This window comes from Balaenoptera borealis, assembly GCF_965194805.1.
Source record: "Balaenoptera borealis genome assembly, chromosome: 12".
NCBI lineage: Eukaryota > Metazoa > Chordata > Mammalia > Artiodactyla > Balaenopteridae > Balaenoptera > Balaenoptera borealis.
In genome coordinates, this window is record NC_138869.1 from 9,078,017 (window position 1) to 9,320,164 (window position 242,148).

At 40.7% G+C, this 242,148-nt stretch overlaps 1 protein-coding gene and 1 long non-coding RNA gene across 6 annotated transcripts; one reads left to right on the forward strand and one right to left on the reverse strand.

The window, feature by feature from the left end:
- Window positions 1–36,275: 36,275 nt before the first annotated feature.
- On the reverse strand, window positions 36,276–167,805 carry PPARG (peroxisome proliferator activated receptor gamma). Of its 5 annotated transcripts, XM_082347933.1 has the most exons (9): window positions 167,651–167,805; window positions 143,906–143,979; window positions 106,869–106,924; window positions 88,773–89,000; window positions 87,214–87,383; window positions 73,725–73,863; window positions 66,220–66,419; window positions 56,501–56,951; window positions 36,276–40,184 (listed from the first exon to the last, which is right to left on the reverse strand). In XM_082347933.1, the coding sequence occupies exons 4-9, from the start codon at window positions 88,990–88,992 to the stop codon at window positions 39,937–39,939; spliced, it is 1,428 nt and encodes a 475-aa protein (XP_082204059.1). In that variant the 5' UTR covers window positions 88,993–89,000; window positions 106,869–106,924; window positions 143,906–143,979; window positions 167,651–167,805; the 3' UTR covers window positions 36,276–39,936. The 5 variants fall into 5 exon arrangements, with proteins under 5 accessions (XP_082204059.1, XP_082204060.1, XP_082204061.1 ...); XM_082347931.1 differs by lacking the exon at window positions 106,869–106,924 and having other exon boundaries at window positions 36,277–40,184; XM_082347932.1 differs by lacking the exons at window positions 106,869–106,924; window positions 167,651–167,805 and adding an exon at window positions 166,637–167,340 and having other exon boundaries at window positions 36,277–40,184.
- LOC309608296 lies at window positions 108,128–217,254 on the forward strand. The gene is made up of 3 exons (XR_014232785.1): window positions 108,128–127,542; window positions 205,925–211,220; window positions 211,253–217,254. It is a non-coding gene; the product is annotated as an uncharacterized lncRNA (long non-coding RNA).
- The last annotated feature ends 24,894 nt before the right edge of the window (window positions 217,255–242,148 follow it).

The window sequence follows — 242,148 nt, forward strand, 5'->3', positions numbered from 1 at the left end:
CCCAGCCCTGAGGAAGCGGGTCCGCTGAGCTCAGCCCGCAGACCTCAGATTTCTCAATGCTTTTGTATAAGTGCAGCATGCAGGGAAACTGTAAGAAGTGCCCCCTCGCACAGGGCACTGACCAAAAGCCACTGTGGGCACTGGCCGCCCTGTGCAGCGTCAAGGACAAGTCAAGGACAACAGGCGGGAGTCAGACCTGCATTTGCATCCCCACCTCCCCGCTCACTGGCTGTGTGGTCTTGAGTGAGTGACTTAACCTTTCTGAGCCACAGTTTCCTCTATTGAAAAATGGGTCGTCAGGATTATGAGGGAGGAGCAAAACAAAAGTGCCCTGGGAATTGTAAAAGCTTCTCCCACCTGGTTATTTTAAAGGAGGCCTGGTAGGGAGTCCAATAAACACCTTCCTAAATATGAACCCCAGGGTCCCCAGCACCCATACCACACATGCTGCGCAGGTGGGGAAGGCGGGTGACAGGGATGGGTGGCAAATTGTGCCAGAGAGATTTATGGGGCTAGGTGAGACAGGCTTTGAAATCTGGACCTTTCCCAACTTTCTCTTGTCTCCAGGCCTTCCCACTCGCTGTTGTCTCTACCTGGAACATCCTTCTCCCCTGTCTGGAGCAGTGATTCCTGGTCATCCTTTAGGCCTCACCTCAGATATCTCTTCCTCAGGAGACTTCCTCTTGCTTCCCCAGGCTGGCTTGGGTGACTTGCCTCTGTGTTCCCACAATAGTCTGGTGCCCCCTATGCTGTCCCCGATTCCTGGTCCTCTTTGACTGTGAGCTTCTAGTAGAAAGAGCTCAAGATGTGGCATTAAGTGGGTGGTCTGCCTGCAGGGGCCTTAACTGCTCAGCTCAGGAGTTCAGATTTTAGAGAAATCAAAAGCCGAATAGCTTCCTGGTTAGAACGTTGCAAAAAAGGGAGAACTTGAGCAAGATTCACAGAATAGTGGTATCGGGATGGTTTGGGTTGGGAAGAGAGAGGTGGAGGGAGGCTGTAATATTGCACCAGAACATGCCAATGGAGGAAATACTGGATTTAGAATGAGAGGCTTTTAAAAATGAAAGGGAACTCCGAGGGTGTCCAGTTCAACTCCCTTACTTAACTGATAAGAAAAAAGGCTCAGAGGCACCGTGAGTTGCCAGAGGTAACAGAGCAAGTCTGAGGTGGCGCTGAGACTAGAGCCAGGTCTCCACAACCTCAGCAGGTGCTCGGCACTCGGCTTGGGATGCGCCCATAATGGGATCTCAGGGGCCATCATCTGGAGCCCTGTCCCCACAGAGGGTCCAGAGCTAAAGCTAATGAACAAGATATTCTTCCCCCAAGATTTTCTCCTTGGTGTTCCCCCACTCCCCACTGTGTGGTGCAGCTTTCGGCAAATCAGTTCCTCGACCAGGAATTGAACCCGGGCCACAGCAGTGACAGCGCAGAATCCTAACCACTAGGCCACCAGGGATCTCCCAACAGTGTGTATTTTAAACCTTTTGTTATGGTCCTTTTCAAACATACACAAAAGTAGATCGCAAAAAAAAAAAAAAAAAAAAAAAAAGTACATCACTTCCAGCATCTTCAACCTTTGGTATCTTGTTTCTTTTACACTCTCCATAAATACACCTTTTCCCCACTGCTGGTGTATTTTAAAGCAATTCCAGACATCATATAATTTCACTCATAATATTTAAGTATGTGACTCTAACAGGTAAGAATTTAAATTTTATTACATATATATCTATATAGTTGATTCTCGTTATTCACAGAAGTTCTATAGAGTCACCATGAACACTGAATTGGTGAACACTGAACCATTGCTTCTAAGGGAATGCAGGTCGGTTCCTGGCAGCCTCTGGTCACAACATTTTCATCAACCAATCGATACACAACCTTGTTTTATGTGTGCTTTCGTTTAAAAACACTTTAATGTCTGTTGTAGATTCATGAACATTGAACTCATGGCCCACATCAGTATAACTCACACCTGAACAAATCTCATCTAACAAGTGTATTTTCTCCGTAAGGCACGTCACAGCATTCTTGGTTTACGGACACTAGACAGCACTTAAGCACTCTGCTTGGGGTTCATTTTATTTATTTAAAATTTTTAAATTTTTTATAAATTTATTTTATTTTATTAATTTTTAAATTTGTGGCTGCATTGGGTCTTCGTTGCTGCGTGTGGGCTTTTCTCTAGTTGTGGCGAGTGGAGGCTACTCTTCGTTGCGGTGTGTGGGCTTCTCATTGCGGTGGCTTCTCTTGTTGTGGAGCACGGGCTCTAGGTGCGTGGGCTTCAGTACTTGTGGCTTGCGGGCTCAGCAGCTGTGGCTCGCAGGTTCTAGAGCACAGGCTCAGTAGTTGTGGTGCACGGGCTTAGTTGCTCTGCAGCATGTGGGATCTTCCTGGAGCAGGGCTCGAACCCGTGTCCCCTGCATTGGCAGGCGGATTCTTAACCGCTGTGCCACCAGGGAAGCCCCTTGGGGTTCATTTTAAAATTACCAACACAAATCACAGAAACATGAAAAACGTGGCACTAACGAGATGGCAAAAAGCACACTTGTTTATGATAGGAGAGCTGAAACAAGACAGAGTATCACCGGTTGACTTCAGCTGAGAACATGCATATTGGGAGACTCAAATTTTTCTCCTGTCTATGCATGTGCGTGTCTGTAAGTGATCCAGTACTGTGAATATTGGTTTTGGCATTACAAATACATTTTAGCCAGGAGGTGAATTTGCAAATGCAGAATCTGCCAATCATGAGGATTGACTGTATATGTATATTCCCAATATCAGCAGCACATCTAACAAAATGAACGATAATCCTTAACATCATGTGTCTGTGAAGGGGAACACAGAACCTGCATGTACTATTTGGGATATACTTATACTAAAAAAAAATCGTTTATCTGAAATTCAAATTCAGTTGGTATCGTGTATTTTATGTGACCACCTAACAAGTTATTGGGCCTTCATATGTGCCAGCCGCTTTGCATCCAATCTTGACTCTCACCACAGTCCTGTGAGATAGGTGTTCTCACCGATATTTCACAGTTGAGGTTCCCTCCCTGCCCAAGTTCTCAGAGCTAGAAAGTAGTGGAGGCCAGGTGAGGATCCAAATCCACGGGACCAGGGGGCTTGCATTCATTTTCTTCTATCATGTTGGATACGGGAGGGCAGTGCATTGATAAAGCACAGCTTTAAATATGGAAATACAAAAATGACGCACAGCAAGTTTTGGTGGGAGGTCAGGGAAGACCCAGATGGGTTGAAGGACCCGGGAGGCTTCCGGGAAGAGGAGGCCTTTGCGCTGAGCCTGGGATAAGGGTGAGCCTGGGGAGAGCGTGGAGGAGGAGGGAGACGGCAGTCGGGGGCACAGGGCAGGCCCACGTGCCAGGAGGTGTGGGCCTGGAGGTTCTGAAGAGGGAGGAGCCGGGCTTGGCGGGTTAGGAGGTCGAAGACGCCGATAAGGTCCGATAGGCAGGGCGCGGTCCAATCGTGCAGGCGCTTTAATTCCAGGCTTGGCATTTGGACTTTACCCTGTAGACAATGGGGAGCCACTGGCGTTTCTGAGCTGGGCAGGGCGGCCTCCGCTGTCGCCTCATTGTTTTTCCCAGACGGGGGCCCGAATGAGCCCTGCAGTATTTCATTGAGGCCACTAGATGGGGATATTTTAGCAAATTTAAACCACCCAGCCTCCAATTTCCAGCGAGGAAAACAAACACAGGGACCAAGCGAAAGGCTCCACGCGTTTACCCGCAGCACGCAACGGAAAACGCAAGGGCTGGAAACGAAAATCAAACGAGGGGCACAGTTCAGCTTCTCCCTGCCGTCGAGACGAAACCTCAGATAATTTCTCTGCTGTGAAGGAGAAAGGGTCCAGGGTGTGCAGGAAAGGGCATTTACATTTTAACAACTGCCCTGCAGACATTCTCTAGCATTTAAGCCTCACAACAGTCATTCAAAGCAGGTGTTATCATCCCATTTTACAGGCGAGGAAACTGAGACGCTGAAGGTTACATTTGCTCAATTATTTACGGAGGCGACACCAGGCTAGGCAGGCAGATAGAGTTGGCAGCAAGTGTAAGGGGTGGGCTGGGCAAGACTCCAAGGCAGTGCTTTGCTGGGCCCAGAGGCCCTAGTGCAAAGGGTGGGGCACTGCCTTTAGATCCTACTTTGGCTGCTAGAAAAACCTGTAGCGTGGATGGTGGGAGCCGCTGTACAACTACCATGTGCTCAATTCCCGCTGCTTTTTAGAGATAGTCTCACTTAATTCTCTGACAACCACCCAGTGAGTTAGGGGTTATCACACACCCGTTTTACAAGTAAGAAAACCGATTCAGAGAGGTGACGTGACTTGCCCAAGGTCACACACTGGGGTTAAGCACTGGAGGGGGAAGTGGATCCCAGGTATGCCTACTCCTCCCTGTGATTAATCAAACACATTCGACTTCTGGGTAAATTTCCTAGAGAAACTTGGGTAGAGATGCCCAGAGAGACACATACAAAGATTTTCCTTTTTTTCTTAAATCGAAGCATGATGGTTTATAATAAAAAAGGGAAACAACATAAATGTCCATCCCTAGAAGAATGGACATATGAAATGTGGTACGAAGGATTCATAAAGTGCAAAAGTATTCAGCAATGAAAAGCTAGCTCTTCTATGATTATCAACATGGATAGATTTCACAAACATGTTTGCTCATAAAGGCCAGAAGCAGAACAATATGAATCCTATGATACCTTTTGTATAAATTAAAACACACCCCAAACAGTACCAAGTCCTGAGTGTATGTATAGGTATGCTAAACTATTTTAAAATAACAGGAAGGTTATGCACCAAAGTCATTAGTTATCTGTGGGACTTGGGTAGTAGATAAGGGGTTTTAGCTTTACATTTTATTTCTTAAAAAAAAAAAACTAGAAGCAAATATATGGTTGGGACTATAGGTGACTGTTAAATTATTTGTTGTATTCATTTCTCTATTTTAATTTTTGCACAAAAAGATGCTTCAGTCAAACCAATAAATACAAAGATAGAAAACTACAAAACCAAAATAATTTTCCTATTTAGGATCAACGGTTTGAAGATGGGGGGCGCGGGTGCCAGTACCCTGGGAGGGTCGGAGAGGAACCTGGGAGAAGGTGATCAGAGGAAGTGGCACACAGGTTAGGCCGGAAGTGCACAGGCCTGGCTCTGCTGTTATGGGAATGTGGCTGGTGGGGTCCAGTTCGCCAGTGTTTCCAGAGGAAGAGCCCATCCTGGCATCACACAAGTGGTCCCACCTCCCTGTGACTGTCGTGCCTGCCGGGGAGCAGCAGGCAGCAGGTGAGGCCATGGGAACCCTGTGAGGGGGCCGGAGAGGACCAGGACGGGGTGCAGGGGTCCCGGGAAGATGTGGCTCCTGTGTGCGAGAGAGGTGGCTGGAAGCGGTTACACCCTCTGGCTTCTCTCCCTCCCTCCCTTTCCTTTGGTCATTTTCTCTGAACTCATGGTCACATGGACCATTTAATGTGTGGCCTGGAGGGGTCACGCCCACTTTCCAGAAGCAGGTGCTGCAACCAGAAACTAAGGGCGGTTCTCACTCTGTCCACCTCCCGGGGCTGCAGTGACCAGCATGGGAGGTCATGAGTGCTAACGATCAATCACTACAAAGTAATAAAGTCTTCTCACTTTTCCTCTTTCTCCTCATCCTTTACATTTGTCATAATACACAAAATAATAAGACATGCAGGTAGAGCCTAGCATTTTCCTTGTATTGGCTCATTTTCCCACTCACTTATTCCTCCTTACAGCTCTATTAGTGAATACTTTTATACTCCCCATTTTGAAGATGAGGAAATTGAGTCAGAGAAGTTATGTAATTAACCCAAGGTAACCCAGCGAAGAAGTGGCGGAGGTAGGATTTAAACCCAGGTCCGCCTGACTGCAGGGCCACTGTGCTGTACTGATACAGTAAGTGTGATGGTCTTGTATCTCATCCTAAAAAGGAGGTAAAGAGAACATTTTGTGTTTTGTTCTGTTTTTCCTCTTTCTCATGGAAATTTTCTTTGTTCCAAGTTGCTTTTGTCTTGTGTGTGACCCCCTGCAGGTCATCCCCATCTGAGCCCAGGACTGTAATTTCCTGGGTGGTTGAAGAACTCTTTGGTCTGTTCACAGGAGAGACAGGAGAAGAGGCCCAACGTGGCCCAAACCTGGCTTTCCTGCTCTCCTGGGTATGTCCGCCTCAGATGTCAAAAGGCCTGAATTCCAGGCAAACCAGGAATAATGCCCCAGTCATCAAATTTGAAACCAAAATTCAGCAAAGACATGTATTTGCTGCCAGAAAGCAAATAGCTTTTTCTTTTCTTTCTCATTTTTTTTTTCGCCCAAACAAAACATCCTCTTATGAAATATGTCCAATTTGCAATATTTACTTTCCCTTTATTTAATAACAGGAAAGGGTTTGCTGGACTTTTGTTGATTTTCGCATTTCTTATTAAAATTCTTAAGGGGGTTTTGGGGGAACTTAATCAGCAAAAAAAGGAGAAGGAAAAAAAATCTCATCTGCATTCCACAGGCCTTATTAATGGAGGAAACTTGCTGTTTGTTTAAGAGCATTTTCTGATGGGAGAAGGCAAATCATCATGTGTTCCAGAGCCTCTGACTCTTATTCTTGACTGTGCTTCCTTCTCAGCTGTCTCCAGGGCTCTGAATCCCTTGTTCTAAGCTTTCTGCCCAAGAAGATGGGGCTGGGCTTCATGCCCCCCTGCCAGGCTGGGAGGGAAGCTAACATTCCTTCAACATCTCAGCACAGTTCTCTGCACCCACAATCTCAGTTCACCTCAAGTCAGCCCTTGTGGCAGCCCTCACTCGGCTGATGCGGAAAAGGAGGCTTAGAAGGATGAAGTCCCATGTCCAAGCTCCCTTTCCGTGCAGCTTACATTCCTTGGGATGAAAAGGAAAGGAGTCCTAGTATTCACGGAGTCCTACATCCAACTGAGTCCTCACTGAGCAACTCTCTGAGATAACTAGACAACCTCCACTCTTCAAGGCTCAGAGAGGTAAAGTGACTGGCTTGAGGTCACACAGCTGGAGGGTTGTGGCGCTGGGATTTGAGCTGTGCTCTGCCTGACTCTCACATCCACGTTTATTTTGCTTCTCTACACCTCCTCTTTGGGGCCACGAGCAGCATAATTTTCTTGTAATGAAATACATTGCTCCCCAAAAGTTAAAACTCTCTCCCCCTGAGAGGTCTTGGTCCTGCCTTCCTTGGTTCTATAATTAGACTGCAAGTAACTTCAAGGACTTTGTTTCTGCATTTTCATTCTACCAGAAATATTCATGTACATTATTATTACATACATTATATAATTATTATAATATGTTTATTTCTAGATTAGTGCCTGATGCAGAGTAAGTCTTAATAAATGGCATTGCAGGTAGTTGGGTCCCCATGCTCTCCTTCTACAGAGAAGCAGACTGAGGTCTCGAGAGAAGAAGGAATTTGCCCAAGGCCCCAGAGGTCCAGAGCCAGGTCCAGAGCTCCCTGTTCTCTGGGCTTGGTGCTTCCCCATGAGCACGTCTGCAGCAGCCATATTCTTGTTCATCCAGCCCCTGCTCCGTGTGGCACCGAGCTGGAGGTTAGGACCCTCAGATAAACCAAATGTGGTATCTGATGTCAGAGTTCCCAGGGTCCAGCAGGAGAGGATGCTTGGAAAAGCTACTCTCGTAAATGTGGTAAATGCTATTACCACGTAGGGTTTCAAGCAGGGGAGGGGGCTCAGCAAAGACTTCAGGGAGGACTGGACGTTTGAGCTGAGACTTAAAGAATGAGGATGAATTGGCCAAGTCAGGAAGGGCGTCCCAGGCAGAAGGCCCTGCCTGAGCAAAGGCCTGGAGGTGTGAACACACATGGAACATTCAGGAACCATCCAGCAGTCTAATGGGGAAGAGGAGCAGGCCTGGAAAGGAAAGTGGAGGCCAGGCTGTGAAAGGCCTTGACTGCTATCCATGGGGACGCAGGAAGGGTTGAAGGAGGGGAGTGGCTCGGTCAGATTTGGTTTCGGAAGGTCACTCTGAGGGCTGGGGGTAGAGGAGGATCAAGAGGGCTGAGAGCCCCCTGGAAGGAGGCTGCTGCATATTCCAGGCCAGAGATCCCCAGGCCTTGCCCACCTAAAACCCTCCATCTCCTCTCACCCTCGAAGGAAATCTTCCTGTCCTTCCTGCTCTAGGCACCCTCCCAGACCACACGCTTGCCTGGAGCCCCTCTCACTGGTTTCTGGAGTTCTTATTCTTTGGGTAGCTGCTTTGCACTCTCAGGGTCCTCTCTAGCCACGGACCTTAACCTTGCGGCTGTCAGAGAGCTCTAGGAGAGCCGAAGGAAAGGCTTGGAAAATTGCTCAAGGATAGAAGTGTTCCAAACGTGGAATGTGTGTGGAGTCTCACAGACCCCCTGAAGCTGCTTTCACTTACGGGAAGGGGCAATTCCAAGACAACGGAGAGGCAGACACCCTAAAGTCTACCAGCTACACTCTGTAAATCCCCGGGGAATGCGGAGGCGGTCCAGGGAGGCAAAGGAATTAGGAGGGAAGACCGCCTTGAGAGTTCAAGCATTGACCCAGGAGGGCTCCGAGGCCAGAGGGAGCCCAAGATGAATGTAGTAATTTCTAAATAGTAATGTTTCTAAAGAGAGAACGTGTCCATCTGAAGAAGGGCCGGGCAGCCAGGGAGGCGGAGGACAGAGAAAGAGGGATGCCATCCCGGCCAAGGATCCGGTGGACCCCGGCAGCAGGTCTAGCTCGCTCTGATGCCCTGAAACCCTGGAACGGCATAACCAACCCCTCTCTTCTCTCATTCTGTGCTCACCGAGCATCGTTCTGATTAGAATTTGGCCTCCCGTGCAGTGTGCCTACAGGGAGCAGGGTGTTGGCTGGAGGACACGTGTATCCGGTCCCTTTGGCAGTTATATTTCTTGTTGTAAATTAGTAAATTGGGAACAGACAATTCACAGAACAAGCAATACAAATGACTAAGAAGCACATGAAAAAAATGTTCATCCTCACCAGTATTCAAAGAAATGTAAATTCAAACCAAAACCGAGATTGTTTTCTACCTACTAAATTAGAAAGGATTTCTTTTTTTAAGTGAATACATATTGCTGGGAAAGGGGTGATGCAAGAGGCACCCCCATGTGCTGCTGAAGGGAGCCTAATGCTACCTGCTGGGGTCTTTAAACCCCTGCAACAGACAACCATGCAAGCCCATCGTGGAAGGAGTGGCTGGAGGGGCTCTGCATCAATCTGTTCACCAAATGTTTACTGAGCACCTATTATGCACCAGGCTGAGGAGACGTTGGGGTGGGGGGGGGGGCACACAGAAATCTTAGCCCAAATGCCGAACGGTCCCAGACCAGGAGGGAGGCTGGAGGCCAGTTCCTGGTGGGCCGGAGGAGGAGGAGATGGAAGGGAAGGTGAGGGGGCAAAGAATCAGCTCCACCCCCCCGGACCCCGCCCTCAGCCCTACAGTTCAATTCTCTCCTCTTTCCAGGTCAGCCTCAGGCTCTTGGTGGACCACTGGGCATTTCCTAGAACTCCCACCCCTGAAGATTGATTTAACTGGTCTGGGATGGGCCCAGGCAGTATTCCAGGCCTTTCAGATGTGCGGCCTGGGCTGAGAACCACCGAGAAAATGGAAAATAAGAAACGCATACAAGTCGTGGTTAAGAGCTCCGGCTTGAGGGCCCCCAGACGTGGGTCAAGGGCCGGCCACTCACCGCCTGGGTCACCTGTGGCAGGATGCGCCCCCCTTTGGGCCGCGGTTCTCTTCTCTGTCAGACAGAGATCAAATATGCCGTCGTGGGGAGGACTACACGAAGCAATGCGTGTAGGGCGCTCGCCAGGCTGGGTGATATTCACGGTCACGGTGCCTGATGAGCCAGATCCCATCCCACGCTGCCATCTGGCAGGAACGAGGGACATGGGCTCCCAAGGCCTCTGAAAACTGCGCGGGAGAAAGACTCGAGACTGAAACAGCTCTGACCGACCACTTGATATTTTTTCTGTGAACTGGGAGACAATCCCCATGGTTTTTACTTGAGCTCCAGGAATTCTTGTTCCAGCTGACTGTGCAGCTCGGGAAGGAACAACATGATCCTAGCCCAAGAGTCCTGATGCAGGAAGGGATGGAGCCGAGCAGCGCCGGGACTGAGCTGGTTTTCCAGCGCCGAGATCTGCTGTCCCCACTTCTGTGAAGACGGCCACCAAGCGCACCGGCCCTCAGACCCCGCTCTGCCAATTCCGCCTCTCACTAGCTGTGTGACCTCGGGGAGGGGGCGACTTCACCCCTCTGAGCCTCAGAGTTTCCTCTCTAACGTGGGAGTAACACTGGTCCCTGCCCCAGCTGGCTCTGGGGGAGGATGAACGGGGCTGACGCCAGCACAGCTCCGAGCCGGGGATCTGGTGCAGGCGAGGGCCTCTGCGGATGGCGGCCACGTGGGCCTCTCCCCAGCCACGACCGGCCCTCCCCACAGCAGTGGGATTCCCTGGTGGTGCTCTCCCCACACGTGGTGCTTAGGGTGTAATTGTTCCTGTGGGTGTCTTACCAGGGCCGGGGCTGATTTACACGTTTCTCTCAGTTCCGTGGTTCACCATCGTATTTAGCTGCTGCTCAGGGAACCTGTGGGGAAGTGAACTGACCCCTCCTCCTTCGCAGAGGAGATGAGGGTTTACCGAAGGGCGATAGTGGGGCAGCTAATCACCTGCTGGACGCTCGGCTTGCTGGCTGGGAAAGGCCTGGGCAGTGAACTTTAATGGGGGGCGGGTGGACGGAAAGGGGCACACTCCCAGGGACACCAGCCGGCAGTGGTGAGGCTTGGCATGTGGCCCCACGACCAGGGTGAGCAAGGGGAGGGGAGGGGCCGAGCAGGTAAAATTCATGCCGTTGCCGGTAGAGTGACTCATCTGTGCCAACAGGCTGGTGAGACATAGAGAAACTCGGGTACAGGAAGATCAATGGGATAAACACATTAGAAAGTTCTTTGAAAATGGTAAATTGACCTAAGAGCAAGGGCTCTGGCTTCAAACAGAGTGGGATTCACAGCCTGCTTCTGCATCTCTCCTGTGACCTTGGGCAGGGGCTTAACCTCCTGGGGCCTTAGTTTGCTCATCTGAAAGGAGGGGGCAGGAGCGGGATTGCCTCCGAGGGTTGCTCTGAGGATTAAACGACGTGTGGATAACGTGCAGGGCACGGTGTCTGCCAGAGGGCCACCCACGGCAGCTGCGGTGCCGGTGAGGAAGCAGTGGGGCCCTCGGCCGGGATGGCCTTCCTCACTGAGTCTCCCCAGCCAGATCGTCTCCATCCTTCAGCCCTGCCCGATTCCCCTGGACGGAAGGCCCTCTCCCTTCTCCACACTCTCACGACATTTATCTAAGCCTCTCCCACAGCCCTTATCAGCCTAGGCCTGGCATGCGCTGCTGTTCAGCAAGCATGCCTTAGCCTTGTGAAGACCTGGTGGCCTGGGTCTTACTCATCTCTGTGCCCACTGGACCCAGCACTCAGCCTCCAGCCTCTCCAGAGAGCCTTCAGTCTCTTCAGAGAGGCAGAGACGGCAGCTGGGGGATAACCGTCCGTGTCCTGATACCAGAAAAGAGTAAGTCCTTTGCAGTAATGAAGAGAGGAAAAAAGGAATTTGTAAAAGCGTTTTCAAAAATTCTACAGACTTCTTTTGATTGGTACACTTGAATTCATTTTCAAAGTGAATACAGTTTCCTGTTTCTTTGGTTTTTAGGCTGTGATATAAATTCAGTGAATGAGAACTTCCCACCACCCACAAGATGATAAGTCCACCTGGAATGTTTGTTAAAGAGCCGGGCAGAGAAAGCTGGCTCAATGTAGAAAGCCTTATCCGCCCGCCATCAGCAAAGGCCAAAACAGATGAAAAGCAAAAGCATCCGCTCTCGAAGTCTGGAGAATTCTTGGGCTCCCACCTGTGTGCCGCTGGGGTTTTCTTCAATAAGAAGGTTCTGGGGGCTTCCCTGGTGGTCCAGTGGCTAAGACTCTGGGCTCCCAATGCAGGGGGCCGGGTTCGATCCCTGGTCAGGGAACTAGATTCCGCATGCCACAGCTAAGACCCAATGCAGCCAAATAAATAAATAAATATTTAAAGAAAAAAAAGAAGGTTCTGGAACTACTTTGAACAGAACTGAACCTCTGCTTGGACCATTATGGATGTCTCCAGAAACAACCAACAAACCAGGAAATAAAACCACTCATCTACCACATATTCATTGAGCTGAGGAGACTTTCTTCCTTCCTTCCCTACCATGCTCCTCTCCCCTCCCCTCCCCTCCCTCCCATCTTCTCTCTCAGGGTGTTAACTTTCTGCCTGGTAATCTTCTAAACCTAACTCTTCAGGTCAGAAACACCCATGGCGTTTCTGTCTCCTTCTTCTTGCCTGTCATGGGGTAAAAATCCCGCTCCTCTGAGCTCCTGGTCTGCAGCCAGTATAACTGGCCTGAGGGTCACGGGGTGAACAGCCCAGCTCTGGCTGTCCGGCCCTCGGGCAAGCCCTGTGTCCTCCCCGCCCTCTGCTTTCTCCTGGCGCAGGTGCGGTATGAGCAGGTGACACGCCGGCCCTTCCGGCTCTGCCATTGTGACCCCAGCTAGGCCACCTGTGGGTCTGGAGCCCAACCAACTGGGGTCCCTTCCCTATTCTACACTTATGGCTGGGTGGCCTTGAGCAAAGTACCCAACCACCAGTGGGTACCCAGGGGGCCCCTTTGGGGTCCTGGTGGGGATTAAGTGAGATGCTACAGACTAAGGTTTATTCTGGCGCTGGCACAATAAGTGCCCCATAAGTGGTCTGTACTATTTCTGTCATGCAAAAGAGGGCACACCGGCACGTCAGACCCGTCTGACGGTGGGGTCCAGCCCTTGGTCTGCTCTCTTGCCGATTCATCGATGTGGCAGCCCTATTTGCCAGCCTTGGGGCATCTTATGATCGGACACCCATGAAAGGATGAGGTGCAGCGGCTTCCAGAGGCGCTCAGTCCAGGTCAGAGTGATGTCCCCACAACCCTGGGCGCGCAGGGGTCCCCCAGGCTTGGTGCAGGGGTGGACATGTCAAGCCGAGCAGGTTGAGTCAACAAGTCAGTCCTGAGTGCCTAACAGGGGACTGGAGAGCACATGCCCAGCCTACAGGCAAAGAGATCAAATAAGGTTCTCAAATGCTGCCAGCCGAACAAGATTCCACAGCCCAATCTGATCTGCAGGCCTAATTACGGGGCTCCTTACCTGGGTGCATGCTTCTGTCGGGCTGCAGTCACAGCCCTCCTCACCACTGTGTAATTCACACACCACACAACTCACCCTTCCAAAGTGTATGATTGTTTTTTAAATACATTCACAGAGTTGTGCAACCATCACCACAATCAATTGTAAAACATTTTCACACCCTCCAAAGAAACTTCTTACCCAGTAGTAAAATCATTCCTCATTCTCTCCTCCCTCCCACTCCTGGCAACCACTAATTTACTTTCTGTCTTTATAGATTTGCCTATTCCGGACATTTCATAAAAATGGAATCCCACAAAATACGTGGTCTTTTGTCACTCCCTTCTTTCACTTGGCATCATGTTTTCAGGGTTCATCCATGTAATAGAACATCTATTAGGACTTCATTCATTTTTTATGGCCAAATAATATTCCACTGTATGGACAGGCCACATTTTATTGATCTGTTCATCTTCTGATGGACCTTTCGGTTGTTCCCACCTTTTGGCTACTGTGAATACTACTACTCTGAACATTCACATACATGCCTTTGTGTAGATATATGTTTTCATTTCACTTTTGAAAGTACCCAGGAGTGGACGGCTGGGTCATATGGTAAAGTGTATATTTAACTTCACAATAAACTGCCAAAGTGGTTCCCCGTGTACCATTTTGCATTCCCATCAGAAGTATATGAACGATCTAGCTGCTCCACATCCTAACACTTGCTACGGTCAGTCTTTTTAGTTTTAGTCATTCTGATGGAGGAAGAGAGGCAGCTGTAGTTTTACCTTGCATTCCCCCATCCTCACTCTGAATCACATGGTCAGCTGCCTGGCCCCGAGTGGGACACGGGATGGGGAAGAGGCCGCGCCAGCCCCCAAGGGGTCCACAGTTGGTGTCAGGGCCTGAGAGACTGCATTAGCCTTAGCTTCAAAGCCTGTCTCCACTGATCCCTTGGGGTAAACAGAGGCGAGTGGGTGTTGGCGGTGGAAAAATCAGGCAGAGAAAAGAGTGTCTGGGTGGGTGGGGGAGCCGGACGGAACGAAGTGAAGAGCTGACTCAACTCTCAGTTTCCAGGTTGGCCGCCTTTGTTTTTTCAGCACATTGGAATCTCCTGGCTACTAGTCTTTTATTTCCTTTAATTAGCCTTCCCCACTGACAGCGACGGGTCAAGATTTCTAGGAAGTGCTCTAGACAACTCTGCCTGACAGACATCCATCCCAAGGAGTTCTTTCCTTAGAGCTGAAATGCATCCTCTCTCTCATCCTCAGAGCTGACTTTAGGGGCTGGCAAAACAGTTGTACTTTGGTGCTCTGACTTTTCATTGAAACGTTACCTCCAACACAAAAGAAGCGTATTATTTACAAAATATCTCTATCGCCTACAAAATATCTTCCTGGGAAGAACGAAACAGTTACACATTAAAACCGCTTAAAAATGCAGGCACGCATCAGCTGCCTTTAGTGCAGACTCGCTGGGCATCTATTTGGTAGAAAAACAAGCTTCTAAAGCTTGAAGGCAAAGTTGGCTTCCTTGAAGGACACTTTGTTGTAAATCTGGGCATCCTCAGAGATTCCTTAAAGAGCAACAATCCACACAGTTACCACTGAAGGGAAGGAAATTTCCTAAAAGTGGTGAGGAAATTTTAAGAGTTTAGAGCAAAATACTCAGAAATCAATTCCGAACTGACTAAGCTTCTATTCCCAGGCAGGAGACAGATCTATAAAGAAGTAAATGATAAGACAGCATTGGTAGCTGTTATGACAGAGAGGACAGGGCACTGTGGAAGCACAGAGGAGAAAGCAACTGTTTGGAGGAGGTTTAGGGCTGTCAGACAGAAAAGGGGATATTGAAGTTGAGCTCTGAGAAATGAATAGAAGTTTGCTGGAAGATAAGAGAAGGAACAACCTACCCATTAGAAGAACATACATAAGGCACCAAGATGTGAAACTGTGTCCAGGACTCAGCCGAGATTGCAACCACCCAAACGCTCCAGGCACCAACTCCTTGGTACTCCAACCTTTCACGACCCAGTGTCCTAAGCCTGGTTGACAATCCAGCTCCCCTAACAGCTATGTCACACCCTGGGAGGCAGGCAGGTCAGGGCTGGTTAGACCCTTGCTTTTCCAGAGGAGGAAAATGAGATATAGAGAGGGGCCGGGGCTTGCCCACGCTCCCAGGATTAAGAAAGGGTAGAGTCAGGACTCGGATGAAGGTCTCCAGGTTCCCAAGTCGCTTTTCTAAGGTGCTTCTCACAAAGGCTCAGGAAAACAAACGCTGGGCCGTGTGTTAAACCTACATTTTCTTACTTGAAGTCTCAAAACTGCTCCCATTTTGCAGATGAGGAAACTGAGTCTGACTACATGTAGCAAGAGCTTGGTCCACCTGAGGCCTCGCACAAGCACCAGGCTGCCTTCCCATATCTGAAAACAGGCTGGATCAAAACTTCTTTCCACACTGGCAATGGTCAAGGCTGCTTTGCTGAGCAAGGAATGATGAAGACACAGGTCTCTGGAGACGGTCATATTTTCTGCATCGACGTGGCAAATCACTTGCAAAATACCACGGTATTGAGTGGGCTTTTTGCAACAGAGCTCTTGTGACAAGGCAAAGAGGCCATAACGCTCTGGGACTTGTGCGTCTTTTGAAAAATCATCATTTTTTTCTCTTTTTGACAAATAACTCAGATCCCGGGCCAGCGTCAGAGCAGCCAGGGGAAGTTGCCCTTCCCCCTGGCGGCACCCACTTCCTCCCAGGCCCAGGAGAGCGCGGCCCGGTTGCTATCTCCCAGGCCGCTGCTCTGTGAGCTGGTCCCAGGTACCCGGAGTTTGTTTTATGGATGGGTCTGTCGTGAGTCAATATGATAATGTTTCCTGTGAGAACTTTATTTCCCTGCATTGTTTGCAAGGTCTGTGTGTGTGTCTCAGCACGTACTCCCCATCACCACACAGGCTGTGCGCCTGCGTCCTGGCGACGGGACACCTCTGGGGGGGGGGGGCGGGTAGGGGCCCAGGGAGACCAGATGCGGCTTGTCCCCGTCGCCTCTGGGGCCGTCTGGGATGCCTCTGAATAGTCTCACTAGGGCTGGAGACGACCCTCTCTTTCAGCTTTTAGCTCCTTGATCTGCAGGTGGGGAAACCCAGAGAAGCGGCAGGAGAAGCAACCAGTGGGGAGGCACGTGGTACAAGCAGGAAGCTCGCTGGTCCTGGGTTCAAATTCTGATGTTGCTACTTGTCACTGGGCAAGTCATTCTCAGCAGCTCAGACTGCCAAATGGGGTTAATACTCGCCCCCCCCAGACCAGCGGTGAGCGTTAAATCAGAAAACAGATAGACAGGAGGGGCCACAGGAGGAGTCTGGAAAGTATTCTTGCTTTCCCCCATTTTCGATGAAGTACACGTTGGGGCTGGAGCTGCAGCAAGTGCTACCCAGCAAACGCCTCAGGTGGGCGCCTGAGGAGCCCAGAGGCAACAGCGCACCTGGCCCAGAATGGTCCTCCTCGGACCATTTCATCAAAGCCAGTGGACTCCTTAGGCTTCCAGAACAGAGAGGAAATGGCCCAAGTGCTGAGAGATGGCCATCAGGATTAGTCAGTAGCTTGGCCAAGAGTTTTAAAGAAGAAGAAACTATAAGTTGCCCTGGTTCTTAACTTCCTAGCCCACCGCCTACTTCCTTCTCTGCCCTCTGCCCCCTCTCCCCACCGCCCCGTACCTGGCGCTCAGTGATGGCCCCACGTTCGCGGTGCTGAGCTTCCCTGCCTTGCCTTGGTGGCCTCTCTGTTAATTCTTCCAACTCTCATTTCCTTCTTTTGCAATTAGGGAAATTTTCCAGTGGATTTCGGTTGTTTTGATCTGCCCAGCATGTATCTCCCCTTCTTCTAGAAGCAGAACCCAGTTTGGGTTTCGAGCCCCTCCCTGCTTCACTAAATGCAGTCTGTTAATGGAAGTGCCCCAGCCAAGCCAATCAGATGCCCTTCTCCTGGTGTCTGCATCTCGAGGGGGAGAAACACAAGGAACGAAAATGGTTACAGCGGCCTCGTCCCGTGGAGGCTTCCTAAAGAGATGAGCGGGGTCTGCTGCGTAGACCTGGGAGCTGCTTTTGACCCATCTTTCCTGTGGCATGAGCTGCGAGTCTCCCCCGTGCCTTCCCAGTAAATTTCGTTTGCCCTAAAGTTACATCCTAAGTAATACACACTGTGCGTATACACTGTGCATCCGATGCCATTTAGGTCTGAAAACAAGTTGATGTCTTGCCTCCTCAACTTGTCCCCTGAGCAGGGACTGAGCCATTTATTCATTCACTTTTTAAACTAATTCAACAAACCCTTACCAGGTACCTACCCTGTGCATCTGTGCTGGGAGTTAGGGTTTAGAAATGAAAACATGGGACTTCCCTGGCGGTCCAGTGGTTAAGACTCAGTGCTTTCACTGCAGGGGGCATGGGTTCCATCCGTGGTTGGGGAACTAAGATCCAGCAAGCCACGCCACATGGTAAAAAAAAAAAAAAGAAAGAAAGAAATGAAAACATAATGCCCTCCTCCAAGCAGCCCCAAGTCGGGTGAACACTGAGAGAATGTACAAGGCGACCCTCCCGCCACGCACCGACTCATCTCACGACTCCCAGGGGCACCTGCTATGGGCCACGTGCTGGGCTGGGGTGGCAGCAGAGAAGGTGGCATCCCTGTCCCCACAGAACCCACAGCTGGCTGCGCAAAGTGAACGAAAATGACCTCAGAATTCCACAAGGTCAGAGTCTGAAGGCCATCCGGAGTCCACATGGCCCGACGGTTTTCAAACAATCCTGTGGGGTCCTGGGGGTTGAATGTCGCTGTTTCATGAAACATTCTAGTTCTTTATGGCTTGATTGAGGGATAATTTACATACCATAAAATTCACCCGCTGTAAGTATACAATTCAAGGCCTTTTAGAAAAGACATCACCACAATCCACTTTTAGAATGTTTCCCTCACCCTACAAAGTTCCCTCCTGCCTGTTTGCAGTCCACACCTGCTTGAAGCATTCTATTTTTTTAAAGAAAGCTAAAGGAACATTTGAGAACCAGTGATCTGTTCTAAGCCACTGATTCTCCAGGTGGGGAAGCGGAGGCCCAGAGAGGAGGCAGGGCCTACTGAGGACACAGAGCGAGGCAGGAGCATTGCTGAGATTCAACCCCAGAACAACCTGATCTCAAAGCCCAAGTTCTCAGCCCTCGTGGGGGGCAGCGCGGAGCAGTGGGGAAGAGTCCCGGAATCCCGCAGGGTGAGCTCACATCTTGGCTCCACCATTTACAAGCCCTGTGACCCTCAGGCAAGATGCTTAACCCTCTGGACCTCAGTGTCTTCCTCGGCAAGTGAGGGGAAGAACGGTACCTAGCGTACCAAGGGTTGGGGTGTGGATTCCCCGAGATCTCGCATGTAAGGCCTCGGCACAGCGCAGGGCGCGGGGGTGAGCCCTCAGAGAGAGTTGGCTAATGATGATCGTTTCACCATCTCGCTGTCTCCCAACTTGCCCTCAGAAATTTGGAAGTGAAAAAGACAGTGACTAAACAAACCAGCCCAGGCCCCAGATGGAAATGCCTGTACATGGGCAGCTTTCTAAGAACGTGGTGCAACACCCGCCCTGGGGCATCATCGCCCTGTTTGCAGATGGAGCAACTGCCAGGGTTAGGGGGTTGCTCAAGCAGCCTGGACCCGGCAGGGAGACGCAACGCCTGCGGTGCCTTCCTCTCGGCTCTCAGCGTTTCCCAACAGGCACACAACAGACACATTTCGTCAGTGACCAGGGAACCTGGCTCCCCGCCCATCCCCCGCCCAGAGGGGCCAGAGGTGGGATGCTGGGGGGCCTCAGGAAGGACGGGGCCCTGCCTCCTGCCCTGCCCCAGCCAGCACTGCTCAGACATCGCAGGGGCCCCCGCACCACATGGAGACGGGGCAGGGCACCCAGGAAGGAAGAGGACTTATCACCAGGGCGCACGCTTTGTGTGCGTTATCTCTGTCAGCCCAAGAAGGAAGCTATTAATAGCATGCCCCGTAACAGCTGAGGAAATTGAAGTTCAGAGAAGGGGGCTGTTTGCCCAGGTAGGGAGCTTCCATGAGAGGTGGGATTAGGTCCAGGTAACACTGCTTCTGCGAAGCAGAGTGATTTATTTTTTTGTATCTTGGACACATTGGAAAGAGTTCTGCCTTTGAAGCTAAGTGGATGCGACTTTCGGGCGAGTTGCTTAACCTGAAACTTCATTTTGGTGAAAGCACTGCCCGGGTTTCGAGGTTGCCATAGTGATGAGCTCCTGTTTGTAAAAAGCATCTGGCGCAGTGACTGGGTATTTACTGAGCTCCTCTGAGTGCAGGGCATGGAGGATTCTCAGCTAGGACAACACCTCCAACCCAGAAAGTTCCAGTCTCTGTGACGGACGGCCAAAACCCTATGGGAATCTAAGTTCCATTTTGATGAGGATTGGAATAAAAGTGCTATGGAAGAACTAAGGAGGGACCCAGGGAGGGTTTGGGCCTTGAATGCCAAATGGACCGGGGACAGCTGGAGAAGGCTTCGTGGCCCTGTGTGGCTGGATTGGGAGGTGAGGCTGGAAAGGCCAGCTGAAGTCAGGCGGCGAGGGTCTTCAACGATGGTTAAGATTTGTAATCTTATCCTGTAGGTCACAGGGAGCCATTGAAGGTGTCTGAGCAAGAGAGTGACCTGACCAGAGGGGCCTTGATCTGCTGGCAGCTACACCGGAGTCGACAGGGAAAATGGGTTTCCTTTAGGCCCCTTCCCTGAGCTCTCCGACTGAATGAAAGCGCAAACGCCAAGTGAGAACCCGCGATGTGCTGGGTACCTGCTGGATTTAGAAATGCCTTAAATATACGTAGAGTTTTTACAGGGTGACTCAGTTTTCAGAGAGCAGATGATAATTCAGGGAGCGGGGAGCACTGCTGAAACCCGACACCCATGAGAGGTGCAGCCACCAGCAAAGAAAGAAGCGGAAGTACCACAGGCCAGTCAGGGGAAGGGAGAAGTTCACTTGTCAGGGCCACTTGGTTTAGGGGCAGACAGCTCTGCACTAGCCGCTCTGTTGGGGTTCATCCTGATGACACTGGCAATGAGAAAAAGTCACCGATGGTCTGGACACCATGTTTGCCAAGGCAGGGATCGCTCATTTTATTGCTACCACGAATCTAGATGCAAAGAGCACATAAAAAGAAAGGTGATAGAAGCAGTTCCTTCCTCTGGGTCCTTCCTCTTGACTACCTGCTGTGGCCTGAATTATGCTCCAGCTAAACCAGATTGACTGGGTGAAGCCACAGGAGGGGCTGGGGCACTGAGAAGGCCACTCTTTTGCCACTGGGGTCACTGGGTTAGCCATCGTCCACCTTTACTTCCTTCAGACACTCCAAGACCTCCCACGTCTGTACCGCCTGGTCTTGGGCCGCCTTGCACAGGTGGTGTTGCCACTAACCAGGGTGCCGGCTTCCGGCTGCCGGCCTCGGGCTTGCCCACACTCCAGATGGTGCTGAAGCTTCTCCGGGTTTTCCCCACCACTCCACGGCAGCCACAGACAGCAGGTTTGCCCTCAAGCTCGGGCTGACGCTTGCTGCTCTGGGCCCACAGACGCACCCTAGAAGAAGCCTCTATGTTGCACCAGTGGAGATGAGGTTTGGGGACAGATGTCTTCCATCTAACTTCCCATCTCTAGGTCAAGAGTGGCTCCTGCTAAGTCCCCGGCCGCTTCCTCCCGGGATCCACCAAGGGCAGACGCAGCCCCTGAGCCCACGGCGCTTGAAGACCAGCCAAGCCCAGCGCACACAGCAGTGACCCGAGTCACCCCGTCTGGAGGCCCTGCAGTCCGGGATCCTTCAGCCTTAGGAGTTCAAAAGAGGGCAAGGCCAGCGAGGGCTGGAGTGGCCAGGAAAGTAAAGGAGAAGGAGAAGAGCTTGAACAGGAGAGAAAACATTAAGAAGAGAGGGAATGGAAAGAGGTTACAAAAGAGTGCCATTGTGTATTTGTGTGGTATGGGTATTTGCTGTGGGCGGGACACCGTGTGGGCATATTAACTCCTGACTTGTTCTTGTTCCTGTAAGAGACTCAAGGAGGAAAGAGAGGTTGCATCTCCATCCCTCCACATCAGCTTCTCCCAGAGAAGAATTTACTGGCCTTTTCTCCCCTAAAGCCTGTGCTCCCGGAGGTGACGGTGCTGGATGGCTCTGGATAGAAGGGGTAGAAGTGGGAAGGAAGGGGCTGTGTCCCCAGAGACTGGGGACCTGGGGGGTGGCCTGGAGGTGGCTGAGCTGCTGATGGGCCTACGGCACGGAGGCCGGGGAGGAGGGGTAGATGCTGGAGCGGTGACTGTGACCGGGGGCGGGGGGGAACCTGGGTCAGGGGACCCTTCCACCCTGGCTGGGCCTGCGGGTTCAGAGCCGCCCGCCTCTGAGAGACCAGCGAGTCCTGCACACGTGGCCACGGGAGCGTGAAGACCAGAGGCCCTGCTTCAACTTCCCATGTTCGCCCGCCCTGAAAACATCCTCAACTGATTTAGAGAGAAAACATGTTGACGCTTATCCTCGAGCACCGTGGCACAGCCTTGCCTGCATCACCTACAGCACAGAAACGTCGATGGAGAGGAAATCCCCACCAAATGTCGGCAGTGTGGCCACGTTTGCTTTTGTCCTGTGTCATCCACAGTTTGCGCTTTGTCTATCAAGAACAGGAATTATTTTTGTCATAATATTTTTTTAGATGATGAAGCAGGTTTCCAAACAGCATTTTGGTAAAAAAAAAAAAATTTATGTAAAGGTATGCATGTGTCCACTTAGACTGGGAGTTTGGAAGACGTGAACGGCGCTTGTCTCTCCGTGTCATGTTGTGGTTAATTCTTAACTTCTCTCTCGTTTTGAAATGAATATTTGAAATAAATAGAGAATTTCATTCTCTATTAACTATATTTTTTTTCTAAAATAAAATGAATTGCATAGTAAAGAAAAATAAATGCAAGATTGTTCCCTCCAGCCCCAGAAGAAGGACATGGGGGTGGGGATGCTCTAAGTCCAGGTCCAGAGGTGATGGGAGCCCGGCCAGGGCTGAGGTGGACGGTCCCCATGGGAGCCTGTGTGGAGCAACAAGGTTGGGCCAGCCAGGGAGGGACCGGATTCCAGAGGCTGTGTGTCCAGCAACCCTCATCCATCCCGGCAAGAGGGTTTGCATCAGACCTGGGAGAAAGTGCCCTTTTCTGCCCCTGCAAAGTACACACCCTGAGGCCTAAGCAGACCCCTTCCTAAACGTCATGTGTCACGGCCTGAGCTGGGATGCTGATCGTTCGTCAACAGGCATTTCTGGGGTCCCTGTCGTGCTGGGCCCTGGGATGCAGAGATGAACGAGGTAGGTGTGGTGGAAGGAGCTGGGCTGAGAAGACCCGTTCCACCTCTCCATGGTGTGCAGCCTTCCGCAAGTTACTTCACCTCTCCGGGCTTCAGGGCATTTCTCTGTAAGAATGAGGCGAGTGCCACCGGCCAGCAGAGTCAAACGGGATCACAGCATATGCGAAGCCCCCAGCGTGGATATTGGCACAGAACAGACTGGTCAGCAGAGGTCAGGCTCCTCTGTCCTCCTGGGTTTCCTGCAACTTCAGAGCCCGAGGGGAGAGACGGACAGACAAAAGAATATTTGCATAACAACAGTAATAATGCTGGCAACCATGACAATGATGATACCATTTATTACCCATTTAGTTTGTGTCAATTCCTGTGCTAGGAGCATGAACGGCGGCACGTCATGTCGTTCTCCTAATTACCCTGAGAGGACAGGGTTACCATTCCCATCTTCAGGAAATGATGTTAATGATCAAAGAGGTGGAGTCGCCTGTCCAGGGCCGCTAGAAAGGCAGGGGTGGACTGCACTCCAGATCCGCCTTGCTCTTCGCCGTGAAACTATATTCTCCTCCAACCCGATCAATGCCAACACAGAGGTCTGTCCAGGGTGTTAAAGGAACACAGAACTGAGAACATGGTGAAGGGGGCCGGTGGCATCAAGGGCGGCTTCTCAGAGGTGATGACATTTATGCGGGGCCTTGAGCCATCGATTGGAGTGCACCGTGTTCAGCAGACGCGAAGGTTAACAAGATGGTGACTGTCCCGCTAAGGGGTGCCCAGGCTCTCGTGGAAGCCAAGATCCCGGCTACGGAGTACCTGAGCCACATCCCCCTTTCAGGGCAGCCCGCAGCACAGATTCTTAGGCTGTTCTAGGTGGGAGGAAACTGAGACTCACACAGGCTGAGAGGCTTTGCCCAAAGCCACAAAGTGTGCAAGTGGCAGCGCTTGAGGGCCACTCTCTCAGACACCTAATGCCCCATATTTAACCCCTGGGCGAAACTGCAAACCTGGACGGGTGCCGCATGAAGGACCCTGTTGTCAATGCAAAGAAAGGGCCTCCCCTCTGACCACGCATCCTTGGGGCAGAGATCCCCGTCCTTAGAACAGAGGCGCAGCCTCGAGTTCCAATGCTGGCTCAGGCCCTAAATAACTGTGACTTTGGATGTCATCGCCCCCCTCAGCCTCAGTTTCCTCACCTACAAGAGAGATGACGATACCGCCCCCATCCCAGGAATGCTATGAAAACATGAAATAATGTATATTCGGCACCCTGGCCTGTGCCTGCCACTCAGCGGATACCCAATAAACGCTTGTTGTGTTTGTTTCTAAGGAGCCCAGCACTGTTTATCGGGGCCTCTGACTAGCAAACCCTTGACCCAAACCATTACACAACATCGGTCCTGATCATATGAGCCTTTGCACCAGAGCTCAGGTCCCCTGAGCTCCCGTGGCCTTATCCTAAGATGCCGAGCCCCACGTGTGTGGCAATAACTGTCTCACGTGGCGGCCGCCCTTCTTGCAACGGGGACGGTGGAGACAGCCAAGAGCTCCATGGTGTCACCACCGCGTGCTCCGTCCCAGAGCGGCCGGCTCTACCCGGGGATTGCTAAACACGCCCTGTGTCCCTGGCACCATCCAGGGAGCTCAGCCAGGGCTGGAGGGGGCTGGAGATAAACACGGTCCCCAGAGCCCACCGTTGGTAGGGGCACAGATGTTCGACTCTACCGTCTTCCATTTGTCCACCTTCTACCCTGCATTGCCTTCAGGCTCAGAGAGACCAGGGTTCAAAACTAGGCCCCGCCACTTCTTAGTTCTGACCCTGGACGGCTCAGTTCTCTTCTGTAAAACGGGGTTTATCATTCCTACAGTTCAGGGTTGCTGTAAAGACTGAATGGCACGATGGGGGTAAAGGTTCCAGGTCAAGGCCTGGCTCAAAGTGGGTGCCGAGTGTGTGTCAGTTTCCCAGGGACCTTAGATAACTAACCCCCTTTTCTCTCTGGACTCACTTTCTTCACATCGGATGTGAGACTAGACGGCCTCTCGGGGCCTGTCCAGCTCTCAGCCTCCAGGCTTGTCCCAAACTGGAGCAACCATCTTGGGTGGTGTCAGTCATCAGGCAGGAAACAGAGGGCAGAACCAGCTCAATGTCACCCGGCCGCTCGGCTAGAGGCCCAGGGCCTCCTGCGCCCAACTCGCAAGCAGTAAGGAACTTCCCCTTGAGGTCAGAACAGGGGCTCAGCTGGCTCTCCGCCTGCCACCAAGGCGTCTGGACTACCTCCTGGGCCATGTTGAGCTCCTTGAGCCTATTCATTTATGGTTCTCTTGACCACTAGCTTGTACTGGCCTCTCCTTATTAAATCTCTATCTTAAATTTCCAAGAATAATACGAGCCCTTGGGGGTAGGGGCTGCATCAAGCCTTGCACGATGCTGGGACAGAGTCAACGCTCGCCAAACACTAATTGGGTGGCTGTACATGCCAGGCTCTGGGCAAACACTGGGGTGGTAGCCAGCCTCCAAGGTGACCCCCAGTGATCTGAGCCTCCTGGTATTCATGCCTCGTGCAGTCCTCTCCCACGGTGAATAGGGCCGGCCCGTGTGACCAGTAGGACCTTGTGGAAATGACAGAATGTGACTTCCAAGCCTGGGTGATAAAAGGCATTGTGGATTCTGCCTTGCTCTTTGGGATCCCTCACCCTGGGGGAAGCCAGCTGCCACGTTGTGAGGACACTCAAGCAGGGAGGTCTACATGGTGAGGAGCTGACGCCTCCCGCCAACAGCCATGTGAGTGCACCATCTTGGAAGCAGATCCCATAGCCACAGCCAAGCCTTCCGAGGATGCAGCCCAGCTGACACCTGGATGCAACCTTTGAGACAATCCAAGTCAAAACCTCCCAGCTAAGCTGCCTCGAAATCTGACCCACAGATACTGTGTGAGACAACAAATGATTATCATTGTTTTAGGCCACCAGATTTTGGGGGTAATTTGTTATTCAGCAGTAGATAACTGATACACTCAAGGTACAAAATGATATATCAGTGCAATCAACCACTCATTCCCTCTTCTGAGGGACTCTGACTCACTCACAGCCCCCCAGTACCTAAAACATAGTGTTTTATCCTGCTTGGAAGTTTGCCCAATTGTGGATTACTGACCGTCTCTTTCAGGAGCACCTGGGATGTGCACCTACAGTGCAGGTTTGGGGCTGCACACAAGACCCCTTTGGCAGATGCACATGCACCTGGTGCCCACGTCACAACCCAGGCCCACTTCTAATCAGCCACAGCTGTGGGGATGCTTTTGTGCAGGCTCAGACTCACCTTGAGCTGTCAGAGTCCCATGTCTGGTACGTGCAGCACGTCTTTCCACTTTCTGCCCCAGGATTTTCTCCCAGGCTGTGGGAGCCTTTGAGACCCACATGCAAACACGGTCAGGACACCCCCAGGGTCAATCCTCAACCAGTGGGGGATGGGACTGAGCTTCCGGTGAACAATCTTGGGAGTATTTATCTACTGAGAGGCTAGCAACGTTGCCACCACACACTTACACTGACTTTTTCTCCTTGCCTGTCTGGTTCTCCTCACGCTCTCGCTGCTGCTTCCTGTAATCACCTCCCCCAGATACCACCTGCACCCAAGGCCCAGGTGAACCCATTCTAAGACATACCGAATCAGAGTCTGGACGCGTCCCGGGAAACGGCACTTGTGCAAGTTCCCTGGGTAGTTTTCAAGCACCCTTAACAGTGAGAACGCTGCTTGCAGTGGAGTTCCCCAGCATGAGGACCAAGGGCACTGCTTTCAAGAGTTGCTGAGCCAGCAGTGTGCTGGGCACCTTCTATCTGCTTCCCTAGATCCACATCCCACCTTTCTCCAGGCTGGAGGCTGACCTGCGCAGTTTGCATGAATAGACATCCTCGCCCTGTGGTTTCTGGCCAGCTGTAGTCAACGGGACGCACACCTGAGACAGAGGCAGAAAGAGAGCAGGATCAGGGCTTATTCCCCTGGTTCCTGCCCTGTCGGGGCCCCATGAGCTGGCCACCTCCCTGGACCGAAGTCACTCTCTCGCCAGGCTGTCTTCTCCCAGCTCACTCTCCCTCCAGGTGCTGGTGACTGCTGTCTCCCTGTCACCAGGCCTTGCCCTGGGTCTGCACTGCCCCTTGTGGTCTCTCTACACTCTGCCCACCCCTTTAGAAATGACCCCTTTCTTCAGCCCTCTTCAAACTGCTCAGCCTGAGCGTGCCGCTGTTTTCCAGCGGGACCCTGACACAGTTCTGTATGTGCTCCACGCCTCGTTGTGGATGGAATATATCACGTTTCCCCTCACACGGCTGAAGCCGTCACCAGGTATTTGCTCCTCCAGAATTCACTTCCTTTTCCTTTAGCAACAGCTCCTGGTTTTTGTTTAGAGATGTCCTCACCTTCCCAAAGTGCTGGAGTGGGGGGCTCCGTCCCCTGCTTCAGGGGTGGGCATGAGACACAGGGATAAGCCCATTGGTTTTCTGCATCCTCCTGGATGCAGGGATTGGGTAGGTGGTGTGTCATGCGACTTTGGTGACCAATCAGGTTGAGGTTCTAGAGGTTGGCAGGTGCTACCTGAAAAGACTGGCTGTTCCCGGTCTGGTGGCTGCCTGACTTCACTGGACTTCTTGGGGGTGTCAGAGCTTCATCTGGGGCTGAGGTGCAGTGTGGGAAACTGGCTCACCCCTTTCTCTGTCAACTTAAAAACGTGCAAATTACTTAGCAATTCTGAGCTTCTCTTACCTCTTCTTAAAAAGGGGCATAGGAACTTTACAAGAGCCCCATTGGATTCTTGTAAGACTCAGCCAGAGAACCCACGAAAAGAATTGGGAACAACTGTGAGATTTATTAAAGAAGCTCTTTTAGGCTTAACCCAGAGGTCTCTTCTTTCCTAGGACCCAGATATAAGTCAGTGGAGCTGGGCCAGGGAGAGATTTCAGTGACCGTCCCCTGCTGGGCTCAGAGATGCACCTCCCCCCACCGAAGACTGTTACCCAGTCAGCCTCCTGACCCCAATTCCCAGGCTTCTCTGCTGCTCACGGAACTGCCTTTCTGTGGCTCCAATCCACCGGCTCACCTGACGGGCCCAGGAATGTCTGAATCACCCCTCCCCCATACCCACATAAATTATCATCAAAATCTGATTTTCCCATGTTTCCAATAGACAGGGCTCTCTGAGAAGAGTGGGAGCCAGGCCTGAGAGGGAGGGGCTTTCAGGGCTAGCTCGCGCTGGCCAGAGAGCGGAGCCCGGCGCCGCCCTGCTTGCTTCCTTCTGTTCTACTCTGGCCTCCAAAGCCTGGAGTCCCTCTGCAAACGGCCACCTGGTCACAGCCAGGCCTGGACCAGCAGTGAAGCAGGATAAGAAGCAGTGAAGCACCTTGCTTTCCACAACGGCTCCGCTGGGGCCTGAAATACACGCCCAGTACAGCTTCATTTCCTCCGCTTAAACATTGCCCTCTTCAGATTCTCTTTGAAAAACGCAAACGGAAAACTACGAGGCCTTTTAGGATCTGGATTCGGCTTCACTTCCCAGGGCTCTTTCTTATGAGCCGTGTCCCATCCCCAGTGGACTACTTAGTGTTTCCAGAGCCAGGCCATGCTTGACTCTGCCTTCACCCATACCCTTCCTGACCTGGGACACCCTTGCACACTTTCTCCCGCGGGACTTTTAAGACCCACCTTACTGGATGCCTCTCCCACCCCCAGGCTGAGTTAGGGGCTCCCCTCTGCGTTGTCACAGCAGCCTGGACCACATTCCGTCACTGCCCGCATCACTCTGACCGGTAACCATTGGTTTCCGTGCCTGTCTCCCTCACTAGACAGCGCGTTTCTTGAAGGCAGGGCCCATGACTGGATCCCTCCAGCGCCCCTCGCACCCAGAGTCTGGTATTCAGGAGGCGCTCAGGGGGCTCCCACAGAGCGTCTGGACGGAAGGGTGAACGCCACCGGGCTCACTCTGGCTGCCGTTACTGTTAACGGGGTGTCTTAGTGCGGGCTCCTCCACAAGCAGACCCTGAGCAGCGCTCTGAGTGGACGTCAGTTACTGGGAGGTGAGGAGAACACCAGGCGGGGAGCTGGGGGAAGAGAAGTCGGCCCAAAAAAGCTGTGCTTTCAAGCCGTTTACCACGGTGGGAGACGTCATCTTAATCCCACTAGGAAACCCTGGGAGTCAGCACCGGAGGGGTGAGGGACTGCGGGCTGCTCCCGGGGAGCAGGAAGACCCCAGCAAACCCCATCAGGCGAAGCCGGCGGCCAGGTGCAGGCAAGGGGTGAGGGCGAGGGATGCGGCGGGACTCCTCCCTCTGTCTCCTGCAACGACCCCCAGACGGTCTCCGCAGCCCCTTCCAGTTCTGACGATGCGCTCCCTGAGGGCAGCGACGGGCTCATTCATCTCTGTCGGCAACCTTCTCCCTCCCTGGTGGGAGAAATGCGGTGTCTGGAGATCCCTGGAGCCCAGGGAGAACGTAGGTGTGTGTGTGGGGCGGGGCAGGAGGGGTGGAGGGGGACAGTCCTTGGGAAGGGGAAAGACTGCCAGGTGGCTTTGAGGCTGGCCGGCCAGGTGGCTGTGAAGAAAGGCTCGGCTCATGTACTTTACCGGCCGGGAGGCTCCCGGCCTGGCCTCGCTGCTTCCGCCCTGGGCCTGTGGGGTTGCGTGACTCCCGAATGCTGGGCCCAGGGCGTGGAAGCGAGCAAACGCCATGAGCCGTATCAGTGATCTCCCGGTGCAGATATGGAAGTTTGAGGAGGCCCAGCCGGCTCTGCCCGACTGTAAAGAGACGTGATTGAGGCGGGTCACGGGGAGGTGGCGGTGATTAAGGGGGGCTGAGTCCCGCAGACTTCCTGCCCAGCAGGTAGTAGGAGACCCAGGGAGTGAGATGGGCTATTAGTCATAGTGTAAACCTTCTCTGAGCTCATAAAACCTGGGCAGAGGCTTGGCTCCCATAGCTCCAGGAACAAAAGCTGATTCCCTGGGGTTGAACCTTAGCCCCTGGGCTTATCTTCCTCACCTCAGACCTCTTGCTTGAGTCTTGAGTGCTCCTGCCTTGGGGCTGGACTCAGGGAGGCAGGTGGGGACACGGCTCTAAAAAGAGTGACAGTAGCTCAGTGGCCCCATGATTTCTAGCTTATAGTGTTTGCAAAGCACTTTCTCCTCCCAGTATCTCATTTGATCCTCCAAACAGCCTTGCTCCATCTGTAAACTGGCAATCATGTCCATTTTACTGATGAAAAAACTGAGGCCCCAAGGTTTCAGGCCTGGAAAAAATGGGGTGGATAGAATACCCAGGGAATCAGATCAGGGGCTGAATTTCAACCACGGCAAGTCTAGTCTGGGGCTCCAGCTGTGGTCCAGGGACACAGGCTGGGGTGAGGCTGGATGGGAGGGGGGGTCTCCCAGGCTGGGAACTAGAGGAAGAGGAATCTAAGAGTGAAAGGACTCTGGCCCTGGGCCCCGCCGTCTGTCTGGGCCACGGCTTCCTGATAATAAAACTCTCTCTAAAAGGAGAGCTAGGAGCTCAGGGGAGGTTTCTGTTGAGTTATGGGAGAGTATTGAGCCCTACAAAGGAGCCAGAGCAAAGCATCTATTAAGTGGCGTTTCTGTGTGCAGAGGCTCCAAGGAACGCCCGCGGGGACCCATGCGTGCAGCCTCTAACCCCATTCCTGGAGGTGAGCGTGAACTGGAAAGAATACTGTTCATCCCTGACGGTCACTCTTAGGGGAAATGGCATGGCGTGTGACTTTGCCCACGGGAGGCTCTGAAGAACTGGTCGTTGAATAGAATCCTATTTCTCCAACGGCCCGCAGCACGTAGAAGCCACTCAATAAATATTATGGAGCCAAGGGATAAAAAGAAAACAGAAAAAGTCAAATCTCCTGTTGACCTTGGTGGGAAAACAGGGCTTAGGGAGTCAAATGGATTTTTGGAATATTAGTTGGTCTCCTTTCCTGTGGCTGTCCTCACCCTCCTCCATCTCGCCCACGTGCCCCCCCAAGCCCACCTCCCCGCTGAGCTGCAGACACCCATCTATCTGACAGCTAATGAGCCCTCCCCGCCCTGATGACTAACAAGTCCCCCCCATCACCACCGCAGTATTTCTAGAACAGAACTCGTGCTCCTTCCCGCAAACAAGCCCCCATCTCGATAAAAAGCATGTCTTTCCGTGTCACCCACATCAAACCCTGAGAATCACCCTCTGTCACCCCTACATGAAGCCGAGCCTGGACTGGTTCCCAGATCTCTCCTCTCCTCCTGTCCTCATGGCTAATGCGCCCCCCTCACTTGGGCCACCATCTCTTCTTGTCTCATAACTGTCATAGCCTCTAGAGGTCTCCCCACCTTCCCATCATGTCCCATCTCCTCGCTTGCTGACAGAGGGGTCGCTAGAGTGAGTACCTCAACTGCCACCTCCCTGCTTAAAATCTCCATGGCTCTGCACTCCCCCTGGGATGAAGTCCAAACCCCTCCATCTGTTGGTTCCAGCCATTTCTCCTTCCCTGCTTCCGTTTCACCCACACCAAAACCCTCACCCTTCCCAACATGCCACTCGCCTTTGCCTAGACAACCCTCCCGTCTCCCTGGACCCTCATAAATCCTCTCAGTCCATCTCAGAGGGCACCTCCTCCGTGAAGCCTTCCCTAGCCACCCCCGCCCTGGGCAGATGAGACCTCTCCCACAGCTCCGTGGCAACAGAAACCACAGAGCTCAGGTCACCCAGGAGATCTGAGAGAGCCTCTTTTGACGTTGGACCGAAAAATGCAACGTTTGGTTGGGAGAGTGCGGCTGTCCCGTCCAGCCGTGGCCGCACAGCCCTCCAGGCCAGTGTTTATCGTCGTAAAGAGATGACAACCAACTCACGTGTGCTGTCAGTGCAAGTGCTGCCATGCGGCACCGCAGGCTTCCTCCCACTAGCTTTATGAGGTAGGCAGGAGCTTGCCCAGTTATGAAAGAGGAATCAGAAACCTAGGAAGGCTATACGACTTGCCCAAGGTCGTACAGCCAAGAAGGGGCAAGGCTGGGGCTCTGAACCCACCTGCCTGCCTCCCAGCCCTTCTACTTCCTGCCACTTGCCTCGTGGGACTGGCATTGCCAGCTTCTGTGCCCGTCTCCTCGGGGCGTGAGCTCCTTGAGGACACGAGCCTCACCAGGCTTCTCTGAGCATCCCCAGAGCTGGGGACGGAGAACCCAGTGGACATATGCTGACACCGAGCTCAAATCTCTTCCCCCTCTGCCCTCTCAGGCCGACCACTGGTGACCACCTCCCCTTTTGAGACTCTCTCCTGGGCTCCATTTGGCCCGACTTCCTTTCTCTCAGCCATGCAGGGAGCAGGGTCATGGGATTCCAAGTATGATTATTAGCTGTGTGATGTTGGGCAAGGAACTTCTTTCCCTAAAGGACTTCTCTGTGCTTCTTACAGTGGGGTACACAGCCTTATTTTAGGGGCACCTGAAGCCAGAGAAAAACTGTGGCACCCCTCCCTGGAGGGTCTCTTTCTCCTTGAACTTTTGGGGTAGGTAGCAATAAAGTAACTTTTAAGTTACTTTTATTTTAAACAATTTAAAATAAAATATATATATATATATTTGGTGGAGTAAATTATAAAGTTTACGTTAACTTTAGAGATAAAACATGCATGGGCTGCTTTAAGCTACACTCCTCAGGTCTCCAGGGAATATCATGGAAATGGGTTAGGAAGCACTCAGTGAGATGGGGTGGGTTCCCGGATACCAGGACACCCTGGCTAGGAGATGCTGAATGAATCAACCCTCCTGTCTTCTTGCCCTGGTCCCCTCGGTCTGCTCCTACAGCTGGTCTAATACAGTGGAAAGAACCAGGGCTTTGGAGCTGGACACACCAGAGTTTGAATCCCAGGATGGGCAGTTACAGTCTCTGCTTCCTTTTCAAGCCTCGTGGGCTTAATGACACCTCCCACCTGCGCTGGATTCTACCTGCCCTGCAGGTTCACCCCCGACCCACCCCCTCTCTACCCTGCCTGAGCCCCAGGGGCTGAGTTGTAGGGATCACGGGTCCTATCTGCGGGCTCTTTTGTTCTCTGGCTTCCGGTAGGATGTGGCCAATGGGAGGCTGAGATGGGAGGATAAGAGGAGAGAGGGGACGGGGTCCTTATCCCCCAGCTGCTCTCTGCCATCTGGGGGACTCAGTGATGGGGTCCCTGAGTTCCCTGGGCCCAGGCTCCTGCAGGGAGCCCTCTCTTACAGCTGCATTTCTCGGGTTCTAGTAACCTTCCCCCTTCCCCTCGGCCCTGGCTAGCCTTGGGGTGTCTCACCAGCTTTACTGGTTTCCCATAACACCGCCCACCCCCCTCAACTTTGCAAATAGTGCCGCACTAAACTCTCCCCAATGGTCCCTTCTGAGTGAGCTGTTTATTTGCTGTGCGGCCGTGACTCATAAACTACCTCACTGGGTTTCTGGAAGGATTAAATGGCTGCAAAGCAGTTTATAAGTAAAGCTTGCATGGGTGTTTGAGAGGAATAATGACCATCATTAGGGGATCTAGCGGGGAGGCGGGGAGGGCAGAGGTGGCGCTGGCCAGGATCCTGCCCGAAGGAGGCCGCTCCTGCACCGACGGCTGGTCCCCCCGGAGCCCTGGGAGGCCTGGCTGGGAAGACGCTTTTTCGGGGCCGGTTCCCGCTGCCGCTGCCGTGGCAGCAGCGGCAGCGTCATCGATCGCAGCGGGGCTCCCGGGGGCTCCTGGCCGGGGCTCAGCTGGCACGCCCCGAGGCCAGGGAGCCCCAGCGCAGGGCGGCCAGCCGCTGACTCAGCACGACGCCCCCCTCCCCTCAGCCCTGGGTGGGAACCGGCGCCTCCGCGGCCCCCCGGCCCTCGCCCCTCGCCGGCGCCCCCTCCGCCGCAGCAGCCCAGCCCCCGAGGAGCACTGGCTGCCGACCGGTCCAGGGGCCCGCGGAGGGGAGAGCGCGCCCGGGCCGCAGGCAACACAGACAGGCTCCGAGGGTCAGCCAGGCCCCCTCCCCTCCAGCTTCCCCTCCCTCCACCCCAAGGTCCTGGGGCAGCAGAGCCCCAAAGTGGACAGAATGGAGCCTCTGATTGTGTAGATGGGGAAACTGAGGCTCAGGAAAAGCACCCCCCCCCCCCCCGAGGGCCTGGGCAAATTGCTGTCAGAACCCGGGCCAACGCTGCACATGCCTCACAGGCTGGAATCAGGATTTCTCCTCTGGTTGAGAAGAAACCATCTGGTCACCAGTGTGCCCCGGTGGGGACCAACACCCAGCAAGCTTGTGTGAGGTTGGAGGTGCTTGTATTTAGAAGATTCTAATTGCTTAGGAACTCTAGGCGTGTCCCCTATACATGATCTCTATTCCTTACAAAAACCTATAGGAACCAGGATCTTCACAAGTTAGATGTTGAAGCTGAGGTCCAGAGGCAGGAAGCAACCTGCCTGAGATTGCACAGCTCGTAAATGGCAGAGCCAACACTCAGACTTTAAGTCTTCGATGCTGTAGGGTTATGCTCTGACAACCAGGCAGCACTGCCGTTGGTTCTCGAAGAGACAGCCGGCTGTTCTATAAAGAAGCCTAGACAGGCTGGGCCTCAGGAAGCTGGAGGGCTAGCCTACTCTGCCCCTCCCTTTCTTTTCTGTAACCTTGGGCTAGTTCCTTCACCTCACTGGGTCTCACTTTCTTATCTGTGAATAATGGTGATCAGGCCTGCCCTGCTTCCTTCCTGTGATATTCTGTAAGACATGCAGCCTAGGTATTATTATTCCCATTTTACAGATGGGGCAACTGAGACCTGTTCCTTTATTCATGATGAATGAATTAGATGTAATTTGCTGAGGGGCTTCTATAGGCCAGGTACTACGTCCCCAGAGAGGAAAGTGACTTGCCCAAGGTTACACACCTAGAACCTGGCAGAGCTGAGCCTCAAACTGACAGTGGATACTCTAGACACACTTCCGGGCCTCCAGGATTGTGGACAAGTAGCCAGAGGATCACAGTTTTCTGACTCTAGCAGAAAGCCACTTGGATCCTCCTTGAGCCCAGCCCGTGGCACAAAATAGATCCCAGGAATGACCCTTTCCTGGGAACTTTTGGCCTGGAACATATTTACAAAACTCCAGAGGGGATGGAAATATCCCAGCCCACTCCCTACAGACCCAAATTAGCAATTTTCTTATTCTTTATAACCCCTCTGGAAATGCAAACTATGTAATATTAGTCTAAAATTAGGAGCATAAGTCACAAGAGAAAAGTCCCACTACTTTTGGAGAAAATGTTTTCCTAGCCTCATCCCAGCATTTGTTCTAAATCAGAACACAGCAGCTGTGTTTCAAATAATTATTTTCTCCTAGTACTTATGGATTGAGGGCAGAATGCTTTTGAGAGAATGTATTTTTAGTGTACTGCCAAATGTAGAAATCCAATCTCTTTACCTGGCTTTGAATCTATAGGATATTCAGGTAAGGCCCAGATACTTGAACAGGAAGAGACTGTCACGTGGGCTCAGGAAGCCTTCTTAAATTAAGGGCACTTTAATAACAAGGGCAATAATGTTGTCTGTAGCCAACACAGATTCACTGGTTAAGATGTGCCAAGGAACTATGTGAAGTGTTTTACAACCACTATTACATTTAATCATCATGATAACCCTGTGAGATGGGTATTACTATCCCATTTTACATATGTGGGTAATTAAGACCTAAAGAGGTTAAGAGATTGGCCAAAAGCCATGTGGTTATAGAGCCAGTAAGCAGTGGAGTTAGAGTTTTAACCCAAATCAGCCTAACAGTAAAGTCCACACGAGGGGGAGTTCCCTGGTGGCCTAGTGGTTAGGATTCAGCGCTTTTACTACAGAGGCCTGGGTTCGATCCCTGGTTGGGGAACCATCCTGCATGCTGCGTGGCACGGCCAAAATACAAAAAAATTAAAAAAAAAATAAGTCACACGAGGATACTGTCTCCCCTAAGAGCTGTGTTTTCCATATGCCAGACACAGTCCTAAGTGACTTATACGATAGTTATACAATATTGATACAATAATCTCTTGATTGTCACAATTATCCCTCTTAGGACTTGATTCCATCCTTTTCCTTTGCTCCCCAGTGCAGATACTCATACTAGCTTCACGTTTGTCCCTTTGAGCTTCTCTTGTTAAACTGTGTAATTCAACACCTTTGAGCAAATTAATCCTAGACTCCTAGGACCTTGGGCATGTTGCTTAACTTCTTTGACCCTCAGGGTTTCCTCTGTCCTTTGAGTTGGTTGTTTCCTTTAGCTCTAATTTTCTGGAATTCCAGGACAAATGCAGAGCCTGTCTGGAAATGGGTGTAGGATGTGCACATGGGGTAGAAATGACCTTGCCATCAAGGTGCAGGAGCTTTGTGGTGAGGGGACTGTGAGGCCCTGACTCCTGGGACCAGTGACAGGGAGGGTGGCAGGGTCCTTCAGCCGAAAGGCTGTAACCTGACCCCAGGTAATGCGGTGAGTCAGAACCTCTAGGGCGCAGGAAGAAGCGTGTGGTATGCATGACCCCAGGGGCAGAGCTGGGCCTACAAGACTGTGAGATGGAAATCACCACGGGGTCTGGAATGGAGAGAGCTTCCCATGCCTTCAGGCAGCTGTTCAGCCACTGCAAGCAGTGTAGAGGGGATGTGACCTTGAGAGAGATTTTCCAAAATGTAAATTTGATCACGTCCCTCTTCTGCCTGACAACATCCCCTGGATGGCTACGGCCTACAAATACAGTCCAAGGAGGCTCCTCAGCACGGAGCGTGAGGCTGTCCCAGCCCGACGCTGACTTGGCCACACGCGCATCTCACCCCCTGCGCTAGGGCAGCCATCCCTAACTTCTTGCTGTTTTCTGAGCTTGTTCCATACTGTCACACTTCTGTGCCCCCCCCCCCGCCACACCCCCGCTGTGAACCCTTTTTCCCATCTCTAGGCAGCTCAGCACTAGCACATCTGACCTCATCAGCATTATGTGGCCCCCCCGAGGGCAGGGCCTCGACACAGCCCCCTTCACATGTGGCAGACTCCAGAGGCCACCGAACGGCGCATACATTTGATGAATTTGATGGCATCTGACCATCTTCTAAACTCCTAAGATGCCACTATTTTCCTTCATTCCAATAAGCATTAAATGGAGGGCCCACCGTGCACAGGCACAGAGCGAAGGCTGGGGATATACAGAGAGTAATAGTGACAATTATGTAAATGGAGGCAACCAGGGGCCAGGGGCCAAGGACCGGGCTGGGGTGAGGGAAGAGGAAAATAGGGGGGTGGGCACTTAGTGAAGACAGGCGTCTTGGTCCCTTTGTTTTCTAACCCCAAACCGTTCCAGCTAGTATGTAGGAGGAGAGGAGGAAAGAGAACGCAACAGCATGGTCCACCTGGAGATGAACTCTGGTTCCTTCTCTCAGGATTCAGAACGGAAATTAGCTTTCTTGAGGAGGGCTCATCCCCACCCCAGGTCCCAGGTCGGTTGATGTGATTGTGTCTGTGGTTCTACAGGTTTGAGCTCAGAAGATGTCTCTCCTAAAGGCTCAGGGATCCTACATTTTTAGGGACTCACTTCTGTACCCTGACTCTTTCCAAGGGAATAGGTATCCGGGGGCCAATTTCCAACCTTGTCAGACCTGCCCTGCTTTACCAGCACCACACGGCAGGAGATACAAAGCAAGTTAGGGCCTGCCCACAAAAAAGATTCGCCTGGTAGCCTCGAGGGGCCAAGCAAAAGGCGCTGGAATCCAGGAGCAACTAAGTAAACCTACACAGCAGTCTGGTCCCTCACCCCTGCTGCCCTCAGCGGAGCTGATGCAGCCGACCCTCCGGTTTCTGCCCCCGAGCTGACGATGGAGCATTTGTAGGGTGGCACCAGCCTGGCTTCCCAGCTCAAGTTCTTACTGAAGAGCCCCAGTCCTCTTGCTCCTCACCTACAATTTAAAAAAAAAGCCCTTGGGTCACCCCCGTTTCTGATGGTGTCTAGAGAAGCAGGGTGTGCAGATACGGCTTCTGGTCCGGGTGCCCTGCCGCTCCAGTGTTCCACGGACAGCGGGGAGATGGGGGAGGAGACAGACCGTATCCAAGGCGGGTGCTGGGGAAGGGCCCTTGTGGGAGCCTCGAAACCCTTTTTCTTTCTTCCTTCCTTTTTTTTTTTTTGGCTCTTGACCACGGTTACTTTTCTTCCTATTTTTGTTAACACAAATCCCTAAGTGTGTTTGTGTCCGGGGAAAGTGCTGTGAATAACCGATGATACATTTGTTGATGAACTTGTGAATCATCCTAGGGGAAAGGGAGTCCAGAGAGCGGAGCAGGAGCTCTGGAGGCTGCATAGGATGTGTCGTAAAATATTTAGCAAATGATCGTCCAAACCACAGGGAAAAAGTCAGAGAGATGGGAATTTGAAAGCTGCCAGGATTTAAAAGCTATTTAATGCTAACCATCAGTGCCAAAGAGCTGAGAGCGGCTCCCTTCCTCCCTGCGTTGGCAGCGACAGCCCCGAGAACGTGGAGAGGCTTTGGACTGGCCATGGCTGCACTGAAAGGCTCTTTGTCCGCGCCCTCCTGTAAACAAGGGATCTCCTCTGAGGTGCTATCCTCACCTTGCCTACTGCCCGCACCCTCTCTCTTTCTCAGGATCCCCCAGTGATAACTCTCCAGGAGGCACAGCAGGGAAGCCGCTAGCTGCTTGGCATCAAGGAAAGAAAAAACAGCCCCATGATGGACTGAATTTGTCACTTTCCCTTCCAACGTTCTGATGTCACTTAGACAACGACCTCAGTCCTTTGGTTCTAAAGGTCTGAGCTCAGGAGCTGTCTCTCCTAAAGGGTTAGGGATCTTGCATGTTTAGGGCTGGGGTCAGGACTCACTGCTCTAACCTGACTCTTTGGAGATCTGTTTATTTTGGGGTAAAGGATGAAAAGGTCTTTCCTGATATTTTGGCTTGAAAGCCTCTAAAGTTATGTATGTCCTCCTCAGTATCAATACCACGAGGAAAGATAAACTAAGGGAGAAGCGGCAGGGCGATAATTTAGGTCAGTGGAAACAATCATCCTGGAGAAGAGAGACCTCAGCATAGTTTGCTGAGAGGCGTTCTTCAAAGTCATCATATGTGTTCATGGCTAAGCATTGCTAATGAACTTGGTGGCCTCAATCAACAAATCTGTGCATTATGCCAAGAAGGTCCCTGCTTTTAGGGAACATATCATCTATTTTGCTGGGGAGGCATGCATTACCTAAACAGATAATTAGCCTTTGAGGTCACAAAAGTCAGAGCTCCCTGGGCAAGGTGGTGCCAAGGAGGCCAGCAGGAATACCTGTAGCAAAATTGCTCTGTGTACATCGGGACCAGAATGCGGCCCTTCTCCCTCATTCGTGTTTTGTTTTGGTTTTGTTTCCTTTTGTTGTTGTTATTCCTGCAATTTTCCTTCCCTAGAATGTCTTCCCTTCCACTCTCTACCTATCCCAAGTCCAACACATCCTTTGAAGCCCACATGAATGAATTTACAGTCACTCATGACTTTTCCAATCTTCATTACTTTGAACTCTTAGAGTACTTGGAGTCTGAACCATTCATTTGGCACATGGTTGTACTGTGTATTTTAATCTGTTTTTAAGAAGGATTCATCTTTTCTCCTCAATTCAATGGTAAGTTCTTTTTGGCAGGTGCCACATCTTATAACACTTCTGTGTTACCCACAGCATCTAGCCGTTAATACCTGCCACTGGGTATTTGCACATGCCTTGGTATCCTGTTAGAGGGCTGCTGTTGGTGAGTGAAAATCTTGGTTGGGATTGGGGAAGAAGATTGAATTCTTGGTAGGCCTAGGGATACGTCCCAAACGAGTACTTCTGGGTTAAGAAACACATGCTCTGAGCAGTTTTTGGTCCTGAAGTTCCATTCTTAATTGTGATTTTTAAAGCAGATAGAAGGTTCAGAAAAGTTGTAAATTGAGTATAAAAAATTATTTGACTGAGAATGAAAATTGATCAGCAATTCCATTCATAGTGTTTCACATGTGTACGAAAGAAAGGAAAAAGAAAAGGAAGGAAGGAAGGAAGGGGGAGGAGATAAAAGGAAAAAAAGCCTGGAGGGTGGAGTGGGGAACACAGCAGACTCAGTCTTCAAATACAACAGCAATTTCATGATGTAATAATTTTTAATATTAAAAGTAAATTGTAAATGTATCTTTATAAACAATATGCATAAAATAGATCTATTATTCTAAAACCTTTTCTTTTTCAAATGCTTTTTCACAGTAATTTTTTAGGTGTCAGATTTTTCCCTCAAAATAATAGTGCAATTGGAAGAAGGAAAATGTTGTCAGTGAACTCGGACTTCTCTGCTAATACAAGTCCTTGTATATTTCCTGTAGAAGCGGGTGAAGACTCATGTCCGTCTCTGTTTTCTTTATTACTTGCAACAGCTGCACATGTTCTGTCACAATCTGTCTGAGGTCTGTCATTTTCTGGAGCAACTTGGCAAAGAGCTGAGAGGACTCGGGGTGGTTCAGCTTGAGCTGCAGCTCCAAGGCTTGCAGCAAGTTGTCTTGTATGTCCTCAATGGGCTTCACATTCAGCAAACCGGGGCGGTCTGGGGGAGCAGAAATGGAAGACAGAACAGCAGGTTCAGTTACAAAATTCTCTGGCTCCACATCTGAGGCATATTCAGCCAAACAACTCACTTTTTGTTGGTTTTGCTTTGGTTCTAAAATAGGGTATGGAGGGAGGGAAAGCAGATAGTGGGCAAGAACTGCATAGAAAGAGAATGGAATGAAAACCAAGACTATCAAAGCTCTTTCCAGGGCCGTTCTCTTCCTGGCCAAGACTAAATCTGTGTGACCAGTTGACAGAAGAGGGTGGCAAGGCAACTGTCTCACCAGACGGGGGACTCTTCTGCTGGCATGTTTCTACTCACTCAGAAATCTCATTTTCAACTTCTGTTCCGTCCTGATGAGTCTATGTTTTATAACCTCTACTTATTTTCTCACCACTACTTTAAATACACTTTTAACACAAACTTTGTCTTCTTTTTGCTTAATATAGCTCATGCATTTTCGAAGAGACAAGACATAGTTTTCAAATACTGTTACACTTGGGAAGGACAGACCAAATTTTAACATAGGCTTCTTCTGATTAGTGAGGTTGCAGGTAATTTTCACTTTCTTCTTTATACTTTTCCTTATTTGAACTTTTAAATGGCGAGCTTAAATTACTTTTAAGTTTTTAATGTTTTTGCTTCATGTAGCTCTTTTTAGATTCAACCTTAAATACTTTCTAGTATTCTTCTTTACTTTTACTTCTTTACTTTCTTGTATTCTATACTTCTTTTTCATCACATTTTCTAATGTATCCCTGCTGATGTTTAGAAAAAAATGATTGGCTTTGTTATATTGAATCTATTCCAGTTTCACTCTTGTCAATTCAAATAGTTTTTTATCACGGATTTAAAAAATTTTTTGGACAGACAATTGCATCTGCAAATAATCATAGTTTTATTTATTTCTTCTTTTCCAGTGTTTATAGTTCTCATTTCTTTTTCTTGCCATACTGCATTGGCTAATGTCGCTAGTATGGTATTAAATAATAGTAGTGTTGGGAGGCATTCTTGTTTTATTCCTAACCTTGAAGGAAATGCTTCTACTGGTTTACCACAAGTATGATGTTTACTGGATTATGGTGGATAGGTTTTTCTCCTGGCTCTCCAATAGTTTTAAAGTGTTTAATTTGTTTTAGTCAGGAATGTTGTTGCATTTCATCAAATGTTTTAAAGTTTTTCTACCTAGAGTGATGACCATATGGTTTTATCTTAATCTAGTGTAGTGAATTACATTAATAGATTTTCTTATACTCTTGCATTTGTTTGCTAATATTTTATTTAGGGTTTTTAAATTTGTGAGATTGGTCCAGAGTCTTTTTTTGTGTGTGTGCTACCTTTTGCCTATTTTGGTAATAAATGTTAACTAGTCTTATAGACTGAGTTGAGAAGTTTTACTTCTGTTTCTATGTAGTGATGATCTATTCCTTGATGGTTTCTTGGAATTTATTTGCAGAACCATCTGAGCCTGGTGGTAAATCTTTAACTATCTTTAATTTTCCTCCTATAGCTTTTAATTTATTCAGGTTTTCTACTACTTATAAAGGAAAATTTTAGTAATTTATATTGGAATAAAGTTGTATATAATATTCTCTTAGAATCTGAATCTCTTTTATTATTTTTATATATACCTCCTTTAACTTAATGCTCTTTATTTGTGTACTGTCTCACTTAAAACTTTGACTTGCCAAAGGCTTATCTATTTTTTGCTTTTTAAAAAAGCACAACTTCTGGTTTTACTGATCAACTCTGTTTTTGAAAACTGCCTTTTGTTTTCAGTTTAGCTAATTCATTCTTTTAACTTTCTTTAGGTTTTTTTTTTTCTTTCCTCTTTTTCTCATTTCTTGGGTTGAATGCTTAATTCACTTAGTTTCAGTATTTCTTATTTTCTGATAGATGAGGTTAAGGCTCTAAAATTTCCTCTGAGGGTCACTTTTGTTTCACCCCATAGGCTTTGGTAAATCATACTCTCACAGTTCTTTTCTAAATAGTCTGTTTTACTATTTTGATTTCACTTTTAATCTAAGAGTTATATAGAGACATGTTTTTAGATTTCCAAGTGGAAAGTCTGAGTGTTTTTGTTTTTTCTAATTTCTAAGTTTGGTTAGAATATAAGGTTTTCTCATTAAGGCTCAGCAGAGGGGCGCAGAGATTACGTATGACATTCAGGTCACTCACTTGATACCTTGTACTGATTCCAAATTTTAGCTCTTGAAGGCCAATCACCCTCTTTTTCTCATTTTAACTCTTCTCCCCTTCACTGTAAACTAAAGCACTGTATAAAAGTTTTTACTTCCCTTTTTAATGTTCCTCATTGTCTTGCCTCCGTTTATCATTGTGCCTTTGCTTAAGCCCTTTCTACACAAAGTCCCTCAAACATCCTACATTCTGTCATAACTGTGCTTAGGCACGTTCTGTTCCTCCTGCCGGGAGCAGTCTCACCTTCCCTCCAACCATCCTACTGACTTCAACCTACTCTTCAAAATCTAGCCCGTGTCCTTATGTCCTGGAGCCTTCCTGGAGATCATCCCTTCCTTGCCCCTGTTCTTCCAATCCCGTTTCTCTGGTCCTCATAGCATCCTACAAACACCTCAATTGCTACTGTCCTAGTAGATTACATTTATTGAGTGGTTATCATTTCCCAAAAATTGTACTGAGGGCTTTATATACAATGTATCATTTAATCTCCACAATAACTCCATGAGGTCAGTGCTTTAAGGAGGGGAAAATGAAGATTTAGAGAAAGGAGTTAAATCCTGCCCAAGATCTGCCACTTGCTAGTAAACAGCACTGCTGAAATTTCAATCTGATTCCGAATGCTATACTCTTAACTCTTATTACCTTGTATTATAGGTACTGATTTTCTTGTTTATCTCCCCTACTTGGCCACGAGAGATCAGAGGGCAGAGACTATGTCTTGATCATCTCTGAGGCTCCAGTGGAAACACAGGAAGCACTCAGTTGGCTGAGTTTATGAGTGAGAAGGCTTTTCTAGCCAAGAGTCCTGAATTGAAAAGTACAGTTCTTCTGGTTGGTGAACAAGCCTGAAGGCAGGATCAATGCACAAAGAAGAAGCCTCCGGAAATAGCGTTTTCCTGTATTTAGTAAACTCGAGCAACCTTTAGCCGCTGAGGTGAGACACAGGAGAGCAATGTGAGAATGATCTCAGGTGGGATTGTCGGAACTCTAAACATGCTCTTACATTTTTTTTTCTTTTTTCTTTTTTTAAATTACAGACGGAAAGTTACCTGTAGTTTGATTTTCTCCCCTCAACTTCTCTAACATCTCCCATTGACTGGAGTAATTTTTTTTTTTTTTTTTAAATTTCAGCACTTAATTTTGGAAACATTAGCAAGAATCTCAGCTTCTGAGAATGAAACAGATGATTTAGTCCTGGCCCAGAGAATCACACCCCTGGAGGAGTTGTCCTTTCTCACAGTTGCTATGCAATAATGAAACCCCCTGACACTTCAAGGAAAACCAGATCCTGGATTGGTGCCTTGGGTTTAATGGTTGCCGATCCTCCCCCTGAACAGACGTGCCAGATTTCAAAGGCCTGGACTGGACAGCAAACGCATGTGCGTTGGCAGTGGCAGCATTTTGTGTCGAGGCGTCGGTGTGGCTCCTCTGTGGCCTGGGACCCCACACCCTTGTGCAGACCCGCTGCTCGCTGGGGCCCGGGCTCCTCAGAGCCTTTTCTCCTTCCTCCTTCCTCTAGAGCAGCATCCGTGGGGTCAGAACTTCTGCAGAGGAGATTATGTTAATCTACTAGGTTTCATTTATCGTGACAGTGCAAACAAGCAAACCCTCAAATGCAGCGGATCGGGCTTGCTGGAAACACTTGGCTGCTGTGCGGTACAATGGAACTGTTCCCTCTAGGAGTGGAGAAGGATCTGGTTTGGATTTTCAAACCTCTCTTTGGCAAGTTATTTTTTATGATGTGACAGATGAAGTTTGGCTGAAATTTTGTGGCCACTGATTTATATTTTCTCTAGTGACAAGTTAGATCATTTACAGATCTGTCCCACTGTCGCCCTTACTGAGCCTCAGTCAAGGCAAGAATGGAGTGCAGGAGAGTGGGAAAGTGGTCTGTTCTACTTTTAGGTCTCTCACTAACCAGCTCTGTGACCTTGGGCAAACTGATCAAGTTCACTGCGCCTCAATTTTCTCCTCTGTAAACGAAAAGGACTGGATTAGAGAGATACCTCTAAGACCCTAGTTCAAAAGTTGTAAGCTTTATTCTTATTTGTAATTCCCTTTACAAAAGTCACATAATTAAACTGGGGAAATTAACTCAAAATCTAATTAGAAAAGTATATCAACAGGCTTACACATTACACTTAAAACATTTGGCTTATTTAAAAAGCAAAAAAGCTTCCTTTGGTCTTAAGCACTCCCTAGGGTCAGGGGCAAAAGGGATTTGTCAGGCTTGTCCCCACCCTTTACCCTCCAGTCAGCGCCAAGGCCTTCCCTGCTTCCCCTGCCTGTCTTTCTCTTTCCACTTTCCTTCTGCTCACACTTGAACACTTATTGAGCTAAGCTGGGCACCACAAACGTGCCATAGAAATCTGTCTAAAGACCCAGCCGTCCTGGGTCCCTTCTCTTCCCTCTCCCTTTCCCATCGGCCCAGGGCCTGCTAAGGTATTGTTCTTAGAAGGCTGGTCTGAGGTCCTCTCCCTACACCTTGCTGAGGGTTAGAGTTGGGGTCTGGAATAGGATCAGGGTCAAGGGACCCTCTTCATTGGCCCTAGGTTGCCTAGAAAGCCCTTTTGGGAAAGTGCGTGCTGACTCAGGCTCCAGGACCCAACACTCGAGGAAGCTGGAGTCAATTACCGGTTCCTTACTCCCCAGGCTGCAAAGAATTGGGAAAGAAACCTTTCCGGTCCCCATCGTGCAGCGCTGGAATTGATTAGAGAGCACTGTTGATTGTGGGCAAATCTACAAAGCTCCCATCTTATCCAGATCTGGTTCTGTTAAGTGAAGAGCTTATCTGAAGCAGATTCAAATTCTCTGGACCCTCCTGGGATCTGCCCACCTGGGCCAGGCATTTCCCTAGACCAGATTTTCTCAGGAGGGGTCTCAGTTAGGGAACCAGATGGCCACAGAGGCATCTCCTGAAGGAGATGCAGAAAAACCAAAGCGCGTGGTTTTGTTTCTTTTCTAGTTGCTGCTGTCATGCTGTTCCCAGTCTTTTCCTATTGGATTTCTTTCTGATGGAGACAAATCTGAAAAGGATTGTACTCAGGGCATTTAGGAAAAAGAAGTCTGATAGCTGGGCAGCTGTAAATTGATCCGAAGGCAATGGAAGAACTTAGCTCAGGTGTGGGCTGAAACTGAAGGGAGGTGGAGCTCCCGGGAGCTCACACTTTGCATTTCACTTCCTTTTACTCTTGCTCCCCAATTTCCTTTTATTCCATTGCTTCCTAAGTTCACAGATGTGTTAAAAAGAGGAGTGGATTTGGGAACTGAAGACTTGATCTCGTCTCTCCTCCACTTAGCTTCCATGTGACTTTGGACAAGTCATCTTATCTTTCTGGGTTTTGGCTGAATTTTCAAGGCAACAGTGGTGTTTCTTTCCTAAGGTCATGGTTAGAAGGAGTTAGGTAAAGGAGCTTTATAACATATTACTATTCTCTGTGTTTGTTCAGATAGAGGCAGTTTCCACAGGAATGGGGTCCGGAGCGTAAGCAGGGGTGGGGTGGCATGTATGCAGTTGGGAAATGGGAGGTTTCTGAGCTGTTATTGGTAGAGCATAAATACAGGAGCATGAGAAAATGATTCCTGATGCAGATACACGTTTGGGGTTTTGGGCAAGTTCTCATTCCTGTAGTTGAACACATGTAAGCAAGACTGAGAACAATGATGAAACAGAGAAGCCCCCGAGCCTAAATTCACTTCTTCCTTAGAGATGGTGTTAGGGATTCTGCGGTCCTTTTCTGATCTAACCATCAGGATCATGGGGCGCATTAGGCAAAACTCTGAATTCATCCAAGTCTGTCTTTGGTAAACTGGTATGGCCTGTAGCAATTCCCTCCCACCATCCTACCTCTAAGAGAAAATAACCTAAGAAAGTTTCACATGTTCTTTTCATATTTAAATTTGAACCGGGGCTTGACTGAGTGCGGGCTTGATTCTCAACGCTGCCTCCACACTGAAATCATATGGGGAAATTAACAACACGCAAACTAATACCTGGGTCCCATCCTGAGAGACTCCGATTGCCTTGGCCTGAGGTAGCTTACTTGCTGGGTAGTCTCGGGCGAGTTCCTTAACCTCTCTGTACCTTGGTTTCCTCATTTAAAAGATGGAGACATGACAGTAATCTAGCTCGCAGTGTTGTCAAGAGGATGAAATGAGTTACTAGATGGAAAGTGCTCAGAGCAGCGTCTGACACATGGGAAGTTAGCTATTTCTATTCGCACTAGTGAACAGTACAATCCAACGTGCCTCTTTTCTTTCTCCTCCTCTCATTGCTGCGATGCTCTTGGGTCTTCTCTGTATCTTTCCTATTCTTTCTCCCTTAATTGCTCCCTTCTTCTCCACCCCGCCTTCTAGATGCTTCTCCCTTTCCACTCCTGGGACTGCACCTTGCTGGGGATGTGGTGTCTAGAATCCTAGCAAGGCCAGCCGAAATTAATCAGAAGTGTGAACAATGGATGATCTGGGGAGAAATGTGGTTGATGGCTGCTATCAGGGAAAGGGAACAACAGAACAGAGATCTTGTACCGAACAAATAAAGATCATCGGTGACAATCATGTCTGCCGCGAATGCACGTGTGGCTAGTGGAGTCCTTCCCTCTGAAGTGGTCCCGTTCTAACATATCCCTGTTAAACAACAGTTAAATAAATGCTTTCTCTGTCTGTGTCCAAATGACAACCGCAAAATGACACAGCAATGACACGTACTATTTGGCTAGGATGGAGGGCGCGGATGACCACCACAATGAAACCAAGCCCAGGCCATATTTTCTTTTATCTGCCCATTAAGTAGCAATTGCACACCAAGTCCCCTCACCTCAAACACTCAACTACCACCTCCAAAAGCCACCTCCCCACCTACAGCACAGAACACAAAAGTATCTGGTAACAAGGTGGACAGCGCTTCCTCTCTGCAGCGTTCAAAGCTCGTTGCATCTCTCAACGGCACCTGCTGTGAACGGAGCGTGGGGCCCGTTTTATTTCCAGCTCTTTCAGAATGGAAACGGGACCGGAGACTTCCGTCCTGCCCTTGGGAAGTCCCATCTTTCCTACCTCCTTTCACCAGGGGTTTGGGTCCCCTCATTCTGGTCATTTGTGGTCACTCAAGTGAAGCTCAGCCCCATGGTTTGCTCCCCTTCCCCGTGTCCCCCCCAGGGGAGCAGCGGGCCCCCCTCAAGCCGAGGGATGCAGATAAATTTCTGCCCCTTCTGTGTCCCACACCAGCTCTGATCAAGACTGGGAGGTAGAGGAACCAGGCTTGAGTGGAAAGATGGAGAGTGGTTTCTTCTCCCCCATCACGCCTGACACACTCATGCTCCGAATCCAATGACTCTCCCTTGCTTCCTCCACCTCTAGAAATGCCAACGGCAAACCAAAGGGAGTCAACAAAATAAAAAGTGGCCAAGGATTTGTTCTCTGCACCTCTCCCCTCCCCCCACGTCTTCCTTTGCAACCTCTTGGAGAAGAACCTGTGATCTCAAAACATAGGCGTGATCTCCAACCTCTAAGTATGACCTCTTAACACATAATGTGCCCCAAACTTTACAGAATTCCCCACCACACTCCTGCTCCTCGGCGCCTCCTTCACGGGCAGCAGGGCCCAGAGTTCTCCCCTCCCTCCCCTCCCTCCAGTATCTCTGTCCCTCGGGGTTTTGTTCTCAATCCACAGCTAATCCCCTTAAAGTGAGAGCTGATACAGGGATTAGCTGCTATCTCCTTAGGAGTATTTATATGGTGCTAAGGGATTTTAAGAATGCTATTGGTGAAATTTCAAGCAATCTGACTGGCAGGGTTGTGTGGCGCTCCTTCACATTATACAGTACAGGGAAGAGGGAAAACGCGCATCTCTTGTGTGCTTACCACGCCCCAGGCATTGTGCCAGAGGCTTCACATAATGTTCTTTCATTTACTTACGGAACTGATAAGGAATTCAGGCTCAGGCAGGTAAATAACGGCCTGAAGTCACACATCTAGGAAGTGGTGGGGTGCGGGGTTTGGGGAGCCCACAGTCCCCCACCGCCCCATCCTGCCTCTCCTGGTCCACCGATGGGTGACGCGGCGGGACCCGGGGGGCACGCGCTCTCCCCGGGAGCGCGGGGCTCCTCACCACCTGCGCCGGCCTCTGGAACCAGGGCCGGTTTCACTCTTCCTCACTTGCGGAGGATCTGTCTGAGTGCCGTGCCAGTCTGGAAGTCGGCCTGGGGTCACCCAGAGTTTAAACACACATTGTGAGAACCCAAAATGATAAAGTGCTCCCCAAAGCGGCCCACTGACTGGCTGACTGAGCCTCTTCCAAGATGCTGGTGTGGGGACAGGAATGACTCAGCAGTTTGGCTTTCAAGCCCAAGTCTGTCTCTGAGGTCAAGTACAGCGAATGATCCCAGCCTACCAGGCCTGGGGTGAGGAGGGGATTTTCTCTCTGAAGCAGTCACAGATAAAGATGCTTCAACGTTCCACAAATGACAAAAGCCTCTGTGTGCGTGCACGCGACTGTGTGTAGTTTAAGTTTCTCAGATGATTCTAGTGTGTTTCTCTTCTCCCTACCCACCCCCACCCCCAATTCTCTGGTTTTGAGAATTTGGGTGCCAGCTGAGAACTTATAAATATACCTCCCTCTGTCTAAACCAAGTCTGTGAGGTTATGAGAAGAGTGAACTAATGGGACATTTCTAGATAACCCACACTGAGTCATTACTCAAAGCCATCCCGGCCACCTGACAGGATCTGCCCGCGGGTCACGGCAGCACAGTGGGGGGACCAGAACAGCAGGCGAAGAGAGCAGTGCCATACACCATGCAGACACGGAGCAGGTGCCCATTCAATAGTTTTCAATTAATAAATGAAGGCAAGTACTCTCTGACACAATCATGGGCCAGATGGGAGACATGAACCATGTAATCAACACTCTTCAACTGCCCTGCTCAAGGCTCAGTCACATGAGAAATCAGATGTCTGTGTTTATTCTCAATATCACGAGACCAGTCAGAAAAACAACTTTTACCACTCAGACCCCAGCCTAAGTCTTGTCCAAAAACACTGTACGGATAAAGTAGCTGAATATTTAACTGCCACAGGAGAATGGAAGAAAGTTGGCCTCTTGTTCTTCACAGGATTTTTAATACCTCAGTTTTCAAATATTTTTGGTTTTGTCTCCCCCCAGTTAACTAGTAAGGATGATGCCAACAGACAACGAAGACATGGGGGCCACTGGGCTGTGGAGAATCAGAGGCCCCCTGAGCTGGGGTTTCCTCAAGAACAGCACAGGCCCACTCAGGCACGTGCCCTCTATCTTTTGCTCCAGAGGAGAGCTCGGCTGTCCATTCTAACTGGTAGAAACAGCTTTGCAGTAAAATGGAAGGATCACACACGAGCTGTCACTATCCTCAAGATTTTGGAGGGCAGTTAGGGATGGGGAGGAGAGACGGACACGCACAAGCCCAGAGCCCCCCCCGCTCTGTCCTGCGGATCCTTAGTGCTCTCTGAGCTGGAGGGAGGGGTTCCCTGCACACGAATGCGAGGAGTGACGTTTGGATTGTCTCCGAAGGGCAGGAAGAAATTAAGGTACTGGAAGGTATTGTAACAATTTTAAATTTCTCGCACAAATTTTCCTGCAACCACTTCTCTCCATCGGAACCTGCTATAAGATGGTATCTGATTAAGCTCGGACATATTTACTTAGGTACTTAAAGCTTATGGTCAGCTTTTGCAGGGAGCTCTGCGAACGGGGGCTGTGCTACCAGAACAAATGGGAGAACCAGCACCAGTCTCGGCATTAACACTGGGCTCTGTTCCGTCCCAGAACAGTTCTCAAACCTGGGGTGTAATTTTGTTAGGCAGTCGGGTACAAGTGGTGTCTTGAGAAGGGCTTTGGAAAGCAGGAAGTAATATCTGGACTATAATAGGAAATTCTTGATGAAAATACTTGGCGGCAATATGGAAATGGGTAGTTTCTGATAACTGCCAAAGAACCCCAAGTCCAAGGTAAGGAACTGGGATGCTTCCACATCTCAATACACAAAAGGGCATCCGTTTTAAGGTCAGATTGGATCAGACCTTGGCCTCACCGATTAGTAGCTCTGTGACCTTGGGAAAATTGCTTAATCTCTCTAAACTTCTGTTTTCTCCATCTATAAAATGGGGATAATGAGAGACTTTCTAGAATTGCAGGAAAAATTAAACAAAGATTCAGAATGTAGGTAAAGTGCTTAGCATCTATTCTGGTTCACAATGAAGTATTCAATCAATGGCAGCTATTATTATTATTATTATTAATATTTGATTACTATTCATTCAACAAGGATGTATTCGTACTTATTCTGGGCCAGGTGCTGTACTTTGATTCTATTCTAATTCCAACAAATTAAAAAGTATATATTGATACACATATAAGTCAGGACCAAGGGTAAGAAACAGAGCTCCATGGTATTGACCTGAGAGGTCTAGGAGTTTTCCAACTGTCACAGAATATCCACTCTTCCTTGATCTGTAGATGTACATCTGTGAACAATTCCCCCTTCCTGTACCCTATGCTCCCTGCCCACTCAACAGCAGAAACGCACAGGATCGCTCCAAGAGCAGCTGTCCAAAATCGCTTCACAGAGAAAGAACACGGCTGGGACGGCTGGAAACAGGAGGAACTGCTATATAGGAGGTTTGTATAACCCAGCCAGACCCAAGAGGGTAAATGAGGGGCTGCATGACTTGCCATCTGTGACTGCTGCACCAATATTTACAGCTTCTCTGTCATTAGGATGGCGATGACAATCGGCCTCGAGAAATATATTGTAAAATCCAGTGAATTTCCTCCCCATATCTTGGAAGTTTGGGAAGAACTGTAATGGATTCCAAACTGTTTTGAATTAACAGAAAGAGCTTTTTCCTGTTTTTCCTGTTGCCGAGTTCCAGCTGGAACCCTCCTAAGCTTTTCTCCAGCAAACAGCCAACGCCCAAGGGGGCAAAGTGTCCAGTGGAGTGTCCTGGGGCTTGTCAGCTTTACTGAGCTTTCTACTTGGCCTTGGTTGCTGGTGGGTTTGAGGAGTTTGCTGGTGTGGCTGGCGTGAGGCTGTGGCGCCAGCTGCAAGCATGCCCTTGCTGGAGGCAGTGTGATTACTCTTGACGCCACCCATCCAGGCAGCGAGACCAGAGCGAGCGGGCAAGGGAAGTTCTTCCCTTATCACCACGCCCAAGGAAGCTGTGCTTCTGGACTCTGGGCCAGACCTTCAGGCGAGCAGTGACGGGACCACAGGTTGGGGCCACCGACACAACGAGAGAGTTGACCACATCCGCCAGCCAGGTGGCAGAAGAGACACTGGGAGGTGACAGTGAGGACACCTGGGTTTCCCTCCTAGTACCGCTGCTCACTAGTTGTCAGCTCACCTAAGTCTATGACTCTCTCTTCTCTTTCTATGGAATAAGAATGAAAATACAGGAGAATTGTCAGGATCTACTGAGAGAATGAAAGGGACAAAGTGCTGTCCTTTGGTTCTGGAATGTTGTTCTTTTTAGTCTCATTCTTCTTGCCTGAAGCTCGGAGGAGAAAGAGGGAGAGAGGAGAAAACCTTGAGAAGAACTAGGTCATCTTCCTCAGCAAGTGGTTTGCGACCTGAATAAATAGTAGAAATGCTGAACACCAGGCCAATCTAAGGACCAAATCTAACAGCATCAGCAGTTTCTAGGACTGAAGCTGAGTGACAGTGATCTTTACTACTGCAACTCCAGTTTTCTCAGCAAATATTTAGTTGGGTCAAATCAGGTACTTTCATCCAAAAATCCCCTTTGGGTCCTCTGGGGATCCCCCGCCCTTAATCTCCCCAATCCCTCACCACCCCACTCTTACATAATGCCCATCTCCCCATTTTCCCTTCAGTCTAGCTTCATAGGCTTCACCAGAATGAAACTCTTCTGTGATTCTAAGGCCAGCTTAGAAGGAGGTCACCGGGATCCCTGCCCAAAGTGCTTCTCTGTCAAGTCACTAAAGCTATCTGTAGGCTTCAGAATAAACTGCAGAGGAGAAAATAATCCCTCTTGTTAAGAATAAGCAGGATCAGAAATTTGTTTACTGGACCAAACCTTCTTGCTTGCACGAATGTTTTCCCTTTCTGGAAAACCCAGGACGGGAATTGAGAAATTACATGTTGTACAACAAATTATATGTTGTACTCCAATAAACCACAATCTGGGATGTTGGTTTCACCATCTATAGATGACTGGGACACTGATCCCCCTTGGAACTCAGTCTTTGGATTGGGAATGACTGGAGTAGTTCTTTCTCTGGCCTCTACCCAACCAGCTTCTCTGGGTAAAGAAGGGAATCAAACTCCTTGGTGTTGAACAAACACGGGGTCCAGTTTATTCATTCTTATCTAGTGCCCATAGGTTGGCTTCATCTACAAAAGCAAACTTTGATCAGGGAAGGATGTGCCTTTTGTGATATGGGAACTAGTCAATGGTAAATTCTGTTTTTTTTTTAAAGGAAGTCTCAAATGATTCACAGGGTTTTCTTCTCATTATAACCACAGATATAAGAGTTTAAGAATGTATGACTGGCAGCTATCTTCAGATTTCTTTCACTGTTGTGAGGATCTAATGAAATCTGGATATTGGCTACTGTGAAGACAGTCTGGGAAACGCTAAAAGAAACTTGTTTATACAGCATCGACATTTAAATGATACTGTTTTTAATTTTCATAATTGAGAGCCAAAGTCTGCAGTATCTATTAAATTGAATAAGTTACTCTCAGAGCTATTTTTGACCAATTTAGAAAAGTTTTAAAGGCCTAACTGAATCACTGATTTTCAAATAATCTAGCTTGTGTGTTATGGGCAGTATATGGCATTTTTCTAGATGAAATCATACTGTTGTCTTATGTGCCCATAAGACACCATTGCTCAGGTTCAAAAAGCCCTGATTTATCATGATTATTTCTTGTCTAGACCTTTCCTGGATAGAAACTAAGTATCTTTGAATGGCTTATTTCAAATGCCTCCCTTAATATCTGTGGTAGGAATATAAACTGGTACAAACTATACGGAAAAACCATCTGGCAATAATGAAACAAAAGACTTAAAAATGTTCATAGGCATCTACCCAGCAATTCTACCTCTGGTAATTTAGAATGAGAAAATAATCTGAAATGTTAACAGAAATTTACACATAAGAAGAATCACTCCAGTGGAATTTAGAACACATTTTCCATAATTTTTTATATTCTTCTCTATAGGTTCTTATAACAAATTATAAGCAACCCAAACATAAATAGGAAGATAATTTAGTATGTAATGGTCTTTTATAAAATGAAATACGTTATAGTCATTAAAAATGGCAGCATATATTAGAGAAATGCAAATCAAAACTACAATGAGATACCACCTCACACCAGTCAGAATGGCCATCATTAAAAAGTCTACAAATAACAAATGCTGGAGAGGGTGTGGAGAAAAGGGAACCCTCCTACACTGTTGGTGGGAATGTAAGTTGGTGCAGCAACTATGGAGAACAGTATGGAGGTTCCTCAAAAAATTAAAAATAGAGTTGCCATATGATCCAGCAATCCCACTACTGGGCGTATATCCAGACAAAACTATAATTCAAAAAGATACATGTACCCTTATGTTCATAACAGCACTATTCACAATAGCCAAGACATGGGAACAATCTAAATGTCCATCAACAGATGAATGGATAAAGAAGATGAGGGGTGTGTGTGTGTGTGTACACACACACACACACACACACACACACAACAGAATACTACCCAGCCATAAAAAAGAATGAAATAATGCCATCTGCAGCAACATGGATCCAACTAGAGATTACCATGTTAAGTGAACTAAGTCAAAAAGAGAAAGACAAATACCATATAATATCACTTCTATGTGGAATCTAAAATATGACACAAATGAACCTATCTATGAAATAGAAACAGACTCACAGACATACAGAACAGACCTGTGGTTGCCAAGAGGGAGCAGAGGTGGGGGAGGTTGGGGTTAGCAGATGTAAGCTATTATATATAGGATGGATAAACAACAAGTTCCTACTGTATAGCACAGGGAATCATGTTCAATATCCTGTGATAAACCATGATGGAAAAGAACACAAAGAAGGAATGTACATCTGTATAACTGGATCACTTTGACAGCAGAAATTAACACAACACTGTAAATCAACTATACTTCAATTAAAAAAAATTTTTAAATGGTAGCATATATATATATATATATATATTGTATATATGCTAGCACATACATAGAAACTTTTTGGTAAGGGGAAATAGGACTCTGTTGATCCTATTTTATTGTGAGGATAGAGAGCTTTACTTTTCACTTACACCTTTCTGTACTCTTTGAATTATAAAATGACCATATATTACTTTTATTTTTAAAATTAATAAAAATATTAATAAAGAGTATTAGTGGCATGAGAAAATGATTAAGTGAAAAAAGGAATATAAACATGGTATGTATAGTATGATTAGGAAAAATCTTAGAAATATATCACATGTTAATAATTATATTTCCAACTTTCAATAAAAATAAAATGTGCCTTAAAAATATTAGCTAGTAAAACAATACCAACTTGTTTTCTAATCTGGTTTTCCAAAATTGAATCTTTTTCTCCCAGTGGACCTCAAATAAACTGGAATCTCATTCTTCTTTGCTGAATTAATCACAGATCCCAGATGATCAAGGGTCAATTTGTTTAAGAAGTAGATTCCGTCAAGATATCAAAACATGTTGGATAGTGTATTTTTGTTACATAGAACGTAACACAAAAAAGGGGTGCTGCTTCAGACTTAACTTGTGCTGTGCTGTTATCTATGTGCACCCTAGTCATGTAAAGGGCAGTATCAGTGTAGACTCTGGAGCTACACTGCCTCGGTTCATCATCCTGGCTCCATCTTTGCTGCCTGGGTAATCCTGGGCAAGTGACTGAACCTTTCAGTGCTTTAGTCTCCTTGTTTGCAAAACGGTACTTACCTTACTGGGGTTGTGAGAATTAAATGAATGTGTGTGAAGTGGCTAGAACACTTCCTGCACACAGTAAGTACTTAATAAGTGTTTGCTACTATTATCATCACTGATACACCATGCACCTGATTTCAGAAGCATTCTGCGCTGGAGTAATTGGACAACAAAGGACTGCTCTTTGTAACATGCTGTCTAGTTACACACAGCTTACATCTATAGGACCACTGTCCCCTACACATCAGTTTTCACGCACAGAGGATATCCTGTAGAGTACACACAAAAAGCTCGCCCGAAGTCCATTTCAGTCATGACAACTGGTCACTTGAAAACAATCTTTATATTAGAGAGATGACACTAAAACTTTCTTCTACTCAAGTTGGAAACGTGGAAGGCCAATGAAAGTAGGATTTAGTGTAAAACCTGGCTGTCGGAGTTGGTTAGTTAGATCATGTCCTTGCAAGGCCAAAAGTACAATGACTGGCTAAACAACTCAGTTTATTTCTCTGTTGGGTGTTCTTTGGTTCAGACTGCAACCTTAATCACAGCCAACCACCTCACAAAGGTTCTTCAAGGGGAGCCAACAGAGGACTCTACACGGGAGAGGAGACACGGCTCAGTAAATGTGTGTTCCTTGATTCCTGATCCTGGGAAAGCAATCCAAAGTAACACCTCACTGATGCTGGGGCCAGACCATAATTTGATCACAAACACAGTGGTGCTTTCTCTATGCCAAGTGAGCACTGTCTTACAAAGTTATATATGTCATTACTTACATGAAGACTAGATTGGCCTTCTGGAAAGGAAAGGAAAAAGACAATAAAGAGAAAAAAAAAAAGGAGAAGAGGGCATTTGTCTTCCATGTTTGGATTTGACTAGAAAAAATATTTTGAAGAATAAACGAAAAGTACCTGATTTACCTGAGTTACCCACAGCCTTCAAACAGAAAGTCAACAATATTCTTTCTCGGTACGTCACATAGGTAGTTACACTCCCATGGCATTAAGCCATTGGCATTTTCCATATGAAAAGTGTGGTAAGTGCAGAGAGAAAAGGCACATAGCCTAACACTAAGGAAAGTCCAAATTCTTTCAGCCATCCCACCACCACGCCACCCTCTTTCACGGAAGATCCAAAGAAGCAGCTTACCTCCACTGAGAATAATGACAGCTATAAATATTGCCAAGTCGCTGTCATCTAATTCCAGTGCATTGAACTTCACAGCAAACTCGAACTTGGGCTCCATAAAGTCACCAAAGGGCTTTCGCAGGCTCTTTAAAAACTCCCTCGTCATGAATCCTTGGCCCTCGGATATGAGAACCCCATCTTTATTCATCAAGGAGGCCAGCATCGTGTAGATGATCTCATGGACGCCGTATTTTAGGAGAGTTACTTGGTCATTCAAGTCAAGATTTACAAACCCAGGAATACTCTTGGCATACTCTGTGATCTCCTGCACAGCTTCCACGGAACGGAACTGACACCCCTGAAAGATGCGGATGGCCACTTCTTTGCTCGGCTCCTGCAGGGGGGTGATGTGCTTGAACTTGATTTTATCTTCTCCCATCATTAAGGAATTCATGTCATAGATAACAAATGGCTGCAAAGAAAAAAGGGAGAAAATGGCTGAGTTGGCGATTTCTAATTCAGTCAACACCACCCCAGGTTCTTTATGTACACTTGCTTTGCTAACTAAAATCTTTAAAGTCTAAAACAATTAATAATGAGAAAATACTCATGTCTTGATTAATCCTCCAAATTGTCTTCTGGGACCAAACATATTTCACTAATATTGGCCTCCCTTTCCTTCCACTTATACTGCAACACCTTACCTGTGACTGGCTAATAGCTCCAATTTCCGTTGTTTGGAGGGTCTTTGTTGTTGATTTTTCAAATGATACGAAATCTACTGTTTATTTTGGCTTTCAATGGTATATGTTTTTAACCTTCTTTCAATAAAAAAATTATTTCAGCAACTCAGGGTTGAACAGACCTACTTGGACATAAAGTAATCTTGCAATTATAGAATAAATCTACTCAGATCTTGAAAGAAACACAGTGTGCATGTAAACTACACTTAACTATAAAAAAAATCAGTCTGAAAGCAGATTAAAAATACTGAGCCAAGAAAATGTCTATTTCATTTTTTTTTAATGCTCTGGAAGCAATCTGTTTCAGAAAGAGCAGCTGTGTAAGGCCTGTGGGTAAAAGCTGCAAAAGTGTCAAATTAAAAAACTTATTTTTCAAAGTATGTATCCTTAAGAGTCAAGAATCAATAAAACATTTATCAGTTACTCAGGTTTACAGCAGGCTGCTTTCAAAAGCACTGTTGTGTTAGTCACAGATGATCTTTCTCTTTCATTTCCTCATATAGAATTAACCAAAGGTTTGTGGTCCCTGTGAAATTCTCAAGGCTACTCTGAATGAGAAGCGGCTACACTTTATATATATAGTGGATCTACTGAGCTCCATAAGGAGTTACCCTTAATAAGAGTTGAGGGTATCTGGGTTCCAGCTTTGGTTCTGCGGTAAACTACATGACTTTAGAAAAGTCATTTATCTTTCCTAGGCCTCAAATTTCTCAACTGAGGGGAGTGGATTGCATTGCAAGTTTCCAACTCTTCTCTTGAGGATATGCTAGTTGCACTTCTCAGATGTAGTGTCTGTGATGTATGTGTGTGTGTGTGTATCTGTGTGAGTGTGCATGCATACTACATGTCCACTAAACATGAAGTCTTTGATATACTAAAAATAAAATTTCTTTTGAGCAGAGACGCTGAGAATTCTCTCCTCATTGGCAAGAGGAAGCAGATGCAATGAGTGCCAGCAGTAGCCAGCTTCAAGACCCACTGGTTCAGAGAATCTGACTATTAATCTCTATAGGAGTCTATGATCATCACCAAACTTTTTTTTTGGCTGCACCACATGGCTTGCGGGATCTTAGCTCCCTGACCAGGGATTGAACCTGGGCCCTGGCAGTGAAAGCGCGGAGTCCTGACCACTGGACCGCCAGGGAATTCCCTTCACCGAACTAATAAGTCTATTCTACACTGAAGGAAATAACAGTAATACTAAGGGGTTTTCGATGTTGAGTAGATTTCCAAACTTGCCTATTATTTCCACACCATTCACTGGAGTTATTCCAGAAACTGTTACTTTTTTAAACCCCAAAATTCACTTCAATTGTATTGTTTAGCAAATACAAAACCACAAAGTAGGACAGATGTGAGTAACCCAAGAGTAAGCTCGCCTGGTGGCTCTAAGTCTTCAAGGAAACCAGGAGTGAAGAGTGCTTACTATGTTTTGGGCATTTCGCTCCCCCCCTCTCCCACTTCAGATTGATATTATTAACGGGAGAGGAAAAAAAGGATGGAGTGGATAAACAGTCACTTCAGTTAACACGTGCTAAGTTTCTCCAGAATGCCAGATTCTAATCATGAGAAAAACGTTAACAGAACCTAGGGAGAGGTGGTTTCTGTCCTCCAGGAGTTTTGTAGCGTATTATAATTTATGTTAACAAGAGCCTGGCTTTCTTTACTGCCATGAGAATCTGACGGTACCTGAAGAGTCCCCCTGCACCTGTACGAGTACCAATAACAACGGATATAACATTATCTCCTCTTCAGATATGAAAAGACGGTACCTCGATCTGCCCACTTCAACTTTTGGATGAGCTCAACCACTCAGCTTCTTGGCACAGAATGGATGCATCAAATTCTTCCACCTCCATGTAAGCAATTTATCTGGAACTATGCCCTGATAAATCATCCTGTGACTCTTCCCCTTGACTTCCCCTGTCCCCTCATATAAAGCCCCGGGTTCCTGTTTTCGAAATTCTGTGAGAGTTGCACATAGGGCACAATCCTGCTAATTTTCTCTCTCAATTTAACAACAATGTGACTTGGTAACCCCTTGGCAATCGGCATTGGTCAGGATTTCCTGGCAGTAAACACTCAAGGACACAGAAAAGAATCAGCAGCCCCCACCATCATGCCAAACCATTCCAGTTTTTTCTTTTTTTTAAAAAAAGATCCCTTCAGCGTTTTCAAAACGTGAACTGGCAGAGAATTATGGGTATTGACATGCAAATGAATCCCAGGTGGATTTCTTTGTTTTTCCTTGTCATAGCTGATTGTGCTGTTTTCGTTGCATTTCTTAAGTCTGCATAGATTCTTTCAACCCCCATGCGGATCTGTCAAACTGCAAGAGCGATCCGGACACGATGTGCCCAGAGATCTGCCTTTTTTGCCACCAATTCACCAATTCTTAGACTGCAGACAGTTCACTTGCACATTTCACACTGGGACCTCCTTACCCTGAAACAGCGAAGAGATAGTGGCCCACCTGGTTTGCAGAGGGCTGACCTCTTAAAACCACAGGTGGAATTCAGCCAGTGGAGTATATCTTGGATCATGAATTTAACATTACACTTCTGGTAAAATATTCCCCATAAAATGTACTTCACTTCCATGTTTCTGTATTTTCTACAAAGCAAAGGGAAGCCTTACATTCTCTATTAGCTTGCACCGTATCACTGGATGATCTGCCATTTTAAGAGGAACCATATCCTCTTCAAATGTGGTCTTAATGATTTTACACTTTTAGTTGGGGGCTAACAATGTATTTATCTTCAGACGCTATATCAAATGGCTAGAAAAGCATCTCTCCTTAACAGGAAAGAATGCTTAATTATGTCTAGGATGTTATCAGGGATAGATCCAGGCTTTGTGGGGCCTGAAATGCACACAATTGTTGAGGACATTTACAACAACTGTTGGGTTCAGTAATACAAATTATAAGAATAAATAGCTCAGGCCCTTTCTTGAGCATTGGAAGGGCTCAGCACAAGGGAGAGGCCCTGAAGCTTCATTAGCTTCATGGTGAATGGGTCTTTGGCTGTTATCAGTGCTTGTACTTCTCCTATTTTGGACACACCAGAACAAGGTCAGAATGGAATGAAGAAAATTGCACTTGAACACAATGTTTCTCCAGGGAACCAAAACGGTTTCTGTAAGAGGAAGTTAGTTTTCTTTGGAGAGATACATCCAGTGTAATTTATTTTGATATGTTTTGATTTTCAAAAACGGCTCCACATATCAAAACCGGGATGGGAATTAAGGGTACTGTTCTTAGAGATAACTAAAATTAGTTCTAGATCTATAGCACACCTGCTATGTATAACACAAAGATCATGGGGGAAGCTGGCTTACTAATGAAAACAAAGTAGAGTAATAAAACTTTACTGTTTTGAATGGACAGATAGAACAATATTGTTTCTTAGTAGTCCAACAACATCAGCATTTTAATATACAAGTTGTTTTAGTGATTATACATGAATGCTCTAAGTTTACAGCTCCTTTTGAATAATCAAACGGCAAGCTAGAGGAGATAAATGAGAAAATCAACTAAGAAAGCACAGATTATTCTGGTGATTTCTCCAATTTGGGAGATTGAAATTAGTGCAGAATTCAATCACCTGGTAACCACGTCAGAGTTAAAACTGGCCTGGAAAAAGGTGTGCCCCATCCCATGGGGCTCTCCTGCTAGTCTTAGTTTTCCTGACAGATTAGAGCAAAGGCTCAAGGAAGAAAATTGAATTCTTAGGGCCTATCTTCTTCATCTTCTTTTCTTCTTTCTTTTTATACTTCTGACTTTTCATCTTGTGAGACACACATGGTTCTCCTTGATTAGCTCCAGTGGGTGAATGTTAATCCAAAAGGCATTGGTTAGGTTTCCTCAACTTCTTTCTGGTTTCTCCCCTGTCGTTCCTATTTCCCTCTTGTTGAGAACCATGGAGTTTAGAGAACTAAAGGGTCTTCAGAAATAACCTACATCATCATTCTCTGACTATGTATGAATAAACTGAACTCGAGACTTTCCAAAGTCAAACAGCTATTTATAGCAAACCCTAAACCAGATCTCCTCACTCATGACTAATTCTTTTCTCTTTCTGTTGCTTTCTACATGACTTCCTCACTTTTGCTTTTTTAAAAACAATGACTATTCTGGGAGGAAGTGGAGCTTTTAAACTCTTATATGCCGGGATCTTGGAGGCAGTGTCCTTTGAACTATTATTTCCTAGAGATGCCAATTAAGTGCTGTATGTGATCGAAGTTAAGTTTGAAAGTTTCTCAAACATAATCTTGTTTTCCTACATGGTTTAGAGATTTAAGACAAATAAAAACTTAAAATGAAGAATTATTCACACTCTAATGAACCAGCACATAGCCACAGCTCTTAAAGAAAAGTCTATTGCTGGCCAAAATGTTACTCAGCTGGCAAACAAGGGTACTGGCCAACTGAGTCTAACCATTAAAAATGAAAAAAAAATTAAAATGTTTTTCTTCTTAACTATATAGAATATTATCTTTTTAATTTATTGTCTGAAAGAACACCATTGGTTCAGATCTGTTATATCTTTATATTCCCGACAGTATTGGAAATAAAGAAATTTATTGTTTTAATATGAACATATGGATTAGTGATTCCAGGAGCCCAACTTCTTTAGTCACCATTGAAACAAATCAGCACTACTACCCTGCTCTTTATACTGCGGTTCCCAAGGCCCTTTTCTCTGAGGGTCTGTTTGGTATCTTTCTTCCCAGGGAAGCAAATTCCAGCTCACTCAGGCTTTTCCACAGTGAAAGGGGGAAAGAGACCACACTTTGTTTAGTTGTTAAGTGTAGGATTTAAAAGGACAGATATCTTTCCAACAGTTTGAGTTACCAGATTCGACGGCCCTTGTAAATTTTAGGATGCGAAAATTTAAATGGGTACAGAACTGTTTTCACAAAAGTTTACATTTCAATACTGGTTTTACTATTTGAAAGGTTCATATTTCACACACTATTTAGAAGAACCGTTTTTATGATGGCACCAGTTTGCTCCTGTAATTATAAAAACAGTGACTCCACATAGATCCATCATAAGCAATGGGATGCTTTGGGACCCAAAGTCCAACATAGTACAAATAACAAGCTTTATTCCTTATTTGCAGACAGAGTGCAGCCAGGAAGGGCCTCACCATGTCTCAGATATGGAGTGAAAAGTTGGCAGACACACCAAGGGTTTTTCTATTTATTGTTTTATGACAAACCATGGCACTGAAGATGGTTTTTGAAAACCACTCTCTGTTTATTTTCATCAACAAACATGGGATCACGTGACACTGACACACCCAGTGCGATCATCGCATCAGGGGAGTAGTCAAACACTGGGAACTTCCAAAGTCCATTCAGTTCTCAGGTTGCCTTCAGGAGATAAGCAGCCTCGCTCTAGCATATCTGTGGTTTGTAGAGTTCAGTAGGTTCTCTCAAAGAAGGGGCTGGGCTGGAACAAGCCATTGAAAAGGAAGTAGCCTGTGCCGAGAGTCGGTTCCATTCCTATCTGAGGGTGGCTAAAAGGCCTAGTGCTCCTAAATTTTCTTCTCCGGTGATCACATCCACTGAGTCCATTTCCCATCTTTCCCTAAGCCTAAAGTTCCCAAGCATTATTCTTTGTGGCAAGACAATGAAAGTAGGGCCAATCATATCCCAAAGATATGCTATCTAAGTTAAAAAGATAGGAGGGGAGAAGGGGCATTTAATTTATCTGTTCATTTATCTGTTCTGTTCTGCAAGGTGGCACCAGCGAATAAGAGATAGAAGAGAATTTAGTGGGGAAGGGAGAAGCCCTGGTTGGCCTGGAGGCAAATGCTGGAGCTGGGCCTAGGCAATGGCTAAAATGAGCAGGAAGATAAATTTAAAGAATGGCCTCTTCAATAAAGTCATTTCCTTTTCCAAAGGTTCTGGGTAACTGGTCATCCATCCACTATGCTGAGTAGCCTCCCCCAGGCTTGACTGAACCAACCCTAACGACATCAGTTCAAGCAGGGTGTGTACAGTGAGAAGCAAACTGCTCTATCGCACCAGCCACGGCCCCTCTTCCACATCCCCCACCTTCTCAAGAGTCCACACTTCTGCAAAAGTTCTCCTATCAATGCAAATCTTAACTTTCAAAAGTCCTGGCCAAGCGATAACATAACAGCCCTGAGACAGATGCTATCAAATGAATAACATGACCACGTAAGATACAGAACAAATCTCTAGTCTCACTGGAAGTCACATTTTGATTTTTTTTCCCTTTCGCATATTCCTCTCTGAACTATTTCTTTCCACTAGTGCTTAATTTGATTTTGCAAGATAAGGAGAAAAGAGAGAGCCAAACAATTCTATTGCAGTTTTGTGTCATCAGGGGATGGACTATTCTAATTTGGCCCAGTCTCTTTTTCCTTCCCAGACCCTAACAAGAGGCAATTTTGCCTCTATCCAGATCTTTAATGGTGCCCGGGTTGGAGAGAAAATCTTGGGTTAGAGGCCCTCTGATGAAAAGTCCAGAATTTCAAAGGGCATAGGCAGCAGCTTTTAATTCAATTAAGCAAATACATTCTGAGTAACCATTACGGGCAAAGCACAGTCCTAGTTACTACAGAGGGAAAAAGGACAAACTTGCGAAGCCTATAATCAAGCATTTTGCAGCCCCTTCCCTTAAAAGAGCTTAATACCTATTTATCCCATAAAAAGCCTACAATTACCTTAGTTTCAACTCAAAGATTTAGAGCCAAGGAGTCAATTGGAGTGAGCTTTTAAAGTGATTTACAGTGGATCGGGCTGTGGGCCCCTGAGTAACACGCAGAACAGTATGCTGGCCACTGGGAGTGTAAATTTAAAATCTTGACTACTGAGGAAATTTGTTTTTTAAATGCTTTCCTCTTATCTTTCAGGTACTATTAAATTAATAGGATTTCCAGTGTGGACCGCAGGTCTGGACTGGGAGATTAAAAGAAGGTGAGAAAGCAGTTCCTGGAAACTAAATGGCTCAAGGCAAACTGTGGAGTAAACACTGTGCTGTGGGCTGTCCCCCTGTCATCAAACCTCTCCCAGCTCAGGGTCTCCGGTTCGGCTCCCTGTCCCACATGGGCTCTCAGCGAGCTGTCGCAAGCTGCCTTCAATTGTTAACCCTATTTAGCTGTGTCACCCTGATCTGCCTTTTGTTTCTCTACCTTTAAATGAACACAGTTTACTTTCCGTAGTCAAATAAACTATGGAGAGGTCATTTGCTTTTGTTTTGCTGTGCCCTGATGTTTTCATTTAAAGAATACGTAGTCTCAGCTTTACCATGACCTATACTCCGTCGCCCTGCCCTATGGAAGACAGTAGCCCTCCTCACTAGAATTCAAGAACAAAACAGCACAAGGAAAATTTCCTGACTGTGAATGTACTGGGACAGCAGAACAAGGTGGAAAATTCCTGCCATTCTAAGTATTCATAAAAATAAACCATAACTCAGAATGCTTTCCCAAGGTGAAGCTTCCACAGTGTCTATGTCAACCTGGCCACTGCTGGCCGATGGGCAGGACTGGCTTCAGGAAGGAGAACGCACTCGAGTGGGAGGCACAGGGCCTGCGTTCTGGTGTCGCTTCTTCCACATGCTAACTCTGTGACCTCAGGGCAAAGCGTTCAACCTCTCTGGACTTCAGTTTCCTCATCTTTAAAAAGAGGATAATAATAGCAGCTGTAAGGTGGTCATGGGTCTTGAACATAATAAATATGCAAGAATTAAAAAAAATTATAAACAACTGGATACAGGTATAATACTGTCAGAAAACCTACTGCCCTTCTTGATATTTGGCTTTTTATGCAGCAATATCCCACAGAAGTTTTCTTTTTCTATTAGCTGATTCTACTCTTATGGTTTAGCTAAAAGGGGAAAAAAAAAAACCCATCTTGAGATAGTCATTAAAATACATTAACGGGTGATAAAACTTTTCCCAAAATATAACCGAGTGCGGAAAGAGTTACACATTTCTGTCCAGTAATCGCACACCTTTCCTGCAGGGGTTCATTTGAAAATAAACGACAGCATAAGAAGGCTTTCAAGGGCTGGGACAGTGTCTTCTGAATGTTCTGTGGCTCTTACTACCCTAGGAACCTGCTGCAGATATTATACTCAGAGTCAGACCCTACCTGTGAAAACTGCGGTACAGAGATGTGACCCAGGTCACAGTGCAAGTTGATGGCAGAATTGGGACCAGAATTCAGGCACAGTTATATTTTGTTTTAATATAATTCCAAGTTGCTTTCTCAGTTTCCTATCAGGGAAGAATTTTGCTTCTTGGAAAACTTGACTCAATCACCATTATAACCCACTCTGGGTTTCCTAAACAGTGGTCATCAATGTGCCTGCAGATGTCTGAGAATGCATTGGGGTAGCCCCGGCTGCTCAGAGCCTCCAAGAAGATAAAATTCATACACACAATAAAAGGACAGAGCTTCCAGTTCCCAGGAATAATCAAGACAGTGCTGCAAGGAAAGAAAGTTAATATCTGAAATGTATTTTTATACCCCACGGAGAACTTCTAAGAGGTAATTTGAGTAGTTCTGAATGATATAATAATGGGATTAACTACCTTTTCCAAACCTAGGTCAGGCCCTTCCCAGAGAAAAGCAGAGCTGTTTGAAGGCATATAGATGTGGCCAGTTATTTCGATGCCAAGAAAAGACACGGATCCTGAAAGAGCGTGGTGGGATGAGGGAGGTCAGAGTTCATTTGTTCAAGTTAAGATGACCTGTACCTTTTTACACTATTCTCAAAAATTTTATTAGGAGAACTTGGAGTTTTTCCCTTTTCAAAATGTTTACTTACCCTATCTGAAAACACTTCCTTTCCTCTGTTTGAGACTCAGCCTGTGGTCGGTACCAGCCAACAGCTGAGTGGTATTCCGCATGTGTGTGTGTGTCTGTGTGTAACATGGTAAGTCATTTACTCAAAGGGAAAACAACAACAACAAACCCAGCCACCCCAAATGAAGACAGTAGAAGAGAACTAACTGATTTGTCTGTTGTCTTTCCTGTCAAGATCGCCCTCGCCTTTGCTTTGGTCAGCGGGAAGGACTTTATGTACGAGTCATACAAATGTTTTGCCAGGGCCCGGAGATCAGCAGACTCTGGGTTCAGCTGGTCGATATCACTGGAGATCTCCGCCAACAGCTTCTCCTTCTCGGCCTGTGGCATCCGCCCAAACCTGATGGCTACGGAGGAAGAGAAACGGCAGGATGAATGACTGCATTATTGTATATATATACATCACAACCTCTTTTATCCTTTTATTCATCAATGGACACTTAGGTTGTTTCCATTTCTTGGCTATTGTAAATAATGCTGTAATGAACGTGGTGGGGGCAAATGAATTAAGTTGAGTCTTACTAAAAATGTTTTTGTCCTTTAACATCTAAGGGGTGAACTTGCAGTCATATCAGGCTTTTGACAATGAGTAAGGCTTCGTCTCATGGTCAGTTTTCCACTTTTAACATGTTGATTTTACAACAGCTGTAGCCTGTAAACGAGACTTATATAACACTATTGCTTTTCATATGACTTTTGCCAATAAGTTATGTTTTTCCACCTCTCTTTCTTGAGGAAAAAAAAAATGTGCGCATTTAGAGGTTTTGCAGGATTTGGCAACCTAATAACTATCACTTTATTTTCCAGCTCCTCTAAAGTAAAACGAGGAGCAGCCTTATCACCACTATTAAGTAATTTTTCAGTTGGGGTAACATTTTTCAAACTATGTGTAAAGAATATTTAAACATTTGCCTAGGTTTCTTTCCAAGGTCGAGATGAGCAAGACACGTCAGCCTCACCTTCTGACCCTGAAGTCTTACTTGACAACATTTAATTCATTCACTGAACACACCTGTTTGATGGAAGACACTGGCTTGACAGACGGGGCTGGGAGACACAAGGATGAAAGGGACGCGTCTAGTAGATCCCAGATATAAAAGAGCCTAAATATACACGGATTATCCTCTCTCTCATGGACCGCTCTTTACCAGCACCTTCCTTTCCACCTAAGCCGAGTTTAAGCTTCTGACCCTGGCATGATCTCCCCCTCATGCTCTTTCCTCCACCACTGGACTTAGTGAAAGAGTCGTCTTCCCTTTCTGTCTTACTATTTATTTCCCAACCCACTGCAATCTAGGTTTTCCTCATTTAAATTCACCAGAACTTCGCTCTTAAAAGGATCCAAAGCTTTCCTCACAGTCAGATCTAGGGGCCTCTTCTAAGTGCTCATTCTGCTTGAGCTCCCTCCCAGCTCCCTCCCAGCCGTTAATACTGTTGACCTTCTCCACCCTCTTATTTCAAAATTTTCTCGCACTGGTTTGTGCTTTTCTGGCTCTCCTAGCTTTCTGGCTGCTATTTTCCAGACGTCTTTGACGGTGCCTCTTCCTTCACTTATATTCTGCTATTCCTAGTTTGACCTTCTCTCTAACTCAGAAAACGTGCTAATGACTCCTGCCCTCTCTTCCCTGAGATTTGGACCCTTATTTTTCACTTCTTCCTGTGTTCCTTTGCACATGGATGCTGGATATTCCATAAATACCTCAAATGCAACATAAAATCAAACTTTTCATTTTCCCCTCCAAACTGTCTCCTCTTCCTGTGTTCCTTTCTTGATTAATTCGCTCTATCACCCAAACTAGACACCTCGAATAATCTTTGACAACCCCTCTCTCCTTGGACACTTGTATTCATTGGTCACTGCTGAGATATTTCTCTCAATGCCATTTCTTCTCACCGTTCCCAATGTTTTAGATCACAATATTGCATTGGTCTTCCGATGGATCTCCCCGATTTTTCCCTCTCTAACTTCTCCTTTTTAGCTGTCAGTAGTTTGGTTTTTGGTAATACAGGTCTGATCACTCCCTCGCTTTATAAGAATGTGGTGCTACAGGAAAGGTAAGAAACACACAGAAGAGGAAGAATGGGGAATTAGAAGTCGGATGGAAAAGAAGGCTTTTGAACTGGGCCTTCAGCACCACATAGGATTTTGACAGGGAACGGAAGGACACAATACGCAGAGCCCCAGAGGTATTCTATCACAGGGCACTTTGCAGGAACAGCAAAGTACGCAGTTTGTCTGAAATGTAAGTGGAAAGGGCAGCAGAAGGAAAAGGAGGTGAAGGCTAGATTATGGGCGGTAATGAATGCCCTGCAGGTATAAGTACCACAGCTCCTTTAGGACTTTTTACTTTGTTATATTTTCTGAAAGTTAACATTTGGGTAATTTTTCCTCACACCACAAAGAAGATGAAAGAAACAAAAAGTAACATGTTGCAGTTTAAATTTGTTTGCCATTCAGGCTTTTCTTTTTTTGCTATATACATAGTGCTTCTGTTTACAAGGAAGGAGAGAACTACCTTAAAAATGCTGAATGACACAAAATTCTGTGAAACCATTTTTCTAGCATTTTATGAAGGCTGCTAAAAAATTATTTTGAAAGTTGTCGCTTTTTTTTCAATATAAGAAAAAAATCCATCATTTATATAATAGGATATCCTAATCAGTAAAGCTAAGGTTTCACTAACTTTTTACATTTATAAAAATTATTATTTTTGTCCAAATTGAATGGTATGGGGAAACCTAGCTGAATGACTCATAAGTAATATAAGTCAACTCTTCTTTACTTCAGATTTTTTTAAAAATGCACAGCCTAAACTTATTATTTTATTATTTAGTTCATACAAAAAGCAGCTCTTGAATATTAAATATTCACTAGTCAAAATTCTTAATGACTAAATTATCCTATTAAAAATAAAGAGGACACATTTTAAAAATATGATTAATGTCAGGGATCTTGACAGCAGGACTTTAAAACAGAAATTGTACTTTGAAAAACTATAAAAATGTGTATGAGTATCCATTTGACTGAAGAAGCAACATTAATATACAAGAGTATTTTTATTAAGATTCTACAGATACCAGCATCACTATTTCAAAGTGTAAAACAAGTAGTAGCTGATACAATGATCACTTAGGAATTTGGTTCTTTATTTCTGCTTTACTTTCACTTAGAGCTTTCCTCTATAGGCAGTGTCTAGACAGGGCATTGAGCCGATTGTGTTTGGGACAACTCAGGAAGACTTCGAGCCGTCAGCAGGATTGAACCATGGTCTAGAAATGATGGATTGTTAAATACCAAAATAAGTGGAACTTTGTTTATCTTGATCATTATAGAAAAACAAACACTTTCTTCCCAAAGCGTATCAATCCAACACCTGGGTGCTTCTTTTACCTAATGCTGGATATTTGAGAAACAACTATGTATCCAAATGGAAGAATTCTGAAATCATGTCCTTCTACGATGTTTAGACTACATGTCACAGTCAAAATGAAAGTTCCATTTGAAGATGGAACCATATACCATGAACCATTAATCAAATATACCATTTATACTTTCCCTAGCCCAGACTGCCCTGGATTTGTACTCTGGGGTTACATTGTTATGTGATCATCAAACAGACTGACTTAAATTGCTGAGGAATTGATCAGAACATATGGGAGACCTGATTCAGGCACATGAAAAACATATAGGTGGAAACTTTTAAATTCAGGCAAATGACAGATGTCTAGATATTTGGAAGACCGTGGCACTGTCTGTAAGACATGGACCAGCTGGTTGAAAAGTGAGCTAGGTTGTTTGATTTACGTAGAATCATAGAATTTTCAACGTTGAAAGGACTTAGCAATCACTGATTTTTTAAAAATTAATTAATTAATTTATTATTTTTTATTTTTGGTTGCACTGGGTCTTTGCTGCTGTGCCTGGGCTTTCTCTAGTTGTGGCGAGCGGGGGCTACTCTTCGCTGTGATGCACAGGCTTCTCATTGCGGTGGCTTCTCTTGTTGTGGAGCAAGGGCTCTAGGTGCGCGGGCTTCAGTAGTTGTGGCACACAGGCTCAGTAGTTGTGGCTCGTAGGCTCTAGAGCGCAGGCTCACTAGTTGTGGCGCACGGGCTTCGCTGCTCTGTGGCATATGGGATCTTCCCGGACCAGGGCTCGAACCCGTGTCCCCTGCATCACTGGCAGGCGGGTTCTTAACCACTGTGCCACCAGGGAAGCCCGCCATCATTGATTTTAGTGATTTTCCAACAATACTTCCCAGAGTCCCCAGGGATCCTTGAAGGTGACTTCAAAGTCTCCTTCAAAGGTGGGAGCGGATGGCTAACGGGGAAGCTAAATGCCCTGAAGGGACTGAACAGAGACCAAAGAGCAGAAGGAAAAGTAACACAGAATGGAGAGAATTCACTTTGGGGGATGTTTATTTCTTCTCGTGTGTACTGTGAATAGCAAGGAGCTGATCCTGGGGGCTTCCCTGGTGGCACAGTGGTTAAGACCCCGCCTGCCAGTGCAGGGGACATGGGTTCGAGTCCTGGACTGGGAAGATTCCACATGCTGTGGAGCAACTAAGCCCGTGCGCAACAACTACTGAGCCTGCGCTCTAGAGCCGCGAGCCACAACTACGGAGCCTGCGTGCCACAACTACTGAAGCCCGCGTTCCTAGAGCCCGTGCTCCACAACACGAGAAGCCACCGCAATGAGAAGTCCGCGCACTGCAATGAAGAGTAGCCCCCGCTCGCTGCAACTAGAGAAAGCCCGCACACAGCAATGGAACACCCAATACAGCCAAAAATAAAATAAATATTAATATAAAATATTAATATAAAATAAAATAAAAATAAATTAAAAAAAAGAAAATACCAAAAATAGTATTAAAAAAAAAAAGGAGCTGATCTGGGTATAACCCTAGAAACCTCTTTTGATAAGTTGGTCGGTTATTACATTGAGGTCCATTCACATAAACCATTAAGAAAAAGACTTTCTATAAGAACGGAAACCTCATTACTGTTGGCCTCACACTGGCCAGAGCAAGGAATTTTAAGTAGTTACTACAATATCCTAGAAAACTCTGTATTTGGAAATGTTTCCTTCATCAGGATAATAGACAGAACTAATCAAAACCTACTTGTTGAGTTCCCCTTCATGTGTATAGATCAAATGGATGTTTTCTTTTCTGTGCAACCCATTCCCATCAAAACCCATGAAAAAGGATTTTCTTAATCATGTTTGCAATCCTGTAAATGCTGAACTGCATGTGTTTGATGCCATGACATTTAATTTCTTTCTTTCTTTCTCTCTCTCTCTCTCCCCCCACCTTTCTTTCTTTCTTTTTGCCTGTGCATGAACTAACCAAACACTCTACCAAGACTGCTCCTCTCTCTGAATAGAGTAAGCTAATTGTCATAAGAAGTCAAAAGATGACCTTATTATCAAGTTCATGATAGCTTTCTTTGACTTTTCTGGAAAGATAAAATTATACCATCAATACTATATAGGTTGGACTTTAAATATTATTTGCTTATAAATAATAAGAAATAGGAGATGTATTTTATGTGAATGTGTGCAAGCACTAGGAAATATATTTTTCTTCAACATGAAAAGTGACAATTTTTAAAGGACAAAAAAATAAATAGCATTAAAAGCAAAACTGGCCTCCTTTCCTAGGCAGTCTTAGTAATAATGACCTTAAAGTCAAAGATTTCTTCATAAAGATAAAATAAGTTTATTGCAGGCTTCCCTGGTGGCACAGTGGTTAAGAATCTGCCTGCCAATGCAGGGGACACGGGTTCGAGCCCTGGTCCGGGAAGATCCCACATGCCGCAGAGCAACTAAGCCTGTGCGCCACAACTACTGAGCCTGTGCTCTAGAGACCGTGAGCCACAACTACTGAGCCCGCGTGCCACAACTACTGAAACCCACGTGCCTAGAGCCCGTGCTCTGCAACGGGAGAAGCCACCGCAATGAGAAGCCCGTGCACCACAACAAACAGTAGCCCCTGCTCGCCACAACTAGAGAAAGCCTGCATGCAGCAACGAAGCCCCAACGCAGCCAAAAAAAAAGTTTATTGCAACTTGATTGCATCACCTAAAATATAACCCTTGAATTGAAAATGTACCCTTATGTTTTATGAAGTCTGAAATAAAAAGGAAACTGATGGAATTAAACCAGCAAATTATCTTGCAATTAATGACTGCAGTTGTATACACAGCAGATGTAATCAACTGTTGAGGAAAGTTGGACCAAATTTCCATCCTGTCTAGTATAGCTGATGGATCTATTCAAAATACATTCTTGCCTTTAGAGGAAATGACCCCATATTATGATACAAATATAATTTTGTAAACTACTTGTAAAGGGTAGAAGATCAGTTCAATTAGTGATTCCCAAATATCTTGATTTCTGCTATAAAAACCAAACATCTGCATGATGGAACAAAAATTTAATTTTCACAGATGCTTTGGAGTCCTTATAGATGAAGACTGACTTCAAATATTATATCTTCTTAACCAAATTAGTTTGGAGAGAGGAAAAGGTAAAAGAAAAAAAAAACAGGGTATATGATGACATGAGACTTTGGATTTAATTTGATTACTTTGGCATTTTATATCTCTTGAACCCATAATTATTTTGGAAAGAACTGACTAATTCTTGACAAATATAATACTACCAAATTACATCAAAATTATTTTTTGTGAGCCAGTCAACCAATAAGAGCCAGATTAAGAACTATTTCTTCAAACAGGGCTGTCTTCCATGATGTTACTGAGTTAGTGCTACAGTTCATGAAAACATGGGTCTTCTACAGTCCTTCCCTCAAGTCGACATTCCAAATCATAAGCCTGACTTTAGATACAGGTTTAAAAAGTAGAAAGTTTTACTCTCTTATGTTACTATGGATACATGAAGTTTTGTGAAACTTTAAAATATTTGCTTAATCCACATATTGTATGCTGCATAAAGTCAAGGAGAGTGTTCTACTCATTTTTGCATAGTAAAGAGAAAAAAGGACATATATGTAAATTCTGATATACCACTTAAGTTCCATATCCAGAAATCAGAATTTTCTTACATTAAAAGTAGAAACTACTATATATAAAATAGATAACTAATGAGAACCTGCTGTATAGCACAGGCAACTCTACTCAATACTCTGTAATGGCCTATATGGGAAAAGAATCTAAAAAAAAAAAAAGAGTGGATATATGTACATGTATAACTGATTCACTTTGCTGTCTACCTGAAACTAACACAAATTTGTAAATCAACTATACCCCCCAAAACTTAAAAAAAATAAAGTAGAAACTACTGATATATATAAGTAAAGTATAATCTGTTTTTAATACTATTAAAGCAACACAAAAAATTAACCACAACTATCATTACATTTGTTTCAGAATACTACAGTTATTCCCATTACCTCCCAGATTTCCCAGTCTTTTCTCCCATCATGGCAGATGCTCAACTATAAGAGAGAAGGATTCACATTTAAAGCTGAAAAATTCTGACCTAATTGAGAAACGTTTTATCAGCATTTAGTATTCTGAAATCTGGCAATCTGTGGAAAAACTGTACACGTTTTCAGCAACGGCCCTCATGTCTACTGATCTGGCAGCCATAATGAGAATAATAAAGTATGTGGCACTAAGGGTTCACTTACCATTATGAGACATCCCCACAGCAAGGCATTTCTGAAACCGACAGTACTGACATTTATTTCTACTTTTTTTGTGGATCCGACAGTTAAGATCACACCTATCATAAATAAGCTTCAATCTGATTGTCCTCCGGAAGAAACCCTGCAAAGGGATATGGAAAAAAAGGAAGCAAATTTTGAATGTTTGGGACAATGGCTAAAGGTACACTAGCCTGGGTATCAGAGGCTAAGGTAGGTTCTTGACACATTCTGTCACTGGTGACTTTAGATAAATCACTTAATCTCTTTCAGTTTTCTCTGCTATAATATAAAGAACCAGAGGATCTCCAGTATCCTTTTTTTAGCTCTTAGACAGTGACCACAACCCACTGATGTCATTGAATGCATCTTGGCTCTACATCTGGATTTCAGCAAGCTCTAAGAAGTGCTCTGGATTTAATGTAATGCAAATAAAACACCATGTAATCAGTTCAGTCTCTCTGTAAATCATTCCAACAGCATGCCCCAGCCTTATAATTGTGCTAAGCAGTTTGGCAAAGTTATAGTCATTTCATTCTAAAACATGAGCAGGGCCAATAAAAATCCACATGTGGATAATTTTTTGGAATTCTCTATGTTGCATAATTTCCTACAGAATTGGTTTCATTTATTTATGCATTTGAAAGAGTGCTCCATAAACGCTGTAGCCTACAAACAAGAAGAGATAACAGAAAATAACATGAGAAGTAATACATAAATCCTCAGAAAATTGACAGCTATCTCAAAATAGCAAATATGTCCATTTGAGGCTAATTGAACTCTGCTACATTTACATATTTTTGAAAGACCTGAAAAAAAATTCTAATGAGAAACATTTTCTTACTCCATTTTTTTTTGTTGTTGTTCAGAATATTCCTACTCATTTCTATTGTGCTCATCTTCATGAAACTCATTTCTTAATTCTTTCAAATTTATCTGGCCCTGTTTGATACAAAAAGCACTGAATTAGGACTGACTCTACCACTGACATGCATTTTGACTTTCTCCAGATTTCTACCTTGAACTCTAGACAAGTATGTTCAGCTGCTTACTTGACATCTTTACTTGGAAATCTAACACCATCTCTAACCCAGCAGGTCCAACTGTGAAGTCCTAATCATACCCTGCAAGCTTATTTCACTGCAGCTCTCTCCACCTCAGCTGATACAACCCCATCCTTGAAGTCACTCTCAACTTCTTTCTCTCATGCGGAAAGCTCTTGCTCTAAATACACAATTGCCTGTTTCCCTCACTGCCTTCAAGTTGTGCTAACACCTCGACTTCTCAGTGAGGCTTATCTACCTTATTTCATACTGTGGCCTGTCCCTGTCCCCACCTCTCCTTGGCAGTTCTTGTTCTCCTTTACTCTGTTCTTCTTTTTTCCCAATAGCCTTTATGACTTCCTAACATACCATATAATTTACTTATTATATTTATGTTTATATTCTGCTCCTCCCCTACTGTCCAACTAAAATTGTGAGCTCCCTGAGAGTAAGGGATGGTCTCTTATGCCCCTAGATGTAACCCAAACTCCAACAACAGTGCTACATTAAAATCTGTTGAGTAAATGTGTGTGTCGTTTAACTTCCTTTCTAGGCCATCTCTGATATTTTGTGATTCTAAACCATGACTGAGATATTACAAGGCCACTGGCACACTCTTTTCCTTTCAGTTTTTGTTGCTATCTTATTAAAGGTAATAATTACAAACATGTAGGAAATACATGTAACTACAAAACATAATAAGGTAATTATCACACATGAGCCCATTGTTCAACCCAAGATTTAAAATCATAACCAGCCACTTGCATGCACATATGAGTTCTTCCCTTATCCAACTCCTGCCTCTGTGGCCTCTTGAAAATATAATCATTATCCCCAATTTTGAGTTTATCATTTCCTTGACCTTTAAGAAAATATAGTTTTATCACACAATCTATAAAACTAAATAATACATTGCTTAGGTATGCTAGTTTGGGGGCTTTATTAAGTAGTATCATACTATATACAGGTATTACAAATATATTCCCCTCTCTATGACTTACTATCCTTGAAGTTTACTATTTCAGTCTTTTTTTTTTTTTTTTTTAACTTGTAAACCTTTTCATTTTGCTCTCATTCTTGAAAGATCACAGGGCACTCAGTTTTTCCTCTTAACACTCTGAATTCCATCGTCCCTGTGCTTTCATTGTTTCTGTTGAGATGTTGGTTGTCAATTGACTTTGGTTGCATTTATATATTCTCTTTGTTTTTCATATTCTGCAGTTTTACTGCAGTGTGTCTAGCCATGGATTTCTTTCATTTATCTTCTTGCACATGGTTTCTGCATCATGGTTTCACTTGTTCATCAGCTCTGGTACTCCAATTAGTTAAGTGTTAGAATTTCTTTTCAATCCTTCAATATTGCCCAACTTCTCTTTTATATTTTTCATCTTCTTACCATTAATTACTCATTAATGTTGATCACGAAGGTAAACATCAGAAGAGCCAAATAAGATGACAAAAAATATATAATTACAATGGCAAAAGTAAGTAAAAGCAAACTCTTCTCACCAAAGTTCATCAGTAAGAAGAGTTCTGTACATTACTCTACTATTCATCACTAAAGAAGACATACTTTTAATATTCAAAGATCCTATGAATACTTAAAGAACTAAAAGAGGTTTCAAATTCTAGCAGATTCTGGGTAGGACATATTCTTTAAGACATTGTTGGTCTCATTTTAGTAATTTCTTTGCATATATCTTTCAGTTAAGTAATCCTTTCTTCTCCTGTTTCTAGTATGCTAATTAACCCTTGCATTGAATTTTTATTTCAATGATTGTATTTTTCACTTTTAGAAGTTTCACCTGTTTTCAAAGCTGTTGGTCAGATAGTCTATTATTGCTCATTCATTGCTATGATTCTGCCCTCTATCTTTGAACAATTCATACACAGCTGTTGTACATTCTGTATCAGGCAATTCCAATATCTGCTTTCCTTGGGTAGGGGTGGAGAGGTCTAAGTCTGTTTTTTTGTTTATTTGTTTACTTCTGGTGAATGTCATCAAGTTGATTGCCTACTTATGTGCTTGCTGACATTTTATTTTGAACTCATTTCTTGACCTTAAACTGTGAGAATCCTACAGGGTCTAAATTGGGAATTCTTTCCTCCAAAGAGAATTTAAAGATTCTTCTGTTGAAAGCCAGGAGTGCCACTGGCTTATGACTATTTCAGACTCTCTTGAGAATTGTGGCTCAACTCAGAAGCCCCAGACTCAGCTTCTCCTCACTGACAGCTCAGAATACTGACATAGGCATCTACCTGTGGGGCAATGTTGCACCTCAGTATTCCTGTGGGCATCTATCATGAGGAAACTCTGCCCTGCCCCTCCAAGTATGCCTGCAGCTACATCTCAAGACTTAGGATTTGCTTTTTTGTTTGTTTTGCTATTAATGTTTTGGAGAGTTTTCCCTACCTCTTGCGAGATCACTAATATCTCAAACAGTATGTCCTGTGTACGGTATGCTGGGAAGTTAAGCCTCTTTAATTCTCAAAGGGTTCTAAGAAGTTTTAAATATTTAAAAGCCATTTTTCCCCCAATGATTCACACAAGGCTAAAGTACAGAACTGTTGTCACTGATAAATATTGGTGAGAAATTTTGTTTTGATTTTTGCTATTGTGACCATATATATTTTATGATATCCTTGACTGCTTCTCTGATGTTCACTGTTAAAACCTAATATTAGTGGTTGAAAATGCTGCTTGGCTAGCTGCCAGGTCCCAGAGTACTCACTTATTTGGCATGGTTGGAGAGGAAGGCTTTTTAATAAGAGAATTATGTTTTTTAAGCTTAACCCTTATAATGTGATTTTTTGTTTTGAATCCTATGATGTCTTTCAAAGTGTATCACATTCTTTTTGTAATGATTCCAATGTTGAAGGATAATCATTCTGTATATCATTTACGTACTGACTATGCACCGAAAATCTTGAACTAAATATATACAGACTCCAGCACAAGCTTGGAACTTACTTTTACTTTTCTTTTAAGACTAAGTTCATGATAACCAACCGTTTTCTTACAATTTGACTCTTTCAAGAAATCTAGAGAGGAAGATACAAGGCTCTCAGTGTTTCTTCTGTAAAATTATTTCTTGACTTGAAGAATGAAGCGGGCTTCTCAAAAGTCTCTTCATATTGCCAATAAAGAAACACTCTCTAACAACACTCTTTTTTATTGTGTCAGCGTCCATAAAATGGTGTGCAATTTCAACAGCTCACAGTTCTGATTATCATGAAGTCTGTGAACTGGTGTGATGGAGATGCATCAGTCAGCATTTCAGAAAATTGTTTTGTGTATATTTTTATTATAAAGTCCTTATATTTGCTTGTGAGAACGTAATGCCCATTTTGGAGGGGGGGGGTTTTCTGCTTTAAAAAAAAATTTCTCCAACCTCTCCTTCATTGCTTTACAAGTAACAAAACATCAGGTGCAATGAGACCTAAGAGTGGTATTGTTAAGTTTACAATGAGATTAAACGCCCTGCATTCAGCTTTATCATAAAATGGTATGGCCCATAGAGGCTGAATCAACGAGCTGCCACTGGCATATGGGAATATACTAAAAACTCTTTCTGAGGTAGGAATACAAAAAATACATAGAAATACAAAAACAGATTACACTGTATTGTATGGTAGATTGTGCTTCCTTATGCCTTTAGCTAAGTCTATGGTTCTAAAATGATCTTTCACTAAAGACACAAAAATATGATGAAAACCTACTAGAGAAAAAAATAAGTGTCCAATTTGTAAGCAATAAATGCCAGCTTAGCAAGCTGTAGAGTTTATTAGTCTTTCAGTAGCTACAGGTTATACATTACCTAAATCTGTAACGTTAATAACCAAATACTCCATCACTGTTTCCCTGTAATCCAAACCCAATCTTTTTATTCCTATCTGAATTTTGGCAAGGATCACCAACATAAACCTGTTCCACTGGCACTGTAAAGTTGTTTAAGAAGACCTACTGACAGTTATCTTAAGGATTATAACTATTTTTTGCAATCTATAAATTAGTTTGCAGGTTTGTGGTCAACTGTATTTTAATTATGGGTATATCCCACATTCTACTGAAATGACAAATGTTAAATTGCCAAAGCACCTTTCAGAAAACACATACAGGTGAGTCTTACACATGTGTTAATTTCATTTTCACTGAGTATTGTTGATGACCTAAGGTGATATCTTTGATTACTGACAGCCACTGGTCTAATTTAGCTGCATTCAGAGTGTGGCAGCAATTCTGTTTAACTCCATAGTAGCAAAGAATGAGTCAGTATGTCTTCAGCCTCATTCCTTGTAACAGTGGTTCTCAAACTTTTTGGTCTCCATACTCCTTTACTCTTGAAAATTGCTGAGGTTTCCAAAGAGCTTTTGTTTATGTGGGCTATACCTATTAGCATTGATCAGAATAGAAATAAAACCTGAGAAATTACTATGTACAAGAACACACAGGCCACATTCCATCAGGCATCAGAACTATGCTAACATTCCATGTCATGCAGTTTCTGGAACACTCCACTTACACTCCTGAGAGAATGAGAATGAAAAAGGCAAATAACAACTTATTATTATTATGAAAATAGCGTCAACCTCATGGGTGTCTTGAAAGGGTCTTAGGGACCCCATTCCCAGACCACAATTTGAGAACTGATGATTTATACTTGGAGAAGCCAAATTACATTATTCCTCTAACATTTTTCTTGTTCTTAACTTTAAAATGACCAGATGTCTATTTTCCCTTCCAAGGATAGCATAACCTTCCCTGCATTTTAGTCTAGGAAGTCTGTAATCTATATTTTGAATGGTTTCCAAGTTACTGCAGGTTACTATACAATACTGTTAATTTTTTTCTACTGCTTTTCTTTATTTGTTTATCTCTGGTAGGTGAAGGACTCCCCTAGATTCATCAGATTTTAAGTGTTTATTCTCCATTTTTGCCTTAGAACATTTCTGTTTGTAACTCGAGGGCACTTGGGTTTTCTTCTCCCTGTTTTCTTTTTGCTACTTTTCTTCTTTGCTTTCTTTTATCTTCTAAGTTTTTATGCCCTCAGAACTTAGCTACTTACAATATTTGTCTTTCAACTTTTAGCTGTTCTCAGAAATGTTAAAACTCTCTACAGGCAGAAGCAAGAAGAACTACAATCCTGCAGCTTGTGGAACAAAAACCACATTCACAGAAAGATAGACAAGATGAAAAGGCAGAGGGCTATGTACCAGATGAAGGTACAAGATAAAACCCCAGAAAAACAACTAAATGAAGTGGAGATAGGCAACCTTCCAGAAAAAGAATTCAGAATAACGATAGTGAAGATGATCCAGGACCTCGGAAAAAGAATGGAGGCAAAGATCGAGAAGATGCAAGAAATGTTTAACAAAGACCTAGAAGAATTAAAGAACAAACAAACAGAGATGACCAATACAATAACTGAAATGAAAACTACACTAGAAGGAATCAATAGCAGAATAACTGAGGCAGAAGAACGGATAAGTGACCTGGAAGACAGAATGGTGGAATTCACTGCTGCGGAACAGACTAAAGAAAAAAGAATGAAAAGAAATGAAGATAGCCTAAGAGACCTCTGGGACAACATTAAATGCAACAACGTTCGCATTATAGGGGTCCCAGAAGGAGAAGAGAGAGAGAAAGGACCAGAGAAAATATTTGAAGAGATTATAGTCGAAAACTTCCCTAACATGGGAAAGGAAATAGCCACCCAAGTCCAGGAAGCGCAGAGAGTCCCATACAGGATAAACCCAAGGAGAAACACGCCAAGACACATGGTAATCAAATTGGTAAAAATTAAAGACAAAGAAAAATTATTGAAAGCAGCAAGAGAAAAACGACAAATAACATACAAGGGAACTCCCATAAGGTTAACAGCTGATTTCTCAGCAGAAACGCTACAAGCCAGAAGGGAGTGGCATGATATACTTAAAGTGATGAAAGGAAAGAACCTACAACCAAGATTACTCTACTGGGCAAGGATCTCATTCAGATTCGATGGAGAAATCAAAAGCTTTACAGACAAGCAAAAGCTAAGAGAATTCAGCACCACCAAACCAGCTCTACAACAAATGCTAAAGGAACTTCTCTAAGTGGGAAACACAAGAGAAGAAAATGACCTACGAAAACAAACCCAAAACAATTAAGAAAATGGTCATAGGAACATACATATCAATAATTACCTTAAACGTGAATGGATTAAATGCTCCAACCAAAAGACACAGGCTTGCTGAATGGATACAAAAACAAGACCCATCTATATGCTGTCTATAAGAGACCCACTTCAGACCTAGGGACACATACAGACTGATAGTGAGGGGATGGAAAAAGGTATTCCATGCAAATGGAAATCAAAAGAAAGCTGGAGTAGCAATACTCATATCAGATAAAATAGAATTGAAAATAAAGAATGTTACAGGAGACAAAGAAGGACACTACATAATGATCAAGGGATCAATCCAAGAAGAAGATATAACAATTATAAATATATATGCACCCAACATAGGAGCACCTCAATACAGAAGGCAACTGCTAACAGCTATAAAAGAGGAAATCGACAGGAACACAATAATAGTGGGGAACTTTAACACCTCACTTACACCAATGGACAGATCATCCAAAATGAAAATAAATAAGGAAACAGAAGCTTTAAATGACACAACAGACCAGATAGATTTAATTGATATTTATAGGACATTCCATCCAAAAACAGCAGATTACACTTCTTAAGTGTGCACGGAACATTCTCCAGGATAGATCACATCTTGGGTCACAAATCAAGCCTCAGTAAATTTAAGAAAATTGAAATCATATCAAGCATCTTTTCTGACCACGCTATGAGATTAGAAATGAATTACACGGAAAAAAACATAAAAAACACAAACACATGGAGGCTAAACAATACGTTACTAAATAACCAAGAGATCACTGAAGAAATCAAAGAGGAAATGAAAAAAATACCTAGAGACAAATGACAATGAAAACACGACGATCCAAAACCTATGGGATGCAGCAAAAGCAGCTCTAAGAGGGAAGTTTATAGCTATACAAGCCTACCTCAAGAAACAAGAAAAATCTCAAATAAACAATCTAACCTTACACCTGAAGGAACTAGAGAAAGAAGAACAAACAAAACCCAAAGTTAGCAGAAGGAAAGAAACCATAAACATCAGAGCAGAAATAAATGAAATAGAAACAAAGAAAACAATAGCAAAGATCAATAAAACTAAAAGCTGTTTCTTTGAGAAGATAAACAAAATTGATAACCATTAGCCAAACTCATCAAGAAAAAGAGGGAGAGGACTCAAATCAATAAAATTAGAAATGAAAAAGGAGAAGTTACAACAGACTGTGCAGAAATACAAAGCATCCTAAGAGACTACTACAAGCAACTCTATGCCAATAAAATGGACAACCTGGAATAAATGGACAAATCCTTAGAAAGGTATAACCTTCCAAGACTGAACCAGGAAGAAATAGAAAATATGAACAGACCAATCACAAGTAATGAAATTGAAACTGTGATTAAAAATCTTCCAACAAACAAAAGTCCAGGACCAGATGGCTTCACAGGTGAATTCTACCAAACATTTAGAGAAGAGCTAACACCCATCCTTCTCAAACTCTTCCAAAAAATTGCAGAGGAAGGAACACTCCCAAACTCATTCTATGAGGCCACCATCACCCTGATACCAAAATCAGACAAAGATACTACAAAAAAAGAAAATTACAGACCAATATCACTGATGAATATAAATGCAAAAATCCTCAACAAAATACTAGCAAACAGAATCCAACAACACAGTAAAAGGATCATACACCATGATCAAGTGGGATTTATCCCAGGGATGCAAGGATTCTTCAATATATGCAAATCAATCAATGTGATACACCATATTAACAAATTGAAGAAGAAAAACCATATGATCATCTCAATAGATGCAGAAAAAGCTTTTGACAAAATTCAACACCCATTTAAATAAAAACTCTCCAGAAAGTGGGCATAGAGGGAACCTACCTCAACATAATAAAGGCCATATACAACAAACCCACAGCAAACATCATTCTCAGTGGTGAAAAACTGAAAGCATTTCCTCTAAGATCAGGAACAAGACAAGGATGTCCACTCACACCACTATTATTCAACACAGTTTTGGAAGTCCTAGCCACGGCAATCAGAGAAGAAAAAGAAATAAAAGGAATCCAAATCGGAAAAGAAGAAGTAAAACCGTCACTGTTTGCAGATGACATGATACTATACATAGAGAGTCCTAAAAATGCCACCAGAAAACTACTAGAGCTAATCAATGAATTTGGTAAAGTTGCAGGATACAAAATTAATGCACAGAAATCTCTTGCATTCCTATACACTAATGATGAAAAATCTGAAAGAGAAATTAAGGAAACACTCACATATACCATTGCAACAAAAAGAATAAAATACCGAGGAATAAACCTACCTAGGGAGACAAAAGACCTATATGCAGAAAACTATAAGACACTGATGAAAGAAATTAAAGATGATACCAACAGATGGAGAGATATACCATGTTCTTGGATTGGAAGGATCAATATTGTGAAAATGACTATACTACCCAAAGGAATCTACAGATTCAATGCAATCCCTATCAAATTACCAAGGGCATTTTTTACAGAACTAGAAGAGATCATCTTAAAATTTGTATGGATACACAAAAGACCCTGAATAGCCAAAGCAGTCTTGAGGGAAAAAAACAGAGCTGGAGGAATCAGACTCCCTGACTTCAGACTATACTACAAAGCTACAGTAATCAAGACAATATGGTACTGGCACAAAAACAGAAACATAGATCAATGAAACAAGATAGAAAGCCCAGAGATAAACCCACGCACCTACGGTCGACTAATCTATGACAAAGGAGGCAAAGATATACAATGGAGAAAAGACAGTCTCTTCAATAAGTGGTGCTGGGAAAACTGGACAGCTACATGTAAAAGAATGAAATTAGAACACTCCCTAACACCATACACAAAAAGAAACTCAAAATGGATTCGAGACCTAAATGTAAGACCAGACACTATAAAACTCTTAGGGGAAAACATAGGAAGAACACTCTTTGACATAAATCACAGCAAGATCTTTTTTGATCCACCTCCTAGAGTAGTGGAAATGAAAACAAAAATAAACAAATGGGACCTAATGAAACTTAAAAGCTTTTGCACAGCAAAGGAAACCATAAACAAGACGAAAAGACAACCCTCAGAATGGGAGAAAATATTTGCAAACGAATCACCGGACAAAGGATTAACCTCCAAAATATATAAACAGCTCATGCAGCTCAATATTAAAGAAACAAACAACCGAATCCAAAAATGGGCAGAAGACCTAAATAGACATTTCTCCAAAGAAGACATACAGATGGCCAAGAAGCACATGAAAAGCTGTTCAACATCACTAATTATTAGAGAAAGGCAAATCAAAACTACAATGAAGTATCACCTCACACCAGTTAGAATGGGCATCATCAGAAAATCTACAAACAGCAAATGCTCGAGAGGGTGTGGAGAAAAGGGAACCCTCTTGCACTGTTGATGGGAATGTAAATTGATATAGCCACTATGGAGAACAGTATGGAGGTTCCTTAAAAACTAAAAATAGAATTACCATATGACCCAGCCATCCCACTACTGGGCATATACCCAGAGAAAAACATAATTCAAAAAGACACATGCACCCCAATGTTCATTGCAGCACTATTTACAACAGCCAGGACATGGAAGCAACCTAAATGCCCATCAACAGACGAATGGATAAAGAAGATGTGGTACATATATACAATGGAATATTACTCAGCCATAAAAAGGAACGAAATTGGGTCATTTGTCGAGACGTGGATGGATCTAGAGACTGTCATACAGAGTGAAGTAAGTCAGAAAGGGAAAAACAAATATCGTATATTAATGCATGTATGTGGAACCTAGAAAAATGGTACAGAAGAACCAGTTTGCAGGGCAGAAGTTGAGACACAGATGTATAGAACAAACGTATGGACACCAAGGGGGGAAAGCTGCGGGGGGGGGTGGTGGTGGTGGTGTGATGAATTGGGCGATTGGGATTGACATGTATACACTGATGTGTATAAAATTGATGACTAATAAGAACCTGCTGTATAAAAAAATAAATTAAATAAAATTCAAAAATTAAAAAAAAAATTTCAGAAAAAAAAAAAACCTCTCTACAAATATATGATGAATAGAATCACAGTGAAACTATTTGCTTAAGCCTTCTAGTTTTCTAAGTGTTTTACCAGCCCATAAAAATAATAATTTATTGTGGAAACTTAACCAACCATACTTTTATTTATCAGCATAAATTACCAAGATGACCAAAAGTGAAAGATTTCTTTGGGTATTTCTCAGAATTTAGCCACAATTTACTCAAAATTATATAAATCTAACTCAATAAAATGACATGTTCTTACTACTCCTTGGGAACATAATGATTTCATATAAGATCACAGATATTTTAGTTTGGTTTCAATCACAGAATGAATGGGTTTTCGTGTTTTAAACGAAAGCCATCTCTTGCCAGTAGTATTTCAAGGAGTCATTTTGGAATTTTAGAACTTAGAGATGAATAAGAAGCCCTTGGGGAGCTAATCTAACCAAGTTGTTTTACACACAAGGTGTCTGAGGGCTGAAGTGCTCATGTGATTGGTTAGGGACCTTGGGCAAGTGGCCAGGTGACCACTAGCTTGTCTCTTTCACTTTATTAAGTTGCCTTTGGAGTAATAAACTATTGGACTGAAGAGGTTTTAGAGATCACCTAATTCAACACCATCATTTTATACATGTGAAAACTTAGGCAGAATATGGTTTAAAAATGATAATATGCAAAAGCATCTTGCACAATATCTGGCGCATAGTAGAAATTCAATAAATATTAACTTCCTTTTTTGGCCCATGGTCCAGTTAGGAACCCAGATATTCTAACACCTACCTAACTGCTGTCATATATCTTTATTCTGAACAAAAAAGCCCAACTGAGGATTGAATCTGATCTTACCTTTTATAAGCAGCATTATTTTATAAGGTAAGTATTTATGAACAATTTATTCTGAGCCCTGGAGTATATAATAAGTACCATTCGATTACTATTTTATTCATGGAGCCTATTAGAATCAATTCTTTTAAAAGACTAACTACATTTTAAAATATGAGTAGAGGGACTTCCCTGGTGGCTCAGTGGTTAAGAATCTGCCTGCCAATGCAGAGGACACAGGTTCGAGCCCTGGTCCAGGAAGATCCCACATGCCGCGGAGCAGCTAAGCCCGTGCGCCACAACTACAGCGCCTGCGCTCTAGAGCCCGTGAGCCACAATTACTGAGTCTGCGTGCCACAACTACTGAAGCCCGCACACCTAGCGCCCTGCGCTCCACAACAAGAGAAGCCACCACAATGAGAAGTTCGCGCAATGCAACGAAGAGCAGCCCCCGCTCGCCACAACTAAAGAAAGCCCGCGCACAGAAACAAAGACACAACGCAGCCAAATAAATAAATTAATTAATTAAATAAATTAAAAAAATAAAAATAAAATAAAATATGAGTAGATTAACACTTTCTTAATAATTGGGCAGAATATTACTAAATGAACTTTCCAAAATACCCTTTTTCACAAAGAAAAGAGGTGAGGAGAAAGAGTACCTCCTTTCCAAAATAGTTACATCGCTTTGCCTGCTCATAACACATAGCTCAAACTGATGCTGGAATAAGAAAGCACAGAGCACTGGTTTAGGAGTCATAAGATATATGTTCTGGTCCTGGCTCTGCCACTTACTGATGGATGACCATGGGCAAGTCTCACTGATTCATGATTTCTACACCTGTAAACTGGCCATAAATAAGCTTGACTTTATAGGACTGTTCTAAGGCTCAAATGAAGATTCTCTATCTATCTGTCTGTCTATCTATCTATCTATCTATCTATCTACCTACCTACCTACCTACCTACCTACCTACCTACCTACCTACCTACCTATCTATCTATCGGGTCTTAGACACACAGAATATTCCATGGTATAGTGAAAAAAAAAAATAGAATATTCAGGAAATCCGGGTACCAGTCTGGGTCAGCTCATCACTGTCTGTCCATGATACCTTGAACAAGTGACTTTTTTTTTTTTTTTTTAAATCTGCAGAATGCAAGGTTCGAATTAGATGGTGCTGCATAGGACCAATTTGGAAAAAGGGAAGTGAGGCAAAGTAGCCTTGCTTTTAACAATTTTCTTAGGTTTTCAAGTATTATATCATTTGAAGAATGGGTTTTACCAAAAATATTTAAAAGCTTGACAATGTTATCTCAGTTCTTTGCCATCTGTTTGCAACAGGAAATGAAATAATAGGTACATTTTCAGCAAATTATTTCAAAAAAGAAAAAATTTTTTTTTACCTTGCATCCTTCACAAGCATGAACTCCATAGTGGAACCCTGAAGCTTTATCCCCACAGACACGGCATTCAATTGCCATGAGGGAGTTGGAAGGCTCTTCGTGAGGCTTATTGTACAGCTGAGTCTTTTCAGAATAGTAAGGTGGGGATGCAGGCTCCACTTTGATTGCACCTGTGCACAGAAAAACATGAGCAGGTAATTATCACATGAAAAACAGTGCTCAAGAAGCAACAGGGCAAGTCACTGTAGTACACCTTACTGCCATTATTTTATTATTTAAGTTAGATGCACTATGGAACATGAAAAATACACAGGAAAAAGTAGGCTTTGTAATCACAGGCAAGTCGCAACACCTCTGAGCCCCACCTGTGAAAAAAAATGGGGTTAACTTTGTGGTTAACTTTTAACTTTGTGGTTCTATGACCCTGCAATACCTCGTAATACTAAAGCTCTAACAGGCAACATATGGTATTTGAGATCATTAAGGTTATTTTGCTACATAATGTGCTGTATTTGGCATTCGTGACAATATTAAATTATACATTTTAATTTAAATGTTGCATTTTAGAAGTGTTTTAAAACCACTCTTGCAAAGGAAACAGAAGGAACATTGCCATGGAAAGGTAATGGTAAGCCCAGCTTGAAGGTACATGAAAAGTAAGAGACCAGGTTCCCATCAATGTTGAGTCAGAAAAGATGGTTTGTAAAATGATCTCTGATAGAGAGAGGCCCTATGGAAAGCAAGCACTATCTTTCCGCTGGTCAGGATCAGGCCTGTTAAATTTTCATATTAGGCTCCAACCAAAAGCCACACATATAAATATAACCAAGTATATCATTTATCTTAAAAAAAAAAAAAAACTAGAACTACAGGAAGTTCTTACTTATTGTCAAGTAATGGCTGCAGTTACATGGTGGTGGCTCTGGAAAAACAGCATATCAGCAAAGAGATAAAAATCAAGTAAAGAGCATCATAGAAATTTAATCTTGAAAAGTGCAGTTTTAGTTTTTCTTGAGTCTGATGGCTTGATGTGAATTGCGTTAATGGCATGGAGATTTATCAACAGTCTACAATGTCAACATTTAAATTTGTGCTGAAAAATAGGTTTCACTGTAAGCTGTTCAAACTGCAGAATTAGGAAAGATGCAATAGTGATTTAGAGATAAGTTATAAAAAGTAACAAAATGTTCCTTATCTACTTACAAGTGGAAAAAAGAATTCAAAGTTTGGGGGGGATGGACTCTTAGCCTGAGATGCACCTGGCAAGGTAATCATGCTGGAAAATGTCCCTGAGAAGGAAAGAAGAAAAGAAAGAAAGAAGGGAGGCAGGAAGGAAGGGGGGGGGTGGTGTGCAGAGAAAGATGATCTGGGGTGTTCGCACACTACCTTCCCTTTTGGTCAATTACAAATGCCCACTATTTCATGGATAAACGGGTGAATAAATGAATGGTAAACAGTTTCACTATAGGCTTTAGTCTCTGGAGCATTTATCCCAGTGTGAATGAGAGATTAGTCCAATTCTAGTCTCAGTAGTCTGAAAAGTGAAATAAACCTCATACTTTGGTACTCTTGGAGTTTCAGGTCATACTTATAATCCGCAACCATTGGGTCAGCTCTTGGGAACGGAATGTCTTCATAGTGTGGAGCGGAAATGCTGGAGAAATCAACGGTGGTGAAGGGCTTGATGTCAAAGGAGTGGGAGTGGTCGTCCATCACAGAAAGATCCACGGAGCTGATCCCAAAGTTGGTGGGCCAAAACGGCATCTCTGTGTCAACCATGGTAATTTCTGAAATGGAGAAAAGAACAGCTATGACGTTAGTCCTGGAGGACAGTGCCATCTTGTAAAGATCCACAGAAAGGGAACAGAAAGAGTCTTGGGTCAAGTGATGTCACCTAGGTGATCATGAGGAGAGAAGAGAACATAGCCACCATCTTAGTGCCGTCCAGGCTGTTGAACTAATGGAGGGAAGTCACCCCTTACCTGGACATCACAGTTGAGGACCCTCTAATAGTGTCACGTGTACGGCATACTCATATCAACGTCTTACAAACAGCCCTGTTCTCATCAGAGCAGGATGACTTTCCTAAGGGTATCTGGGAATGGGCCTCTTGTTTTTTCCCAGCAAGCAGAGAGCTAAAGAATGTAGCTCTCAAAGGCTGATTCTTGCAAGAGGTTAAAGATTCCAGCTGTGGTCTTCATAAGAAAAACAAAGCGCCTTGAAAACACAAATAAGGAGACTAGTGCTGTGAATGTGCTTCAGTGGTTCCAAGAGGACGCATCAGGCACGGTTTGGGTTCACATGTCTGAATATCTACATGAATAAGTACCCAAACAACTTGAAGTTATCTGTCTTACAGTACAAACACTACTCTGGTGATAGCTTAAAGGTCATACGGGGTCTCAATGACATCCAGAAAAAAGTGTGTGCTCCTAATGACAGAGGCAGCCATTGAACTGTATCTTTTGTTCCAAATTTCATCTAAACCTACCTAACCCACGTCACTCCATTTATTTTGCCCATCTCCTCAGCATGCTTATTTTCTATTTCTCTATCCATTTTTCTTAGTATATATTACTGTCCTATCAAAATACACCGCTCTTGTCTCAACTGCAATATCCACAAAAGTGGGTTCATCAACTATGTCTCATCATGCCTATTGCAAAGTTCTTCTGTAGACAAAGTAAAGGTTGGCTGAGTTAAAGTTAGTGTATATGCTTCTGTATGAACACTGGGAAATGAAAATAAGGATGCAGAAAACGTCTGGGTTGCAAGAAAAATTGTTTGCTCATCATTTTACTGGTTTATTTTTGTTTCACTTTTAACATATGACTTCAGTGACCGCCTGCCAACCAATGTCAGGCTTCTCAACACAGGAATCATATCCCCAGGGGTCATTTATTTTATTGAAAAGTTTCAGGGAAAATTTTAAAGATAAAGTAGTTATTTATGTGTAAATAAACAGAGCAAAAAATTCACGTGATTTTAAAGATATACTATGAAACTCCTAAAAAAACTTGATACTTGTAGTCCATTTCATGGGTAAAAGAACGCTATTTTTAAAAAAGAATAGACTATTTTAAAAAGCAGCTTTAGGTTTACTTAAAAATTGAGCAGAAACTACAAAGTTCTCATATACCCTTTTCCCTTTCTCCCTCCCCCACAAACCCTGAAACACACAGCTTCCCCTATTATTAACGTGCATTTCCCCTATTATTAACACTTGCATTAGTGTGGTATGCTTGTTGACAAAACTGATGAACCAATAGTGATACATTATGATTAACTAAAACCCACAGTTTACAGTAGAATCCATTCTTTGTGCTGTTCATTCTATGGTGTTGACAAATGCATAATGTCAAGTATCCACCATCACAGCGTCACACAGGATGGCTTCACTGCTCTAAACACCGGCCGTGCTCTGCCTATTCATCCCTCCCCTCCTCCCCCGAGAACGCTGATTTTGTTGTCCTCTTCTACTAAGGGCAATTTTGGGTGGAAAAGCAGGGGAAGCACTGACCTACATCATAAATTGAAAAGTCTTCGCGTGGCATTCAAGGCCCTCCCTGACAGTCTGACTTGCTTTTTCAGTGTCATTTTCCACTCGGGATCCCAGACCTCACCCCCATTCTCATCAGTCCTGTGCTTGGGCGCATCACACTGTGTGCCCAGGGCAGACACTCTGCACTGTCTAGTCGCTCATCTCCGTTCACGCTGCTTCCTGAAGCTGCTCTCCTCCTCCTGTCCCTCATCACCACCCGTCACAATTCCCGTCTGTCTTTCCCATGGTAGTGGGGAATCCCACACTGGTCCAAATGCCACTTTCTCCATGAAACCTTCCACGAATTCTCCAACTTAAAAACACTCTCCATTCTCCGTGTTCCCACAGCACTGAGTACCTCTCTTTCACTCTGCTATAATTATTTGGATAAGTATCTCCTCTGTTAGATTTCCAGTTCTGGAGCAAAGGACAGTGTCTTATTATTCTGTTTTCCTTTTAGACCTTATGCATAGTTGTTGTTTACTAAATGCTTGCCAACTGAATGATCATATTTTATAGGGAAGGACAGAACAAGTATTCATTTTTCTGTGAAAATGGAAAAAATAAAGATACTTTCTCAGTGGTTTAGTTTTGCTAAGACTTAAGCTCCCCAGAAAAGATGTAATCTTCAATATCATAAATAAAATACAGTTTAAGCTGTAACTCCTCCTCTCAACAACGTATACTCAAGTTTTTCTCTTCTGATAATTGCAGGAGGAAGATTAGGGTACTGTAAACTTTTTTTCTACATAGAAAGGACAAAGTAAGAAAGAAAAACAGTTTGCCTCTTCATCTCTATGAAAACAAATTATCCCAGTACACACTTTCCTTCCCCTCTTTCCCTTCTCCCTGTCCTCTTACTCTGGGACATCTTGACCTAAACAATATTACTCCACGGGGGCCATGGTTACTGGGAGGCACAGTGGTTCCCTAGACATTTTATTTTGACTTAAAGATGGGGTCCAGGGAGCCTGCTTCTAATTTTGTCTCCAGAAAACATAAGCTACTGTTTCTGCCAAGCTGTAAGTTGAGTAGGTGTTTTTCGTTACTCCACGCAATTACTCATGAAAGAACAAATGAACAAAAATGCTTGCATGGACAACAGTCCTTCTCAGGGATAAGTAACAGTGTCTTAACTTTCCAGCTGGGTGACAGGAGTGCATTGCGTCAGGCACATCATTAATTTCACAGCCTTTGGTGTGTTTCAAGCAGGCGGGAGTCTTGAGGCAGACACTGCGGGGAAGGACACAGACGTGTGCCATTTATCTCAGACCTTCACCTTGGCTTTAAACTCTACGATACTCAATGAGCAGACTTCACAACACGCCGAAGTATAATGTAGTTCAAACAAAAAGACGTATCAGCAAAAACACAGCAACTTCTCTCACCTGAGAGGCATCATTATTCGGGAGTACGGAAGTGGGTCAGAAAAGATGTTAAACGATAAAAATCAAGCACTAGAACTACACAGTTTACCTTTGGGGTTCTACGTTGTCCCCTATGAAAAGAAAAGAAAAACTTCTACTAGAATGTCTGGAGAAATGCTGTGCCTCCTTAATAATGACATTAGCTAATATTAATAGAACCCTAAATCTCTGCTAAGTATTATACCAAATACAATGCTTGGACTGTCTCACTGAATGCTCACAATGGCCCTATGAGGTGGGTACACTTATAAATCCCCTTAAAGAAGAGGAAACTGAGGCACAGTTATGGAAATAACTTGCCTAAGACCACCCAGCTACTAAGGAGTACAGCTGGGTTATGAACCCAGATGGCCTAAAGCTCCACAGCCCGCACACGTGACTTTCTAAACTTAATACTGATTAGAAAAACAAATCTCTTCCTGATCTTCTAGTTATATATTAAATAACAATTAATTTAGACGAACCTTCGCTGAACACCTATGATGTGCCAGGTACAGGGGGCTGGGGATGCACTATGAAGGGTGAGTAATTCTCAAATGGAAGCTTCACTGGAGAAACATGTTAAGCTGAACAAGAGTGGGTGCAGGAAAGAGCCTTTCCTACATGTCTAAAACTTAGTAGCCTTGTTGGAAGTGACCTTAGAAAGATACATAATCACCGATTTTTTTCAATCTCTTCTCATTTGTTTCAGTTCAAGGTCATGGTACTCATAAATATTATTCATCCAGCCCCTCCTTATTGATCTATTCAAATCACTTTGCAGTGTAAACTGAGCTGTGAATTTCCTAATTCCTCTCCTGTTACAAGAGCCGACATCCAGAGACAAAAATCACTCTGAAATGTCAGAGCAGAAAGGGCGTTTTGGAGATAATCTAAGCTCCTCATCTGGCAGTTGAAGAAAAGCAGGCAAAGCGATGTGCTCAGGAGCTCAGGGCCAGAGGCCAAGTCCACGAGAGTCCAGGTTCTCTGTCTCCTACCCCTCGCATCCTCCACACTGCATTACGAAGTTGTTACCATGTGTAAATACGTTGAAAAGGGGACTTTTTAACCTATACCAATTTTCACAGATCCAGACTTTTTGGTCTTAACTAACACACAGGAATGACATCAAATTTATGAAGGAAAAAATGTCTCATGCAAGGAGCCATTTACTGGTTGACAAATTGGAATTAAAGAAATTGGTAGTAGAATTTGTTTCTAACAAAAGTAATAAATTCCGAATTCATCAAAAGGTTTAGGGAACAGTCTCATAAAGTGAGCATCGTATCTGCCCAAGTCTTTACATAATAAATACAGATGTATGTATTTGTTTGTTTGTTCATTGCAGGTTGCTGTTCTGAACATTAACAACTGAAGATGGAGAGCTAGTAGCGAGTTAGAAGCCCTGGGTTTGAATCCTGACCTCTTTCTTGTCAATTTTGTGATCTCTTTATCCCTAATTATCCCCATCTGTAAATAAGCATACTGCCGACCTCACAGAATTGTTGTGAAGATTCAGTTAAATAATACATGTAAAGCATGCAGCATAGGGCCAGACAGTAAGTTCTCCATAAATGTAATTATTGGTAGTCGTGGTAACTTTTGTCACCAGGGTAACCAGAGTACTAGAATCATGTAAAAGGTAGGCTAAAAGCTCCCCAACGCTACCACTAGGGGACAGGAAAAGGAAGAAACAGCAGCAAAGTCCCATTGTTCAAACAGGATTACGCCTAAAACAGATGTCCTGTTTTAAAGGCCTCTGCAAAAGGAGAGTCCACAGCCTCTCTGGGTTACTCATTCCAATGCTAAGTTGCTCTTCTGTAGCCAGGAAAGTCTACGTCTTATCTGGCATTTCCCCAACTGTGTTATACATATGTTAATGATGTTCCTTTTAAAATAATTAAAAAGAAAAAAATTCTGGTGGGCAAATAAACTTAGGAAATGCTAGGTGAAGCCAGTTTAAATGGGTCTATTGCAGGACTTCTTAGAATTATATGCTAATAATCCATGAGAATATACAAAAGAGAGGGGAGGGTACGGCATACAACGTTTGAGGAGTTTACCATCTGATGGAATAGTTTGTGAAATGATGGTCTAACCTATGTTGTTGGAGTTTGTAAGTTTTTCTTTCATTTTCTAAACATACAGGTATCATCCTCTGCATACTTGTCCTTTACCACATGTACTTGAAAAGTTTTATTAAGTTGTCCCTTAGGTTTTCTTTAACTTTAGAGTGACTAAGGGCAAGGATTTATGTTGGTTAAAACAATGAGAGAAAGGATTTCTAACTTAAACCACAGAGAAAGGAATCACTGCAAAGACTAATGCTCCTTTTACAGAGACTATCCTAAAAGCCTCCAGACAGGAAAAAAAAAAAAAAAAAAAAAAAGTCCCTTATAAAAGGGTCAGGAATCAGAATGACACTGAACTGCCCAAGAGGCAGCACCGGAAGCTGGAAAATCAACAGAGCAGTATTTTCAAAATTCAAAGAAAAAAATTATTTCCAACTTAGAATTTTATATTCAGCCAAACCATCACTCAAGTGTAAGAGGAGAATAAAGACATTTTCAGAAATATAAGACCTCAAGAAAAAGTCACCTCCCATGTGTTTTTCCCCAGAGTTCTACACCAGAACAAAAAGGAAACATGGGATCCAGGAAGCAAAGGATTGAGGCACAGGAGAGAGGTGGGAGGAAGACCCAGGACAACAGATCCTGAGCAGAACCTGTTCCTTGAGAAAACGGATCGGAGGATGGCGGTGGCCTCATGAGATTCCCTGAGAAACCGCAATGCCTGAGACGTGCAAATGCCCACTTTGAGGGAGAGTTTGAGAATGAACTAGTGACAGGTATGGAGAAAAGGAACAACAACAAAAGTGAGTAATTACTAATTAAAAAAAAAAAAAAAAGAATGATTAACTCCAGAAAAACAAACAGCTATTCAGGGTCAGAAGTAAAACTGTAGGGCCTTTCCTGCTGGTCCAGTGGTAAAGAATCTGCCTTCCAACGCAGGGGACGCGAGTTTGATCCCCCAAACTAAGCCCGCGCCCCAACACGAGAGCCCGTGAGCCACCAGCTACAGAGCCCACGCACCCTGGAGCCCACGCGCCACAACTAGAGAGGAGCCTGCGTGCTGCAATGAAGACCCGACGCAGCCAAAAAAAAAAGTAAAACTGCAGTATACTGTCCGGCTCAATTGTAAGCACACTTCCAAAATTACTGCGATGTTAACACAGACAACTAATTTCACCTAAAATTACGAATAACCAACTGTGAGGGTGGGGTGCGGGAGAGGAGAAGTGTACGTTTTGGGAAAGGGAGTGTGATGGCAAAGGGCTAAATTCTTATCTTCTGCAGCAGTAAGTCAGTGGGTAATGAACACAATTTTAAAAATAGCAGTATAAGCATGTTAAACATACAGCAGTAAAAACCAGGAGACATGTTTTAAAAACTTAAAAATCATTGCCTCTGAGAAGTGGGAACTAGGTGTAGGTTGAAGATTGCGGATCTTCATTCAAAGCTTTGTACTACAATCTGACTTCTAAAACTGTGTACAAATATTACTTTGATAAAAGTAAAAATTAAGTTAAATATCTTTGAACTGCAGTATTTTCCCATGATTTCACCTAACAGAGGGAGTAAATATATTCCTTGCCTGTTTCCCAGTCCTCTTAAAGGACTTATCATGCAATAACCTGGAAAAGTAGAGAGAATTTTAATGTAGTTTCAAGTAAAATAAAGGAGTATCAGAAAATATTTTTGATACTTGACCAACAGATGACTGTCCTTGTGACTCAAGCATTTAAAAAATAAATTCTATCAATTCATTTCTTTTCCTTCACTGGTATCATGAGTTTTAATTAGCAAAGGAAGAAAAAGACTCTGGACCCCATTAGCAGAAGTATAGTTTAATAGTAGCTAATTATTTCTAGGCACGTATCGTATGACAGGCACTGTACCTTAGACCCATTACATATGTAATTTATAATTTGTTAATGTATGTATAATTTAGAAATGTACATATAGTAATATAACTTACATATATACATAGTCCTATGGGTTGTAAATAATTATAATTACTACCCAATAGACTAAAAACATTAGACAGAAAGAGGTAAGTGATTTGCCCAATACAACTAATAGGTATTGGAACCGGGGTTTGAATTCTGTTATGGTTTCTCTGAACAGAGAACCTCTTATTTTGGACACCAGGAATTAAGAAAAGGATTAAAATTCCTTAGTGTGGAATTTTAGTGGATTCCTTAGTGTGTCATTTGTTTCTTTAATATAAGAAAATATGTTTTCATTGTGTTGTCTACTTAAACTATATTACAAACCAAATTCAGTGCTTCTGTCCTGGTGATACTCCCATCGATAGCCTTGGCAGAGGTTGAAAGCATTCTAATACGTATCCTTATATGCACATTTCTTTATAAAAAGCCAGAAGGTCTCATAGCAAATTTCCAAATTCAGACCAACAAAGGGCATATGATCAGCTTTAGAGAAGACCATGTTAGTTTATGCTTTCTAAAAATTCATTTTCTCTTGCATGGGCCACGTCTTGTTTAGATAGCTTGCTTAATCCAGTCCTGAGGTATCAGGGGACAGGAAAGATGATAGGATCATGCCCTCATCCAGAATGATCGTTTCTTCCGCTACCTTAGCTGGAGATTCAAGTCCTCTTTCTCATCATGGTCAAACTAGTTCAAGGTTGGTTCTTCTGCTAAAACCACCTTCACATGTTTCTAAAAGGAGACTTACTAAAAACTAGTCAGGACTAAGGCTAAATCTGTTGAACAGTTAGTTACTCTGGTTTAGCTGAAACTCTAGTCTTGCCTAGCACACACCAGCAGCCAGCGAAGACTGGTACTTAGGTCAGAAAAAAGGAACTGGAATGTTTCCCCCTGGCCAGCTCCTTCCGCGCAATTTGGTTTTGGTTTTGCAGTGACAGGGGAAGGAAAATGGGAGAGAGGAGACCGAATGGAAAGGAAAAAAAATGCAAGGAATCCTCCACAAGTTTGTAGCTACTTAGAAAGGAGGGAGCCACCAAAGATCTGCCAAAGGACTGTTTCTCCTTGCTTTGTCCACCCGTCAACCACTGTAAGGGACCTCCTGCAACCAGGAAGAGATAGAGTGGGTAGGTGTTTTTAAAGAAAACTTTACTACTGAAGCATCTCTAATAGCCTGAAATTATGCTAGAGGGGAAAGCTGGCCTTACTCAGAGTTGTTTAGTCTGGCAAAGTGAGTGATACACTACGCTTCTGTTTACTCTTTTGTTTTCAATTTACTGTGCCAAGCACTCTTAATGAGAAGACAATGGTCTTAAGCTACACAAACTCTGAGAACAAAAGTGTCAAAACAGATGTAGCCAGATCACTTGTGGTTATGGGATGAAGTGCAGATTTTCACTAGCTATACTATATATTATCTTAAAACATATTGCCATGTGATATTAAAATATTCTTAGTAAGCATTTTTCATTCTAAGTCCTCCTCCTGAGCCATTATAGCATTATCAAAAATATTCTACATGAACACATTTGATACAACACAACACTCATCCATGAGTTCAAAAAACCTCTTCACTAGGAAGGGTGAGAAACTTCATTAATCTGATAAAGAACAGCTATTTAAAAGAGACAAAAAACCTAAAGTAGCCATCATACTTGACAGTGAAATATCTAAGCTTTCCTTCTGAGATCAGGAATAAGATGAGGATACTAGTTATCGTTAACACTATAACACTAACAATCCAACAACAACAACAACAACAACAAAAAGACACAGAATTAGAAAAGTAGAAATAAAACTAACATTACTCACAGATGACATGATTGTATAAAAAATAAATAAAACCATTACAGTTAAAAGGAGAATTTAGCAAAGTTCCTGGATATAAGGTTGATATTAAAAAATCAACTATATTTCTATAAGCCAGCAACAAACAGAAAATGTCATTTTAAAATGATGTTTACAATAGCATCAAAACCATCAAATACCTAGGGAAAAAATCTAGCAAAATATGAGTACAATCTCTATGCTGAAAACTCAAAAGTATATTGAAAAATATCTAAATAAATGAAGGGATATATCATGTTCATGGGCTGGAAGGCTCAGTATTACAAAGCTGTCAATTCTCCACATTTATCTATAGATTCAGAACAATTCCAATCAAAATCCTAGCATTTTTGTCTGGAAACTGACATGTTGAGCCTAAAATTTATGTGGATATTTAAAGGGCCAAGACTAGCCGGGGCAATCTTGAAGAGAAGAAAAATGCTGGAGGACTTATACTACCAGATACCAGAACCAATGATAAAGCTACGGTCATTAAGACCAGATGTTGGTTGGTGCAAAGATAGAAAAATAGACCAATGCAACCAATGCAAGCCCACAATCAATGCCACATGTAAACGGTCACCTAGTTTATGAAAAAATGTCACTGTAGCAGGGCAAGGATAATATTTTCAGTAAGCAGAGTAGGTAAACTGGATATCCATATAGAGGAAAAAAAGGTTCAACCCCTACCTTATACCATACACAAAAATCAATTTCATGTGAACTGCAGATCTCAGTGTGAAATATTAAACAAAAGAGCATTAAAAATAAAAACTAGGACAATGCCTTATCAACCTTGGAGTAGGCAAAGATTTATTCAACAGGATATAAAAAGCACTGACCATAAAAGAAAAATGTGATACATTGGACTATATTAGGATTAAAAACTGTTCATTAAGTGAATAAAAAAGCAACAGAGTGGGAGAAGGTATCTGCAATACACATATTTGACAAAGTTCGCTTTAAAACTCATATCTAAAGTACCTGATATAAAAATAGGCAAAAGACTTGATCAGGTACTTTGCAAAAGAGGCTAGCCAAATGGACAACAAATATTTTAAAAGGTGCTTAACTTTACAGTCATCAGAAAAAGGGAAATAAAAATTAGAAATAAAAATTACAAGATGATACCACCACTTACCCACCAGAGTGATAAAATGAAAAAGATAGAAAATGCCAAGAACCAGGAAAGATGTGGAGTGAATGAAACACTCAGACACTGCTGGTGGAGGTATACACCGGTACAGCCGCATTCAGAACCGTTTGGTAGTGACTCAAGGCTGAACACGTCCTACAGCCCAAGTATATATCTAACAAAAAGTGTATACTTGTTCACTGAAAGACCAATACGAGAGTGCTCACAGTTGTACTGTTTGCAATACTGAAAACCACCTGAATGCCCATCATCAGTAGGGTAGGAAGATATATTGTGATATATTCGCACAGTGAAATACCATACAGTAATGAGAATGAAGGGCAATTACACTCAGTAATGTGATTAATCTAACAAACAAGTACTGAGCAAAAGAATCCAGATACAAAAGAGTAAACCATGTATGATTCTACTTACATAAAATTCAAAAACAGGCAAAACTAATCTATGGGTTAGAAATTAGAATAGTCAGAGGGCTTCTGGAATGCTGGTATTGTTCTGTTCTTTATCTGGGTGCAAATTACACAAGTATGTTCATTTGTGAAATGATTTACACATTTTCTCTAATAAAAAGGTTAAATAAGAGAGATGTTTCATATGGGTCCGGGGAGTCGGGGTTGATAGAAGCAAACGTTAAGACCAATTACATAGCCAGCAAAAACTCTTCCATTTGTATTACAAAGGATTGGTGTAGAATTTCCAGGGCACTCATTTGACAATTTTCCTAGTCAGAAGTTGTAAAACTGTATTGAAATGAGTCTTAATAAACTACCTATTTTTAAAACTGGCTTCCTTGTACAATAAAGGCTAGATACATATTTAACCAAGGTTCTCGAATCAGTGTAAACAAGGCAGGTAAAAATTCACAGGGTGCACACTTCATCCTAAGGAATGAGTATTAGAAGTTATGTTTTTGCTTTAGATATGTTTGGCCTTTTCTGTTTTACAAGAACCCCGTATTTTTTTTTTAAACAACGCAGGAAATCTTTTTCCAAAAACTAATGCCTACATTAGGAGTCCCGTGTTTGGGAAGTTAATGTGCTTGGAACAGTTGAGTTGTCTTTTGAGACATTCCATTTAAGTGAAATAAATCAACAGGTTAAATCCAAGCTACCAATTTTATGCTAATTATTTAACTCTTCTCTGTATCAACAATCTACTTTATAAACCTTGTTCCTTACAAGAGTCATCATTATATTTTACTATGGTGTTTCTCTTCCCAAAACTTCTCCTTGTTTTACTTTTCTTGGGCATTTTTCTTTCTCAATATCTTAATCTCAGTACATGCTCAGTCAGTAATACAAAACCAAAACCACCTCAAATCAAGATAACCAATGACCTAAAACTATGTGCAAGGTATTTTTCAGGCCCCACAAGAAATACATTAATAGTGTAGTTCTTGAGATCGAAAAGTTACCAAGATGAAAGATGTTTGATAACAGAAGAAAGTACAGAGAAAAAAAGTGCTCTAAAAACATCGAGGAGACAGAGACTCACACATTCTGAAATAATCGGGGATATCGCCTCAGTAGAGATGGGTTTTGAATTATGAGGGCCCAGTGGAGTGATTGGGATTTGGATTATTACTGATAAAGGTATTCCAAGGAAAATATACTTGTCTCCATCATCCAGCATGGCCCTTCTATGACCTGAGTTTATTTAAGCAATAATAACAAAATGAATATAACACCAAAGAGGATTAGATTTCATGTAGGACAGACACTTGCAAATTGGATTGGTTTCTCCTGGTCAGTTGTTTGTACCTTGTAATTGGCTAGAGGTGTATTGTATCAATGGCAAAGAGATTTCTTCGTAAATGGGAAAAATTTCTATGTGAACCTGGCCATGATTAGGTCAAACTCACACCTTTGGATCTTTTTAGCATCATACTTTAATCAACTAAGCAAACTTGCCCAGTCTACATAATAGGTTTTTAATTTTTTTTTTGGCAGTGCGGCACGTGGGATCTTAGTTCCCCGATCAGGGATTGAACCTGGGCCCTCAGCAGTGAGAATGCAGAGTCCTAACCACTGGGACGCCAGGCAATTCCCAATAGGTCTTTAATTTTTAAAACTAAACTAAAGGCAGGGTTTTAGGTAAAGTGTCAGACAATAGTAAAATAATATCCAATTATCTTACATTAAAAATATTTAATTGCTAACGCAAAGCAAAAAAATAAGAATAATGAATATTTTACTTACTCCAGAAGAAGTAAGGGGAGCCATCGTGTTCACATGTCTGAAACATGTGAAGGGTATCAGAACTTCTGTTCTGTTACTAAGTTTTGTCACTGGCTCTTTGCAAAACAAGAAATTGAACCTTGGTTTCTTTCTTCTAGAACTATGATTAATAATAAGTATCTTTCAGATAATATCTAAATATTCTGAAAAAAATTCTAAGGAAAAGATTGGAAGAGTGTAAGAAGTAACTCTGACCTAATTAACTATGGAAATAGAAAATTTTTGATAGTATGGATAATGAAAATCTGTATCATCCCAAAGTGTAACTTCCGTTTTAGAGGTGAGAAGACAAAACTAACATTTGTTGGACACTGATTACATACCAGACACTGCTCTAAGTGCTTTATATATTGGATATTAGTTACTTAACCAAGTAAGGTACTTTTCTGCTAGCAAATAAGCCTCTTGAAGTTCAAATGAATATTGAAGTATCAAAAGGTAGGCAGACTTGCAAAAGAAGCCAGGCATTTGGATAATTCACAAACTTATAACATTCAAATTAATATTCAACTAATGATATTCAAACCAATGGAGGGCCGTGGTGCAAATAACTCTAAATAACAGGTAATTCAAAATATATTTGTACCTGGTTTTTAGCATATACTATAATATTGTTGCTTATATTAACATCAGTTTTAGAATATTATTCAGTGTACACTAAACTTTTGTTTTTATACACTAAACAGATTCCAGTGCCTGAACTCAGGAGAAGTACAGCAAGGGATCAGCATGGTCTCAATAAGTCAGCAAGAACTTATTAGTTACCTATTATGTGTTAGATACTGGTGGAATATAGGCGAGAATAAAACTTGGATCTTATCCTCAGTGACTATATAATTTGGCTTAGGTAATATATAAAACAGAAAACAATATCAGGCAGTCTCCAATTAAGGTCTAAATACTGTGATACAGGCCAAAAATGCTAGAGGATTTTATTCTTTCATTTAATAAGTATTATTGAGCCCCTCTATTCACTGAGCATGTTCTAGGCAGTTGGGATGCACCAGTGGGTGAGCAAACCAGACAAAGATCTCTGTCCTCATGGCGTTAATGTGCTAGTGAGATAAAACGGACAATAAACAATAAATACGGGCTTCCCTGGTGGTACAGTGGTTAAGAATCCGCCTGCCAGTGCAGGGGACACAGGTTTGAGCCCTGGTCCGGGAGGATCCCACATGCCGCGCAGCAACTAAGCCCGTGCACCACAACTACTGAGCCTGCGCTCTAGAGCCCGTTAGCCACAACTACTGAGCCCATGTGCCACAACTACTGAAGCCCGTGCGTCTACAGCCTGTGCTCCGCAACAAGAGAAGCCACCGCAGTAAGTCTGCGCACCGCAACGAAAGAGTAGCCCCCGCTCGCCGCAGCTAGAGAAAGTTCACGCACAGCAACGAAGACCCAACACAGCCAAAATTAAATAAGTAAATAAATTTAAAAATAAATAAATAAAATAAACAATAAAAACGATGAACAAATAAATTATATGGCAGGCTGGAAGTTGAGGACTGCTTAGAAATAAGCAAACGTAGAGCAGGGGGGAGGGGAAGGGCAGTGGGGAGGACAGATAATTCAATAAGGGGTCAAGGCAGTGCTCACTCGAAGGTGAGAGCTGAGCAGTGATTAGAAGGAGCTGAGAGTCAGCCAAGATGTCAGAGGAAGAGGGTTCCCAGAAGACGCAAGAGCTCGAGTGGAAGCACTAAGGCAGGAGCAAGTGTGAAACATGGGAGCAACAGCAAGGAGGCCAGTGTGTCTGGAGAGAGGGGAGGGGGGGACGCTGATGGCGTGGGGTGCAGGGCTTACGTGTCAGGAGAAGGGGAGTCACTGCAGGGTTGTGAGCAGAGGGACAGACCTGACTTCCATTTTAACGTGATCCCTCTGGATGCTGGGTTGAGACTAGGCTGTTGGGGGCAGAGGCAGGAAAACCTGTCAAGAGACTGGGAGAGCCCTCCAGGCAAGAGACAGTGGGTAGCTTGTATCAGACGCTGGCAGTGGAGTGGGGAGAAGACACATATTCCTGCAGGGGAGAGGGAGAGCGATTAACGGTAACGTATTCAGAGAGCAGACACTACTTGAACCTGACCTTGAAGGACAGAGAGAATTGGAACAGGTGTAAGAATTAGGAGAGGCGTTCCAGGACATGTTAGTTTTGGAGGCAAGAGTGAGTGTGGCTTGTTCTTGGGACAATGATGTGAGTCTAATAAGAGCAAAGCAGGCCAGTCTCTGGGGTGTGGAGGGAAATAAGGTACATGAGGTGGAACCAGAATACAAAGAGCTCTGAATGCCAGTGTTCACACTGGTGCCTTGTATATATTGCAGGCGCTCAACACGTATTAGAAAACGGGTAATAAAGACAGGCTTTTAGGACCACTTATCTGGCAGATCGGATTGGCTGGCTGAGAGTTTCTCATTTAGCTCAGCTAGAAGGCCATACAGAAATCCTGGCATGAGGTAATGAGGGATAATTCACATGTAGGTAATTGACAGTTGGCTGTTTTAAATCTACTTTCTAATGCAAACCATTCGCTACTTGCGGGAACCTCAATCTTGTGTTGGCAATCCCTTACTCAAAAAAAAATTACGTGGGTCTAAAAAACTGTGTTCTCAAGCAGCCACGTGATCTTAATTCCCAGGTTATAAAAGTTGAATAGCAGTTGCTATCAAATACATGTGCAATGTCTGTGTCTCTAAATTAGTTACAGGTGCAAAATTGTCTACCAAAAACGTTAATCTCGTAGAGGTTTATAGAAACTAACTCCCACTCAGACAAGTCTGATTCATTTTCTACCACATATTTTCACAAATACTCAACAGTAGTAGGTGGACACAAGGCATTTTCTGGACAACTTTCTAATGCCTAATTAAGGGTATCCAAAGGAAGCTAAAATAACAGACACTTTGTGTCTGTTCTGATGATTGACTATAACTAAGAAATCTGCTTTGGTCAGATTTCCTCTGACACAAAGAATACATACCTTACTAAGAGCTATGATGATCTCAGAATTTCCTCCAGCTCATCTTATTCAAGGTATAAGTGAGAATGCTACAAAGGTAATAATCTATGACAACCTCTATCAGAGGTATAAAAATTGTTCTTCACTTAACGACCCATGTTTTACACTGCAATTAACAGTTTATATGGATAATTGCTGTTGGGTAGCAATTCATCATACGGAGAACACGATCATCTAAGGCAATTTTCACTGTCTCAGAAGAAAACAATCATCGCTCTCATTTAGGCACAAAGAATGACTTAACTTTTGGATATTCAATCTTTTCATAGATAAATGTTAATAAAAGTGGGAAGTAATTCCCCCCTTTAAAAACATCAGACATGATGCTTTCTCTAAGTCTGATCATTTCCTTATCAAAACATTCACGGGAGCTCATGCAGAGGCCTCGTCTCACTCAAAACTGACACTTGCTTTGATTCCTAAGGAATCCTGCTGATTTCCCCACCATGTTCCTTAAAATGCTTCACATTTAGGATATTATATGTCTTCTATTCTATCCACAAGTGATTAATACTACAAGGCCAGGCCAATAAACTCTATACAGGCTGTCCGGTGTGCTTTCGCAACTACTGTGTCATTTAATCCTCACAATAGCCCTGTGTTTTCTGTTAATATATGTGCAAACGGAGGGCAGAGAGGATAAGTGACTTGCTTAAATTCACACAGAAAGGATGTGGCCAAGACAAGTTCAGGAGTTCCATTCCCTGATACTACATGGGTCCCCTCAAACTTCTGGAAAGGTAAAGACTTGGGTCAATTATCTAAACGCTTCCAAGTACACAGCTGCCTGGAGTCACACAGCCACAGTTTAAGTCTCCCTCAATAGAAATGGTGGCCAATCAATCACTCACTCCTCTCTCAGGAGAGACTCTCATTTCAAAGAATCATCTATTGCAGCATTTGTCATGTCTCTAAGGCACACTTCCATTGCTCAATCAGCTCCAAAGGACAAGCGTGTCATCATCTTTCAATGCTCTGGTGCAACAATTTAAAATTAGAGAATTCACACAGGACTAAGTCTGGCACTAAAAGTGGGAGGCATATTCAGCTTAAGTTTATGGAGCTTCCCTTCAATCTTGCCAATTTCTCTAGTGGAAATGGTTTCAGAGCCAGCATGGGGTTACTTGGGGTTCCTTGAAAAGCTCATGATGAAAACAGAAAGGGAAATAAGATAAAGAGAGTCACAGTGATAATGAAGCCCAGGAAAACGTATAGAAGTCCCCTCTGGGCACAGTAGCTACACACAGTGGAGTTTTTAGTTTCATGAATGGGACCAATATGGCTGGACATCTGGATCATTCACACTCAACGAGCCACTCTGTCTTCAGTAGCAGCACTCAGATCCTTGCAACATCCCTATTCCCCTTTGCCTGTGATACAGATGAATTCCTGTATTGAGGCCAAGTACCTAATCTCTGCAGGGTTTCACCTCTGCTGGCCTCAATTAGCTAACGATGACCACAATCCCAATTTGTTTTCAAGTTTGTTTGTCTGTTTGTTTTGGCAACGGTGGAGTATTCAGTGGCCACCTACAAAATATGATAGAAGTTTACAATCACAGGTCTTTGGCCTTAAGGAACTCATATTTTTAACAGAAAAACATTTACGAATAAGGAGTAATCAGAGACCATATAACACAATAGTTAAATGATTGGCACAATATATAATTTCTTAACTGCTAATAATTCTATTCTGTACCATGTTAATTAAGAAGAAAAGTACTGGGTTATTCTTTTGAAGGGGATTTGAGACTCAAACAAATTATACCCAGGGAAAATTCAAGGCATAAAAATAAAGAGATTAGTACAGGATGAAAACTAACTTGAAACCCATAACTATCCCTTACCATAAACAGTACTTGCCCCAGTTAACCTAAAACATTTGTTGTACTGCATTCTGGACATATTCTTTCAAACAGACAAAACTATCAAATTTTGACTCAAGAATTATTTTACAGTATAGCTAGGACATTCTGCCCTGATGCAGCATAAATGAAAAACCGGAGAAAGATAGCAATAATTCTATGGCTTATAGAAAAACAGAGTAACAGACTTTTATATAATATAATGAAACTAAACTCCTATTTAAGAGACTCAGATGATAGAAACATACATTGAGCCCAGTCATCATAATAAAATGAAATGGTATTTCATGAAATATTTTCTCTTAATTTTTAAAAAGCTTGATGTTTTAAAAATTTGTGATCAATATGTTCAAACTTCAGGCTTCCAGAAAAATTGAAAATCAAAATGTAAAGCCATCCATTTCAACAATTAAGCAACTTAATTTTAATGCTTTAGCACTTGCATTGTAAAACGTGAATCAGACTAGTTAACACAACCTATTTTTATGTGGCATCTGTGAGAAGAAAATGCCCAGAAATATAGAAATAAATACAAAACAGTACAAAACAGAATCAGCTGTGCTAATACGCTCCAGTAGAAGGAGCTACAGAAATAAGAACTTACATTTTGCAATGGCCAAGAAAGAAATGCTGAAAATGAAGTATCGGAATCTTTCATATCCGAACAAAAGTAATAATCATTTACTTAGCATACGATAGGCATTAGGGGCCTCATTTTCTTTATGTGTAAAATGCGACACTTAGACCTTCTCCGAGGTCCCCACACCATTCTACAAAGCCTTAGGCACTATGCTTCACACCCTAAGAAATAGAAAGAAGAATACAACTTGGTCCTACACTCAGGAACCTTACAATTCTTTGGGAGAGATAAAATGTACATGCAAGTATCTAGATTTCAGGGTAGAGCAAAGATATGCAAAGAGTACTTTAAGATGAATAAATGCTGTGAGAGGGATAAACACTGCTATGAGAGACAGGTAACACAGAAGGCTAAAAGCAGGCAAGTGACTCTTCAGGTATTCTAAAAAGACCTTAGGTATTCGGGGGAAACATATATAAACCCAGGAAATAAAAATGAATAGGTGGATGGACCTAGAGACTGTCATACAGAGTGAAGTAAGTCAGAAAGAGAAAAACAAATATCGCATATTAACACATATATGTAGAATCTAGAAAAATCGTACAGATGAACCTGTTTGCAAAGCAGAAATAGAGACACAGACACAGAGAACAAACGTATGGACACCAAGGTGGGAAAGGGGAGGGTGGGATGAATTGGGAGATTGGGATTGACATATATACACTAATAACGTATAAAACAGATAACTAATGAGAACCTGTTGTATAGCACAGGGAACTCTACTCGGTGCTCTGTGGTGACCTAAATGGGAAGGAAATCCAAAAAAGAGGGGATATATGTATACATATAGCTGGTTCACTTCACTGTACAGCAGAAACTAACACAACATTGTAAAACAAATATACCCCAATTTTAAAAAATGAACAGGATTTTTAAAAGTATAAATATACCTTTAATGCTTAAAATTCAGGACACAGGAGTCATGCACAGAGTTAAATAAGGATTAATTTAGGTTTTCTAAGAAGTTCTAAATATGCTTATAAGGGAACACAGTAGTAGCAAACGAAGCATCAAAATACTGAACTATACACATCATTGTATTAGAACAAACATAACTTGGAAAACAAACCACAAGAACAATTTCACCCTTCCATGATGCCCGAAGTATCCCAACAGCCGTATCTGGAATTCACTTTACCTTGTGAAGTGCTTGCAGACAGTGTGTCAGCGAAGGAATCACTCTCTGGGTCAATAAGAGAATCTCCCAGAGTTTCACCCATCACAGCATGGAATAGGAGTTTGCTGTGATTCACACTGATATTTGTCTATTTCTTGCAAAAGTCCAATCCGTTAAAAGAAAAAGATTTGTGGTAGTAGAACTTGTGAACTCACCAATGAGTCAAGACATCAGTTTCCAAATATTTGGGGGAGGTGGGAATAAACTCACAAAGGACCAGGCCTGAATTGGCTGGCACCCTCTTGTTGGAGACCAGCTGTGACAGAATGTTGTGTCATAATCTTGTTCACTGCTTTGGCAAGACTTGGTACATTACAAGGAAAACATTGCCACACCGTCTCGCCAGTGACCCTCATGTTCCGTGTCTTGTGAGGGGCGCAAGCGAGCAGCAGTACAGTACTCAGAACTCTTGGAGCGAAGAGATTTTTCAATATTCAATTGCTTCTTAAATGGAAAGCTTTACATCTCTGGGTTATGAAATAAACTTACTTGGACAAAGCTTTTTTTCTGTCTGCCAATCCCTGGTTGAATCTCTAATCACATTATCTGATATCTGAAGAAAACGTCTGAATTCAAGTATGTGTTCATATTTTAAAATTTGCTATCAGCTACTAAAATATTCTAAGGTATTTATTCTACTACTTTGTAAAGTATGTAAAAAATGATGCTGAAAGCTATCCAAATTCCATAAAATTAGAGTTAAGAGACTGGAGGCAGGGGCTTCCCTGGTGGCGCAGTGGTTGAGAATCTGCCTGCCAATGCAGGGGACACGGGTTCGAGCCCTGGTCTGGGAGGATCCCACATGCGGCGTAGCAACTAGTCCCGTGAGCCACAATTACTGAGCCTGCGCGTCTGGAGCCTGTGCTCCGCCACAAGAGAGGCCGCGATAGTGAGAGGCCCATGCACCGCGATGAAGAGAGGCCCCCACTTGCCACAACTAGAGAAAGCCCTTGCACAGAAACGAAGACCCGGCACAGCCATAAATAAATAAATAAATAAATAAATAAATAAAATTAAAAAAAAAAAAAAAAGAGACTGGAGGCAGGTCTAGCTATGGCTTAGATTTTATGTATCAGGGTCTGCGTTTTGAAAAACTTAATTATTAAGTTTCTCCATCAATAGCAAATACATCAGCTGATGTTTGAACATCGGTTAATGTTGAAACAATAAATTCTGTACCATAATGAAAAAAGTGGAGTTCTCCCTGAGAGGAATAATGCATTACCAGAAAAAAAAGAAAAAACAAAAACCGGACTTACACTGATAGGTTGGCGAGGAATTGTGGTCAGTTTTGTAATCAGGAAAAAGCTGGCTTCTTGCTCAAGGCCTTTGCCCTTTTTGGCAAAGAGAAACACTAGCTGTGCCAAACCTCAATGTGGGAGCAGGCCTCCTCCTGTCACATAAGTGGCCTCATAGAACTGCAGTGACTTATGGATTTAAAAAGATGCCCCACATAGGGCAGTATATCAGATGGCAACAAATCTCTGAACACCCTGATCCCAATATTCCCCAAGTGGAAGAAATACATATCTGATTCATCTACACTGAGTAACTAGTCATCCTGCAAGGGACTTCCTTGTCAGTCATGGAGCAATGGCTCAGTGGGGAGAGCACTTAACTGGGTCTCCACAATGCAGAATACAGTGTAGAGCTGGGCAGTTACAGTGTATAAACCTTTAAAAACCAAAAAACCTTTATTAAGGTAATTCAAGTTAAAGCAAGGTTCTTTTTTTTTTTGTTTAACATCTTTATTGGAGTATAAGTGCTTTACGTTGTTGTGTTAGTTGCTGCTGTATAACAAAGTGAATCAGCTATACATATACATATATCCCCATATCTCCTCCCTCTTGCGTCTTCCTCCCACCCTCCCTATTCCACCCCTCTAGGTGGTCACAAAGCACCCAGCTGATCTCCCTGTGCTATGCAGCTGCTTCCCACTAGTAAAGCAAGTTTCTTGACAGTCCAAATGACTGAGGGAATTATAGTTGCGTAGAACTAGCTTTTTCTATATTCACTTTGAATTCTCAATAAAGGAGTTTCTCTCTTCCTCTCAATGGGAAATTTCGCACAATGACATAATATTTAAAGGTGTGTTAATCCAAGATTCTTGGTTGAATTTATGATAGATAAAAATAAATTATTAAAGTCAAGAACACTTTCCTTCTTGTTAATAAAACAGAACAAAAATTTAAGCCCCATTCTGCCTACAGATACTCCTACTCAATGTCCCAAGATGTGTTTGAGTCTGAAAGGCAAATTTCAGCTTTATTCCTATTAAGTGGCAGTATCTCACCCAATTCCCTATCATCACCTCATTCTTGCCTTCCGATTCCAAAGTCTAATTTTAAAAAAATGAACAAGTTTATTAAAATGTTCTTAAGATTATGATGGATTATAAGAATGATAAAGTTTGCAGAATGATAGCCATTTTTGAGTGAGAGAAGCCCTTTGTGGTCTAAGGCTCTATTAATACGATGAGAAAATGCAGCCCCCAAATAACAAGTAAATTCTTCAGGTTGAACAGCTAGGGAGGGGCGGAGCCGGAACTTGAATCTAACTCTCAGGCCAGTTTACTATTGGCCTTCACCAACTCCCACTCTTAGAAGTGTCTAAATCACCGCTTTTAATAAATCAGGTGCAACAGGGATAGAGTATAGGGTGACTTCAGGGGAAAATATGTTAACTCTTTCAAGGAACATCAATGAGTAACTGTGTTATTCACTTTTCAGTATCTATGGATATGGAGGGGGTGTGGGGAGTTTCTCAATGCCCTTCTTTCTCTCATTCCCACATTTCCTCAATGACCATGTAGCTCATTCATGCCACATAATTCTACCTGAGGATCATCTTAGTTTTGTTTCTGAGGCTGACAGTATCACCTAGTTCTCGAGTTCTGTAGTATTCATTCTTTCCAACGATCATCAAAGGGACTAATTTCTGGATTCTTCACCTACTGTTACTTCTATTCTCTTTTTTTTTCTTCTCAGACACCATTCAACTTGGCCTATCTCCTGTGTCACTAGAACTTGTAAGCCTCTAATAGTTCTGATGGTGTGCTTCAGCTATTCAAACATAAAATTATTTTTAACAGCTAATTATTCCATAGCACCTGAATCTAATACTACCGACTCTTACAGCACCACAATCTGTCAACCCTTCTCCCCTAGACGATATTACTTGAAAGCAAAAACCTGACCTATTCACTGTTTTTCATTCATTTATTTATTCAACAAATATTTATTGGCAATATATCACACTATATTGGCAGGCATGGAGCTAGGTGCTGGCTTGATGAACAAGATGGATGTGTTCTTATGTGGTGGAGTTTAAAAAGTCAGTAGACAAAAATTACAGTTTTAATAGAGCCTGGCACATAGCAGGTGCAATAAGTGTTGCTTAAACTCTTGACAACATATCAAGCAATATAGAAAGTATCCCAAGTTACTAACAAAATACTTATATAATATAGATTGTTTAATCATATTTGTTATGTTAGTGATAATGTTCTGTCCTATCACACTGTAGCACTGGGTCACTTAGGAAACAACTTGCTCACAAATTAAAATGGACAAAAATAAACTGAGCCAATCTCATTTGTATCTAATTACACAGCTGTTTTGTCCTTAGATATTGAAAAGGCATTATATTTTATTTTACAGCTATCCACTCATGCATCCCTCAGATGTTCATGAAATACCTACTAAGTGCCAGGTATTATTCTAGGCATAGGAGATAATACATTCATAAGCCAAGGTTCCTATCCTCACTGAGTTCACATTTAACTATATTTATCAAAATTATCCAAATATGCCTAAACGAGTGATAGTTTAGCTTATTTAACTTTGAAGATCAATTAGCATGTGCTGATATCAGAAATAATATATTTACTTACCGTTACCATCAGACAACACAGTATGTGATCACCAGAAAATTTATGAGAGTTTCGACATGCATGTGAATTTCTTTATCTTCAAGGTCTTAAGATTCCCCAGTATCTTATTCTTTATAATATCAAAATTTGAAGGATATTATAATAAGATGCATAAAAGAGCATGCCGGTGAATGGGACTGTTATGTAAGGTCTTGGAGCTTTAGATCATGTCTAGGTGTTTTGTACACCAACTGGTTATCAGCACTTTGCATTGATACCTCTAGAGGTACTGAAGGGTACCTCTATATAGAAGTCTATTGCCTTCCATTCTATGGGGAACCCCCTTTGAAGGATAGTCCTTGGTAATTTTCCAGAGTCAGGAGGAGTGGGAGAAGGCCACCTTCTTTATGCAATTGCACAAAAGCTAACCCAGCTTCCTCTATTGCGGAATGTTGGGTTTTGTGCCAGGGAGAGGTGAGAAGAAGACCGTCTCCCCTTGGACTTTGATGACATAGCGGTATGGATGTGATTGTGGGTACAGTACACACCATCAGCAGGAGGAAGAATGGGGATAATCAGGAACGATGATATAATAGGAGGATGAAAAGCTTAATGCTATCCTAGTTTATGATATTAAAAAAAAATGGACAGTTTGGTATTTGAGAAGGCTACTCTTCAGTATTTGGTCTTCAATATTATTTATGAAACTGTCTTTGACCAAAAGAATCTGAATATTACTCAGCCAAAATACTCCCCAAATTTTAGTACATTTAGAGAAGGCAACTAGAGTAATAATAGCTATAAATGATTCCATGACAAAAAGTAAGAGACTGTCTAAAAATGTATAATTAACAAAGTCATGGCATTATATCTATATGAAGTTTTATAAAAAGTATTATTCAGTGTTTAGAATGATTTACATCAAATAGTCCCATAAAATAGAATATTTTTCATGTCACATTACTCTCGAAAACTAATTAAAACCTTGCTCTTTTTTTATCGAGGTAACATTAGTTGATAACATCATGTAAGTTTCACGTGTACAACACTAAGTTTCCACTTCCGTATACACTACAGCATGCTCACCGCCAAAAGTCTAGTTTTCTATCTGTCACCATACAATTGACCCCCTTTACCCATTTCGCCCTCCCCTCAACCTCCCTTTCCCTCTGGTAACCACCAATCTGTTCTCTGAACCTATGTAAAACCGTGTCTTGGGGGTCTATAGGTTAAATTTTGATTTCATTCTCTAGATTGAATTTGAATTTTAAAAACTGCTTTAATTGCTTTCTTTTCCTTTTCTGTAAAACAAGCTATGTTAGTACAAGTTAGAATGGTGCATATAGTATTCTTTTCTTTTGCTATAGCCCCATTTAAAAACTTGCTTCATTTCATGCTACAAGCGCTATATAACCACTCACCTTAGGTCCTAAAAGGTCAGGAGCTCCCTCCCTAATACCTGTGAGCATCCCTCGGGCCTTGCACAGTGTCCCTAGTTGGCATAAAGCGGGTGTTTATTGCTTTTGTTGCTGATGAGAACGATGAGAGGACAGCTGCCTGACACATCTGTCTCACACGGATCATTCAAGGAGTTCAGACACCTCAAGAACTGACAACACCTTCAATTTTCTTCTTGTTCTGAAAAGACTGACATTTCCCGATGGTCCTCCAAAGAAAGCCACATAACTGCCGACAACCAGAACCACTACTGAAAAGATCACTTCCCCCTGCCCAGGACTGCTGCCTTTTCCTAGTGCAACTAAAGTTGGCTCAGAACCCCACCTTCTAGTGGGGGGTGCATAAATTCAGGGTTTCTCCATCGTCACAGGGAACACAACGTGGGAGAAATGATGTTCCAGTGGGACACATGCCTTTTAGAAGAACAAACAATCCTGTATCCTAACATGTAAATTCTACCACAACCATCCCAACAAGCCCAGGATTCCCACGGAAAGAGACAAAGGAAGGCCGCCATTGATAACACCTGGGTCATTTTTTTGAAGGTACGATCCATTCTTCTTTAATCAAAAACTGTAACTTGGTTCAGAATTGCAAAAAGTAACATATTTTCTCTACAGGATTAATATTTTAAGCTAATATACCATTCTGATTGAAAGAAAATTAACTTGAAATGATGTTAGCTTGTAGCCAATAACTGCAGCAGATGTGTATTTGGTATTTTAAAAGGTCTTCTTCACCCTGAAGCAATGTAATCTATGGAAAAACACACTGAAACTGGAGCCAGAAAACCTAGGTTTTAGGTTCTTATATGGGTTCAGACTTGTGTCAACTCTTTGGGTTCACATTTTTCATCTCTAGAATGAGAAAGTCTTTCTGCAAAACTGAATAATCCTTTAAGTCCTTTGGGTTCTAATGTGGAAATACTTACCAGTATGCCTGTAATTCATTTATTTAAAGTGTAATGGAAATTCTGTATACTGTATTCTTATTCATGTTCTAATCCCGAGTTACCTCTTCCTTTTCATACCCGGTGGCTAATTAGGTATAGCATGAAAGGCACTTTTATCTGGAAACTTCCTTTTTTTTTTTTCCCCCCTTCAAAAGTTAACTTGCTTGTAATACCTGAAGAGAAACCAAAAAAACAACCCTAACCTGTCTAACCACTTTCTAGGGATCAACTAGACACTTTTGAAGTCATTATACCTTTGAACCAAAGACATACCACCTAAATTATGTTAACCTGTGTTTGCAATGTAATATTTGAAATTCTCCAGCAATTTGGTTTCTAAGCATAATAAAATACCATGGGTGATATTATCAAATGACCCATATTTAAGTTGTGGGAAATCCCAAACTTCTATAACATGTATCTTCTTCATTGTTCAGATTTTATCAATTAATTTTTCAAGATCAGTTATATGGAGATTCCCTAGGTAAGATATCCCATCATGGGTGAACCACACTAAAACCCCACAATCCTAAAGCAAGCTTAGAGCCACAGAGTTATAGGCAAGTTTAGTTTATGTAGAATAAGCAATTTACCAGTTTTGTGACTGTCCTAAAGGAAATACAAGGACTTTTGAGATCACAGACTCATATAACTTAATACTAGGGAGATTAATATATTCAAACTCTTAATTTTTCACAAGGAAAATGTGTTCCAGAGAAATCAAATGATTTGCCCAAGGAATTACTCAGATAATTAGAAGCAGACTTTGAGCTAGAAATCAGGTTTCTTCATTCCCAGTCCAAAGCTCCAAACTGTGCTCTATCTCATTAAAATGATGCAATAAAACGTTCAAGTAAATTGTTCTAATCAATTTTTCTTAATGCCAACAATCATGTTAGAAGTCGATCAGCACGAAAGCATTTGTACTATGTGAGTCACTTAATTTGGAGGATTCACCCCTGGGAATGCCATAGTTGATCACAGAGTTTAGAGACAGTGGTTTTTACAAAGGAAGTGCTCAATAACGACTTGGTAATTAAAAATTGGTGATATCTGATCAATCAATTCAGGACTCCATTCTGCTGACAAATGTCCTTTTGCCTCGCGCTTAGCCTTCATGAGTCATCCTAGCAGGCTGGGGTTCTTCTGGTACAAATAGTCGTGCTTTCTATTGACATAGTTCCTCTAACGAAAATAATAAAATTACTGTGTGAAAATTTCTACTGTGAGGTATTCATACTATAATTTTAAAAAAGTACCTTAAAGCTGTACTGTGTTTTCATCAATTTTGAAATTCGCAATGATGCTGGGAGGTCCTTTAAAGCAAAACAAGAAAATAACAGCAGCTCTTGAATAGAGCTTCGATGTGGAACCTGGTAATGGTTTTTGGCTATAGAGTTAATCTTTATTTTTCTATCAATTCTTTAACGGCTATCATAAATAAAATGGTTCTATTATTGCTAAGTGAACTTTTAACATTCCTACTTGTTTTTGAAGATTCCATACTCTACTTATATACCATTTCTTTGTGAAACATACTTATGCTCGTAAAACATTTAAGAGCAACAGGGGTGTCAGCTGGTGACTGTTATTATTTTGTTAAACAAGTTGTCATGTGTAAGATTTAAATTTTTGATGATATGAATTCATAATATTCTAATTTTGAAAGCCCACTCTGCTCCAGGCACTGATTTATTTAAATCATCTTTAATTCTCACAACCACTCTTTTAGATGAGAAAACAGAGGCTTGGAGAGATAAAGTGACATGCCCAAAGCAAAAACGCTTGTAAAGTGACAGAGTTTGAATTCAAACGCTGGGTTTGACTCTTTACACCATGTTGACTAAAGACAAATAGACAAAACTTTACAGACAAAACCCAGGGCCACATGTTTTTGAAAGATACTAAATTGTTTTCTAGTCTTTTCACCTTTCTTCCTCAATGGAAACATTTTATTTTAATTTTCCTTAAAGGACAGGAAACACTGTTGCTTTTCTATATGAAAACTTTTTTTTTTTTAAGTACATTTTATTTTTACAGAACCAATCCACGTTCATTGTTGAAAATTTAAAAATACACACTGGTAAAAATAAAATCATTGTATTTCTACTACTCAGAGATTATCACTGTTGAACTCTTAGGGTTTATCTAACTGGATCTTTTTCTGGGCATATGTATGATCATAAGTAAATATATGTGTACACATATGTACCTATACACATAGTATTTGTGCTTTTTAGTAAAAAAGAGATATGGTACTTACTGGTGGTAACCTGCTTTTTAAAGCCTGTAATCTCCATCTTTCCATTTTAGTAAAGTTTCATTTCAAACAATACCCAGTCCATATTTAAATTTCCCCAGTTGACCCCAAATGTTCTTTATAACTGGTTTGTTCCAAACCTGAATCTCGCCCAAGATGTTGATATCCATTTGGTTGTATGTCCCTTAAGTCTTTTAAAATCTAGTATAGCCATCCTCCCCCACCCCTGGCTTGCCTTAATTTTAAGGCCACTGACTAACTGAAAAGATCAGACCAGTTTATCACGTAGAATGTTTCACCCTCTGGATTTGTCTGACTGTTTTCTTGTGGGATCATTTAGCTTGCTTCTCTATCCCCATGTTTCCCACAAGCTGGATGTTATATCTAAGGGTGTGTGGATTCAGGTGAAACATTTTCTATTTTAATGTAACATAGGTGAGGTTCTATGCTTCCTATTCCATCACATCAGAGACATGGCATATGACTGACCGTTAGTGATGCTAAGATCGATTATTAATTTAGAATGATGATAATATTGTAGGGTTACTTTTTTCTTCTTGCACCTAGAAAGTAAGCTGTGTGCTGTTACTATGTAATTATAAGGATATTCAGTTTCACCAATCATTTACCTAAAGGTTATAACACACTTAATAATCTTTGCCTGAATCAATGCTTTGAGTTTATGAAATGAAGTTTTTCTAATTCTATCACTCCTTCTACATTTATTAGCTGGTATTTTTCTATGAGGTAGAGCTTTTCATTGAGAACTAAAGCAATGTGGATACCCTGAAATATAGTTCCTATTGCAAAGGAAAAATAAATGTTTAATTTGTTCTCTGTTACTAAAAAGGTAGATATCTTCAATACCAAAATTTCTGGGTTAGGCATACCTGTTTCTTCTGTTCACTGGATGCTCATATCATAAAATACTGACATATCTAAGTTTCTTTTCTTCAATTATTTTTAGAGAATTTTATTTTAGCTACACTTTTCTCTGTTATCTTTGGTCCTATGACACAGTTACAACCAAGACATCCATCACCTGGGTCTTCAGCTCTCTAATCCTTTTTCTTTTTATTGCATATACAAAACCACTTATCAACCCCTAATAATATAGCTAAGGCTTCAGTTTGACCTAACAATTTCCATTAATAGTGATTTTCAGTTTTTAGCAAGTGGTTATTCCTAATGTATAGGGAATAAGTAGAATAAAAACTTAACTGGTTCCTCCATAGTTATGTTGTGTGTCAGCATAGCTTTAGGAAGGGAGTCTAAGATTCCTGACAGGTTTGTGGACTAATTAAACCACATTCCAACCACCTAGTTTGTTCTCTGCACTCCAAGGGTGGTTTTCTTCAGATACACTAAGCTCTAGGAAGTAAGATGCTACGTTTTTATATTTACAAACATGAGCTCCATTTTAATAAACTTTTCATTTTTAAACACTCAGAAACATCTTATTGAACACAAAGGGAAGAAGAGAAAGACTAAAATATGAAGGCAGACAAGAAACAACTCTTTCAATTCTAAAATAAGTATGCCCTCCCCCAATAAAAATAAAATTGAGTCTTAACTCAGTCTTCCTTCTAATTATGTCTTTATTTATCTATTGCACACACTCAGATGAAGAGCACAAAATGCCTAAAGTCCTTCTGGGCAAGTTGACAAGTATCTTACACACTGAAATGAGAAGTGGGAAGAAGGCCAGATTGCTTAATTGTTACTTGGGAATCCAAGGAGGTGGACAAGCCAAAATCTTTACGGGGATCCAAAGAGTACAACTTCTTCCTTAGGCAGCAGAAGAAAACAATGGGCCAGATTCTCATTCTCTGTAATTTAATAGGATGATTCCATTGTTTCTTTCATGTACTGCCTGAAGGGGATGTGTACTGCTATCTATGGGAGAGCTTCCATAAGAGAGTTATTACAGAGGATGAGAACATAGCCCCTGGGAGATTAATGAATGATAACCACATTCAGTCTCCTACAGAGATTTCATATAAACATTTTGGGAATTGTGCACCCGAAAGACCTATGCATTGAGGTCAGGAAGTTTTAGTGACCAAGAATTAATGAGACAAGCAATATGCCAAGCTGATTAAAGGAGCTTTGAAAAGATCATTTGGAAGGCGGGGATAAATAGTGGATTGAGAAAGGGTATGGTATTCATAGATAACAGAAATGTGAACATGAGATTGTCATTTCTGCAGGAAGTCTTAAAGAACATTTAACCTAAACCCTTTTCATTTACGGTTGGAGAAACCAAGGTACAGACAGGTTAAGTGACTTGCCCAAGGCCCTGCCCAAGATAACAAAGAGTTAGTGACAAAGTCAAAGCTAGAATCCCTGATATCTTAATTACTGAACCCTCTCTCTAATTCCACTAAACCAATATATTTTCAACTGGTCTCCTTACTCTGGGGAGGGATATCCATAGATGTATAGTCTTAAGAAGTCCTAGAAGAAAAGCTTTATAAAAGCTTTTTAAAAACAACTTTATTGAGGTATATTTTATATATCATAAAGTTCAAGTAAGTATACAATTCAATAAATTTTAGTAAATTTACTGAGTTTTGCAACAATCACCATAAATCAGTTTTAGAACATTTTCATCACCTAATAAGATCTCTCATGCTGATTTACAATCAATCCCAGTTCCCACCTCCCCCAGGCAGCCACTAATCTACTTTCTACCTTTATAGATTTGCTTTTATTGAGTATTTTGTATAAATGGAATCATACAATACATGGTCTCTTCTGTCTGGATTTTTCACTTAGCATAATGTTTTTGATCCATTTGTAGCATGTATCTGTAGTAAGTTCCTTCTTATTGCTGAATAATCGAGGCCAGGCTGTGTATGAGTATACCATATTCTGTCTATCCATTCAGTTAATGGACATTTAAATTGTTTCAATTTTTTGATTAAAAGTTTTTAATCCTACATTTTCAATTTTTCTTTCATTTTAATGACAGAAAACTTGTAAAAATTCATATTTTAGATTATCTGGATGATTTTTTTTAACTGAATACTTACTATCAGTTCAGTGCCACAGTTTGTATTTATGATTTCATTGGTTCCCAGTACTACTACTTTAGTTGTCCAGGATTAAGGATGGAAGGACAAAGGTAGACTTTTAATATGTAAGTGATTCACTGGAGTTAAGTGAAGGCCAAACGAGACCTGTTAATACTGTAGGAAGGACTGTTTTACAGAAGAGTTCAACAAGAGAAAAGTAGAGGGAGAACTTAATCATATACACGGCATTGAGAAGCACAGGGTGTAGAACCCCCAAAAGCATGTGTTATAGCAGTCATTTCCATTTTGGACTGTTAATTTGAATGTTAAGGGTTTTTAAACATGTTATTTAATTTGTTTTGGTTGCATATAAGAGCTATAGGCATAAACAATTTATAATTAGTTTTGAGCAAATTTCAGTTACATTATAATAAAAATTATGTGAACACTGAGAATCATAAGAAATTTCTTTCCTTAAAAGAAATCTGTGCTTTACTCAAGTAGTAATAAGATACAGCTATATAAAATAACTGAACCAAACTTTAAAGAGTTTCTAAGCCTCTCATTTTATAAATAAAGAAAAAAGAGGTGACAGGACTTAACGCAGAATTATACAGCTAGTTAGTGATAGAGCTGGGTCTAAAACATAGGCTTTTCACTGCCATGGCTACAAAACATTTATTCCAGGTTGTATATTGTTAATCTCATTGAGCCTTTAGTCATTTCATAAATAAGACATCTACTGAGATTGAGAAATGAAACAGATTCATTTTTTATATCATATTTTTCTACCGATGACTGAGTAATGATTACAATCCAAACCTTTAATTTAGGATCTAAGATCTGATATTCATACAGTTGGCATAAGGGAGAAGGAAAAGATGTTTAGCTAAATTCAAGAGTCAAGAGGCAGAATAGTGTAACTGGAAAAAAACAGAAGACCAGGGTTCAACCTTCAGTTCTGCCACTAACTCCATTTATGAACTTACGCAAGTCACAATGGCTCTGGTCTGAATTCCCCATTTATAAAGTTGAGACAAGGAAAGGAGAGTAGATTAGATGACTTCTAACATTTTATTTTAACTCTTCCATTCAATATATTTTAAGGGTTAAGAGCTCAGCTATTGTAAACTCTTGTCCCTAATCAGAATCATGCCTAACCGATTATTAACAGGTTAATGGTATTATTGCTACCATCTGCCCAGACACCCACCCACTCACTCACCTTATTGTTCACTATTTCCTAACACATATCTTAAGTTCTATTCAAAAGGATGTATCTACTCACTCCTATGTACCTGTGGTATACAGCAGGTGCTCAATAAATGTTGAGCGGCTTTATTAACGTGTAAGTGAATGTGTATATTCCTATTTTCTGTCATCCACCAGGACTTGTTTCTGGCTTCCTGATCTTATGTATGACACAACACTTAATGATATGTTTTTCTTGATAGGCGCAAAGTAAATGCTGTTTAAATGCCAATTCATTAGTTCTTACCCCTAATAACTCATTATACACAGAGTCAAGACCACATAATTTACAGCTGAGTTGTTTCACATGTTTGTTTTATTCCTCCAGGTATACTGTTAAGTCCTTTGAAAACATAAGAGGGTATGCCTTTTATTTCATTTATTGTTCTTAATATAGCATTAGAGGTTCAAGACCTGATTGACTGTTAATTCCAAACAGATAGTACACTGTCTTTTCAAAGGCCTTCAGGAAAGTTCCCTACCCCAAACTCACATGTCCCCAAGAAGCTCAGCCCCCTTGTTTTACTTTCAGAAGAGGTTCTAAGAAAGATGGTTATCATTCTTTGAATACTGCCCCTCTACAAACCTAAAGGCCATTCTTCAAACACAACACTCCTCTTCCTTACTTTCTTTTCCCAGCTGAAGAATCAGTTTCTCATAATTAGTTCTTTAGACCTGATTCTGTTTTGGAGGACTTAAAAGTTCTAGTATAATTAATTTCTCAAGTTGTACATAGAAAGAGTCTTGGACTATGAAGGAGCCCAGGGTTCTAATCAAGGCTCTACTACTTACCAATGTCTTTGGGCAAATCACTGAGCACTTCTGACCTTCAATTTCCCCATATGTAAAAGAGGAAGTAATATCTGCCTTGCCTTACAGCGATATTATTAGGATTAAATATGTTACTATATAAAAGAACTTTACACGTTTTAAAGCTCTATGTAAACGTAAGATATTATTTTCCTATTGTTACCAGAATACTAAAAGCATTTTCCATAAGGTTATAATTCAAGACCTTCATTGAATAAACATTTAAAAATATATATGTGTAAGAAAGTTGAAAGGAACTATGCTATAGTGTTAACATTAGTTACTTCAGGGTGACAGGATTATGAGTACTTATTTTTTGCTTTATATTTTTCTGCATCTTTTTCAATAGTAGCTATTACTCTTAGAATTTAAAAAGTTATTTTAAGTCAAATAATGACACTGTGCAACAATTGAGTATTAAAAAAAATAGCTGTCAAATCCTGAGGACTCTTTAAAAGAGAATATCAAAAGCCAGCCTTTTATAGTTGATACAATTAAATTTCTAAGTAGATTATTAAGGTAAATGGCAGAAACGTTTAGCTAAGCTTTTCAAAGAAGATGAAAGCTATCAAGAATAATGTGTTTCTATTTTTCTAAAGAACTATTATCTTCCATCTATTTTTTTCTTTGAAGTCTTTCTACTAGCTACCAGCATCACTACTCCTCAAAGACCGTCAAGAGGTGAGGGACTCAGCTTGGAAAACCTCAGACAGGAAGTCTAACGTTGGTGTTGCATAAAAGATACCACAAGCACCTGACCTGGTTCTTGTCCTCCGCCTTTCCACGCTCCCTACGAGCAACCAGCATTAATCTGGTGGATCTTGTGATGTTCAGAATTTGTTCACAAATCAATTTCTAGCTCAGCTTTCACCTTCGTTACTGAGAATGCTGATCAGCAGCCTTTTGGTTTCAGCACTGCCTCAACCTGAAGATCACTGTCCCTTTAATTCGTTCTCATCATTCCCACTCCTTAGCCTTCCTGATTAGTGTCTCAGGGATTCAATAAAATGGCCATATATTTAATTGCCCAAACTGGAGCACTTTGAAGAGTGAAACAGGGCAAAAGGCATAAACTGAGACTGTCCCAGGCCACTACGACATATAATCACTTTAAAATTAAGCAAAGTGAGGAGATTTAAAGAGAGGAGAGAGGTTTCATGATGTCTTTGGTCCTGACAACTAAAAACTAGGTCAGTGCTGCCATATTTTCACATTGCCTTCCACTTCCAATGGTTGCTAGCTCTTAAATGTAGGAATTATATTCACACTTCTATTGGAAATTTATAATTAAATGTGAAGTAAATTTTCTTTGTTTCTTTTTTCTTCTTCTTTTTTCATGTTAAAGGTTCACACAAGGCAGCTGTTTTGCAAAGGAGGGTGGGAATTGCAAAGGTTGTGCCCCAGGCTGTCTTGCATTAAGAATTGTTGCATCTGGCCACTTTTCAAGGAACCAGATGTGAAGTAAGTAATGCCCATTTGGATTACAAATCTCATTTTAATATCTTTCAACATAAATAACAATAACAGTAGTCAATGTATTTATTTCAAGGTTTCCAAGAGATGGACAGACATTACCCACGTAGGAACCACACTCTAGAAAAGCTAGAGGAAACAATGATCCTATTAAAAATAATTTTTAAATGCTCAAAAAAGCTTACTTCAATGAAGATAGTAAAATAAAGTTTGGTTTGATGGCTACAATTAACCAAAGCACCAAAAGTAGCAAAGACCAGAATAACTCAATTCAGTAAATTCTTAACACTTGGGAAATCTTAATCACAAGATTTAGCTATTGAAATTACTGTATTTGGGGTTTCTTACTAAATTTGCCAAGGTTCCATAAACATGACCTAAGGCAACACAGGCTTGTATGGTACCAGTCCTAACATATACTTTGGAGAATATACAAAGTTCTAATATAGATTAAAAAAATCTCAATATCAAGCTCCTAACAACAAATCCTTTATATCAATCTGAAACTGCAAGTGAATGGATTAAGCTACCTTGAAAGAAAATTAACAGTAATTTCTATTACTCCCAGTTTTTCAGTGTGAGGGACCTTGTGACCCATCAGATAAGGTAGTCTGAGGACAGTTCATTTACATCCACATTCGTAAATAAGACTAAGATTTGGGAATACCCAAAATAAAGGAGAAAAAGTTTAGAACTACGCTTGGAGCAAATAAAGATGTTAAACTGTAGAGAGCAATATGGTAGGACAAGGGAGATAAAAGTAGATCAAGTGAACAGTTAAAGTAAATGTTGGGACATGAAGGACCTAATGAAGGAATTCAGGACAGGGTGATTTTTCACCACAAAGTATAATAAATATATAAGGCTTGTATAGTCTTTTAAAGTGCCCAAAGCATTTTTCCATATATTATTTATTTAATCTTGAGAGGTAGGAATTATTTCCATTTTATTGAAAACTGAGGCTCAAGGAAGCTACGTGACTTGGCCAAAATCAGTTGACCAGGAAGTAAAATCTGAACTTAAAAAATTTAATCCAAATCAACAAACATTTGTTGAATGAACCCAGTCAAAAACTTTGCTATTTACAAGACACTGTGGGAAATACAGAGAAGTCTCAGCCTGCCCTTAAGGAATTCATATCTTGTTGGAGAAACAAGCTGCAAACAGGTGAAAAGTTAAGTAATGATTCATGATGTGAATAAGAATTTCAGCCAATGACAGAGGAGGTGTCACAAGGTAGCACCTGGTGATTTGCCAAATACATGGAAAAATGACTCAATTTCACAGGGGCTCAGAAGAGAGTATCAAGATGGGATGGTTCATGGAAGAAATGGGATTTCAGCTATGGCTTATACATGAGCAAGATGTAGATATGACGAGAGCATGCCTCCTGAAAAACAGTGACCATGTATCTATAGCCTATAAAGCTATGGATATATTTATTCATAGCTATGTCAGAGAACCTCCATTATTGTATGGATAAAGACTATTTTTGTCTGACCCACTGATGAATGGATTAATGATGCATGAATGAACACCTGGACAGGAAGTGAGGAGCATTCTAGACAAGGGGAAAGAGCAAAAGTCTGTCTGGGAGAAAGTGAATGCCAACATTATCATGCTGTATAGGAGTCTAGTAAGTGGCTTATCCAAGGTTACATAGTTAGAGGATGTGGCAGGAGCTAGAATATAGGTCTCCTGACTTCCAGGGAGGAGTAGAGGTGTAAATGGAAAGAATACTCGCTTTAAAATGAGATAAACTTCAATTAGAATCCCAGTATCACCATGTACTGGGGTGTAACATTGAGCAAAGTACTTAGGTCCCAGTGGCCGCATTTGTAAAACAGAATTGTCGTGAGGATTGAAAGAAATAGTGTATGCAAAGCACTTAGAACTGCTTGGCACAGAGTAACCACAGATATTAGTTTCCTTCTCCCCAGACCACATTTTAAAGGGCATTTTACTTTATTAAAAGATTCACTTTGGTATTATTACCACTGGAAAGATCCCCTGGGCAGTTGCCTCATGACTTAGTTTACGCAAACCTGATATAGATGTAACTTTTCACATTGCTCTTTACTGCCCGCATATGCATATCTGTAATGTCAGCAGAATGACTCTGAAATAGCTGCATTACATATGGGGCCAGTGATCAAAGAGTACACATGTTGATGAAATTAACAACACTGAGGAATGTACTGATATACCTGGTTCTACTAGGTTAGAATTATATAAACATCCACATAAAAATAAACGCAATATAATTTTCATCAACTATCAAAAGCTCTTGATGTACTGAAAGTTGTTCCTATACCTTTAGAAAAAATGGACAAATGCTAAGAAAAAAAAGGCAGTTAAAAAAGTGATTTGTTTTTAAAAGCAGCTTCCAGAGCATTTCTGGAGATAATCTTCAATATTTTCTATATCTTCAGTAAAATGTTATTTGCTATTCAAAATGAAACTAAGACATTAAGAGTTCCTGAATCATCAATTCATTGAGTTACCTAAATTCTATTTAAATTTTATTTCATCCCACAATAATTACCAAGACAGAAAAATGGCTTACTGTGTTTAAGAAGGATTTTACATAACCAGAAATGAAAAGAGCTTTCTGGTTGACTGAGTTGACCAGAAACTCAATTTACCGAGAACAATGTACATCCCAGTTCATCAACATTTCACATGCCTACCTTCTGGAAAAAGAATTGGAAAAATGTTTAACTTGAAATTAGTAGCATAAAACTATCTCAGCATGTAAGGTAGGTAGATATTTTGTGGAACTAATCATTTGACTTTTCCATCAGAGAGCAGACCCCTGGGTCCTGGCCCTTCTTCCACTGTTTCTCTTCTTTTCGGCTCCTGAGATACCAATGGTCCTACCAAGAAATCTGGTTCTCCCTCAAGGCTCTTCATTCTTCCAATTCTCTACGCTCTCCCCTCAGCAATCTCATTACAGAAGGCTTCAAAGATCAAGGATATACTGAGACCAAATCTCTATCTCTGTCCTTGTGGCCTCTTGTGTGCCTCAGGCCTACGTACAAATACCTATTTGATATGTCCATTGAAATATGTCATAGGCAACTCAAACTCAACAGGTCCAAGACTGCATCTATCACCTATCCCCAGAACTGGTCTTCTTCAGTGAGCCTTACCTTCGTAAATGGCCCCACCAGTCTCCCAGCTGATCATGCCAAATCACGAAAGAGAGTCACGACGGACTGTTCTTACACCCACATCCGGTCGGTCACCACGTCTTTCTGATTCTACCTGGTAAGTACATTCAGCCACTTCTCTCAGCCCTCTCTGCTATCAATCCCAGTCCAAACTACTCTCATCTCTTTCACACATCACTTCCCACCTGGTCTCCCTAAATCGGCTCTTATCTCCTCTCCAATCAATTCTGCAACTTTAGCCAGAGTGACTGACCTCTTAAAGTTCAAATCAGATTATGTCATTCCGCTGTTTAAAATCTATATTGACTCCTGATTGTCTGAAATCCAAGCTGCTTTGAATAATCCCTGTTTAGCTTTGAAGCCTCTTCCCAGTCCTTTTCTCCAGTTAAACTATGCTTTTCTCCACTCAGAGCCTTCACACACAATTTCCTCTGTAACATCGTTTTTTCTCTCAGCTGACTCCTTTCTTAAGCTGGCTCCTATTCTCTCTTCGATTATCAGCATAAAAATCACTTCCCCAAACCCTAAGATCAGGTGAAATCACCCTGGAATCATTCCAAACAACTCATTACCCTTTTCCTCCCTCGTAGCACTCACCGTTTTAGTTATTACTTGCTCACTGTCTGCCTTCCCCACTACATTATAAACCCAATGAAGACATGATCCCTGCAGCATCCCCATATGAGCACAAGGAACCGGACTAAAGACTCGAGTTTCGGTATTGGTTGGTCTTATTAACTTGCTGTGTTATTCTGGGAAGTCAGTTAACTTCTCTAGGCCTCCTTTGTAAAAGGAGAGGAGTTGAATTTGATCAGAGTTTCTTAAGCGTCACTAATGTGTGGGTCCATTTTAAAGGCAGAACAAGGGCTTCCCCGGTGGCGCAGTGGTTGAGAATCTGCCTGCTAATGCAGGAGACACGGGTTCGAGCCCTGGTCTGGGAAGATCCCACATGCCGCAGAGCAACTAGGCCTATGAGCCACAACTACTGAGCCTGTGCATCTGGAGCCTGTGCTCCGCAACAAGAGAGGCCATGACAGTGAAAGGCCCGCGCACCGCGATGAAGAGTGGCCCCCACATGCCACAACTAGAGAAAGCCCTCACACAGAAATGAAGACCCAACACAGCCATAAATAAATAAATTTAAAAATAAAAAATAAGAAAATAAAGGCAGAAAAAAATTTTACAGACCTGCCAAGGTTGTGTCCTCAGACTCCCCAGAGGTCCTCTATCCCCAAGTTGAGAAAACTAATGTAAGAAACCAGGAAAATGTCCTTAAATTGTGAAATCTGGGCTTTATAAAGACCTTTTAGATTACTGTTGATATAACAATGCAATATTTTTTTTTACTTTTTTTTTTTTAAAGCAATGGGATGCTTTGTGTGTGTGTGTGTGTGTGTGTGTGTGTGTGTGTGTGTGTATGTGTGTGTGTGTGTGTGTGTGTGTGTGTATGTGTGTGTGTGTTTAATAATTTTTTAATCTATTTTTGGCCGTGTTGGGTCTTCGTAGCTGTGTGCAGGCTTTCTCTAGTTGCAGCGAGTGGGGATTACTCTTCGTTGCAATGCACAGGCTTCTCACTGCAGTGGCTTCTCTTGTTGCGGAGCACGGGCTCTAGGTGCGCGAGCTTCAGTAGTTGTGGCACATGGGCTCAGTAGTTGTGGCTCGTGGGCTCTAGAGTGCAGGCTCAGTAGTTGTGGCACACGGGCTTAGTTGCTCTGCGTCATGTGGGATATTCCTGGACCAGGGCTCGAACCCATGTCCCCTGCATTGGCAGGCGGATTCTTAACCACTGTGCCACCAGGGAAGCCCCCAATGCAATATTTTTAAATTCTGAAAATCTCTAAGCCCAAGAATATATTTGTTGATCCCCAAAAATCTGTGGATCCCAGTTTGAGAAAGAGATGGTCTCTTCCAGGTCTAAAATTAAATCATTCTAGGAAAGTAGATGTTTATTTTCCTGAGTACTTCTTAGTGAATCATCCCCTACATGTGGGCTCATTAAACTGCGATTTGGGAGAGAATACAAGGAATTCCATAGCATCAAATCATGTCGAAAAATTCTTTCATTTTAAGAGAGACAGATTCTCAGGTACTAATTTTGGCAGCAGGATGAGAAGCATTCAACCTTAATTCCACATATGTGGCAATGAAAGGCAGATAGAAAGCATTTCTCTGGGCTCAAACGAAATGATCTTTTTGATTATATAAAGAAGTGTGTAAGAAAATAAAAAGTGAGAGAAGAACAATAAAAAGGCAAAAAGCAAACAGCTCAACTAAAAAATGGGCAAAGGACTTGAATAGACCTTTCTCCAAGGACATACCAATGTCCAATAAGCACATGAAAAGATGCTCGTCATCATTAGTCATCAGGGAAATGCAAATCAAAACCATAATGAAATATCACTTCATACCTACCTACTAGGATGGCTATAATAAAAAAAATATGGAATGTAACAAGTGTTAGGGAGGATGTGGAAACTGGGACCCTTGTACATTGCTGGTGAGAATGTAAAAAAGTACAGTAGCTGTGGAAACAGTATGGCAGTTCCTCAAAAGGTTAAATACAAAATTACCAAATATGCCAGCAATTCTACACCTAGGTATATATACCCTAAATAATTGAAAACAGAGACTCAAAAAGATACTTGAACACTTGAATGGTCACTGCAGCGTTATTCACAATAGCCAAAAGGTGGAAACAACCCAAGTGTCCATTAACAGATTAATGGATAAACAAAATGTGTTATATACATGCAATGGAGTATTATTCAGCCATAAAAACGGAGTTCTTGATACATGTTCTAACATGGATGAACTTTGAAAACACTGTGCTAAGTGAAAAAAGCCATATACCAAAGGACAAATATTGTATGATCCCACATAACTGGAATAGGCAAATTCATAGGGACAGAAAGTAGACTAGAGAACCATGGGCTGAGGGATGGGTGATGAGGTGTTAATTGTTTAATGGGCAAAGAGTTTCTGTTTGAGGTGATGAAAAAGTTTTGGATATAGATAGGGCTGTTGGTCGCACAACACCGTGAATGTAATTAATGTCGCTGAATTGTATACTTAAAAGTGAGAGAGTGGCATGGACATATATACACTACCAAACGTAAAAGAGATAGCTAGTGGGAAGCAACCGCATAGCACAGGGAGATCAGCTCGGTGCTTTGTGACCACCTAGAGGGGTGGGATAGGGAGGGTGGGAGGGAGGGAGATGCAAGAGGGAAGAGATATGGGAACATATGTATAACTGATTCACTTTGTTATAAAGCAGAAACTAACACACCAGTGCAAAGCAATTATACTCCAATAAAGATGTTAAAAAAAAAAATTGGTTAAAATGTCAACATTTTGTTACATATATATTTACCATGATAAATAAAAAGTGAAAGAAGATGGGCAGCTTGTCATTTACTGAGTGGACATCTAAATTGCTAAACTGTTAATGATCTAATAGAGATATGAAATATACAACATATTGTTTTAATAGGAAAACTTGTTCTACAGTCAAGGACCTCAAGAACTATCAGTAAGAAGTGTATGATTAATCCCCTATTCTACCTGCTTCTTTAGGAATTATGGGCTCTCCGCAACTGGTTTATACCTATCAAGTAGTACAAACTTTAATTCTATGGCTCAAGTTAATTATTAATCATCCTTAGCGATGAATGTTAAAGGCTTCAAGGATAACTGAAAAAAGTTGAACTGTAAATCTAAATATGCTGATTTCCTATTACCCTTTTTATCCCCTTCTAGCAGAGGTGATAATAGATGATTAAGTGGCTATCAGAATCCAGGAGAGAAAGGTTAGAGCACAATTGTTCTCCCCTGTAGGTTCTAAGAGCAGAAAATAATACTATTTATTCCTATTTTTACCTTACAGTGTTTTGCAAGAAACAACAGAGCTTTGCCAGTGCTATTTAGATGCTAAAGAATTATTTTTATTTGTTCAGTTTGTTTGCTTTGTTTTTTAACTTGATGAGTGATTCTGATGGAAGCAAGTGCCATTCTTGGCTGAAAGATACTGGGATTTTTAACACCTGTTTTATGACATGAATATATGTTTCAAAGGACTTTCCCAAATGTAAGTCAACTGTACTGTGAACAATGACCTCTTACTACCTCTTCAGACTTTGGGTCTGTGACCTTACTCAACAGAGCCAAAAAAGCATGCATGCCAGCTGCCATCTTACATGCTCTGCTGTGGTCCTCCTTCTCTTTTGATTTGGGCTGCTCACTCTCTTAAAAAACTTGCCAAGTAAGTAGAAAGAGAAGTATCTTTAGTTTTTCTCAGGCTGTTTGGAATTAAACCCCTGAGTGCAGAAAGGTGACACCAATTCATAATAAATATTCTGTTCTTCGTGGCTTCCCTTCCCTGACTTCTTACTGAATGCCCAGAGGCCAGGTTCTCGAATCGCCTAAATATAAACAAAATGCTTGTTTCCTGACGGAGACCTCATCTGCCAAGATTCCGCTCAGTCTACTGATTTATAGGTGGTTCTAACTCTCTAAGTACAGAAGATTGTAACAGGAGTGGTGACACTGCCTATGCTCAGGCAAACAGAACGGCTAAAATAAAATCAACAGCAGTCCAAAGAGGAAGAAGCAAATTGGGTTAAAACATCCAGTTTCCTTCTCTTTTACCACTTGATTCTTTTCACTCTACCTCTCATATTTCAAATTACAAGAGAACCTCTTTCAACACAACTTGTTCGTATACCACAGTAAATTGGTCACTCAAAATAATATGGTGAGAGTGCATATTTTGAAAAAAATAAGCAAATACTTAAAACTGAACAAACTTTTAAGGAGAAATAAAAATCAATCTTCCTTCATGTTCATGTTTTCATAGGATGGCTGATTCTATAAGCTATGCTACTTACTATCTTGACTCAAAACCCAAGATAACTGTAAAGCTTCCACTGATCATTCAATTTTTGGATACTTGGTTATCTTGCCCAATATTTCAGTTTCTATAGAAGAATCAAACAGCCATTTATTAAAGTCAGCATTTTCATGTATCCCATGTAAACAAATAGTCTTAATCTCTATCTCAGGGAAAGGGAAGACCAATGACAATCTGCAGACTTGAAGCTTGGTAATGAAAGAGAGTCAGATATCTTCAGGTCACCAGATCGCTGAAGACAGAGTCTGCTAACAGTGAAATGTCAGCTCTGGTTTTAATTCCTACCAGAGAGATAAGAATCAGTAATTCCCAAAGTAGTACTAAGTAAAACTGATAATATTCTGGAAAGTAGTATAAAGTCTATAAAAGTATGCATTTGGAAAAATATTCCTGCAGTCAATCTTCGCATTGAAGTACATTAGCCAGAGATATTTCTGTTGATTTTGTTACAACTGCAACTTTTCCAATGTACGAAGCATTAAAGTTACAAACTGGCTTGCTGGTTGAGTGGTCTGGAAAAAGTATATTCTGTCTCACTGGACTGCTGTAAATTTAAATCCATTTCTTCTATTTCTCAGCTCATTTTGGCAGAATACTTCTAGCTAAAAGTGTAATAAACTATATTGTCATACTTCAGGGTTTTTACAACTCCATCTACCATATTTGGGAGTGGGGGGGGAAAGCAAGAACTCATAAGGAAGTAAAGGGTATTATGGTGACATTTTGTAACCTTTAGCTAGCTATGGACAACTGAAATCATGTGTTTAAGATGGGAAGCATTGCTAATTTGGGATGATTTCTTGTGGCTTTTTTTTTTCTTACACCAGCATCACTAAATTTGTTCAGGAATAGATTTCTGTTTTTCTTTAAATCATTTTCCCTCCATAATATAGAACACGATTCCTTTTAATGAAGGCAATATTCTTGGTAAAATTTAAACTGACAAAAGATGGGAAACTAGATTACTAATTAATTTGTAAGTTTCTACAAAAGATCATTTTGAAAAACGCTGACTTCCATTAACTGTCAGTCAATTCACCAAGTATAGTTCCCTTTCTACAAAAAACCAACATAGTAACCAAATGAAAAAAACAATTAAAATGATACAGATACATTGAAAAGTGACTATCTTGACATAATTAACACACGCCTGAATTGTCATGGAGGAGAAGGGAGACCAAAGGGGAGAAAAAGCACAGGAAGCCTATTTAGTGTCAACACTTTATTTTGTAATTCAACTTTCATTCATTTAATATGTATTTATTGAATTGTTATTATGTATCAAGCATTATGCTCGATGCTGAGGACATATCAGAGAACAGGATAGAGGTCCTTGCCTTCAAGAGTTTACAGTTAATAACACACTGACATTCTAATAACTTTTAATAAGGGGGAAAAGGGATACAGGCAGAAATTTTGAATTGAGGACTTAAATTTCTAAACATTTCCTTTGTATCTCTAATTTTAGTTATTCCTACAAGTTCCTTTGATATATAAAGCTATATGATTGCCCTCTCTGTGAACAGATCAAGGCTGTCGCATTCCACAATGCTTAGAAAATTAAGTATTGGAAGGGTCCTTAGAGACCCATTTGTCTTCTCTATCCTAATCTGTCAACGTCCAGGAAAACTGAGGCCAGAAGAGGGGAAGTGATTGATTAAGGTCACGTATCCACCATGTCTATTTTTATGTGCTTTTTTCCAAGTAAGTTATAACTTTGGAGGTATCATTACAACTAGTGCTTTAAAAAAATCTATGTTTTAGAAAACAAACTTATGGTTACCAAAGGGGAAAGGCGGGGGTGGGGAGGGATAAATTAGGAGTTTGGGATTAACATATACACACTACTTTATAAAAAACAGATAACCAACAAGGACCCACTGTATAGCACAGGGAACTATACTCAGTATTTTGTAATAACCTATAAGGGAAAAGAATCTGAAAAGGATATATATATGTATAACTGAATCACTTTGCTGTACACCTGAAACCAACACAACATTGTAAATCAACTACACTTCAATTAAAAATAAATAACTGGGCTTCCCTGGTGGCACAGTGGTTAAGAATCCGCCTGCCAATGCAGGGGACACAGCTTTGAGCCCTGGTCCGGGAAGATCCCACATGCCACGGAGCAACTAAGCCCGTGCGCCACAACTACTGAGCCTGCGCTCTAGAGCCCGTGAGCCACAACTACTGAGCCCGCGTGCCACAAACTACTGAAGCCCGCGCGCTTAGAGCCCATGCTCCGCAACAAGAGAAGCCACGGCAGTGAGAAGCTCATGCACAGCAATGAAAAGTAGCCCCCGCTCGCTGCATGTGGAGAAAGCCCGCGCGCAGCAACGAAGACCCAACACAGCCAAAAATAAATAAATTAAATTAAAAAAATATTCTTTAATAAATAAACAACTAAATAGGGGACTTCCCTGGTGGCCCAGTGGTTAAGACTCCGCACTCCCAACTCAGGGGGCCTGGGTTCGATCCCTGATCCCTGATGGGAGAACTAAGATCCCACATACCGTGTGGCACGGCCAAAAAATTAAATAAATAAATAGGAAAAAATAAGGAAATTAAAAAAAAAAAATCTTTATCTGATACCTTTTTCCTTTACCCTCCCTCTGGTCTCCACTGTGACACTAACCTCCAAACTTAGTGGAAGCAGTCTTTTCTCACAGGGTCTGCCTCTTCTTAATGTCTTTTCTGAGCCCTCAGCCCTGTACTACCTCCTCCTTCTCCACTGATTTGCACTCTTCCCTCCCTTCCTTGATTCAGCTTTTCTAGGAGAGCTGTCCTATTGGCTGCCCCAGTCCTCAGTGGCCTAAAATCGCTCCCTCCATTCATATACCACCTATTACCTTCTAACCTCCCCAAATACCCTTTCCTCCCACTGTACTTAAGCTATAATTTTAAACAATGATCTCCTCCTTGCAGCTGTTAATGGCATTACTCCTTTTTTTCAATTCTTCTTGACAGTTTACTGTCATTTTACAATATTTCAGTAAAAAAAAAATATGTGAGCTTGGGAGTCAGAAGGATCTCAGTTTAAATTATATTCCTCCTGGCACTGGCAGTATGCCCTTAGACACGTTATTTCACCTGCTAAACTTCACTTTATTCATCTGTAAAATGAGGGTAATCATAATTCCTATGTGACAGGGTTGCTATGAGGATGAAATAAGATTGTATACCTGAAGTTGCTCACACAATGCCAGGTCCATAGGAGGCACTAAGGGTTGTGTTCTTTTCCTCTTCTTCAAGCTCTCCTTGCTTGGCAGTGATGACCCTGTCTACCCTTGCCACTCTCATCTTCCCCTTTTAAACTTGACCGGCGTGTTGCTTCTTGAGAAGCATTCTCCACTCTACGCTCATGACACCCAAAATAACGTGTCTCGTTCTGGCCTCCGAAACGGGTTCAGTCCGGAATCTTCACCTCTCTCTAGGGCTTACTGAGATACTCCACCTTCACTTCAAATTCAGCAAGTCTGAAATCAACCTCATCTTTCTTCCCCCAAACAGAGTCCCTCTCCCATATTTCTTCTACCTCTCTATACATCAGCCCAGAGTTCATTTTTGACTCTTTTCTTTCATCCTCTTTTTTATTCACTCACCAAATCTTACATTATCAAAATATCTCTTTCACTTGTCCCTTCCAAACGGAGCTTCTGTCACACCACTTCCCTCTCCCCAAATCTTCAAGTTCCCCAATGCCTCCTAGACAAAGTCCCAAGTTCCTCGCTCTAGCCTTTGTATCCTGCCAAGCTCAGCCGTTTTCCCCTCTTACGTGAACCTCCCACTGATTCTAGAGTACAATGTGCCCCCGACATCCTGAAATTCCTGCCCCATGATGCTCCTCATGTTTAAAATTTCCAGCTCTTCCTTCTCATGTTTCCGCATCCACACTTTCGGCGTTCAGCTCAGGTGCAAGCACTTCGTTAAACAACCACTGACTATTCCAGCTCTGCAGATGTGTTGTCGTCTATGAACTTGCACTATATGTTTTCCCTCAAACACACATCACCCAGCTCTGTGATTTAATTCTTTCATGTGGTCTGTGTTGGTATTGCCCTTGAAACGAGACTGTGAGGGAGGAATGGCCTAATTCCACTTTGTCTAGAACAGGGCTGGATACAGAAAAGTAGCTTGGAAATACTTGTTTAATAAACAACATATACAAATAGGAACAGCAACAACAATAAAACCTCCGTACGAATAACTGTTGTAGCCCTTTACCTGACTTAGCAGCCCTGCTTCAAATGCTATAGAAGATTGAAAGGCCATAACAAGTCTGTGAGCTTAACATTCCTCACCCCTGAATTATACAGGCAAAAAGTAGCTGATAAGGTATCTATGTGCTTTTATGGACTCATTTTCAACATCTGCAAAAAAATTAAAAAATGAAAGGAGGAGGAGGAGTTGAAGAAGAAGGAGGAGGAGGAGGAGGAGGAGGAGGAGGAGAAGGGGGAGGACGGAGAGGAGAAGCAGCGGCAGCCCCCACCTATGCAGAAGTTAAATCTACAAAATTGTAAAATACATATTATATCACAGAATTTTCTTAATTCAATTTTGCATCATGTTTTGCATCTCTCATTGGTAAATTTAAAAATAACATTTAGGCAAGAATGCTAATAGTATTATGCTTAATTAGCAGACATAAAAGTATATCTTAATCATTTAATTTTAATTACATTATAATTGTAACACTTGCATATTCCTTGCTAGGAACTGTTTTAAGTGCTAGGGACACCCAGAAGATAGTCTCTGTCTTCAAGAAGCTCACTCCAGGGACTTCCTTGGTGGCGCAGTGGTTAAGAATCCGCCTGCCAATGCAGGGGACACGGGTTTGAGCCCTGGTCTGGGAAGATCCCACATGCCGCGGAGCAACTAAGCCCGTGCTCCACAAGTACTGAGCCTGCGCTCTAGAGCCCAAGAGCCACAACTACTGAGCCCGCGTGCCACAACTACTGAAGCCCGCATGCCTAGAGCCCGTGTTCCGCAACAAAGAGGAGCCACCGCAATGAGAAGCCCACGCACCACAAAGAGTAGCCCCCAGTCACCACAACTAGAGAAATGCCGCGCACAGCAACGAAGACCCAACACAGCCAAAAATAAATAAATAAAATAAATAAATTTATATAAAAAAAAAAAGACTAAATTAAGAGATTATTAAAAAAAAAAAAAAAAAAGCAGCTCACTCCATAAAACTAACTACAAAACCAACGATAACCCAATACGATAATTGGTACATTCCAGGCACGAATCCAGTGCTGTGACAGAAACACTGATGAGCCATCTGGAGTGGCCGAGCCCTGATATCCATGAGGCAAATGGAGGCAATGAGTCTGAGGGGGTAGGTTGAGGTAGACCACGAAGTCTGTAATGCTCCCAGGAAGGGGGGTGAAATGCAAACACAGTGTTTGAGAAAGAACTCTGTCTACTTGGAGGATGAAATGGAAATGGTGCATTGAGTCGGAGAGACAATTTGCAATAACTCAGGTGAGGAATAAGGAAAATCTGAACTAAGACAACATCGATGGAAATTAAAAAGTTGGAAAAACAAATTTATAATAGCAGCAATCAGTAGGTTCACACATAAAGATTTTGTTCCCCACTACAGCAGGGAGCAGAAGTGTTCAAAGAATTTATTCTCCTTGGACTCTTACTTGCTGTTGCTATTACTATTATTCCAAAGTCTGATGGATGAAAGGATGAGAATAGTTACTCCACATATTGAGAACACAAGTTGGCAACATTGTTAACTTTCACTCATCACTTAGGATGAAAGTCAAGTCACCTCATCAAATTCCAGCCACCACTCATCCCAGCTCTTAAAAGGATGTGAACTTAAAGGAAGTTAGTCTACTTTGTGGGACTGCTTCCAATAAGCACTTTTTCTGGTGAATGTGGGGTAGGGTACAGATCTGTTACATTTCACCCTTTTCATGTAGGTGCATAAAATAAAATTTTAAAAATGAATTAGCACAATGAAAGAGCTTAATGCCTTTCCTGAACAAAGATATTACAGAGATATTGAAGAGTTGCAGAGATTCTTTGAACATATGCCATATCACACAGATAAGCATTTTATTTCCTCATTTGGAAAAGATGAAAACTAAAGGCAATGATTATAGTAATATCTTAAAGATATATAGTGTTGTAAAAATTTTCTAAGCACTGTATATATTTAATCTTACTTGATGCTCACAATCAATATCTTAACAGGTAAGGAAATTGAGGTCCAGAATATTTAAGCGATTGGCAATTAACAGAAAAGGACAGACTACAACCCAGGTGTCCTGATGTTCAGGTGTCAACTTTCAGGTGTCCCGGAAGCAGCAACTCTCTCTAGAATTACATACTTAGGGTTCTTCCAAAGTATAACGGGAGGTCAGGGCTGGTAAAATCACTTTCTCTGTTTGTATATAATTATTATAATACTTCCTAAATAATACTCCTTATATTTTCAGTGAAAGTAACAAAAAGCATTTTGTGGTTTATTATTCATGCTAGATTTCTCTGGATATTCAAAATGGATTACTAAAAAAAATTAGGTCTTGTCAATTGTACTTATTCTTCAGTGGTTATTTCTGTACACAAAAGTGCTCTCAATTTTATGACGCTATCTGGAAGAAGTTCAACAACACATTGTTAATACTCTACTGCTACAAAATAATTTTAAAGCTCCATGGGAATTTAGATTTGCACAAGTTATTAGGATGTGACCTTTCCCTTAGATTTCTTATTTTAGGATCAACTTAACATGGTATTTCCCCAGTGGGAACTGTTGTACTTCCTTCGCAGATAAGAAAAATAGCAATCACAAATTATAGTGAGTAAACTCAGGGAAACATATATTTCTGTGATGCAGATGAAACTGAAATCATAAAAGGGGGCCACACGACTTATTCCTTGAGTTTGAGAGGAAAGCCAAGTGGCTTGCTAACAAAAGAAAACAAGTCATGCCATTACGGTATTTCCCTGAAATTTATACCTAATTGTTTGTCCCAGCTACCAAGTCTTATGACTTTTAAAGATTATTAAAGATGTTTACGTCACTAAATTTCCTATGTCCTGTCTACTGGGAGTATAAAAGGTTAAAAATATCAAGGTTTTAATAATTTAAATGATTTCAGATCACAGGATCTGGACTGAAGGACAAGGAGTTCATAAGTGTGAAAAAAAAAAAATCAAAACAACAACTAGAATAACACAGAGATCACAGTTGCTTCACATTATGGTCCATGGAATACTAGTGGCCTCCAATGTTTGAGCTCTTACTATATGATACTGTGGCAGAATTTATGAACATTATTGGTAACATATGAGTTACTGGGAGTATCCAAAGAATTAAGCATACTACAGCTAGGACTGCAGAGCTCATTATTGGCAATTTTTTTAAAAAAGGTAAACAAAATCATCGAAGGAGAGAATAGGAAGATGTACATTTTTCCTGCCAAAATCAATAATTTTACACACTGTTAGTTCATGAAAACATTAAAATTAAGAAATTAGAAAAATATTAAAAAAATTTTTTCTCTTATGAGAATGAAAGTGCGGTTATAAATGAAAATCAAGTAATCGCCAAAAGTAATTTTTAGTATCCTCTTCTATCAGACGTTTGTACAGTAGGTTTTATTAAAATTACTACTTGAGAACAAACACTGCTTTATTGAAATTATTACTCAAGAGTCTCAAATAATCAAACCCCTCCCCCACCATGCATTCTTCAGTTTAACAAACTGTTGATATCATAGAAGTTCTTTTAAGCTTAATTTTTAGGAATTAACCCTCTACATTTTATAACAGTGACTCATGTTTTTAAGTAAAGATAGTACTCATTGTGATCAACTTACATGTTTTTCCAGAAGATATTTATTATACAGTTTAGACACAGCTAGGTTTTAAAATATTGTTTTTGAATGAAAAGATAATTTAGAAATCATTTATCACAATCCCTTAGTTTTATAGACAGTGAGGGTCAGGGATAGCAGTGTATTTACTTTCTCAAATACCACATACACATATTTAAAAATCTATGCATATGTATTAAGAACTGGAAGGCAACGTGTAGAAATTAAAATAGTTTCAATAAGGATGTTAAGATTATAGATAATTTTTCGTTTAAAATGTTCTTTATTGTTGTTATTACGTTGCTTATTTGATATTAAAAAATACAATACACTGCATTGTAGTTAAAAGCTGTAATCTCTATTTCATGTCATTAACTATAACACTTAACTCCCAAATGAACGTTCAGAATAAAAAGGAAAAACAAACACCCATAATCTTTTTTCTATTCATTGTACACTTTAACCATATGATTTTGCATTTTAAAATTTTCTCTTATCATTGTATCTTTATTCTAAAATTACTAGTCACCTCAAATATTTAAACCACAAATTAAAAATATTTGATTGAAATAAATCCTTTAACAAAATTGATTTGTATCCTTCTCTCTGGATGTGCTACTTTGTTAAACCTTCATTTTTGCAAGTAATCATTCCTTTGTAACAACTAGCAACATGCAGACTTAAAGGCCATAGGGACCTGCAGCACAGGTTTCAAATTAGATTTAAATTTGGTATAGCCTCAAGAAATCATCTGCAATTTCACTGCAACCAAGTTAGTTTTATCCTAACCCAAAACATAAACAACACCCCCATCACAATCCAAAAAACCAAAAACTACCCCAAACCCCATATTATGCTAATCTCTAAACAACTGGTGAAAACTCCTCACTCTCCACCCTCATTCCGCTGTCAAACACACAGAGCCAGAGCCAAATGATAATAGATTTAAATGAACAGAAATCATTTAAACATATGCTTTGGAAATATGTTTTTGTTCATTTTGCTACTAATATATCCTCAGAGCAATGTGAAATGTCATAAAAATGAATAATGCAGGAGCAATATAGTTGCTCAAACCCTTTAACATAGAAACTCCTCTTAAAGCAATTTATCTGAAGAAAATGATTTTTTAAAAAGTGAAATATGTGCATGAAGATATTCACTATATATAACTGTAATAATAAACAGTAATTGTATAATAATAAAAAATTAGAAGCCACCTGAAAACTGGCTTAGTAAATTCTGTGATATCACTAATATGGACTACTGTGTTGCCATTATGACATCTGAAAGCCAGGTAAAAAGGAAGAAAGACATGTAATCTAACAGCGAAAGAAGCAGAAATGCTACATATACCGTAACCGTTAGTAATTAAAAAATGTATACAGGTCAACCAGAACTGAAAGAAACTATACAGAAGTTAGAATAGTAGTTTATGTGTGATTAAGTGTGGTCTTTTTATTTTAAAAGATATTTTCACAGCTTTTCAGTAACAAAAACGTCTTAAAGGAATTTAATGTAAAATGAAACAAACCCAAGGGCCCAAATTCAAAAGCCAAAGTCATTTATCTGTCCTAGTTCCTAATCTTATTTCTGTTTGTACCACCTCCCCACCTTTAAGAGTTTAGAACCCTATCTATGTTCCAGTCCTGCAGCCCTGAATTCATACACAGCAGCATAGCTAGGCAGAGAGTTTATTTACAGAGGGCAGGCCTGAACTCTGCATGCGAGCACATACAGAAAACGATAAAGATCGTCGTGTCCTATTAGCAATTCACAGAATTGTGATTTGCTCCACCCAGTACACCTATAATTGAATTCCTCAGCCATAAAATCATTGGGACCAAACAAGTTCAGATATCTTTTATCTAAACCCTTTTTTTCTCCCTTACCATCAGTTAACATATTTCTTATGGGGCTTTTCTTCTTTTTATAGATTCATTTGTCTTAGTTATAAATTAACCCACAAGCAACTCTCCCAACCACCCAGCTCTACTGTTTCCTGTGTACCAGGTTCCTTTCTACTTGCACAATTTATGATATAGGGGCCATTTAAACTGCCGGTTGGTAAATGATGTCCAGGAAATCATCTCTAGATTTTTAAAAAAGATTCCTCCTAAGGAGAAATGCCCCCCAAGCAGAGATTCTCCTCATAGCTGGGCACCCTGGAAAGAAGTGGAGTGGAACTGCTGAAGACTTCTATTTCTTTTTCATTTCTTAAAATTGTGGTAAAAGATACATTACATAAAAATTGACCATTTTAAGCATTTAAAAATGTACAGTTCTGTGGCATTAAGTACATTCAGACTGCTGTGCACCCATCACTACCATCCAGAACTTTTTCATCTGCCCAAACGGAAACTACGTTCCCTTGAAACACTAACTCCCCATCCCCCGCTCCTCCCAGCTCCTGGTCACCACCACCCTACTTGCTGTCTCTATGAATTTGACTATTTTAGATGCCACTTCTGTTTTTTCTTGTTTCGCCTGAAGTGTGTGAACTAGTGTAGTTTCCAAAATTGGTTGAACACATAAGAGAGTTGCCGGCAAAAACCCTTCAGGGAAGAACTCTTAATACTTAGCATTTTGTTTTTCATGCCCAAACGCTTGAATTCAGACCAAACACTCATTTCCAGACGCCAGAGTACATACTTGCCCCTTACTTGGTCTTTCAAGAGTTTGGTCTTTTGATTTATCTGTTTTTTTTTTAAAGTTAAACTGATTTTCAAAGCAAACTTTATACAGCTATTGATTTCCTTTAAGAATCAAAGTTCCCTTAGTACTGCTTATATTCACAGAATTCCCAGACATTTTACCTAAAAACAGCATGATCTTCTCTCATCTTCACCATTCAAATACAAGGCTACTAATTCTAAGTGCTTGTTCAAATGTTGTCCTGGGTAAAGAAGACTGGTGGACCAAGAGATCATTAATGAAATCTGAAGACTTGGTTTGAACACTGAAATCACACCCTGACCGTCACCAACTAAAAATTTTGCTCAGAGGTGGTTTGTGAGGACTCGGAGCCTTGTGGGGTTTTTTTTCCCCACTCACAGGTTTTCTAGGGGCTGGAAGTAAGTGGCTGGAGAACTAAGTGGAGAGCAAACCTGTGGAGGTGAGGATGGCTCTGTGTATGGACAGGATTAAGAAACAGCTCAAGGAGTATCCTTGATGAGAAGAATGTTCTAAGGTTGGCAAACAAACAGAAACTCACTCTAAAAATCAGTAGAAGTCTAACAAGAATGATTAGTTGCAACATGAGTGACTCCAATGTAACTTTAAAAGAACTTTTCATCTTGAAATAATTTGAGGTTTACAGAAAAGTTGCAAAGATACTCCAGACAATTCCCACGTCACTTTCACCGGGCTTCCTACTGTTAACATTTTACAACCACAGCCCAATGAGGAAAACTAATAAATGAAAATTGGCACACTACTATAAATGGCTTTATCTGGATTTCACCAGTTTTTCCACTCATGCCCTTTCTCAGTTCCAGGACCCAATCCAGGATCCCACATTGCATTTTGTTGCCACTGCTCCTTATTTCCTCCAGTTCCGCAGTCTTCTCTTTTCCTTTTTTTTTTTAAGTGGCTTTATTGATGTATAGTTGACATACAGAAAAGTGCACATATTTAATGTATAGTTCCCCAGATTTTTCTTGTCTTCCATGCCCTTGACGCTGTTGAAGAATGCTGGTGAGGTATTTTGTAGAATGTCTATTTAGATTTGCCTAACATTTTCTCATGATTCAACTGTCGTTATGAATTTTGGGGAAGAATACTGAAGACCTGATGTGCCCTTTTTGGGGGTATATAAGCTCAATATGTCTTATTACTGTAGATATTAACCTGTTAACCTGGATCACTTGGTTAAAGTGGTGTCTGCCAGGATTCTTCTGCTTAAAGTTACTACTTTTCTCTTCGTAATTAATAAATATTTAAAGGGAGATACTTTGAGGTTCTGTCCATATTCTGCTCCTCCTTTCACCTTCTAATTTGAGTATTCATCAGTGGGCCCTGCCTGTAGCAGTAACTGCTGCTGAGGTTCTCTGGTGGCAATTTTCCATTTCCCTTATTCCTTTAACATTTACTAATTTAAATTCTTCTGTAAGGAAAAGTTCTCCTCCTTCAATTTATTCATTCAGTCATTTATTTATATCAGTATGGAATCATGTATATATATATTTTATTTTGGGGGTTGTAATCCAGTGCTATAGTTTTAAAAAATTTTATTTATATTTATCAAATATATTTGATATATGTATATTTATATTTATCAAACTATTTATATTTATCAAATTATTCCAGTTTTGGCCATTGGGAGCTGGAATAATTTGAACAATAAAATAAATAACTATAGTACTGGATTTTAATTCCCCAAATAAAATATATAGGTACGGGCATTGGATAAATTAAGCTACTTTCTCCTTTGTGACCTGGGATCATAGTTGCATGGCCTACAGAGAATCAGGAAAGATATTTTAATTTTTCCCTCAATTCAATTACAAGTAACACATGTACCTAATATAATGTACTTGTACTGAGACTTATTTCTAAGGATTTGTGTTATTTCTCAACCTCTAGGTTTGTTTTGTTTTGTCTATCTTCGTTTTGTCTTAGACAAATACGTTACTGTGCTTTCCTTCCACTGACTGGTAAATTATACAGTAGAAGGTATTCTGATAGTCAAAATAAAAGCTCTCTAAGAAATTTTACAATAAAATACTATGAAGCATTTGCATGTTCTTTAAAAAAGACTCTTCTAAATACAAAGTTAGTACAATAAATTCTGAGTTTACCTACCGTTAAAGGGTAACTCTTGCTTAAGGAAATGGCCTTCTTGTATGTCTGTGGCTTAGAGTTGGCTTCTTTCAAATCTGAACAATTAAAAAGAAAAAAAGATTTTTAATATACACACATATTCAAAATTCTTAGACAACCTAGGATACCAAAATACACAAGCACAAATGAATGTATTTTCTCTGTTGGATTTCATCATGACTGTTTGCTTTCCCTGAGCTTAGAATGCTTTGTATTCTCTAGAAGCAACCAACAGACTGACTTGTAAATCATTCAGGGCTGGAGAATCTTCCTAAAGAGACATGGATTAGATTCATTTTGCCTACTCTCCTGTTCTGTCACTGATCATGAGTCAAGGTCCTTTGTCTCATCCATCTTTTATGTCAAATTAATAAAGACACCTACGTTGGGCAGACTTAAGAAAAACTAGATTTTAAAAGGGTTAGTAATGTCAAGAGATAGATGACTGATAAAATTTATACACAGCGAAGATTACATTTATGAAAATGTAAGTTCATTCTAGAGGGCATATGGCTGTTAAGCCTAAGGTAAAAGCATCACAACCATTTAGGGGCAGTAGATGCAGCACATTTCACGTGGACCAGATTTTTAAAGGAAGATGCAGAGAGCAGATTATCTGAGTAACTGTGCCAAAGGTCTAAGGATGTGTATCCTTGGCTCTTACAAAGGGCTCAGGGATCCTAGAATAGCTGTACAATCCGTAAAGACAAAACAGTACCCAGTGCCAAAGCCTTATCATCAGGGCCTTCAAAGTCCCAACATCCAGACCCAACATTCTGCACAGTCTAACCTACCCAAAATTCTAACTTTTTTTCTTTTTTAATGCTGCACCTTTCCACTTGGAATTTGCAAAACCTATTCTATTACCCAATGCATGGGTAACACAGTGGATCATGAATATAAAATGTTTTCCCATTTTGTTATTTCTACTTTGAAAGAATATAAACTACAGCCAATGTATTTTGTTTGATTCTTTGTTTCACTCACATTGTTTAGTACTGCTGTTTGGAAACTGAAAACCTCCTAATGAACTCGCTATCAACAATATGGTAACAATTTTGTTTTCATAATGGGGCATATTCTTCTACAGAAAGAGCTAGCTTGTCAGGGTTTTAGACCTGTCTGCTTTGCTTTTTGACTGCTCATCTGTATCACAGCAGTTTACTCTCAATGTGAAACAAACACTCTTTCATTTGTTAGTCAAAAATGGAAGGAGTACCCACATCAAACCTGTCCATTACATATAACATGCGTAGCACATGAGAAACAACTTTATAATGGATTACTATTTAGACTTTTTTCACCTTTAAGTCAACAAAAAAGTGCTTAAATATGTGAAAACAAACAGAAAGAGTATTAATAAAGAAAAATTTGAGCAAAATCTCTATCTGAAAAATTAAATAATGTTGACTCCAGGGTAAGATTAAGTCATACTAGCTTTTCTTGACACTCATTCCAATTTCTCTTTGAAATACATATGAATTCATTAAGAAATAGACAGCAAGAAAGAGACAAGATAAAGTTAAGATTTCTGGAAACTGCTATGTATTCCTAGCTTGTAGCCTTAAGAGTTGGATCAAACAGAAAACTGGACCAGTTCCTGCGATTTTCAAAGGCAGACAGAATCTATAACCTTTCCCAAAACCCCCTCCCCCTGTAAAATCAATATCTCCTTTCTGTATCCATTCAGAACTGCATTGTACCATAGAAGGTACAGTTTGCAGGCATAAAATATAATAAGTAGGGCAGAAACAAGATCCATTCTGGGGGCAGTATATATCAAGTATTATAGTTCTTTCATGTTCCCCATCTGGTCAGTTAAATACAGACTGGTTTATATTCATTAGTTTATAAATCCTTCTACTCATTAATATAAGCCAGAGAACCACACTGTGAAGAGAGCAGACAAGCCCCTCACATTTCAACAAAACCCACACTACACAGGGTCTGTTCTACTCATCCAGCTTTTTAATATCTGAGATAGGCTTTTTACCAGAATCTAAGTAGATAATAATGCAAGCCAAAGGGAAACTTACTATATTTGTCTGAAATGGTATATAAATGGTAACAGTTGACTTAAGAAATAGGAAAATAATTAAAAATGAAAACGACTGAAAACTTATCAAAGAATTGCTTCCCCAAGAAGCTCTGAGGCTAGATAATTTTATAGATACATTTTTTTTCAAATGTTCAAGGAAGAAATAAGTTTCTTGCCACATAAACTGTTTCTGAGTAGGAAAAAAAACCAGAGTGACCAAATTAATTTTTCAAAACCTAACAAGACAAAATAGTTAACAAGGTAACCTAACAAGAAAAATACCTAACAAGAAACAAAAAAACCTCACAAGAAAAATACCAACCTCGCTTATTAATATTGACTTACAAGTAAAAATAAAATGCTAATGAACAAATGCAATAGTATACTAAAAGAATAAACCACCATAATAAAGTTGGATTTATCTCAGAAAGACAAAGAAGATTTAATATTGGAATACGTATTAAAATAATGTGTTCCAGCACTAGGTTGAATTTTAAAAGAAACCACATGACTATTTCAAAAAATACAAAAGAAAATACTCAATAAAATTCAACATTCATTCTTGAAAATATTTCCTTAAAGAACTAAGAAACTTTAATAACAAGAATATTAATCTCAAACTTAACAACCAATATCATCTTAATTGTGAAATATTATAGCAGCATCTCCCAAAATATGTTCTATAGATAACTAGATTCTTTAAGATTTTCCAATGGAAAAGCTTCTACCACAAGATGAATTTGCACATGTTGTTCACATTTGGAGGTTAGTAAAGTACATTAGCATTGTATATGCTCAGTAAGCCCCACAATTAGAAAAAAACAGTATCAACAATAACAATCTGCTTAGCTGTTTAACTCATTAGTTCTCAAACTTATTTGAGCATTTCTTTTCTCACTTTCCGTTATTTCACTCCTTAACCCACTTCACTGTGGCTTTTGCCACCCACCTTTCTACCGAAACTCAAGCAAAAGTGACAAGTGGTCTCCTTCTTGCTAAATCCATTAGACTTTTCTTGATTTTCATTCTATTTGCCCAATGGTGTGCTGGTAAGTGTTTAACAACTGGCTCCCCTTGCAGGAAAAATGCTCTGGTTTGTAGTGTTTGCTAATTTCTGTGGTGTAAATACTCCCACGGTGACTGACTTAGGGCCATCAACATGACAGCAGAGTCGGGCAGAGCTGGGGCAGCAGCAGCATATTACATGGTATCCCCACCTCACAGACGCAATCCTCACCAACACCGCATAGGTGTAAAATCATCAGGAAGCAATGCAGTTGGTGTGGTTACTACCTCTGTTTTTATCATAACTTGTTTCACTGCTCGTATATACAATCTAACTTTTAACAATGGCTGTGGATTAACAGTCAGCTCACAAAAATCCTAAAAATTTAACAATTGACTTCACAAGCCAGTCTGAGCTGGCTCCAGCACCGTCGTCTCTGCCTCTGCACCATTTGATATTCTGTGTATCCTCTACTCTTGAAACTGTCTCCTCCCTTTGCTGCCTAGTGACCAGTTACTCTGAATTCTTATCCTAACCCTATGACTACCATGTTAGTCCTTTTTCTTGGTACCTCTTCTTCCTGAGTTCTTCTATCCTATGTGCTCTGCAAGTTCCTTCTCGGCCTCACTCTTACCCATAAACATATCTACTTGATTACAGCTTCCAAATCTTCATCTCTAACCACGTCTTCTCTTAAGACTTCTAAATCTGTATTTCCAATTTTTTGGGAACACCTCTCCCTGAGTTTCTTCAGGAACCTCAAACTCAACAATTCCTAAATACCCATCTCCTCCCTCTGAAGAATTAAAGACACACAATCCAACACATATTGGACCACTCCTCGCTCCCTGCTAGATGAAAAGGTGTTCGATTCTCTACTCCAGCCTCGCAAAGTACATTCAAGGAGGCTCAGTTCATAACCATAGGCAACCCTTCTCACATCCCTTTTTCCCTTCCCTTCGACTTTTTCACACCCCACACTTTCCAAAGTGTCACCTTCAGCAAAAACCCTCCCAACTCAACACTTTCTCCATTCTCAGCCCAGTAATGTCATAATCTCTCCTTCATCTCTTTCCCAGCACTTTATGACATAGGGCAACTTAAATCTCCTCCAGCTTTTCATGTCCAGACCCTTTCTTCTCATTCTCCAATACTTCAGCACAAAAATCTAGGAACTGACCTTGTAAAATCAACTTTTCTAAGGGTAGGGGAAAGGGGTTTTGTACTGTCAAATGAAAATTCTCTTTGGTGCATTGGGGGAAGGTGAAAGTATATGAACGCTCCCAAACAACTAATTTTTATCCCATTGAACTAAATACATGGGTCTCCCACTGCCCCTGCAAATTGCTGATTGATTCCCTTAGAAGCCAGAGTCAGGATGAGCCAATCACATCCTTCCCTAAATTTTTACAAGATTCATACAAAATTGGCTATTAAATTGACGTCTATATCCTGAGGTGACAAAATAACATGACTTTATTTGAATTAAGAGGAATTTAAGAGAAAGAGAAAAATGAAAATAAAGAATCTCCCAAGGGTGGTCGGTTTTAAGTGACAGTAGAGTTACTGAATTGAATATAAAGTAAAGATTTGGTGATCTAACTTACCTTGTCACAAGTAACAAGAATAAGTACTTTCAAGTTACTTACCACTTACATGACACATGAACGGATTTGCAATGAACCAGAACAACTAAAAGCTTGGATCTAATCCATGGTTACATCTGAATACGGTTACACTTGTGGAGACATAATTGTTAAGTGTGGAATGGTGCTGGTAGTATGGGGTATAGTTATCTCATTCTCTGGCAAGTTATATACTGGAAAATTCGACTCTTGCTAAAGTGTGCAAGACAGGGTGGCTGGGTTCAGGCTGCTTGAGTTCAAATCTTAGTTTTATCACCTGGCAGGTTATTTTTACCTCTCTGTGTTTGTTTCTTCATCTGCAAAATAGAGATAATAGTGTATACCTTTTACAGTTTGTTGGAAGAATAAAATGAGATAATGTACATAATGTGCTTAAAATAGAGCCTGATATAGAATAAGTGCTCAGTAAATATTAACTATGACTATCAATTGCTAGGCTACTTTATTGGTGCTTGAGATAATTAAGGAAGAGTCCTTTAAAAGGATGGGTAAATGACAGTTTAGCTGAGGATTTAAACTGTGGGGTAGACTGAAGTGTAAACTGAACTGGAATAAAGCATTATCTAAACATAAAATCCTACAGTTACATTTATAAATCAATCATAAACTAAGTTATCCTAATGAGTAATATTACTCCAAAAAGTCATGATATCTATTTAGGATTAGGAAGTTGAATGAAACGGCAGATTTGAAATTAAAAAGAAACAATTATGGGGCTTCCCTGGTGGTGCAGTGGTTAAGAATCCGCCTGCCAATGCAGGGGACACGGGTTCGAGCCCTGGTCCAGAAAGATCCCACATGCCGCAGAGCAACTAACCCTGTGCACCACAACTACTGAGCCTGCGCTCTAGAGCCCGCGAGCCACAACTACTGAGCCCACATGCCACAACTACTGAAGCCCGCACACCTAGAGTCTGTGCTCCGCAACGAGAGAAGCCACTGCAATAAGAAGCCCGCTCACTGCAACGAAGTAACCCCCGCTCGCCGCAATTAGAGAAAACCTGTGTGCAGCAACAAAGACCCAATGAAGCCAAAAATAAATAAATTAAATAAATAAAATTATTTTTTAAAAAAGGCAACAATTATTTGTTGAGCTTCTGATATTTGTTAGCAGTGTTCTAAGCACTGGGGATAAAGAATGAACAAAACAGACTAATATTCCAGCTCTTATGTAACTGTGTAAATAAAGGTGTAATAAAAAAAATTAGATGGTGTTAAAGGATCTATATGCTATATCTGATATACCTACCATGTGGAAAAAAAGAGGAACTAAGGCTGTTAAAGACGATTAGGAATTATTTCAACAAGCTACTGTGCTTTACTAAAATTTATGAATTAAGGTCTATTGATCCCCTTCTCCAAATTTGAGGATTAGTGATTCACTAATTTTTTAAAAAATCAGTTGAAATCCATTTATAAGTGATAATCAATTTTATTTTGTCTCTGAAATAGCAACATAAGCATTTTGCTCATGTTACATTCAGAGTAAAAAATCGCTAATGTACAACATGGTGACTATAGTTGATAACACTGTATTGTATAATCAAAATTTGGTAAGGGAGTAGAACTTAAATGTTCTCACCAAACAAAAAGAGGGAGAGAGAGAGATTTGCAAGGTGATGGATGTTAGTTAGCAAATGGAGGGAAGCCTTTCACACTGCATATGTATTTCAAGCCACCACAATGTATATTTTAAATACTTTACAATTTTATGTCAATTATACCTCAATAAAGAAAAAAATCCCTACTTTCTTATTTGATTAGTAGATAAAAATACATTTCATTTCCATACTATAGTTAGAGACCAAACCAAAAAAAGAGGTATTAGGAATTGGGAAACTGGAAAAGGAAGAGGGCAATCGGAGGGAGAGAAACAGAGGCAGAAAAAGAAGGAAAAAAAAGAGACAGAATATGGGAAACACCAAGAATGAAAAAGGAAAAAAAAAGGTGGGAACAAGAAGGAATAAAAACAGAGCTAGAGCAAGAATTGTGGGGCAGAGGGAGGCAGGAGGGAGCAAGGAGGAAGAAGACGGGAGAGGAGAGGCTCAGAAACCAGAGTCAGCGGAAATGACGTTTCCTGTTTTAGCTCAGGGGCTCACTGTGGATACAAGCGTCAGGAAGTCATCACTGGTGTGTTAAATATTGTGCAGAAATTAAGAAGCCACCACAATTACTGAGCCAAAAATATGTTCACGTTGGTAATTACATAAGGATGTTGCCTTCAGGAAACTGTTTTTCTCTAAACTCACATTTTCCCTACTTCTGTGCCTGTGCTAATAGTAGTTTCCCATGTGAAATGCTTTGTCCACCATCACCCCACATTCGATGAACAATATTCAATAAATATTTATTGGGACTTCCCTGGTGGTGCAGTGGTTAAGAATCCACCTGCCAATGCAGGGGATACGGGTTCGAGCCCTGGCCCGGGAAGATCCCACATGCGGCGGAGCAACTAAGCCTGTGCACCGCAACTACTGATCCTGTGCTCTAGAGCCCGCGAGCCACAACTACTGAGCCCACGTGCCACAACTACTGAAGCCTGCGCTCCTAGAGCCCGTGCTCCACAACAAGAGAAGCCACCGCAGTGAGAAGCCCGCGCACCGCAATGAAGAGTAGCCCCCACTCGCCGCAACTAGAGAGAGCCTGCCAGCAGCAACGAAGACCCAATGCAGCCAAAACTTAAATAAATTACTTAATTTAAAAATATATATTTATTGAGTACCTACTATATGCCAGGCACTGTTCTAGGAACAGTTTGAAATGTTACATAGTTTATAATGAAAAATATCAGCTGTTTCAATAATACACAATGAAAATGGGCTATTTTAACAAAACTGTTTACTAGGCTTGAAGTGAAATGAATTTTTTCTTCTGCAGCTAACGTTTTTCTTCACCAGATACCATCGGCACTAAGCCAATCCTTATGAAAATCATGTCCCTTATTGAAGTTAAAAGCATTCCAGCATTTCCCCCCAAATATGGTAAGGCTATCATTCCTATAGGAGTCTAGTTCTCTGGATCTTCCCAAGTACAATTAATCTGCGATGATTTTAGCTGCTAAAATGTTCACAATTACTGTTTGAAGCCTGTAATAACTAAGTGAAATAAGTTGAATAATAAAAGTTATTTGAACTTTCACCCACATCAAAATGGAATCCCAAAGACATTCCCCAAATGGGTAGCCATGTCTGGTCTTGTTCAACCTTAGCGTTACATTGAACAAATGATTTAGAATCACGTCAGCAGCCTGTGATTTACGTAACTCACTTCTGCAGAAATTCACATTGCTTGTGAAAAACATCACGTGGAAGAGGAACTTACTACAAATATGACAATTGGAAATAAATGAACGCTGAGAAGGCATTAGAGAACAGTACTTTCTTTAAAAAGAACTGTGGAACTAACTGCACAGATATGTTTAAAAATCAAATTTGCATTCAAATTTAGGGAAATGTAGTTACCCGTATGATGAAAATGGTAGTATACATTGGTGTTCCAATATAGTCAATTAAGAAAGAAATAGGAGTGTAATCCGCAAAAATGCTGAATCACTACGCTGTACACCTGAAACACACAATATTGTAAATCAACTATACTTCCATTTAAAAAAAAGAGAAAGAAATAATGTTCTCTAAGTTAATGTTGTAGAACAAGAAATCACCTTAAAGTTGAAAGGGACTTTTATAAGCTCCCTAATTCATTTCTTCTATCAAACAAGACTTCTTAACAGATGGCCATTCAGATTCTGCATGAATCTCTACTGACAAAAGCATGCACTTCCTCACAAGGCAGCCTTCCCCACCGTTGGACAACTGTAGTCATTAGAATTCCTTCCTTAACCATTCACCTGTCGATGGACACTTAGGTTGCTTCCATGTCCTGGCTATTGTAAATAGTGCTGGAATGAACACTATGGTACATGTCTCTTTTTTTCTTTACACTGAGCTCATGTATGCCTCCCTTTAATTTCTAGCAATCCTTTGACAAGGGCTGTCTATGACCCAGGAGCTCCATAAGGGAAGGGACCAGTCTGCCTTGTCACTGCTCTTGTCCGGGGCCAGCACGACACGTGGCACAGAGTAAAGTACCATGAAGATGAGCCATAAAAATGAGTAAATGGCTGATGACTGCCCTATAGGACCTAGTCAGTAAGTCCAGTCCATTTGTCCTTTAGGGCAGTGGAGTTCTACTGGGATGAAGGCATTTTTTTTTTTCAGTCTGTTGTGGATACTTTTATAAAATGTAAAACCATGTGCCTAAATGTCATGACAATATAAACTTTTTTTTCCATTAATGATGTTTTTCATTTCTTTTTTTTAAATTAAAGTATAGTTGATTTACAGTGCTGTGTTAGTTTCAGGTGTGTACACCTTAAAAGTGATTCAGTTATACATAAATATATTCTTTTTCAGATTCTTTTCCATTATAGGTTATTACAAGATACTGAATATAGTTCCCTGTGCTATACAGTAGGTCCTTGTTGGTTATCTATTTTATATACAGTAGTTTGTACCTAGTAATCCCAAAGTCCTAATTTATCCCTCCCCCTTTCCCCTTTGGTAACCATAAGTTTGTTTTCTAATATAAACATTTGTAAATGCTTATCCTCAAATCTGCACTTACCTCGTGCCAAGTCAGTAACTAGGAGTGCGCGGAGAAGCATCAGTGCATAAACTGTCCTCAGAGGCCACTCACTGCTTCACAACATCCCTCTCATTTTCTCTCTCTCTGTTCCGACAGGCCCTCTTCATGTTACGTCCAGATTTTGCGATAGCCTCCCAGCTGCTTGCCCTGCACACTACTGCCAAATTAATCTTCTGATTAAATCATCTCACTCTTCTCCTCAAGACCTGGAATCTCAACACTCCTTCCAAGATAAAACCCACACTCCTTTGCCTACATTCCAGACCCGTTCTCATCTGACCTAAAATCTACATCTCCAATCACGTTTCTCACTCCTCACACAGACATACTACCCACTTCCAATGGGATGATCTCTGCAAAATGACCCCCCAACACACGCTTATTCACTAGTCCAGGCTCCGTCTTCTTACACTGGAAATTCTTTCCCCCACCTCTTAGGTCATCGCAAGCCCTGACCTTTTTTTGCTTTTAGGTAAAATTCACATACTTAAAATTAACTATTTTAAAGTGTGTGATTCAATGATATTTAGTACATTCTTAAAGCTGTGCAACCGTCAACTCTATCAAGTTCAAAAACATTTCATCACCTCAAAAGGAAATCCTGCACCCATCAAGCAGTCACTCCCCCTGCCCCGTCCCCACGCCCTGGCAACCACCAATTTGCTTTCTATCTCTACGGATCTGCCTAGCCTGGGTATTTCATATTAACGGAATCATACTTGGATTCCTTTCTGTTTCTTTCCCTGTATATTTTTAAAGTCATTTTTCTTAAGGTTACCCTGTCAATCCCTCAACTTTTTTTTTTTTTTTTTAATTTTTAATTTATTTATTTATTTATTTTTGGCTGTGCTGGGTCTTCGTTTCTGTGCAAGGGCTTTCTCTAGTTGTGGCAAGCGGGGGCCACTCTTCATCGCGGTGCGCGGGTCTCTCACTATCGCGGCCTCTCTTGTTGCGGAGCACAGGCTCCAGACGCGCAGGCTCGGTAGTTGTGGCTCACGGGCCCAGTTGCTCTGTGGCATGTGGGATCTTCCCAGACCAGGGCTCGAACCCATGTCCCCTGCATTGGCAGGGAGATTCTCAACCACTGCACCACCAGGGAAGCCCAATCCCTCAACTTTTGATATCTAGTTCAACCCCCATATGCTCTACAGGCTTTTCCTGGATTCATCCTCCACTCCACACCGATCTCGCCATTTTCTGAATTTTCGTAGTGCTTGTTTTCTGCCTTCTTTAGTTTAGTCTTTAATCACATGGTGCTTTGAATTTTTGGTTAACTGCTTCAACGTTACCCCTTTTTGATTCATGTAGATTATAAACTCCTAGGTCTAGGAGCTGTGCTGTCTCCCTTTGTGCCTAGAAACTACTGAAGCTGTATGCAACTCATCGTGTCCGGCTGTTTATGAATGAGGAGCAAGTTAAGGAAAGTGAAGTCTTGATCATCAGTGAGAGAGAGCTTCAAACCCATGTCAGTTCTTATCCTTCCTTCTATCATGGTCTCCTCCCTGCCATTGTGCTTCTCAGTGTTGTACGTATAGGTACGGGTCACCTCTTTGCTCTGGTAGGGGATGAACAGGTGTGGCTGCAGGAAGATGATGGCAGGGTGCCCAAGGGTGGAGAGGGTGCAAATTCCCTGCGTTGATCTCTTGCTAAGAGACTCCTACCTTCGTTCTACAAGCACAGATGAAGGTCTACCGAGAAAAGTTGGCATGCAGAGATGTCACAAGGCCACATAAAAAAAGGTTCATCTATTTGCTTTGCTTTTATATGTAAATCAGTTCCTTTGTCTGGTATTTTTGATTTGAAGTGGCTCATAAATGCGTATCTACCTTGTAAAAGGAGATTAACTGTTAAACAATTATGGTGATAATACTTGTGATTCATACGTGAAATCGCTAAGCGTATAATTATTTTATATATTAAAAACAAATGAATAGGTTAAAACTATGTAGTGTTTTATCTAACAATTGACAAAAAGTTTGAAAGGGAACCGGTTTTATTTTGTGCATGAGTAACAAGTCTAAGTAACATTTTGTATCACACATCCTTATGAACTTTTCTCCAGCTGTAGTACTAAACAGAATTTGTTACAGTTGCCACTGGAAGCCTCCAAGCAAGAAAATAAAACAGTGCTCTGGCCCTTAGGCCATTTAAAACCTGTTCTTCTGACTAGAACAAGTAAAAGATCCAACCTAGAATGCTGAAGGCTATAATTAACATTTTTTTCCCTTTCATATCCCATTTTGCCCGCTTTAGGAGAGCAAAATGGAAATTTCTTCTGGCATTAATTTCATATCATTATGTGTTACAAAAGATGTTAAATAAAATAGAAATAAACATTTTAGAGAGTAATTTAGGGAATTCCCTAAACATGTAGAAAACAGTAGCACTGAGAATCCCACATTGAAAAAGCACAAAGTTGTCCTCAATATCCAACCAAGTTTAAAGTACTTATAAAGTACTGATAATGCGCCCAAGTCCCCTGTACTGTATGTAGGCTGTGAATTAGGGAAGGTATGCAGGGCATATATATGTAAGTGGAATAAGAAGAATTACAACATTCATCCCTACTCTCTAGGAATTCACAATTTTGTTTGGTACACAGAACTTGCACATAAAACTTATAAGACCTGACAGCAAACAATCAGCAAATACAACGTGTAATATAGAATCTGGAACGCATAAAATTACATTTCAGAGTAGATCTCCCTTCTAATTGTTTTACTTCAGCCAAGATTAAAGTTAGTTTGCATCTTCTGAGTTCAATAGCTGGTGGCCAGGGTAAATATTTCACACACACGTTGTATGACAAAGGAAATCAACCTGACATTTAAAGCTTAACATGCATAATAAGAACAAAATAATTGTGTATATGCGTTGTATTTTGTGAGGATTGGAGATCATTCCAGCAGGCATGGTCAAATACACATGAATTGGGACTTCCCTGGTGGTCCAGTGGTAAAGAATCTGCCTTCCAATGCAGGGGACGCGGGTTTGACCCCTGGTCAGGGAACTAAGATCCCACATGCTGCGGGGCAACTAAGCCCGTGTGCCACAACTACTGAGCCCAAGCGCCCTGGAGCCCATGCGCCACAACTAGAGAGAGAAAACCCCGCACGCCACAACTAGAGAGAAGCCTGAGCACCACAGCAAAGAGCCTGTGCTGCAATGAAAGATCCCGCACGCCTTAGCGAAGAGCTCGCGTGCCGCAGCTAAGACCTGACACAGCCACAAAAAAAAAAAATAAAAAGAAAATAAATAAATATTTTTAAAAAAGGCATCACCGTCTGTTGGGGATGGGCAGAATGGCTGCACTTTATTAAAAAACAAACAAAACAACAAATACACATGAATCGTGATATGGCCTAAAGACACAATCATGCCAATATGCTGTGTTCCATCACTTAATTATTTTCTCAGCTTTCACTGTGTGGTTATTTGCCTGCCTAGTGCTAGCTGCTGGTTCCCCTACCCGGTCTGGAAAGCACCTGTCCCACCATCTATAAGGCCATGTCACCAGGTGGGCAGATTTTGTTTCCTATATAAGGATATTTGGTGCTGAAAAGCAAGCAGTCATTTGATAAATGTTTATGGATTTTGAATAAACCGTGGTCAAATCTGTAAAATTTGAAGGTTTTGGTTATATCTGCATTGAGATACACTCTAATATTCCATGTCTGTATATGAAAAAATTAATTCTTTTTAACTTCATATAAATTCCTTCAAAACCTATTTTCCTTATCATTTTTTCCCAAAAGTTTCATGTTGTTCGGGATTTATCTCTAAGTGGTCAGTAATATATTTTCTGCGAATTTAAAAACAACTGAAATGGTAGTCAGACAACTGGATTGTGAATATAGAAGTTGGAAATAGCTATAATACTTAAATTGACCAAAGGATGGTCATTTGAAATAAGATCTGGGTCTCCCTTTACTCAAATATTATATTCCAAATATGTAAAAGTTCTAAATATGCTTTTAAAGGTAAGTAGCTAACTTTATTTCCCAGGGGAAAAAAGTTGTGTGTTTTTTTTCATTTTAAAGGGATAGTCCCAGTGAAATTTGTTTTACATTTTTGTTAGGTGTAAATAACTTTTTTTGTAAATAAAGTTATGAACTATATTCACTTGGATAGTTAACCACTTAAATATATCCATTTTGAGAATATTATAAAATAAATAACTCTTCTGCAAAGTGAGTAAGTACCCTATCATTTGGATTTTCAAGAATAGTTAATAGCTTATTAACAAAAGATACATTCCTACATCTTTTGCTAATAAACTTTACTACTGAGAAATAAAGTAATATAGTAAATACATTATACATTATATGTGATACATACTACATACATATAACCTAAAATACGTAATAATAAGAGATTTAGGAAAAATATTCAAGGACACAGGTTTTTCCCTACTTCACACATAACTGAAAGATAGCCACCTGGCTCCACGTTGCCAGGCTGGCCTGGCAACGCTGCCTGGTCACAAGGCAGGGATTAGGCTATTGCCTCCTCTTAGTCACCATCTCTCCCATTAACATCCTTGTTAAATCTAGATAACGATACTCATGAACGTCAGGAGGGATGTATTTGTCTGTCTTGTTCATTGCTTTACCCTCCTTCTCTAAAACAGCTCTTGGCACAAAGTAGGAGCTCAACAGATTTTTGTTGAAGAAGTAAGTCTTCATTAAAAAGGAGCTTCTTCTCCGTAGATTTGCTCTGGGGGGGTATCATCACCAAGTTTGTGTTACCCACAAATTCTGAGAGCCATAAACTGAGTTTTGTTAGCTGAGGTTTGCCTTGGGCTGTATTGAGAATTAAATCATAAGAAATGATAGGGGCAGGGCAGGGCAGGGTCGGGGGGAGGAGAAAGAAGAGAGAAATATTACTTAGTATCTCTGATATAAAGTTTCTAAAAAGCTTTTAAAACTTTGTTTTCATTTAGATAAAGACTATTCCAAAGACATCAGACTGATACAAATTTCTCAAAAGAAGTTCCAAAGAAAGTGACAAGAAAAATGTAACCTGTAATCTGGGTCAAAGGCAAAACTACTTAATATTCCCTTTGGGATTTCTAGAACAATGCAACAGAAAAAAGGAAAAATTAATTAATTCAAAGGATATTGCTCTGTGTATGTGTATTGTATACACACACACACATATATATATTGCTGTGTATGTGTGTGTGTGTGTGTGTGTGTGTGTGTATATATATATATATATCTTTTACAGCATTCACTTAGAGGTCTGACAAGATTTTGGGAAACCTCTAGTCATTTGCTATTTTAAAGCTCTTGTTATTTTAAAAATTATTATCACAAATTACATCAAGGTCTCGTAATGACCATTTGTAGTAGAAGTTTACCTTCATGTGCTTCTCCATCAGCTATTTATGGTTATAAGTTCAGTATTCTGTCAAGACTTAGAAGACAACTCTATCCTGAGGTTATTTAATTTTAGGGAAAAAAAACCCATAATAGATATACATATTTTTTAGAAAAAAACTTAAAAGGGGGGGCTTGAAAATAAAATAGCTCTGGAAACCAGTGTTTAAAAAAAGCTTGGTTGTTGGTGTATGCTAAAGATCAAAGAGTGCACAGGCCCAAAGAAATCAACAAAATCAAACCTTATGTATGGCTGAGAAAATTAAGAGGCTGTAACAAAGATGGGATATTTTTTCCTCCCAAATACAGGCTAGTCCAGCAGAGTACAGACAAGCCCAATATATGTAATAAAATTATGTATGAAATAAAACTGGGTATAACAGCAATGAATTCATGTAGTGTCTCACATTATCTTCAATGGCTTTAAAGGAATACAAAAGCTAGACGGGTTCTCAATGTTTAATTTACTTTTTGCTTGATCTTTACTGATCAGCGTCATAGACATACTAAAAAAAAAGCAATAAATGTAGGCTTTTAATTATAGACGTAATTTTATATTACTGGCTAAACTTTGGAAGAGAGAAAAATATAAAAACAAAAAGCCCTCCATACCTCACTATTTTAATATAACTGTCATAATTTTTGTATAGTCCCTTCCAGACTTCATATATACATGTTTATATAAGGTTGCAATCAATGGTGCACATACATTCTTTATGTTACTTTTTAAAAAATATTTTTCAAGTTTGCTCTAGTTTTCTAATTTGTCATTGATGATTACATAACATTCCACCTAGTGATTATACCATAATCTACTTAACCATTCCCCTGCTGTTGAATAGTTATTTCCAAATATTGGTTCCTATAACAATGTTTGTATGAAGGTCTTTGTGTATGTGGCTTGTCCTATATCCTACATTTCTTTGGAAAAAAATCTCAGAAGTGAGGGTATAGCAGCAGAGGGTGCAATATATTGCCCAATTGCTTTTTTAGCAGGCAGAACTAAGTGACAGTGACATCAGCTACACATAAGAGTACAAGTTTCTTCAATTCCTGAATTATAGAATTTTAGGATTTAAAAAAAACTATCATCAACAATCACTAGGACTGGCACATTTTCTACTGTTATTAAACTGGAACTGAAGTTTACAAATCCATATCTTGTAAGTCTGTTTAATGTGGGTCCTCTAGGGTCATATCATCCTCAGAGATTTTATAAAATCCAGTCTTTGAACTTGGAGGCTCAAGATTCCTGGCAACCATTCTAAGGTAAGAGGAACCAGTGATGCTTGGACTAAGACGGGAGCCGGGGAGCCTCTACTGACACAAGCTTATTGAAAACAAGACTGAGCTTCTCTAAGTAATAAAATGCCAGACCAACAGAGGTAATTTTACAGGATGACCTCAAGAGATTCTACCAATAGGATAATATGGCAAGGGACTTAACTATAGGCAAAAGTAAGGCCTACTAAAAATAATCCAAATTAACTGCACAGAGCATTGGGCTCTAGGCTCTCAGATGGGATGCAGGGATCATCTGGAGTGAGAGGTTTCCAAACAGTACACATGAGAATCCCCTGAAGGGCTTGTTAAAAGACGGATTACCGGGCCCCATCCCCAGAGGTTCTGATTCAGTAGGTCTGGGGTGGGGCCCGAGAATTTGCATTTCTACCAAGTTCCCAGATGATGCTGAGGCTGCTGGTCCAAGGACCACACTTTAGATTATTTCTTTATTCTTTTAAAATCATGCATTAACTACCTAATAAGTACCATGCTATGTGCTGGAGATACAAAAAGGAATAAAACCAGTTAGTACCTGCTTCAAGAAATTAATAATCTATGTTTTTGTAGACATTGCACTGCTCTAGTCCTAAAAGTCAACAAACTTGGACCTTGTTGAAAACAAAGTTTAAAAATATATTATATTGCCTTTAAATAAAGCCAGGGTATTTCTAATTAGTTCCAAACGCTTTAGGAAAACATGTAGTAATCCTACAATGGCAAATGCCTGAGTGTTTTCTTCACTCTTCTGGATTTTATTAACATATGCAAATAATTTGTTACAGTATCTTCTTCATTTATATATATACCATTCATGTGTTTGTTCTCTTTCATAACTCCATCCACCATATAAAAAAGAGAAAGATTTTCTATAAGTACTTGTCCATACACAATCAAAACCTTGTTTACAAAACCCAGGTAATATCAACTGACAGAAAAGAACAACATTGAGTACAGTAAGACTTGGGGATTCTCTGATTTAGATTCAGACTTCAGTAACACTGTGGAAACGTGAATGACAAGTAAGCAATATGCTTAGTCATACCCATGAGGGTGGCCTATACTTGTTAAACACTGCCTATCAGCTGATTCACAGAATTAATGAACTTGCTTTGGAGGTGGCTGCTAAGCTTCTATTTCTATCAGATACACATTGGCTTCCCATAACTATTTTTGGAAAAAAAAAAAAAGGCAAAATAAAGTAGGTATAAAATTTTGTGATCTGTAGATCTGCCAAAGTATTAGGCATTATTTATATGTCTTTGGCATATTGTTTATGACATGATTGAAAGACTCCTCTCATTTCAATCTATTAGAAAGCTACTTTAAAAGTCTGGAAGAACTAACTCATGAAGAGATTACATAATTTGTTTAACGTCACAGAGAAAAGACATAGCAAGAGGTAATATTCAGATATCTAATTACATTAACCAACTACTAACTCCTGGCCTTAAATTTGATAAGATTTCTTGGATAAACTGACATTTAGGAATGATAATTTGTTTTTCTGAAGGAAAAAAATGGTTCAAGGAAGAATTACGGTGCATGTTGATTTTTTTTTTTTTTTTTTTTTTTTGCCACACCACACAGCTTGTGGGATTTTAGTTCCCCAGCCAGGGATCGAACCTGGGCCCTTAGCAGTGGAAGCACTAAGTTCTAACTACTGGACTGCCAGGGAATTCTCGTGTGTTGATTTTTAAGAGAAAAACAAATTCATGTGTGGGAGAACATATCCCTTCCTATCACGGCTATTTCAAGTGGCTATTTTCATATTTGGTTTCGTGAAGGTTGGTTTATGGAGAATTGGGGACATGAATCACTTTAATTTTATTTTTCCTTCTCCTGATCCCCTCTTTCAAATTCCAAGTGTGTTTACTATTCCTTAAAAGCCTTGCTTGCAGGTAGCAAGCACACCAGGAACTAACCTTTCAAATTTTTGCTGAGGATGTCTTAAAGAATTAACCCTGCTGGAAATACTGGCATTTTGCAAGTGGACTCCAAACTTTCAAAGGACACAGACGGTGTTGGCGGCAAAATGACGGCCAGTGGGGTGGGGTCAATGTTAAGGAGTTCTTTCCAGCACCTCATCGTTGCCCCTGGCAGTCTGATAGGTATGTTTCCCCATCGCCTTCGCTGTAAAGGAATCGTTACTCCTTAAACATGCAGGATAAGAATATCCTCTTTCCATTCACTTTCCCAGATTCTCTCCTGAAGCAACTCATAGAGCCCAAGAGAGAAACAGTGCTAAGTGGCAACTTTAGAATTTAAAGCTGTCCTAAAAGTCTATGATGTCACCGAGGGGCAGGGTAAATTCTTAGAAACCAACCCTTTCATTCAGGTGTCTGTACGGTTACTGTGCAACCCGCCGCGTGTGGGAAGTGAGCACACGCAGATCTCTTACACTCCCACTCAGGGTATTTCCCTACTTTTCTCCCTCCTATCTACCTTCTCCTTATCTGTGGTAAACTGTGCAGACTTCTCACCCCAGGTCTGCGCTAATCTGAACTCTTCCCAGAAGGTCAGGAAATGTGTCTCAGAGAGGCTTATCCACATATTACAATTCTCCTAAATGAGTCCACAAATTAAAGTGCTCCTTAAAAAATCAGGTAAAACTAGCAATGAATTTATTTTCTAAAAACCAGTGAAGTGGAAGAAAAATGTTTCTTAAACAAGACACTGAAGCAAATTGAACTAAACTATTACAGGATTGAGTGTAAATCCTCCCTGTAAGGTTTTAAATCTCTATTGTAAATGATTCATGGTACATGAATTGATGACTTCATTTCTTTCCTTCACATCTGAGAAGTCACAGTAGAGAAAAGAACCTCATTGCACCCCGTCCCTCCAAAGATTTTCAAGTTGAGAATGGCCTGGTCACTGGAATAGCTGAAGGTATAGCAATGGCTCTGAGAAAGCCAAACTAGACCGTGAAGAGAGCAGAAATTAGGGCTGCTCCCCACTCCCCACCCGCATAGGGGAAGCCACCGAAAACATGGAACACTCATCTACAGGCACTGGCCTAAGCCATTCTTTGCCCTCTGCCCCCCCATCCTTTTAGTTAGGTCCCCACTTGGGCTCTGTAGCTGCATACTCAGGGAACAGGGTGGGAGGTTCAGGCCTGGAACCAAGGCCCTTACTTGCTTGCAAAGGAGACAATAAAATGGATTATTTAACAATCCATAAGGAGAATTTAAAATTTATTATTTGGATGATGCACGGTTAATTATATGCTTTTCCAGTGAGTCCCTACTAGTAAACTGTTGGGTTCCTAGGAGGCAAATTCACTTTTCAAGCCACTAAGAGTCTATTTTTTGGCTGCAGCTTCTTAGAAAGAGCCCCAAGTTTTATAACAAGCACAGTCACTATTTAGTCTTTAAGCTGTGATACTAAAATGTCTTTTGATCTGAAGGATCATAGGCCTCACTAGAAAACAAACACACATTAAGTATTCACAGGGTGCACCATAAAAATATGTAAAGAATAGAACTTTATCAAATAAAAGCACAGCCTGCACCTTCTAAACGCATTAGACATAGAAACCAACACGAAAGGATACACACTGTGTCTACGCAGGACTCACAGAGATATTATCAGTAAAACAAAAATAATTCCTAGGCTGATTTTTGTCCGAAGTCACCAGATAATAGGAAATACAGTTTTAAGCTGAATAATGATGAAATTTCTCATTTCAGAAACATTTTATAAATTGATCACCCCATGGCAAGCATTATCTTCAGTTCATTCTTAACAATAATCTCAAAATTAATACTAGGGTAAACTATTAATAGTTGGAAAAGTATTAGCTCAATTAAATTCAGGGCCAAGGTCATATCATTTAAGATACACAGGTTTGCTGATAAAGTCTGAAAATCATACAAAAAAAAGAGCATAGAACAATAATTGCAATACTTTTCCCATTTCATTGATAAGGAAATGGAGATTTAGAATGGATAAGTGACTTGCCTCACTATAATAATTAAAATGGTTAAAAATGTAAACATTCACATTGTTATTAAAACATAGGTGTGCATTGACTGTTGAAGAAAAATATGAAGAATATGTAAACCTGTTTTTTAAAATAAAAAAATAATTTAAGTATATACCATTATCGGGGATAGCTGTTGTCTTAACATCTCCACAAGTTTTCCCCAAAATGCGATCCATTTTATTTGAGTTGATTTCCTTTCAAGAACCTACTTAAGTATTGTAGGTAAATAAAAATTAAAATATGACATTTTTATTAAATAAGCTTCAAAAGATATGCCATGTAACTCCCCCAAGCCTACCTCTGTATTGTGATACAATACAAATAGTAAACGACAAAGCCGAGGAAGATTATAAATAATCTTCAATTTGAAAATTTTATCTAGAAAGCTATGAAGCTAACTGAATGTTGATACACTGGGGCTATCTATGCTAGCTAGCAAGGTGGTTATTTACAGATCTTATTGTACTTTTGTGGAGTCAAATTAGATCGGTTTCAAAGGACCTTTGTAATAAGCATTTTAAATCGCTGCCCTTTTTGTTGCTTTTAGGCCTTAAGAGAGAAAGGGACAGGGCCTTAAGAGAGGTCAGCTACCCTCATGAGGAGATCTGTTAGGAAAAATGAGAAAAGCAAGTTAGAAATTCAGTTTAACAATTTTGAAGGTGTCAGGGGGCATATGTTTACGCCTATAGACTGGTGACTTATAACAAGTTTTCTTGATTAGTGATTCAAAAAAATCCTCTACAGCTGATATTTATTTAGTGGAATCCTATGAGACCAAAAAATTCTTCCGGTATATTTGCCACACCTTATGGCATTATTATATTTCCAAGTTCAAGTGACAGTGAATTCAGCAGAACATCCACAAATTAGAAAGACCAACATTTTCTGTCCTACCCATTGGGCATATATAAATCCTATGAAAGAAGAGAAAGTAATAGACCAGGATATAGAAAACATTTGTAAAGTATTATTTTAATATTGTTTTCATGAAAGTCTCCCGTTATTAAAAACCATTTCACAATTTGAAAACTAAATGAAATGTATTATTAATACTTGTGTATGTTTCCACAGCTGTGCCACTCACACAGCTTTCGAATACATAATGAACTTGATAATTAGGGTTAGTGGCAAACATCCTTATTTTCAGAGAATTACAGAAGAGAAAAATAAGCATTTGTTTATAGTCATATAACTTACTAAGAGCAATTAGCTGTGATCAGTAATGTATTATTTCTAATGCATACTCCTAAAGTCATACTTTTTTTCCTGTATAAATTTTAATACACAGGGACAATACAACTTTAATGTCACAGGGATTTTGGAATTAATATTGTGAATTTTAAAAAATTACAATTTAATGGTTTTTTAAATGTAGTTCTGAAAAATATACAAAGAAACGAACAGTAAGGAAACTAGTCCCTTCAAAAAAAATAGTGTATTTAATTATTAAAAATGCCAATTGCAAAAATATTTTCAACATATTCTAAGTTTAATAAAGAATATGACGCTGGTGAATATTTTAGTTTTAATTAAAAAAAGAAATTATATGCTTTTAAACTTAAAAGAATGAAAAAAAAGTGCCCAAAAAACTTAGCCTGGAATTCTCCAAAACTTTATACTTCACTGATGCCATGTTTTCATAGCAGTTATCATAAAAGCAAGAAACAAACTTTTAAACATGAAAAAGTTCTGATTTAAAAATTAAATCACCAGGTTTTTCCCCCCTTCCACTGATTTGCAAAAGATGGAGCAGTCGGTCACTAATTGATTCTAAGATCTTTAAATTTAACATATAATCATCGGCAAGTGAAGTGTCAAATATCATTATAATTTAAATAAAGGAGAATGATGAGAAGTACACATGAAGACAAAAATGGATGCTTTTGTAACAAACCTCACTTTTTAGCTAACAGCATTCATTTTACAATTTTGTATATTAAAGAATACTATGGTGCCGTATTAACTTCAGAGTGAATCTGATTGAAAACAGACAACACAAAAATTGTTTTCAAACTTGAAAAAGATCTTTTGAAATATCACTGCAAAAGCTAACTGGTAGCATCTCTGAGTATTTTCTACAGAACTTCCATAGGAGTGGAAAGTATTTCTTTAGAAAGAAGCTGCAATGAGTGTCTATGTCAGTCTCTATTCCAAAAGGGTTTTCTAAATCATCTAGACCATCAGGAGGTCCTGTTTTCAGTCAGCGATTGATCACTTAGCTATCAACAAGAAGACTGCCACCGAATACCTGGGATCTGTCCAAGATCTGCCCAGCTCCTTCTAAAGGGTGTTAGTCATTGCTCTCTCAATAACTCCAGTTACAATTTGTTTCATGAATGATAAAAACAGTTAACATGAAAATAATGTACTTTAAAATCGAGTTTTTCATACAACTCAGTTAGTCATCTTGCCTGGTTTTGTTTTCAGACGATGATCTATACAAATTAATTTTACATTTTGACCCCAATTTTGAAAGGAAAAGAAGAAAACTTCAGCTTCTTCATGACAGACTTTTTTTTTTTACTTTATGCTTCCTAAAATAATTGACACTATTTTCCCAACCATTATCCTCAGACCCAAGTGAATTAAATTCTCGCGGTAAAACAAGAGCACAACAAAATAATAACGATATAATATCATCACCACGATCATCATGATCATCATCTTGCAAATTTTGGACGCATCACCAACACATTTCAACAACGTGCAGTTACAGTAAGCCGACTCACCTAAGCAATGGGAGTTAAGAAGGATTTAGAAACGCAGCCTTCTGATCACCAGCAGAGGTAAAGGCCCCTTCTTTACCTAACAAGTGACCTTATATAAAACCAGCAGATAGGTTACTCCCAGTTTCTGCCTCCTTACCTCAGGCTCCTCCCCAAATACCGAGACAGAAAGTACCACAAATACACACCCACTTTCCACCCCTTACACGGAGGGACCAGAGACTTCAGTTAAGCTGCCCTACCTCCACCTACCCCAGTCAGGCTCCGAAGAGCAGGAATCGAGCCTGGCACGTGGAGGAGCCACGGCGCCGGCAGGCCATCTTCCCGACCACTGCGGGGGTGGGAGGGGGCCGCGCTCTCCATCCCCTGCCCCCGGGCAAGCCAGCCCCCGTCCCCGGCCCTTCCACTCGGCTCACCGCCAGCAAGGTGCTTAAGGGCACCGAGGCTGGGTGCCCCCCAAGTGCGCCCCTAGCTTAACTGTCACCACGACCCCGCAGTGGTCACTGTCTGGGTGCTGGAGGCGGACTCCGTCGCCGCGGGACGCACCCGCACGGGATCCCGCGCCCGGCCACGAAGTACCCCGGGAGCAGCCCTTGGACCCTGCCCACTTTCGCCGGGGCTCGGAGACCCGGGTTCTCTCAGACCCCCGGGCAGGCGCGCGCCGAGGGGCCCGTCCCGGCCGCGCGGGGCGCACGGTCTCCCGTCGCCGGTGCGGACCGCCGCTCTCCCCCGCGCGCGTCGCGCGCAGCCCGTGCCCTCCGCCGCCTGTGTACTAGCCCTGCGCCGGGACGTCTCCTCAGGGCGCGACCCTCGGCCGGGACCTGTCAGCCCCGGTGCCCTCGGACCACGACCCGTCCGCCCGGGGCCCCTCCGTCCGAGAGCCCGTCGGCCCCTGCCCCCCGGAGCGCGCCTCAGCGCGGGTCCCTCCGGGGCCCCGCGCCCCTCGGCGAGCCCCTCCGTCCACGGGCCCTCGCCCGGCGCCGCTGCCCCGAGCGCCCCTGGCAGCCCGACTCTGACCTGCGGCGGTGGCCTGGCGGTCCGCTCCGGTGTCCCGGTGGCCGACCGAGCGCCCCAGGCGGCGGCTCCGGCGCGGGCTCCGAGTGCGGTCGGCCCCGCCTGCAGCGGCTGAGCCAGGCCGGGCCGGGGGCGGGCGGGGGCGGGGGCGCGGGGCGGGCGGGCGTTCGAGGGGGAGGGGAGCGGCCGGGCCGCCGCCGCCTCGCGCACAGTAGGACTCCTGCTCGCCGCGCCCACTTTCCCTGGAGCGCCTACTCTGCGCCCGGCCTCGCTTGTTCCTCACAGCCGCCGCTGGGAGGCGACCCAGAAATGGTCCCATTTTCCCTGAGGAGGGACCGGCCGGAGCCCAGGAAGATGCCCACGGTCACGTCGGGGAGAGCCGAGGTGTGGAGTTCCGGAGCTGCCCTCCCTCTCCAGGCCCGCGGGTCTCGCCTTCGCACAGTGGTCTGCGGGTGTTTTGTTTTGTTCTGTTCTTTTCCTCAAGTTCTTTTCGATGACATTCTTAAAAAAAAGAAAAAGAAAAAGAAAGAAGAGCATATTTAGGATCACCTGGTTTTTATCCCATACCCAATGGCGCTGCACACTTTCTGCTCCCCCCCTTTCGCATTTGTACTTCCCACTGGTATTCATTATTCACTTAAAGCGTCAAAGTTTTAATTGCAAAAATTTAAAGTATTCATTAACCTCTGACAGAATTTTTAAACTTCTTTAGCAGTGTTTTTTACGCTGAGGGACCCGGACACATGGTGCGGGGCTGGGGCGGGACGCGGGGCATGGGAATCTTAAGTTTGGAGTTTGAGGAGCAGTTTGGGGTCGAGCTTCCTCGTGCATGGACCTGGGGGACTCTGGGCAGCTTCGTTTCCTGCCGCTCCCCTTATCGTGACACATCCAAAGGGGGTTGATAGATACCCAGCCAGAAAGCCCCCTAGTCTTCTGGACTTGAGGCCTTACTTTCCTTACCTTTTTCCAATCCCATTTACTGAACATCCTGTTCTGGGCCTGGCCGTCCTTGGGGAGCAAAGGTGCATAAAAACTGTAATTTCAAGAAGCATATCAATTACTTGCCCAGGATTGCTTGCTCCAGTCCTAGCGTCTTAATTGGTTGGGGATGGCTAGTTCTTTTTCCTCTAGGGCAGCTGGTCCTTGTTTGCAGTTTAAAGTAAAACATTATGAGGATGGTTATCACCTCGGAGAAGGTTCAGAGCTTAATTCAATAGATTCATGCCCTCCACCTGTCCCATAAAGTAGGAAGTTAAGAGCCACAGCTGGATAGGGACTTCAAAGAGGACCATTTTATTTATCACTGAAAAACGCCATTTCCTTGCCTGCCATTTAGGTAGTCAGATTGACACGGCTCAGCAGTCTACACTCCAGCATAGAAGTGCTGCATGCATCCCACTTCTTCTTCTTTTTTTTCTAAAATAAATTTATTTATTTATTTATTTATTTTTGGCCACGTTGGGTCTTCATTGCTGCGCGTGGGCTTTCTCTAGTTGTGGTGAGCAGGGGCCACTCTTCCTTGCAATGCGTAAGGTTCTCATTGCGGTGGCTTCTCTTGTTGCGGAGCTGGCGCTCTAGGTGTGTGGGCTCAGTAGCTGTGGCTCGCGGGCTCTAGAGCGCAGGCAGTTGTGGCGCACAGCTTTTGTTGCTCCACGGCATGTGGTATTTTCCCAGACCAGGGCTCAAACCCGTGTCCCCTGCATTGGCAGCCAGGGAAGTCCCTAAATACCGTACATTTTAAATGTACAATCCAATGATTTTTAGTTTGACAGAGTTTTTTCCCCCCACTTTTATTGAGAAATAATTGACATATATCACTGTATAAGTTTAAAGTGTACAGCATGATGGTTCGACTTACATAAATTGTGAAATGATTACCACAATACGTTTAGTTAACATTCATCATCTTTTACAGATACAATAAAAAGAAAAGAAAAAAATTTTTTCTCCTTGTGATGAGAACTCTTAGGCTTTAATCTCTTAACGACTTTCCTATATATCATACAGCAGTGTTAACTATAGTTATCGTGTTGTGTATTACATCTCTAGTACTAAATTATTTTTCTTCCAGTTTTATTGAGATATAATTGACATATAGCACTGTATAACTTTAAGGTGTACAGTATAATGATTTCACTTACATGCATCATGAAATGATTATCACAATAAGTTTAGTGAATATCCATCATCTCTAGTACTAAATTATTTTATAACTAGAAGTTTGTACCTTTTGACCACCCTCCTTTAATTCTCCCTCGTCCCACCTCTGGTAGCCACAGATTTATAGGTTCAGCTCTTACATTTAGGTCTATGATCTATTTTGAGTTAAATTTTGTGTATGGTGTGAGGTAGGGCCAATCTGCTTTTCGTGGAGAAATACTCATAATTCAACAATATTGACTAAATGGAATCCCACCACAGTGAGCTTATAACTGGTGCAACATTTTAGAGTTCATCTGAATACTTTCTAAACTTTCTTCCAGATTAAAAAAAAAAGCGATTTTCTACTATATATAAAATAGGTAAACAACAAGGACCTACTGTATAGCACAGGGAACTATACTCAATATCTTGTAATAACCTATAATGGAAAAGAATCTGAGAAAGAATATATAAATGTATAACCGAATCACTTTGCTATACACTTGAAACTAACACAACAGTGTAAACTAACTATACATCAATAAAAATTGTCATTTTAAAAAGGGATCTATAGTTAGTAAAGCCTAAAAATGTAAGAAGTTAAGCAATAGAAATAGAAATAGCATAAATCTATTTTTTAAACTACTGGTCTTGATTTATTAGTGGATTATGAAATCAGTTTACTGGGTCATAACCAAATTTTTTTTATAAGTCAAATAATACAGAACACAAGAGAACAGAAACTATCAGAATTCTTCCCCTAAAGTGTTGCTTCATAACTTTTGTGTTATGTGTGTGCGTGTGTGTGTATTTGTATGTACCAGGAGTTGGTGTAAAATGTATTTCTTACTGTGGGGCCGCATTTTCAAAAGCTGGAGAAACACTGTATAAACTATAATGCAGAATTCTTTCATTCCACAAACATTTACTGAGTGCTTATTTTGTGCCAGGCCCTCTGCTAAGTCCTGGGGACAATATGATAAATAGCACATGGTCTCCACCCTGCAACAGTGCACACATGCAGTTCCATCCACATTTAGCTTCTAGAGATGAAAGATTGTGCCTTGGTTCACTTTTCCCCAACCACAAGGGCTTCTTCCAAATATTGAGGTTTGGTCCTGAGGCACTTATTTTTCTGCAGTTAATGCTCAGTTGTTAATCTCATTTGAGATTTGCAGACATATTTGCTTTTCTTCCAACTAGGGGAACTTTGTTCCCAGGTTCATAATTGCATACTGTGTTTATTATACTGGGAAGGAAGTACAGGTCTAGTAGTGGGAGTTGGCCTTAACTGAATTGATTCCCAGTTTACTCCAACTATACTTAAACTAGCCCTACTGACGGACCTCAGGTATTTTTAAACACTGGTATATTATTTTTAAAGGGAAATATTTTGAATCATGACAAAAATTTTATTTTCAAGGCATTCAGCAAAACAGCATTGGCATCAATAGTGAATGACATGTAACCATTTTGCAGATTGAGTTTAGGAAAATTAATGTGCTGTATTTCCAGTCACCCAGTGGGGGCGGGGGGAGGGTCACTTATTTACAGCAGCTGTGTGCAGTCATGGCTCTGACATTTGCTCCTCTAACTGAGATACCATTTCTCAGTCTCTAGACACCATAAATTCTCAGGAGATTTAGACGCTCTTAATTTAAAATTAAAAAAAAATGATAACCAATTCGACATGTTGGACAGGTTAAGCGCGCACACACACACACACACACACACGCACACACATCTACTTTGTGAATGACTCTGTTGTGTTCCCACATATGATTTTTAAGTCTAGTTATGAAATTTTACCTGCAATCTCCCAATTTTACTTTGAATTTTATTAAGGTCCTTTTCTCCTACTCTTGCTATTCTGTCTTATCTTGCCCCTCACCAAATGACTTGCTCATTTTTATAAGGTCTCAAGTACCAAAGCCAGGCTTGTAACCCATTTCTTCTGATTTCCAATCGCCTGATCCTTTCACTATACATCTCTGCTTAACTTACATTCTCTTTCTGTTTTGAGTGATTGCCTATAAATTAAAAAAAAAAAAATTGCTGGAATATTTTAATAAATACTTGATTATATACAAATCATTAGTTTACAATATAATACAGCTATGTATTGGTTCAAAATAAAAAACATGGAAGATATACACCAATTCATATTTTATTTTCTCTTAATACCCAAATTTAGAGCTTTCTTTTAGATAATTTGAAAGAACTGAAAGAGACATAATTTTAAGGCCATTTCTTCAGTAATACGCTTTTCTTTAATATTGAATGAGATGACTCCTATTTTTGAAAATATTTTATTTCTCATAATCTGTAAGCACCTATGAAATTAATAATAATATTTAATTCCAAGGAAATTCCATTTGGTAATTTCAATAGTTTTGAGTTAGACTATTTAAATTTTAAAGTTTTAATGGTTTGAAAATATCTTTTAAAGGTTCAAAAATACTTTTGATATTCAGGAAATTTAAAAAAGAGGTTTTTGCCCTGCTTTATCAGTTTTTCTTCACTTTTTCCCTCAGAAATTGATGTATTTTTCATATCAGATTGGCTTGTAAGTATCAAGAGGTAGGAGGTAGCTATTAGGAAGAAGAAAATGCCTGGCAGAGTTTTCAGTTCAGGAAAATTGTCCTACCTTCTGTCTTTTCTTTTCAAGAGTTTGGTTTTAATTAAGCACTGGTAGAATGGAAAGAGCCCTGATTTTTATCTCTGCTTATTGTGACCTTGAGCAGGAGACTCACCCTCTCTGAGGCTTAGTTCCCTCATCTATAAAATGGAAATATATTCTCATAATCTCATCAGTGAGATAACATGAGAAAATGCCAAGTCAGGCTCCTAGTAGGAACTCAGTAAATGTTGTTTATCAACTATGTGAAAGCAATGAGAATATTTTTTTCTGAAAGTCACTCACTAATGTATTAAAACACAATTTGGATGCTAAATTGAGGGGGTTTTTTCATATATGTGTCATATTTAGTCATCAATCTACATGGATACTCTACTCTCTTTCTTGTAAGTAAAAAATCACTAGTCGAATAAGTAGATTTTGAAATAGCTATGAACCCCAGGTTTCTGTATGAGAATGGTTTTCTCATGACATGCATGTGAACTTATGGGTCCTAGGCTTTGTCACATAAAACTAAAACAAAAACAAAAAACAAAACCTTTTTATGATGGAAAACATTAGACAAATATAGAAGTAGACAGAATAGTGTAATGAATACCCCTTGTACCCATAACCCGGTTTCAGTCTATGGCTAACCCTGTTTCATCTATACCTTCACCTGCCTCCCTCTTCTGTATAATTCTGTAAATCCCCCAAATGAATTTCATCATAAAACATTCAAACTGTTTTAAAATGTTATCCTTAAGTCTTCTGTTTAAAAGTTGGTCCAAACAATTTGCCCTGGTAGATTTTGGATTTATCAGAAAAGTTTCTCTGCTGAAATTTTCTCAACTCTTAACGTCTATCATGGGCGAGTTGTAAAACGCGTTCACTGCTCAGAGGACCGCCATCTGCACACTCCGGAGTTTAGCGACCTAAGGACATAAATGCCGTGTCCAGGCTGAGTAATGGGCAAGGAGCTTGGACCTGGGGAAAGACAGTTATGGTACTTCAGTTGCTAACAACAACAAAACCTCCAAAACAAAAAACAAAAACAAAACCCCAACGCTTGCGTGCCCATGAAGTGTCTATCTTCCCTTATCTTGCCCAAGCACCTTGACAGCAGAAGCCATGGTTTATTGATCTTTTTACGCCCACGACCTGTTGCCCTACAAGACCTGAAACCAAATAAGTGGACAATCAATGTTTGTTGAATGATTGATTGCCAAGTGTTTAACTTGCAACCCAAGCCTACTATTAAGTAAATAATTCAAATGTCAGTTCATCAAGAGGTCCTCCATCACTATTGTTCTTTATTCTCTTAACAGTTTTATTTTTCTTCCTACCACTTATCACTACCTGAAATTATATTTTTAAACTTTTATTTATTTATTGTTTCTCTCCCCACACTAGAATGTGAACTCCATGAAGGCAGCTTTTTTTTTTTTTAAAGTCTTTCTAATTTTAGAGCAGCCTTAGGTTCACAGCAAAATTAAGAGGAAGGTACAGAGATTTCCCGTACGGCCCCTAAGGCAGTGATTTTTTTATTTGCTGTTTGTAGCCCTGGCTGATGGTATGCCTAACATACGGCGTACATTTTTATTATTGAAAAAATAGTAATGCCATAAATTCAGTCACCTTTAGAGGTTGTATTTTCATCCTTCATGATGTCTACAAAGTTGATGAATATCATTTATGTAAATTCTCAGGCTCAGCTACTGACCTGAGCCTTACTGACGTAGCCACAAGCCTTTCTGTTTTTATGAACACAATTTTATTTTGAATATTTGGACCCATGTGCCAACTTTGCTCTTGATACACGGAACTGCTTCTGTTGATACACAATTTCTCTTTTGAGCAGACTGAGGACAGGGAAGTTTGAGCAGAATGCTGGGGAACTGGGCTTTCTATTAGAGTGATTTCAGCTATTCTGTTTCCATGGTGATATTCCAGTAATATCATTTCCTTTATTCCTTTTTACAGAAGAGGTTTTCAGGAACGCAGGTGCCTACTTCTGAAATGCCTTAAGGTATAAGGATGCGAACTAAGCTAGCAACAGACTTCTTGCTGCCCTGGCCATCCCCACAGCTCTCTCGCCAGTCTCTAGCTGGCCAGCCCTGGCACTGACACCTAAAGGAGCATTTTTCATGCATCCAAGACAGGAAATTTGGAGCCACTTTCTGGGGATGGCACTTTGGCCCGGCGTAGACTTCTTCCTTCTGTTTTGCATTTTTACTGCGTTTTAAATAAGTAACTGGTAGGTTGATCATGAATTGCATTTATATGTTTAGAAACTTTTGTACACTAGTGGGAGGAGGTAGGGAGGGAGTTGGGAGATGTGTATGCTTTACCAAAGGGCTTTGTTTATTGACATTATGTCTGGCAGCCACTCTTCCTACCACTGTAACATGGATACATGGATATTTTTGCCTCCCCCAAGTATTTTTCTGATTTTAATCTCCTATAATTATCCATTTATTCTCACAGTAAAATTTCAGTAGATCAATTCTTTTAGGTCAATTTCTGCATACCTTCACCTAGGATGCAGAATTTTTTAAAAATTATTTTATTCCTGTGGTAGTAAGAAGTTGATTCTTCCATGTACAGGGCTTTAAAAAGATAAATTTAGTTGACGTCTTTAATTGTTCTCCTGCCAAATGGAATTGCAGTGACCTAGATGATTTGCATAATTTATTAATGACAGAAATCAAATTATTAGCATTTAGGGCAAAGTTTAGTCTGGTTTTACAGAACAAAAGTCTCACTATAATTTTTCAATTATTATATTTAATCCTAGAATATCACTAGACATTCCCCCCCACCCCCAATTTTTAAATCTATGTATCATGTAGCATGTTTAAAGATGCAATGTTGTATAAAACAAATAAAACATTTACAAACCACAAAATTAATAACAATTGTAATATAGGGGCAACAAAAGTCAGTACAACCAAATAATGGAAGGATACTTAAATCTAAGAGGAAAAACAAAAACAAAATAGAAAATAAAAAGAAATCACAGCCTTGGACTTTTATATAAATTGTGACTTTTTTCTTTTTAATTATTTAAAAAGTTATAGAAGTGATATAAGCTTCTTGTAAAAAGTCAAGCCACTTGTATACCAATGTTCATAGGAGTACTGTTCATAGTAGCCAAAAAGTGGAAACCATCCCAATGTCTATCCATTGATGAATGCATAAACAGAATGTGGTCTATCTATACAATGGAATATTATTAAGCCATTAAAAGGAATGATGTGCTGATAATACTACAACAAGTATAAGCCTCAAAAGCATTATGCTAAGTGAAAAGTCAGTCACAAAAGACCTCATACTGTATGATTCCATTTATATGAAATGTCCAGAATAGGCAAATCCATAGTGACAGAAAGACGATTAGCAGTTGCCAGGGGACTGGGGTTGTGGGGAGAAAATCAGGAATGATTATTAATGAGTACAGTTTCTTTGGGGGGTGATGAAATGTTCCCGTTAGACAGTGCTGACGGTTGCACAACTTTGTTAAATATACTAAAACCTACTGAATTGTACATTTAAAAGGGTGAATTTTACAGTATGTGGATTATATCTCAACTAAAAAAAATGGAGAAAAAAATGATTATTTGTATCCTTCCCTTACCAAATAACAACCAGCATGTTTTATTCTTTTCTCCAGCCACCTACCTCGTTTTGTCATTCTCTTATTCCAGGGCTGCAGCAGACTGCTGTGCAGGTTATAACTCTGCCCAAAAGGGCTAGCCAAGTGGACAAAGAGGGTCTGAAGTCCTAGTCATGCACTCATTCTACCTGAAAGAAGAGGTGTCTTTCTTCTAATTTGCACAAAGTTTACTTATAGACTAACAGTGGCCTTAACCATTTGCCTGGGCTTTTGGAGTAGGGACAGTTGGTAAATATAGGTACTTAGTTTGCTATCTTGGATTAAAAGTCAAGCACTTCATAAATCAGAAAGAGAAAGACAAATACCATATGATATCACTTATATGTGGAATCTGAAATATGGCACAAATGAACCTATCTATGAAACAGAAACAGACTCTCAGACATAGAGAACAGACCTGTGGTTGCCAAGGGGGAGGGGGTTGGGGGAGGGATGGAGTGGGAGGTTGGGATTAGCAGATGTAAGCTTTTATATATAAAATGGATAAACAACAGTGTCCTACTGTATAGCACAGAGAACTATATTCAATATTGTATGATAAATCATAATGGAAAAGAGTATTTTTAAAAGAATATATATATATGTGTGTAACCAAATCACTTTGCTGTATAGCAGAAATTAATACAACATTGTAAATCAACTATACTTCAATAAAAAAAATGATAAAATTAAAAAAAAAAAAGTCAAGCACTTCATTTTACTCTAATACCATAGTGGATTATTTTCCAGACTAGAACACTCTTTGGCCCTCTCTTTGCACATTGGGTTGAAACTTATCTGATTAAGCTTAAAAAGTACATTTCTAGTTTAAATGTTGTCATACAGTTCCTTTAAACTTGCCTTTTTTGTTTAAAAAGGAATTGGTGTATTGTTCAACTTTACATTATGGTCCTCCAATACAGTTTTTATGTTTGACACCACCACTACTAAGAGGATTTCCTGATACTTACTTGTTCTAACAATGCAACTTTTCTGACGGCATTCTTGTATAGATTTCAAAAGAGCTCAAATAATAGTATTTTCTACACTAAATTTAATCAGTGAGTCAACACACATTTATTGAATTATTATTATGTTCAAAATAACATTCTATTCCAAACAGGAAGAACCCCCAAATCCTGGTACTTTACATACAAAGTACTTATGTGCTTGGCATATAGTAGGTACTCAATAAATATTAGTAAATGAATCAATGAATAAGAGCAATTTTGTTTATTTGTGATACCTAAAGGTTAGACACTTTGACAAATAACCATAGAATTTAATTAGGTCCTTAATTCTACCATTAGAGAAAGAAGACAAGCTGATGTAAAAATGTGATATAATTAGTGACTACTTCTAAAATAAATCCCACAACTCTGGCAAACTAACAATTATTTTAGTGTTAAGTATTTGTAGCTGCTAATTTTCTTCAGCAATTTTTTGTCTACTTTGCCAGTTTGTTTGTTTATGAAAGAGTATTTACTGCTAACTTCCATGATTACTCAAAGTGTTTCCATATAGAAAATAGATAATCAGTGGTTCTCAAATCTGGCTGCACATCAAACACTTGATGTTTCTGTTTTGTGCTTGTTTGTTTGTTTCCAATCCTAAAAAGGTGGAATCCAAGATTTCACCTGGTTGAGCTTGCGGATGATATTTTGAGTTTTATTTTTAACTACACAAATTGTACGTGAACAAAATTTTCTTAAAAAAAGTGTAAAGATTTCAGGACTTGCCTGGTGGTGCAGTGGTTAAGAATCTGCCTGCCAATGCAGGGGACACGGGTTCGAGCCCTGGTCCGGGAAGATCCCATATACGGCGTAGCAACTAAGCCTGTGCACCACAACTACTGAGTCTGCCCTCTAGAGCCCGCAAGCCACAACTACTGAGCTCACACACCACAACTACTGAAGCCCATGTGCCTAGAGCCCGTGCTCTGCAACAACAGAAGCCACTGCAATAAGAAGCCTGCTCACCGCAACGAAGAGTAGCTCCTGCTCGCTGCAACTGGAGAAAGCCCACGGGCAGCAATGAAGACCCAACGCAGCCAAAAATAAATAAATTAATTAATTTTTTTAAAAAGTGGAAAGATTTCAAATAATGCCAAATTCTCATCATCATTCCCAATCTTGGTTCTTTCTCTCCTTCCCTGACACAGGTGTACTTCTTATGCACATTAAAATTTGGGAACCATTGCTGTAATGAACAGGTCAGTAGTAGTAAACTGAAAAATTGTGTTAGAACTCAAATATGAGGCCAGATTTTTAATGTTTTCTCTGTTGTGTGAATTACAGAGTCCAAGTCCCAATCAAGATAGAATTACCTCTTCAAGTATTTGAGGGCCATCATTTAAGATGATTTCTTACCAAAAGAATCTCTTCCTTCTCACGAAAAAAAAAAAAAAAAAATTTCAATTACCCTCAGTAAGAAATGTAAGCAATGGAAATAGTAAACATATTCAGTATATGGGGAAAACAGTTGGTATTCAGTAAACACCAAGTAATTTATTGACTTGGCAAGGTTCCCTTGAATTTTAGTATATAGTTAACTCTTACTTATCTAGGAACAGATTTACTATTTTGTAAGCTGTAATGTCATCGAGCTTCTCCCCATCATTTTGCTAAATTCTAGGCTGTTTTACAGTGTGCCTGAGATAGCAGAAGAATTAACCAAGCTGAACGGGGCAGGGGGAGGGGAGGCTGGTGTAGGTTCACTGTCAAATACACTGTGTTAGCTGAAAGACAAAAATTCTGCCTTTAGGGAGCTCACTGTCCTGTAGAGGAGGCAGACAAGCTAAAGAAAATTAGAACACAACGGGTAAGTGCAATGAAAGAGGTGTTATATAGTGCTGGGGGGTACATAGAAAGGGGAGGAATCTAACTCAGGTTGGAGAGGGGAGTAGTAAATGGGAAGGCTCCCCACAGATGTAATACCTGACCTTAATCTTGAAGGATGAGAATGATGCAGCCGTACAAAAACATTTAGGAGGTAGAGTACAAGACCTTTAAAAAAAAAGATTTGCTCCAACTTGAGCAGTGGATGGGCTGCGTTTGGGACATGCTGAGTTTTCGGTGTTTGTTGGTGGGGGCGGGTATCCAAGTGAAGATGTCCATGGACGATAGGCTCCCCATTCCTGTAACTTTGGAAGGGAATCTCAAATGGAAATACAACGTGGAGTTGTCATCGTACACTCGCAAATGAAGCCTTTGATGTGAAAGGATTGCCAGGGAGAACAAGAAGAAGAGGAGGCTGAGGAGAAATCTCTGCAGAACATGAGCTTGTAAGGGATAGAGGGAATCTGAGAAGGAGCAGCTGGAGAGGTGGAAAAAAGAAAAATGAGAACTGCCTGGTACAATGAAGGTCAAAGGAAGAGAGCAGACAGTACTCTCAGATGGCACAGAGATGTCAGTTAAGATGGGCCTGGTGACTTGGGTGAAAGAGGAGAGGGAGGTAGAAGCCCGTGTCGGTCAGGAACATTTACTGAGCAACTACTATGTGCCTGGCATTGTAAGGTATCGTGCTGTTTAACCTTCACCACAGCTCTCTGAGGTATTAATGCATCATCCTCATATTACAGATGAGTAAATGGAGGCACTGAAAGGCCTTGACCAGAGTCATACAACTAGCCTGCAACAGATGAAAGATAACTCAGCTCTACCTAACTCCGGGGTCTAGCCTCTCAGCTACTGCTGGTTACCAATGGTGGTGAAAAAGTGGACATAATGAATGTAAACAGCTCTTTTGAGATGTTTGTTTGTGAAGAGAAGAGGGTTGATTTTACAAAGGAGAAGCTGAGTCTAAACAAGGTGGTTTTTATTTTTGTTTTTTAAGATGACAGAGGTTTGCACATGATGATAAGCTGAGGAGAAAGAGCTAGTGAAAAGAAAGACACTGAAGTCTCCAGAATGAAGGGGTTGAGGCACTTCTAGCCAGACTTCTATTTCTGTGGCTAGATCAGAACAGATCTGGGCGGAAAAAAAAAACATATCTGGAAAGAGGCTCTCAGCTTGAATAACTGAAGCTATTTGGTACTGTATCAGTATGTTTTATGAAAGAAGTCACCTGCAGTAAGTGTCCATCCAGTTTTTTCTCACTTTGGAATCCATTAATATAATTAATATAATTCATGATGAAGTAGACTGAATTTCTTATTTCACTACAATTCACAACAGTAGTCACCATATCAAACTCGGCCCTATCTATCTAGGTTTAAGATCAATATTAACAGTCAGGGATAGGCCCCATTTACACCTTCCTTCCTATGTTCACACTATAAAATCTAGCATCGTATTTCCTTCCATCAGCTGCTGTGCTCCTGTGGAATGCCCAGAGTTCTTTCTTTCGTAACAGAAAAATTGGTGCCCATTGTAGAGCTCCTAGGTGATCCTGCTGTGGTACTAGAATTCACTATTTTCATTTCTCCCAAATCTTATTTTCAAAAAAAATATGCCATGTGTGGTTAAACTTTATTTAAACTGAGCTTCTACTAATTATACTAGAAAGGGCAATAAAATTCAATGTGTTTAGTTTACAAGGGACTTACAATGAATTGCCTACCGAGACCCACCAGAGCTCTTTGTAGATTCCTCTCCAAAAGATCATAGTTTTGCTGCGCTGGTGGCTTCTAAGTCATAGAGAATGAACTTATGGTTACCAGGCGGGAATGGTGGCGGGGGAAGGATAGATTGGGAGTTTGCGATTGACATGTACACACTGCTGTATTTAAAATAGATTAACCCACAAGGGCCTACTGCTTAGCACAGGGAACTCTGCTCAATACTCTGTAATAACCTAAATGGGAAAAGAATTTGAAAAAGAACAGATACATGTATATGTATAACTGAATCACTCTGCTGTACACCTGAAACTAACACAACATTGTTAATCAACTATATATACTCCAATATAAAATAAAAATTAAAAAAATCATAGTCTAGGTCATTATTTTGTACATTCAAGACAGACACACTAGGACTTCTTGTGCCAAGGCGCTAGTGCCAGGGCTGTGGGGAAAATGCAAAGTACCACGCATGTATCTCCTCTAGGAGCTTTCAACTTTCTTAGGAGAGATTAGCTGGTTACGGAAGTGACTAGAATTCAGAGCAGTGAAGGGCCAGTATAAATGGTGAAAGGATGTTAGGTCACCCTAATTTCTTCCACTTAAAAATAATTACACCAGTAACGCAGGATTTTTGTTGAAGGGAATACAGAAATATCTAGAATAAACTGTAAAAGTTCCCTCTTACTTCCTCCCCACTTCCACTTCCCTTCCCAGATTGAGGCGTTTTTTGCATTTTCATAAATATAGAAGTACATATGGACTTTAGCACACACACTTTTATAGTTGTTTAGCAAAAATTATTTGAAATGCATTGTTCTGTGAATTTTTTACTCAATGAGGCCTTTCATGTCAGAACATACAGATCTATTCTGTTTAAAGTCAATGTAGAATACACTTTAAAATGTATCTTAAGTGAGTGAAACAAAATGCCTAAGTTCTAAAACTTTTGATTGGCAAACATTAGTGATTATATTCAATTACTTCCATGTTTAATTTCACGTTTGAGAAAACTAAACCTCATAGGAATTTCCTCAACTTTTCCATCTTTTAAGAACATAGATTTAATGCATTATTTTGATACATAAGACCATACATAAGTATTTTGTTCAAAACAAAGTATTCTTAAAAGGAATACGTAAGTAGAATATACTAGAATACTACATAACAAGCCATAATAAGCTATAATTGAAAGCTATGGATCCCATGATTCAGAAACAGAATGAAATAAAAGAAAAAAATTCTTAAATATCTAATAATAATGGTAATTCTAATGGTACCTAAGGGCAATGGGGGTTCTTTTTAAAATTTTCAGTTCTTTTCTCATCATTGTTAAACTGATAACTAAAATCTTTAAAATAAAAACCCAAAATGCTACATACATCTTGTTTAAAAAAATATTTACATACACATGTATAGAAAAATGCCTAGAGAAAAATAAGTTTATGTTTTAACAGTGGTTATTGCTGAGTAGTGGGATGCGTTCAAGGTGATTGCTATTCTTTATCTTTTTCTGAACTTTCCAATTAAAAAAATAATGAATACATATTCATTTTCTTAATTAGAAAAACTGTTGAAGCAAAATAAAATGAATTAATAATAAATGAACTGAATGACTATGTCTCTAGATTTAAGAAAAAGAACTGTGCCCTCCTTATATTTCCCCACATTACTTTTACTCAAGTAGATGTCAAACTTCAAAAATTTATAAAGACAAAAAAATAGCATTGGACCATTAAGTATAGTGTATAAAATTATAACCTCAGGTCAAATAAACTCAAAAATAGACTTGTATAAATAAGCACAGCATCTAAAGTAGCTTATTCTAGTACTGTTAGGCCAGCTCACAAAATACATTTTTATTGACTAATATGTTAAATCTCTTTTGTTAAATAATTACTATTTTTAATTTATAATTTAGCAAAATTCAGTTTTTCAAAAAGCTTATTCTTGTCATTTCCAAAAAAAGACAGGGGAAAGGAGAGAGGAAGCTGTGTTTACTGGGAAAGTTGCAACATTCAGTTCGTAAGTACTTTTTGCTTTAGATATTTTTTTCAACTACTTCTCTTACATAAGAGTCCTGTAATATCTCCATAGGGAGAAATAACACTGGGCTACATTATGTCTTTTTAATTTTTCCTCCAGATAGTGTTTACAAATCAACATGTAGCAGTGACTCCATATTCAAAGTTAGCCAATTTAGGTGTCCATTTGCCATTAAGGACAATTGGTAATTTTAACAATCAATGAGAGTTTATTTTAGGAGAAAACTTACTGAAATTTGCAGGAAATAACCTTTTTGTTCCCAAACAGCTGTCATTGAACACCATTATATCTACAACAATTAAAATTATCTCTGGTGACTTTTAGCATTTGGCATTGCTCCATTATTGTTCAGTTAAATATTTTTCAAGTTTGCTAGGACTTTTGCCCACTGTGTGCTTACGGCCCTTTATTGTCAATATGTATCTTAGAATTCACCTTTGTGACATTATTTTTTTGCATTGTGGGAGAGAATGTAATTTCTGAAGCGAATTGCCTGAGAAATCAAGTAATATGTATTAGGAAATTGCAGTACAGATTTATAAGTTACTTATGAAAATATGATTACAATGTATCCCATCATATTTGGCAACAGATAGTCCCCTTGTCTGTGTTTCTGGATCTTTGCAAAAAATTTCCAGTTTAAAGGATTAGATAATGTTTAGTGAACAAAAAGAGCAAGGGTGACACGTGCTGTCATCTTAATAACTTGAATTTTGAAAATTGCGATGAAAAATTCTAAGACCAGACCATCAATGCAGGGAATTGATTGTCAAAACCCAAACCAAACAAACCCCAAAACATTCTATTTTGCATGCCAATGGAAGTCATAAACATGTTAGCTCAGCACCCACCCTAAATGTACTGTCTTAGAAAGAAATAACAAGCTTCAGGTAACCCAATTTAAATCTTAAACAAGACTTCATGATTGTTCATTTAATTTTGAAAAGAAGTAAATGTTTGTCTTCAGAAATGATTAGTTAAATACTGAAACATAATAAATAGCTTATGAACCCTAAACGCATCATAGGATAAAATATCTTGGACTTTGATCACTATTACTTGGTTACTATATTTTGAGGGAAAGCATTTATTTGCCATGATTTATTCAAACCAAAAAGTTATTTGGAAAATATTTAACAATTATTACTCATTATTTAAACCTAGGATACTGATACCAAAGAACATTTCTTATAACCTAATACTTTACTGAACACTTCCAAGCTCATAAGTAACTGTTCAGACAAAAACAAACAAAAAAAACAAACCAAAAACTGGAAAGGATTAGAAGGGCTCACAGAGTGAAATTTATTTAAGCAACTTCAATCTGCAGGAATTCAAAGCACTGTAAGCTCTGTGTTTATGTATTTAGGGCTCATCAATTTGCATATGTTGTCTTTAGGCTAACTCTCTTTGGTGGTCTTCCCTCTGTTAGGTCACAACAGATATTTTTATTTCTGAACCCTCCTCCCCATTTCACATAATTAAATCCAGGACTTTTTTGAGGAGAAATAGTAGCTAATAAAACTGTTTTCCCATCTTAGAAAGTTGTAAATAAAGGGCATGCAATATATTATTTAAAAAGCAGATGCAAAACTTTCATAAAATTTAAAATCGACTAACAACCTGAAGACAAATACCCCAAATTGTTAAATGGTCTTATCTCTGGGGTATGGAATACTGGTGATTTTTCTTTTCCTGACATTTTCTGAACTTTTCAGAAATTCATGTATTACTTTTATATTTAGCACAGTATGGAGAAACCGGTGGAAGAGTATCCCATTGATCATGAAAATGTGAATAAAATATGTAAAACACTGAGTTTTCTAAAGTAAATCACTTTTTACAAATTACAAAATTACTTTTATAAAAATAATCCAGGCCTCCAAGCTCTTCCTCTCATTTGTGGAACATAAAGTATATTTTGGATCAAGACATGGAACATTCCAGACAATGTGAAATCTAGAAAGGAACTGCACCTGTATCCCCATGCAGCGCCAAAAAAATGTAGCTACTGAATAAATAGTCTTCCTAAATTAGAGAAAAGAATTAAAGCCCACTTTTCCACTTACTACTATACACAGAAGTGAAAGTTTTATCCTTGGCATGAATGTGATAGAATTTGTGGGATAGTAATTATTAGTAATAAGGTATTTTTTCAGAGTTTTATTATAGTGAACAGTTTTTACATGGAAGAATAGATATTGCAGAATATAACTCAGTGCTTAGCTGAAAACTTGATGATTTTGAATTAAACTATAGCTATTTACAAGTTTTAGAAATTACTTGATTAATTATTTTCCTCAAAACTGCTAATTGTACCAAACAGAAAACATTGTGTATTTGAGGATTTGTTTACCTAAACAGATGCTCTTGCTGGGGATGAATTTATCTTCAGCAGAATTTTTTGTAAGAAAAATAACATTTATAGAATTGCAATTCTAAAAAAAATGATCTTTGTCATAGGAAAATGTGAAGCAATGTATGTGGAAAGCTGCAAAGTCTGGAGTTACAGGCAGATTAAGCAAGGGACATTTGGTAGTAAAATAAAAAGAATTAAATGATGGCTAAAGTTTTTTTTGACAGAAGTAACTAATATATGGAACAAACTATTAATAAAACTTTGGGGGATGAACTATTAGTACAACTGTTTAAAAATAATCAGAAGTTGTAAAAGAATTCCAGTGCAGGAGAGGCATGAGATAAAGAGGGAAGTTGAGAAAGAAGAATAAGTATGTGACTAGACATGTGACATTGTCATATTTTTATTATCTTTGCAGAAAACCTCACACTAATGAGGAAAGAGGATTGAGGAGAAGACAAGCTAAAATTGAGGTCTCTAGATGAGATTTTTTGCTTGGATTTTATATTCTTCTTTTTTTTAAAAACACGTTTTTTGGAGTATATTTCATGGTAGAAAAATCTCTCAAATAGTCTATAGTTTACAACAAAAATTGAAAAGAAAATGAAATATGTGGAATTCTTCTCAGATATAGATAGAGACCAAAAATAAATCTTCACCTTTGCATTTCAAAGTTCAACAGAAGTGTTGTAGTGGTTAGAGTCTGATGTTTCTGCTGCTCTTATTTTTGCAGTCCTTTTTGCCATAATCTTGGCAAATGCTTAAGGAACCTAAATTGCTAAAACCATTTCCAATCCAGTAAAAGGATCTGTATTTCTTTCTTCATTGAACCTTTTTATTAATCTTCCATTTATCAGAATTTGAAGCTGCTCTTGAATTTGCACTCTTCCATTTGAAGGTTTGATCACGCAATCCATTGTTTTATTATATATAAAACATATATACGTGTGTGTGTGTGTGTGTGTGTGTGTGTGTGTGTGTGTGTGTATGCCAAGCATTGTGCTAGGCACTTGAGACAAAATGCTGAACAATTCAGAAAAGTTTCCCATTCTCACTGTACACCAAGTTCTTTCCCCAAAAAAGCTTGTAAAGGTTCTAACCATCTCTACAATGGTATCAAAAATAATCTCTCTTTTCTAATTTGGAAAACCAGAACATTAGGCATTATTTGTTTCTTAGTAGTTTTCCACATGCCAGTCATCCTATCTTGGAACTCCTCAATCTCAGACCAAACCCCTCTACTAGTGTATGTTTTCCCATGTGACCCTTTAAATAAATTCTAAGATTTTTCCCATAATTAATTAATCTCAGAAATCAAAATGAAACATGTCACCAGGGTCTTATTTAAAGCCAAGAAATTTATTGGCTATTGTCCAGGCTTCTTTCTAAATTAAACAACCCCAAAGACTACTCTCACCATCCTTACGTCTTGACATTAGGCATTTTCTCTTTAGAGAACTAGGGCACATATAAGAAAGAGTTTTGATATGTCTATGCTTTAACCAGGACCACATTTATTTCTTATTTCAATGATACATAAGGAAATTTTCCTCTAAAATTTCCATATCTGTGTTTTCTTAAAAAGATTTATGCACCCCATCCTTAGTAATAAAATGCTATTATACCATTTTTCATTATTTGAATGATCCAAACTATAGCAGCTCAAACTCTTTTCTCAAATCTGAGTCTTTAGGCCTGGTAACAACTTAATGTACAGCTAAATCTTTATGATTTATACATGGATTACTTGAATTATACTTTATCTTTGGTGACTCAGCTCTTTCCCACTTCTGCCACCTGAGCCAGGTTCAAGGATGCTGAAAGGAAGCTGAACTGAGTCAGGGTCAAACAAGCAGAATGAAATCGTGGGATGTGTGTGTGTGTGTGTGTGTCTGTGTGTGTCTGTGTGTATGAGACAGAGAGAGACACACAGAAAGACAGAGACAGATTTAATTCCCAAGTCAAACTCAAGATTGTCCATGTTTTAAAAAAAGGTCTCTCTTTTGCTGAGGTAGACAAAAAAATTACATAGAGCTAGACATACCATATGATATGACTTATATGTGGAATCTAAAATATGACACAAATGAACTTATCTACGAAACAGAAACAGACTCACAGACATAGAGAACAGACTTGTGGTTGCCAAGGGGGGGTGGGTGGGGGAGGGATGGATTGGAAGTTTGAGATTAGCAGAGGCAAACTATTATAAAGAGAATGGATAAACAACAAGGTCCTACTGTATAACACAGGGAACTATATTCAATAGCCTGTGATAAACCACAATGGAAAAGAATATGAAAAAGAATGCATATATATGTAAAACTGAATCACTTTGTTGTATAGAAGAAATTAACACAACATTATAAATCAACTATACTTCAATTTTTAAAAAAGTTAAAAAAAAAAGAACTAAGGAGAAAGTTGGGTACCTTTTCTTTCTCCTTCCTTCCATTCCTTCCTCCCCAGGAAGAATTCTTCCTTTTTCCTCCTTTTTCCTCCCCCTCCCTCCCTCTCTCCCTCCCTCCCTCCTTCCTTCCTTTGCAAAAGTGTTATCTCAGTTGAAAGCACAGGATTCTTTGGCAGCAGGGTAGGAGATACCTACTCATCCAACCTTCAGCTTAATTGCATCTGGTCCTTAGGGAGATGTTGACCCAGCTGTTTGGACCACTGCACCCCAAACATGAAGACTGTGGCCTCTGAACAGTGCTGTGCCTCCACTAATGCACATCTCAGAGCCCACGTGCCTTGTTTCCTGTATTTCCTTCTCCCTCCCCCTTTTGTTCCCTCCTCTGTCTTCCACGTTTGTCATTTTCTCTTTCTGTATCTGTCTGCGTGCCTCCCTCTGTCTCTATTCTGCTGTTCTCCCTGTTTCTCTTTCATTCACTAAGATTTTCTGTTTTTCTCGTAAAAACCTCTACCTTATTATTTAAAACATTTTCTTTCTTGAATTTAGATGAGAAAGCTGGTGCCTTGATAAATATATACTTCTTCAAAGATATAGCTGTTGTAACTTCTAATTTTTGTTTCTATGTGTCAGTGATCTTTGACGGAAAGAAAGCATTCTCACTACAGCTTACAGCATTACCACTTAGGAAATGTATGAGATATTCTAAGGGGCTCCTGTTAATTTTTTCTAAGTTTTTTAGGATAATTTTAGAATGAAACTGTCATAAACATTGAAAAGCATAATTATCCTTGGGTAGGGTTGCTGGATTTAGTAAATAAAAATACAGGTCACTCAGTTAAATTTAAATTTCAGATAAACAGCAAATAATTATTTAGTATAAGTATGTCCCATGCAATTTTTGAGACATATGTATATTAAAAAACTATTTGGTATTTATCTGAAATTTAAATTTAACTGGGTATGTTTAACTGGGTATGTTATGATTGACCTTTTATGTCTATATGCAATATTTGCAAGCTGGGTGTTTTTAACTTGGGGACTAATTGTATTTAGAGTTCCTTGCTGCTTCTATATTTAGAGTTCCCTGGTGCAGTTTCCCATTGAGATTTTACTCCTCCGGTGGATGGCCACCGGATAAAGATGAGTGATAGTGAAAAAAACTATAATTAAAATTAATTAAATTTTCCTATTTACTTCTAGCATGAGGCTCTGTGAGAGCAAACAGTAAATTTCTCAGTTGTTTGTCCCCCACTAATTCTGAATTCAAAAGAATGTCCTGACTTTATATTTTTGCCCTTGGATATATATTTTTTTAATTTCACTTCCTTTCTGTTCCATCTAAAACATGCATGGTTTAAGGAGAAAAATGTACCTACATATTCCATTCCAGATCACCTCCCGCTGAAACAGGCATGTATTTACTTAATAAACACTGTAAAAGGCAGCATTTCTGAACCTCTTATAAAAGTCAGCCTTATAAATTGCACTAGGTCCATTTTTTTTTCTTAATCTCTCTCTCATTTTAAAATAAAATATCTGAAAGAAAGCGTGAGTGACTATAGTAATCATAATAGCTAACATTTATTGATCACTTACTATTTGACAGGCACTGTTCAAGCACTGTATATAGGGCTTCCCTGGTGGCGCAGTGGTTGAGAATCTGCCTGCCAATGCAGGGGACATGGGTTTGAGCCCTGGTCTGGGAGGATCCCACATGCCGCGGAGCAACTGGGCCCGTGAGCCACAACTGCTGAGCCTGCGCGTCTGGAGCCTGTGCTCCGCAACAACAGAGGCCGCGATAGTGAGAGGCCCGCGCACCGCGATGAAGAGTGGCCCCCACTTGCCGCAACTAGAGAAGGCCCTCGCACAGAAAGGAAGACCCAACGCAACCATAGATAAATAAATAAATAAATAAACCCGAAGTTAAAAAAAAAAAAAAAGCATTGTATATAAAATGGCTTAAATCATTTGAATCCCCCAAACCAATAAGGTGGGTACTATGATTATCCTCACTTTAGAGATCAGGAAACCGAGGCAAGGGGAAGTTAGGTAACGCCCAGTTTCCTCTGATATTAACATTTTACATTAGCACGGTACTTTGTCACAAAATATATATTATTATTAAAGTCCATGCTTTATTCATATTCCCTTAGTTTTTCCTAATGTCCTTTTTCTGTTCCAGGATCCTATTACATTTAGTCGTCATGCCTCCTTTGGCTCCTCTTGGCTGTGACGGTTTCTCAGACTTTCCTGGTTTGCAATGACCTTGACAGTTTCGAGGAGTACTGCTCAGGTATTCTGTACAATGTCCCTCAGTTGGGAATTGTGTTTGATGTTTTTCTCCTGTTTAGACTAGGATTATGGATTTTGGGGAGGAAGACCATAGAGGTTTACCTGTTGCCATTCTCATCATATCATGTCAACCTTGATCTCTGGCTGGGGTAGTGTTTGTCGGGTTTCTCCGCTGTGAACTGGCTCCTTTTTCCCTCTTTCTACACTGCCCTCTTTGGAAGGAAGTCACTGTTCCCCACCCACACATAAGGGGTGGAGAGTTATAACTGAGCTATTATTCTAATAACAGTTTTATTGAGACATAATTCATATACCGTATGATTCATCTATTTAAAGTGTACAGTTCAGTAGTTCTCAGTATATTCACAGAGTTGTGAAAACATCACCACGATCAATTTTAAAATATTTTCATCACCCCAAAAAGAAACGCATACCCATCAAAAAGTCATTCCCCTTTTTCTCTTGTCCCCCTCCCCCAGTGCATGGCAACCTAATCTACTGTCTGTCTCTATGGATTTGCCTATTCTGGGCATTTCATATATATGGAATCATGGTGTTTTGTGACTGTCTTCTTTCACTGAGCATAATGTTTTGGAGCACGTCTGTGTTGTAGTATGTATCAGTATACTGCATTGCCCTTGATTGCTGAGTAGTAGTTCTACTGTATGGACACACCACACTTTGTTGCCCATCCATCAGTTGATGGACATCTGGACTGCTTTCCTTTTTAGGCCACTATGAATAATGTTGGTATGAACATCGTACACAAGTTTTTATGTAGACATATGTTTTCATTTCTCTTGGCTAAACACCTGGGATTGGAGTTGCTGGGTATAACTGAGCTATTTTTACAATAAGAGAAACATGGCTGACTAGGCTGTGGGCTGTCCCTGCTTTCAGCCATCCACAGGGCTAGGAAAACCTAGCCAAGTGCCCTATAAAGCCAAAACAAGGCCCCACCTCTAATCTGTTGGCAGGTACCCAAACTGCAAGCATGTTGACTAAGATGAACGAAAACAGCTTCATAAAAGCCTGCCTACACATCCCGTTCTATAAACCTATGGCAAATAACATAGTTTATATGTGCTGGAAAAAAAACAGATCCCATTTATCACTCATTGCTGCTAAAAAGTTACGATGAGAAAGCTCTGCCTGTCCTAGGTCTAGATGTTCTTCAAGGTGCATAGAGTAAGTTGTTTGCCAAAATCCTCTTTTTGAAATTCTTCTAAGGCTGACACTATCATTATTAGGACTAAGTATTTTTTTTAAATATTTATTTATTTATTTGGCTACAGCGGCTCTTAGTTGCAGCACGTGGGATCTTCGTTGCCGCGGGAGGGATCTCTTTTAGTTTTGGCACGTGGGCTCTTAGTTGTGGCATGGGGGATCTAGTTCCCTGACCAGGGATCAAACCTGGGCCCCCTGCATTGGGAGCACGGAGTCTTAACAGCTGGACCACCAGAGAAGTCCCAGGACTAAGTACTATTTGTAAAGAAAACAGGAACTAAGGAAGGGGCAGTAGCTAGTACTTTCCAGTGCAAGAGATGTACACATCATTTTAAGGAATTATTTGGTAGAAGGCAAAAAGACATGATTATACAGATATTACACATAGACACTGCTACACAGGGACAGAAAAAAACAATGAATCTAGAGTCTAGAATACCACTCCCTATAACCACTCACGGTAGGAACTAGTTTAGTTATTGATTGGCATGTTTAAAAAGTCAGAAGATATTTGATCATTCTCCTCTTCTTGGTGGAAAGACATTAAACCCAAGTACTTTGTAGTGGATATCATTTAAATTATTCCCTTAAAAAATAAGCCGTCTGTCAGTGCTTCTATGTAATGCCTTTGACCATATCCATTGTTCCCTTGAAATATGATCAGCAAAATTAAGCAGGACACTTTCAGGCCTAGTCCTTTAGCAGTGAAAGGACTTATAGCAGAGAATAAGAAAAGTGGAAATAAGTCTGTTTTTAATGAATAATAAAACACCAGAAGATCGTGGTCTACACAAACCCATCATGTCTTCTCTTGTTTTTGTTCCTTGTTCTCTCCCCAAATCCCACATGCAACCCGAGAAAAATAACCGTTGGCTGATTGCTAACTGATTTACTTCAGTATCTACTTGTAGAGTTTTGCTGACCCCTGATAGAAAAGATACTTATTAAGCAATCTGTGAAAGTACAAGTCAGAGCCTGGTCACTGAGTAAGGTATGCGTTATGGAGGGTGGTTTACAGAAGAAGAAAGTGTGATAGGAAATGGCTTCTTTAAAGAATGCACTCATGAGTACACACCTAAAATAAAGTCCCTAAATGATAGTGGTGGCCTAGATTAGCATGGCGTTTGAAATAAGGGATCTCTGGCTGCTATTCAAACAGGGAAATCTGATAGCCAAAGGAAAAATTTACCTCTGAAAGAGGGGTAGAATGTCTTTTCCCGGGGACATTTCTAAACAAAATAGATGTACCTCTGGCTAAATGATGTAGATCAGAGCTGGTGTGCAGGGAATGTGTTTCGGGTGTGCAGAGATAGTGATCGTTTCAGCCCTAAGGGAAGCTGGGCAGGGCCTGTGGCCCACAGAGACCTAAGGTTGACCATCTTTGTCCACAAGTGTCCTCTTGGATTTAGCCCTGTGTGCCATATAAATGCCATTTTCCATGTGCTCCACAGTACGAAAAAGTTTGGGAAGCTTGAATTTAGACAAAACTTGACAGAGGTTGAAGTAGATGACTATTCAGTAAGGATTCGGGATATACTAAATTCTCCATCATGCCTTCTCATGAAGATAAATGATGAAAACAATAATTGCAAGTCATTTTTTTTTTTTTTTTTTTTTTGCCGCACTGCACAGCTTTCAGGATCTTGGTTCCCTGACAAGGGATTGAACCCAGCCCTGGCAGTGAAAGCGCCAAATCCTAACCACTGGACCACCAGGGAATTCCCTAACTGCAAGTCATTTTTAAATTTAGCTTTAGAATTTGATTTTGTTTTTAGACAAAATATAGCCATCTCCCATATCCTTAGGAGTGGGAATTGAAGGGTTTTAGCCCAGCAGCAGAGGACTCAGCATCAAGTAGCTCTAGTTACTAATTTAATGTGTTTCTTGGTATCCTGATTCTGATAACTGGGGTTCCTCCCTATTCCTCTCTGCCTGAGTTCCTGTCTTAGTGTTTTGCCTGATACCCCAGACCCTCTCCACCTTAGGCCCTGTCTTGTTCTTACAAGTCTTTTCTCCAAAGGAATGAATGTCTCTGCTTCTGAAATCAAGCCCAGGGCATTCCAGGAAAAACAACAAAAAAATTCAGCATCTGTAGATAAACATGGCACGTTCAGGGAGATTTAGCAAGAGGTTTCAGCATGACTGAAATGAAGGGAAAGATCTGCGAAGAGTAAACAATAAAATTAGTAAAGTAAGTAGAGAACATATCATGAAAGCCCTTATATTACATTTTTAAGGATGTATATGTCCCTATCCTGCCAGGGACACATTGTGGATATATAGATATTATATACGGCATATATAAATATAATACATATTTTAAAATCTACTTCATTGTAAAATAATGTGTGCTCATTAAAGAACATTTGGAAAATATAATGAAATTTAAAGAAAAATAAATAAATATCGCCTATCATCCCATTACCCAGGTAGTTTCACTGAGGATATTCTTTTGTATGTGTGTGTGTGGTTGAAATGTTTATTTAAAAACTAAGTATCTAAAAAACAAAAACAAAAAACTAAGTATCTAAAATAATTTATATTTTGTTTGTTTTAAAAGCACGTTTGAATTATATTCTTCTTAGAACACTGAGGATATTCTGATGTATTTCTTTCCAGATTCATCTCTTGTGTATAATATATCATGATTTAACATAAGTAGAATAGTCTGCTTCTTTTGCTCAGCAGTATACTTTGTACTTTTCCCATGCTGCTAAAATTCTTCCAGAACACAATTTTAATGATTAAATATTATTATACCTAAAGTAGTAAAATTTACTTATGCACTTTCCTAGTACTTGACGTTAGGTTGTGTTCAATTTTTTTCTTCTTATTAGTAACAGTGCAAGAAATGTTCCTGTACATAAATACCTATATTCTCCTCAGGTCATTTCCTTGGGGTGGTTTCCTGGCAACAGAATGTCTAGATCTAAGTGCAAAATCCTCAAATATTTCTTTCTAAGAATTTTCAAATTACATTCCATCAAGATTACATTCATTTTTATTTATATCAGAGTATCTCATTACACTCTTCTCAACAGTTAGAATAAAATCTTTATCTTTGTGAATTCGATGAGCAAATAATGGTGTCTTCTTTTAATTTGAATGTATTTGATAAACACTGAGGTGAACATTTTTAATGGCTATATGTACTTTTTTCCCTTAGATGGCTTGTTAATGCCATTTTCTGATTTTCCTATTGAAATTTTACTGTTAGACTATTAATATACATGCCCAACTGACCTTTTAATGTGTGGCGTAAGTTGGGTATATCTAAGTAGAAGATATACTTGTTAAAAAATCTGACAGGGGCTTCCCTGATGGTGCAGTGGTTAAGAATCCGCCTGTCAGTGCAGCGGACACAGTTTCAAGCCCTGGTCCGGGAAGATCCCACATGCCACGGAGCAACTAAGTCCATGTGCCACAACTACTGAGCCTGCGCTCTAGAGCCTGAGAGCCACAACTACTGAGCCCGTGTGCCACAACTACTGAAGCCCGCGCACCTAGAGGCCATGCTCCGCAACTAAGACAAGCCACCACAATGAGAAGCCCGCGCACCACAATGAAGGGTAGCCCCCTGCTCGCCCCAACTAGAGAAAGCCCGCGCGCAGCAACAGAGACCCAACGCAGCCACAAATAAATAAATAAATAAATTTATTTATTTATTTAAAAAAAATCTGACAAAAGTCATTCTGTGAAAACCTAATTTATGAATATCTTGTAAGTTATTAAATTTCTTCATGCTCTATATATTTATATTAAAGGTAAACTAATAGTGGGTAAAGAATCTTTAAGATAACGCTACTCACTAACCTAAATAGAACTGTCTGCTCTAAGTATGCTGTTATTGTAGTTACTCCTTTCCTGAAGACTTAAAAATAGTCAAATGTATTTTGCTTAAAAGATCCTTTCTTCCATCTTCTTCTGGGCTGTAGGTTGCTTGTAGGAATAAGCATGTAAAAATAGCAATAATGACCACAAAAGATATTTTAAAGAAGACCAGGTGAAAACACTCAAGTAAAATTTTGAAGATCTGATTTCCCATAGAAAATTTCAATGCAAATAATCTTCTATACTTAACTCAACCACATTCACAACAGGAAAGATATATACAATATGAACTTGGAAAGAATTTTAGATGGTAGTTAAAATGCGACATCACAAAAGAATTTTCCTCTCCTAAGTTAAGCCAAATGTACAAAATGAAGTGACAAGAGCAAGTAATATACAACTTATGGAGACCCCCTGCAAGGGTCTCCATCTCATTCTACAAACTTCAAGAAACATCATCAGATATAACACAAATTTTGCCAAGTTAAAAGGAGATACAGGGAATAGACTCTTGACTTTCTCTCTCAGGAGAGAAATGCAGTGGGATGATCAGTAGCCAGAGAAAATTCTGGGAAACCCCAGTGAGGTTTGGTATAAAGACTGGGAATAAAGAAAACAAAATGTAGAGAACTTCTAACTAAAAGCTCCTCCTTCCGACCTTAGATAAATAGTTCATGAGCCTAATTTAGAAAAACTCATAGGATTTGCCTCTTTTTCCCTTTGGCCACATAGAAAGAGAAACAGGTTTTTCGTTTTGTTTTGTTTTGTTTTAAGTAGCAAATAAAGTCTCTGGATGGTGGGTGGGAGGGAGGAATATTAGGCCACACCAAACTAAAAGTTAAAACACCCAATGCTTTCACCCTAAATACACTAGCTTGATGACCCTAAAGCAGGGAAGCATACTGAAACTCAAGAGAACCTCATTGTCTCAACTCTTTGTCTTCACGGACAGCCCATCTCCCCACAAACTCAACAAAATGACCTCTTTATACAGGACTCATTAGGAAGGGTGGTGATAAAGCTCCATGATTTCATCTGTTCCAAGTCCCAACCCTCTCAAGCCCCTTCCCACTCTCACAGGACAGAACATAACCACAGCCCATTAATATGAGCCCTTAAACTCATGTTCTGAGGGGAGAATTCAAATATTACCCAGATAACAAGGTCTAGAGTCAAGGAGAACTTACCTTCTTGATTTTCCGGCAAAGAGGCCAGGATAGAATTGCTGTGGCAAAGGTGATAGGCAAAGCAAGCTGAAAGGGGAGCTGTGCAAAAATTTGTTAGTCTCCTCTCCATATTTTCCTCCCCCGAACCCCCCGCAAAAAAAGAAACGTAGCAAAGAATCCAAATTGGAAGAAAACTTACCCTGGAAAGAGAAGAAATGTTTAGATATTATATTCTTCATACTCTTGAGGAAATGAAGAAGAAAATGAAATAACAAAATGACACAATAAGGTCCAAAAGAAGCTGGCCAAGAAAAGGAACTGAGGAGAAAACAGCACAGTCCCAGAAAAAAGAAATGTGTTAGAAATTAAAAGGCAAGGAATGAACATGTGGAAAACCATGTCAAAGATATATTCAGTGATGGAGAGAAATGTTTCTTAAATGATTAGTTCAATTTGCATATCAAAAGGTTTTAGGAAAAAAATAATAGAAAATAATTAACACCAAGAAGAATACAGGTGGGCTGCTGAAGACCAAGAAAAATTGTTACAGAACCAAAAAAAAAAGGCCTCCTGAAAAAGGGGTCAAACCATCTACATAGGAAGAGGAATCAGGCTGCCTTGAGCCTTCTTCACAGGAACATCTGAAAACAGAGAAGCAACATCTAAATGTTTTGCGTCGTAAGGGATTTTTGACTGAAAAACTCTGTACCCAAGTGTCATCAGGCAACAGATAAACACAAGCAACATACAGGGAATAGATAGCCTCTAATAGGCAAAGATTCTGGAGATAAACCATTTCTAGAAAGTCTACGTGATGATATAATTAAGTCAACCAAGAGTTGAAATAAAATGAAAAGCTGCAGTGTCTGAGTCACAGAGAATGACTATTTTCAAATTTATTAGCCATTGCCAAAATGCTCTTCAAAATGATCCTTTAGATTTATGCTGTATCTATCAAGCATACACAGTATCAACTTTCCCACCTGCTTGCCAACACTTAGTATGGTAAGATTTTAAAATTGTTTCCAATCTGATGTGCACTGTTTTATTTTGCATTTTTCTGATGTGAAACTCTACAATGCTTTGCAAAGGGCTGTACCAACTTTCACTCCCATTAGATGCATATTAGCATTTATCTTGACCCATATGTTGTCCATGCTTGAAATGTGGGGAACAACGATGGTCACCAGTTGGCCTGACATAGCCTGAAAATTTGATATAAACTCTTTTAACCATGTAAATACTTCTAGACCCTCTCTATAAATATATGAATATTGCCCCCATTTTAAACACAGAGTGGATATGATGGTACATATCATGACCTTTTTTTATTCAACTATGCATTGTGGAGGGTTCCACAATCCCCCTTCCCTCTACCCCTCACCAACAACAAATTCTGTGAAGAAATTGTGCAGGAAAAATATTCCTTTCTTCCTTTATTACATAATTCAACTAAAACTCAGTAAAGTTTTAATGGAGTATCAAGTTGAAAATCCTAAACAATGTATGGATTTTCTTCCTGTTGATCTAGTGGCCATCCAATGGATCTTCTTTTTCCTACACTACGTCACTGAGAAGATAAACTTTACCTGAAAACTGGCTGTGGTTTCACACACACACACACACACACACATACACATGAATATTTATAAATAAACTATTGATTCAGTCAAATTGCTTAATTTCCAGTTAGTCATGGGATTATAAAATACAGTTTCCTTAAATACCTAGGTAATATTTTACTGAATGAATCCCTCTGTGATAAGTCAAACTGCACCCTAGGCAGATTATATTTTATAGTCACTCTCCAGCTTTGTTTTGTTTTTTTTTTTACTATATAGAGTCAACCACAGTTTCCCTATTTCATCACTGTAACCTGGGTTTGTCTGCATTTCTGCCAAAAACACATTTTCTCCTGATGAGGATATTAATGATAATGTAGCAAGAAAATCTAGGAAGTAAGCATCTAATATTGTGCCTGGCACATAATAGGTGTTGGACATTAGTTTTGAACATGCAAAAATTAAGTCTTGTTTTCTGATTTAATTTTATATTAAATCTATCCTTGTATTCCAAGTTATATTTGAATTGTCATTTTAAATGGTGAAGTGTAGGTCATTTGCATCATATCCATATGATAATCTCCATTACTGGGTCTTCAAAGTTGTTCCATTTTTCTAGATCCGTCCTGTGAAGGTATGTGGGTCAATGCATATGAAATACAATTTTACCTATTATGTAAAGAAATATGATGTAAATAGTTTTTCTTGATGCCCTTCCCTGAGTAGCTACATCACATTTCTCCCCTACACTAATCCTTTAGGATCATGTCTTTCCCCTTGATCACAGAACAAACTTATGTGCACAGAACTCATACCCAGAAGCCATTTTCACTTGAACTGGAAAGGATTAAGTGAAGGTAGCTAGAATGCTGATTGTAATCTTGGACTTTGCTTCTCTTATCCTGATTCAAAATTTTGTTTGCATTCCAGTTAACAAGGTGGATCAAATCCATATCTTTAGTCTGTTTCCCTTTGAAGCATCTTCAAAATGACAGAATAGGAACTTGAAATGGCATAAATTCTACAGAACAAGGGAATGGGAGAGGAGACAACAATGGATAGAGGATTCCACAAATTTCTAAAAGATGGAAAGTAGAAGGACCTGTGGTAATTGATTTAGTAGAGTGGAGAAAGCTAAAACCTAAGTCTACAGATGGCAGAGGGCAATGAGAAGAAAGTTCATTCTATGGAACCCTAGAAAGTTCAGGAATCGGAGGCATCAGGTGAACTTGGGATGGGGAGGATTGAGAACTGGTTGAAAGTCTGTATCAAGAACATCTAGTTCCCCACATCTCCTCCATTACTCCAGCCAGTTAAGTGACTACTCCTCTCTTACCCTGCACAAGAATGGAGATTTGTTCTTCGAAGAATTTGAAAGAGAGAGAAAGAGACACGGGACTGTACGAATAATGGAGGGTGTGGGTGAGCACTGTGAAAAAGCTCCTTCTTTGTTCTCCAGCATCTAAGCTTATATTGTCCTCTTCCCTCCAATCATCTTGCCAATCATCCCTCCAACTCCCCATCCTCCCCGCTTCCCCCAACACACTTTCCCCCAAGGTAAAGAGTGGATGATATGCCCCCGGAGAAACTACCTCAAGAGAAAAAGAAATCTATAGACACTGAGATTTAGGGGCATCTCAAGAAACAAATGTGTCCTACCAAATCACATCACAGTGAAGCCCACCAGGCAGCCAACCCTGCTCATGTCTCATTCTTAAACATACTCTGTCAAAGATCACTAAACATTTGAGGAGCACCTCCAGCATGAAAGGCACACCAGTAATTAAAAACAAAAAACAAAAAAACCCAAAACAAATCATCTGGAAAAAAAGGAACTCAGGGAAAAGAAACAGAAACAACATAGGGAGTAGAAAACAGGTTCAATAATATTCCAAGAGGCAAAAGAGTATACATTGCATCTATGAAATAAGAACAATCAGAAACAAGAAAAAGCTCTTGAAATGATAGCTAGAATTGAAAATATTCCACATAAGAATTAGGAGATAAAGTTAAGAAACTGTCCCAGAAGGTAGAATTAAAAGATCAAGAGGTGAAAAATAGGAGAAAAAAGATAAGAAAATTAGAAGATCATGGCAGAATTTGAAGAATAGGAATTCTAGAAAGAGAGTAGGGACAGTAATGAATTATAAACCATGGAGGGGAGGGGAGAAATCTATGAGTCAATCCATACCAAGGATAAAGAGATGATAGGATAGATAACTGATGATAGATAGATAGATAGATAGATAGATAGATAGATGGTGGGTAGGTAGACAGAAGGATGGATGGATAGATGGGGAGAGAAGGGAGGGCTCTTGCTCTTGGTGGAATGCTGAGTGCTGACTGCTAAATGCAGGAGTTAAATCATCATTTGCAACCATCAAAGTAAAGATTGTTTCAGGCAAGAGTCATCAACGGATGTGAAATCTAGGGGGAAATTTCAATGATGAAGAGGATATTAGCATGGCCTTAAAGTGTCTTCCTGTAGATTTCTTGTCACAAGCAAAAGAAATAACTACCCAATGGGGAAAAAACTGAATAGCACCTGGACCAGGTGACCAAAATTAACACTATCAGTGAGAAGTGGATGGACACTGGGTGTCTCCAGATGTTACGACTTGGAAAGCACAGCATCTCTTTTGTTGTATTCTGACCAGGAATGCATAACTTGAATCTCACCACGAAGAAACACTGGGAAACCAAAATGTGGAGCATTCTACTTAAAATAAAAGGGAGGGGGACTTAACTCTTTAAAAAACAAAGCATCACAAATGATAAAGATTGGCTGTGGAAATGTTCCAGATTAAAAGAGACTAAAGAGACATGACTACTAAATGCAATGCCTGATCCTAGGCTGGATCCTGTACTGGAGGGAAAAAAATAATACAAAAAACATCTTTGGATCAACTGACACAATTGATTTATTGGAATATGAATGATAGATTAAAGTATTATATCAATGTTAAATTCACCAAAGTTATAATAAAACTATAAATATATAAGATAATATCTTTATTCTTATGAAATATATATTGAAGTATTTAGGGATAAAGGGCCATCATGTTAAGTTTTAAATGGTTCAGAAAAAATATTTTTATTATATGTATACACATCACACTTGTGTGTGTGTGTGTGTGTGCAAATGGGGCAAAATGTTACAAATAGGAGAATCTGGGGAAAATTAAAATATATTCACGTAATCTTGAAGTCATTTACAAATATTTATATTTACAAATATTTATATTTACAAATATAAAGTTGTTAAAATTGCCTCGCACTCACCTTTTCTTAGGAAGTTAATAGGTGATGTAACTCCAACAAAGAAATGGAGTGAAACAATTACAAAGAAGAAAAAAAATCCAGGAGACTGGGAGCCACCATGGGGGAAAGAAAGGGCAATTCTCGGGATAATGGTAAAGGCAAGGTTGACAAGTTCACAGGAGACCAAAAGAACCACTGATCCTACCTGGAGCAGGAGGATGGAGAGATTCCAGAAAGATATCCCCCCAATTCCCCAAAATGATATCAATAGATTACCTGACTGCATTGAAAGGAGTTTACAGTTCTTTTAGAGAGTCTGGGAAGAATTAGTGGTAGTAAAAAAAAAAAAAAAAAAAAGGAAATTAGTAACTCTAGGGGAAAATAACTTTGTACAAGAAAAGTAATGTAATGATATACTATTTGGCTCACTTGTGAACAATATTTACCTGGAAACAATACATGGGAACACAGAATGTTCATTTGTCCAAAAATTGTGATAAAACTGTACTGAGAAAAATGAAAAAAAATGGAGTGAAGGAAAGGGATGGATGTGGGCAGATGGGGGTGTAAGAGCACTAAATTCACAGCCTCCATAGCTGCAAGTGAGCTAATGCCCAAGTTGACTGATAAAGAAAAAGCAGCATAAGCAAATCATTTAGAAATATGGGGGAAAATATCAGAAGAAACAGAGGAATAGCAGAAGAAAGAGGTGAAAGACTGAGAAGTTCTGAGAAGCAGAACTCAGAGATGGTGGTGTGACAAGTGAACTGCAGTTTTTTGGGGTTTTTTGTTTGTTTGTAATAAACTTTGTAATACTATTTGATTTATATACATGTATTGTTTAGATTAAAAAAAAATTTTTAAACTCCAGATTTCTGCTCAGTATGATGATTAACAATTTATTTTGCATTTCCTTTTTTGATAGTACTAGGATATAGGTAAAGCCTAGGATATAGGTAAAGCTAAGGCGAGCTGCCAACTAAAAAAGGTGATCATTATACTCACGATAAAACTTTGTTTCTTATGTTAATTGTTTAAAGTTGTGAGTGTGGGGTGGCGTGTCTGTGTGTGTGTGTGTGTGTGTGTGTGTGTGTGTGTGTGTGTGTTGGTATTGAAAGGGAGAGAAAAAGAAAGGTTTGAGTTTTGAATAATTCAGGTATTCGCAAAACTCAAGAAGGAACCACTAGTCATTTACATGCTTTATAATATGCTTGTGCTCAAGAGAGTAATTAGGACCCAAGTGGAGTTTGATGACCAAGCATAAGAAAAGGAAGCACAAAGAGAGGGGTTCTGATCAAATAGGAGGTTGTTGTCTTTAATTTTGGGTACAGAACAGGATGGAAAGGGGGAAACATAGAAAAGATGTTTATTTATTTGATTTTTACAGATTAGGCACTTGACATAATGTGGTACAGCTGGGGAATTATTTTACCTGCAGGACAGGTGTAACAGAGCAGGGCGCAAGAGGAGTTTCTACATGTTACATGGGTTTCAAGCTGATATTTCCCTAGGGAAGTGGGGACGCCAAGGAGAAGAGTGTGGGCGGTACCAAGTAGCTCATTCTGGTTGGTGGAAATTTCACGGCTAGGCAGAAATACGTCGAATTTTCTTTGGCCAAAAGACATGTGTAAGAATACCAGTGATTTCTTAATCCAATTTTGCAAGTACAAACAGTGACTGTGTATTATAAAAAGGGCTATTCAGATTTAGATTTCTTCATAGTTCCAATAAGGCAAAGATCAAATTCTAAATGTAAAAAAGAAAAGACAGGCAAGCAGACAAGGAGTGAGAACGCTCTAAAAACTTGAGAGGCATTTTAATTGCTTTATAGTTTATGGCAAATGGAAGCCAACATGCAAAACTGAGTTAAAATGTTATGGTTTTGGAGTTTTTTACTCTCTTGTGTCAATCTGAAGTAAAACGAAGCATATGCTTTTTCAAAGGCTGATGATGTCAATGTTATTGATTGGAAATGCTCCTTGGTTATAACGCCAAATATCCCATCAAAACGAAAGTTTTCGAGTCCATGATCTGGATGTTTCCAAACATCTAGATATTCAGTGCCATGTAGACAAAACATACAAATGACATAACCCCAAACACACAGACATTTCACAGAAACTTGCAGGTTGTGTCCAAATATTTAGATGGTATGACTAGATGTGCCTTGCTCTTATCTCAGGCCTGAGGAAGTGGGCTGTGCAAAGCGCATGACTTTATTTAAATCTGTCTTAAGTTAGCTTGGCTTTTTGCTGAAATGAGTTATGACTGCAACTCTTTAATAATCACATGCACAAGTTTGACTGTGTTGTTTAGCACATCAAGAAAAAAAAAAGATTTGTACTCTGGGGTTTCTAAACCTGGGTCAGGAGTTTGTTACATTTATTTTAGTGATCAATTTGGTCTCAAGTGGACAACCTGGTAGCTGAATTTTTAAACATAACAGAAATCAGGTGTGACCTGTGTGTTTTTTTTTTTGGTTGAACTGAGGACAGTGCAAGAATGAGTACCCCCTCGGATGACAGTATTCCCCTAGGAGATTCAAGAATGAGGAGCACCCAGTCTACCAGAGGAACATTTTCCTAAACTCACCTACTACCCCAAATTTTCAATTTAAGAGAGGGGGGAGAATTTAACCAAATGAGTTAAAAAAAAAAAAAAAGAAACGCTTCCCTTTCCAATAACTCCTAAAGTTTTTAATAGGTACGTGTACATACATAGATATGGATGTAGAGACAACAACAAAAAATCTACCTCATATAGTTCTAACATCTAAGTGAATAAAGTCCCAAATCAAATCCTCCTATGTGGTAAAGAAGTAATGGAGATGGAAGCAAACAAAAATACTTCCTGGTTTTCTGAGTTTCTGAGGTCTTTAGTGAAAGAGAGCATTTTTCTTGGCTCTGGACTATTACCTTTTCACGTGTGACCCTGTGGGAAGCTTACAATTCTTCCATAGCAATATAGGATTCTCTTTCCAGAGCTACCTATGGTTTGGTCCCCATTAAATGATGAAATTGCAACACATGAGAGCAGGAAAGAACACCTCAGAGGAAATTCAGCTCAACCCTTTTGCCCTCTCCACGAGGGAAGCAAGATGTTAAGGCTCTGATCCTGGGTCCCAGAGCTAATGGGAAGCAGAGCCCAGGTGTCCCATCGCCCGGCGCTGTGCTCTCTGCTGTGTTCCACTTGTCACACTACTTCTCATCCGTGAGAGGGATTGGCATTCCTCCCTCATTCCCACTTGACTCTCGTAACTTTTTCCCAGACATGCTCTTGGCTTGCCTCTGATCTTTTTCTGATTCTCCTCATAAACTAATCCTGTAGCTTCTAACCTTAAAATGTCTGAATTTTTGCTGAGATAGCATCTATAAACAACTTATTAATGCATTTTCAAAAACGTTATGGCAAAATAGTGCAATGAAGAGAATATTAAGTTTGGATTTAGGAAACCTAGATTGTAATCCTGAGTATGTCTTTAATTTTCTGTAGCTTTGGGTAAGTTGCTTTGCCTTTCTCCTACACAGTTTTCTGATCTATAAAATTAAATATTTTCTATTTCCATAGTTGTATGATTATTTTGCTTTTTAGTAAATTTAGCTATGGAAACAAACAAAAAAACTATTTTTCTTAATCTTCATAATTCCTTACCCACTGGAACAAATCTATATTCTTCATGTAGTGCCTTGGTCTCAACTTCCCTTCCCACCCAGCAAAATGGGAATTGTCTCTATGTAGTTCTCTTTATACACTGCTTACCACGGCACCATACAGACTCATTAGCTTAATAAGTATTTTTCAATGTGATGATGACAACAATTATAAAATATAGTGCAAACGTTGACATTCTAACGCCTGACATTTAAAAATCTTTCTGTTTTACTCCTCCTTTCAAAACATGAGTTTTGGCAAAAGAAAATTAATTAAATTGCTTTAGGGTCCATCCCTAGCCAAACTGTTAGGTTAATTAGGTTTAGAGGGATCCTAGGAGAGGCATCTTTCTTTCTTGGCCCCTAATAGCCAGGCTTTGCTTAATCTTTTCCAAAAAAATTGGAATTCAAGTGGATAAAGAAATATTTGAGGGACTTCCCTGGCGGTCCGGTGGTTAAGACTTCACCTTCCAATGCAGGGGGTGCGGGTTCGATCCCTGGTCGGGGAGCTAAAATCCCACATGACTTGTGGCCAGAAAAGCAAAACATAAAACAGAAGCAGTATTGTTACAAATTCAATAAAGACTTTAAAAAAATGGTCTACGTAAAAAAAAAAATCATTAAAAAGAAGAGCAATATTTGAGATAGAGGCTAAATAAGATTTTAGCCCTTGGGAAGACTATGGTATTTCTTTCTTTTTAAAAGTGTGTTTAAAAGAAAAAGAAACACCTTTTTAGGAGATGAAAGGAGGTAACTGGTTTATAAATAAGACTTACTTAGGTTTATGGTCTCTAGGATTTGCCATAACATGTTCCCTGGAAAAGGAATTCCATGCTATTGGAAAGTGTGCAGTATGCCTCAAGTCTAAAATGAATTTGAGTAGTCAAAGGTAACTACCCAATAGCAAATATGAGTCATCATTCCAAATGATAAGCAAAGGACAAAAATTAAATGAGAGGAGAAAAAAAGCAGAATTACTGGAAGCTTTATTGGATTATCCAGAATGTTAGTGCATCTCCTCTGCTTACAGAACTGGATTTGCCTTTTGAAGACATTCTAGCTATTAGGCACCATGCTAGCTAGCATGGCGGTGTGGCTTCACTAGTTTATTGGCAATTACAACTTTTTTCTTGTCTGATGGTGCTCTGTGTTAGAGAGATGGTTTATTTGTCCTGGTCTTCCTGAGAAAATGAATGCTCATTTTGAACTTTCTCCTGCTTGACACTGGTGCTAGGAACACGGGGGTGGCTTTAAATATGCTATGGGAGAGATTCTTGCTTTATTTGGCATGACACTTCAAGGAAAGAGCAATAAAAGGAAAAATGGCAGGAGGGAACTCTTAAGCCAAGTGCAATTAAAAACAGTGAACATGACCTGATCTTTCACTCTCACAACTCACGGTGAATGAGAACAGAAAGTCCATTCATTAGGATGAAGCCTGACATGCAGATATTTGGGTCTCTTGCTAGAGAATAAAAGATGAGCTATCATTAAAAAGACATACAGGGCTTCCCTGGTGGCACAGTGGTTGAGAATCTGCCTGCTAATGCAGGGGACACAGGTTCGAGCCCTGGTCTGGGAAGATCCCACATGCCGCGGAGCAACTAGGCCCGTGAGCCACAACTACTGAGCCTGCGCGTCTGGAGCCCATGCTCCGCAACAAGAGAGGCCACGATAGTGAGAGGCCCGCGCACTGCAATGAAGAGTGGCCCCCGCTTGCCACAACTAGAGAAAGCCCTCGCACAGAAACGAAGACCCAACACAGCCAAAAATAAATAAATAAAATAAATAAATTTAAAAAAAAAAGCGTAAAAAGACATACAGGGAGCCACAAATCTTCATACTACTGCGTTCGGAATGACTAGGGAATCTCCTTGTCAACCATAAGGCCAGCTATGAATTGACCACAGTGCCTGAACGTCTTCTAGTAATTTAGAAGGATATATGTGCCATTCATCGAAATGCTTTTCAGAGGAGAATTTCTTTTCAGGGGTTCACCTTCACAATCCATGTGTACCCCGTCATAATAGAAACACATAGTTCAAAAAAATCCCTTCTGCCAAGTTGGACTTCAGTGAAATAAAGAGCTGATAATTCCATAATGCTTGTGATCATTTCTCTTCTACCTTCCCTAGGAATTTTTTTTTCTTTTTTTGCCATATATCCCTGCTCACTAGCTTCTCCAACAGAACAAAGAGGAAATTTTAAAAGATGGCGCTCAAACAAGAATTTGAATCCTATGCAAAAGCAGCAGGTTTGGGAAAAGGTTCTAAGAGGAAGAGGCTGAAACTTTATTTACCAGGAATTTGAGAATTATGTTTTAACTGTTTCAAAGTCTGCCAGTGAGAATTTTTCAGAATTGACCACCGGAACAAACAGGAATTTTGAGACAGGCAAATCAGTAAATACCTTAAAATCACATTCCCAAAGGCCTGTCTCTCATAGCTAAAGTTTCACCATTAAAGAGATGGCCAGGGCTTCCCTGGTGGCGCAGTGGTTGAGAATCTGCCTGCTAATGCAGCGGACACGGGTTCGAGCCCTGGTCTGGGAAGATCCCACATGCCGCGGAGCAACTGGGCCCGTGAGCCACAACTGCTGAGCCTGCGCGTCTGGAGCCTGTGCCCCGCAACGGGAGGGGCCGCGATAGTGAGAGGCCCGCGCACCGCGATGAAGAGTGGCCCTCGCACCACGATGAAGAGTGGCCCCCACTTGCTGCAACTAGAGAAAGCCCTCACATGAAACGAAGACCCAACACAGCTAAGAATAAATAAATAAATAGAGTAAAAAAAAAAAAAAAAAAAAAAGAGATGGTCATTTGAATTATAACCTACCATAAAGCAAATATTCCCTGAGACATGATCACATATTAATGCACTGTTATCTCTTCATACTGCCACAGGGTGACTTCTGTAGTCTGATTCTATTTCTGGAATAATCATTGCCTGAGAGTAAATTTGAAGAGCGTGTAGGAGTGATGGGGACCCTAGTGGGGAGTGGGGTGGGGTAGAGATGGAGGGAAGGAGATGGTATACGAACCAAGTAGAGAAAGTGGTGCAAAGCAAGGGCACTGACCCAGGAATTTCTGGGTTGAGCCCAGTGAGCACGTCTTGTCTGCCTGGGAGCTGCATGGGCCGCTAAGCAGCCAAAGCAAGGAGAGGAAGGAGAGGAAGGGGATCCTGAAGTAAATTTTATCTTCACGGTTTGGTTTAGTTCTGACTCTTGGCCACCTAGAGAGTAGACAGGATGACAAAGATTTTAGCTTTGGTGACAGGTCAACTCTGGGGAGGAGAAGACTGCAGAACGGAGGAGGATTTTGGCCTGCCACGGTGTGTGTGTGCATGTGTGTGTGCGTGTGTGTGCATGTGTGTGTGCATGTGTGTGTATAGAAATCGGAATCAGGAGTTTGATAGCAGAGCAGGCCCTTCTGGTTTGAACAGCAGAGTCATCTTGGTAAGCAAACAGAAACTCATAGTAAGTCGAACTAAGAATCAGAAGAGAGGCTGGATTTGGGGGTTAGAGGATGGGTGGTGAGGAGCTCTGTGGCTGGGAAAAGCTGTACTGATCTTTGCTCTTTTTGGCATTGTGCCTTCTTTGTCTTTTTCTCTCTTGTCATTTTGTGCTTGTCTCATCTTTCCTTTTTATTTGTTTGTTTCTTTTAAATGTGGTAAAAAAAACATGACACAAAATTTACCCTCTTAACCATTTCCAAGTGTCCAGTTCAGTAGCATTATGTATGTTCACACTGATGTGCAACCAACCTCCAGAACGTCTTCATCTGGCAAAACTGAAACTACTCCCATTGAAAAAAGTCCCCATTCTCCCTCCCCTCAGCCCCTGGCAACCACCGTTCTACTTTCTGTTTCTATGAATCTGATGATTCTAGGGATTCTGTAAGGGGAGTCTTAACAGAATTTGTTGCTTTGCGACTGGCTTATTTCACTTAACTTAATGTCCATGTTGCAGCAAATTTCAGAATCTCCTTCCTTTTTCAGGATGAATAACGTTCCGTTGTGTGTATGGACCACATTTGGTTTCTCCGTTCTCTTGTCGATGGACACTCGAGGTGCTTCCGCCTTTTGGCTGTTGGGCATGCTTTCCATTTCTAGCAGTTCCTTTCCCTCTTCCTTAATTGTATACATCAGGAAACTGAAGTATATATTTTACATTATTTATTTACTAAATAAATCATCAGGAGAAAGGCAGGAAGCATAACATATGGAAATCAGGTTAGTTTCCAGTTAACTGTATGACCTTGGACAAGTTAATTAATATCGCTAAGTCTCTGTACATCTGTAAATTGAGGGATTTGGTCTAGATGAATGTCCTCCTAAGGTCCATGATTTTTTGTTCTCTCTTCTTATGTTTAAAGCAGGAGGGTTAAATTATTATCTCAAATCAAGTAGATAGTTCCTCACTTGTATGAGACTATTTTGGATTTTTTTCCCTTAGAGTAAACAATATCTTAAGAAAGAAGCCTCCACTTCTGAACTCTTTTTATGAGACTGTTTATATTTTCCACTTGTACTGCATTTTACTTGTAATGAGTTTCCTAAGTTTCCTATAGATAAACTCTAAATTTGTCTGTTTTAAACCTAGCCTCAATCAAGTTTTTTTTATTGCACAAATATTCATTGAGCACTTATGTATGTCCAGAATTATGTTAGTCACCATGGAGGCTTTAAAAAAAAAAAAAAGAGAAAAAGAGCAGTATAAGACAATGGTACTGCTCTTAAGAAGCTCAAAACCGGGCTTCCCTGGTGGCGCAGTGGTTGAGAGTCTGCCTGCCAATGCAGGGGACACGGGTTCGAGCCCTGGTCTGGGAAGATCCCACATGCCGCGGAGCAGCTGGGCCCGTGAGCCACAACTACTGAGCCTGCGCGTCTGGAGCCTGTGCTCCGCAACAAGAGAGGCTGCGATAGTGAGAGGCCCGCGCACCGTGATGAAGAGTGGCCCCCGCTTGCCACAACTAGAGAAAAGCCCTCGCACAGAAACAAAGACCCAACACAGCCATAAATAAATAAATAAATAAATAAAAATTAAAATTACTCCCAGTCCATCTATCTTCCTAAGAGTTTGGGGTGTTCTCAAACCCTTTGAAAAAAACAAAAAAAAAGAAGCTCAAAACCTAGTGAACTGCATCCCAGGTTTAGGGGATTATTAATTTTTTTAAATTTCTTTTCAAGTTATCCTAAGTTATACCTGGATTTTATCTTCACTACTGTTTCTAAAATTGATTAATCCTGTGATATTTCTCTGGTTTTCCTTCCGCATTCAGAACATTAGGTATTTTCTGATCTGGTGGACACTAACAGAAATGCAGTCCTTCATAAGCTAAAGTCCTTGCATGTACAGCATGGTACGTAGTGCTGTGTACTTCGCCCATGAAGGCATATCATGAAGAAGAATTGGAGGGACCTCCCTGGTGGTCCAGTGGTTAAGACTCCACGCTTCCAATGCAGGGGGGCTGGGTTCGATCCCTGATCTGGGAACTAGATTCTGCATGCCACAACTAAGAGCCTGCATGCCACAACTAAAGACCCCGCACGCTGCAACTAAGACCCAGTGCGGCCAAATAAATATTTTTTTAAAAAAAGAAGAATTGGAAACAACATTTTTAAATTATTCAGAAGAACTGTTGAGTGTATGCAAGCAGTCTTCCTACTCTGGAAAGATGAAGGATTATGAGCACACCATCAAAGTCTAATAAATATTGATAGATGTTAATGAAGGACACTGGAACTAGGGAGATACAACAGAAGTCGAAAATGGACTCTGGACCAATTAAATAAGCCAAACAACATTTAAGAAATGTGCTACTCTGAAGAAATAGTATGGGCTTATTGAACACATTAAGTCTTGAGGCGAGGCAGAGGCTGTAAGCACAGCTTTAAATAAGAGTTTGATAGATGAATACAACAGGCTTAAAGGAAAACATGTAGATAAAAGACCCGCCCGTCCACGTGGTTTGGCAGCTGCTGTTACTTGTGGCTGCTTCAACTCCATGTGGTCCCTCTGGAGACGAGGAGCCCCTGTTGAAGCTGTTGTTTCTATGGGCTGAATTGTGTGTCATCCCCTAGTTCATATATTGAAGTCCTAACTCCCAGCACTTCAGACTGTGACCATATTTGATGACAGCACCTCTACAGAGCTGATGAAGTTAAAACGAGGTCATTAGGATGGGCCCTAATCCAATATCACGGATGTCCTTATAAGAAGGATAAATTTGGACACAGACAGGCACAGAAGGAAGACAGTGTGAAGACATAGGGAGAAGATGGCCATTTACAAGCCAGGGAGAGAGGCCAGGAACAGATCTTTCCATTGTGGCCCTCACAAGGAACCAGCCCTGAGGTCATCTTGATCTTGGACTTCCAGCCTCCAGAACTGTGAGACGATAAATTTCTGTTAAGCCGCCCATTCTGTGGTATATTTATGGTGCCCTGAGCTGACTGACACAGTCGTGACACACATCTTTTTTCATTTATTTAACAAACACCTATCTAGAGCTTACTATGTGCCAGGCACACTTTAAGCACTTTACAAATATTAATTTAAACCTTATAATGGCTCTATGAGGTAGGGACTGCTCTGGTCCCCATTTTGCAAATGGGGTAACCAAAGCACAAAGAGAGTAAGCAACTTGCCCAAAGTCTCCTACTTGGTAAGTAATGGAGCCAGGATGTGAACCTGACCAGCCTGACTCAAGTCCGTGTGCTGAAACCCCACTCCATACTGTCTCTCTTCTTTTGTCTCCTGGGATTTAACCAGAGGTTCCAAGATACAGGTTAAAACCTGTCTCCCCAGAGAGAGAGAGAGAGAGAGAGAGAGAGAGAGAGAGAGAGAGAGAGAGAGAGAGAGAGAGAGAGTGTATGTGTGTGTGTGTTTAAATCTAATATCATACCATCCCTCACTGCCAAGTAGATAGAAATCACATTTCATAAAGTTTTTCTAGATTTTTAAGCCTCACATCAAGGAAAATAATCCAGGATTCCTACAAAATATTTGCTGGTCCTTCCTGAGAGGCAGACCGTCGGACTACCCGGGCTTTGAATGAATAATTCTTATTTCTTACCCAGCAACATTCCACGGAGGTATGAGAGGAGCGATGTTGTCTTCTCTGTGGGCCTGCAGGTAACTCCTTCTAGCTATGAGGGACACGAAGAGCTGCAGGAAAGATCAGCCTCTGCGTGCAGGCAGAGGGCTTTTCTGACTGTGCTCTTGGCTGTCAACGGACCATCATCCAACATGTGTGCAGGTGCCTGACTTCAACGTGTGACAAAAATCTCTCTACAAAATCAACCAGAGAAGCCAAATTTAATTACTAAACGTTTTAGAACATGAGAAACTAGGGGAAAACATCAGTGCAGGGAAAGACAGAACTCTTTATCCCTGGCCAGAAAACACAAGGCTTTTGAAGCTTGGTGTTGTCCTGGTGGCATTCTCCACGAGGAGCATCGGAAGCTGGACAGCAGTGCAGCGGGGAGAGTTAATTCCTTTCTAATTATTAAATGGAAGGAAAGTACACATGTCCAACCTGCTGAACATGCACTGGGCTGCACGCGTTCCCACACCCTACCCTTGAGAGTTTCAGGTTGAAAGACTTTGTTTGCACTCCTTCATTGCTCAGAGTCTTGAGTGGAGGAGCCAGAAACACACCTCTTTACTCCTTCCCATTTCAGCTGACTCACCTGTAGATTTTATGGAGGTGATCACGAGAAGCCAAGGTAGGGCAGTGGAGGTCAAGGTGGTGCCAGCAAAAGTTTGGACTTTAATGAATCAACATACTTAGTGATTGAAAAGATAGAGGGAAGGACTTCTTATTCTTCATGCATTCAGTGCTTTTTCCCTTTCCTCAAGTTGATACCGGAACCCAAGTTATGCAGTGAGCACGTCGGCAGGAGAGCAACAAAGCTTTTTCCAATTATGACCAAGGAAACAAGCCAAAGTACGCTCAGCAAGAAGGGGGCTCTTCTACACCTCTCACGTCCAGTCAAAAGCCTGGCTTCTTCAAAACGATCTGTGTGGTTTTCTGTCTTGTTCTAATAGGAAGCACTGACACTTTTTTTTTCTCAAGTTATCTCTGGTATTTCCAAGCAGGCCCCAGTCCTAAAATTTCCACTGCAGAGAAACCCTAAGCAAGCTTGTTGGCAAGTCTCTCCTGTTGATCTGGGAGCCAGCTCTGCCCCAGGTGTTCTAATGTTGACATGCACTGCAGCGAGCCGACTTAGAACATCTGAAAACAAAAGGAGAAAAGCATTATGAAATGTGATTGCTACCTGGGATATGTCAGATAGGAAGGAAACAAGTCTTTTGTAAGGAAGCAGGTCTCAGCCTGAATCTCAGTGCCCCAGTAAAGAATGCCAGGAGATTGGTGGTTTGATGGTGGTGGTGATGGTGGTGGTGGTGCAGAAGGAGAGTCAAGAATTTCTAAATGAGAACACCTGGCTCTAGAGAAGCAGCTTGATGCACTGCCATTAGGTATCAGCACCTACCAAACCTGTGGCAAGGACATGGTTCATTCTGGTATGGTCCATTCACTTCAGGCAAATATAAGAAGCAAGATCAGGGGCTTCCCTGGTGGCGCAGTGGTTAAGAACCCGCCTGCCATTGCAGGGGACACGGGTTCAAGCCCTGGTCGGGGAAGATCCCACATGCCACGGAGCAACAAAGCCCGTGCGCCACAACTACTGAGCCTGTGCTCTAGAGCTCCATGCACCACAACTACTGAGCCTGTGCTCTAGAGCCCGTGCGCCACAACTACTGAAGCCCGTGTGCTGCAACTACTGAAGCCCACGTGCCTAGAGCCTGTGCTCTGCAACAAGAGAAGCCACCGCAATGAGAAGCACGTGCACCTCAACAAAGAGTAGCCTCCACTCACCGCAACTAGAGAAAGCCCGCGCGCAGCGACGAAGACCCAGCGCAGCCAAAAATAAATTAATTAATCAAAAAAAGAAGCAAGATCAGATCCACCCACAGCAGGCTTGTGAGAAAACTTCACGAGAAGCCAGGGAACTGGGAAATATTTCTATAACTGAAACCTTTGTAGATCTGTGATATCTTTGGAGATGTTGCTAGAGGATGAAGTTATAGATAAGGTCAAGACTGGGTTTGCCTTCTTTACTGGGTAGTTTAACTCGAATTGAAGGCTCTGGAGAGTTCTAGTTCTTCGTGTCATGCTGAAGGCAAAAAAAAAAAAAAAGAAAAAAAGAAACACGTTGCAAACCACCTCCCACCCAAAACTGAAGTTCTTTATCACTCTTTTAAAGAGATACCATGACAGCATAGCAGGTAGCTTTATGCTCCTTCAGGTCCTTCTAACTCGAATAACAACATTGCTAGTTTATCATTTCCAGCTAAGTCAGGCAATACCTGCTATGCAGGATTTCTAAGCAAAATGATTTACTGCAAGAAACTATCAATTGCCTGTCTGTCTTGGTGACTCTAAAGAGATTGACAAAGAGCAGAGATATGAAAGGAAAATATTTGTGAAATTAAATCAGAGTCCCTGCTCCCTCCACTTGGCACCACTCTTATCTTTCTAGAGTGATTCTAAGACTCTTATTCAAGTTGAAAGCTCACCCTGCCTTTCCACAATGAATATTCGTATAATTGGATGTTCGTTTCTTACTCATTTAGCTAACCAATTTATTTCAGGTGCAGCCTAAGTGTATAGGGTGTGAACCAATTTGCATGTACTTTTTGATCAGAATAAGAGTGTCATCCTACCACAAGTGAGGCTAAAATTCACACAAAGAAGCATAGTATGTAAGGCACTTTGTAAAAGGAACCTGATATTTTCTGATTATTTTAGTACACTGGGTTCAAGTAGAGCTTGTAAAAAGGTCTTATAAGGTTATTCTTTAAAAAAAAAAAAAGTAGGTGGATCTAGAGACTGTCATACAGAGTGAAGTAAGTCAGAAAGAGAAAAACAAATATCGTATATTAACGCATATATGTGGAGCCTAGAAAAATGGTACAGATGAACCAGTTTGCAGGGCAGAAGTAGAAACACAGATGTAGAGAACAAACGTATGGACACCAAGGGGGGAAAGCAGCGGGGGGGTGGTGGTGGGATGAATTGGGAGATTGGGATTGACATGTATACACGAATATGTATAAAATAGATAACTAATAAGAACCTGCTGTATAAAAAAATAAATAAAATAAAATTCAAACATTAAAAAAAAAAAACCTGATATTGATGAAAGTGCCTAAGTATTTTCTTACCCAAGCTAATTTGTGTTGGTTAAGTTATGCTGATGGATTGCATAACCGAATTAGGAAGCAGGAATGCTAGAAACCCGCTTGAGGTTGAAAGGGCAATGAAGTTAAAATAACTGTGGTCTCCAAAGTATTGACTCAAGAAAATGCTCTGGGTTCATGGAGGGAGTTGGAGAGAAAGTCAAAGGAATTCAGTGGTTATGTGGTAGAGTAGTAAGATTTCTGAATCAATAGTCAAGGGATCTAACTTCAGATTTCAGTGTTTGTCGCCTCACCCTGGGGAATTCGTTTCTTCTCTCTGGGCTTTGTCCGTAGAATGAGGTGCTTGGATTAGATGATCTTTGAGGTCCCTTCTGTGTCTATTAGTCTGTAAATAGGTGACATCAGTTTAGAGGATGCTGGTTTTGATCAGTAACACATTTTTTGTTTATACATGATTTAATTAAATGAAAATTTGTACTATAGTAGCATGCTGAGGATTTTTCCAATGGCTTTTCCAATCCCTGCATACAACTTGGTTAACCAGGCTATTTAAATGGTTTAAAACTAGAAACTTCCAGGTAGAATTAATGGGGTAGGACTGTCGATTATAGCTCAATTAAAAAAATTAATGGGGTGGGGAGATTATCAGAGAAAACTGTCAAAATAGCAGGATGGGGCTTCCTTGGTGGTGCAGTGGTTAAGAATCCACCTGCCAATGCAGGGGACACGGGTTCAAGCCCTGGTCCGGGAAGATCCCACAGGCCGTGGAGCAACTAAGCCCGTGTGCCACAACTACTGAGCCTGCGCTCTAGAGCCTGGGAGCCACAACTCCTGAAGCCCGGGCACCTAGAGCCCATGCTCTGCAACAAGAGAAGCCACCGCAGTGAGAAGCCCGTGCACTGCAACGAAGAGTAACCCCCCCGCCCCCCCGCCACTCACCGCAACTCGAGAAAGCCCGTGCACAGCAACAAAGACCCAATGTAGCCAAAAAATAAATAAATAATAGCAGGATGGAGACCTTAAATCAAACAAAAGAATGAAGGTATATAATACTTGTCTAAATTTTAGCAGCAGGAATATGAGAGCTAGGGAATTTGAAGGCCACAGTAGGAAAATATGTGTTCATAAATATTCTTTTCCTTTGGACAATAAACTTTGGTTTAAAAGAATAAAGAAAACACAGAGGATGATCAAAATAAATATTTCTAACATTGAAGAAATAAAATAACATTAAAAAATCCTTGATACTTCATAGTCTGCAGGCAAAGACATAAAGCCGCTTCAATAAAGGTGGTTAACTGAATAAATGTTAGCCTATAAGCTATCTTTGGAAGCCTAATTTTTATAACCTCAACTAGTCAACTTCAAAATCTCCACACAAAGAAGGAATTCTATAGAAAATATGGAAGTCAAGAAGCGGGAGCTGAAGGGAGGCAAGAGAGAGGTCCTGTCCTGAGGCACACGTGCATGTCCCCTTGCTGTGAAGGGCACTGGCCAGGCTGCGGTCAGCCCAGCTCACGACTGCCTGTCTTAGTGGGCGTTCCCTGGGACACAGACCCAGAGACGGAGATTTGCCTGCAGGAGGGTCAGTGGGAATTCTCTCAGGAGTGGCACCTGGAAGGGAGTGAGGGAAGCAGGACTGGGCAGGAGGAGAAGTCGAGCGGTGATGCAGTTACAACAAAGGCCTCAGCCAATTCCGCGGGAAATTTCTGGAGCTGGGATGGCCTTTCCAAGTTGGCTCAAGTCAAAGCAGGAAGGCTGGGCCTTTGTACAATCACCTGAACTGGTCACTGGATATAAGCTGCACCTGGGAAGAGAGTATAACCTTGGGTGAAGCAGCTCCCTGGGGCTGAGGGCAATGCCCAAAGAGAAACTCAGCTGTGAGTTTTAAGCAGCCAATACTGTCAGTTGCTGGGGGAAACAGCCCTGACCTGGGGGGAAGGGGATCTGGGATCCTACACTAGATGTCAACAAGTCTATGCACCACAGATAATGAACTTTATTCACAGGAGTCTCTGCACAAGAAACTTGGCAATACATGGTCTATGCCCATATCCAATGAGAAATAACACATTAAAAGAAGAATTTAAAATGTCTTAATAACGGGAAGGTGTGACCACTAACAATGTATCTGTGAGGGAGGAGCCAAAGAAAAATGACATGAGGGAGAAAAAAAATCCAACTTAAAGGGCACAGGTGTCTGGAATTAGTGTCATAGTGAAAACATGTCCTAGCATCTCACTATGCCTGACGGCATCATCCTATTACATACAGCCCATCACTGTGACTGATATTTATAATGATTAGATCTTCAAGAAAATAGAATTCCTTACATTTTGTTTATAAAGGAAAAACAGATTTCAGAGTAATTTCCTTCCAGAATAGTTAATGGTTTAAAAACTTGACTGCTTACAGCTATTCAGACTCCACCCCCTTCCCTGAAGGATGAGCGTAGCCAAGTTTTTACTATATGCATGGATGTGGCGATTAAAGGTTAATAGGCATGGCTTCAACAAAGGCTTTATTACGTAGATGCTCCTAGTGCAGATCTGTGGCAGCAGCTCTATATCTTATTTCTTTTCTTCCTTAATCAGGTCCCCTAGGTAGTACACTTGATAAGCAAGAGACCAGGTACAGATTCGTTTAGGTGAATTCTTTCTTTCAGGTCAATTGTTAAGTTTGGAGCATGCTCTTTGCCTCATCAGTCATCTTGCCCTTGCTAACCTGGCTTAGGAAAACTTTCTGCCAACACGTAGAATTCTGCTCTAGCTCAGCCATTCAGCCAGAGCCTCTTTTCTAACATATAAAGAAGACATGGTAAAAGCAGATACCTAACCAGCTTTCAGAAACTACGCCTGCGGCCGGGGGAGGGAGTGAGCGGTTGTTGCCTTTCAACTGACTCAGCCAAGTGTGAGGAGAAAGTATTCCTGAAAATTAACCTAACTGGAAAGTCAATGGAAGTACATTTTTTTTTTTTTTTTTTATGAAACGCTGAATCATTCTGATGCATGGAGCCAGAAGTTTATGCAATTTCTCTTTTATCACCGGAAGATCTTTAGTAATTGTGGGCACTCCTCTTATTTCAATAGCTTCAGAGAGGGATTGTTGACACCTTAGATTAAGCCAGTGGATACATGCCATCTTTTTCCATTCATAAACTCAAAGAACCAGGCATGTGCTAAAAACCTGAAAGTTGTTAAAGAACTGGACTTCAATTTTTTTTTAACCTTGAATTCTTTTTAACATTCCTGGGGACTTCCCTGGTCCAGTGGTTAAGACTTCGCCTTCCAATGCAGGGGGTGCTTGTTTGATCCCTGGTTGGGGAGCTAAGGTCCCACGTGCCTTGCGCCAAAAAACCCCAAAAAACATGAAACAGAAGCAATATTGAAAAATGGTCCACATCAAAAAAAAAATCTTAAAAAAAAAATTCCTTTAAGACCTCTATACCATGAAAACAATTAGGAATCCTCTATTTAAAAAAAAAAAAATTATCACCATAGTAAGAACACTTAACATGAGATCTACCCGCTTAACAAATTTTTCAGCGTACAATATAGTATTGTTGACTCTAGGTACGAGGTTGTACAGATATCTAGAACTTATTCATCTTGTTTAGCCCATTGATTAGTAACTCCCCATTTCCTCCATCTCCCCGCCCCTTGCAACCACCATTGTACTCTTTGATTCTATGAATTTGACTATTTTAGATACTTCATATAAGTGGAATCATGCAGTATTTGTCTTTCTGTGACTGGCTTATTTCACTTAGCATGATGTCCTCAAGGTCTATCCATGTTGCCTCATATTGCAGACTTTCCTTCTTTTTGGGGGCTGAATAATATTTCATTATATGCATACGCCACATTTTCTTTATCTACTCATTGGTCGAAGGACATTTATGTTGTTTCTATATCTTGGCTATTGTGAAGGGTGCTGCAATGAACATGGATGGAAGTGCTGATATCTCTTAGAGATCCTACGAGTCTTCTAATCTTAAATGCATCAAAATCATATCCATTCTCTGCCTCTCTCTTCCCCTCATCATTCTTTGTCTTCAGACAAGCCTTCTGGCTAATATGGCATTTCTAGCACATGCATTGATTGCTGTGTTTTCACAGTGTGAAAAGCATAACACATTATACCCTGGCAACCTCTCTGCTAACTAAATCGAGGAAACTGGCCATAATCTCAAAAGCAGGATCTTACATTTTTATATCTTACATCTTATAAAGAAAGACTTTATTTTCTCTGTGAAATCATATACAAATATTAGTATACTTGACCTCAAAAATATCATTGGATGACTTAATTCCAATAACCTTGGAGCAAACTGGAGCTTATTATTTACACCTCAGTGATTTAAGACACATTTGGAATATACTCAAGTCTTCCTAATTTTATGTAGAAGGGAATCACAGAAGACAGCTAATGTCACTGGAGGTAGAATTCTATTGTTGTTAAAGATCAACTAAAGGCCCATTGTGAAGGGATAATTTCTAGAATATGCATGGCCTGGGAGGAAGAATGGACCTTAAGTTAAACTGGCAATATAACTTAAAGTGTTCTTGTTTAAAGTGAGAAGTTAAAGTTTCTCCAGTCTATAGGAGATCTGATTACATGAATGGTGATTTATTTTACTATATTTCATTTATTCCTACTTAACCTTGAGCAGGAACACAGCTATAAGCTATCATTGTTCCATGAGACTAAAAAACAGATTATAGTTCTGCTTCCAGCCATGATGGAATAACTAGTACCAGACTTGCCCTCCCACTAAACAACTAGAAAACTGAGCAAAATTTATGAAACTGTTTTTCAGACAGTAGACAACAGAGAGCACAGGACTGTGATCCTTGACAGAAGACAAACAAAAGAGGTAACTCCTACGCTCACCCCAGGTTTCCGCCAATGTACTTTCTGGACTACCGTGTAGGGAGGGGCAATGTAGGCAGAACATGTATCGATAGGTCTTGCTAAGTGAGGAGACAGAGGTTGGAGTTCTGGGAGCCTGGGGAGGCTGAAGTTCATGGGGTAGAGTAATAGTGAGGTGGGAGCTACACTGAGAAAAAGCTCCAGAAGTTGTATGAGCCTGAATACTAAACTGAGCATGCATAGATTGAGACCACAAGGCAGGGCTAATAACAACTATAACAATTACTGGGGAAAACATAACCAGCAGGGAACACAGTTCATACAGGTCACACAATGCCAGGAGACATTCAAGTGTAGACCTCTTTAAGCACCTAGATCATTCTGTAGAGACCCCAGAAAGACCATGCCTTAGAAGCAGGGCTAAAATAACTATAGATTAAGACTATTCTATACATACATAAAACTTAAAAACCAAGGCTTGAAAAGACCAAACTCATCTCCAAGTATTTTAACTCCCTACCAGAAGCCCATAATACTCTTTGAAGGAAGATAACTAAATCCAAACAATCAACACAAAACATCCCAATGTCCAGTACCCAATAAAAATTTGTTCGACTTGTAAAGAAACAGGAAATGTGATCTGTGGCCATAGTAAAACTTAGTCAATAAAGACAGTCCAAAAAATGACAGAGATGGTGGACAGACAAGAACTTTGAAAGCTAATGTAAATATACAAGGGTTTGAATAAAAACATGAACACAGTGAGGAGTGAAATTAAAGATACCTAAAAGGACTGCATAAACATTCTAGAGCTGAAAAATACAATATCTGAAGTGAAAAACTCACTGGATGAAATTAACAGTACTTTAAAAATGTGAAGGAAGATCAGGGAACTTGAAGCCGTAGCTATAGAAACTATGCAAACTAAATACAGAAGAAAAAAAGATCGGGAAAAAGATGGGCAGAGCCTTTGTGACTTGAGTGACAATATTAAGTGGTCAAACATGAATGTAATTAAAGTCCAAGAAGGAGGGGAGGCAGAAAAAAAAATATGGGGAAATAAAGGCCAATTTTCCCTCAAATTAAAAACAAAACAAAACTAACTTATGAGTCCACAAATCAAAGACATTCAATGAACCCCAAGCAAAATAAATACAAAGGAAACTACATCAAGGCACATCATAATCAAATTGCGGAAAACAAGTTACAAAGAGAAAATCTTAAAAGCAGACAGAGGAAAAAAGACACATTCTAATACAGAGGAAACAAAGATAATAATGACTTCCGACTTCTCTTCAGAAACCATGCAAACTAGATGATTTTTAAATGCTGAAAGAAAAAAAAAACAAACAGAAAACACCCTTAAAAAGTATCCTTAAAAAATAAAGGTGAAATAATGACATTATCAGGCAAACAAACCCTGGGAGAATTCAGCAGCAGCAGACCAGCACTGCAAAAAATTCTTTTTTTTTTTCAGCCTATCATCACAGTTCAGTGGCTTTTTTTTTTTTTAAACATCTTTATTGGAGTATAATTGCTTTACAATGGTGTGTTAGCTTCTGCTTTATAACAAAGTGAATCAGCTACACATATACATATATCCCCATAACTCCTCCCTCTTGTGTCTCCCGCCCATCCTCCTTATCCCACCCCTCTAGGTGGTCACAAAGCACCGAGCTGATCTCACTGCAGCGCTGCAAAAAATTCTAAAGGAAGTTCTTCAGGATGAAGGGTAATGATATCAGAGGGAAATTTGGATCTAGATAAGGAATGATGAGTCTCAGACATAATAAATGTGTGGGTAAATATAAAAGATTTTTTTCTTTTTTATTTCTTTTAAAGATAATTTACTATTTGAAGGAAAACTAACAACAATGTATTGAGTGTTTATAATGTATAGAATTTTAAAAGTATACAAAAGCAGGAGGAGGAATGGAATATCATTTTTGAATTTTATTGTGCCTATATATATATATATATATATATATACACAATATATATGTATATATATATTGTGTGTGTGTGTATATATATATATATATATATATATATATATATATATATATATATAAACACATTTGTCTATTTCCAAAATATTTTCATCATCTAAAACAGAAACTCCATGCCCATGAAATAATAACTCCCTGGCATAACACTCCCAGACTTCACACAATACTACACAGCTACAGTAATCAAAGTAGCATGGTGCTGGCACAAAAACAGACATATAGATCAACAGAACAGAATAGAGAGCCCAGAAATAAACCCACATACCTATGGTCAATCTACAACAAAGGAGGCAAGAAAATACAAAGGAGAAAAGATGGTCTTTTTAGTAAGTGGTGTTGTGAAAGTTGGACAGCTACATGTAAACCAAAGAAATTAGCCCAGTTCCTCACACCATATACAAAAATAAACTCAAAATGGTTTAAAGACCTAAATACTAAGACATGACATCATAAAACTCCTAGAAGAGAGCATAGGCAAAACATTCTCGGACATAAATCAGAGCAATATTTTCTTAGATCAGTCTCCCAGGGCGAAAGAAATAAAAGCAAAAATAAACAAATGGGACCTAATCAAACTTAAAAGCTTTTGCACAGGAAAGGAAACCATCAACAAAACAACAAGACAACCTATAGAATGGGAGAAAATATTTGCAAATGATGCAACTGACAAGGGCTTAATTTCCAAAATATACAAACAGCTCATACAACTCAATATCAAAAAAACAAACACCCAATCAAAAAATGGACAGAAAACCTAAATAGACATCTCCCCAAAGAAGACATACAGAGGACCAACAGGCACATGATAAGATGTTCAACATCACTAATCATTAGAGAAATGCGAATCAAAACCACAATGAGGGGTTTCCCTGGTGGCTCAGTAGTTGAGAATCTGCCTGCTAATGCAGGGGACACGGGTTCGAGCCCTGGTCTGGGAAGATCCCACATACCTAAGAGCAGCTAGGCCCGTGAGCCACAATTACTGAGCCTGCGCGTCTGGAGCCTGTGCTCCGCAACAAGAGAGGCCACGATAGTGAGAGGCCCGCGCACCGCGATGAAGAGTGACCCCCGCTTACCACAACTAGAGAAAGCCCTCGCACAGAAACGAAGACCCAACACAGCCATAAATAAATAAATAAATAAATAAATAAACATGGGAAAAAAAAACCCAAAGAACCACAATGAGGTATCACCTCACACCAGTCAGAATGGCTATCATCAAAAAGTCTACAAATGATAAATGTAGGAGAGGGTGTGGAGAAAAGGGAACCCTCCTTCACTGTTGGTGGGAATGTAAGTTGGTGCAGCCACTTTGGAAAACAGTATGGAGGGTCCTTAAAAAACTAAAAATAGAGCTACCATATGATCTAGCAATCCCACTCCTGGCCATATTATCCAGAAAAGACGAAAAGTCTAATTTGAAAAGATACATGCACCCCAAGGTTCAAAGCAGAACTATAAGACATGGAAACAACCCAAGTGCCCATCAACAGATGATTGGCTTAAGGAGATGTGGTATATATTAATACAATGGATTATTACTCAGCCATAAAAAAGAATGAAATATTGCCATTTGCAGCAACATGGGTGGACATAGAAAATATCATACTAAGTGAAGTAAGTCAGACAGAGAAATACAAATATTATATGATATCACTTATATGTGGACTCTAAAATATAATACAAATGAATCTATGTACAAAACAAAAATAGACTCACAGACATAGAAAACAAACTTATGGTTATCAAAAGGGAAAGGGATGGGGGGGGGGAGGGATAAATTAGGAGTATGGGATTAACAAATACAAACTACATACAAATACAAAATACATAAAATAGATAAGCAACAAGGATTTACTCTATAGTACAGAGAACTATATTCAATATCTTGTAAAAACCTATAATGGAAAATAATCTGAAAAAAATATGTATAACTGAATCACTTTGCTGTACACCTGAAACTAACAAAATATTGTAAATCAACTATACTTCAGTACTAAAAAAAACTCCCCATCACCCACCCCTCAGCCTATGGTTGCCTCTATTCTACTTTTGATCTCTATGAATTTGCTTATTCCAGTTATTTCATATAAGGGAGATCATGCAATATTTGTCCTTTTGTATCTGGCTTTTTTCACAATGTTTTCAAGTTTCATCCATGTTGAAATGGATGAAACGGAGTATCAGAACTCCATTTCTTTCTGTGGCTGAATAATATTCCATTATATCTATAGGCAGACCTTGGAGATATTGTGGGTTTGGTTCCAGACCACCAAAAAGTGAATACTGCAATAAAACGGGTCACAAAAATTTTTTGGTTTCCCAGTGCATATAAATGTTATGTTTAGGGACTTCCCTGGTGGTCCAGTGGGTAAGACTCCACGCTCCCAATGCAGGGGACCCAGGTTCGATCCCTGGTCGGGGAGCTAGATCCCTCATGCCGCAACTAAGAAGCCCACATGCCACAACTAAAAAGATCTCACATTCCGCAACTAAAAGATCCCGTGTCCTGCAACTAAGGCCCGGTGCAGCCAAAATAAATAAGTAAGTAAGTAAGTAAATAAATAAATAAATAAAATAAAATAACAATGATTCTTAAAAAAATAAAAATTAAAAAATTAAAATTATGTTTACACCATGCTATAGTCTATTAGGTGTATAATAGCATTATGTCTACGAAAAACAATGTACATATCTTAATTTAAAAATACTTCACTACTAGAAAATGCTAACCATCATCTGAGCCTTCAGTGAGTTGTAATCTTTTTTTGCTGGTGGAGGGTTTTAAATATTTCAAGGATTATCACAATATGACGCATACACGAAGTGAGCAAATACTATTGGAAAAATGGCTCCAATAGACTTGCTCGATGCAGGGCTGCCACAAACCTTCCATTTGTAAAAACAAACAAACAAACAGTATCTGCAAAGCACAATAAAGCAAAGTGCAATAAAAAATATATATGTATGTGTGTTCATAGATGTACATATATAATTTAATTTTCAACAAAAAATTTCAAGGTAATTCAATAGGGATAAAAATGTCTTTTCAACCAATGGTGCTGGAACAACTGGATATCTCTGAGGAAAAAAATGAGCCTCAACCTTCACCTCACAAAGCTAGCTTGAAATGAATCATAGATCTATGTGTAAAATCAAAAATTGTAAAACTCTAGAAAACCATTTGGAGGAAAATCTTCATGACCTTAGGATAAGCAAAGATCTCTTATATAAGATGCAAAAAGAACTAGCCATAAGAGAAAAATAAACGTAAATTTGACTTCATCAAAACTGCAATCTGCTCTTAAAAGAATACCACCAAGAAAAGGAAAAAAGCCACAGAATAGAAGAAAATATTCATAATACGTATAACTGACAAGACTTGTATCCAGAAAATATAAAGAAGTTATACATATTATGAAGACAAAGAAACTAATTATTTTAAATGGATAAAAGATTTGGATAAAAACTTCACAAAAAAGGATATACAAATAACCAATCAGCACATGAAGAGATGCTTAATAATCATGAGGCATTAGGGAAATGCAAGTTAAAACCACAATGAGATACCACTATACACTCTGGAACGGCTAAAATTAAAAAGACATACTATCAAGTTTTGGCAAGGATAGAACACCTTGGACTGCTATATATTACTGGCTGGAGTGTAATATAGTTCAACCACTTTGGAAAACTATTTGTCAGTCTTCTATAAAGTTAATGTATCCTTACCATCTAACCCAGAAATTTCATTCCTAGATACGCCTCAAGAAAAGTAAAAACATAAACCACACAAAGACTTGCAAATGGATGCTTATGGCACTTTCATTTACAATACCCCCAAACTATAAACAGCTCAAATGTCCATCAACAGATAAATGGATAAACCAATTGTAGTATATAAAGAACTACCACTCAGCAATAGAAAGGAACGAACTACTGGTATATGCAACACGGATGATTTCAAAACCATTATGCTAAGCAAAGGAAGCCAGACACAAAAGAGTATCTGCTACGTGATTCCATTTAATGAAATTCTAGAACAGGTAAAACGAATCTTTAGTATTAGAAGTCAGATCAGTGATTGCCTATAGCCCGGGGGTGGGTGGGTGTTGAAGTACCAGGAATTGACTGCAAAGGGCACGAGGGAGCTTTTGGGGTGATAGAAATGTTCTCTATCCTGACTGGGGGCAGGGGTACATGAGTGTATACATTTGCCAAATCTCATTAAACTGTGTATCTTTTAAAAATGAGTAGTTTTATACCTCAAGAAAGTTTATTTCTAAAGGTTTTTAAAAAGCCGATTATAATACTAACATTCAGTTAACAGTCATATTGACTTAAAGCAATACAACTTTTTACGATATGCTGAGGAAATACAAAGTTCAGTTAGACGTGGCCTTGCCCTCATATACCTTTAAGACAGATAGGTAAATAGATAATTATTGGACAAAACAAACTGTGATCACATCCTTTTATGATTTCAAAGTTCTATAAAGGGACAAAACTTAGTTCTAGCCTTCCAAAATCTTACAGAAATAATGTGGATTCAGCTGGTGGGATCATGGATTAGGGCAGGACACTCACCGTAAAACCTACATACAACCATGTATGACAAAGCATTAAACATGTTAGCTCAGATCCTATTAATTATAAATTTGTAACAGCATGTGAAGTATATTTGTGAAATTCTTACTGAATAGGAAGTTATATAACTTAGGACATTAGAGGTAATAATTAATAGATAATGAACCAATGGGTATTATATATTTTTTTCTTTATCACATTCTTTTATGGAGATATTGGCATGATGGAGCAAGTGTGGGCTCTGGAGTAAGATCTAATAACAATAATAATGATAGTAATAATAATGATAATAGCTAGCATTTATGAGGGTTTACCAGGTGCCTGGCAGTGTGCTAAGCTTTTTTCATGCTTTACTTTATTGAATCTTCATAATAAATTAATCTGTGAAGTAGGTATTGTTATTATTATTACCCATTTACAGATGAGGAAACTGAGGATTGTAAAGGTTAAGTAACTTTGCCCAAGTATGCACAGCTTATAATTGACAAAGCCAGGAATTGAACTCAAGTCTATTGATCCTGGAACCCAAACTCCTAACCACTTTACTGCCTTAAATTCCAATTTGGTACTTATTAGTTACATGTCCTTTGGCAAGTAACGTAAGGTTTTTGAGCCTCAATTTCTTGTTTATAGGGCAAGAATAATTTATGAAGGGCTGTTGTAAAAAATTAAATGAGATTATTTCAGATAAATCACTTAGCACAGTATTTGGAAGGAATACAATAAATATTAGTTTTTCTTTCCTATTTACTTTACACTTAATTTATAACATGTATAACATAGGACTTTATGAGGATCAAATGACAGAATTATATAAAAGTCCTTTGCAACATACATACAGAACACGACATAAATTCTGATTATTACTATAAAGGAACTGGGACTTCCCTGGTGGCGCAGTGGTTAAGAATCCGCCTGACAGTGTTGGGGACACAGGTTCGATCCCTGGTCCGGGAAGATCCCACATGCTGTGGAGCAACTAAGCCCGTGCGCCACAACTACTGAGCCTGTGCTCTAGAGCCTGCGAGCCACAAGTACTGAGCCCACTTGCCACAACTGCTGAAGCTCACACACCTAGAGCCTGCGCTCTGCAACAAGAGAAGCCACAGCAATGAGAAGTATGCGCATCACAATGAACCATAGCCCCGCTTGCCACAACTAGAGAGAGCCCGCGTGCAAAAAACGAAGACCCAACATAGTCAAAAATAAATAAATAAAATAAATAAATTTAAAAATTAAAAAAATGAATAAAAAATTATTATAAAGGAACAGAGATATGAGTAGAAACTTAGTTGTGGCTTTTTAAAATTCAGTATGTAAAATTCAAACTCCTAAGACTTCCCTAAGAGAGTAGTTTCCAAAGCTGGCTACCAGCAGAATCTTTAGAGGAGTGGTTGTGAAAACCAGATTCCTTGATCACATTTTATCTATACAGACCTACTGAATTTTAAATCTCTGTATCCCTGGAATCCAGATGATTCTAATGTACTATTAAGTTTTAGGATGACTGCCCTATTTTTATATGGTATGTTTATCATTCATTCAGCAAATATCTAATGTATTTCAATTATGTCAAAGCACTGTTTAGGCCCTATGCTCAATGATTTGCAGTTAGTAATGCCAATTATTCATAATCGGATGTCTCTAAAGTGTATGAGAGCGTTCTCTTTAGTGTCTTAAATGTTCTAAGATCTTCTTTATATTTTAAATTTATCTAGAAAAACCATTTCTTTTTTTAAAAAATTTTATTGGAGTATAGTTGATTAACAATGTTGTATTAGCTTCAGGTGTACAGCAAAGTGAATCAGGTATACATATACGTATATCCACTCTTTTTTAGATTCTTTTCCCATATAGGTCATTACAGAGTACTGAGTAGAGTTCCCTGTGCTATACAGTAGGTAGGTCCTTATTAGTTATCTACTTTACATATAGTAGAAAACCATTTCTTGATAAAACCCCTTTTATTATTGACCTATATAGATTGAATTAAGATAGTGAAATAAATGTGAAACAAATTCATAAATTCCTCCCATGCAAAATTCTATGTAATGACAGAAAGATATACGTGTATAAAGAATAAATAGTAAGAAAAAAAAAAACCCACTCACAGACCAGATTAGTGGTTTCCTAGGACTGAGCAGATAGTGGGGAGTGACTGCTAATGATACAGGGTTTCTTCTGGGGATGATAATGTTTCAAACTTAGATTGTAGTGATAGTTACACAAACCTGTGAATATACTAAATAATGTTTAGTTGGACATTTCAAGTAGGTGAATTGCATGGTATGAAATTACATCTCTTATAATAAAGCTGTTAACAAATGTGTATTGTAATCTCTAAAGTAACAATGAAAGAAAAATTAAAAATTGAATAAATACAAACTAAGAGAAGGGGTAAAATAAAATAATAAAAAATTTAATTAACCCAAAAGAAAACATGAAAGGAGGTTAAAAAGGATAAAGAACATATTCAACAAATAGGAAAAAAAAATTAGATGGTAGATTTGAGCCCAAATACACTGCACTTACATGAACGTAAATAGACTAACAACTCCCTTTAAAAGAGAGACTGTCTAAGTAAATTAAAAATAATCTACTTATTTATTGCCTATACAATATCCACCTTCATTATAAGGACACAGAAGAGTTGTAAGTAAGCAGGAAAAGACAGGCTATGCTGTTACAGACTGAATTGTGTCCCCTCAAATTCATATGGTAGAGTCCTACCCCCCACTACCTCAGAATGTGACTGTATTTGCAGACAGGACTTTACAAGAGTTAAAATGAGGCCATCAGGGTTAGCCCTAATCCAATCTGCTGGTGTCCTTAAAACAGGGGTCCCCAACCCCTGGGGACTGATACTGGTCCGGGGGCTGTTAGGAACCGGACAGCACAGCAGGAGGTGAGTGGCAGGTGAGGTGAGCGAAGCTTCATCTGCCTCTCCCCATCAGTCCCCATTGCTTGCATTACCGCCTGAACCTTCTCCCCCACCCCCCCACTCCATCCGTGGAAAAATTGTCTTCCACGAAACTTGTCCCTGGTGCCAAAAAGGTTGGGGACCACTGCCTTTAAAGAAGAGGAGATTGGGATTACAAGAGACACCAAGGATGTGCATTCACAGAGAAAAGGCCATGTGAGGGTACAGCAAGAAGGCAGTCATCTACAAGCTGAGGAGAGAGGCCTCAGGAGTAAACAAACCTGCTGACACCTTCATCTTGGACTTCCTGCCTCCAGAACTGTGAGGAAGTAAGTTTCTGTTGTTTAAGCCACCCAGTCTGTGGTATTCTGTTATGGTAGCCTTATCAAACTAATATACTAATGATAACAAAAAACAGTTGTTATAGCTCTAATAATATTAGACAAAGTAGAATTATCAATATTTGGAATGAAAAAAGGTACATAAATACATGGTACTGCAGATAAAAGAATCATGAAAAACTTTATGCCAAGAAGTTTGAAATTTTAAGTAAAATGGACAAACTCCTAGAAAAACACATACTACCGGTACTGACACAAGAAGATATAGAAAATATGACTTGTCCTATATCTACTAAAGAAACTAAATTATAATTTGAAACTTTCTCATAAAGAAAATTTCAGGCTCAGATGACCTCATCAGTGAATTTTCAAGTATTTAAGGAAGAAATAATATTACTCCAATGAAAAGCTTTTACAGAGAAAATAAAAAGAGAGATCATTTTCCAACTCATTTTATGAGGCCAGTATAATTGTGACAACAAAACTTGGCAAGGACATCATGAATAAAGAAAATTCCAGATCAGTCTCTCTCATAAATACAGAAAAAAGATCTACGCAAAATATTAGCAAAGCAAATCCATTGATATATAGAAAGGATGATCCATTTTGACCAAGTCTGGTTTATTCCAGGAATACAAGGTTGATTTAAAATTTGACAGTCAAATGATGTAATTCACACATTAACAGAATAAAGAAGAAAACTCATATGATCATCTTAATAGATGGAGAAAAAGCATTTGATAAAATTCAACATCCACTCTTGATTAAAAAAAAAAGAAACTCTTAATAAACTAGGAATATAAGGGAACCCTGTTAATCTGATAAAGAGTAAAAATTAACCAACCAAACAAATAAGAAAAGACACAGCAAATATATTTAATATATAAATATAAAATATATTTAATGGAGAAATATTGAAAGCTTTCCTCTTTAAATCAGGAACAAGACAAAAATATCTGCTATCACATCAGCCAACATTATACTGGAAGCCCTAGCTGCATAATAAGGCCAGAAAGAAAAAAAAGATACAAGGATTGGAATAAAAGAAATAAAACTATCATCATCCACAGATGACATGATTGCACATGCAGAATCCAAAAGAATCTACAGACAAACCATTAAATTGCTAGATATCAGATCAACATACAATACAAAAATATCCATTGTATTTTCATACACTAGAAATAAAAAATTAGAGAACACAAAATTTTAAATGATTATTTTAATATATATTTATAAATATAACATATATATTTATTTATAATATGAAAAAAATCAAATATCCAGGAAAAAAAACTAGCAAAATATGTGGAAGACTACACAGAAAAATACAAAACATTACTTAGAGGAATTAGAGAAGACCTAAATAAATAGAGGGATACACCATATTCATGGGTTGGTAGGTTCAATGTTGTAAACATACCAATTCTTCCACAATTGATACAACTCTAATTAAAAAGAAGGCTTTTTGTGGAAATTGACAAGGTGAAGGATAGGAGAGAGAATTCTGAAGATGAATGTTGGAGGGCAAAGCTACTTGATAACAAGGTTCACTATAAAGCTACAATGATTCAGACAGTGTGGTATTTACAAAAAGATATGCCGATAAAACATAATAGAGAGTTCAGAAACAGACCTCCAGAGATTTATGATAAAATACCTAGGAAAAAAACCTAGGAATAAACCTAGCTAAGGAGGTAAAAGAGGGGATGCACCTATGTTCATAGCAGCACTACTTACAATAGCCAAGACATGGAAACAACCTAAATGTCCATCAACAGATGAATGGATAAAGAAGATGTGGTATATATGTGTGTGTGTATACATATATATGTAAATACACACACACACACACACACACACACATATACACACACTGGAATATTACTCAACCATCAAAAAGAATGAAATAATGCCTTTGGCAGCAACATGGATGGACCTAGAGATTATCACACTAAGTGAAGTAAGTCAGAAAGAGAAAGACATATACCATATGATATCACTTATATGTGGAATCTAAAATACGATACAAATCAACATAACTATGAAAAAACAGACTCACAGATATAGAGAACAGACTTGTGGTTGCCATGGGGGAGGTGGTAGGGAAGGGACAGAATGGGAGTTTGGGATTAGCTGAGGCAAACTATTATATATAGGATGGATAAACAACAAGGTCCTACTGTATAGCACAGGGATCTACATTCAATATCCTGTGACAAACCATAATGGAAAAAAATATGAAAAAGTATATATATATATAACTGAGTCACTTTGCTGTACAGAAGAAATTAACAGGACATTGTAAAGCAACTATACTTTAACAAAATTAAAGAAAAAGAGGAGATGCAATTTAAAATAGGGTGGTCAGGGAAGGCCTTGCTTAGAGGGACAGTGTATGCTACACAATGGGAAGTCTTATATCATAGAGATGTCAGTTCTCCCACAAATAAATATGCAAATTCAAGGCCTTCCCAACCACAACGTCGAAAGACATTTCATGGAACTTGACAATTTGGCCCTAAGTTTCATATTGAAAAGGAAAAAATGCAAGAGAAAATAACTGAGATGACTTTGAAAAGGAAGAAAAGGCTGGGATTTTCCTAACACCATCAAAACATATTGTAAAGTTATAGTAATTAAAATGGTGTGCCACTGGTCCACAAATTAAAAAATAGACTAATGGAATAAAACAAAGAGTAAACAGAAATGTGGCATGTTAAATAAGTGGGGGGAAAAGACCTAATTTCCTGCTTCTTAACTAAGTTCTCTAAATATTTGTAGTTTTCCATCAAGTCTCTTGGTTTCTCCCCAAAGAGATAATTTTTTGCTTCTTTACCAATTGTTATGCCTTCGGTTGGTTTCTCTTACCTAACAGCATTGACTAACACCTCCAATACCAGGTTAAATAATAATGGTGATTGTATTCACCCTGACTTTAGTGGGTGTGCCTTTGGTGTTTGCCATTAAATAAGATGGTAGCCTGGGGCCTGGGGTATCTCTAGTCTATATCTCTGTCTCTATCTTTATCTGTTTGTACTTTGCAAGTCTCATGCACTGCTCCATGCCAAGATTAGGTGCCCTCTGAAATTCCTTCCAATTTTAAGATTCAATTATTCTATATGTACATGTAAATTAGATTTAATTTTTTTTTTTTAGTGAATGTTTCTCTCTGAAAGATTTTACAGCTCTCAAACAGAAAGCAAATGTCCTCATTCTGTGCCTCACATTTAGACTGACTCCCAGCAAGTAGAAAGCTTCTTGAATGAGGTGAGTTTAGAAAAAAGTGGAAGTAGCAAAAGTGCAGGAAATGGAATACAATTCTGACCGTTGCCAACCAGAGCCCCCTGCTTTCAGGACCACCACCCAGTGTCACTTCATCCTACTCAAGACACTTCACGCTGTGTTCAGAAATCACACGTATGGTTTACCTCTAGCAACAGGAATTATGCAGCAAGGACCCAACTGACTCCTATTCATACAATGACAACCTGAAAACACCCATGCCAGCGCCTTGCTTCTACCATTCAATAACCAACCATCTATATTTGGAAGAAGGCCACCACTGACAGCACAATTCAGAAGAAGCAAAGAGATTTTTTTAAAATTTTTTATTTATTTATTTTTGGCTGCATTGGGTTTTCATTGCTGCGCACGGGCTTTCTCTAGTTGTGGCGAGCAGGGGCTGCTCTTTGTTGTGGTGCGCGGTCTTCTCATTGTGGTCGCTTCCCTTGCTGCAGAGCACGGGCTCTAGGTGTGCGAGCTTCAGTAGTTGTGGAGCATGGGCTTAGTTGCTCTGCGGCATGTGGGATCCTCCCCGACCAGGGCTCGAACCCATGTCTGCTGCATTGGCAGGCGCATTCTTAACCACTGCACCGCCAGGGAAATCCCGAAGCAAAGATATTGATGCTAGGTTTCGTGTTGTGTTTCAGGGTTCTGTTTGATCTCCTGAGTTCTATGTTCTGAGGGTTCACCAGGTGTTTTTCTCAGAAACACTGCTATGTTTCGCACTCTTTGATAATCACGTTATCCAGCTGGCACCTTGCTAGCATTTTACTCTTGGGTTGGTATGTGTCTACCAAAATCCAACTTTGGTTGCTTTGCTTCTTCCCAGTTTGGTTTCTAGCAGCCACACCCTCCCTCACAGTAGAGTGTGGAATCCTATGCTCAATTTAATATTGTATTTAAATACGGTATATTTAAAATGAATCACTTCCTTTCATATAGAGTTATGCCTTTCTCTCCGCCCTTCTCTCTCACGAGTCTGGGCTTTGAGGGTTTGTTAGGTGTTTGCTAGACCATAACACCTAACTCAGGGGCGGGGGTGGGAACTCTGGCTTGGCCCTCCTGTGGGTACACCAAGAGGCTCTGAACAACCACCAGTAGGAAGTCAGGCTTCCTATTTGTGCTTATCCATGATTACTTGTCACACAGTACTTTTCCTCAGTTCATTTGGATGTGGAACCTGGCATGAGGAGTCCCTCTTGCCACACTGCCATCTCTAAATGCTTATTGGTTGTTAAGAAGCTCCCTTTTCCGGAAGAAAAATACATGTATTTTGTGATCCTGGAAGATCCCATCTATTGAAGCCTTGAACTTCGTAACAGAAGAGAGAGACCTGAGAGGGCGTTAGTGACAAAACGACAATATGAAACACATTTTTAATCTTCTCTACACTTAGTCTTTGCAACCTTTCTTTAGACTGATCCTGTCACTTAGGGTGAATGTTTTAATTAAACTGATACTTCAAACAGCCAGTGGCCCCGAGGCTTAAAGCAATTGTAAGGAATAAAATACTGCCAAAGAGCCCAACCCCATTTTCCAAGGTACCCTCTTGTGGGACCCCTCCTGCCTGCCTTCCCTGGGCCGGAGGCAGTTGGCTCTGACCCAGAGGTGGGCATTGCAGCCACCCCTTGTCGCTCTGAGTGCTTTGGCCAACCCTGACTGATGGTTGACAGTTCCTGACCTGTGCATCCCAGGGGGATCTTGATTTAAGCAGCTTCTACTTCTTCATTTTGATGATGGTTATAATATGACCTTAGCTCAGATTCAGCTAAACAGGAAGTCTAAAATCTTATATTTGAAGACAGGCTGGGTGAACAATCATCAGAGATGTTGTAGACTAGATAGCAGGGTTGGACTAGACCAGCGATAAACTGGTTTTTTAGACACTGGGCTTTCCATGCAAGGAATTCAGAGATGACCTTGGGGTAAAGGGACACTAATAAATAGTAATGGGGAACGATAATACAAAGTACTCACGGTCCTCCCTGTTGATGACAACCATTCACTCAGCAAGTTTTTAGAGTTATCTACAAATGGTCTACTTACAAATATAAGATAAATTTTAAAAAAGAAACAAGAAAGAAAAGACAAGAAAGCAAGTCCCTCCAGATATAATGATGTCCTTTGAAATGGCAGTTTTAGGGAAAAGGATCCTGTTGGGAATGTCCTCAGTTAATCTATGAACTTAGCTTAGGGCCAAACTGGCTTCAGAAGTCTAAAGATGAGACACCAAGCCTTGATAAATCTCTGACCTACTCCCTTGTCTTGAGACCAACCATGGACCCATTTCTTTACCTTAGAACAGTAAAATAGATCCCAACAGAACAAACATGGAAGAGAAACTGAAATCCATAAACCATTCAATAGGAGAGAAACTTCTAGAAATTTCCTAAGGAAAAGTCATGTTTCACTCACAGTCTACTAGGAAGTTACAACTCTAGAAATAGGTAGCAAGTCCAGCTCAGGAGGCCACTCTGAAATCCTTATATCTGTAATTCTTTGATCCCACCCTACATGGGGCTTCCTGAGAGCCTAGGATTCCTTTGCCTGGGTTCATATGCTTCCTGCAGTCTGACCTGAGCATCTCTGCTGTAGCTCCCGAGAGGCCAATGTTTCTACTTCGTAGCTTTACTGAGTGGGCTCAGGCTGACATCTCCATGGTCCTGAGAGTCTTTTCTTCCATGGAGGCTTCACTTTCAACTGCCTATAGCATCTGATCTCTTCTGGAGGAATTTGTGAGGTGTCTCTAATTTTTATAATAATTTTACACTATAGTCACTTATTCACGTAGGAAAAAAAAGAGTACAGCATTATTATGCATGAAAACCTTTGGAAATCAGTAACAGCGAGGGTCTGAAGATCAGAACAGTAAGTAATGACTCCTCTCAGAATCAGTTTTCTAACCCACCACTTAGCTGGATCCCCGTGTACTTTATTAGTTAACCATTTGTAACAACCTGTTCAACACCTACCTTCCCCATGAAGCTGCAAGCTCCATGATGGCAAAGCCTTTGTCTGTTTCATTCATCACTATATTCCCTCGCAGAATACCAGGCACATTGTAGATGATCAGTATATGTCTGTTGATCAATTGACCAGTGTTGGACTAATTGCTTAGTATTTTAGGTCTTTTAGTTTTTTCATCTATAAAATCAGTGGGTAAATTAAATCATCCTCAAAGTCCTTACCAGATGGAACTAATTTGTATCATGATTTGTGAAGTGCACTGATGTCTGCTACTTTCTGTGAAATGCATTAAAAACATAAGATTTTTTTGAATCTCATGCATTGTTGAATGCATAGAGGAATGGATAGATATGGGATAAAGCAAGCATAATACAATGTTAATTGTAGAATATAGGTAGTGAGTATACGGATGTTCACTGCCAGTTACTTCAACTTTCTATGTAGTTATAAAGTTTTTCATAATAAAATGTTTGGGAAAAAAATGGGGGGTTCAGAATAGCCTAAAACATGGACTTCGGTAGGAAAAAAAGCTGAAGAAAGCAATTCAATATAAAAGTCATCAACAAGGGTTCAAGATTAGAAAAAGAACAAAGAGACAAAATAGATGTACACATTTTAATAGACTTGTGTGAACTTGCAAAAAACTTATGTAAGTAGTAGAGGCAATACGTGTTTGGTAAGAGTTTAGAGGAGAGAGAGCAATCATGGGGGACTACCAAGATGGGCAGAAAGTGCTTCAAGGACTAGGTGATATCTCAGCAGGGCCTTGAAGGTTATGCATAATTTGAATGGGTAATGAGTTTAAGGAGGAATTTTTAAGGGGCTGAGGACAGCTGAAAATGATAAAGTGAGCATATGTGCGGAGCAAGAAAACAAGCAAGGACAGTGAATTTCACATTGGCTTAGCTGCAACTAAATAGGGAAAGTTAAGGTTGGAAAGTAATGATGATAAATAAAATTTATTAGGATCTTCTGTATATATTTGAGGTACCTGCACACAGCACTTTCCATGCATTCTCTCATTTAATTCTCACAACAAACATATAAAGTATTACAATTACAATAGTTGCTAGTAAGGAAACTAAGGTTTAGAGAAGTATATAGTCATTTGCCCAAGGTCACAGCTAACAAGCAGTAGAACCAGATTTGTCTGACCCCAAAGCCCAAATACCTAACCATTAGACATACTGCCTCCCTGGTAAAGTGAGGCTAGACTCTAGGGGGGCCTTAAATACCAAGGTAAAAAGTTTGGGCTCTACTCCCTAAGCCTGGAGATCCACTGAAAGATTTTTGATGATCAGAGATTTTTTTAAAGAAAATTGGCAGAAATAGGCAAGAGATTGAAGCTAGGAAGCCCAATTAGGGAGCTGTCACAATAAGGTGTGAATAAAAGCCCTAATCCAGAATAATTGCTATGGGGACAGAATAAAGGAATAAGAAGTCTTTAAGAAGAAATAATCTACTGACCTCTTCCTACTAATATTATATTGAACTATATTGAGACGTTCACTGTTTTGGTATCAAATATTCAAGTTAAAAGTATCTTTAGATCCCACATGTTGTATTGTATTAGCCCGGTGAGACTCCAAAGACAAATAAGCAGCCCAAATGTCACTGCAGTCCACTTGCCAAGCCACTCAGGCCTCCGGGATGGTTTGAGGGTCTTCAGAGTGTTGATAGGTTGATAGGCTTGTCTGAGCTGCCCACAGGGATCCTTTGGGCCTACTCTTGCAATTCTCTATCACTACTGATGGGCTCCAGAATGGATCCAAGAGGTCCAAACCTGGTTGTCCCATCAGTAATCTGATAGGGCTAATCTCTCTTCCCCAAGAACTGGATCTAGAGCTACTAGGGTTGGTTAGGCTGCCACTTAACCTGATCCACTGGGAGGGCTGTGGCTTTCTGCTGTGAGCTGCCTAGCGGAGTTAGCTGAAGGGTGGGAATTCTTATCAAAAGAGATGTGTGTGCATATGCAGGCGGATGAAAATGCCCAGGGAGGTGGTGTTCCCTGGGGAGCATCTGTTTACATGTGGGTTGGGCTCCCTGAAACAGCTCTCTGGTGTTCCCTCCTCCCCTGTCTCTCCAGTATTTCCCTGACAAAGTGACATGCTGGGGAGTACAGACCATGAAACAAGAGAAGAAAAGACTCCTGAAAATATAGACCAGTGGACAGGCACAAATATGCGTGTGTGTGTGTGTGCATGTGTGTGTGTGTGTGTGTGTGACTATATCAATAGCCAAGATGGAAAGCAAGTTCTCAGACAGTGAGAGGGTGTTGAATAAGAGGAGGGTCTACCAGAGGGAATGAAGAATTGCATTATTTTCCCACATGTTTACAACCAACAGGCTTTGAAGTCCAAGGAGATTTGTAGGAAGAAGAGTACTATTCAAGTATGAGCCCAAAGCTCAGACACTCAGAAGTCACTTATAATGAGGGTTAGTTAGGCTCAGGGGACTATTGTCAGAATCTAACAAATTGAGAGATGAATCAGTGCTTTATAAACTGTAAAGTGCCTTTAAATTACGAGGTGCTATATAAACTGTAAAATACTACACAAATGTAAGGGAGAATGATGACAATTATTTGGAGAGAAGAACATTTTTCTGAATGTAGTCTGTGACTTGAGAATTAGACAGTAAGAAAAATTTTTAAACAAACAACAGAATTTGCCTGTTGAAATGTATCTTCTCTCTTTCAGAATCAATAATCTTGATGGGGCTTGACATTTATTTCAAAGAGAAACTACTCAAAACATATGAGACTCCTTTTCTGGGATTAATTTCCTTCAGAACCAGTTTACAATACACACAAAATTATCTCATTAATTTATAGTCACACTGTGTTTTGAACCTTACATATTATCTAGCTTAATCATTAGAGCTGACTCCAAAAGAATTTTAAGTGTTTTTTAAAAATCAAAATTCACTCTCTAAAGCAATGATTCTTAATCTTTTGTGTGTGTGTGTTGAGGACCTGCCAAAATGCACAGTGCACAGGACAGTTTGCATGGGAATTTCTAGATCCCAAGGTAAAGAACTCTTGATCTTCCAAGAGTTATAGAAATTCAAATTTGAGGGCTACAGATCTGAGGGCAATTATTTTCTGAACATAAGCAGCAGGTTTGTTGGAATAAATGTTTAGCCTCCCAAAGGAATTGGTTGAAGGAAACCACACCACTGTAGGAATGATCATATGGTATGAGTGTTTAAAAATTAGTCCGTTAGAGTCATATGGGGTTTGTGTCGTCATTTCTGTAGCTGCAGTGGTTTTTGCCGTGTGTGTGTGTGTGTGTGTGTGTGTGTGTGTGTGTGTGTTCATTGCTAGTAGGATGTTTAGGCAGCAGCATTTGCCTCCCCAGGTGTCTACCCTCAACTCAATTTAACCAACTCAACCTGAAAGAGCCATAGCCCTAGGAAAAGGAATCAGATGGGCTGAAATTGCCCTTGAGGCCCACCTGGTTACAGGAGAGGAAGAAAGGCATGATTGGCATTTGTGTAGCCGCTCTCGGAGGAGTCCTGCCCAAGCGGGTTTGGAGCTTACACTGCTGTTGTCTTTTTGAGACGGTGGGGATATCTTGTGATCCTCTCACATGCCAACCACTGTTAGAAACAGACTTTAGGTGAATTAGCTAATTTAACTCTTAACCTCCTCAGAAAGATAGTATTGTTCTCATAGATGAGAAAACCGAGACACAGGAAAGCTAAGGGTCTTATAATCAAAGTCAATTAGCTAACAATTAGCAAAGCAAGCATTTAAACTCAGAACTCCTTCTGCTGCCCAACACTGACTCTTCCATTTCTTCCCAGCCTCTGGGAAATGTTGCCATGAGCTCCGCCCTCCGTGGGGGCCCCTGGAAATGAAAGCCATTCACTTATCTCACCAAGGACACTGTCCCGAAAGGCCTGCCCATCAGACACCTGGGACTAAGGCTCATTTGCTTCGATTACTAACTTCCTTCCTGACCTTGGCAAGCTCCTTAAGTTATCTGGGTTTTCTCATCTGTAAAATGCGAGGATAGAACCAGATGAAACTTCCAGCTGAAAAATTCAGTGACTGAATTCTGTGCGCTCACCCCATTCCCTGCAGCTGGCAGGCCTCCCGATCCTGTGGGCTGCTCACAGCTCCCCACTGGGTGCCACCTTCTCTTGACCGCCCAGCTAGAAGGATGCTCCACTCCAACCACATGTACGGCTGCTGTCCACTTTACACTTACTTGGCTTATCTTTTCCATTTTAACTTCCATATCTTATGTGAATTCCTCAAATATTTTTGCTTATTTCTTTAACTCTTATGTAGTACTCCAATGTATGAATAAGCCAATTTATGTTTTAATTCCTCCACGAGAGACAGTGGTTGTTTCCATTTTTCACTAACAATGCTGTGACTAACATTCTTTTAGTTGCCTCCTTGAGTACTTGTGCAAGAGATTCTCCAGAATGAATGTCTAGAAATGGAATTGCTGAGTCATAGGGTTTGTGTATTAGGTACTGCCAAATTGTCCACTGAAGTGCCAGTACCGACAAACGTTCCCACTTGCAATGTGTACGAGTTCTGTTTCTCACATCCTCACCAATCCTATCAAGCTTCACATCTTTCCAAACTAGCATTTTGACTGCATTTGCCTTATGACACTCAGCACTTTCCACTTTATATCTGTTTATATGCTACCTCCCCTACTGGCTGTAAACTTTGTGAGGGCAGAATCCTTGCTTAATTCATTTTTATATTCGTCCCACAGAATTTATTGAGCTTAGTAAGTACACAATAGAGTTATGAACAGATAAATGATAAGCAAACTGAATTCATTTTGACCCAAGGAGATGGGGATTCCACGATGGCAGGGATAAAGTGTCTATCTCTATTCATCTGGGGTGAGGATGTGGGTAGGGAATCCCCATCAGCTGCAGTGATGGTTGCACAGTGGTCAGAACTGGCTGACAGACCAAAGGTTTCAAGATCTATAGAGGACTCTCTCCAACCTTTGGAGATCCCAGCTTTAGAAAATTTTTTTATCATGGTATTCATCAGCTATTTATTGATTGTTGGGAGTAGCAAATTTCCCAGTCTCTGGGACCATCTTTTTATATACCAAGAGTGATGTTTCTGAATGGAACTCCCCCACCTCTGGCTCCACCCCATTACTAAGGGTTGGATAGAATCCATGTGTCCTTTGGACTAGGAAGCTGCATGACCTATGGTAAATGCCTCCCCCTTTTGACACCCCAGCAGTTCCAGGCTGACTCATTTTCTAAATAAGCCACTGTGGCTTTTGGTCTGACATCACATGTGGAAGAATGAGTAATTTTTCAAGAACCAGAGTTATATTCGATCAGAATAAGATACATTGTGTATGTTACTCATGGTTCTAGGACAAGGGGTCAACACTGGTAACAAGTACCCTAACCTTCTCCCACCCCTCCTTTCCCTGGGGCCAAGGGATAGAGAAAAGGCGAAGGAGAGGTGGTATGGATGTGAAGAATTTTTGTGTACATCTCTAATTTTGTTATCACATTATGTACAGTTTAATAAAATTGTCTTGTTGCCTCTGCTAGATTAAATAAAAGTAATATAGCAAAGTAGGCAAGGCCATGGGGCTCCGCTGCTTGGGTTCAAATCCCAGCTCCACCACATACCAGTTGGGTGACCTTGGGCAAGTTATTGACTCTTGATTTGCTTCCATTTCCTCATTTGTAAAATAATAATAAAATAATAATAGTGCCTATAATGTAGGGTTGTTGCGAGGAATAAATGAACTGATATATATGGATCACTTAGGATTGTGCCTGGAACTTAGTATGCACTATGAAAATATTAGTCAATATTTCCTTGAATCCATCACAATGTTTATGCTTATGTTAAATGCTCAATAAATGCTTTTTGATGAAATGAATTCATCTTATTAAAACATATTTGGAACTGGGAGATAGAAGTGACTACAAGTGGTAGACTCTTGGTTGGAAATGGAAGGAACCATAAAGATCAATTCCCTTGAGCACAGGTATTACTTGCCTGCCCCGCTTTTGTTTTGTTGGTTGTTTGTTCCCCAGTTATGTGCACTGTGGTGGGATAAGGGCTGCCCCCACCAGGTGTCACTTAATGGAGGTTCTACCTGCTGTTTTTTAAGTGTAGGAAAAAGGCACAAGTCTACATCCTCCAACCCTGGAAGCATGGGCTGAGTTAGAAAGGAGACCCTGGCACCAGAGAACTTCATTCTCTGACTTCTCAGCACCTACTGCTTGTGAGGAGTTAGCAAGACAGCAGCATTAGGATGGGTGTTATTTTGTTGAGTTGTTAGTAGGATGGGAACACGTGTAGGAAATTATTTAGATAAGATGTTAATATCAATGCAGACATGGTATGCATTCTCACGGCATTTGTGGTTTTTTTGGAACATACTCCTGAGTACCGAGAGTCACGAAGAAGCCATGGAGAAATCCCTCGAAACCCGCCCTCTGTCACAGACTTCTTCAGGATGCCGGGGGAGTGGCGGACCCCATTCGTGAGAGCAGGCCCATCCTGCCTCATTGGCACCTCCGT

Bases quoted from the DNA above. Each gene is read 5' to 3' on its own strand.
- PPARG (XM_082347935.1), bottom strand. From the start codon at position 108,124: ATGGGTGAAACTCTGGGAGATTCTCTTATTGACCCAGAGAGTGATTCC. The intron at 66,420-73,724 runs GTAAGTGAACCC...CTTCCTCCGTAG, and splicing joins TGTGGGGATGTCTCATAATG to CCATCAGGTTTGGGCGGATG. The intron at 56,952-66,219 runs GTTAGTTCTCTT...TTTTCTTTGCAG, and splicing joins GAAAGACAACAGACAAATCA to CCATTTGTTATCTATGACAT.